The sequence below is a fragment of the Cannabis sativa genome, chromosome 9 (assembly GCF_029168945.1).
Source record: "Cannabis sativa cultivar Pink pepper isolate KNU-18-1 chromosome 9, ASM2916894v1, whole genome shotgun sequence".
Classification (NCBI taxonomy): domain Eukaryota; kingdom Viridiplantae; phylum Streptophyta; class Magnoliopsida; order Rosales; family Cannabaceae; genus Cannabis; species Cannabis sativa.
The window spans coordinates 59,059,748-59,333,744 of record NC_083609.1 but is presented as its reverse complement, the minus strand read 5'-3'; the positions used below and the strand labels follow the sequence as shown (position 1 = coordinate 59,333,744).

Below are 273,997 nucleotides of genomic sequence, written 5' to 3'. Positions count from 1 at the left end.
AATTATACATAAATATTGGTTACAATTTTTAAGGTGAGTCATATAAAGCAACCCTATTTTTTATTTTATTTATAAACAAAAGCATTTATTCTTAATCTTTATTTATTTAATGGGTTAATTTGTCCATTTTGTGATTATGTGGGTGTGTACATGTCTTCTCATGCCATCTATATAATATCTACCCTGTGTTGAAAATCAGTGTGAAAAATTAACAACATTTCAAATTAAATTAATAATAATTAGAAGTTAAAAAGAAGAATGACTTTTATATTTTTTATTTATATTTGACTTTAAGCTTGTTTGGTTCTTGTAGTTTTAATTTTTTTGACAAATAACTAATTTTATGAACTTTTAATTTCTTAGCAATTAGGGTCATTTTCTGCAAAAAAGTCAATCTATTTTATTAAATGGATTAAAGAAAATATATATAAACACAAAAATCTTTTTATCTAGCTCCTAACTCAAAATTATTTAATAATTAATCTATTTATAGTTAAACACACTCTCTCACATATTAGTTATTTTTACATTATTTGAGGATGAAAATAATTTACACTAATTTTATTTTTATGTACATATAAGTCAATTTTTGATTTGGTGGAATATATAATTTAGAGACCATTTAATAATTTGAAATTTGTTATCATAAAAGGCTTAGCGTGCTACAATTTTTTTAGAAGACATAATTTAACTAGAAAATTATAAATTAAAGACTTAATAATAAATGTTCAAATAAAAATTTTGAGGATAAAATTATAATAAATACTATGTATATATATTTATATAGTTGAAGGAACAACATTGTTAAATATTTTTTCTATTAGAAATATTTTTTTTTTTTTGAAAAAAATAAACTATTTATTAATAACAGTAGAATTTAATACATCAATAAAAAAATGATAAAAAAATAATCTATTCAAGTTAGTTCACCACAATTAATTTATGAGCAATTTTATCGATTATATACAATAAATAAAAATTATGAGTGTTTTAAGAAGACTAGAAAGCAAAGTAACAATATCAACTAATAAAACGTTTAATTCATTACAGAATTAGTAGAAGATTTTGAATATAGCGAGATCAAAATTAAACATTTAGACTCTGTAATGAATAAGAAAGTCTAATCCAACACTACCATCAAAACTACTATAATCACATTAAAAATGTGTATAGTTAATATACTATTTTTTTACATTAATTTATTTTTTATATTTATATAAATATTATATAAAGATATCCATATAGGTAGGGGGGGCTTGGTTTGGAATTTTCATTGAATGTTGAATATTGGTACTTATTATCCCTTTTTATTATTTCATTCTAACTCTTCAACTATTCCATTTCATTTCATTCCCAAAAGAAACTTTCTCAAACTTCCTCCCTTTCTTTCTTTTGGAAACTTTCTTAATTAATTATCCTATTAATTTCTTCTTTTCTTTTTTATTTTATTTTTTTTTTACTATTATTTCTCTATTACTATATAAGCTACAACTTTTATTTTATTTTATTTTTAATTTATAATAAAATGACGTAAAAAGTAAAACTTGGGAAAACAATAAAATTGACGCGTGTTATTATGGTGTGGCACTAGAAATGTGAACGTATTGATTTGAATAGTAACGGTAACAAATAAATAATAATATATAATATAAGGTGTTAATATAATTTAAGAAAATTCTACAATACACCATTCATAGTTTATATATTCTTTTTTTTTGTTCTTTAAGAGAAATTTAGTGCGTTTTATTTTTTTAAGACATCTGTGTAAAATTTTGATAAAATCAAAATAATTTACACACCGAAAATAGGATTCAAATAGTATATTCCATGCGTGACTTTTTTATTTAATAAGCGTGTAAAAAATTAAAGATAATTTAAATATTATTTTCGATATTATAAATTAGAGTAATTTACACTATAAATATATAAGTTTAATTCTCGCTTGTAGATAAATATATACCTAAATTTAATTATTTACGGTAATAGTACTTAACTTATATTTCTGAAATTTTTATAGATACGTGACGGTTAAATCTCAAATTAATAGTTACATCACAGTTTTTAATTAATTCAGGTCATTAAGTTTTTTATTTAAAAATTAATTTAAATATACTAATAAAAATGACACATAAATAATAACTCGAGACTTAATAAATAAATATTTATGCTACAAATTATTTTAAATTTCTTAAATTTTTTCAAAATATCTTAAATAATTATAATTCACACTACTATTAAAAAAATTAAACTAAAAAATTATATAAAAAGTTGAAACAGATAAAAATATATGAGTGTATAATTGGTTAAAAATAAAAAATAAATAAAAGAGTGGTCCATTGTTTTATGCGGCGGTCCTATAATGTAATACACGGCTTGGCTTTTTGAGCTTTAATTTGATTTTGCAAGCTGGCCCCTTAAACGCGTTACCAAATCACTTTTTATTTTTTTTAGTTTTCTATTTTTAATTTCTTTCCAAAAACCAAAATTAAAACGACTTTTATTTCATTTTTTTTAATTTAATTTAATTTTAATAATAATGATATATTGGTCGAAACCACACATGCAACTTCTTTTACCACACCTAAACTAAAATATTCCCACAAGTCAAAAGTTGAAGAAACTATCTTCAATTTTAATTAATTATATAAAATTAATAATATTAGATATAACTGTGAAAATAAAAATATTTTTGAAATATTAATAATCTAATCTAATCAGGGTATCGTTCTGAAATTGAAATTATTATAATTATATTTTTACGTATATAAAGAATATGAATTTTTTTTTTATTTTATGTGTTGCACCAATAAATTTTTAAAATTAAATAATAATTTGTTCAAATATGTTCATTTGCGCAAATATTAATAAGTGTACATTTAAATCAATTTTCGAAAAGGAAAAGAAAAAAATTAATATATTTGAATTGTTAGATAAAAAAACCTATTATTCAAATTTCAAAGTGATTACTATTAATTAAAAACCTTAGTTTACCAAACATTCCAAGAAGTCTTTTTGGAAGTTTCTTTTATATTTAATATGTAAATATTGTAACATAGACTTTTCCATTGTAACTTTAGATTTTTAATCTTGTAAATATTCTCTGTGTGTACTTATATTATTTTTTTTTGGGTACAAATTATATGATATGAAAGGTGATTTTTTTTTGGACAATTTACAATATTTTAGAAAAAATGTACTTAATTAGACACCAAAAAATTCAAGTGCATTACATATATATTATATATAGTTAAAACTATTCAAACATGTGGCATTTTCATCTTTATTTTCTTGTATTTTGTTAGGTAATGAATAGAGAAAAGATAATAATATTCATGATTATTATTCACTTTGAGACTATTGGACTAAAACTACTACGTATATATGCAGCTTCCAAGAAGTTTCAAAACTAATTTTTTTATAATTAATATTAATACTTTTTTTTATATAATATGCATACAAATATACATGTGCATTAGTATATTTATATTATATACATGTGTATTAGTGAATGTCGGATGAGTTTTGGAGCAGTCATTCGTGATCACAATAGCATTTGTGTTATTTCTTCTACTTCTACAGTGTTGGGTGTTCTTTCTTCTTCTGTGGCCGAGACTATGGCAATTTTGGTGGGTCTCCAGTTATGTTCTCGTCTTGACTATGTCAATATTGAAATCGAAACGGATTCTCAAATTGTTTCCAATTTGTTGAACAAGAAAGAGTTATGATTGACCGTATATGACTTAATTTTAAAAAAAAAATATTTATTTAGTTTGTGATAATTTTAATATTTCTAAGTTTTTATTTTGTAATCCCTCAATAAATTTTATTATTTAAAATTTTGCTAAACTAGTTCTCTCTCTTGATATGAGAGAGTTTGGTGATCAAAATTATCATAGTTGATGTAAGTTGTTGATTTGTTTTGGATTAAGGCCTAATAATGCCAATCATGCCAAATCCAAGCCAAGTTATATATTCCATTAAATATTTAATGAAAACATTTATTATAAATGGAGTCAATTTTTTTATGGTCAACTTTATGCAAAAAAATTCAGCAATATATTAATTAGTGATTTAAGTTCATTTATTTATATTAGTTATGTGAGATTTATATAGTTAAATAAACTCTGCTAAAAGAACAAGCTGAAAATTAATGCATCCAATTCATTTCAATGGGTGGCTTTTTGTGTTACTAGAAAATTGTTTCCACCTTTTATAAAATTGTATTAAAAAAATTAAAATAATAATAATATTAAAATTAATAATTTTTATTTTGAATTTTCTCCAAAAAAAAAATATATATTACATCATTAATATGAGAAACGAAGTTAGATTTTCAAGAATTAATGGTCTTGACCACCCTAAAATTTTAATTAAAGATTAAAAAAAATTACATTAATATATTTCTTTAATTTTTATTAATTAGTATATAATTATACATACTAGTTTTTATCCCCACCCTATATTTTTATTTTGTTATTATTTTAGCCACTTTAATCTTGATTCCTTGCTCCTACTATATGATTTTTTTTTTCAATTATAGATACAAAGAAAAATTGTGTATTTAATTTAATAGCTGGAAATTAAGTTGGTTTTAAATTAAAACATATTTAGATAGATAAACATGTGGAGTGGAGTTATACATATATACAAAATTGTTTAGTTTGTTTTAATAATTGCCATTTATATATATATATACATAAGATAAAACACACGTATAAAATGATGATTTGATGATCGAATGAGTAAATATAATAGTCAATAGAGATTTTAATGATGAATGATGATGATGATGATCATACATATATAAATATCATATATATATAGCTATATATAGGGGCCTAGATATAAATATGTTACATAAATATCACCAAATAATCACAAAACATGTGATCATATATATGTTAATAATAAGAGGTACTATATGGACTCAGCTGTATTTAGGAACCTTTTAATTTTGTCTAATTATATGTCATAACTCAAGTTGTTGGAGTGTAATAATTTATACTACTGATGATATTTATTATACTTAAAAAAAATTGAAAATTATTTAGGATGTTGAAAATTAATTAATAGGTTTCAAAAGTGAAATATATAAGGTAAATAATATTATTTTAGATCTTGTGATTTGTAAAAATTATTAATTGGATTTTCTGTTGTGTTAAATAAATTTTTCAAAATGATATAAAAATAATAATGTGATTATTTAAAAAATGTACCAAAAATCATATGTAACTACAATATAATAATGTGATTATTTAAAAAAAAAAAAAAAAACATATTTGTACTAGTTTTTTTTTAGATTAAAAAATTGATGAATAATCAGCCCACAGTTTTATTTGTATATGCTCTTTATTATTACCTTTAAGATATAATTAAATTCATATATAAAGTCTTATATATATTAATAATGATGTAGACTTAATCCTAAAGTGGTAATTAAATAATAAACACTATACAAAATGATGTATTAATCTTATAGTAAATAACTCAAGAGTGACCAATAAAAGAAAAGTCCAATAATTTTTACAAACATACTAATTAATATTTTTGATGTGTAAATTATTTTTTTTTTATTTTTGAATAATTTTTGTCTTTTTCTTATAATGGGTGTCATCTCAAAACATATTAAAAATGGTTAATTTTATAAAAGAAAAAATAGATATTAGTACTAATTATATCATTAAATTATATTATAACATTCAAAGCTTGATCTTATGAACATATTGGAATGGTCTTTATTGAATCATTATTTAGTTATTACGAACACTTAAAAATTCTTATTTTTGAAATAAATTAAGATTTTATGTTAGATTTTTTTTAATTTTTAGACATTATTTAAAAAATTAATAGTGCACTCACTTAATATAAATAATAAATTAGTTTGGATGAATAATTTACTAGATGTAACCAAAAAATACATTTAACAAAATTACTTATAATTATCTTTTGGGAGAGTTTCATTTCATTTTAATAATTTTTTATTTCGTATAAAATATATATTTTTAATTATATTAGTTTTTGTTTTTTTCAATTATATTCTTAAAAAATATACTTATCAAAAAAAAATTTATTTCAAATATTATAACCAAAAAAAATAAAACAAAAAATTATGTGAAATTTTATTGAAAAAAAAATATGCATGACTTTAAAAAATATATATGAAAATAAAATTAAAGTAAGTATTAAATTAACACAAAATAATATGAGAAAAACATTAAAAATAAAAATAATTTTTAAAATTTATTTTAAGTTTAATTTTTGTAAATATTAAAATATATCTTTTATCTTGTGAAATATAAATAAAATTTCTCTTATTTTTTTTTCATTTAACAATGTTTAGTATAATATAATAAACATTTAATTTTGCCTTTTTTTTTTATAAAAGGGCTCAATAATATTGGGTGGCTTTGGGAAAAACACATGTACACAATCCACACAAGCAACTGGTTTTGATTAAAAAATATATATTTAAATTAAATAATTAAAAATATATATTTAAAAGAAAAATAAAAATAAAAACTTAAGGTAAAGATTCCGGCGCCGACTGTGGAATTCACCTACTTTATGCCAACTTTTTGTTTTTATTAAGTGATTAAATAATAACAATAATAATAATAATGATAATAATAATAATCAAATGATAAAATTAAACAAGAAAATCATGGTTACATCATCGGAAATTGGAATTGGATTATGGTTGTAATTAATGAAAAATTAATATTTAATTAATTATTATAAAATTATATTGTCCAATGAGTTTTGTTTTGATAATATTATTGGTGTCTTATATTTTTATCGGTGTTATAATGCTATTAGTATAAAATTTAAGCAATAATTTTTAGAAAATATCACTAAACAATCATGGAGTGTTATCTATAGAAGGTACCCAATAATAATGCTATTAAAATTTAAAAGTACAAGTGGTGTTTTACACATTCCTCGAGATCATATAGCTATTAGTATAATTGAGCATCGGATCCTTATAATTTAAGATAATAATTTTTAGGAAATATCGTTAATCAATCATAAGACGTCATCTATGAGCATTGATATGCACCACTAATACTCAATGAGCATTGTTATTGAGCACTAGTACTGTCTAGCACCTTCTATATGTGGCGTTAAGATCGAGCCTATGCTAAAGCAGACTAGACTTGTGCCTAGAACCCACTTAATTAGTCAAGGGACCAAAAAATTATTTTTCCTTAAAAACATGTATATATTTTTAGCATTCTCTGAAAATACCATATATTTTTTTTAAATAAAAGATCTAATAATTTTATTTGTTCGAAGACTCATTCAATCTTACGGTCGGTCTTAAGTGGCATCCTCTAATTAGTTAGTAATATTTTTTAAAAATTATTTCCTAAAATTACATGAAATTACACATTTAATAATACCCTGAAGTAATGCTAAAAGTAATATTATAGATACAAGTAAAATAATTAGTTAAAGTAGTGAGTTGGGTCCCAATAGGCCACGTGTCGAGATTATCCACAAAAGACAGTTGATGACGTGGCAACGAAAGTACAGAGAGATTCCAAATGCTTACGGCTTTAATCCTGCGCTCCAAGTTTTGCCAACTGGATCATCCACACTCATCAATTATTCTGACTTGTGGGCTCCACTTTATTATGTATTTAAATAATTTTTTTAATTTTCCAAAATATCCCAAAGAAATAAATAAATAAAATAATTAATTAATACTTATTAATGTGTTTTAATAGTATATTTTATATAATTTGAAATGGTACATATTGCTCAAATTTGATAGTATAATATAATTAAATTTGAATTTGAATCTCATATAATTAAGAATAATTTTATTAGTTATGAAATTTAAATTTAAAATATTAAATATGTATGATTTTAAATTATAGAATAAAAAATGATTATTATAAAATATAGAATTTTCAAATTTCAATAAAATTGAATATACGAAATGAGCTTAAAGATATTATAAAAGAGAACTAAAATTAATGTAGATATGAATAGTACTAAAGTTGAATGGTAATATACAAAATGTAGATTAATTTGTCAAAACAAATTTTGAAATTGTAGTGAGAATAAGAAACTCAAAAGAAGGTTCATCAAATAAATAAATAAATAAAAAGAAGAAGAAATGGAGTATTATATTGTGTAAAGGAAACTATCTAAAAGAGAAAAAAAAACTAGGTTTATCAAAATCATTTGGAAAAAAAGGCTAGTCCTTCAAATAAAGTTTTTATTTATTATTATTATTATTATTATTATTATTATTATTATTATTATTATTATTATTATTATTATTATTATTATTTTCTTGTGTATAAAAATAAGATAAAATTTCTTATTAAAAAAAAACTTACCTTATAATAAGCAAAATTATAATAAAAATGCTAAACTTGAAGAGTTTCAAGAAATCAGTACACAATAATCAATTTCGATTGACTACAAATATCATTATACCACTATTAAAATTTACTTTCACCCAAGTAGAAAAGATGGTGATTTTAGATTTTTGTAAATTTTTATTTAGGATTTATATATCAATTAATATCATTTAATCAAAAGAAAATGAAAAAAAAAAGTGTAATGGTTGAATATTACAACAATTATTGTTTATAGTATTTAAATATTTAATATTAAATTTTGACGAAAAAATATTTAAAGTTAATTACTAAAACCAAGATTTACTTTCATCCAATTTTGAATGTTTGCAAATTTTTGTTCGGAATTTATATAACAATTATATTAGTAAAAGGAAAAAAAAATGTCATGTTGAATATTATTATTTTTTCCCCGCGATATCGGTATCAGGGCCGGTCCTGAGTTGTATTAGATCTTAAAAAAAATAAATTTTTTGGGCCTTTATTATAAGAATAGATAGTATTTTTTTTAAAAAAAAATATATTAAAATAAATATATATTTTTTTAAAAGGACTTTTTATTCATTTGGGTCCTTATTGGGTGAGTCCTAGATATGAACTTAGCCCGCCTTAGCTTTAGAACCGACCCTAATCGAGGACAAGAATTCAAATTTAGAATTTTCTTTTTATGTAGAAAATGTAAAACTATAATTATTTTTTAGAGCACAATATTAATAATATTGTCACGATTAATTTAAACATACTATTATTCATAACTTAATATAAATATATATATGTTAAATTTTATTTAAATTTCTGTCTTTTTGTGAGATATATAATAATTTGTATGATTACATATCAATAGTTAATATTTTTTCAAAGATTTATTAAAATATATAAATTAATAATAATATGGTTTAATTCATCATATATACATAAATCTTCTCAATATATATAAGATTGAAAATGTATTATATACATATTGATGTAGTGAGTAGAATGTCATTATCTTAGATGTAAAATGTAATCATTCATCAATCATAAATTTTGTGATAGTTACCAACTAATATTTGTCAATTTATTCTAATTAACCATATATATCATACATCAATCCATCATATATATATAACAATTAGTGTTATAATAAATCTAATTTTAAACTAAGACATGCTTGTAAAATAACAATTTGCTTAATATAGTACTAAACCAATCCCTAATTTGCTTTTTAATTATGCTTAGGATAATTTAACTTTTTCTACTAACCTTGGACATTAGGGGATTAGATAAGGTCAATATATTACCATTGAAGCTGAGAAAAGTGACCATAAAGTAGTGACACTTGCTAGTCCACTAATATATAAGTTTGTAATTAATTAAAAATGTGAAAATTAAATAAACCCCATGTAATTGTGATTTATATTTGGCATCAGTAGTATTCATTACTTTTTATAGGTAGTATTTTATAATTAGTTAGCAATATTTTTTAAAAGTTATTTTCTTAAGTTATATATATGAGACATGATACTTAATCATACTAATAACAGTATAATATCAAAAAAAAAATGTTAAACATCAATATTATTTTTTAGCAATTCTCTTTAATTATTTGCAACATTAAAAACATGAGAGAGAGAGAAACGTGTGGGGCCCACCATTAAAGAAAGAGGGAAATGAGTAGGAAAATGACCAAGTATATATGTATACCACTATTTAAGTAATGAGAGAAAAAGAATTTGGGATATTGAGATATATGATATTAGTATGGACTTAATTAGGGAATTTGGATTGAAATTTAAGGCTCTCCAAAAGATGTTATTACCTTAATATTTCATTTTTTTTCTTTCTTCTAAGGTCCTTCCAAACTATTTGACTTTACTACACACTATAAAAAATAAATATAATAAATATAAAATTGAGAGAATATGAAGCTGCAAAGCAAAGAACCCTCCACCACCCACCACCCAATTATTCTCCCTCATTTCCTCCTTGCCTTACATTTTCATGACGATCCTCACTACCTCATTCATACAAATATATTATATATATATATTATATAGGACCGGCACTAGGTATAATTAGATTAGGCCCGTGTTTAGAGACCATACTTTTCAGGGACTCAAAATAAAAAATAAAATATTTTATTAGACTTTCATTTAGTAAAATTAAATGTATTGTAAACAACAAAATTTAAAATTTAAGTAGTTGTGGTGCATGACACATTATACAATAGTTATCACTCTTTTTTAATACTTTTGAAAGTTAAAACTTTAAAATTTAAATAGTCTTAGACGTTATATACATCGTAGTTATAGAAGACATTAATTTTATATGTTTTCAAAAATTTGAATAATATACACTACCTAAAATATGGTTCAAATACTTAGTTGCATAAATATAATTAGTTATTTTGAATTTTATTTTAGTATTATTATAAATTATATAAAACAATTAAAAATTAAATATAATTTTTTCAAATACCAAAATATAAATACTCTTACCCAACAAAAGTGACACTCCTCCTATCAAAATAGTTCGGTCTTCTCTAAGTGTATAATTTATTAATATGTTACATATTACACTATTGTTGAATAGAGTAGTACAAGTTGAGAATATATTATCCACTAAACCATTATGATCATGATTAAAGAAAAAGAACCAATAAAATATAGGGACACTTTTAATAGAGGTGTCCTTGATCCTTTTACTTCAAACAAATTCTATCTTATAATATACATATTAATTAGTCTACAATTTCATCACTATATGATCACTACCTTTTAAATGACAGAGTAATCTTAGGTTTTGGATTTAGAAGACAATACCCATAATTTTTATATCTATTTATACTAGTTTAATAATTAATCATCGAAAAATACTTATGTTTGTTCCAACTAAATTGATCATCTTAGAAATTTTAAGTGTTTTTAATTATATTAGAGGAGCAAGGGTGTTCATAGCAATAACAGACCCGGAATTTTATATTAATAACTTAAGGTAAAAATTATAAAAAATCTTAATAAAAAATTAGTCAAGAACTATTTTGTAGATTGAATTGAATATATATGACGTGAAATCATACTATATCGTACCTTAATATGTAATGTAGTGTAATTTATGCGATTTAAAATTTTGCAATACAATGTGAGTAATTTTTTGGAATATTTCTACTTGATCTTTTATTATCCTTTATGAACTCAAATCACTTTGTCATTCTTTGATGTAGTTTGAGAAATGGGTTGGCATATTTTTGACCAACTACTTGCCTTTTTTATATTTGAATTATAATGATTTAAAATTGTTAAGAATTTAAAACCTAAACTATATAATTAAGATTATTTCAATCATTGATTATTATTATTAAGTATCAATAGTGTCCAATACCACTATAATATGATGTCTTATAAATAATTAATAATATTTTACATTAATTATTAAATTAAAATATATATAAATAAGCGGATCATAATAATAATTTTGTAATAACATCAAATAAATATCACTGATATTTTTTAACATTTCTCTACGCGTTTAAATACTATTTTGGACCCTCTGTTTTACAAAAGTTACCAATTGAACCCTGTGTTTTGTTAAATGATAAAATAGACCCTGTATTTTCTAAAATAGTACAAATAGGACCCTGAATTAATTTTTTGTCAAAATAAAGTTTAATTATAATCCGATCTAAAAGTGCTATGACAAAACTGTTTACATTTTTTGTATCTGTTCGTATTAAGCATTGTCTTCAAGTTGGTTGTATTAAAAAAAAAAGTTGTCAAAAATTAAGCTCAGGGTCCTATTTTTACTATTTTAAAAAAATAGAGTCCAATCTGTAACTTTTACAAAATATAAGGTCCAAAATAGTATTTACCCCGTTATATTTATTTTGTTGCATAATCCCAAAAGGCATAATAACCTCTACGGTTGTCTACGTGGCCATAATTGACGTTCAAGGATGAATCTCAACCATAGGATTAGATGACCATGATGTCACTAAGTTTTTCCTTTTTGGTTCAAAAAGTCATCAACTTTTATTAATATATTCACACACTAATAATTAATCCATTCATTGTTTAATAATTTAAGAATAATAATAATAATAGGCAGCCGATTTTGTGCCCATATATGCAAAACACGGATTGGAATCCGTTGTACGGCAGGGGGGCCCCACCGTACTTTTAAATGTTTTTTAATTTTTAAAATGTAAGTGGTAACCGGTTGTTGTAGGTGTGGTTACCGGTTGGGATTTTATTTTTTTAATTATAAAATAATTAGGTACGGAAAAAGTACAAAATGGTACTGTTTGTGTTAGTTAGAGTACAAAAAGGTACATCACTCTTCACTGTTCCTGGCAGTTGATGGTACGAAAACACTGTAGGCAGTGGGTCCATGTTGTCGGATTAAGGCTATTTTGGTATTTTCCTTCATTCATAAGATCATATGTATTTGTGGGATGGTAATTAAGTACATTATATAGAGTACCGTGTACATTACTTATTTCTGCGTGATGTTTAGTAAAATTAGTGTACATAATATCACGTACCGAGTACAAAATTTCACGTACCGAGTACGTTCATTTACGTTTCGTAGTATATTGTTTAGAATTTTTTTTTTTTAGTGATGAAATTATTTGTTGTTATACATTGAGTTTTTAGTTGGTGTAATTTTGTAATTGTAAATATTTCGTATATTAAAAATTACCAGAAAAATATATTTTTTCACCTTATAAGATTCAGTTTTTTTTCCTAGGCATAATTTAGTTGTTCGTCAATAATAATTTTGAGGTTTGGTGAAGATGAGAGAATTACCTTAAACACAGCAAACATAACAAGAAGTATATAAATGTAGATCTTGGGTTGCAATAAGTAGAGTCATAAACGTTAAAACAACAATGGCTAAAAGTAGCTAGTTATAAGAATGACTATAGTAAGACTCTTGTGTGGAGGAAGGCGGTTCCGGGAAATACGCGTTGGAGTGGTCATTGAATGAGTCAGATGGTGGTTGATTGTTTGGAGGTTGTTGCCCCTGAGATCCAGTGTTATGTTGACGATTTGGGCACCGTCGATAATCATGGTCTGATGAGCGACAAATGCGACAATGTCTTGAGTTTCTTGGGATCGCTCCCGTTTGGTCCTTCCCTTGTATTTCCCGTACCCTTTGTTCTCACAACTTCGGGGTCTTTAATAATGTTGGGGTTGCTACGATATCTTCCAGTTGTGGCGTCTCTCCTTCCGATTGGAATTCAAGTCAAATTCTTCCTTGAACATTAGAGTTAGCCGTTCAAGCTCTTCCTTTGCACGGTTGTACGAGTCCTCCGATTTCGCCGCATAGAAAGTGAAGTTATAAGTCGTTGAACCGAGAGATCCAAACCTAGCCATCTCGTAAATGTGTCATTGTGGTTGTCTTTGGCGGGTTAAAATGTAGGTGGAGATTTATCTTTGCGGATTTGCTCCATCGCTTCATGAGAAGAGAATTAGGTATTCTTCTCATGTTTAATCTTTTCATTGTAGCCCATAAATGTCTACAAGGGTACCCTTGACTTTCATAGAGCAAGCAACTACAGTGTAGTGCTCGTCGGCCTTCACAAGAATGAACCTCGGTATTGGACGTCCGGATGCCGGAACTTTCCAATGGTGAATATCTCGCCACTCTCCTTCTTGCTCTCGAGTTAGGACAAAATAGTTATTCTCTAAATCAAGCCGCTCAAAGCAACCTTGTGGTACATAGTTCTTGTGTAGAATTCAGCACATTGGTTGTAGTAAGTGGTCAAGCATGTAGGATTAGGTGGGTGAGGTCGAGTGCATCTACTTTTGAAGTCATTTGCAGTCTCGTTGTGTCTGAGCTTTGAGACTGTCATATCTATGGTTGTTACAAATTCACGCAAGCAATAATTCTTCTCTAAAAATTTTTTAGAGCGGAGTTGATGGATTCGCAACGGTGTGTGGTTCTCATTCCTGCAACGAATGACCCCCTTAAATACGTTTCTCGCCCATTGTTGTCTTGACTCGAATGTTGTTTGACACCATTCATTATCTCGTTAGTTGTTGGGTTTGGATGACGTCTAACCATCTTGCTTCAAATTCTTCCTCCTCGTAGTAGTTGTACATGAGATCCTTAAATGTTTTTAAGAAGATCGGATCTTTAACCTTTTTCGAAGCATTTGTATTGAGATGCCAAGCGCAGAGACGGTGCGTAACATCATGCATGTGTTCAACGATAGCCTGTTTCATGGCCGCATCTTGGTCGCAACTACAACACTTGGCTTCTTATCTCCATGGCATTCTAGAAATTTTTGAAGTAGCCAAGAATATGATGGAAGCTTCTCGTGGAGGAGGAGAGCAAATCCGAAGATGCATGTGTTGAAATGGTGGTTGACGCCAATGAGAACAGTGAGGGGCTTATTGTACTCATTCGTCATGTAGGTTGTGTCAAATCCTAGTACATCCCCAAAAGCTACATAGTCCACGCGTGAGTTTCCATCTCGCCTGCATAAGTTAGCCAAGCGATTCTCGTCGTCAACCCGATAGACAACGAAGAAATTAGGATCCTTCTCTCGCGAGACAATCAAGAAATCCCGCAGCCCCTTCGAGTCCGTCTCTATCTTCTCTTCTCGCTTCGCACCAAAGAACCCCGTTGTACACATCTCGAAGTTGACATGGCATTTTCTCGTAACCTCCACTTTGCAAAGCAACATGAGACATTATGTTGGCAGCTTTAATTCCTACGGAGTTCATCGACCTGACTTGGGCAAGCAACCCATTGGAGACAACTCTATATGATCTCAAAAATTGTACCTCACTTGATGAAGCCAACTCGTGATTGTGCATTGTGCTGAACTCTTTGCATTTCCAAGTGTTAGACGGTTGTGTGAGTAAAATACGCAATGCTGCCTGACATCCGGTTCTAGTGACATCATGAGGTCTTTTTTTTCTTGGTGTGTCCGGTGATGCGATTTTTTTCGAACCCTCTGAACAACAAACCCACCTCCGCATTACAATGACCCCATGAGAACGTCGTACATCGTCTTTCCTTGTGCCGAAACCCATCCGTTTCGCATACATTTCGTAGAATGCTTCCCATTTTTCCGGTTTGTCGAGACTCTTGCCTAGCACGTCCCGTATCTCAATCTCATTCACCGGTTTTATGATGTTTAGCTCTGCCGTGATGGTTTCCCATTCATAAGTGTGTTCGTCATTCATGTTGGCTTGTTATTGATTTGTAAGAATTGTAGATGAGGAGTAAGGTGTAGACGGTGGTGAGGGGATTGAAATTAGATTTTGTGAGTATAGAAGGCCGAGATAATAGGGTTGTGTGGAGTTGGTGATCACATTTAAAGTCATTGGCCGATATTAATGGGCCTCTTCAATATTACAATCCGAACTCAACTCCTCTCGTACGTCATAACAAGATAATAGTACAAATTGTTTTAATTTCATTCCACATGTAATTGTGAAATAAGGTTATTTGACGAAAAATTTGAAGTGGTTGATGTTATTGAGTTGAAAGGTTTGGTGGTGGGATTTAAATAGATTGGGGTTATGTTAATGGGCCTTCACCTAAGTTTTTCAATGAGTTGAACCATATTCGTACGTCCGAAATAAAACATTGTACTTTTATTGTTTTTGGAAAAAAATATGTTAAGAAAAGAAGAAAATTTTAATAAATGGTTAGTTGTTCACATTTAAATCCATTGGGCTTATATTAATGGGCCTATACCAACATCTTTTAATGAATTCAACCATTCCCGTACTTTACAAAGATAACGCAAGACTATTATGAAAACCCCATGCGTGTACACGTGTATTAAAGTGATGTCTTATTTTAGTAGAATGGGTAGTTTTACCGATTTATATATGTTGGGGATTTATTTATGTTGGCCGATATTAATGGGCCCTTCACCTACATCTTCTTATAAGTTAAACCATCGTCGTACGTTAGAACAAGCACCGTAGGACATTAGGTTTTTTGGAAAAACGGCATTGATGAATAATGTTGACATTTGACCATACTACGTACGCCTACACGTGTATTTAATTGTGTAATTCGTAGATTTAAGCACCCCTCTTTTGACACATCACATTTGCCCAATGGAGTACATCCCAATGGAGTACAACTAACTAAAAAACGTACTATAGGGTTATTCTCCACGACTTATATAAGACACTTGAGACGTTTTCCAATCCAAACATCAAGTTTATAGAGAAATTAATTTGTAACTTAGTTATTAGCATTACAATATATCAAGTATGAGTTCAGGTCCACACTGGGTTATTTTCAATGGACCAAATGAAGGTATCTATAGTACGTACGAAGATGCTGTAAGCAAAAACACTACTTCGATGCGTCCATAAAAATAATTCGTTATGAATCTTTCATAGAAGCTTTTTCTCGCTTTATGTCTACATGGAGAGACGGGAGAATGCTTCACCGGCGTAAAGTTAGAGAACTTTGCCGTGTTAATGAGTTTCCCCGCATGTGGGATTCCGATGATGATAATGATGAAGAGGCTATCCTTAATTCCGTTTGCTCACTCGTTTGATGAGGGTGAATGTTCGGTGCAATTAAATCACCCGAACAGACAATGTGAAAGATTCGACCGAGAAAGGTGAGGACCGAAATGGAGATGATATAGAAGTTGGAGACAAAGGAGGAGTGGATACTTCTCCCGTAAACAGTAAATGATGCATCGTGTTAGTGTCCAAGTTATGTTATTTTATATTTTAAGCTATAATGTTGTACGATCGCATTTGTTATGAAATATGTACTTTGGTTTATTTTGGAGTATTAATGTCACTTTCCTCATTAATTAATTGTGGAAGTAAAAGTGAAGTTGAATCATTGTGAAATCACAACCGCAAACAAAGCAAAAAAACTTAAAATAATATAGTAAAGTTACAAACAAGTAGATATATAATAGAAGTGCTTCAATCTCATTAAATGGCCTAACAAAAAGTTGATTCAATGTACCATATGAGATGAGTTGTAACAAAAGTACAAGATATATATATGAAAAATACCACGATCGAAACCGAATCGGATGTTCAATCAAGTTCTATAACTTGAGGGAACTTCCTTTGAGACGGAGGGCTATTGTCTCTGAACGGGGACTTTGGTCGTGAAGGGCTTTCTCTTGGAGTAGTGCTTGGTGATTCTTGTTTCACATGAAGTAGGTAGTGGGGAATGGACACCTCGGTGTAGTCGAGAATGTCATCCATGATACCCTCTAATTTTTCTCTTGAACTCGTTGGCTTCTTGCATGGCGTGGGCCGAATGGTACGTATGTTCCGCGAGTTTGTATGACTCTTGCTTGGCCTCCGTGGCTCGTAAATGAGCCTTCTTTATAATTTTTTCGTGTTCGTGGAGAACGTACTCGAGCCTTGCACGCTTAGGACATCCCGAGATGGACGCCGAACGAGTCTTGGACTCCGTGACGCGTGTACCTACGTGTCTTGTGGAAGAAAAAGGATGCGGTGGGGATTTTTGAGGACTTGTTTCAAAAGGGTTGAAGTTTTGGTAAGGGTCCATTTGATGTAGGTAACAAAGAAACGGGGTTTGATAAAAATGCTTAGTGAATAGACATAACCTTTACTTATATAGTGGGTTGGTGGGTTGATGTACACGTGATTGGGTTGATGTAATAATATTGGTTTTCTTTTTCCGAATTTAACCATTTCATAGTTAATAAATTTTGACAATGGTAATATTTACCCATTTATTAGTTAACCAATTTTAATAGAAGGAGAAGGTGAATCAAATCCCACAAACAAAATCTAAGCAATATCGGGAAAGTACTAAGTGATGTGACATGTTTATATTAAAAACAAAATTACGTACGGTTTGAGAGATTTAAATAATAATTTGCAGAATTAAAGTAAAAATAAAATGCTTTTAAGTATTAGTACGTATGGAAGACATAATGAATGATGTGAATTGATTTATTACAAAGTATAAAAATGTCACATCACCATCTTTAAGTAATAAGTACACGGTTTGAAACATGAAAAATAGTGTTTTTATTTTTCAATCTAAAATTCAAAATAATACCCAGATTTTGTTTTTGAAAATATTTGACTAAATCAAGAATTTGTATGTAGACCCACCTTTTGAGTTTATAAAAACATAAAATTGTTTTCAAATCTTAAATAATAAGAGGAGTCACTCTGAATTTTTCTGGTTTTGTTTTTATTTTTTTTAAAATTGTTTAAAATAATGATAATATAAAACATACTTTGAAGTTTTCAAAAATTAAAAAATATTTGTTTGATGTAATTTTGTAAAAACAGAAATTATTTATTTATTCTTTCTTTTTTTCTTAGAAAATAAACTTCAATAAAAAAATTAATAAATATATTCATAAAAAAGAAATGCATTTTAAAGTAATTTGGAAAAAAAAATTGATGAAATTAAACTCCGACAAATAACTTTTTGGTGTTCTCAAAATTTTATATTTTATTTATTTTTTTTTTAAAAAAAAAATCTTCTGAAAATATTGTCAAACACTTATAATTGTAGGCATTATTAAAAAAAATTTCATTGTTAAGAATAAAATTTATTTTTTAATTATAGTGCCAAAACACCATCTAAATAATTTGTCAAAATGAGTATTTGCCTTCTTTTTGTTAAATGTTGTATTAATTTAAATTTACTAGCCTAAATTTAAATAAGAACACAAAATGTTTCTAAATAAAATATTATATATAAAAAAAATCAATATTAATTGAACATAAAGATCAAATGTGAGGTCCCATGCACCATATGCATTAAAATTTAGAATTATAAAATTAATTTTCAGAAAAAGAAAAAAAAAATGAAACTCTATTAAATGTATCAACAATAAATGTTATAATATATTGATATCAAATCATGGTGCTCTTAATTGTATTAATCCTAATTATTTTATTACAAATAAAGTAACTATATGTAGGATGTTTGTCTATTTATAGAGATCAAAATATAAGGTACATAGAATAGAACATTCCCTACAATTATAATAAATAATAAAAACAAGTTTTTTTTTATAATATTTGGCACAATACTCGAAGAATTCACGTGACATGTATGACTTTTTTAATATTTTGGTCGGATCCTACGTAAGGAGTAATTATTTAATGAATACTTTGTCACCTAAATATTTAAATGTTATGGTAATAATAAGTACATGGTTTAAATGGTGAAATTTAAAAAGGTGATGTGACATCTACTCATTTCAGTCGTAAATAATTTATTAAAATTTGACATCATAATCGTTGTTGGTACTACTATCATAATTTATTAAATCTGACCTAATTGATTTGTCCAAATTTTAATAAGAAAAATGTCATATTAGTATATTAGAGCCCAACAAATATTAAATCTCCTTAAGTAATTACTGGTAGGTTTCGTGTTTTGAAATAGTATATTAATTAACTCAAATCAGGGAATCCCATGAGATCTGCATGTCAGAATGTAGTCAGTTTGATTTGATGTTACACTGTGAAATCGCTGACGTACGTTATTTAAAGTGTAGGAAATACTCCATTTAACGTCGGTTGAGTACAGCGTGGGACGTACACGTAAAATTAAATATTGATAAGACAACTATTGATTTTTTTAGTTAGTATCTACAAATTAAAGAGGAAATAGTCCATACTTGGTTAAGAAGATTACAATATTTGGACAATTTTTAAATAATTCCCAACAACTTTAAAACGTGGTTCTAAATAGGAAATGGTTCAAAATGTATTAAAATAAGTAATGTACGAATAAATATGTTCGAAATTATAGTTTACATTTGAAAAAAAATCTTATTATCTCATTAAATTCAAATATTGAGTAAACATAATTGCACATCGTATTTCCGATTTAAGGTACTCTGCACGTATATTAATGTACGTTATTTTCAAACTTGAACTTATTGAGATATGGGAGATCCAAATTTCTTCGACGTACATTGAAATACGTTCCAAACATATTTTCATATAATTTATTTCTGTGACTGTTGAAAATTGATTTTAGGGTTGGAAAGACATACGTAGAAATACGTTATTAGAATAAAGAAATCTTTTATATATGCTAATTAATTTGTAGTAACCACATTACAATTTCTCACTTCTTGATTACAATAAAGTATTTTTTTTTTTGATCAAGAAGGAAGAACTTCATTAATCAACTGAACAGATACAGCCACCAATAAAGTATTAAACATTACAATTTTCAAATAATAAAAGTGAACAACCAACTAATGGATTAACATTTGGATTAACCCAACAAAATGGATTAATTTTTGTCTTTTGTTAATAAAAACTCCTACAGTACATATGATGTGACATATATATTTAAAACTCACCCAAGTACGGTTTTATAATAAAATAATAATTTTACCAAAAAATGTAAAAACGCTGACATTTGCCTCCCGCGTATCATTTTGTTCCAGAGTATGGCGCACCGTAGTGTCAAATATGATAGATAACACTCATCCCTCGGTGGCCTTATTGGAGGTTTAGGTTCGGTTGGATGGCATATTTGGGTGCCATGATTGGAAGTTGTTCGTGCCACCCTACTCCACCCATCCGAAACCTTCGTCAACGTTTCCTGAATATACATATACCACATACATAAAATTTTTAAGAAACAATTCGTAATAATATAATTTTTAAAAAAATAGACGTAAATAGTGGAGTTATTACCGAAATTTCTAATGAGATGATTGATTGAATTGCTGAAATTCCCTTGATGCACCTACAACAAACGGTTGTAGTGCATACCAATCCTTTTGTTTACACATCTTCACTTCGGTGCAACAACAATACATAATTTACTATTTTTTTTTATATATATTATCCCTATACATACGTCTACAGATAGGGAGTGAGTTTTCTAGGAAAGAAAACAATACTAAATTGAGAGGTGAAGGAGTAAGGAGAGGTAGAGGGGTATATATAGTACTTGTGGATGTGATTGTTGAGTGTAGTCTTGTCAAATATTACAAAATAATAATTAATATAACCCTAGGTACGGCTAAAGGTGGTATAACCCCAAGACAAATTTGATTTTGTCAATCCCTTGAAAAACGTAATTTGAACAAACCCAACCCCCTATTAACTTTTCCTTGGAAGACGTAATTCCAACCAACGAAATTATCGATTTTGTTGTGGTTTGGTTGATTGTGGTTAGAAAAAATTTCTCCTTTATTAATATTATTATTAAAAAAAATGAAATAATGAGCTACCCACATATTCTCACTTTAATAATTTTAAAATATATTAATTCAGCGGTTGTACGTTTTCTTTTTTTTTTGCCAATTACTTTTTTAGGCATCCCTACTTTTTTATTTATTATTTGTATATGACTCATGACACATATAGTAAAAATATATTTTTTGTAATAATAATAATAAACTTGTCAAACATTCTCTTTTTTTAAATTTTTTTAAAAATATTTTAGTCTTTTTCTTTTTTTATTTTATATAAGAATATTTAAATTTAAATAAAATTTAATGTATGAAAACAAGTTACTACTTTTAAATTTTTTATATTTGAAATTAGAAAATTAAATTAAAAATAAACTTATTTTTATAAAACTATTTTATCAGACACATTTAAAACATTATAAGAGTTACATTTAAAAAAAAAAAGTTACTTCAGGGTATCTTAAATAATATAATAACATAATATAGCTTAAAAATATAAAAAACTAACAAAAAAATACTTTTAATATTATTCTTCATTTTATGTTTCTCACATATTAAAATGAGTACATACTGTTACGAATACAATAGTAGTTTGAGAGAACAAGTGAGTGTAGTAATAAAGTCTGGAGAATAATGACTCTGGTACGCTTCATGATTAAATGAGTACATACTGTGCCACACCGGGCCCGTAAACACCGCAAGTCACATTGTGGGTCGTACGAATGGTTGAGTGTCACTCAGTACAACCCGAGGTCGAACTGGATTCGGTTAGTTCGTTGGGAGAGTAGTGATTCCGTACCCCAAAGCGAACTTGAGTACATATTGTGTGTCACCGGCCCGTAAACACCGCAAGTCACAATGTCGTAGTAGGAATGGTTGAGTGTCACTCAAGATAACCCGAGGTCGAACTGGATTCGGTGAGTTCGTTGGGAGAGTAGTGATTCCGGTACCCCAAAGCGAACTTGAGTACATATTGTGTGTCACCGGGCCCGTAAACACCGCAAGTCACAATGTCAGTAGTAGGAATGGTTGAGTGTCACTCAAGCATAACCCGAGGTCGAACTGGATTCGGTTAGTTCGTTGGGAGAGTAGTGATTCCGGTACCCCAGGTCGAACTGGAGTACATATTGTGTGTCACCGGGCCCGTAAACACCGCAAGTGACAATGTCAGTAGTAGGAATGGTTGAGTGTCACTCAGTACAACCCGAGGTCGAACTGGATTCGGTGAGTTCGTTGGGAGAGTAGTGATTCCGGTACCCCAAAGCGAACTTGAGTACATATTGTGTGTCACCGGGCCCGTAAACACCGCAAGTCACAATGTCGTAGTAGGAATGGTTGAGTGTCACTCAAGACAACCCGAGGTCGAACCGGGATTCTTGCTAGTTCGTTGGGAGAGTAGTGATTCCGTGCACCCTGTGTCGAATCGGAGTACATATTGTGTGTCACCGGCCCGTAAACACCGCAAGTCACAATGTCGTAGTAGGAATGGTTGAGTGTCACTCAAACAACCCGAGGTCGAATCGGATTCGGTGAGTTCGTTGGGAGAGTAGTGATTCCTGTACCCCAAAGCGAACTTGAGTACATATTGTGTGTCACCGGCCCGTAAACACCGCAAGTCACAATGTCGCAGTAGTAGGAATGGTTGAGTGTCACTCAAGACAACCCGAGGTCGAACTCGGATTCGGTTAGTTCGTTGGGAGAGTAGTGATTCCGGTACCCTGTGTCGAACTCGGAGTACATATTGTGTGTCACCGGCCCGTAAACACCGCAAGTGACAATGTCGTAGTAGGAATGGTTGAGTGTCACTCAAGATAACCCGAGGTCGAACCGGATCTCGGTTAGTTCGTTGGGAGAGTAGTGATTCCGGTACCCTGTGTCGAATCGGAGTACATATTGTGTGTCACCGGCCCGTAAACACCGCAAGTCACAATGTCGTAGTAGGAATGGTTGAGTGTCACTCAAGATAACCCGAGGACGAATCGGATTCGGTTAGTTCGTTGGGAGAGTAGTGATTCCGTACCCCAAAGCGAACTTGAGTACATATTGTGTGTCACCGGCCCGTAAACACCGCAAGTCACAATGTCGCAGTAGGAATGGTTGAGTGTCACCCGGCACAACCCGAGGTCGAACCGGATTCGGTTAGTTCGTTGGGAGAGTAGTGATTCCGTACCCCAAAGCGAACTTGAGTACATATTGTGTGTCACCGGCCCGTAAACACCGCAAGTCACAATGTCGTAGTAGGAATGGCCGAGTGTCACTCGCATAACCCGAGGTCGAACCGGATTCGGCCGCCCGTTGGGAGAGTAGTGATTCCGTACCCCAAAGCGAACTTGAGTACATATTGTGTGTCACCGGCCCGTAAACACCGCAAGTCACAATGTCGTAGTAGGAATGGTTGAGTGTCACTCGGCACAACCCGAGGTCGAACCGGATTCGGTTAGTTCGTTGGGAGAGTAGTGATTCCGTACCCCAAAGCGAACTTGAGTACATATTGTGTGTCACCGGCCCGTAAACACCGCAAGTCACAATGTCGCAGTAGTAGGAATGGTTTAGTGTCACCAAGACAACCCGAGGTCGAACCGGATTCGGTTAGTTCGTTGGGAGAGTAGTGATTCCGTACCCTGTGTCGAACCGGAGTACATATTGTGTGTCACCGGCCCGTAAACACCGCAAGTCACAATGTCGTAGTAGGAATGGTTGAGTGTCACTCAAGATAACCCGAGGTCGAACTCGGATTCGGTGAGTTCGTTGGGAGAGTAGTGATTCCGTACCCCAAAGCGAACTTGAGTACATATTGTGTGTCACCGGCCCGTAAACACCGCAAGTCACAATGTCGGTAGTAGGAATGGTTGAGTGTCACCAAGATAACCCGAGGTCGAACCGGATTCGGTTAGTTCGTTGGGAGAGTAGTGATTCCGTACCCTGTGTCGAACCGGAGTACATATTGTGTGTCACCGGCCCGTAAACACCGCAAGTGACAATGTCGTAGTAGGAATGGTCGAGTGTCACTCAAGCACAACCCGAGGTCGAACTCGGATTCGGTTAGTTCGTTGGGAGAGTAGTGATTCCGTACCCTGTGTCGAATCGGAGTACATATTGTGTGTCACCGGCCCGTAAACACCGCAAGTCACAATGTCGCAGTAGGAATGGTTGAGTGTCACTCAAGACAACCCGAGGACGAATCGGATTCGGTTAGTTCGTTGGGAGAGTAGTGATTCCGTACCCCAAAGCGAACTTGAGTACATATTGTGTGTCACCGGCCCGTAAACACCGCAAGTCACAATGTCGTAGTAGGAATGGTTGAGTGTCACCAAGACAACCCGAGGTCGAACTCGGATTCGGTTAGTTCGTTGGGAGAGTAGTGATTCCGCACCCCAAAGCGAACTTGAGTACATATTGTGTGTCACCGGCCCGTAAACACCGCAAGTCACAATGTCGTAGTAGGAATGGTTGAGTGTCACTCAAGACAACCCGAGGTCGAACCGGATTCGGCCGCCCGTTGGGAGAGTAGTGATTCCGTACCCCAAAGCGAACTTGAGTACATATTGTGTGTCACCGGCCCGTAAACACCGCAAGTCACAATGTCGCAGTAGGAATGGTTGAGTGTCACTCAAGACAACCCGAGGTCGAACTCGGATCTCGGTTAGTTCGTTGGGAGAGTAGTGATTCCGTACCCCAAAGCGAACTTGAGTACATATTGTGTGTCACCGGCCCGTAAACACCGCAAGTCACAATGTCGCAGTAGGAATGGTTTAGTGTCACTCAAGATAACCCGAGGTCGAACGGATTCGGTTAGTTCGTTGGGAGAGTAGTGATTCCGGCATTCTGTGTCGAATCGGAGTACATATTGTGTGTCACCGGCCCGTAAACACCGCAAGTCACAATGTCGTAGTAGGAATGGTTGAGTGTCACTCAAGATAACCCGAGGACGAACTCGGATTCGGTTAGTTCGTTGGGAGAGTAGTGATTCCGTACCCTGTGTCGAATCGGAGTACATATTGTGTGTCACCGGCCCGTAAACACCGCAAGTCACAATGTCGCAGTAGGAATGGTTGAGTGTCACTCAAGACAACCCGAGGTCGAACTCGGATTCGGTTAGTTCGTTGGGAGAGTAGTGATTCCGTACCCTGTGTCGAATCGGATTCGTGTTTTTTGGTTAAGGTGACACACAAGATGTAGTCAAGTTAGCTTTGGTGTACCGAGTCACTATCCTCCTAAAAAACTCAATGAATCTAGTTCGAGCTAGGGTTGTACGACGCGACAAATAACCATTCGTAGTATCGACGTTGTCACTCGCGTGTTTACATGCGCGTGACACAAGCATGTAGTGAAGTTTGTCGTTGGGTACCGGAGTCACTCCTCTTCTAACGAACTCACCGAATGAAGTTTGACCTAGGGTTGTACAGAGTGACACCGATGCAGTATGGGAGAAGTCGCACTATGAATTTAGGTTGTTTGGCCGAGTGTGTACTCAGCCCATCATGACGCGTACTGCATTCACTATTCTCTTGATTTTATTACTAGAGTCACTTCTTGTCTTAAACTACTATTGTATTCATAACATTAAACAATTTTGTTATTAAATATCTATATTTATATAGTATTCAAAAAATTATTGTAATCTTGATTCCAACGAGTGATACGTTAATGTAATCTTACAAAAATTATTGCAATATTTACTCCAACGAATAATATTTTAATGAAATATTAAAATCGTATTTAAATAAATATTGAGTTTTCATTATTAGTAAACATCCTAATTTAATTTCTTATTCATTTGGCCACACATGTTTATTTGGACATAATATTAGGATATTTGTTGCTACATGTGATAACAATGGGAGCAACATTTACCTTATTTAAATACATAATTTTTGTTTAGCACAAGAACCAATTCAATGTTGTGACCGAGCATGCATATTGGTTCCAATTACGTCTTCCAAGGAAAAGTTAGTAGGGGGTTGGGTTTGTTGATACTACGTTTTTCAAGGGATTGAAAAAGTCAAATAAATAGCTTTAGGTTATTTGTAGCCGTACCTAGGGTTATATTATTAATTATTATTTTTAAATTTTTGTGAAGACTACACTCAACAATCACATCCACAAGTACTATATATACCCCTCTACCTCTCCTTACTCCTTCACAATTTCGTATTAAACCCTATCCTAGAGAACTCACTCCCTATATGTAGACGTGTGTATAATATATTAAAAAAATAAATTATGTATTGTTGTTGCACCAAAGTGAAGATGTGTAAAATGTATGATTGGTATGCACTGCAACCGTGTGTTGTAGGTGCATCAAGGGAATTTCAGCAATTCAATAAATCATCTCATAACAAATTTTGGTAATAACTCAACTCTTTATGTCTATTTATTTCAATATTATATTATTACAAATTGTTTCTTAAAAATTTTATGTATGTGGTACATGTGTATTCAGAAATATTGACGAAGGTTTGGGATGGGTGGACTAGGGTGGCGGGAACTACTTCCAAAACGGCCACCCAAATATGTCATCCTACCGAACCTTAACCTCCCGAGTGGACAAGGCGACCGAGGAATGAGTGTTATAATATTTGACACAACGGTGCGCCAGACTCTTGAAGAAAAGATATGCGGGAGGCGAATGTCAGCGTTTTTTACAAATTCTATGTCAAATTGCTTCCTCATGTACAACCTACTGATTTGACCGTATATGGATTGATGGGAAAATATTATTAAAATGTTTATTATTTTAAAATACAAAAAAGGTCTTCCTCATTTATTTAAAATTGTTTTTTAGGGTTTTGAAGGATTTGTTGTTTACTTTAAGTGTTGAAATTATTATTTTATTGTAAAAACGTACTTGGCTGAGTTTTACATAGTTATATGTCACATCATATGTACTGTAGCATTCTATTAACATAAGACAAAAATTAAGTTTCATTGATATTAACCCACTCAAAATTCAAAATGTATATTTAAATGACACACATTATTTTCATTCATATTGACTTCAAAGGTTTGTATATTTAAATAAGTATTTTTTATTTTATTAAAGAAGGTAATACATCCTACACATGTCAACTGATTATTGGAAATTAGAATTCCAATACATCCTACATAAAATTAAAATATAAGAAAGTTCATACAATTCCATTAAACCAAACTAAACCGGCTGTATATGTGGTTTATTCATGTGGGGAGAAATATTTATGTGTTGTACTTTTAACTGTTCATAGAGTTAACATAAAATATTATTTTAATTTGATTGGACTGCTTGTGATTGATTGACACTACTTTTTTGTATATAAGTATAGTGCACCAAAGACTTTGAAGCAAATATTTGAGAGGAAGCACGAAATATGCTCCCCAATTTTAATATACTTTCTAACGTTTTCAAAGAAATTCGGTTTCCCCCCTAAATTTATTTTCACAACCTATTTCCACCATAAGGTCAACGGAAACACTCCTTTTCAAGCCTCACTAACACCCTAATTTGGTTTGTTAAAAAAAACATGGTGGTCGGTTCTCGAGAGGACTCCCTACGGGTTCGAGAGGGATTTCCCTTCATGGAAAAATTCACTTGGGGGACACCCCCATTGCTACCGTGGTGATCTAGCTTATGTTTGGACTTCTAGCTAGCAGAGCAAATCCGGTCGTCGCTTCTTTGGATGTCCGCACTATGTAAGACTTCGAACGCCTTAATAATATTTTAAACTAGGCTTTGTAAATATGGTGATGTACTTATTTTAAATTCAGGAGAACAACGAAAGTCGAGGATGTGATTACTTTTGTTGGATCGATCAAGCTCATCCTAAAAACCCGTACACTACTCTCGGTTTGCGAAACCAAGTAAGGAGTTTGGAGAAAGAGAAGATGCACCATGAAAACATTATTAAAAAATTATATTTCATTATATTTATTTGCCTCTTCATCATTTGCCAACTTTTATTTCGTTAGAGATATTGTATGTGGTATGATGTTTATTTTATGTTTTTTAAGGACGTAATTCAAAGGAAAGGTAGGCATTTAAGTTGGTTCTATTAAAAATTTCTTAATTACTATTTCGTCATTGATTGTGAATGTCAATATGTGCGTAGTACAGTAATTAATCTAGTGTGAAATACTAGGATTTAAAGATAAATATCGGTAATTTTCACAATATAATCCAAAAAGTGTCATAATAACTTAGTCAACATTGTTGTGTTTCACTAATTTGCATTTTAAAAATACTTCAACTTTTTTTTTCAAAGTTTAATGTTTAATAGATTGCTACCATTTTCAAACGTTGATGTTCAATACATTGCATTTTTTAAAAACACTAACCTTTATTTTTTTTGGTAGCTTTTAATTGCATTATTTAGAAATGGTGAAATTCAGAGTTATTATGTCTCATCACTGTACAGTACTTTAACTATGTGTTTAATGTTGAATAGATTGGTACCATTGTTTTTAATTTTTAATATGTTGGAGGTATCCATATAATTGTTGTAAAGGTTGATGTTCAATACACTGCATTTTTGGAAAACAGTTCTTTTTTATAGCCTTCAATTACATTATTTAGAAGTGGTAAAATTGTTACAAAGGAAATTGTGTGACAGAGTTATTATTATTGCTCATAACTGTACTGTACTTACTCTTTTTGATCCAAATTTATGTCCAAGGCCAGAATTAATGCCTTCGTTGTTGATTGTAGGTATTTTTATTATTTTGGACATAATTGGAGTAAACAATTTCATTTTGAAAATAATGTACTTCACTATCCAAAACCTAATAGTACTGGCAAAATATAACAACAGTAATAATATTCACAATAGTAATGGGAAAGTACATAAGTATAAGTATTATTATTATTTTGGCTATGGACATCATTGGACTAAAACAGATAGTGCGAAAAGGAATGTAAAATTGGTTAGTTTCATTTTCAGAATAATGTACTTGACATATTGTTATGGTAAAAAAAAATCCAAAACCTAATAGTAATGGCAAAGTATAACAACCTAAATAATATTCACAATAATAGTAATAATGACCATACAATAATAATAATCAGTTCCACCAAATTCTAAAAACTACCACAAGTCTCACCCTATAGTAAATTATAAAATCACCAACATTAGTGCAATTCCAAATCACCTAACAGTAGTATGATGCAAGTATATAACATGACTGAGTAAATATAATTTACGACCTAAAACCTAACTTTTGTAACCATTGTACTGAACATAGTAAATATATAAATAAAGTAACTTTTCTAACCATTGTAATATACTACTTGTTACTTATGGCCAGCCTTTTAGAATGACGTGTTTTCGGGGACTTGCTCTTGCCAGTCCACATGTTTTCTGGACTCGTCTTCGTCAGAGCCTGAATCGGGGGTCTCGAGGAGACCTTGATGGACTACGTAATGCTATAGTTGTAGATGTTGATGGAAGAACTTTGGTTTTGCTCAATCCAAATTGCTTCTTAACTCCCTCCATCACAGCATGTCTAGCCTTGTTACTCTCGTGGGTGACAATTTTCCCAACACAATCCAGTCTCGCTTCAATAGGATCAAACTGCAGTGTACATTAGGAAACCAATTCAGTAATACACATGACAACCAAATCCATAGAAACAAATCCATCAAAAAATAGATTGACAACTCAATTTTCACAATATAAACAGTTAGTTAACAGGATGAAAACTTAAACTAAAGAAATCAACATTACATTACCTCTTCCAATATTTCATTTTCCTCGAACAAAGGATTCCATGTACTTCATTACAAACATTCCACAATCGTGGCCATTTTGTTGTCAGGTAGTCCTTGCTTGAAGAAATAATTACAAACTCGCTGAAATTCAGTGTCCGTCGGCTTCAATAGGCAAACAATTGGTCCAAAGTCCGGAGCCGCAAAAAAATTAAAACAATCACAAACTTGAGATTAGTGCAATTACACTAATAAAACGCAAACCGTGTACACACGTGCATACCATCTCTACGCAGTGCTCCGACGTGACCTCTTATGCATTGCGAGACAACGAGTCCCTAATTTCCACCGTTGTATTAACCATGCTCACATTCGCCGCAAACTGCCATGAGCACTCTCGTATCCAATAGGGGTACCACCATCTCGCGACAAAGTAAAACAAACAACGTCATCGGAAAAATTGAACTACACACATTTGATTCAACACAAAAGTTTCAAGAAAATGCAAATTACAAGGTGTGACATAAACTCAAATCGCATCGTAATAAAGAGTGGACCACTCTGCCGCTTCGCCATCCTCTCCACAACATCGATCTTCCAAGTAACTTGCTCGCACAATAAGCACACATAATAGATTACATTTTAAATAAAAACATAGATTTAACAGAGTTTACAAGACAAATACAAAAGATTCATGTCCACTTTTAAATATCAAATTTCATACCGAAATTCGGTGGGCATAAACCAAGTACTCTTACTTCCAATGCCGTTGCGCTTCTTCTCTCGAAAATTCATGATTTGAGCAAAGCAATCAATGAGCTGACATTTACACAAACAATATCCGTTATGTTGTCATTCATACAATTTGTAAATGGCATTAACTAAAGTAATGAACTAAAAATTTCAAAGCACCCAAAAGCCAACTTCTACGTACACCGTGTGATATATCTGCCTCCGGTTTCATGCATTTGAAATACATCCGCTCGACCTCAACCTTCCCAAAATGGGCTAACACTTCACCGAAATACCAAACAAATAATCAACAACGAAACGAATGTACTAATATCAACTACGTACACAAGAATCATGACACATGAGATTACCTCGGATCATTGGCGCTAGAGAAAATGTAACGGAACAACTCGTACCGTTGATTTGAGTAACCCTTCTTCACAAAGTTGAACGGACCAATCACCTTCCCTCCGCATTCTTTGAATCTTTCGAACGCAAAGATCATCAAAATCATCCTTCACTCGCTCGCTCAACTTCCTCTTTACAATAGCGGGGAGATCTTCTCCCCAAAAGTTCATAACCTCAAACGAATCATCGAAACAACCACCTTAGTTGGAACAACGACCTTCTCTTCGATAGATTAAGTGAAGGGACACTCTCTACATCATCAACATCCTCTTCCAATTGATCCTTCGTCCCTTCACCATCCTTTTCCTCGACAACCACGTCATCCTTCGTCCCTTCACCATCCTTTTCCTCGACACGTACGTCATCCTTCTTCTCGGTCTCCCCGTTGAACGAAAGCGAGCGCCGAACTTTGCTCGTCTCGGGTATCTCCAACACTTCTTTCATAGTCCCCTTCCCAAGGGAAGTGGAGAGTACCTTCAATAATGCCTCTTTGCGCCGCTCACCTTCAAATCAAGCCGAAGACCTCATCTTTCAACTCACACACAGCTTTGTATATTGCGTCATTTGTGGGTTGCCCAACCGGCAGCGGATTCAAAACTTGGCAAGAACACATACGTGTTAGTCAACTTCACCGCTTAGTACACCAAAAAAACTAGTTAGCATATCTCTCAAATAAAATTCTAACGCATTAGAAAATTGAAGTACTAAATGTACCTTTCCACTTGTGTGACCACCCTGGTCTCGAATCCACTTGTACACTGACTTGCAGTGTTTTGTGGTCCAAAAGTCAATTGGAGCCACAGCTCGGTCCACGTGAGTAGCAATCGCCTACGTGCGTCAAATATACAAGCCGCCACCAAACAAAAGTGCATACATATATTACCACAAAGAAGACACGAGAGAATAAAATTACTACCATCACAATAATTCGAAAACTTACCCGTAAAAATATCGTGCAACCGAGACATTTTTGGTGTTCTTCGTCTTGTACCTGTAGAGAGCTCATTAGATATCGATATCCCTAGCCGCCCAATTCTTCTTCTTAATTGACCTTATGTCAACTAAAGAATGCATGTAGCTAGTGCCGACCTCTGCACCATTCTTCAAGAAGAACACGCCCAATACGTACAAGGAGAAACTTAATGAGAAACAGTAGTCACCGTCGCCGGTTTCCCCGAGCTCATTCTCCAAAGAAAGTCGTGGAATACCTATAGTCCTTGGCCTTGAAGAGGACGTCAAACTCAACCAGTCACGCTCACTTTCGGTTGCCACGGTTCTCCGCCATCCCGATTCCCATGACATCCTCAAACGGCTTGGCGGATAGTTGGATTGTTCTTCCAAATATCTCCACCGAGAAGTGGTTGGATCCACGTGATCGATCGCCCAACTAACTATCTTAGCGTCTATGTACGGGCATCCTCCCTTAAAAATGTTGAGAAACCGCATTTCTCACCATTTCCTTTGAGCCTCGTTCAAATCGGAAAGGGACTATTCTCCCCAAACGCTCGAATGAGCAACGACCGTAAACTTGAACGTCCCCCACACCTTCGTTGTTGTCAATCCCCGGCTCAGCAGAGCATAATGTCTCCTTCACCTTCTTCCCTTTCCCTCTACCACCAACCTTGGAGGGAAGCCTCGACTTCGTATGCAGCCCAATTCTCAATCTCTTCATCTAAGAAGCTTGAATTGCTCCTTAAAACTACGAAGCACCCGCAATATTAAGACTCGATTATTAACAAAAGTACGCTAAATCAAAGATAAAAAATAAAAGATCCATAACACGATTCAAGTCACTCACATCCGCTTTAGGTTTCTCTTTGTGTGCATCAAAGATAAGCATAGAAATTGGCTTGGCCGCATCAATTAAAGGTTCACATGGAATTATAAATATTATTTTCAAAACCAAAAAATATTACCACTAAAATAATCGCCACAAATAACTCACTAGTACTTCTACCAAGCTTCCTTCGGATCCTTCTTCTTTATCTCCGCCGCATCCTTTTTGTCTCGCAAAGAAATTTCCCCTCTTCCGTTTAAATACCATTTTATAAACCTATTACACAAGACAAAATAACTTAAATTAACAAACATTCAAAACACTAAAATATTGGAAGACAAAGACTTTGAATAATTCATGCAATCGTCTAACATTTCAATGTATTCATGACATCCCGACACTTAATTTCCTATATGTGTACAATAACAGGTAAGCATCTCTTCCTATATAACATACTATCATTATATGTACTATAGTCTATTTCTTAAATGTACTACATGGAAACTGTTAAGTACAATGTACCAATATGCCTAAATAATGGATTCTCGTAACTTGTTAGTCTCCCTTCGCAACAAGTAAGCATATTTTCCTTACATACTATACTATTACAATAACATCACAAGAAAGTCGCTATACAATATTCACTTTTAACATACAATGATGCCAACATATGTAACATAAAATTTATAAAAAATTATTGACCTTCTCAATTAAATCTTGGAACTCTAGATCTCGAGGTTCTTAGTGGCCTCAATTAAGCATGAAGTTTGCCAATGGTCAAAAACATTACAACAATTTCTAATTTTTTGGAAAAGAGACAAAAAGGTTCACATGTCCACGGTCACCTCCTCCCAAATATATTGAGACCTCTCACTCATGGTGGAGGAAATCCGTGGACACAAAACACCAACAAAGTACAAGACCAAACTTATGCAAAATGCAGTAAAGGCACAAAAAAAAGAAGAAGCATAATTAGTACAGAAAACTTCCCCATTCTCTACAAAGATCTAAGAAAGAAAGTTGTCAAAGTATGTTGTTTTATAAATACAAGTAGCAACCTAGAATTTGATCCTCTCAAGCCACTAAACTGAATTCGAATCACATCTTTCTTACAAGTTGTAAAATATAGTTTCTTGTATGGCCAAAGGATTATACAAAATTTGTAATTGAAAAAGGACAAGCATTTACTAAGGATTTTTGTATGGCCCAAAAGATTATACAAAATTTGTGTTTATAGGCAATGCGAAGGTCAATTGAAGGTGTTTAGGAGTTTGATCTGTACACTCATGAAAAAAGAAAAAAAAAATTGACAAGGAACCGTAAGCACCAGGAACTGGATTACAATACCCTCAAGTATGCACATTAAGCTTTGATGGGGTTGCAAAAATTTTAAACAGATATTTTTTTCAGTTATTGTTATCCGAATTTTTAATAGTATTCCTAATTTATGTGTGTTAAGTTTTTAGTTCAATACACAACTTATTTTGTTTGATACAAATTGTTTGGTTTCATAATATCTCCTATTTATATTAATCTCCTACTTCTATTACGATCTTTAAATTGTATGAGTATAGTGCCTCTAAAATCGGGTACCATACTTACCAATATTTGATGATTTCATATTTTATCCCAAAAACAACAAATAAAGCCAAATCATTTCCTCAATCAGACCATCCAGCCTAATATTATAGAACTCATGCATTATTTTTTTGTCATATTGCTCAAAAAATCTCCATTTATCATATTCCCAAATATTTAAAATCCAACCGAATCAACTAACACATTCCAAAATACATACATCAAAATACCCAAATCAAAACCCCTAAATTATAGTACAGTGCAACTAATTCAATTTAAACAATGCAACTCTTTATTCCAACAAACTCAATCAAAATACCAAATCACATATTCATAAATAACTAAAACAAAAACTCATAACACACAAGACATTCCACACTAAGAACCACAACACATGCACGGGGAGACACGAGAAGAAATGCAAACTCCCTTAAACACAGTAACCGCAGACAGAGAGAGATGTAGAGAGAGAGAGACAAAGAAATACCTCGACAAAAATATGCAAACTCCCTTCACCACCTCAACCTCCACACCTGAGACAAAATGAAACTATTAAGTACACGAAAATGGAAAAACACCACATTCCCTTCAAAAATATATTTTTTTTTCTGTCAATAAGAAAATGTATGTAAAGTATAACGGAGTAATGTATAACTCACCGTCGACACCCCCCTCTAACAACTCCAACAATGGCACTTCGAGTAATGTACACCACAGTCACCACAATGTACAATATGGTTTTTACTACCTCAAACGAAAATAGAAAATGGAAAAACAAAATGGAAAATGAAAAGAAAATGGAAGAGGAAGAACTTTGCCCTAGCAGAGACGAAAATGGAAAAACGAATGATAAATAGAACAATGAAAGAAAATGAAAGTGAAGAAGTGGAGGAGTGGAGGAGTACGACGGTTGATTGGACAAGATTGATGGATAGATGTCACTTTTCACTTTTCCATTTTTAATAAATTTAAATTTCAAAAAAAGTAACCGGTAGCCATTTTTTGATACCTAATTACCCCTACATAAACCCCTACATGAACCCCAACCGTTGGATCAAATTAACTACCCATCCAACGGTTACAGTACATCACGGATTGAAATCCGTGTCCGTACAGTAACGGGACGAAATCCGGTCCCAATAATAATAATACCACAAGTTTAGGGATGACATCATTCCCACTCCACTCAATCTTAAATCTCAATCCTTTGATTTAAATTTTATTTTATTATAATTTTCATAAATGTTTTTGTTTTATCTTGAAGCTTAGCTTAATTTTTTCACAAACGACAGAACAAGATTGCATAAAGGGGTTTGAGAACACCAAGTGGACCTCACAAATTATTATTATATTTTCAAAATATTGATTATTTCATTCTATTTTACCTTACAAAACTTAAAATAATATAGTCTATTTATTTTTTATAAAAAGGGTTTACTAAATAATAGGTTTTTTTAATCTATTTTGATATTTAAAAAGTTGTTTAATTAATTTTTTTTTTTATAATTGCACACGCTGTAGGTGCTTAAAATATCACTTGTAAATTTTTAGAAAATTCTGAATAGTTTACCGTGACAAAAATAAGATTTAAACAGTTACTTACCTCGCGGAAAAAATAATCGCTGTGTATAATAAAATATGTAAATTTTATTTTTAGTATCGTAAACTACTCGAAATTTTTTATAAATTTAGAGGCAATCTAAAATAACTATAATATACACGATCATGACAAAAATAGACTAAAAAATATTTCTGAATGATGAAACAGTTAAGGAGTTACTGAAACACTCTTAATAGATGTGTATTTTAAATTATTTAATGATTTATACAATTCTATGTGTCCTTTGGGTCTTCAATTTTAAACAATAATAAATAAATAAATAATACTTTTTTTAGAACATAAATAAGTAATACCTTACCTCTCAACAATTTAACTCATCTTTCATATTAAGTTTTTTTTAGTGTTATTATTGACCGATTTTAAGTTTGAGAATACGATTTTTTGGGGGGGCTAATTTGTAAAACATTATGTATTTATTGTGATTGTTTAGAAATGAAGGGATATTGAAAGAAATTTGAGACGAAAAATAATGTAATTTTTATAAAACTATTAAATAATAATAGAAAAAAGTATACTTTCAAAGAAAAATAATAATAATAATAGAAAAAGTACCAAAACCATAAGGCTTAGGCTGTAGTAGTGGGCCCATTATCACTTTCTAGGCCCCTTTAAAGTGAGACTGTTTCATGGGCCGAGACATTAGACAGTTGGCTCTCCTTAGTCCTTTAGGATTTTTCCTTCTAATTTTCTATAATAATAATAATAATAATAATAATAATAATAATAATAATAATAATAATAATAATAAACCAATAGAAAAGAAAAAAAATTGTCGTGTCCTTTAGGGATAACATAAAAAAAAAAACTCATTATTTTTTTATTTAGTAATTATTAAATGAGAAAGAGAGAAAAGAAGAAGAGAGTGTTGAAGATTTTTTATATATATACATATATAAATTAAAAAAAAATGTTAGAAAATTAATATGTGTGACCATTTCATTTAAATAGTCAATAGAGCTTTCTAGGCCAACTTCTCTTCTTTCCAAATCCAATTCCATTCCCATATGAAAGAAACTCTTATTTTTATGTTTTTTTTTTCTAATAATATACCTAACACATTCCAATCATCAACTTCCAACAGACTAATTCTTCACAAAGTTGCAATAAAATAACTATATATTTTTAGTATTTAAAAAAACACTTATATGTTTAAGTTGTACTCCAATTCAAGCCAATACTTAATGCTTCTTTTACATAAATAAAAAATAGTTTTTTTTTTTTAATTAGGAAAAAAGAATGATTAGAGGGTTACACAGATAAGCATATTATTTTGGTCAATCAATTGATGTTTATTCAATAGATAATAGGCTAACTAGTAGTCATTAGTGAATTGAGTAGCTAATTCCTTTTGTTCAAATTGGTTGAATTTTATAATGCATAAAGTAAAAAATAAATATCTAGTTGGAGCAAAAAAATTTCTCTTTTGAAAAAAAAATGGCTTCATTAAACCCTTAAGAGTAAATTTAATGGGAAAAAATTTCAGAGAAAAAAGCGTCGAATGAATAATATTTATTAAATAATGTTTACTTAAATTAGATCAGTAATATAATAAGGACCACCGGATACCCAATATAGTGAAATAAAAGTAAGTTTAGCCAAAACATGAGTTATACTATTAATCAATTTAGGTAAGACCATAAACAAAAGAAATAACAATAAATTTATTACAACAATCACTAATATCTCTAATAATACATCTTAAGTAAGATTGATTAATAATACGGTTGTTGATAAACAGTAATAACAGTAATGCAGTCCGATTTCACAAGCATTTGGTCATACCTTAGGCCATCTCCAATGGGACACTAAACCTATCCTCATAAATGACTTTGTCTACAGTGTCCCACCAAATTTAGTGGGACACTATAGACTACACTATTTTTTTTAAAAAAAAGTTTTTAATAATTAAATAATACTTTAAAGAATAAAAAGTAAATAATTATATATATTTAGTATTAAAATATTCTTATTATATTATAAAATAATAAAGAATATAAAATTTGGTGTAATTTTTAGTGTTGTGGTTGTAATTAAAAAAAATTAATGTTAAAATAGTAGTTTTTTTGTGTTGATTTAATACTAAATTTGAGTTTCTCCATTGGAGATACCCTTCAACTTGATGTATTAAATTTATAAGAAACGTATTATTACTTTTAGTTATTATTTTTTTTTAAATATAACTTCTTACTAAAATAAAATGGAAAAAAAAAAATAAACCACCCACTTTTTTTCATTAATATCAAGTCACATGTTGTTTAAAAAACAAATATGGTACAACTAATTAAAATAAAGTATAGAATAATAGTTAGTAGAGGACTAAAACAAAAGGCAAAAGAAAGGACTTGTTTGTTTATAAAAAAAAAATAAATAAATAAAGAGAAAGGAATAGAAAGCAATATATATAATAGTGAAAAGGAGAAAAGCAAAAAGGTAGTGAGATATGGGAAAGAAAGAAGATAACATATTATAAAGTAATGAAATGGACATTTGAATTAATTTAAATTAAATTAAATTAAAGATAAGGTAATGTTGATGATTTGATGAGTAATATCCTACACATTAATTGGAATTTTAGAGGTCTTCTCTCTTTGCCACGAAGTCTCTTTTTTTGCTTTTACTTTTAAACCATTTGCTTATTAATATTAATATCATATTTAACACAAAATCTAACACATTGTGATGTATGTTATGCTATGCTATTATGATATATCAACTTGTAACCGTTTTTATACCTTTTATTATAAAGATATAAAAAGGCCTTTGTTTTTTAGTAAAGAAAATAGACTTTTTAACACAATGAATTTCATGGGTTTTGCCAAAATATTTATATTCTTTAATGTTATATGATATGTGTTTTTTCGAGTAATTCTCTAATTGACATACCTTATATGAGCATATTATGTAGACCTTAGAAGAATATTCTAAGAGCAATTCTTAGGTTGTAACAAAGCTTTCCCAAATTTCACTATGGACATGATTTAATGTAACAAAGCTTTCCCATATCATTCTTCAATGTAATCTCATTTGTTAAAACCAAGTGACCATTATCCAAGTATTTAACCAATGGTTTTCGAGTTTGTTTTTGTTTCAACGAACTCATAGACCTAACAACACTCTTATATTGTCCAAAAAGAAAAAGATTTTACTGCGTGGTTTATATTCAAGGAACTAGATAAATTGTTTATAGATTTCCAATTGACGGTATGGGCTAAATAATCTACCCTGGTTGGCTTTTGAGTTTCTGAAGCTCCAAAAACACTTTTGTTACTAGTTGAATAACCAGTTAGTTTCACCTTCTAACTCTAAAATGCTCTTTTAATAGAACTTTTGTTGTCTCTCGTAAATTCTAAGTCTTTTGCTATCAACAAGAGCGAAATTTGTACTAGATAGAAAAGAGTTGTGATTTAAACAATCTAAAACATAAACAACTTTTGAACAAGAAACAGCAAAAACAGGACAAGCAAATGGCAATAAAAACTCGATCAAGCAACGAAAAATGGACAAGATTTAAAATGGCTTTGCACAATCTTATTAGAACAAAGATGAAGAAGATACAAAAGGCAACATACTCAAGTTTACAATCCAAACTTAACTTCTTAGAAGGCTTAAAACTCAAAACCAAACCAAATAGTTTATTATTAGGAATTTTAGGTTTTTATTGGATAACGGGAAGTTTAGAATTTCGGGATTTGTTTCAAATATTCAATGACTTGGTAAACTTTGAGATGTAAACTATCTTATAAGTCAAGTCCCTTCGGTCGGTTCGCTCAGGCAGTCTTCCCTTATCTTCCCTAACGTTCAGAGTTGTTCTGGTTTGAGAAAAGAGCACCGGCCGAGCGCCCTGAATGAATAAGAAATGGACAGCAACCATCAATACGTAGGATTTGCGGCCAAGGTTTAAGCTCTCCCGCAGGGAAGGAAAGAGGCAATAAAGCGACGGGGCCCTAACTTAAGTTAAGTAGTGGAATCCCACGCTACTAGCGACAAAGAGTTTAGCACTTTCTTGTGGAGGCGGAGACTCAAACGTGGGGCGGTGAAGCTTTCCTCGCGCTTAGCTAGTTTGGCTCGTGCCAGTGGGTGAAGGGTGCGCTTCGCATTGAAGTGCTACCCGGAACCTACCTGACTTCCTCGATGATTTGTTTGGATAAAGCAATTTTCACACACAAAGTTCACAACACATCTCTGATAGGACTTGATAGGAATTTTCCTATCAATTGTCTATGAACAACAAGATAAGAGAACATAAAAAGAAAATATGTATTAATATTGATATTCCCTTAACTCCATATTACCCCCTGTCCTAACAATCTCAATACAACTAATTAGAAAACCAGAAAAGAATCATAGTCAATTTCCGGATTACATGATGGCTAACTATGATTGCCAATGACCTTACTGATCCAAATAGAAAAATTACGGTTAGAGTACATAAGATTTTCATAGTTTAAGATTATGAATAATGAATTATAGTTTCAAGAATTCTTAGATTAATCTCTTATCATTTCATTATTTTTAGATTTTTCACATTGTCTACACAAAGGGATTAACTAATCTATACCAAATTATCCAAAGGAAAGAGATGACAAAAGAGCAGTTGCTCAAGGATTTAGCCCCCACATTCCTCTACATTCATACTCCTAGTCCTATTCAGTACCCAACTGTAGTGAGTGTCAAGACACTTTTCAAGTTATTAAATCTAATCAAATGTATAAAAATAAATCTTCAACATTAATAAATCGAACAATATCGGCTAGAGCTAGCTCACAAGAATATATAAGAAAAGTTTGATATCTTTCTTAAGCAAAGTAGTCAGATTCTTTAGTGCAAAATCTTAGAAAAGGACTGAACTGAAGTACTATTTAGCAAAGAAAGCTGATAAAATGCAGTCTTCTAATATTGTAAAGCAACTAAAATATGACCTTTTCGTTAATAGATAATGTTTCTAAAGAAGGTGAAATCCACATCAAATCTTCCTTCAAGTCTGACTCTTCCTCAGGCTTGCAATCGGTAATAACTCTGAGATGCTTCCAGTTAAGCAAGGGGTAACGACATAGGTTTAGGTTCTTCAAGTTTTTCGGCCAAATGAGAGACTACATATACAGATTTATGAAAACATATCAAGAGCCTTCATATATAGAGATTCAATATGAAGTTGAAATGACACTACATAATTATATAAAACAAATATATAATACAAGTAATGAACATACCTTACAATTTGCTACCTCCAATGTCACACTATTCCAATAGCAACTGAGATTCACAAGAAAAGTCAGCATATCGATAAACCATTTTGCGCCATAGTCTTCCAGTCTCTTGTGAATTATAATTTTTCCATTTAACAAATTAGATGGCTCCATTAATATGGTAAAATTGAGATTTCCTTCATAACAAATGTATGCTAATTTGGAAGCATGTTCAATTGTAACAACCTTCATCTCATCACCATCATCCGAGTAATCACAATTCTTAATATGAAAACTTTTCAAGTGCAGACTCGAGATTGTAAGGTGCTCCGACTGTAGTAAATCGCATTTGCTCAAAACCAAATTCTCAATTAGAGGGATATTAGAAATAAGAGCTTCAAACGATGACAAGTATTCGTTTCCAATGTAAACGTCAATTAATGATAAATTTCTAATTTTCTTGCAAGAAGAGAAATCTATCATGTCAAAGATATTACATTCCACAACCAAAGATTCGAGATTCATGGCTTCAACTTGAATTTGTGCATCATTCATAAAGCTTTCAAATACAATTTCCATGAACTTGAGGCTTAAACTTTGTAATCGATGATGACTATCAATACCTAAGAATTTATAATCATGTAACCATAATCTCTCAAGAGAAGGGCAACCCAACAAAAATTTCACTACCCCATCTTCCTTTGCAGTAGGTAAATGATAAACATCCTCCATTGATAAAGTTTTCAAAGATGGAAAACTAAATGAATAAGAAGTATCCAAAAACACCCCATTCAACTCCAAAATAGTCAAATATCTTGCATTGCCTAGTATTTTAGGTAAGCAGTAGCATATCTCACTGTAATCAATGACATCATCATCATCATCATCAAGATCCTCCTGACCTATGGATAAACAAATTTCCTTAACCTTATTCTCAACTGCAAAACCTAACCATTTATCTACAAAACCAGCCTTACTTGTTTGATAGTAACCATCTATGTCAAGCTTAAAACTAGTTATGTCTGAATTAACAATAAGATGCTTAACATTTTTGCGGTATTTCAAACAATTGTTATAAAATTCGAACAACTTATCTTCATTACCCTGTTTCCATTTAGTATTTTTGGAGAAAAAGAGTGTGGGAACTGAATACCAGATGGGTCTCCAACGCTTGGAAAGAAGGGATGTCCGAACCGCATCTTCAGTTGGGAGAAATGATAGAATGTGAATGATCAATGCATCAGGAAGTTTCGAAATTATGTCATCCTCACCAACCACCATTGATGATGATGATGTACGTTTAGTCCTTTTCATGCTCCTATACTGTGACAACAAAGAAAAGAAAGAAAAAAAAAAACTTAATCTTTAGATGAATTGGAAGAAGTAAAGGTAGATAGATTAATTCCTAAATCTGTGTGGTTGTTTAACCGAAATGAAGATTAAACATTCATTGAATTGCAGGATTGAGAATGAGATTGAGGGATTGGGTTTCCTCCTCAAGAAATGTATGTTCTGTTTTAGGGTTTCAGCTAAGTTCTTTGAACTTGAGCTTGATGAGAGTGAGAGTGTCTCATACTAAGAGAGAAGAACTGCAAATTTAATAAGAGGATTGCTATTTGGAAGAACCTCTTATTACTTACTAATATTTCTCAAAGGGCTCATTAGTAATTTTTTCCCCCGAACTTTTGACATGTACTAAATTATGTTCCCTAAATTTTTTTTGTCGTTAAAAATTCCCAATGAACTATTAAGATTGTTAGATTTAAAGACTTTTATTTAATTTTAGGAAAAAAAATTTAACATGGATGAAAGTTCAAGGGACATGATTTAAACAGTATAATTGAATGAAATTAGACAAAAGTCCTTAAATCTAACCATCTCAATAGTTCAAGGGGAATTTTTAACGGCAAAAAAAATTTAGAGGGCATGATTTGGTATATGTCAAAATTTGAGGAGAAAATTGCTAATTGCTAATTACTAAAATAAAAGTATTACTGGTGTCTAATACTCTCTTCGATAAGTATTGAATCTTGTAAAACTTAAGAATATAGTTTTTAAAGAAATATCACTAATCAATTGTAAGACACCTATAAAAGATAAAAGATGTTAAGGACTACTAGTGGTACCTTTTAGTATTTTTCATTAATAAATACTTCAAATAATAAATAAAGAAATAAAAATTGGGATACTATTTTTTGCTATTATTTCACTTTTTTTAAAAAAAAAAAAAATATCTTTTTTTATAAACCCATTGGTGTGTTAGGTAATTATTTTATTTATTTATTTTCAATACTCTTAATAATAAAAAAAAAATTAATAATTACATAAAATACTATTCTTTTTTTTTGTAAGAATTTTACATTTTACGTTCAAAGACTTTTTTTTTACATTTTTATAGTGTTCTATAAAAAAAAATACAAAAATAACAAGAAAACTACATAAAAGTAATCAAAAAATAATATCTAAATAATATCAAAATAACAACAAGAAATAACATACAAATAACTAATAATCAACAATAAATCAACAATAGTATAACATAAAAATACATTATTTATTATAAATAAATTCATAAAAACATTTAAATAACATACAACGTATTTTTATAATATTTTTTTTGTTGTTTTTGTAAAATATTTCCTTAGAAAAATGTGCACATAGGTAATAAATTAGTTAAACATAGTTATTTTTAGTGGACAATTTTAAATATTTTTTGTTGTGTTTACTTATTGGTGTAGCTTCTTTTTTATCTAAATAGACATTTGATATTCTAGACTCAAAATCGACATTTTGAATTCTCCTAAGTAATGCTTTTTCTATTTTTCAATTTTCTAAAGACATCTCTCTTATTCGTATGTTTATTTTGAGTATGGTATTTTTACAATCAACTAATAACTTATAGCTTAAAGGTCATGGATTCGAACTCATAACTTCTTCTTTTTTCCATCCCACCACTAAGCTAGCCTTAGTGGCTTCTCTTATTCATATGTTTAATACTCTTGCATGATAGATTGGCTAAACTACTAGACCATTGCAACAACTGACAATATAGCAATGCTTCATTAAATCTCATTATTACAAATACACTCATAAGCTCATCAATATAGATAATAGATATAGTAAGATACAAGCTGCAATACTCAAAATTCAAACCACAAGATCACTCTAACAAGTCACAACAAACACATAAAAGCATCAACTCTAGCAGCACCACCACCACCAAACCAAGGCATCATCCCGAATTTCCTATAAAAAAGAGCAGCACTTGTTTCAGTAAGTTGCTACAAAATTTGATTTCTTGTTGTTGGGAGAAGAGAAACTTACAATAGGGTGTGATTCGCCAACGCTGGTTATCTCCTTTGTTCCATTGCCACAGCACTATAGTGGTTCCATCGTGCACGCCTCCAGAAAGCTTATCGCCATGAAAAGCATCCATGTTTAGGCGAATGTTGTTGACCATCCTAACGGGTCTGAAGCCATCGCCTAGGTCCCTGCCTTCGGTCCAAAGTATGGATTCATCGAGAACATTTGAGTTGTATGGTATCAGTTGTACCTGCATATCGAGAAGGGTAAAAGATGTAGTTTATCTAACATGGAATTTTCGGTTATAAGCATAGATAATTGAACCAAAGCTCTCTCAATCCAATCAGGGGCAATCATAATTTCAAGGTTATGACATGTTTAATTTCTTGTTAAAATTATTAATGTATATGATTTTGAGTGTGGATAAGGATTTTCAATTACTGCACTTCTTTAACGGTTCCATTAAAGATACAAGAAATAGTGGAGCAAAATAAGGCATGAGAGAAGTTGAGAAGAGTAAAGAACATAACAAATGGTTGCTTGCAAGCCTAACACTAGAAATTTATGGAAAAGAAAACATCTAACATAGTCGAGTCACCCAAATTATTCAAATTCAAACAAGACAAACTAGTAATCAAAACTATCTTAGCAAGTTTCTATGATGATAGTTAATGTTCCCTGAAAAGATTACTTTGCTTCAGTGTAAAGTGTTCCTTTTTGGGACAATAAGACACATATAGTTCTAGAATATCACAAGTGGCATTTAAATAATCATCCATACCAGAAACAAAGTACACCCCCAAATGCTAAAAGAGTGTCATAGCAATTGTTCAATGTGTCATGTGTGTGTGTTTTTACAGACAATATGCAAGTAAAAATGAAAACCCATCAAAATTGTAAGGTTACAAAGAACTTGTAAGGTGATTTGTAAAGAAAGAAATGAATAAAAAAAAAGATGCAGCATGATGTGCTTTGTGAGCTTTGTGGGGTCAATCTAAGCTGGTACTACTAAATCAGCCATTGATGCTACTAATGACCCTGCTACTAAGGTCCCAAGTTCGAATCACCCTCTTCTAATATCGAGAAAACAAAAGAACAAAACTATAGAAACTATGTATGTGGACTCGAACCTCAGACCGTGTAGAGCAAATCATACCATTTGAGCTATCCCTTAGGTGACACTGCTATTTCATAATACTTAGTTATGAACACTGCTAACTAAAATCGAAATTAACTTCAGATTAGTTCAATTCCCATGAACACAAAAATCAAAATTTCACATAATGATCAATCATCTATTGAGCTCAACATTATCATATTCCAGTGATGATCTTACAGGCTGAGTAGCTCCAATGGAGTGTTTCATAGCTTGACCAGTAGCCTTATTAACCAGAGCAAAACATGGACAACCTTCTTCATCCTTAACCCTTGTACTGTACTTCTCATCCTTGTACCAGTGCTGCAAATTCCAAATCCAATCAAATTAATTATCACAATTAACAACTTCTGAAAAATCACAAGAAAAAGAAAAAGAGGGGTTTTGGAAAATCAAACCTGAAACTCATCAGAGGGATTAGACCTAGCAAGAATGACATTACCATCTCTAATGGTGAGTGAGTAATTAGGCTCAGCTTTAGTAAAAACTTTAACAGTACGTTTCCCAGATAGCCCAGAAAGAGATCCCCCCATACCCTGATCATGGGTCTGTTGATGATGAGGACGAGAGTGGTGAGGATGATGATCAAACCCACCACCACCACCATGAAACCCAGGCTCCATAATTGGAGGTGGCGGCTCAAAATGATGACCCACGTGAAGAACGTTGGTGGAGCCGCCGTAATCAAAGGAAGGTGGGGGAGGAGGAAAGGAAGGATTTTGATAATCTTGGGTGGGTGTTGAGTGGTGGAGATGGGTTACGGAAGGTGGTGAGTGATCATGGGGGAAATGGGAGGTCGGAGGTTGTGGTGGTGGTGGTGGTTGTTGGTTGAAAGAAGAGTAGTGTGTACCTGGAGGAGGGTAGTTTGGTCTTTGTCTATTATCATCGTCGTCTTCGTCGTCACGGCGGTGGTGGTGGTGGTGAGTGGTGTGGCCATATGAGGGAAACTCCATTGTTGGGATTTTGATCAGAACAGAGCAGAAGAAGAAGAAGAAGAAGAAGAAGAAGAAGTAGTAGTAGTAGTAATAAATAAATAAGAAATCAAAAATGGAATATCTAGATTTTTTTATAAGAGAATAAAACTTAACTTTGGGTGATTCTACAATGCACTCCCTTAAAAGGGATGTACTAGTGCACCCTTAACTTGTTTCGGCATTCAGAAAAATTTTTAGTCTAATTTTTTTCGATATTCATGTACGTTATAGCTATTTAAGATATCTTACAAAATTTTGAAAAATTCGGAATAATTTACAATATAGAAAACAATGTTCAAATAGTCTATTTTACACGCGTATAAAATAAAATAGTCACGCGTACAACACACTGTTTGAACATAATTTTCGGCATGTTAAACTTTTCCAAATTACTTAAAATTTTGCAGGATGTCTTAAATAACTATAACGTACATGACCATGTGAAAAAATTTGACTAAAAAATTATTTCGGATGCTAAAACAAATAGGGGTGCATCAATATATCCATTTTAAGAGTGTGCATTGTAGAATTTTCCTAAAACTTTTTCTTTATAATAATTTATACTTTTAATTTTATATTTTTAAAATAATTTTCGGCATAAATATTTAAGTCATTATCGCTGTAAACTAATTAGGGACACTTATCATTAATTTGATACTTAATAATCTTCTAGTTACAGAAATTATAAAAATATAACTTAGATATTATTATATGCAATTGAAAGTTTGCTCTTAATTTTTTAATTATTGAAGTAGAAAAATGTGAAATGTATCACCTACGTACAAGTTATTTCATTACTCGTTTTATGATAAAATTAAATAGAATATGATAAAAAAATTATGTTACTGTAAAAATTATATTTGGATTGGGTATTATGAGAGAGTTTATACTATAATAGTATACAATTTAATAGTGTAAAAAGTTTAGAAGGTAAAAATAATAATTATTCTTTTTATATAGAATAATTAGTATTTTTATCCTCTCAACTTTGGGCACTACTTGAACTTCTCTCTTAAAATATATGTCTTGTTAAAATTTTCCCTAAAATATAATAGTTACATAATTATGCCCCTTCTTTGAAATAGAAATTTATACCGTGAGAATGGATAATCGCGGACCGCACCATCCCCAACTTCGCCGTTAATGGGACAGTAGTGGGGGATAATTTCAATACCCGAAGTAGAGACGGGGCAAGGGCGGAGATAATATTATCCGCACTATATCTGACCCCAATATATATAGTTTTATTTTATTTTTAATGTATATATATAGTATAATAAATATTTGTGAGAATATTGGTTTGATTTAAATTTAAAAGTTTGTTTAATTATTTTAAATTATTGTATTTTTTTTTTCTATTTTACCTTAATGGATACTCACTAGGTTCTCCATAATTGATAATTATTTTCCTATCCCAAGTTCGCTAGTTATTAGACGGGGATGGGGCGGGGATGGGGGACATAAATAGGTAGCAGGGATGGGCGCGGGAATTGCGTTCCCCATACATTAACCTCACAATTTCCATCTTTACCCCTTCTGTTAGATTTTATTTCTTGTAATGTAAAAAATTAGCATTTTTACTCTTAAATTTTAACCAATACAAAATTTTATCCTCTTCTATTAATTTTTTTTTAACAAATCTAGATATTTGAAAAAAAAAAACATACTCAAACATGTGTTCCTATAAAATTTTATTTTTACAAAAATTAAATTTTTATCATGTATTTTATATCTAATAAAAAAATAAATAATTTTAAATCTTTTCACTAGTTTTAAAATTTTAATTTTCTTTATTGAAAATGATTTTTTTAAGATCTAAATTAATTTTTTAAGATTTACTAAAAAAATGTTGAATTTTTCTCATTTTTATTTTGACGGGATATGATTTGATAGTTATCAAAGTTTAGAAGGAAAAGTTGCTAACTTACAAACACGCGTCAGCATTTAAACATAATAATTGGACGGAACTTCATAGAATGACTAAATTTCTATAAATGTAAAAGTTCAAGGAGAATTTTTAAGAAACCGTATAACTTAGAGGCAAAATTGGTATTGTTGAAAGTTCAGAAGGTAAAATTACTATTTATTCATTATTTTTATGATAAAATTGAATAGAATATGATGAAAAGATTACTATAAATTTATATTTCGAGGGGTATTATTAACGAGTCGTGTATTATAAGAGCACCACTTAATAATATAAAAAGTTCAGAGACAAAAATATTATATATAAACATATAAATTGTTGTTAGAATGAATATATTCATTTATTTATAATAATGTATACATTTAAATTGGTTATTATCATGCTTAATTTGGAAATGATCCAAACTCGTTTAAAGAAAATTCAAACTTATTTATTTCGTATGGATCCAAGTCTTATTATCGTATCTGATCTATTTTGCCACTCTCAATTTATAATTCTTAGTACTAATCCAAGTCTTATTATCGTATTTGATCTATTTTGTCACTCTCAATTTATAATGCTTAGTACTAATATTATTATGAGTTATACAATGTTATCGATACAATTTAATATCATATTTTTTAACAAACATTTTATATATTTTGATTTAAATTAATAAATATTGTAAAAAGTTACTAACTAATTATAGGAGATTGCCTCAAAGATCATGTAGTGCTTAAGAATTAGTTGGCTTCAATTGATTTGGCCTTGTATAATTATTTAATGCTTTTAATAAATTGTCCAACATTTTAGATTGTCCAACACCGACAATATTATAATATTGTTAATATAATTTAATTTAATAGTGAAATTTATATTTTTTTAATTAAATAAATATAACAAAATTATTAATAATTGAGAAAATATAAGATGACATTGTAATATTGAACACCTTAAAATTGTGTAAGTGGCAAATATTTGTTAGTAAACTGGTATGGTAGTTAAGACTAATTTTTGTTTAGGAATAAAAAATGAATTTATAATTTAGAAATGTGCACTCGAAATAAGAAAAGGAGATAGGATTTTTTTGAAAATATTATAATTATTATAAAGAGAGATACGTGGTGGGCACCAATAGTCCAAAAGAAAAAGAAAAAAGAAAAATTGATATGACAATTATTCTATTTCATTATTGTGTTTGATCTTCCCATATCGAATCATGATATTCCATATGGTGAGATTGGGTAACTTGAATAATTGAAATCTCACCAACCAAGAAATAATTTTTTGTTTTTTTATGGGAGGCTAGAGTAGGTATTTTGAGTTTTCATTATTGTAAGAGATTGTTTAGTATTGTGTAATTGTTATTAGCAACTTGTATACAATGTCACTCTGTAATTAACTAGTAATATTTTCTGAAAGTTATTATATTAAATTATATGGGACATAATACTTAATTGCACCAATAGTAATATTGATATGTAAGAGAATACTAAGCACCACTGATACCTTTTAACATTTCCCTTATAATAATATTTTATGAGATATGTAATCTTTCATCTTGTTATGTTTTTTTTAGAGAGAAGTGAGATCATAAATCAATACAGTTCCCAAGTGATCCTAAGCCCTTATTGGTAAAGCGGCACCTTGCCATCTAGCCCTTAAAGTGGAAGTATAATTTTGTGATTATAGAGAGCGACTTCGAGATAGTTATGACGGCTTTATAAAGGAAAGTTTTCGTTTGGAGCATTGATAATTATGTTTTGAATTGTAACAGACTCTCCAAATAGGTGTTGAGTTGTAATTTTGCATTTATCTCTAAACTTGATAATTTTGCGGCTCACAATGTAGCTTAGTAAGTTTTTACCCAAAACTTAACTGATATAATTGTTGTGCCAAATATCCCAGCAAATATTATTTATAATGACCATGATATCTAATTTTTTATTTTAGTAATGAATGCTCTTTTTTAAAAAATAATAATAATAAATCAATTGTTACAGGAAAACTTATAAATTTTGACTAAGCATCTGTCTAAATACATTCTCTTACACTAGTAACAGAAGTAGCAGGTATATGGGCAACATCATTCGCAGATTGCAAAATGATATTATAAAAACCACCACCAACAACAGCTAAATTCAAAACAAGCCAACCAAACAACACCATCATCACCCCAGATCAACCCCAGCCCAACAAACCCCTTGCTAGGAATTACCGATGCATTTGTGGACAACGAGAAACATCCAACAGGCGGCGGTGACTACTGCACAGTTCGACAGACCGTTGGTGTTGAAGAGGAACAATCCATCAAGAGACTGTAGCGTGGGTGTTCATGAAATTCCATAAAGGTTTTCGGCAAGCTCCGACACAACATCAATTCTTGATTGAGCACCACCAAACAACGGTAAATTTTTGTCATACGACGACCACCGCATCACCATCATTACCAATTCAAAGCATTCCAGGGATTACTCTTCAAAAATGAAAATCAAAACATCCTCTAAAAAACCCTGGCCACATCAACATAGTAAAGGCAAACCCCAGGCGAACCCACATAGGATGCAGAATAGAGCAAAATAGAATTGCATGTTCCAGAGTTTCACCAGCTTCTTCGCATCTCGAGCACAAAGTTGAAACTTAAACCTTTTAGGAGATCAGTCGCGTTGCTACTGGTAAGACTGAATAAAACATTCGCTACAAAAAGACCTTAACTTAGGTGGCATACCAAAGTTCCAAATCCCATTACAGTAGAAAAAAAATATTACTCTATAGAAGGGTAATCTTTTAGGGGTAAGTTGAAAAATGTCTCTTTTATTCATCAATTAATCAAATTTACCTCTAATTTTATATTTATTTGAAACATACCTCTTTTTATATGTATTGTACCCAAAATATCCTTACATAAGAGAATCACATGGAGAGTATTTTGAAGTGACAAGGGCAAAATTGGTACAATGTTTAAAAAAAGAGGTAAAAATGATAGATTTTAAAAAAGAAGGTAAAAATAAAAGAGGACAATATAAAAAGAGTATAGAATGTAATTTCCTCAATCTTTTATCCTTTTAAAAAAATGTAGTATCCGAATATTATCTCCAATCATAGTGCTGTAACATATTAATAATAATTAATTTTAAATTATTATTTTCAAAATAATTTATCAGTTCTTTCTTGTATTCAACTAAATAATATAATTTAACTAATAATTTTCTAACTAAATACTTTATGCACAAGTAAGCACAGCTATAAATTTCTAAATAATTATATTATTTGCCTTGGTTTTCTATTTAATTAACTTATTTTAATCTCACCCTAAATTATATAAAGATAAGCATTGTTATTGATGAAATAAGTAATCTTTTTCTTTCAAAAGATCTTATATCAAACATAGTATTTATTCAATTGCTAAAATTATATAATATAATGCTAAATCCTTGCCATGGTTGATTGTTTTTTCATTAATTTTTGAACTTCTACCTATTGTCAATAAAATTAATTTTTTTCTTAGCTTGGAAAAGGATTAATTCTAATTCAGTGATGGAATTCTGACCTATTTCTCCATGTAAAATATTTGAAATATGGTATTATTAAAAACAATAAATTAAATTTTGTATTACTATTAAGAAATTTCTAGACTAGTACCGGGCTTTAGGCAACGGCCCAACTCGTCCCAAGTTGGGCCTTGGATCATAACCATTAATTACTCTTAAATTATTTAGAAAAAACTTTTTTTATTATTTGGGTAATTTAGATAATTATTTGCCAGGAATTATAAAATAATAAAAAAAAAAGATTTAAGTGCGTTCGGAATTATTAAAAAAAATATATATTTTAAATATTTACAACTAAAAATATTAATTTTTTTTTTTTGTAAAAAACTAATTATTTCGCCAAATAAAAATATTGAGAATTCTAATTACCACATCTTATATAAATAATTAGGCTAGTGTGATATTGTGAAAGCTAATTTATTGTAAGTAGTGTTATCTGTTTCATAGAAACTTTTGTGGTCATTACTAATAATTTAATTAAGGCAGAATGAAGTATAAAACCTTTATAACTAACACGTGGTCTGGTCTCCGATAAAAAAAATTAACAAAAAGAAATTAACTACATAATTCCTTTTTAGTTAAGTAAAAAAAATTATTTACCTAATAATTATAAAATTACTTTTAAAAACACTTGAAGTAAACTATAAAATTAAAAAATTCTAAAATGATGCATCAAACTTTATTTTTTTTGAATGAATATCAAACTTTATAATCTTAACTTTTTATATATATTTATGAGTGTAAAATATAATTATATAGTAGTTTAAAAAAATATATAAAATTATAAAGTTATTTAAAATTTATTGTAAATTTCAAAAAATTCAAAAAAATTTAATATACTAAAAATAAATTTCGTGTTTTTAGTCTTTCTAAACTTTCTATATTTGCATATTATTCCGAATTTTTAAATTTTTTAGCAAATCTCTTAAATAATTCTATAAAATTTAATTTATTTTACGAGAAAAAAAAGGAAGAGAAGGTTGATAAAGCCTTAAAGACTGGTGAAAAATGAGGTTTTGATCAGTTGGGAAGGAAGGAACAATGGCGGGAGTTAATCCCACAAACCCTCAAAACCCAAATCCCAATCTCAATCAAATGCAACCACCACCACCATCATCCATTGCAGCCACTCTTCTTATTCGTCACCTTCCCGAAGCCATTCCCCAAGACACTCTTTCTCGACTCTTCTCCCACTACGGTGCTTCCTCTGTTCGCCCATGCTCCTCCAATGGCAGGTACTCTATTTATTCATGTATAATAATAAAAACTCCCCTTTTTTGTTAATTCCACCAATTTGAACTTTTAAACGGCTTTTCTCTGCAGATTGAGGAACTGTGCTTTTTTAGATTTTCAAAATGAAGCATTGGCCTTTCAAGCTCATCGTCAGTTGAATGGGTATGACTTAAAGCTCATATTTTGAATAAACTAGGGGTGGCAATTCAGGTCATGATCTGCACACAAACACTACTGGTCTACACTACACGAAAATTATGTGAGCTGTGTTCGTGTTTTATAATCTTTTCGTATCAGCCATCTAAAATAAATTTAAGAACTCCACGTGACATGATGACACTAAAAGTAATAATTTAGCTTACAACCCGCCAACACATGATTTATTGGAGTCGTTTTCGTGTCTGTGTTTTATGAACTTTTCATGCCACGGGTCGTGTTTCGATAATTTAAGACTTCAACAGGCCTCGAACACGACACGCCAACACGAATTTTCACCCCTAGAATAAACCCACTTTCAGTTTTGAAAAATTATGAGGTTCTTTTTTTTTTTGAATAGGTTGAGGTTTCTTGGTAAAGTTTTGAAAGCTGAAAAGGCATCTAAGCAACCCCAGAATGATGATGATAATAAAGCTCAGCCAGGTTCTCATGAAGCTCAATCATCAGTTCTGAACACTTGTTACTCTAAAGAAAATGCTTCTGAGCAAGTTTCGAAATCGGGGTCTTTGCCTGCTCTTGAACCCATTGCACCTAGACTTGGTGTGGATTATCCATTTCCTCCTTATCTTGAGTATGTGAGCATTTGTTTTTGCCACTTTTAGTAACATATTGAAATAACTTAATACCATGTTTAGATATATATGCTTTGTTTAGTGATCAATTTCTTTTGCATTTGAAGTTGAGAGTTAGAGTTTGAATATAGATGTTAAGTGTAGGAACACACTTGATGATTATAGAATTTGAAGTAGATATTGGAGTCCCAATTTCTGAGATAAATTTTTGAAAGATGATTGATGTTAAGTTGGAGAGAGCAGAAACTGGTGAAGTAGTAAAGATCAAAGTAAGGATGGCACTTTAAGTAATTGGAAGAGGGTGGAGGAATATTTAGAAACGATGAACTTAAAGCTAATACTCTCTATAGAATTGGAAAGGGGAAGTGGTGAAGAAAGTTGTTATGAAAGTAATGAAAGAGTAAAAGGATTAGAGTTGTAGATGAGGAAAACTCATTTTTTGCAAAGTGTCAGATTTTTGATCCAATAGTTTCACTTCAAGTTTGTATAAGATCATAGCTAAAGTACTCTCTTTGAGGCTTAGAGAAGTATGATAGATACGATTTTAAAAGCTCAAGGTGTTTCTATTGCCGGGCGATAAATCTTAGACGAAGTACTAATGATATTGCTAATGAAGTAGTGTAATACTTTAGAGTTTTGGGGAGGAAGGGTTTGATTTCAAAAAGAATTTGTTTATTTTCCTTCTCTTACGCTGGAGAAAGAGAAACTTTGTTGCGAAATGGCAAAATTAGGTATATGTATACATTTCTTCATTATCCCTTTCAGTATTTGTAAATGGAAGGTCAATGGGAAGATTTCGTCGGTTTATAGGATTGAAGCAAGGGGATCTTCTATGATTGTCCTTGGGGGAAGATGCATTGAGCATTGGTTGTTAGGAGGGTGTTATTGCTGAACTTTATTCAGCTCGAGGTGGTGTTTCAGGCAAAGTTGCATGCTGAGTTTTATATTTGCAGAAGGGTGATTCTCCATAATGGAATTTTTCACTGATGAATACCTTTTGTCATTTTTTCAATGTCAGATAACTTCTTTCAATTAGTTTCTTGCCTTTGCCTGTCTTCTTACAGACCTTTCATGTACCTAGTATAATGCATGCTTGAAAATGTCCGAAAGTAATATCTATGTTGTCTCCCTTGTATAGTTATGATTATGTTTAAAGTACAGATTTTGGTTGATTTGATTTTACTGAAAAAGCTTTTTCTACAGATATGCCTACCCTCCACCAGATGGTAACATCCTTACAAACATCGTAAACGCTCTGATTGCTGTTCCTCGCTTTTATACGCAGGTTCGTTCTAACTCATCTGAAGCTACTATTAGAATTACAGTTTCCATGAGTTTATGAATGGCATTAGAATTAATCTTAATCAGTTAAATAGATTCTTAACATTTAAGGAGCACCGAGCATTACCATATTACTTACAAGTATGTAAAAACAATAGGTCTTGCACTTGATGAATAAAATGAACATTCCAGCTCCATTTCGAATGGCTATGCCAACTCCGCCTCTACCACCGTTAGCACCAGTGCCACCACCACCACCACCACCTCTCCCTCTTGAATCAGCAAAGCAATCATTGGCGGAATCGTCTAGTGAAGAGTCAGAGATGGAATCTTCAGATGAGGTAACATTTGTAAAATTCTGGGCAGAAAAACAGGAAAAAGTTTCAATCTTTATGTCTAATTTGCTTCTTCTATATCTTCCTTTTTTACACGAAAGTTCATATATGTACACATTTAAACATCTTATTTTTCGTTCATGTACTTTTCCCTGCTTTTCAACTCAGAGCTTTATGTCTGTGATGATATCTTATGAATGCTATATTTTAGACATATGGGGGCACAGCTTAAATCATGAGTTAAATGTAAATGAAAATGTGTATCGTGCTGTGTCGTTTGATCATAGGATGCTGCAAATGTCGCTGGAGGTGGAAGAGGATTAAAGCGTGCCAGGCGGGAAGCAATCGTAGGTCCTGCAGTTGATAAAGATGTAGCTCACGAAACTGTGGGATTAAAATCAGCAACACTGGTACCGAAGGAAAGACCAGTTATAAAAAAGAGGAATCCTGTGATGCAGGTAATTAAATGTCATGAAAGATGGTAATATGATTTGCTCTCTTGTCCTAAAAATTCGACTTTCTTTTTTCTCTTTTTGCAGATAAAATTAGCACATAAGGCAGTCCAGAGGGAACACAATGATGATGAAATCGCTAAAGAAGCAGATGATCTGAAATCAGAGGATTTAGATATTAATAAACCTTATGCAAGTCCAGAAGAAATACAGGGTGGAAAATTAGGCCTTGAGGAATTATTATCACTTCCAGTGTTTAAGGTACCAACTTTAAATCTTGGTATCGATCCAAGTGATAACTACGAGAAGTTTAAAGTCGATTTCTTTTACTCGTTTCTTTCACTTTTGTCCAGAGAGTGGCATGAAACCTTGTCATGGATTTTTTTCTCTGTGGTGTTTGCTTCATAATTAGACATAAAGGAAATATTATTTTGAAATTTAACCTGTATTTTGCAGAATTATAAAACTGGGAACCCTGCTCCTGTATTGTATATAAAGAACTTGGCAAAGGATGTTGTTGCAGATGACTTCTACTACATTTTTGGTGAGCTCTCATTCATTAGCATAGGTGTTTGAATCGAATAAAAATGTTCGTAAAAAATACTATGAAAGAACTTATTTTGACCCGATATAATGCTTATGTCGTGCTGTAGGATCATTGTTTGGAAGTACCGATCTAGCTAAATCGAATCTCAGTGTGAAGCTAATGCAGGTATGATCACTAAACACAGTCAAGTTTTTCGAAATCCAGTAGTGTATCGTGTTGTTCTTTGAAAATGAACATACAGTCTCTGCCTCAAAGTACTCGAGCAAGAAGTTTCGGTTTATGTATTTGGCGTAAGCCATCTTTGTTTGACTCATTAGTTATGGGCTCTTTTCAATATTTTGAAGCTTTTTCAGTCTAGAGTTCAGAACCATGATAGAAAATATTGTCATTCAGAAAATTTGTTCATTATATAATTCTCTTCTTTCCTGGTACCCTATGCTAATGAATTGTTATTGTTTTCAATGCCAGGAAGGAAGAATGAGGGGCCAAGCTTTTTTGACATTCCCATCAGTTGAATTAGCCCATAATGCTTTGGTAAGTATCAGAATAAACTAAATATTACAGTTCATGACTATGTCCACTTATTTTCAAAACATATCATTGTTGGTTTCAGAATCTAGTGAATGGATACGAGTTTAAAGGCAAGCCGATGGTCATTCAATTCGGCCGCAACCCTGCAGCAGCCAAAGAAAAATGAACATACCGATGCCAAAACTCGAAGGTTCATTTTGTTTGCGATTTTGATGCCAATGCCTCCATACACCCCTCTCTTAACATATTTTCTAACTCTGCTTAACCACAGCTAAACACCATTTACGATTTGCCACACGAGCAAAATGTCACGCCGAAATGTCACATAATTAATGGCTAAGATCAATCCAGGCATTCTGTGAAAGAGGCTGAGAAGAACATGATTGAAGCCTCTGGTGCAAGTAAATTCATTGGGTCATTCAAATTTGAAAATTATTACACCATCACTAATGGAGTTATTTATATAGGGAAAGAGAAATGTTCATTGTAAATTCAATATAACATTCACCTAGGAATCTTGTCATTCAGTTGCATTTTTTTTTTTTGTAGTCTTTTCATTTATTCAATAAATTACAGGTTTTTATTTTTATTATTTGAAAGTAATGGAGAGCTTGATTAAAACTCTTAGAATTTTAAAGAAGGTGATTGAAGAGGAAACATGATTCTTGGTTCATGGACTTGATTGAACCCTAAATGATAACTTCTTGTAACTTGTTGTTATTCATCCCAAACACGAGCAGCCTCCCGAGCAACGTAGGACTGTGGGATTGCAGGCAAGCCCCGCGAGGCTTGGGAGACTGTTTCAATGGGGATGGAGAGTATTGTTCTAACTTCCTCGATAAGTAGTTTCTTTTATTAAGTTATTTAGTATTTTTATCTCCAAAACTATTACTTATGTATTATTGTGTTTTTGAACTTTTCAGTCCACTAAAAATGATTCTCAAACTATTCACAGCTTTTTAATGTAGTCCATTTGTTAAGTTTTGTCATACGTGACGAACATAATGATGATGTGGATGTATAGAATATTGCCACATTAATACCACCGCTATATCTATAATTAAATTTGAAAAAAATAATTTAAATTTTTTTAATTTAGTTTTATTTAATCTTTTTAATTATTAATTGATATTTTTGTATATTGGAAAGGGAGATTCCAACTTGGAGTTTCCTTTTTAAAGAAGTTTTTTTTTTAATGATTTTAGGGTAAATACCATTTTGGATGTTTGTTTTGCAAAAATTATCAATTGGACCATCTGTTTTGTTAAATGACAAAATAGACCATGTATTTTCTAAAATGGTACAAATAGGATCCTGAATTGATTTTTTGTCAAAATAAATTTAGTTATAATCTGATTTAAAAGTGTTATGACAAAATTATTTATAATTTTTGTATCTGTTCGTATTAGGAATTGTTTTCAAGTTAATTATATTAAAAAAAAAGTTGTCAAAAATTAAGCTCAGGGTTCTATTTTTACTATTTTGGAAAATATAGGATCCATTTTATCATTTAACAAAACACAGGGTCCAATCGGTAACTTTTGCAAAACATAAAATTCAAAATGGTATTTATCCATAATTTTATGTTGTTTCTTTTAATTTTTATATTACACATGTGGTAATGATATGATAATAGTATAAATTTGTATCATCATTTTACTTGTTAGTGTTAAGTGTGATAAAATTTAACATAAGTGAATAGTTTGGGGTCTATTTTTAATGAGTTGAAAAATCTAAAAATATAATAATATATATGATAATTTAGGGGGGAAAAATTCTAAATAATCTTATTATTATTATTATTATTATTATTATTATTATTATTTTGACCAAAATATCTAATTAGGAAGTGATAGGTAACCGAATCTTCTTTGATCAATGTTGGAATATTCTATTGCATTAGCAAAATGGGGCAATATTATTTTGTGACCCTATGGACCCAACAAAATCACTAACAACTTCTAAAAGACCAATATGCAATATAACATAATCTTTACTAATTTTCTAATAATTATGGAGGCACTTCTTTCTTACAATCAAGTTTCTCACTTGTTGTTACAAGAAAAAATTATTGAATTGTAAATAAATGCAGTCCAAACAATTATTGAACACCACATTCAAGAACCTAAAAGAGATTTGTGAACAACAGAAAAGGAAGACTAATGATTTTTTGTTTCTCTGAACTTTAACATGTATCAAATTATATTTTTTGAATTTTTCAGACCGTTAAAAGTTTACCCCAAACTATTAAGATTGTTAGTTTTAAAAAATTTTGTTCAATTTTACTAATGAAAGTCATATGTCGATTACAGTTCAAGTGAGATAATTTAGTACATGTCAAAGTTTGGGAGTAGCAATTTACTAGATGTCAAAGTTCGGAGAATACGATTTCGTGCATGGACAAATATCCTCGTTACTTTAATAAAATTGAATAGAATTTGAGATAAATTCTTAAATCAAACAACCTCAAAAATTTAAAAAGAATTTTTAACGATATAGAAAGTTCGGGGATATAATTTGATGCATGTCTAAAGTCAGGGAAAAAAATTTCTAATTAGAAGTATTTCACCAATATAGATGAGTTAAATTTGTACCTTGAGACCTTACATAAAAAAAAAAAAATTGTACCTTCAGCAGTGATAAATTTAGAACTGTTACTTTACGATGGCTTATTTATTATAAAAAAATATTTATACTTACATTATAATTACTTTTACTAGATTTATTTAATTTTATGGGGACTTCACTACTATTTTGACCTATAGTTATCAAATTAAAAATTTACATCCCACATCGATGTAGTGTTAGACATCTAATAATGTTGAAATGTATATAATTATTCTATTTGATTTACTTACTAGTAATTTTATAATTTTAGGTGGAGATAGTGTAGTGAAAAATTTATAAAAAAATATTATCTTAACTTAAAAATTTGCCTTTATGTAAGATTCTGATTACCGTTGGATTCAAATCTATTTAACTAGTAACTTTTTAATCCAACCGTCAAAAATATTCCACGTCAACATATTTTTATTCTGATCGGTAACATTTGTGGGATGTAAATCCCTATTAGAGTTGCTTTAAGAAACTAATTCAAAATATAAACTTAATATTTGAAAATTTTTGTTTTTAGAAAATATATATTTTTTTAAAAAATACCAATAATATATAATTATCATAAAAATGTTATATTTTCTATTTGGTTTATTATTATAATATCTACATTTTTTTAATTATATATTTACTATTATTATAATTTTAGATGTAGAGAGTTTAGTGAAAAACTTGTGGATAACATATTGTCTATAAAATTAAAATGTGGGATAGATTGACTTGTTCTTTCCAAAAAAAATTATTTATTTTCTTTTTATTTTTTTAATAAAAAAAGTAACTATTTTTCTCACCTCAAAAAACAAATAACACTCCAACATAGTGCCACGTGTCAATAATTACACCTGTATTACTATCCAACCGTATAAAATGGTCCTCCCAAATCTGATTGTGGATAAAATAAAATAAATAATAATTTTTAGATAAAATAAAAAAGAGGTCAAGTCCAAAACCACAAAATTTGACAATTTTATCACCGTTTGATTTAAACCCATTAATTAATAACTTTTTAATCCAACGGCTCAAAATGTTCAACATCAACATCTTAATAACGAAATTACGAAATTACCCCTACATTATATTGTATTGTATATATATTCTGTTTTCTTCTTCCCTAATCCATTTTTCTTCTGAATGACGAAGCTTTTTAGCTAAAAGCAAATTGAGAACCACTTTTCTCTCTTAACAAGAAAACTTTTTCTTCATTTTCAATTTCTGGGTTTGAGGGATTTTGTTTGTTTAGCTTGAAATTTGGTGAAAGATTCAATTTTTATTTTTTCCATGGCTGAGGTTCTGAGCAAAACAAATCTGGTTTCATCATGGCATCAGAATCACCACCACCACCATCATCATCATGAGAAGAAATTAGGAACTTTTTGTTCTCTGAAACTCAATTCAACCTGTGATTTTCATGGAAAAAGAATTTCTCTTCAGAAAAGTGCAACCTTTCCCAGAAGAGGAACAACTTTTCAGTCCCAATCATTAACTATAAAAGCCCAGGTTAGTTCTTAATTTTGATTTTCTGGTATTAATTTATTCAATTTTCAATTTTAATTTTATAATAATCATAATCTTTGATTGACATGTTTTTACAGACTCTTAGAATTGGGAAAGCTCAGAAATGGTGGGAGAAAGGGGTTCAGCCAAACATGAAGGAGGTTGAATCTGCTGAAGACTTGGTTGAATCCCTTTCAAAAGCTGGGGATAAGCTTGTTATTGTTGATTTCTTTTCTCCTGGTTGTGGTGGTTGCAGAGCTCTTCATCCCAAGGTGGTAACAATAAATTTGTTTTTGACTATTTTTTATAAAAATGGAATCTTTGATCTTTTTCTTACTATTGTTTGATTTTTGATGTTTGATAACAGATATGTCAAATGGCTGAGATGAACCCAGATGTTCAATTTCTTCAGATCAATTATGAAGAACACAAATCCATGTGTTATAGTCTTAATGTTCATGTTTTACCCTTCTTTAGGTTTTACAGAGGAGCTCATGGCCGTTTATGCAGCTTTAGTTGTACTAATGCCACTGTTAGTCTCTTAATCCCATCTTGTTTTGTTTGAATATTTTTCATAACTGTATTGAATATTTTGATTGTTGAGTTTTCATAGTATTGCTTTTTGTGTTAGCTTAGTCTCTCAATTGTCTCAATTGATCTGATTGGTTTGTGATTCTGAAATGAAAATGTGATTGGTTCAAGAGAATTATCATCACAATATATGTTTGAAATTCTGAATGTTGAAGAGTCTGATAAATACATATTTGATTTGAGTTAGTATTGCTCTTTTATGTTAGTTTTTTGATTGATCTCTATTTAGAAAAATGTCTTAAATTTTCCAAGAGCTATATCATCTAATATGGCAATTGGTTATTGTGTATAACAGATCAAGAAATTCAAAGATGCATTAGCAAAACACACCACCGATCGATGCAGCATCGGGCCAGTAAAAGGGCTAGAAGAGAAAGAGCTCTTAGCTCTTGCTGCTAACAAAGATCTTTCATTCAACTACACACCAAAGGAAGAGGAAGAGAAGAAAGAGCCTATTCATACCGAAAAACACCTAGTTGTTGTAACAGAAGAAGCAAACTCATCATCTTCGAGCAAAGAACATGTTCTTCCAAGAACATCAATCCTTGCTCAAGATTCTATTGCTGAGGAGAAAACAACATTGGCTGGTGCCACCGCCGGGAGATGATGCACTAATTTTTCGCCGTCCCCGGGAGATGATGATGTACAGTTTGGTTTATACTTTTTTTCATTACCATCATGTATTATTATCCACCAACCATCCATTTTAGATATGTCAAAAAAATTTGACAGCCAAAGAAATCAACTGTACTTGAATAATGTCCCAACCCCAAGAAGTTGTTTATGGTTTTTTTTAGGCCTTTGGATTTATTTTTTTGGATCCAAGGCAAGGCCTTAGTAGTTTTTTTTTTCTATTTATTATTATTATTATTTGGTAATATATTTAAGAAGAGCAAAGCAAATGATGTTTTGTTTTTTGTTGATTTGCTCTTTTATGTTTGTGGAGGGAAAAAAACTCACTCACATTCTGTTTTTGTGATTGTAAAAAGCTTTGTTCTTCATCTCTTCTCATGTAGAAGATATATATAAATAGTACATAACAATAATTGTATTCTGTTTTTTATTTTATTTTCATAAAGTTTGGTGAGAGTGCATTATATATAGAGTTGAAATTATGTGTTGTTTGTTGTTGGAAAAACCATACTCCATGGGACATGTGTACAGCTATATGTAGACTTTGATAGTGTTTAAAATAATGGTGCATTAGTCAAAGTGACATACAAATGAAGTAAATTAAGTGAGATTAGTTTGTAAATTTTAATATTTTACATAATTAGTTTGGTAAATTTATCATAAATATTTGTAATGATGAAATTTTGTATATTTTAGAAAAAGTTATAGTGATTCTTTTCATGTATAATTGTGTGGTTTTAAATTAGGTTGTTCAAAATAATAATACATCATTCTATTTAGTAGATAAAACACTAACTTTATCAAGTAATTAACTGAATTAGCATCATAATTGTAAAAGTTAGTATGTTCTAAAATCACATTATAATTTCAAAAAATTGTGGGGGTGTGGACAAAATTTAAATGGTGTGAATGTGAAGATAAAGTTAAAAACTTTCAACAAAAATAGGGAGATATAAGCTATTTTCTCCAAAATATGTACTGTTTAGGGCTACAAAGTTGCTATAGTTAGTTAGTGTCAAAGATTTGGCTTTTTTTAAAAAGAAAGATTTGGTAGGTGAAATCCATGTCCAAGAGATAATTATCCTCATTCACAAGATTTTATTATAAACATATTGAGATATATATTTTTAGGCATTCTAATTATACTAAAAAGAGATGAGCTCTATTAGGGTTTATTTTGCCTTAAACTAGTAACATAAAATTAGACACAAAATATATACAACCTCCCACATTTAGTTGTTTATTTTTCATAAAGTCTAAAAAAAAAAAGCTTTAGAGTGCCCCTTAGGACATTTACTAAAAAAAGGTTTTAGGCTATATAAGCTTTAATGGTAAACTAACTTTTCAAAATATTCTATTTTTAAAGTAATTTATTGATTGTGAATTTATACTAAATGACTATAAGTGACACATAATTATTGACAAAGTGAAAATGAGTGAAAAATAAATATTATAGACAGAATGGAAAATGGGTGGAAACCCAAAAATATCTTATAAATTACAAAAATTAGTAATTAAATAATTATTATTTTATGTTCAACAACAATATTAGTAATTTAAATTACATTAATAACTAATTATTAAAAATAATAATATCGTGTAATTATAAATTATGAAAATTAAAGAATGTAATAATGACATTTCAATAATTAAACAAGCACGCAAATTTTAATAACTTTTTTGAACTATACTCAATTCGAAATACAAAATATATATTTTTTTTATTTAAGCGTTTATATATTACGATAACGCAGGACTCGAACGGGACTCCAATATACACGCACCTTTTTACTTGGAAATTTCAAAATGGTTAATTCGAAATACAGAATAACTATATACAAATAGTGATACGAAGAGGGTCTTTTTTAAAATTTAAAAAAAAAAACACTAAATTGTGAGTTTTGGTTATGCAATCAACAATAATCCTTTGAATGAGTATAGATATTTTACTAATGTAATTTGAAAGTTTCAACCTTTTGTTTACAAAAACAAACAAATGACTTGTCAAATCTTGGCATAGTAGCCATCCATCCACATTGAGAAATTAATGGCAAAGGAGAGAATAAGGCCTAAAAAGAAGCTTCAAGAAATGTCTTGTGTTTTGTTTGTAAGTTGTTTACATTGTCACTATACTATATAAGTTATTTGCCTTTGAAATTTGGATATTTCAAAAATTTGAAAAACTAAAAAGAAAGAATAGAGGATAAAAAGGAAGTGGGGTATTATTTGTTTTGATATGATTTGATTTGGAAATGCTTGTTTGTTTGTTTGGAATTGGACCACCACACACAATAAACCAATCACTTTTTCAAAAAGTAGCTTATTTTATGGATAAGGGGTTTGTTTGTGTTAGTGCACCTCTCAACGTGGCTTCCCTACCTTAACACACAAACACACACTCTTGTAAAACAATGTACCAAATGTACTATTTGAATTTTGATTTGGGCACTATTAAAATTTACCAATTTTTTAAGAATCTATAAAATATTATATGATACTTCTGCAGCACTCCTAAAAGTAGTTTATTAATAAACTTTTTTTTGTTTCGAAATCCGAGATAATTTTTTAGTTTAATTATTTTTTATAATTGTCTATTTATGTTATAGTTATTTAAGACATTTTACAGAATTTTGAGAGATTTTAAAAAACTTAACATACCGAAAACAAAGTTCAAACAATTTGTTAAAAAATTCTACCATGCACAAATTCTACAATTGGTTATTATAAATAATATAAATAAAATGTTAATTACAACTTCTTAGTTAATCTTCCTTTGAAATTATATGTTGAAATATTTTTTTTTCATACCTCTGTTTGTTGTAATTATAATATCATCCCTATAAATTTTTGAAAAAATCTGAATAATTTACCGTATCAAAACAGAGTTCTTAATATTCTAATTTACCACTCATGTTTAAAAAACTTTAAATTTATTTTTTGGTACTGTAAATTATTCGAATTTTTTTTCAAAAATTTACAAAAATAATGTTATAACTATAACAAATATTGCAATAAAAAAATTTTTAAAAAAATATTCCATCATATATTTTGGAACACAAGATTAGTAAGAGATTATAATAAGACTTTGACATAGCACACCTTCAACTATTATTAGAATATTAGATGCATATGGCTTGGCCTCTCATGTGTCAGTCCTTTAATCACTCACTAAGTAATTTTGTGGAAGAGTTGGTGGTGGTGGTGTGTGTGTGTGTGTGAATTGGCACCATATTGCTAAAGCAATCAAAGCTTGGACACGTTGATATAAGTTGTTTATCTTAACGTTTTGTTCAATCAAATACAGATCAATAGAGTGTTGTTTACTACTCAACACTCAACTCTAATATTCACTTCTTAAAGGAATCTTTTTTCTAAACCAATTAATAAATATCTACCACACCACATTGTTTTTGTTTATGACATGTGTCTTCTTCTTTTCCTCTTAACAAAATTGCTACAATTTATTTATTTTTCCTCAAATTAAAAAAACTCATATTTATATACATCTAAATATAGATTTAGTTGCTACTATTGAATTTGGAACCCTAAATAAATTATTTTCAACGATAAGTTAGAAGAAGGTGAGAATGACGTGAAGTCATCGTCGACTTTTTTTTTTTTTTTTGAAAATAAGCGTGAAACATTCATTAAGCAATTAAAACAATTAGACCTCGCGGTCATTACAAAATAGATTCCTAGGTAAAGAGGAGATCGGAATAGAGTCATACATTTGGTGGGAGAAAGTCCACTTAACCACATTATGGGCAACAAAGTTACAAGTCCTACTAACATGAGAAAAATTACAACAAATAAATAGACCTCGCGGTCATCATCCACTAATGCCCTAAGGCACATATTTTTTACAAAGGTCGTTGTCATTTATTTCAATATCAGATTTAGTTATGAGCATAAATAAATTAAGCTTGGCCTTAAGGTCTATTTAGTTAGGGGTTCCCGAAAAATTCTTTTTTTAAAAATACATATGTTTTATTAATTTTGAAAATATTATTTTTCTTTCTAAATAAGTAACGAGATTTTGTTATGGCTCACTAAAGAATCAACAAACATAAAATCAATAATTATAAAATAGGGGTAAGTTGAAAAATGCCTCTTTTATTCATCAATTAATCAAATTTACCTCTAATTTTATGTTTATTTGAAACATACCTCTTTTTATATGTATTGTACCCAAAATACCCTTACATAAGAGAATCACATGGAGAGTATCTTGAAGTGATAGGGGTAAAATTGGTACAATGTTTAAAAAAAGAGGTAAAAATGATAGATTTTAAAAAAGAAGGTAAAAATAAAATAGGACAATATAAAAAGGGTATAGAGTGTAATTTCCTCTATAAAATATGTAAGAAAATTTATATAATTTAAGTGTGCATTGTTTATTTAATTAAAAGTAATGATATTTAGACAATAAAAAATTATTAATACACACTTAAGTAGCTATTTTTTTTAATTAATTGTATTTATTTGAGATGAGTTCTACTAATTAAAAATAGGGAATTACTTTAAATATTATTTTTTAATTATTTTTTTAATTTATATTTGAGTTGTTCCGCTAATTGTTCCAGTGATTTTTATATAGATTGATATGTGTATTTTAATTACAGTGTAAATTGTTTCAATAATTATTATATGAGTTTCTATATAAATTTTGGTAAAAAAAATAATAATTACTTCAAAGTAAAAAATAGAAAAACCTCTAACTTTTTCATACAAATATCAATATATGTGTAAACTATCATTAATCTTAGGGGCTCTTAATCTTTATATAAATGTTTTGGTTTTCTTTCAAATGCTTATTAAAGACCCTACGTTGACGTGTCCAAGTAGACATGTGGACTCCTCCAACCAAACATGTTGGATAATTAATTAATGTATTACTTAAATTGTGTCAAAGTATGATCATAAATGAGATTTAATAATGTATACAATAATGTGTAAAAATATCAATACATATTGAAAATATCTGTCATGTTATTGTGTGTTGGACATATATTATTCTATAACAATAATAATAAGGAATTATTTTAAAAATATACAAAAAAAAAAAAAATAATAAATAATAGTAATACAAAAATAAAATTGTACAAAATTTTAAATATTTTTACAAATTTTTAAATTTTATTTATAAAAATATAATCTTTTGACTTTTTAATGTTATTTTTATTCTTAATTTTTTTTAGCAAGTTTGTGAAAATTTTCATAATAATAATAATAATGTAATAGTAATAGACTTTCTTATTGAACTTATTTATTTATTTATTTTTTTTTTGTTGGGATTTATTTATTTATTTTTTGAAAAACCTTATTGAACTTATTATTGAGTACGATAATAAGAAAGAAGGGATAGGCATGGCCAACTCAATTTTATGATATTTGTAGAAATATTTATGAAAATTACACATTTTATGGTTTTTATAAAATATAAATTTTTTTCTTTCTTTTCAATAAAGTTATTTTAGGAGAAAAATTTAAAAAAAAAAAAAGTTAAAAAAGGTAACTAAACTGGTTACCCTAAGCAGATTTTCCCATATTTTTTTTTTTTTAGTTTTTTTCTATAAAAAATCTTTTTTTTTACAAAAAGTCATATTTTTGTAAACTTTTGCTAAAAAAATCGTACAAATGAAAATTCCCTTATTGCAGCCTCTTACACTTATAGCTGGTATTGGCCCATGATGGATAAAAGTGTACATTACTAAATAAGTAGGGCTATTTTCAAAAATATGGGAAAAATTATTAAGGTTATGATAAATATGGCATAAAAAGTAAATACCACTAAATATGGCATTATCTAACCAATCAAACTAAAAATATGGTTTTTTTCTAAAAAAAACCATACAAAACATTAAAAAGAAATCTGAATTTAAAATTCATAAAAAATAAAAACTTAATTAAATTACTATAAAAAATATTAAAATTCCCTTCATATTTATTTTTTTTAAAAAAATAAAACAAATAAAACTATAGTGATTGCCGAAAATGTCACTCGTGTTGGAAAAGTCACCGGAGTTTACTGTCGGCACCGGAAAAGTCGTCGGAGTAGCCGCCGGTGCCGAAAAAGTCGCCGGAGTTGCTGCCGGCGCCGAAAAAGTCGTCAGAATTAGCATTGTCGCTGGAAAAATCACCAAGAAACCGGTTTCTTGATGTTAGAAACCGGTTTCTTGGTGATTTTTCGGTAATTTTACCAGTGACAATGCCAAGTCCGACGACTATTCTGGAGTTTGATGTCGGTGCCGAAAAAGTTGCCGGAGTAGTTCCTGGTGTTGGAAAAATCGCCAGAGTTATTGCCGGCGTAAAAAAAGTCGTCAGAACTGGCATTGTCGCCAGCAAAATCATTAGAAAAATCACCAAGAAAGTGGTTTTTTCGTCAAGAAACTGGTTTCTTCACCAAGAAAGTGGTTTCTTCATCAAGGAACTAATTTTGTTACACAACAATAATAAAGATTATGAAAACAAAACAAAAATGATATACACTGAAAATAATTGAAACCAGTTTCATCAATCAACCAAATAGAGAAAAAAAATATAAAAAAATTACCAAGAAACTGGTTTCTTCATCGAAACCGAAAAAAAACCAGCTTTCTTGGTGATTAGCCGAATAATTTTTCCGTGACAATGACAATTTTGACGAATTTCCTAGAGTTTCTTGTTGGTACCGAAAAAGTCACCGAGTAAATGTCGGTGTATTAGTCGTCAGAGTTGCTACCAACGCTAGAAAATTCGTCAGGCCATTGTCGTCAGAAAAATTACCGGAAAAATTACCAAAAAACCGGTTTCTTCATCAAGAAACCAGAAACCAGTTTCTTGGTAATTTTTCTGGCGACTATGCCAATTCTAATGACTTTTCTGAAGTTTACTGTCGGTGCCGAAAAGTTGCTGGAGTAGCTGCTAGCGTCAGAAAAGTCGTCAGAATTGGCATTGTCAACGGAAAAATCATCAAAAAACCGGTTTCTTAGACTTCAAGAAACCGGTTTCTTAGACTTTAAGAAACCGGTTTCTTGGTGATTTTTCAGTGATTTTTCCGACGAAAATGCCAATTCTGACGAATTTTCCGGCGCCGGCAGCAACTCCGACGACTTTTCCGGCACCGACAGCAAACTCCGGTGACTTTTCCGGCATCAATGACAAATAAAACTTCCTAAACAAATAAAAACAGTAAATATGGGATTTAGAAACCTAATTACATATATATGGCATATCAAATACCATACAAAAACCTAAAAATAAAAAAATACCATATAAATTGGCCAAACTTAAATGTGCCATATTTATCATAAGAACTTTTAAAATCCCATACTAAGTGTAATTTTCTGTAAAGGCTTGGATAAGAATCTTCATGAAATGCCTATCAAGAGTTTTTCTATTAATACATCCATTAAATTTTGGAAAATGCAGTCCAATTCCAAAAATTAGATTGATTACAAAATCAGTTAAACAACCTAAGAAAGTTCTTAAAGTAGATAATAGTATACAATAAATATATCAAATGAGCACATGAGATCATACTAATATATCGTTCAATTGGAAGAAATAAAAATATAAGAATAAAAATAAAATTGAATCAAATTTAAAATGCATAAAAAAAACTGACAATTTTTTTTCTCTACTTGTATTGGAATGATCTTTTTTTCTATTTTAAAATAGAATAGTCACTCCACCAATATGATGGAAAAATTATTCCATTTAGAATGACATTCAATTACTTAAAAATGCAACCAAATAAAAAAAATAAAATAAAAATTGTTTCTTTTCCATTCCATTCCAATTTATCTGACCAAACACCACCTAAGAATAAAAGAGTCTTTAAGGGTTTGGTTGGTTTGTGATTCAAAAATTGTGTTTTTTAAAAATGTGTTTTGGAAATAAAAGTGAAAATTTGTTTCTAAATATGTGATTAATTGTAGTGTGATTTAATGTTTTTGAGTTTTAAAAAATTAAATATGTGATTGGTTGGGAATCTCAAATTAAAAAAGTAAGAGAATAATTGGAGAGTTTTTTGATTCAATGATTTGAAAACACAAAAAATATAAAAATAGTGTTTTCATTTTTTAGCCTAAAACTCAAAATAGTATTCAAATTTTGTTTTTGAAAACACTCAACCAATCAAGAATTCTTAAGTGGACCCCACCATTTTAATTTTCAAAAACATAAAATAGTTTTAAAATCCTAAACCAATCACACCCTAATCTCATAAAGTGTCCTTCTTTGGTCTCATAGTAACATAAGATATTATTACAAGCAGGGAATAAAAAACAGTTCTCATGATTACTGTCTTCTCTTGTGGCGGTTTTTACAGCTGATTCTTTGACAAAAGTGGTGATTTTTTTGACACTCTTTTTTGTCCATCTTCACCTGCAAGCAAATACATATACATCCCAGATACACAGCAAAATTTCTCAAGCCAAGAACTCAGTTCAAAAGTTACTTTGGACAAAGTTTCTTCTTTGAGACTTATAATAAAGAGTAATAAGGCAACAATGCTTAAACTCCCAAGGGTTTGCCAAGTGGCAAAGATGACAGTTAGGATGTGTGGTAAGGCATATGGTTTCCATGTTTGATTTTCCATACATCAAATTCTCGAGGCCATTGGGGGCAAACTCTGATGGACACCATAGGCCTAAGGTTTTACTTATGTGAGAAGGGGTAAACAATGCTGAGTTGGCTAGTGAGAGTCTTTTGGTGATTTTGTGTAGGGTGAGCTGCCTTTTGTTGTGTGAGTAAAGCTAGAATCGGTTATGCAAAGATTAGAGTAATTCTCTCTGCATCATGGGGAGCTTTTGCTCTCTACTTCTGTAAGAGACCTTGGTCTCAAGTTTTCCCTCGAATGAAATAACAGCTCCCCATTTCATCTCTCTCAAGCTACTGTTCTATTAATTACTGTTGTGTGTGAAATTACTTACTGTTCTGAGTTTATTGCAGCAGGTACTCATCAGAGTCATGGTTGAGTTGTTAGGGCTTCGAGGGACTAGGTTGAAGTGCACACAAGCTAGTCCGAAATATCACTTATGCAGCAGCTGCTACTGGATTCATCCACCTTCTGCAAAGCTTTTCCTCCACCCTCTCCGCCACATCTACCTTCCCATGTATTCTACAAGCACCCAACAAAGCATTCCACAAGGCTTCGTCTAACTCTATTTTCATACCCAAAATCAACTCCTCTGCTTCCTCTACTCGTCCAGCCCTCCCTAACATGTCCACCATACATGTATAATGCTCCAACACAGGTCTTATTCGAAACTTCTCTTCCATCATATTGAAATACTCTTTCCCCTTCTCTATAAACCCGCCATGACTGCAGGCTGTAAGCACCGTCGTAAAAGTCACACTATCTGGCCTCTCACCGGCCTTTAACATCATATCAAACAATCCAAACACCTCACTAAAACTCCCATGCATACCATACCCTGCCATTAGTGCAGACCATGAAATCTCATTCCTCAGAGGCATTTGATCGAACACTCTACGAGCGCCAACTAAATCACCACACTTGGCATACATTGTGATCAATGCATTCGAGTTTGGCAAGTCTAAGCCAAACCCATTAACCAAAACAGCTCCATGTACTTGTCTACCGAGCCTTAAGGCCGACAAAGCAGCACAAGATTTGAGCACAGGAAGAAGGGTTTGGTGGTCAATGGGTTTGTGTGCAAGAAGCATTTGGTGAAATATATGAAGAGATTGGGAGAAAAGATTGAGAGAGGAATGTGCTCTAATGAGGGTGTTAAAGAGGAATGTTGGTTGGCGATTGGCGAAAGAGAAGAGAAGATTTGCTTGATGCAATTGGGCACAACAAGCATAAGAAGCTATAAGTTTTGTTCTAATGAAATCATGACTTGAAATTCCAAGCATCAAGGTTTGAGCATGGATTTGCTTTAGGCTTCTGAGGTTCTTAGTGGAAAAGCTAAGTTCAAGGAGATTGGCATAGAATGGTATGATATTGAATAAAGTCATAATCTTCAATCCTGAGAAGAAAATAATAACAGATGATATATATATAAATATACAATGTGTAATCTGTAATGGTTAATTTTTCTCATAAACACCAAAATCTTGATATATATTTTACTTAAACTAAGTAACAATCAGAATAAGAACAAATTAACTGATTAAACAAGCTTAATATGCAAGAATATAGTCTGGATTTGATGTTCTTATTCAAGGTATTTATGATCACAGTAGTATCTCCCAAAGGCAATTAAGCACATACCAATAATAAATATTGAACTCATTTTTATCATAATGAGTAGAAACAAAACAATTTCAGTTTCAGATGCAGATGCAGATTCAAAGAAAAAATTGAATAACATAATATATCTATATATATAACATATACACAGAGAAAGATGGAGAGATTAAATGTACCTTTTGTTTGAAGCCGTGGCACCGTGACAGAGAGCTAGTCCGAGGGAGATAAAGTTGCTACCTTTTTGCGCCAGCGCCGTCGCTGCTGCGCTGCCGTACTGGTTTTTGCATCGCCGAGGAAGATGGAGAGATTAACGAAGCCGCCAAACGGTCGCGAGAGAGGGAAAGATTGAATAAGTATGCTAAATTTTATTTTAATAGAAATTTAAATGGATATTTTGCTTAGATTTTATTTTGTCTTTGGATATAATAGAAATAGCATTTATGGCACAATTTAAAAAAAAAATAATATGCATATTTATTGTAATAGAAATTTAAATGGATATTTTTATGGAATTAATGTGATATATTTTTTGAAAATATTTAGATTAGATTTAATTTTGTCTTTGAATTAAAAATTATAACATTTATGAAACAAAACAAAAAATAAAATGAATAGGGAAACTTACAAAAATACTGGAATTTGAGTTAACTTTTATAAAAATACTGTCACACGGAAATCTTTTCAAAAATACTGTGTTTTTATAAAACACCAGTAAAACACAAAGCAGAACAACTCAAAACAACAGTAGAACACTAGTAAAACACCAGTAGAACACCAGTGAAAACTTAACACTGCATACTGCATTATGAAACTTATAAAAAATACAGTAAAAGAGTAAAAAATTCCGCCTGGCAGTATTTTTGTAAGAAAATGGCAAAAGTTAGTATACCATGTAAATTTCTCAATGAAAATGACGATTGTGGCCCACAACACATTAAAATGGCATTTCTAAAATTAAATAAATTAAAGGCAAGCCCACAAAAAGAGCCCACCATCCGGCCCAAGAAGACCCAATAACCGCTGCGCGTCCCACTAGCCACGTGTCGCGCGCAGGAGCTTCACGCGTCCTTCTTGTGTCTCACTTTTCATACGCGCGTGTGAACTTCACCTCCTCACCTGGTTCAGGTGTGTGTGCGCGTCATACACAACCCCCGCAAGTGGGATTGCCTTTCACGCATGGTCCAAAGCACCACAAAACTCACTCCTTTTCTTCTGCACGCGACAAGTGGCGTCGTTGTGTCATCGCTTCTTCTTTCTTCTAATGATAGATTGACACGTGTCAGAGTGACAGCATAAATACCAATTGAATCTTGACACATGTCACTCCAGTTTTAAGAATTTTTTGTTTTTTTGGACACAGTTTTAAGAAATTTTATTCAAGAATCAAGACCATTTTAGGAGGTGCCTGCAAAGCCACTATGACACCAAAACCACTATGAAAGATTGCCACGTGTCAAAGTGACACTAAAAGTACCAATCCAAACTTGCCATGTGGCATCTAAGTATTAAGAATTTATTTACTTTTAAAGATAAATGCTAAAAGTAGTCGTATTACTAGCATTATTCTATTAATATCTATTGACTCTTATAAAATTTAATATAGTAATTTTTAAAGAATTGTTAGCTAATCACAAAAAAAATATATTATGTTAAAAAAAAAATTTTAAATTATACTAATAGTAATATAATATTTATTTTCATTCATACACAATTTATATTAAATTTAATTACATGCTCCTTATAAGCTTAAGATTTTAAATCAAAATAGTTTCCAACACAAAAATCCACAAAAAAAGCTTCTTAATTTGTAGTTTTTTATAATTAATTTTAGAGAATTGATAAAGGATACTTAAGAGGGATGCAGAAGATTAAATCAAGAAAGAAGAACCAAAACATTAAAAAAAATTGAGGTACTCGTAGTAATCCTTATAAGTAATAATTTTGTTACTAATATAATTTAATATCGAATTTAACTTATTTTAATTTGATAAACATCAAACAATTATAAACAATATGTAATAAAATGAGTTCTTTTCTTATTATGGTTGACGAATTTTTAATTTGGTATTTATTTTTATATTGATTTTTTTAATATTATAAAACCCTAAATCTAAAGTAAACTCATCTGCATTGACTCATTCACTCTCATCTCATTTCAGTCTCTCACTCCAATTCTCTCGATCCACCTCTCTCTCTCTCATCTCCATTTTTTCCGGCGACCGGCTTTGACAGTCTCTCCTCGCTCTGTATGACTCTCCAATAGGTATTCAACATTTTTACCTTCTCCGATCTCGTAACAACTAATTTGTTCATTTAATTTTTTTGTGTTCATTATTGCTATTTCTTGACAGAAAATGTATGAGTATTAATGATTTATAATTTTTCTGCTCATTATTGTAATTTTAGGATCAGATTCGTTGTTTTTGACCCTATTTTTTCATTTCTTAATTTTTTTAGTGAAAGAAGATACTAGAACTAGCTAGCTTACTATCTAGACGACGATGAGGAAGTGGACTATTCCTTCGGTTCTTCTTCTCCTCTGCCTTCTCTGTCTTCTACCAGATCAAGGTAATCTTATGTCTTTCCATTTGGATCTTTGTACTTTTTCCGCCATTTTCAAATTTGAATAGATCTTGGACACATTTGATACTGTTCATCTTTCTAATGCTGTAATTCATCTTAGATCGTATATAGTTAAGCTCATCTCATTCCTGAGAATCAGCTGTTTTTTCTTCTCGGAATTAACTTTGAATGGATCTTGTACACATCCGATACTGTTCATCTTCCTCATTTTTTGATGAAATTCATCTTAAGATCGCATATAGTTAAGCTCTTTCGTGAGAAACAGTTGTTTTTTAGAATTAACTTGCTTAATGTGAATGTTTTGGGGATCTGTGGCGGTTCAGGTCGTAAAATACACGTAAATGCGGAGGACAACTCCGATGAGCTTGTAGATCCACCGAAGATCGAAGACAAAATCGGTGCCGTTCCAAATGGTTTATCTACCGACTCCGATGTCGTTAAGAGGTTTGTACAAACCTCTTTTCTTCGTCTCGTTTACGTTATTAGCTCACTTTACTGTATTTTTGGTTTATTTTTTGAATTTATTTAAGTGATAAATTACAAAAGTTGCATTTCTTTTTAGGGAGGCGGAGTCAATTTCAAGGAGATCTCTTCGCAACACTGCGGAGAAGTTTGAGTTCCAGGCAGAGGTGTCTAGACTCATGGATATCATTATCAACTCCCTTTATAGTAACAAAGACATTTTCTTGAGGGAATTGATCTCCAATGCTTCTGATGTAAGTTTGTTTAGTTGTTATCATTCTTATCACCTTAATTAATTGCTGCCCAGATTGGAGTTGAGTTTAATGTTAAAACTTTGATAACTTTTGTTAGGCATTGGACAAGATTAGATTCCTTTCCCTCACAGACAAGGAAATTTTGGGCGAAGGTGATAACGCTAAGCTTGACATTCAGGTTAGTTAGTGTTGTAAGACATAAAAATTAATGCGTTTGGATTGGACATAAGTATGGTGCTATATATAATGCTCTTAACTGAACAACTGAAAATGAAACAAAACATTATTACAGATTAAATTAGACAAAGAGAAGAAAATCCTTTCAATTCGTGACAGAGGTATAGGCATGACTAAGGAGGACTTGATTAAGAACTTGGGTACTATAGCAAAATCTGGGACATCAGGTATGTATAAATTAAAACATTGACAATTATAGTGTAATTTTTAACTATTAGAAGGATTATATTGATTTGGAAAATGTCCTTATCTGCAGCATTTGTGGAGAAGATGCAGACCAGTGGAGATCTCAATCTCATTGGTCAATTTGGAGTGGGGTTCTACTCTGTGTATCTTGTTGCGGACTATGTTGAAGTCATTAGTAAGAACAATGATGACAAACAGTAAGTATCATGCATTGAGACAAGGTTTCAAAATCATTACAAACACACACATATATCGAGTAATCTGACAATGATAAAAAAAACTTGTCTATATAGGTACGTTTGGGAGTCAAAGGCTGATGGTGCGTTTGCTATTTCTGAAGATACATGGAATGAACCACTAGGACGTGGAACTGAGATCAGATTGCACCTTAGAGATGAAGCTGGGGAGTACTTGGAAGAGAGCAAGCTAAAGGTGAGTGTAGTCAGTTTTTATTTTTTAAAATAATTAGTTACTCGTCTTATCATAGTAAGGAGCAACTACTTCTCGGTATCTCTTATTTGTATTGCTATGATTATCTTGCATTATTTCTTGTGATTCTGACATGCAGTTGTAATCTTGTTATAGGACTTAGTAAAAAGGTATTCTGAATTCATCAACTTTCCCATATACCTCTGGGCAAGCAAGGAGGTTGAAGTAGAGGTTCCTGCTGATGAAGATGACACTAGTGAAGAAGAGGAATCAAGTATGCTTTATTCTATTCAGAATCTATTTCTTTCATTCGGAGCTTGTTACTCATAGCAGAATTCCATATATGATTTGTATTTAAATTTTGCTGTTTGTAATTTCTGTTTACATGTTCTTGCTCCTTTAATCATTTAAACAGCTGAAACTAAAACATCTGAGGAAGAAGAGGAGGATGCTGAGAAAACTGAAGATGAAGACTCCGAGAAAAAACCAAAGACAAAGAAGGTGAAGGAAACAACTTATGAATGGGAACTTTTGAATGATGTCAAAGCTATTTGGCTGCGGAGTCCCAAGGAGGTGACAGAAGAAGAGTACAACAAATTCTACCACTCTCTTGCTAAGGTACACATGTACAGAAGCTGCAAATATGTTATACGTTGGGTTTAATTGTTTTAGGCCTGTCACACACATATTCTTAGCTTTGAATCTTCTATGTTTTCATACAGGATTTCAGTGATGATAAGCCTTTAACATGGAGTCATTTCACTGCTGAAGGTGATGTGGAGTTCAAGGCTGTGTTGTTTGTGCCCCCTAAAGCTCCTCATGATCTTTATGAGAGTTACTACAACGCCAACAAATCCAACTTGAAATTATATGTCAGAAGGGTTTTCATCTCAGATGAATTTGATGAGCTTTTGCCAAAATACTTGAACTTTTTAATGGTAATGCAGGATAATACTTTAAAGTTTAAGCATTATGTTTGAGAGATTGTTTTCTAATTGGCTTCCACTTTGAACAGGGTCTTGTTGATTCTGACACTCTCCCACTCAATGTGTCGAGAGAAATGCTTCAACAGCACAGCAGTTTGAAAACTATCAAGAAGAAGCTTATTCGCAAGGCACTTGATATGATTCGTAAGCTTGCTGAAGAAGATCCCGATGAGGCCAGCTACAAAGATAAGAAAGGTGTGTTGTCTGTCTGTTCATGTTTGCTGGTCTACAACCTGTCTGTTATTTTAAATGCTAATGAATTCCTTACAATTCTCTTTTCTTCGATTTTTGTTGGAATCAGACGTTGAAAATGCCGGCGATGATGAGGAGAAGAGAGGTCAGTACACAAAATTCTGGAATGAATTCGGAAAGTCTGTCAAATTAGGTATCATAGAGGATGCCACTAACAGGAATCGTTTGGCTAAACTTCTAAGATTCGAGAGGTAATCTACCGTTAAAATTTAATTTTCATAGGTTCGAATTTTACATTTTGTGAATTTTCATGGGTTCATGTCGTTAATATTGTTTATTGATTTTTCTTACAGCTCCAAGTCTGATGGCAAACTAACATCCTTGGATCAGTACATTTCAAGAATGAAATCAGGACAGAAGGATATATTCTACATTACAGGAACCAGCAAAGAGCAATTGGAGAAATCTCCTTTCCTCGAGCGTCTTAAAAAGAAGAACTTTGAGGTATCAATTCATGTCTTTGATCCTTGAATAAAAAACCTTTACCTATTCACATTACGGGTTTCTCACTTTCTTCAACTCTTGCAGGTTATTTTCTTCACAGATCCCGTTGATGAATACCTGATGCAATACTTGATGGATTACGAAGACAAGAAGTTCCAAAACGTGTCCAAGGAGGGATTGAAACTCGGTAAAGACTCAAAAGACAAGGAGTTCAAGGAGTCATTTAAGGAACTCACCAAGTGGTGGAAGAGCGCTCTTGCGAGTGACAATGTTGATGATGTGAAGGTTTCCAACCGTTTGGATGACACTCCTTGCGTTGTTGTTACCTCCAAGTATGGTTGGAGTGCAAATATGGAAAAGATTATGCAATCTCAGACTCTATCTGATGCTAGCAAACAAGCATATATGCGTGGTAAGAGGGTGCTCGAAATCAACCCCCGACACCCAATCATCAAGGAACTCCGAGAGAGAGTTGTTCAGAACCCAGAGGTGTGAATGAATGATTACACCAGCTCCTGTTTTTTGCTTTTTCTCTCATGCATTTACTGACATGTTTTCCGTCAATATCTTCAGGATGAGAACGTGAAGCAAACAGCACAACTCATGTACCAGACTGCACTCATCGAGAGTGGCTTCAATCTTCCCGATCCCAAGGACTTTGCATCTCGAATCTACAATTCCGTGAAGTCCAACCTGAAAATCAATCCAGATGCAACGATCGAGGAGGATGATGAAGTTGAAGAGGTTGAGGCAGAAAGTGAGACAAAAGAATCTGCTGCCACCACCGGAGACGATGGTGATGACGCCGGATCTCTCAAGGACGAATTGTAGTTTTGCCTGAAGAGGGCAATGGAGTCGTTTTAATTTTTATTGATAGGGATTTTGTTAAAGTTTATTTGTGTTTCATGGTTCAGTCAATGAGACATGCATGCAGCACAAACATTAACGAGTTTTTATTTTTATAGAGACAATAGACATCATTGAGTTATACATAATAAACAGCTTATTAGTTACCTAATTAACTTATATGGTCTAATTAGTATTATCACTCACGTAGCTATAATTAACATACATTATTGATAGCAAATTTTTTAAAAGCAACAGAAAAGAAGAGGGTAAAAAAGGGCCAATAAATAATAATACATATTAATTAAAGGTTTGGAATTTTCTTTTCTTGACGTATATCATAGAATTTTGAAAATTTCTCTCAAATTGTTAAAATATTGAGATGGTTAAATTAAATGATTTTTGTCTTGTTCAATTTTATTAAGGTAGTAATTATTTATGTACCAAATTGTGTTTAACTTTAATGTATATTGAATTGTGCTTTTCAAATTTTAATATATAATAAATGGTGTTTTCGAACTTTTATTTACCTCTTGCTTTTTAAATAAAATTGGACGAAAATTCTAACAATCTCAATCGAGAGAAATTTATATTGACTTACAAAAATTACAATAACGATTTGGTATATGTCAATAATTAATCTAATTATTATTAGTGGGAATTAGATTAGAATAGAGATGGCCCTACGAAAATAAATATAAATATATAGTAGTAGATGATAACCTAGTTTGGGAAGATTGAAATTGTTGATTAAGTAATGTATGTCGTTTGAAATTTAGGATTGATTAAATGAAAAAGATACTGAAGAGTACATATAGAGTTCATATATTTATATGAGCTATTGTTGCATTGTTAGTGTATAGAGAATTAATAATGATTGATTTTATTGTCTTATTAACTCTCAATAAATAATAGATAATAAAATTTTTTTGAAAAGATAATAAGTCATTTTATTAGTTGAACGGTTAATAAAAATCAAAGAATAAATCCTCAACTCACGCAGCAAAGCCTCAAACTCATCTACAATACAACCAAAGTAAAATTGCATAGTTACCCGACTATACACAATTTGTTTCCACCATAATATTATTTCACGCATTACTCTTAATCCGACTAAGAGCTTCTTTGACCCCCAAGTGCTTCGGCTAGGTCTGGTTGAAGGATGCCCGCACAAAAACTCAATATAGCACCCAACAACAAAGAATCATCATGGACACCACAAGAAAAACTAAAATAAAATATGGGTTTAAATGTGTGCAATGAAATATATATGGTTAATTTAGGTTGTGTTAGTAAAAACTACTTGACTTACATTGGAATGGAGCTAGTAGTAGTAGTCACCTTAAAGTAGATTAAGTACTTAATAGACAACATAATGATTGATTTAATTTTCTTGTCATGATTTTCCATTTAGTTTATGATCAAGTAGATATAAAAATTTTATTTAATAGAATAAAGTTAGATATAAAAAGGGTAACAATGATATCATATATATGGTTTGCAAATTACTATAATTTATAATTCCTAATGGACATAGTATGGTCCTAAAAGTATTGTAATAAAGTTAAAAAGGATATTCATACCCTTATATTTTATTCTTTTTCTAGTACACAATTTTAGACTTTCATAAACTATGGTAATACCTAATTTCTTTTTCTTTATCTTTTTTTTAGAGAGATTAACCATCAAACTTTTGTAACCGTCCCAATGAGCATGAATCTCTCTTTATATGTATATATAGCAAATAAATATATGTCAACAAGGCCATGAATTTGAATAGGAGCTAGTGCCTATATAGCTATAATAATAACTTTACAATAACATTTATAGTAACCTATCATAGCATTTCCATAATAGCCTTACCATATCACATCTTTCTCTCTTATACTTAGCCAAAATTCAATCTTATGAAGAAGCAAAGATGACACAAAATCATCACACAACACCCAAACATAATGAAAATCTCAACATAATCTTCATCACCACAACCATGTTCATACTATTCCTACTCCAACACCTCATTCCAACAACTTTAGGCCACTCATTAGCCACTGATAAAACATCTCTTCTCACCTTCAAGAAAACAATCTTCCATGACCCTTACAAAACCCTTTTCAATTGGAACCACACCGTCCATGTTTGTCATTTCAACGGGGTCTTTTGCGACCGTCACCACCACCGCGTGGCTCAGCTCATCCTCAACGAAAGCCAGCTCGCGGGACTCCTCTCGCCCCACCTTTCTAACCTCACCGGTCTTCGCATTCTTGTCCTCATAAACAACCACCTTTATGGATCATTTCCACAAGAGTTTTCTTCTCTTAGAAACCTTCATTATCTTCGGTTAGATGGGAACCTATTGCAAGGTTCAATACCAGACTACATTGTCCATCTTCCTAAGTTGATTGGTGTTGTTTTCTTAGGTAACTGTTTTAACGGTTCACTCTCATCTTCTTTCTTCTCTAATTGTTCTACCACTTTGGAATCATTTGATGTTTCTGATAACAAACTTAGTGGGAATTTCCCTATTACTATTGGGAATTGTAAGAACTTGTGGAGTCTTAGTCTTTATAACAATCATTTCAATGGTGAACTTCCTCATTCTTTGATCAATACTTCAATTGGGAATTTAGATATTGAGTTTAACAACTTCTCTGGTGAGTTACCTTATGAAATTGTTGGGAATTTGCCTGGTTTAATGTACCTTCATCTGTCATATAACTCAATGGAAAGTCATGATTCAAACACCAATCTCACACCTTTCTTTGATGCTCTTGTGAAGTGTTCTAGCTTGGTTGAGTTGGAGTTAGCTGGTATGAAACTCGGTGGAAGATTGCCTGATTCAGTTGGTGAACTTGGACCAAATTTTTCATCTTTACAACTTCAAGAAAATAGATTGTTTGGAACAATTCCTCCCAACATTTCAAACCTTAAAATGCTTAACATTTTGAACTTGACATCAAATCTTTTGAATGAAACTATTTCTGTTGAGATTGGAATGTTCCAAAACTTAGAGCAACTTTTCTTGTCACACAACAAATTCTCAACTCCAATTCCAAACATATTTGACAGATTTCCTGCTCTAGGACTTCTTGATCTTTCTCATAACGAATTCAATGGCGAAATCCCATCAACTATAGCTAATTTGACAAGACTAAATTTTCTTTTCCTAAACCACAATCGCCTTTCGGGGAAAATTCCTCACTCATTAGGACGATGCTCAGAGCTACACAAGATTGATTTGTCATACAACAGATTATCAGGAACAATCCCATCTGATATCTCAAGTTGGAATGAAATTAGAATCTTTATCAATTTTTCTCATAATCAACTTGAAGGGTCATTGCCATTAGAACTAAGCAAGCTAAAAGATGTTCAAGAGATTGATTTGTCTTCAAATCGCCTCGGTGGAACCATCTTTCCTCTCATATCAAGCTGCATTGCTGTTAGACTAATCAACTTTTCACACAATTCCATCACAGGCAAACTTCCTAACTCCTTAGGTGAGTTAAAGAATCTTGAAGTGTTTGATGTTTCAATGAATCACTTATCAGGAATGATTCCACCAACTCTATCCGAAATCCATTCACTAACATATCTAAACCTTTCATTCAATGATTTAGAGGGAATCATTCCCTCTAATGGAATCTTCAACTCAATCACTTCACTTTCCTACCAAGGAAATCCTCATCTCTGTGTAAGAATCTCTAAGGTACCCGCTTGTCCTCGCAAGAAACAATTCTTTCACTCGCGAAATTCCCTTGTTATACTTTTCTCAATACTCATATTCATATCAGCATTCTTCACCATAATTTGTTGTGTCATTAGAATCCAAAGAAGACAACAAGTTGTTGGAAGAAAACCAAGATTAAATTCCTCTGAACCAATCCCAAAATTTCCAAGAATTACATACAGAGAACTGTTTAAAGCCACTGCAGGGTTTGATGAGCAAAGACTAGTTGGGTCAGGTAGCTATGGACATGTCTATAAAGGAATTCTTTCAGATGAGACAACAATAGCAATCAAAGTTTTACATGTTCAATCAACAAATTCAACAAAGAGTTTCACTAGAGAATGTCAAGTCTTGAAGAGAATTAGACATAGAAATCTAATAAGGATCATAACAGCTTGTAGTTTGCCTGATTTTAAGGCTCTTGTTCTTCCTTACATGGCGAATGGAAGCTTGGAAAGTCGGCTTTATCCACCGGGGACAAGTTGTTCTGATCTGAATCTTTTACAAAGAGTGAATATTTGTAGTGATATAGCAGAAGGGATGGCATACTTACACCATCACTCTCCTGTTCGAGTTATACACTGCGATTTAAAACCGAGCAATGTTCTTTTAAATGATGACATGACGGCTTTAGTTTCTGATTTCGGTATTTCCAGGCTTGTCATGACGGCAGGAGGAGGAAATGTTGCAGCAGCAGCAGCAGCCTTTGAGAATATGGGAGAGTCTACTGCAAATATGTTAGCAGGGTCAATTGGCTACATTGCACCAGGTAAAAACATCCAAAATTTACACAAAATACTTAAAACTTGTATGTTTTTCTTTTTTTTTTTACATTTATGGATTCTATTAATTTACAAGTTTTCACTTGTATTTTTTTTTTCCAAAAAACAACATTGTTTTCTCGTTAATTTTCTGTAGCAGCAATGTGAAAACAACGAAAATATAACCCTTTGTAATTTTGTAAAAAAATTATAGATTTGTGTTTTCATAAATTTTTTGTCTTTTTTAAGTATTTATGAAAATAAGTTTTTGGCGGCTACACTCTCTTAATTATTGTTTCACTTGCATTTAATCAGTTAAGTTCAAATTTTGGCGGTAAAACCCTCCAAACTATTGAACGGGTAGTAAATTTAAGGTGTCGTCTGGTTAACTGCTACCATTGATTGTTTATGTGTATACTCTCTTATACACGTGACACATTTATATTGGTACACCTAATATTATTATTTAAAAATTATTTTCAAAATTTATTTTAAATTAAATAAAATTATAAAAATAAAAAATGTTATAAAATTTGAAATAATTTTTATTTTTTTAAAATAAGAATATTAGATGTACCAATAAAAACGTGTCACGTGTACAAGAGTGTGCACATAAGCAGTATGGATGACACCTTAAATTTACTAACAATTCAGTAATTTGAACAAGTTTACAGTTAAAATTTGAGCTAGAAGATTAAATGCAAGTGGAGTGATAGTTGAGAGAATTTAACCGCAAATAATCAGGCACGTTAGTTTAGTCTTGAAATTCTTATAACTCATATATGATTAATTTGATCAATTTTTTTCTTGTTTTGATGCAGAATATGGATTTGGCTCAATGACATCAACAAAAGGAGATGTGTACAGCTTTGGAACTTTAGTACTCGAGATGGTGACAAGAAAAAGACCGACGGACGACATGTTCGGGGGTGAGTTGAGCTTGCATAGGTGGGTGAAGATTCACTACCATGGAATGGTGGAAAAAGTTGTGGACTCTTCTTTGGTGAGAGCTTTAAAAGATCAATTGCCTGAGGTAATGAAAATGTGGGAAATAGCAATTGGAGAGTTGATTGAGTTAGGCATTGTATGCACACAAGAGTCACCCTCCACTAGGCCTACAATGTTGGATGCTGCACATGACTTGGATAGGCTTAAAAGATACCTCAATGGAGATACTACCACAACAACTTTTGCTTCTTCTTTGGGGATATCTTCTTCCACCATTAGTGATTGCTAACATCTCTTTCTTAAAAAAAAAAAAATTAGTAAAAAAAATTTGTGGATATTGCTTTTATGATTATTTCTCCATTGAATAATAATAAGGGTTAATAATGTTTTAAATTATTTATTTTGTAAAATCATAAATTAAACTATGTATTTTTAAAAGAGCAATTTGCGGCGAAACCCCTTTATGTTTTGATTTTTATACACTTAACCCCCTTATCTTTATTTTTGGTGGCAAAACCCCCTTATGCTTTAATTTTTATACACTTAACCCCCTTATCTTTTTTTTTTGTGGCAAAACCCCCTTATCTTTTAATTTTTATACACTTAACCCCCTTATCTTTTTTTTTGGTGGCAAAACCCCCTCATGTTTATTTTTCTTTGCAAATTTGACACGCCAGTACCGTTAAATATCAACAGGATGACCAATGTATACACCTTTGTATATGTAACGGTAAAACCTCGAAGTCGATACAGTAGTAATCCAGTTAGTATTTAACGGTAATATTTAACTAAAACTTTAAATTTGCAAAGAAAAGTAAACTGAAGGGTTTTGCCACCAAAACAAAAGATAGAGGGGTTAAGTGTATAAAAATTAAAACATACGGGGGTTTTGCCACCAAAAAGAAAGATAAGGGGGTTAAGTGTATAAAAATTAAAACATAAGGGGGTTTTGCCACCAAAAATAAAGATAAGGGGGTTAAGTGTATAAAAATCAAAACATAAGGGGGTTTCACCGCAAATTGCTCTTTTTAAAAATGGTAGAAAATAGTACCTTAAGTTTGATTTTTTATAATTTTTTTAATACAACTAACTTGAAGATAATTTCTAAAATGAACAGATGCAAAAGGTGTATCTAGTTTTCTCATAACAACTCTAAATCAAGTTATAATTAACTTTTATTTTAAAAAAAATCAATTCATGGTACTATTTTATACCATTTTAAAAAATACAGAGTCTAATTTGTTATTAACAAAATAGTTTATAAAATATATAGTCCAAAATATTATTTATTCTAAGTGTAATAATACTATTAGTACAATTAAATATTATATTTCACATAATTTAATTTAATAATTTATTATAAAATATCATTAATTATTCGTAAACGCTAAATGTTAGACACTACTAATATTTAATAATAATATTATATTATAACGAGAATGATCATCATTTTGTACAATTGATATAGGATATTATGATATTCCAACTTGACATATTTGGATGGAACAAGTTGATCTAGTTCAACCTCCTTTAAGCTTTAAATTTTAGATTTATAGGAAACACACCAACCAATTCTAATGTAGTATTTGTGAAAAATTTAAGATTAAATGTGAAAGTAGGGAGAAAAAAAGTCTCCACTCACCCATGAATGATAACATAGTGCAATTAATTTCCCACTTGAGCAAATTTGTTTGTGTATAATATCACAAGTCTCATGATTATGCTCCTTCTTAGAGTGGACGATAAAGAGTGACAATTTCCACTACATAGATAATATATAATAATTCTTAATTAATTATATTTTTTGTTGGACAACAAAGAGAAAACTTATTTAAATCGTGTCTTAATGAAGAAATCTTTTTAATATAGGGCAATACTTTCTTAATAAAATTTGGCTCTAAAATAAAATATCAACAAGAAAAATACCAAGGAAATGTCATTGCTATTAGTGCAATTGAATATCAAATCTTACATTTTACTTTAATAAAATTATAAAAAACCAAGCAATAGAGAAAAAGTAATATCAAAAAATTCAGTACAAATAAGAAGGGCATCTCTAACAATTAGCATTAACAGTTTTAACAAACAGAAAATCATATTCAACAATAAGACTCAAGTGCCCTATCCTATGGCATAGTTGAAGCTCTTTGAGAATCGTAATAACTTCAGCCATCCACAACAGGCGAAACAGTTGAGAAAGCCAACCAAACCCGTTGCACCCCGTCAGAATCCATACCGAATTCCGCCACAAGACAATGAACAATTGATTCAAGTCCAAACCAGTGGCTACTAATAGAAAGTAGAAACCAAGAAGTGATCACTCACTGCCTTTCTAATGTCCTTCAGCATGATACAATGCCATACCATGCCACTTAAGATTTCACAAAAGCCAGAATCCAATCTAACAAACCGACAAGAAGGCACCATTGCAAGCCAATAACCCCGTTTCATCGAGCAGAAAACCGAGGTCTCATGATGCCAAATCTTCTTACGAACCACACTACCATTGACTGATGTAATAGACAAATTAGCCACAACTTAAGAGAAGACACCATATATGGAGCAATACTTGTATGCACCTATATCTATAAACATGTAATTAAAATTGGAGAAGTAATAAGAATTATTGTTTACTTGTTCATCAGAGACCATATAAGAAACAAATTACAAATATTCATAAATTTACATTTTCTTTTACAATAATAGTCCAAATTAACTACTCTTTCACAAATTATAAAAATTATGATTAAAAATAAAATAAAAAATTCTATAATTTCAGTTCCAAATTTGGAGAAGTAAAAAATTGGCAATACCAACTAAATATTTCTGATCCACAAGGTTTCACTGTCCAATCATGTACTTTCTTTCCTCTAGCTGCATCTGCATCACAGCAAATATTTCTATGCATAGCCACTTCTAACCATTCCAAGAGCACAGTCAATCATGTAATAGAGGGTTTGTTTTATAATAAAAACAAGTATTATTTCTATTGAAACTCAATAGCACAATGGAAAGAGAACAACTGTCTTCAATCACATTACGAGGGCAATAAACAAACAAGTTAGAGAGTGAGGAAGGAGTGGAGAGAGCCCAAATAGTAACACAAATATTATTGCATAACTAGAATTTAATAGAAAACAATATAAACAGTATAAAACATCTGTTTAGAATTCCAATGATATTATTGTATGAATTTAATAAGTGTTACATGATGAGTCCATCACAAGACAATGAATCTTTCATAAGAGTTCGTGTCAAAAATTGATTACATATACCTACGTGAACAATTTAAAAAACCACATAATAGGATGAAAATAACTGTTGCTCAAGGACGAACAACAAGACGGGTCATGAGGCCTTCTCAAATGGTCGGCGGGCAGAAAAAACAGACTGACCAAATGAAAGAAAAATGTTGAACAACCTGCTTGAAGGATTGTTATTGTTCTTTCTAATTGATAGACATCCTGCAAAAGCTACCTTTGATGACTTTTTCAAGCTGCCAACCAATTTAAAAAAACCACATAACTCGTGTTGCTGCTCGTCCTTAAACAACATAATTCAATTAAAAAGTTACAAATGAATTTAGATTTCATTTGTGACCCAAAGCAAAACTCAATGAGGTGAAGTAATAAAAATTAAGAAACAAAACAAAAAGAGTATGATACTAAAAGAACATTCATTTACACTCTTATTTCAATTCAAAGCATAGCTAGTGTCAAAATATCATACATTAAGATGAAGTGTTGAAACTAATTTCTTTAACATTCTTGAAATAGTATTATACATTAGAAGACAGTTAATAATAGCAAGTAGCTACTCTACCAAGTAATTAATACTATCAAATGACTTTCATCTAATCCCCATTAGAACTTTGAGTCCAAAAAAAAAATTGTCACTTTTTGAATACAAAACCAGATAAATAATCGTAAAAATTCCCATAATAAACCTTAATAGCTCTTACTTAGATGCAACTAATGTAAAGAAAAGAAATAAAGCATAATTACGAATGTCTCAGCAAATACCAATGATTACTCTTTCTCAAAAATCAACATAAAAATACCAAAGATATACCAATAAAAAAATCAAACTCAAATTGAATCACATTAAATTATTAAAAGAATAGAACAAATAACACTGACACAGCATTAAAACTCTCATAAATGTGAGAAATGACTATAAAGCTTCACATATACAAGTACAGACTAATACTATCAAATGACTTTTACCTAATCCACAGTAGAGCATTGTGTCCAAAAAAAAAGTTCACTTGTAATACAAAACCAGATAAATAAACATAAAAATCTTCATAATAAACCTTAATAAAACCCTTAATAAGAAGTAACCAATACAATGAAAAAGAATGAAGCATAATCATTAATAAAAATACCAAACATTTCAATATAACAATAAAGAAATCTAACTAAAATTGAATAACAGTTAAAATCATAAACACAATAGAATAAATAACACTGACTAAAGATTCTACTTTGAAGAGTGAAAGAGAAACCAACCTCAACAAAAGCATACAAATACTCATAATTGTGAGAAATGACTAGCAAAGATTCACACAAGTGTAGTGTAATACTATCAAATGACTTTTATCCAATCCCCATTAGAACTTTGTGTCCAAAAATTAATAAAACAAAAAAAAAAATCTAACCATCTTCTCATGCCATATCCCTTACCTAGATGCAACCAATACAATGAAAAGGAAATCAAGTATAATTATGAATGTTTCAGCAAATACCAAAGATTACTCTTTCAAAGATCAATACACAGTTATATCATAAACAGAATAGAATGAATAATACTAACTAAAGATTCCACTTTGAAGAGTGAGAAAGAGAGACGAATCATACAAATAGTCTCTCATAAATTAACAAATAGAGTAATAGACATATCATCAAACACCTACAATGCATAAATCAAAAAACAAAAACGACAGGATAAATCAAAAGATTGAGAATTTGATGAGCCCGCTTGGACCATCACTGCCCTGTAATATTACTAGGCTCTGACCGCGGGCAGTCTTCACTGCAAGATAAGAGAGCAGCCATTAGAGTTCCAAAACGAACTAACCAAAGAACAAAAACCTAGAGCTTCTTTGGGGGAATGAGAGAGCCGCCATCAACCCCGGAAGGAGGGTGGCTCGAGCTCAGTCCCGCCGGAGAAGAGAGGGAAAAGTCGATGGTTAGGGTTTTATTGGGGAGCTCTCGTATGCTAACTTCTCTTGCTCAGATAAGATCAAGTAGTTTGGGTAAAATTAGGGTTTCTTCCCCATTTTTATACCCAAAATTTCATGTAATTATTAATCAAAAAATTATAACAAAAATGTGAAATTAAAAAAAAAATGATAGTAAAATATTATTTAAAATTTTTACAATACATCTTCTTGATGTGCGGATCTATTTCTATTTATTTTGATATTCGAAAGAATTTTTTAGTTTAATTTTTTTATAGTCGTATACGTTTCATAATTTTAACACATTCAGACAAATTTAACAAGCCGAAAATAGAGTTTAAATAGTCTGTTGCATGCATAACTCTTTTATTTTTATATTGTAAATTATTCTGAATTTCTTAAAATTTTATAAAATATTTTAAATAACTATTAATTACACAACTATAAAAAAAAATAAATTCAAATCCAAAGAATAATACAATTTAATTTAATAAAGTAAACACTAAACTTTCCTTCAAAATAAATAGTAATTATAGTGACACTAACCTTTTCTAATAAAATACATAATTATATAAATCCAAGATTAACAATAGCAAAACATGGATTTCTATCTATGTCTCTAAAAAACCAAATTTGAACAATTTGCCCTGCCTTCAATTCATTCTTTTGAGCAAAATTACTCCACTTTTTTATGAAATTGTAAGAATTAACAGCGGCGCACTTCCACTGTGTGAGTAACAAGGTTTCTTCCTCCAAATTAGGTCCAATAACTCGTACCTCGATGTTTTTCTTACTTATCATGGCTTTTTCTTTGAGGCTTAAGAAATCAACAGATTTAATTTGTTTTAACAGCATGGAAAGACGGTTGAGATGCGAACTAATATCTGCTGCAAATAAACTTTTTTGGTAAATCAAAAAAGGTTTCTCTTCATTATTATCATTTATTGTTGTGTCATCAATACCTTGCATAATTCTTATCTTCTCTAAGAATGCTTGAGAAAGAAGAGGTGGCTGATCTGGCCCTTTAATTATGCCGGTTCTTTCCTCTGAATTAGTATTAACATAATTCTCAAGCATATCATTTGGTTGTTTATGATGTCTTATTTTGCTCAATTCTTGGATACATACTTGAGCAAGTATGTCTAACTTAGTAGTATCTATAGAAGACTTATTTGACATTATAATATACTAGTGGGAGACATACGTGCTCCGCACGTGTATCAAATTAAATGTTGATTTATATATTAATTTTAATAATTTAAAAATTTACAAATTTAGTTTTTTTTTATAATAAATAAAAGACACTTGTATAAGTAAATGCGGATTTTTTTATTGCCTTTTTTATTATATAAAATAATAAATAAATTATTTTTAGGATTGAAATAAATTTTTAATTTTAAAAAAGAAGTATTTTAAAAACATAATTTAAGTTACAAAGAAAAATTATTATAGAAGATTAAAAGAAAAAAAAAATTGAAAGGATTCATAAAAAATGTTAATATGAAGGAAAGATTAAGATTACCGTAAATAATTATGTATATTTGGTTGTTTCATATTTACAAAATTTAAAATATATATATATGAAAAATAATATTTTTATTCTATATATTATAAATAATTATATAATATATGATAAATAATTATATTATTATGATAATTAGTACAAGAAATCAAATTATTTTACTAATTTTTTTAAATTGTTGAAAGTTTATACTTAAATGATAATATATGCTTGCAAATAATTTCTATCCATCAATATAAATATAATTATTAAAATAATTTGTTATGTGATTATTATCTAATCTATAATTATTCATAGAGAGCGATTAAAACAATATATTATTATACTTATATAAGGGATAAGAATCTTTTAACAATTTGTTGTTGTTAATTATAATGTTTATAGATAAACTATAATGTAAGCATATTGTTGTTTCATAACAATGATTATTTATATTTATTTGTTGTGTGATTATTAGCTAATATATGATTAAAAATTAAAAATATCACTCACAAAATTTCTCACTTGTAAAAGTATAATGTATAGTTATCAAAATAATTTAATTTATATTAAATTATAAAAGATTTTAATGGAAAAAAAAAAAAAAGATAAAAGTTAAGTAAGTAATTTAAGATATAAAAAGCCTAAAAATTATTGACACTTTTTATATAGTTATAGATTATAGATTATTCATAGAGAGTAATTAAAAGAATATTTTAATAATTTTTTATTGTTAATGGTAATATTTTTATAAATAAATTATAATATATGCATATTGTTTCATCAACACAAATATAATTAGTTATATTAATTTATTATGTGATAATTAGTTAATATATAATTATTTATGGTAATGTTTATAGGTATAAACTATAATGTATACATATACACATATTGTTTCACAAACACAAATATGATTATTTATATTGATTTGTTGTGTGATTATTAACTAACATATAGTTATCAAACTATAGTTATCAAAATAATATAATTTATATTAAATTATAAAAGATTTTAATAGAAAAATAATAATGGTTAAATAAATAATTTAATATGTAAAAGCTCAAAAATTATTCACACTTTTTATATAGTTTTAATTTATGCTTTGTAGTCTTTTTCATATAAACAAACTATAACTATAGATTAGTAAAAGAAATAAAAAATGTGTATTTATATACATAATATTGTAATAAAAAAATAGAGCTCTCTAAATTATGATTTTTTCTTGTAATTAAATGATGTGAGGATTTATAGTAATTAATAAATTAACAAAAAAAAAAAGGAAAGACAATTTTGTAATTTACTTTAGGAAGCCCAAAATAATGTAAGGATTTAATAGTAATTAACAAAAAAAAAAGGATAATGTTGTAATTTACTTTGGGAAGCCCAAAGCCACATTCTCCTTTTTATATAGTTATGGATATAATAATTTTTTTCTTAGTTGAAATGGAATAAATGAAATGTAAAATAAATAAGCTTTATTTATAGATGATCATTTTATAATTATATTAGGATTAGTGATACAAATTTTATAATTTAAAATTGATATATGTTTTTATCATTTTTTTAATCATAATTTATATCTTTTTGACATTTTTAAATTTAAACAAAAAAAAAGTAGTAATTTTATTTTATTATTCATCATTTTTTTTTGTGTACGGTCAAATTACTTTCCGAGTAAAGAAACATATTAACCTTTTTTGGGGACTTAAGTGATATATAATAAATATTTGGAGAGATAATTGATATTTTGAAGAGAGGTTGGGGTCATCTTTATATAAGCAAATAAAAATGAAAGTTTTGAAAATTATTCAAAATTAAATACATCTTATTTATTATTATTATTATTATTATTATTATTATTATTATTTAAAAAATACACATTGAAATAGAGTTACCTATAAGATATGAGAAGAGTAGTTTCTTTTAAGCCAAAGTATATGCTAATTTAATTCATGAACATCAATAATTAAATTAAAACTAATATGAATTTAAATTGAAATAGAAAACTAAATGTTCATTTTTTTTTTTAATCTAATTCAATCATTTTATGACAAGATATCATTTCTATTGAAACTCAATCGCACAATTAGAGAGTAAGGAAGGAGTGGAGAGAGCCCAAACAAAGCGACTTGATGCATAATAAAGAGATAATGTGGGTTAAAGATTGCAATCCACTATTCATTGTACAACTAGAATTTAATAGAAAACACTATAAAGAATTTAGTAACATAAATATGTTTCTCGAAAGCAATATTATAAATTTAGTAAGTGTTACATGATGAGTCGACAATAATTCTTTTACGAATAACAAGACGGGTCATAAAGCCTTTACAAATGGTCAGTGAATAGAAAAAATTGTTTAACAACCCGCTTGAAGGATTGTCATTGTTCTTTCGAATTGATCGACATCTTGCAAAAGCTAAATTGCCTTTGACAACTTTCTCATGCTTGTCCTTAAAGAACATAATTCAATTAAAGAAAATTACAATGAATGAAAACACAAAGCAATTATCTATCTAGACAACTCAAATTGAGTTTTGTATCGAAAAAACAATTACACATGTATTCACACTCAGCCTATCCTTAAGCAAAAGAACTTTATCATTATATAAAGCTCTCATATTCATAGCTCATACATAACCAAAAGTTAATTAATTTAGAAATAAAATAGATATATCCAAGTATTCAGTTGCAAATAACGGTATTTTCTACTTGAATATTATACTATCAAAGCTTCACACATAAAAGTATAGAGTAATGCTATCAAAAGACTTTCATCTAATCCCCATATTAGAACTTTGAACTCAAAAATCATGAATACATAAAAATACCAAAGATTTTACGGTGATGGCAGTTGTTTTAAAATTATATGGTGATTATTCTATAAATTTATTGTCTTCTTTTTCTTTTAGATGTTTATTTTGTGTGAGGATTGTTCAACTTTTAATTTTTTTTCACTATAACGTATATTTGAAGATATTTTTGTTATGTACTTTCTTGTATATGATGATTTTAATTTTTAATTTTTTTATTAATAAATTCATATATCTATTGAAAAATACATAAAAATAAGTTTAAAATTATAATAATTCTATTATTCAATTAATATTTTTATATATATAATTTAAAATTACTATAAACACAGCGAAGAGCATTCTGTTTATACTAGTTAAATAATCATAAGTAAAATAAACAAAATGAATAGTAATAATAACTAAAGCTTCAACTTTAAAGAGAGAGAGAAAACAACTTCAAGACTTGATAAAAAAAAGAATAATTAGCTTTTTTAGTCCCTGTACTTATGACACTATACTATGATGCCCCTTAATTTATAAGCGTAGTTAAAAATACCCCCTAAAATATATCAGTTGGAATAGTATAATCCTTTTATCTAATTTTGTTAAAATTGACTAAAGTTGACTGTTAAATTAATAATGTGGCATTATACATAGATAGTAGTTGAAAAATTATATACCATTAGGAAAATAAATTAAAGTCATAAAAATTACAATCACAGGAAAAAAAAATGAAAAATAACATCCCAAAAAATAGAATATCATTACCTTAATTTTCCAAAAATCTCATGTTCTTTCTAGTGATATCCATCTCTTCAAATACTGTAGAATCCTAATTTTACACCTTTTTCTAATTTGAACTGCTAAAAAACGATTGGAATTATTTTAATAAAATTATTTTTATTAAATTTTTTTAAAAGGTTATGGAATCATTTTTTAATCATCTTTCATTGTCAATTATTATGCCACCTCATAGTCAATTTTCCCTCTAAAAAGAGATGAAATTACTACTCTATCCTTTGTTATAATACCACATCATCAATACAAACGGTATTTTTAAACAAAATAAACAGAAGGACTAAATGTATGCATATAAAATTATACAAGGACTATTTGTAACAAGCTGAATAGATTAAGGGGCATCAGGGCCGGCCGCCCTCGAAAATATATAAAAAAATAATCAAAAGAAGAGTGTTATGGGATTAGAACCCATGACCTTGGACATTATGCCATCCACCTCAACCAACTAAGCTATGAATATGTGTTGCTTATAATACACTTAAATTTTACTTAAATAAAAGCCTAAATAATTTTTTTTATTTTTTTTATTTCGGGCCCCCGAAAAGTGTGGGCCCTAGGCGCGGGCCTAGCCCGCCTATGCCTAGGGCCGGCCCTGAGGGGCATAATAGTATAGTGTCATAAGTACAGGGGGTAAAAAAGATAATTATTCTAAAAAAAATTACTGAATAAAATTATAAAATAATTATTATTAAAATCCAAACAATAATAGTAACACAATTTAGTTTATAAAGTAAACACTGAACATTCGTTCAAAATAAATATTAATTATAGTAAACATTAAACTAAAAACAAAACACACATTCTCTTGTTGATAAAACAAATAATTATATAAATCCAAGATTAACAATAATAAAATATGAAATTCTATCGACATTCCTAAAAAAATCAAGTTTGAACGATTTGCCCTACCTTCAATTCATTCCGTTGAGCAAAATAACTTCACTTTTGTATTAAATTGTAAGAATTAATGGCAACACACTTCTATCATGTCAGTAACAAAGTTTTTTTCTCCAAATTAGGTCTAATAACTCGTACATCAATGCTTTTCTTACTTACAATTGCTTTTTCTTTGAGGTTTAAGAAATTAGTAGAATTAATCTATTTCAACAGTATGAAAAGATGATTGAGATGCGAACTAATATTCGATGCAAATAAATTTTTTTGGTAAACCAAAAAAGGTTTTTCGTCATCATTATCATCATCAACTGTTGCATCAGTACATCGCATAATCCTTATCTTTTCTAAGAATGCTGGAGAAAGAAGAGGCGCTGGATTTGATCCTTTAGCTATGTCGGTTCTTTTAAAATTTGATTGTACATGATATTCATGTTAGGATTTATAAAACACTCAAGAAATACAAATAATCACAAATCTAATCATATTTCAAAGAGTACTTTAATATAGAAAATATTAAATCATATTCTATAGAACCTTTGCTAAATTAAAGAATAAGGTAATGATAAAAGATGAGCGAAAACATTAACCTAAAGTCATTGTTGGAGATAGCACATAAGATTATGATCTTCCAAGAATACTCTATTTCTTAAAGTATTTTTTTAAATGGAGAATGAGAAAATACCTATTTATAGACTCATCTTAAAATGAGTTTTGGGTATTTATATTTTGACCACTCAATAAATTATAAATTAAATTATGGTATATCTATACATTATTTCCATGATAATTTAATACCCTTTTGATACTCATAACATAATCGGTCACTTAATTTTATATCACACTTTATAATAACATATACATTGTACATATATACTAAATTTTAATCTAATAATTTATTGTACCTTATTCTTGTTAATTCTTCCATGCATACTCAGTAAGTAGGTCTAAAGTAGTAGTATCTAATCTACCTCTATATTAAAAGATTTATTCGACATCATAAGTTACAATAAGTTTCTTATTAATTGAGATGAAATAAATAAAATGTAAAGTAAGCTTTATTATATAGTTATTTATAGATGATACGTGCTTTAGCAAAGTAAATGTCATTGGTTAGGAAACCAATTGATTAATCAGGATTTGTGACAATACCACATCGAAATTACACCATTGGCTTTCTTAATGAAAATGTTATATAAGTTATTAACTGTAACTCATAAAATTTAGTTTACTAATTTAAGATTTAATTTATTGTTGCGTGTCAATACGTTGCATAATTCTTATCTTCTCTAAGAATGCTTGAGAAAGATGAGATGGCTGATCTCGCCCTTTAATTATGCTGATTCTTTCCTCTGAATTAGTATTAACATAATTCTCAAGCATAAGATTTGCATACGATTTGATTGTTTATGATGCCGGTATAAGATATGAGAAGAGTAGTTTCTTTCAAGCTAAATTATATGCTGATCTAATTCATGAACATCAATAATTAAATTAAAACTAATATGAGAAAAAAATATCTCAAAAATTTAAATTGAAATTGAAATAGAAAACTAAATGTTCTTTTTTTATCTTTTTTTTTTATCTAACTCAATCATTTTATGATAAAAAATTATTTCTATTGAAACTCAATCGCACAAGAGTAAGGAAGGAGTGGAGAGAGCCCGACTTGATGCATAATAAAGAGATAATGTGGATTGGAGATTGCAATCCATTCTTCATTGCACAACTATAATTTACTAGAAAGCACTATAACCAATTTACTAACATAAATATGTTTCTTGAATGCAACATTATAAATTTAGTAAGTGTTACATGATGAGTCCATTACAAGACAATGATTCTTTTACAAACAACAAGATGGGTTATAAGGCCTTTTCAAATGGTCAGTGGACAAAAAAAACTGTTGAACAATCTGCTTGAAGGATTGTCATTGTTCTTTCTAATTGATCGACATCTTGCAAAAGCTAAATTACCTTTGAGAACTTAATTCTCATGCTGATCCTTAAACAACATAATTCAATTAAAGAGAATTACAATAAATGAAAGATTTCATCTGTGACCCAAAGCAATTATCTGTCTAGACAACTCAAATTGAGTTTTGTATCGAGAGAATAGTTATACATGTATTCACACCGAGCCCATCTGTAACACCCTAACTAGCATAGGCGTATTATGTGATTTTTAAACGTACTGTGCAGCTCGTTGCTAATCAACGAGGTTTATGAAAATCGTGATTAATTAAAATTTTTACTTTTTAATTAAACTTATAAAATATTTATACAAAATACTCGGGATCCCGATTACAAAATATTTTACAAAAGTTCACTGACTATACAAAATACTTGTCGCCTAGCGACTAATTACAAAAATAGCCTTGCTGTCCCGAGGATCGTACGCTCCAGGCCTAACCGCCCCGACATGTACAATCTTCACCGGCTCGCTCTCACGGTCCTTCAGCCTTAGCCTTGCCCTTACCTACACATAAACATAGCACTGTGAGTCGACAGACTCAGTAAGAAAAGCATAATCAAATATCATACATAAATCCCGAGTTATGATCAGACGCCCATACCCCTGACCATAACCCTAACTGCCGTGTCCCACACGATACTGAGTCCTGAACGTTCATAAGACGGTACTATTGACAAGTAACAGCCTATACTCGGTACACTGGTCATACTCTAGCTGCTAGTCATACTCTAGCCTGTACCGATGTGTTACAGTATCAGCCTATACTCAGTACACTGGTCATACTCCAGCTGCTAGTCATACTCTAGTTTGTACTGATGTGATACGTCAAATAGTACAGAACCACCAACCCTAGTATCAGCCTATACTCAGTACATTGGTCATACTCCAACTGCTAGTCATACTCTAGCCTGTACTGATGTGATACAGTGTCAGCCTATACTCGGTACACTGGTCATACTCCAGCTGCTAGTCATACTCTAGCCTGTACCGATGTGACACAGTTGGATGGTTCGAAGCCAACATACATATCAATGTAATCTAACAGGCTTCCTACATGCACGCTAAATATGTAATACATATGCATACTGTTATACTAATCTTACCTCAATTCCGAATTCAGGTGTGCCGGTCAACCCGACCGAACGAATCGCGCGGCGGACATGTGCTCCTAAACCATAACAATCACAACACTATAAGTGATACGCTAAATCACTTCCCGGGGACTTAAACTAAGAACTAAAAGTTTCCCTATCGATAAAAAGTATGGCAACACCCCAAATAACATAAAAACGAGGAAATCTAGGGTTCCTGAAAATTTCCCAACCGTCAGACCAGTTGCACAACCGGAATTTCGGTTCTAGAAATTCCTGAACCCCCATCCAGAATTCCGGATGCACAACCGGAATTCCGGTTCCTCGCAGACCACAATCAAAAATTCATAACTCATTCAAATCAAACCCAATTTAACCCAAACCTTCCAGACCTGTTCTAAACATCCCATAGAACATTTCTAAAGCAACAAAACAGTTCAGAACACACAGAATCAAAAATCACCATTAAAGCTCCAAGCTTTGAGTTCAAAACTCAAACTTGGTTAAACAACCCTATCATGCATCAAACCTTGATTAAAACTACATACTCATGCATTTAGAAACTGCAGAAAACGTACACCAACTCATGCAACAATCACAGCCACCAATTTCTCAATTTTCACTTTGAAAACTAAACTTTTGAACTACAAATTCCACAACTCTAAGCAACCTAACTATCATGCATCACAAGCAGCTTAATTAACCTCAATTAATCATGCTTAAACCTCTGCAACAACAACAAAATCACAGCAACAACAACAACCTAAACTAAGCATGCATTACTCTATTTTTTCATCAAAAATTCAAGAAAATAAAAGAAGAGAAGCTAGGCAAAATTACCTCTACTAGAATCACCCTAAACTTGATGGAAACCACTTGAATCACAAGAGAAAAATCCACTTCCTTGCTGCTCAAGGAGGGCCAAAAACAAGAGGAAAAGAGAGAGAGTTTTTTCTAACTTTTCTAATTTTTCTAACTTTGGAAAATGAAAATGAGAGAATAATCAAAATAAACCTTTTTATTTCAGCCAACATTAACTTAATAAATCACATAATTTCCAATTATTAAGTCCACTAAAGGACAAAATAACAATGTGGTAAAATGACCAATTTGCCCCTCCGTGCTAAAATAACATAATTAACACTAAAGGGGTATTTTGGAAAATTCTAAATTCTCGGCCAATCCCGACATTCCCAATGTCTAATAAACCGTCCCAATCTACTAACATACTAAGTTGTGATTTTACTGAGCCAAACACCGAGTTCCATGTTACCGGGCACCGGAAATGCAAAATTATGAAAATTACTAAATGACATAAATGCATCTCAGAATTCAATAATAACAGCATAATAATTATTTAAATATCTATAAATAATTTTCATAATTAAACATGATTAACTGCTAATTTCTAAATTAAACTAAGCGGTATTTACACCATCCTTAAGTAAAAGAACTTATCACTATTTAAGGCTCTCATATTCACAGCTCATACATAACTAAAAGTTAATCAATTTAGAAATGAAACAAATATATTCAAGTATTCAGTTGTTTTCTACGTGAACATTATACTAGCTTCACACATAAAAGTATAGAGTAATCCTATCAAATGACTTTCATCTAATCCCCATATTAAAACTTTGAATTCAAAAATCGGTACATAAAAATACCAGAGATTTCACGGTGATAACAGTTGTTTTAAAATTATATGGTGAGTATTCTATAAATTTATTCTCATCTTTTTGTTATAGATGTCTAATTTGTGTGAGAATTGCTCAACTTGTAATTTTTTATCACTATAACGTATATTTAAATATATTTTTGTATGTACTTTCTTCTATGATGATTTTTTTTTTAAATTTCTTTAGAGATTTATTGAAAAATTATATAAAAATAAATTTAAAATTATTTAAAATAATTTTATTATTCAATTAAATTTATATATAAAATTTAAAATTATTACAAATAACCGCATGCGATAAACATTCTGTTTATACTAGTTAAATCATAAGTAAAATAAACAAAATGAATAGTAATAATAACTAAAGCTTCAACTTTGAAAATAGAGAAAAAGAAAACAACCTCAAGACTTAGTAAAAAATAGTTTTTGAATAAAAAAACAAAAATAATTAAGGTAAATAGCGGCATAAGTACCTAAAGTTTTATGTTTGTAAGCGACATAAACTCAATGTTTATTTTTAGCGACATAAGTACTTAATGTTTGTAAAACTGTAATTTTCTTCCAGATTTATCAGTACAGACTCTGATATTGTCTTAAACAGGGCACATATAAGACATCATCAACTGTTGCATCAGTACCTCGTATAATCCTTATCTTTTTAAAAATGCTGCAGAAAAAAAAAAATATAAAGTAAGTGTGCTTTATTATATAGTTATATTTATAGATGATAGTAAATGTCATTTGTTAGAAAACCAATTGTTTAATTAGGATTTGTGATAATACCACATCGAAAATACACTGTTACTTTTCTTAATGAAAATGTTATATAAGATATTAATAGTAACCTATAAAATTAAGAATTCAAAAAAGAATTATTATTAAAATCCAAAGAGTAATACAATTTAGTTTACTAAAGTAAACACTAAAAACAAAAACACACATGAGAATGTAAACTAGTTCTTAATTGTATTACTCTTTGGATTGAAATAAAATTAATGAAATATTAAATAAGTAAACTTTATTTATTTATAATTATATTAGATTAGTGATACAAAGTTTATAATTTAAAATAGATATAAGTTCTATTTTTTTAAATGAAATATATGTTTTATCTTTTAGTCGATGATTTATTATTTTTTTTAATTATAATTTTTCTTTTTACTTTATAATATTTATATTTCATAAAAATAAAAATTAAAATGGATGTTTTGGAAATTATTCAAATTAAATATTTTTTTTTTTGAAGCATATGATATTTTATTAAAAATGCATTGTAACAGAGTTAAATATCAAAAACTCTGTTTTTAATACTGTAACTTATTTAATTTTTTTTTTTAAATTTAGAAAAATGATATTATATCTATAACAAATACTATTATAAAAAAAATATTATGATTTCTGATGTGAAAGTTAAATAAGAGATTGTAATTAGTACTTAAATGACATATAATAAAGTTTGAGGGACATAAGTGGTATTTACAGAGAGTTTGAGGACCTATCTTGATATAAATAAAAAATAAAAGAAAAGATATTTGATAAAAAAATAAAAATGAAAGCTTTGGATATAACTGTGAAAACGAGCTCTTAAAGCTTCGGAATCAATGGCTACTCTCACCGGTTTCTGCTTCAACACAGTCGATTTCACCTTCAAACACCGCCAAATCCCTACAATTAATCACTTCAAACGACCCAGGAATCGATACTTAACCTTTCCAACTGACAGACCTCAACTCTCCTTGAGAAATTTCGATAGGTTTAGGTGTTTCAGTACTAATAATGGCAATGACAATGGCGGAGAAGATAACAAGACCACCACCGCCACTTCTAATGACTCAACAACCGCCACAACTGAACCCCCTGAAGTGGTTGAAGAGACACAGCAGAAAAAGGTTGAGTCTCCCGTTTCTTCCAGGGTATGTTTTCGCAATTTCGAATGGAAATTTAGTCAAAGTTTGGATTTTTTTTTCATTTTTCTTAAGATGTAAGCTTGGATAGAAAAAAGAAACCATTTTTCTTCAATGAAGTTTTAATGTTATTAGTGTAGTTGGGGAACTTACTTGCTTACTTAGTCATGTACTTTAGTACTGAGCGAGTGGTTTAGTGGAAAAGTGCTTACTCATGAGTGTTTCTTTGAGGTTGAGTGGCTTCTTTGGGAGTCTTAAATATGAGGAAAATGGCCTCATGCACCTAGTTTCACTGTTATTAGCAGCCTAAAGCAAAATTATGTTGCTTTAACTTTGTGAAAAACGAGTGAGTGGTGTAGTGGTAAAGTGCTTACTCCCAAAGTGGTGTAGTGTGAAAGTGCTTACTTCCAAGTGGTTTCCTCAAGTAGAGGTCATGGGTTCGAATATGTGAGGATGCCACCCTAGCCATTCATGCACCTAGTGCTTGGCTGGGGCTCATGTGACACATCGGATTTTAGGTGGGGGTGAGCCGCCTCAGAGGGTCTTGGCGAACATTCAAGGGTGGGGTTGGAGCTCTCATGTTTGAGCCCAGAGACCCCTCATCCCCTTAGTCATGCACCTTTGGTTTCTCTTATTACTAGAGGAAGCATGGTATTGTTGTTTAATTTTTTCAGTTATTAGTTAAAAGTTGTTCTCATGGGCCATGTAATAGTAAGTGATGTTTTTTTTGTTCTTTTAGTTATTCTTATCCCCAAGAGAAGCATGGTTGTAACTAATCTACCATATACTGCCCATGATTATTTCTTGCAAGGTAATTGATTAGCACTGAGAATCCTGATATGCCTACATGTTACTCTATGATATAATCATATATCAATAATGAGAATTAGTACATTGGGAGAGAAAGAGGATAGCTGAATTTGTATGCATACATCAACAAATATAAAAACGATGGAATGAAAAGCTGACCCTTAATCTATCAAAATATTCCTTCTTCAGCCTCCAACACCATCATCATTTGGACCAGCTTACAGCAATTTCCAAGTTGACTCTTTTAAATTGATGGAGCTTCTTGGACCAGAGAAGGTTGATCCTGCTGATGTAAAGCTCATTAAGGATAAGCTCTTCGGATATTCCACATTTTGGGTGACCAAAGAAGAGCCTTTTGGAGACCTTGGCGAGGGTGTTCTTTTTATTGGGAATTTAAGAGGGAACCGAGAAGAAGTGTTTGCCAAACTCCAAAGTCAGCTGGTTGAGGTCACTGGAGACAAGTACAACCTCTTTATGGTGGAAGAACCTAACTCTGAAGGTCCAGACCCACGTGGAGGGCCGCGTGTTAGCTTTGGCTTGCTGCAGAAAGAAGTCTCAGAACCAGGGCCAACGACACTTTGGCAATACGTAATAGCTCTCTTGTTGTTCCTTCTCACAATCGGCTCTTCTGTGGAATTAGGAATCGCATCTCAGGTATAGACTCTCTGATATTTCTCAATGCTACTATTAGATATCGTTTTATTAATTATTGCTGATAACATATGTTTTTGTTAAACAGATCAATAGACTGCCACCAGAGGTGGTGAAATATTTCACGGATCCAAATGCAGTTGAGGCACCAGATATGGAACTGTTATTCCCATTTGTTGATTCTGCTTTGCCATTAGCATACGGTGTGTTGGGGGTTCTGCTATTCCATGTGAGTAGGATTTTTTTTCCTTGGCTTTTGCTTTAGTTGACATTTCACATGAAAATAACTAGGTCCTCTTGACTAACATCAACACTCCAAAGCCTTCTTGTCCACGAACTGTCGTACATTGATAGGAACTGAGGTGATGAACTAAATTAACTGAATGCTATTTCACTAAGTTGAGTTTTTTCTTTAGAGTTTCTAAATCAAAAGCTATCTACGCTTTGTTTATTTATTCTTTTGTATTAATGTATTTCAATATGTGTCATCTTGAAGAGTCATCTAGTCCACATTGGTTTTCTCTAAATGCACCATTTTGACATATTATCAACATTATGTACAACACACCACGTGTTGTGTGGTGTGGTGGTAGGAAAGCCTTTACTGTCTTATTCTCTTGCTTGGGTCAAGGGTTCGACTCTCACCCGGCCCCTCAATTGTGAGAGATTATGTTTGGCCCTTGAAGGCTGACTTGCTGTGTGATGGACTATCTTTGGGATAGAAACCCCTCATGAGGTGTAAGTACCGATGACCCAAGTCCCAGGATCTGCACCACGTGTTAAAAAAAACATTATGTGCAACATAGAAATAGCACAAATAACACAAAAACACTGCTAGAACAAACCATATTTCAATTCTTTGACATGTTATGAATTGAGTGCAGGAAGTTGGGCACTTTCTGGCAGCATTTCCGAAAAAAGTGAAACTTAGCATTCCTTACTTCATTCCTAATATCACCCTCGGAAGTTTTGGTGCGATCACTCAGGTGCGTACATGATGTAATTGTTTCCTCATTAGATATATGCTTTTACTTTGTGTTTATAATATTTTTGAGTGGTGTTTCATTATTTGTGCAGTTCAAATCCATTCTTCCAGATCGGAGCACACAAGTTGACATATCACTTGCGGGCCCATTTGCTGGTGCTACCCTGTCCTTTTCGATGTTTGTTGTTGGTCTGCTGCTTTCATCTAATCCCGATGCTGCGGGAGACCTGGTGCAGGTTCCAAGCATGCTGTTTCAAGGTTCATTGCTTCTCGGCCTCATCAGTAGAGCCACTCTTGGTTACGCGTATGTCCCTATTTTCTCTTTCAATCTTTATTATGCCGAAATGATACTTTATCTATTATCACATTTGTAATTAAAGTTTCACCATTATGAACAAACGTGCAGAGCAATGCATGCTGCAACAGTTGCAATTCACCCTCTTATGATTGCTGGCTGGTAATGTAACTGTAACATTCTCTGATCATCCTTAGATTTGTTCCTCTTCACCATAAGCATTTCATGGTAAGTCATTCTTGCATTTTGCAGGTGCGGCTTAACAACAACTGCTTTTAATATGCTTCCAGTTGGATGTCTTGACGGTGGAAGAGCCGTACAGGTAAATATTACTCTTCACTTTTTCTATAATCGTCTGCAATTTTTGGTGCAACCAGGTTTTGAACCCTGTGATTCTAATGAGTGTCAAGTCTTATGTTTTTTTTTTGACAAAACTTTCTTCAAGATAACCGATAAATCTAAAATTCACTTTAAAGTAATTGACCATGTGTTTAAGGATACTTCTACGATTCACCATCTAAAAGGGATCCACCGATGCAACCCCTTTCTGTTTTGGCATCTGAGAGAATTTTTTAGTCCAATTTTTTTCATGGTTGTTTACGTTGTAGTTATTTAAGACATCCTGCAAAATTTAACATGTAAAAAACAGGATTCAAACAGTCTGTTATACCATATTAGATTTACTTCTAGCATTTTGTCACAATCTATTTACATGTATCCATCCACAGGGTGCTTTTGGGAAAAATGCTCTAATTGGATTTGGTTTGAGTACTTACACATTGCTTGGATTAGGAGTGGTAATGTCAACTTTGAACCTTACCTTAATGATTTTGCTTTGAGTATTTAATTCCATTAGTCCTTTAATTATACTCCTTGCTAAATATTTGTTCTTTTTCTTCTGGTTTCAAAAGCTTGGTGGACCTCTATCACTTCCATGGGGATTGTATGTGCTTCTCTGTCAGGTACATAAAATTATAAATTGAGACAAATGTGTGTAAAATAGAAAAAGGTAAATACTATTTCAGACCCCGTGTTTTGAAAAAGTTAGTTTTTAGCAGAAACAAATACAAATAATGTAACCAATCGGGTCATAACAGTTCAAAGTTAGATTATTATTAAGTTTTAATTTGACGAAAATTATGTTGGAAACTATTACGTACCATTTTGAAAAACACAGGGTTCGAATTGTCATTTAACAAAACTTAGGATTCAATCATTAAATTTTTCGAAACTCGGGGTCCAAAATAGTATTTACTTAATAAAAAATTCGAAAATTTTATTAATTGATTATTGTAAGATTAATAAATGAACAGAGGGATGCAGAGAAGCCTTGCTTGAATGATGTAACAGAGGTTGGGACATGGAGGAAAGGTTTTGTTGCAGTGGCAATCTTCTTAGTTGTGCTTACACTTCTTCCTGTATGGGATGAGCTTGCAGAGGAGCTAGGTATAGGTCTTGTAACCACTTTTTGATTTTTATAAAAATATAATAATAAATAATTAATAATGTATATGAAATTCAATTTTGACTCTTTATATCAATTTCCATGGTCAAAAAATGAGTATACTACCTTGTAATTATCATTCTTATTTTATTACTATTTTTTAAAAATAAAAATGATTAGCTTTTAGTATATATACTCTTCAATTATTTGCATAATATTAGTTATTAGAAGTGTTACATTATGATTTTGGCATAATGCAAAATATATAAATTGTGTGTATAAATTACTAGTGTCATACTACCATTGAAAAGGAAGGTATATCATTCTTACCATAGTTTATGATTATTGAGAAATTTTAGTGTGCACTCTCAAAAAAATATCAATGCACTTTACCATAATAATTCATTATTATAGAAAAAGAATAGTGAAAAAAACTCAAAGGTACACCTATTTTTTTAAATCGATACATCCTAAAAATTGTTAGGGAATTTTCCCACCTTTTATATTTTACCCACATATAAAGTAACTATCTATTTATGTTTATTAATCACATTTTGTATAATTATGGTAAATATTAGGCAAAGATTAATTACCAAAAATATTTGGAAGAACTCAATTAAATGAATCAGAAGAGCTCAATGTATCTTCACTCACTTAAGGATGGATTCTAGCAAGAGAGATTGTAAATTGTAATCTAAAATTAAATTTGTTGTTAGGAGATTTTACTCACCAACAAATACACTACATTATTTATTTAAGAATAAATAAGATTTTTATCTCCTTTTTTTTTTTAAAAAAAAAAGACAATGTTCAATTGAAATTAAACTTCTTGGTCATTACATAAGATATGTTCAAAAATAAATGACACATTAATCATGTCTGCAAGATTTTTGGAAAATGCCCACTTAAGAATATTGTGAGCAGCAAAATTACATAGTCTCGATAAAAAATAAAATACAACCCAAATTTTTTTACGTAAAAGTATATTACAAATAAGAACAAAGTTATTAATACGCCAATTTGGAGGGTTCTCGCTCAACGCTTTGATAACAATCTCTGAATCGCTTTCGATGATAACAAAACAGTGCTTCCACTCACTCAGTTGCTGTTTGAAGCGCCATCACACAAGCCTTCACTTCACCAATCAAGGGATCAGAGTAGGCAAAGACTAGGAAGCAATCTACAAAACAGTTCCTGTATGATCACGAGCAACGCTACGGTACACATCGACCTACTCCCCACTTTCACATCATAGTTAATCTTGATCCAATCAACAGGAGGAGGGGACCAATGTGGGGCATCAACAGGAACAATCAAAAATAAAGAAAACCTCCATAACAATAAGTGATAAAATTAATATAATATTTAATATTATACAGACTCTTATTGTTTACCTTATTATGAGCTTGTCAAATAGTGTTCACTAAGCATATAAAAATACTTCATTCAAGTGCAAAAAAAAATTGCATGAAAAGTCAAGGAGAACTCAATGAACAAAACAAAGAGTTCCCCTTTGTGTATGACTTTCTAAAAAAGAAAACCATATAAAAAGGGTTATAACCAAATGATAATAGTTTTGTGATAAAATAAGATGACGACAATCAATGAACCCACTCAATCAAAACGACAACAAAAACAACAAAACGACAATCCCAACACTTCTTCTTCTTCCTTTTTCCAATGCGCTGAACTACTCCTTCCATGGCTAACCCCAACAGAACTCGCCAACGTTTCACTCACTTCCAAAACCCTAAACCGCATTGCCAAATCCATCACCCTTCGCCGCATCTCCGACGTTTCCAGGAACCTCGAGAATCTTCCAATCCCATGTTTGAATTCAGCGGACGAAGAATTATACCCATACTTCTTCTACACCTCATCTCAAATCGCATCATCCCGATTCCCCAATCGCCAATCTTGGGGATCCGCTTTGGCTGTGAAACCCGACCCGAATGGTCGGGTCGGAGAGGAATGGGTCGGGCTGGGGGACGGGTGTGAGTGCGAGAGGTGTGAAGATGGTGAGTACTGCCCTTGTTTGAGGTTTGATGGGTTGGAGGGTTTGGTGAGTGAGTGTGGACCGAGTTGTGGGTGTGATTTGGAGTGTGGGAATCGGTTGAGTCAGAGAGGGGTTTCTGTGATGTTGAAGATTGTGAAAGATGAGAGGAAAGGGTGGTGTGTGTGCTCTGCTCAGTTCATTTCTAAAGACCAATTCATTTGTGAATATGCAGGTATATATTATATATGTATAATATCATTTTCTTCCACTTATAAAGCTTAAAGTAGGGATTTTTAAGAGAATTTTGTATGAAAATAACTGTATTTGATTACTCTGTTTATGTTTAATTATGTGTTGGTTGAGAATCAATTGTGAAAATGCTGTAAGTATGATTTTCTTTATGCTGCTATGGATGAATATTTTGGGTTGAGTTTGGAGTTTGATTTGGTGTGCTAAATGCATTGCCTATGTAGCTAACAACGACATCAAGTTTGTAGTTTGAAATTATGACAATATTAAGGTAGTAATGTTCTGAGATGATTCACAGTGCTCCTATGTATGGTTGAGTTTGGAATTTGGTTTTGCTAAAGGCATTGTCTTTGTAGCTAACAACAATTAGAAATGTTTGAAATTTGCAAAAATAACTTCCTTTTTAATAATAATAACATTGAGTGAGAGTTGATCAGTGTAAATTTAAGGTCACTTGATCAACTCTTGGAGCTGTTTAAGGGTCACTTAGTGTAATTTTGTGTTGGTTGAGAATCAATGGTGAAAACTGACAAGATATATGCTGTGTTGCGAGGACACACTCAACTCTGTATTTTTAGAGGAATATACAGTGTTGTTCCCTTTCTTAAGTTGATAATGAAATTATGAGAATTTCTTGAACTTGAATTTGCTTTTGGAAGGTGAGCTTTTGACTACCAAGGAAGCAAGAAAGCGGCATCAAGACTATGACAAACTCGCATCAAGCGGTGGGTTTTCCTCTGCACTTTTGGTTGTTAGGGAGCATCTTCCATCTGGAAAAGCATGCCTAAGACTCAATATCGACGCCACAAGAGTAGGAAATGTTGCAAGGTTCATAAACCATTCTTGTGATGGCGGTAATCTCTCAACATCACTGGTTAGAAGCTCAGGCTCATTGCTTCCTCGACTCGCCTTTTTTGCTTCCAAAAACATTAAAGAAGATGAAGAGCTTACTTTTAGCTATGGCGGGGTCAGGCTAAGGTCTAATGGTTCTCCCTGCTTCTGTGGCAGCTCCTCTTGTTTCGGTTGGTTACCTTCGGAAGAGACTTAGTAGGGTATGGTATGTTTAACAGAGATTTGTGTTATATACAAATATTTTGTTTAATACGTACAAGTTTTTATGAGAGTAAGAAGGCTTGAGAAGCCACCAAAAAACAAAGCTAACTCCATGGAAGAGAACCTTGAAACGCCGATGAAGATAAGCCAAACCGGCCATTAAAATCCCTTGTGAAGCTAATAGTGGAAAACGCTGATGGAATTGGTTTGGAACTACACAAAACCAAAGGAGTTACAAACCTAGAGGAGCTCAATGTTGAAAAGGAGATTTATAATTGAGACTTTATGCATTTGGGAATCAAATTGGTGTAGCTTTGCTTAGTGAAGTACAAAATTGGTATGAATTAACGGTTATTGTGTTGTAGATTGTTGTAGATTCTTATTGCACTTGCACTACTACTATATATGAAGAAATTGATAAGATATTTCTATGAGCTAGCAACAGCAAAAAGATGTGACTTGATTTACTCTACCATGTACTTTTAGGAGGCGTTTGGTTGGGAGGAATGAAAATATAGGAATAGGAATGGAAATGGGAATAGAAATAGGAATGGAATAAAATTTAAAATGCATAAAAAAAATTGATAAAAAAATCATTAACTTTTTTTCTTGTTACATTGCAATATTCCTTTTCTTTTTAAAATGGAATAGCCATTCCACCAAAATAGTAGAAAGAGCATTCCATTGAATAAAATGCAACCAAACAAAGGAATGGAATAAAAATTGTTTCCTTTCCATTTCATTCCATTTCATTACCTCCAACCAAACGCACTTTAATTTCTGTATAATCATTATCATCATCATCATAATCAGTGTGATTGCAATGACACAATATAGTTTCATTATTAATTGACCAAGATGAACACAAAAAATAAATAAAAATCAAATGGAGATAGGTTGAGGCACCCTATTGTGATTTTGCTGCATTAGAATGCGATCCATCCTTGAATTTACTTTGTCCATATCTTCTTTTAATTCCTTCATCATTTTCATGAGCTCTTGAGAACACCCACAAGGATTCTTAACAATTTCAGGTCTCTTTCCAAGTAAACAATCGCAAATTTCTACACAAAAGCAAATGACATAAGTTCTAATCCTACATTACACATTATTCTTGAAGAAATGGGTCTATCTTAAATACGTAATTTAAAACAAAATATATGAAACCTATGTTTTATTTATAGATATGAGTAGTGTTCAACAATACTATTATAATGTCAGTGACACATCTTACATATTTTTTTATTTAATTTATTGGATAATATTATAAAACTGAAAATTTTAGGGATTCTTACAAAAAAAATTATCTTTTTTTTTTTGGGTAAATACCATTTTAGACCCTGTATTTAGCAAAAGTTACCAATTGGACCCTGTGTTTTGTCAAATGACAAAATGGACCTTGTATTTTTTAAAATAGTACAAATAGGACCCTGAATTGATTTTTAAAGTTTAATTATAATCCGATCTAAAAGTACTATGACAAAGCTGTTTACATTTTTTGTATCTGTTCTTATTAGGAATTATTTTCAAGTTGGTTATATTAAAAAAAAAGTTGTCAAAAATTAAGCTTAGGGTCCTATTTTTACCATTTTAGAAAATACAGGGTCTATTTTGTCATTTAACAAAACAGAGGGTCCAATTTGTAACTTTTGCAAAACACAGGGTCCAAAATGGTATTTACCCTTTTTTTTTGTTATTTTTTCATTTTTTACAATTTTTTTTTTTACATTTATTGTATTAAGTTTTTAAAAGTATTGTCTTCAAGTTTTATAATAATAAAAAAATTGTTTTAGTAAAACGAAAAACAACTAAAACGATTATAAAATATTCTAAACAACATGAAAACAACTATAAAACTGCTACAAAGCAACAGAAAAATAACAAGACATCGACTTTGTTGCAATATGCAAAACAATATCAATTCCTCAACATGTTTTTCTATTACGAACTTTTTTTTATTTAATTTTAACAACTTGATTAACTTTTTGTAATTTGTACTACCGTGTTATTTTTTTTTTTCATGAAATTTGTTTGTTACAATTTCATACTTTCAACTCTTTTTTTTTCTCTCTTCTTATTTGAGTTAGTAACAGCTACAATTATAATTTATTTTTTAAAAATTAAATGAATGGTTACATTAATAATAGAAATAATAAAATCTTATATTTTTAAAATGAGTTATATAATATAATGGGTAATATATAATTAAAACAACAAAAACTAACTAGATAACAATATAATTTTAATATCTACTAGTGCACGTTGTGTCAATTAAAAAAACAAAAAAAAAATTATCATTGTATTTAAAAAAATGTGTCAAAAAAATAAACTAAATATATGTATCTGCATCTACAAAACAAAACACATACAACTAAAAAATTATCAGAAATAAACTAAAACTATACACTATAACAAATGTACATAAATCAAAAAACAACTAAAAAATAATTGTATAACAAGAAAGATATTCTAAAAATCATTTAAACATAACTAAAATACAACATAAAAATAACAAAACGAATGCACATCTATACAACAAAAAAATTATCAGAACTAAACTAAAAAAAATACCATAATAAATGCGTATAGATTAAAAACAACTTAAAATAATTGTACAAAAAAACACACATAAAAATAACTATAACACAACTATAGAACACCTAACCAACAATATAAAAATAACTAAAAGACAACTACAATGCAATAAAAAAATAACAAAATATCGACCTCGTTGCAATATGCAAATCATCCATAGATCAACTCAGAATAAACTATAAAATATCTAAAACAAAAACTCTACTTTTATTAATCATGTAGTATGAGAAAGATACAGGAAGAACGTTCCAAATTTTTTTTTTAAGAGAGAGAAGAAGTGTTAAAACTAATATGAGAAAAATGTTTATGTAAAATAATTTTATTTTAGTAAAAGTTAAAAGAGATTAATTAAGATTTTTTTACAAAATGTGATTAATTAAAAAAAATAGTATAAAATATTTTGAGTGTGAGTAGTAAGAAAAAAAATAGAATAAGCACTTGTAATTTTTATTTAAAAAATAATAATAAAGCAAAATTTTGTAAAAGAGTTAAAAAAATATTAAAATAATGTAAACAACTATAATTATTACATTTATTTTTATATATATAATAATGAGAAGAAAAGAGGCTCAATGAAAGAAAGAGAGAGATCTATAAAAAAGAAAGAGAGCAAAAAAAAAAGAAAGAAGAAGAGGATAATGAAAAATTTAATAGAAGTTGAAATAAATAAAAAAATCAGTGTATAATAGTATTAGAGAAATGGTAGGGGTAATGGTATCAAGCATCACAAGAGGTGACATATTATTATTAGTGTAAATCAACATTGAATTTCATAATTCATATAATTTGATTTAATAAATAATATAAAAAACCTATAACCAATCACAATGTACTATATCGATACGATGTTGGGCAGCATATGCTCATAGTATAAATTTTAAAACTTTCTCTTACCATACTATAAATGTAAATTTTGAAAGAAATATAATATTTTGAGTAAAAATCCCACAATTTAATTACCTGCAAAGTTGGGGCAAAACTGAAAGCAGTGGAAGGATGTGAACTGTGTTATCTGATGATGATTATTGTACAATGAAGATGGCATGTTCCTATGACTGCTACTACTCATCATCGTGTTTGATCGTTGTACAATCTCCATTGTTGAATTTTGACGATCTTGTACAATTTCCGAAACCTCCCTTGTAAGAATATGATCATGAGGATCACCTCGACGAGAGAGATTAACATGATCTTCATCATAGAGAAGCCTGACACCACAACATTTCACTTGACAGCTACTAAACTCATCTGTGTAGTCATTTGGGCGGAAAGAAAATGTTGCAGAAGGGTTGATCATCTGCCTACTTCTACTGCTAGCCACTAGAGGACCCAGGATTTCATTTAAGCAGGACAAAATAAAACATTAAGGGCTCGTTTAGAATGCCGTATTAGGTCGTATTGTATTGTATTATATTGAATTATATTTATATGTGGTATTAACTTTTATAGACACGTAAATATATAATATTTTAGTATAGATTAAAGTTTAATATAGTATTATAATATGATATATAATCTAATTCAATATAATAAGGGTAAATACCATTTTAGACCCTGTGTTTTGTAAAAGTTACAGATTGAATCCTGTGTTTTGTTAAATGACAAAATGGACCATGTATTTTCTAAAATAGTAAAAATAAGACCCTAAGCTTAATTTTTGTTATTTTTTAATACAACCAACTTGAAGACAATGCTTAATACGAACAGATAAACAGTTTTGTCATAAAACTTTTAGATCGGATTATAATTAAACTTTATTTTGACAAAAAATCAATTCAGAGTCCTATATGTACTATTTTAGAAAATACAGGGTCCATTTTGTCATTTAACAAAACGCAGGATCCAATTGGTAACTTTTATAAAACAGAGGTTACAAGATAGTATTTACCCTACGATATAATACAATACGACCTAATACCACGTTACAAACCAGCGCTAAAAGAAAACAAATTAGTATAGTGAAGAGTATCACCTTGTCTTTCATTGGGTCCGCCACTGCTGCTGGCGACGGCGCCTGAGTTTCCATTACACTGTACTTGGAAATCAAAGTACTTATGGCTGCCATAATCATAAAACAAAAAAATGTGACTAGATTTCTTCACTCTATTATGATGTGTGTTTTTAATGTCATGATGATAATCTGGATTGGTGTAATTGCATTGCCAAGTCCAAATACGACGCCATCTATCAAAAAATTCTGCACCAGGGAATATGCATTCAGATTTACACAAGAGTTTGAAATCTGAATCAAAAGAATAAGAGTCCCAGAATTCAACCACCACGCAGAAAGCAAAACCCAAGAACTTGTGATTACACCAAGACCAGGGGAGGGGAACATTAATTTCATCTCCTTCATTATTATACTCGAACCAATCTGGAATCTTATTCCCTGGTAAACATATTTCTTCAATTGGAAAGCTATTTTGTCCCTGCACCAACCACGTATAAATTTTTTCATTTTTACATTTTTAGGAAAATCTATATAAAAATCCACATTTCAACCAGCAAAATAATCTAAATAGAAACCAAAATTAACATAACAATCCACGTAAAAATTACAATTATCAGAGCAACCCAAACTGTAAATTAAAAAAATAATATATAAGTAATTTTCTTTTATATTATATATAACACTATTCATTATGTGATTTATATTGGAAAATTTTCAAAAATAGTATCTAATGTTTTATTTATAATTTTACAGCCTAAATTTTTATTTATAAAAATAGGCTTGTAAAGTTTAAAATTACAAAAATACATTTGCTTAACAAAAAGTGAAAAAATAATGAGAAATCAATAAAACAACTAAAAACAGTTTATTATTTTTACTTTGATAGATATTTTTGTAAATAAAAAAGTTCTTGTAATTTTTTTTTTTAATTTTTAGTCTATTATATAAATTTTTGATTTATATATAGAACAATTTTAAGTAATACCTTTTAATGGTTACTAAAATAATAATTATAAATATTAACTCATAATGTAAAAATAAGATATATTATTTTAATTAAATAGAAAAATTACGTTGTAAAAACTTAAATTTTTCTAATAATACCTATTTATTAATAATACTCATTAAATATATTTATAAGATAATTCAGAATTTAGACAAGGTAACATATCTAATTACAATATTCTCCCTTAAACCATCTTCAATATGTAAAACAATATCTTATATTTGGCACAAAATTAACTTTGTGATACATTTGATTTTGGTGAAAATTTACATGATAAATACATTTGGCATAACTTTTAATACACCATTAAAGCAAAGCAGATATTTTGTAAAATGAGCTATGTTTTAGCATGTATAACCAAGTTGCATTGCCCTTGTATGACAAAAGTTTGGGGTAGAGAAAGAAAGAAAGTGATGAGAATTACTTACAATATCTTTTGTCCTCTTTGCACTGCTGAGAATTCTAAGTTGTGCTTCAAACATCAAATTCTGGTGAGATTCATGATCCAAGTTGGGACAATTATAAAAAGCAAATTTCCCTTCCTTGTAATTAGTATTAGTGTCATTATTACTCACTACATGAGTAAGTAACTTTGAGGTGGTCATATTAACTTTTTCCAACTTTTGGCAGCACCGAGCATCAACCCAAGACACAGATGAGGAAAGCTTTGGTAATGATTTAAGGTTTGAACAATGACAAATGCTGAGCTTTTCAAGATAATCTAAGCTTGAAATGGTTTCAGGAAGTACTTGAAGCAATTGGCACATATTCAAGCTTAAAAGTTGGAGTCTAATTAGATTACCTATGGAGGAAGGTAGTTCTTTAATTGGTGTTCCATCTAATATAAGAACAGTCAAACGATTCATAGGTTTTGAGATTCCTGGGAATCTGCTCAACTTAGTACAGCCCGAAAGGTTCACACACTCAAGTTCTTTCATATTACTAATGTTGTTTGGGAGTGTGTTTAGATTTTCACATCTTCTCATTTCTAGATTTTTGATGTTTTTTGGAAATGTTGGCAATTTTCCAAGATTTGAGCAATTGTTTAGGTTTAGGTAAGTAAGCTTAGAAAGTTTTTTGGGAAGTAAAGGCAATTCAACCAATCCTGTACAACATTCAAGATTAATAATCTCCATATTTTCAGAAAGATGTGAAATATGAGTCAATTGCTCTGAGTAGCTTAGGTTGATTTTCTTCAAGTTTCCAAGATGCTGTAAAAAAAAAAAAAAAAAAAACAGAGAGAACAAATTATGCTCCTACCCTTTCCTAAAACTCAATAATTTAAGGTTATTTAGGACTTTTATCCCAACTATGTCTATGAATAAAGTTTTCTGATTTTTTCAGTTCGTTTTTGAACTATTCACATTATTGTAAAATAATTATTCTGTTAAGTTCTGTCATACGTAGCTAACAAAATGCTAACATGATTGTTTAATTTATGACCACGTGATAATAGTCTAAACATTTACATCAATAATCTATTTGTCACGTATGACAAAACTAAACAAAAAAAAAAATTACTTTACAACAATGATAATATTTCAGAGATCAGTTTTAACAAACTGGAAAAAAATCAAACACAATATCACACATGTTATAGTATGGGACAAACATTCTAAATAGCCATAATTCAATGATGAAATTACAATAAACTTAAAATCCTTACCTCAACCAATTCAGATGGCCAAAGTTTCTGCAGCTTGCTATATGGCATGGTGAGTTCAACAAGATGATTTGGAGCAAAATTTGATGGCAATGATTTCATAGGGTATGCTTGCCAATAGACTAATCTAAGTGAATTAGGAAGTGATTGAAGTGCTTGAAGACTCACTTTGCACTCTCTAGAGCTAGAATTGTAAATCTTGATTAATCTCAAATTACGCATCTTTGAGAAAGCTGTAGGACTTACACACACCACATTATCACAATCCGACATGTCAAGAAATATTCCTTCAACTTTTGTTGTTCCCTAATCATATGATGGAAAAAGATCAATTGACTAATATAAATTTGCTTACAATATAACTAATAATGTATATATCATTTGTTCACTAAAATGCCTATATTCATTTCTGTTTGTAACTTTATAAATACATATTATACCAATACAGTTGTATACTTTTTGATAATTAAATAATAAAATTATTTTCGTTTCTGATCAATTAACTATGCATACTTAATTTTTATATATAATTGTTAATGTCTTCTAATTTATATACAAAATTTGTACCTTATTTAATTTTCTAACCTACCCTAGTTAGATATAAGCAAACCAGAAAGAGTGAGCTAAAATTAGAAAAGTGTGTTTTATGAACTAAAAGTTCTTCAAGCATAGGAGAGTTTTGTAAGGCTTTGAGGGTTTAGGGTGTACTCTCTTTGTTTTGATAGTGGATTTGACTAAGTTCATTGCTATCTTTCTTTGGATTCAGGTCTAACCAAACTTGCATATACTAATATAATAAAGGAATATTTTATGGTGCAACCCTTGTGTTTATGACATCAAAGATGGTTTAATCTTAATTTAATTTTTTTTACATCAAAGGCATCCTGCAATTTTTTTAATTTAACTCGCTGAAAAATAAAATTTAAACGGTTTGAATTTATTTTTTATATTGTAGATTATTTTTTATTAAAATTTTACAAAATATTTTAAATAACTATAATATACACTATCATATAAAAAATTGAAATTATAACTATTTAGATATCAAAAGCACAAAAAAAACCGCATCGGTACATATATTTTGAGAGTACATTGTAGTAGTACTCTATAATAAATGTACAATTAAATGAGCAATTGTGCACACATAAATTACACACAATTTTAATACACATTTATGTAACAAGTCACTATTAACAAGTAGAACCACCCTAAATATAGATGATTAGTTTAAATTTCTTGCTGCATAAATTTGTATCAAGTTTGTGTATAATTTACCTATGCACCATATCATTTATCATTAGTCTTATTAAATATGACTATATAGAAAATTAAATCATTCTTCAAAAAAATTAGCAAAATTTGAAAAAAAAAAAGTACAGAATATATGTAGTCAAATATTCAATATGATTCGACAAGATTCAATATCATGATGCTATAAGAATTCAAGAAATACTAAGGAGCACATAACAAACACCACAAGTAGTTTCATATCGCTATTAGTAAAATTTAATATCGATTCTCATATATTTTGATTTAATAAATAATATAAGAACCTGCTAACTACTTATAACTTGTGACATCGGTATAGTGTTGGACACCTTAAGATACTTAATAATATTATTCCCAATGAAACTATCTTCTCAAAGAGAAAGAAAAAGGAAGAATAAATGCAGTTAATGAAGTTGGTTACCTTATCATTTTCAAGTATGTGACGGATGTCACTGGCAATCCATAATCTACTGCGATTTTCGAGCTCATTCTCAGATTCTTGCCTAACAATTTCTTGACCCATCCTTTGTAGTAATTCAATCATCCAAAGCTTATTCTTGTCTTCATGTAAAAGAGAGTTGGCAATAAGTTTCTTGATTCCAATTTCCGGAAACAAATCACAGCCTTTAAGTATTCTCTCAACAAAATCTCTATCTTCACCATTGAAGAAACAAGCAATATCAAGAAATATTTTCTTCTCAGCAGTATCTAGTTGATCATAACAGGCTCTCATCTTATTTTGCAGATTCAAATCCGGAAATGATCTGAACTTTTCAACCGCGATTTCTTTTTCTTCTATGGTGGTGTGAGAACTAAGACTGGAACACAAAAGTAAAAGTACCTCAGGAACACCACTTGCACAATCCTTCACTTTCTTTCTCAACAACTCTGTATCTTCTTCTGATATACCAACAGAGCTTTCACCAGTAGTACTTGTTTGCAAATAATAAAGATGATCTGCTTCTTCATCATTCAATGCTCTAACATGGTACATTTCTCCAGCTTTGATATTCATAAGCACTTGTTCACTTCTTGAAGTCACAATTATTATACTTCCATTGCTAAATTGAATATCTTTAGGGGACAAAATATCATTATATTGCTTTTCATTTTCAACACCATCAAGAACAATAAGGACTTTTGTTCTAAAACGCCTTAATTTAGCAAAAGTTGATCCCGAAGACGCTGTTGTTGCTGCTCCTCCTCCTCCTCTTCCGAACTTTAGGCTTTCTTCTCCTAAAAGCCCAGCAAAGAGTTCATCCTTCAAATCAGATGATGATCTTTGTGTTTTGGCCTTTTCACTAACGTTTTCAAGAAAGTAGTGATGTTCAAACTGGGAAATCACTCGATTATAAACACCCTTTGCAATAGTGGTTTTGCCTATACCAAACATGCCCCACATTCCTATGATTTGGTAATCTTTCTTAGTAGGCTTATCGAAGTATAGGGATACGAAATTTTTGATATGCTCACGAATTCCAACAGTGTTACTAAGATCATGATAACTTGAATGTGGCATATGGTTCAGCTTAACCAAAAGCTCCTCAACAATGTCATCAATCAATTCTGCTTCAGGGCTACCATATATAAGAGGAAGAGGTAAATAATGCAGTGTTGTTAGTTAGTAATGTTCATTTATACATAAAAAAAGATATATATATATATATATATAAAAATTAATATTAAAATTTTACTTTAGATCCCGTAAATAAATCTGATCAGTCTAATAAATACTAATTCTAAAAAGTTAATTAGAATTTTTTACCTGAACTTTGACTAATCTCAATAATTAATGCGCATTTTTAACCACCTTACAAGTTCAGGTCAAAATTCATTGGACAAAAATCATAATTAACCATTCTAAAATATTAATCGCCTAAAAACATTAGACTGATCAATGAAGATCCCTAAAAATGATCAGAATCACAATAAAACAATTTGGAGATGAGATGAGATTAGTCAAATGTCGCATGAACCACTCCAAACGAGCATAACTCAATAATAATAATAATGTGTAAGTTGATAGTACACTTATGAACATAATGAGATTTGAATAAGAAAAACATATTAAACTTACCGAAAATCTTTCCAAACAATTCCAGAAAAATTGGATGCAGTAGTCAAAGCATTAGTCCATCCATCAACTCTGTTATCATCTTTATATCGCTGTCTGTGGTTAGCAAGATCAGTTTCATAAGTCCCTTTTTGCCACCGAGCTTGAGAAGGATCTATCTTATAAAAAAAGGGTATAATTGAATTTTCACATTTCACTTTACAAATGTGCTCAAGTTCTTGTAAACACCATGCCGAAGAAGTATAATGTTCAGAGAAAATAATAATTGCGAGTTTTGATTCCTCAATGGCTTTGAGAAGATTAGGCGAAATCTCATCTCCTGGCTTAAGTTTTTTATCTGTATAGGCACGTATTTTTTCACGATCTAAACGATCCACGAGATGACTGAGTATGTTGTTTCGAGTATCATCGCCTCTAAAACTGATGAATACGTCGTACTCATAACTTTCACGGTGATCCATATATAATCACGGACAAAAATACCAATACCAGAAATAATTTACACCTACTTACTCAGCTCTTAGAAGTGAAAATATACACATTTTTCTCAGGAAAAATACTCGGTGAAGATGATGAAGCAAAGAAGGCCTGGTCAGGTCAACGCTCTAATAGACCCCATTCTACTAAGCATGTGCTTTCCTCCATATGGTGGGGACCATGTTTTTTTTTTTTTTCTTCACCTAATTAAATGGGAATTTTGCCTAGGGAGAAAATTGGTTCCTTAGGGCAATATTAAGAGAATAAGTCAACATTATATGTTATTCCCATAATACTCCTCTAGCCTTAACTCACATCTCTTCTCTTCTATCCTCTCTTTTTTGTTCTCTCTTCATTAATTCTCACTACCCTACTCACAAACCTCATTCTCTTCACTCATTTTCTAACCAAATAATACTAAATTTTCATACAAACTACACTAGAACCTCATATAATAGGTACTTTGGTAGATGGTTTTTTTTTTTTTTTTTTTTGTGGATGGAACATCAAACTCGGATTTAATGAGTAATGATTTTACTTTGTTTAATCTTGTTGTTGGTTATTATATTTAGTTTATAATGTTGTTTTGATGCTCAATTTGTTAGTTGTTGCTGTTTTTGTGTGGAAATAGTTGTTCTTCAAGTTTTTTGCAATTTCTAGCTAGTTTTAGTTTTTTTTTTTATCTTGTCGGGGTTCGATAGTTTGTTTAGATTCGAAGTTAAGGGTGATGTCTAAATAGGTCTGATGGTTTAGGTTAGGGAGTCTGATTGTTTGTCTAATGGTAAATTAGAATGTGGTTTTATGGGCCAGGTTCAAATTGTTTGTTCGATGGAGTCCGATTTTTATTTGTTGAAATTGTTAAGAAGTGGTTCGATATTTGTTTGATATGGGCCCGATGGTGTCTGATATTTTACAAATTTATAGTTTTTTAAGAACTTTTTTATCACTATACTGGTAGTTTTTTATAAGATACTTGAAAGAAGCGATTGGTGATGTTGAGAACTTAGCCTTCGTGTCTGATAGGCATCAAAATATTATTCATGCTTTAGAGCTCGTGTTTCCTGATGCACACCATGGTGCATGCTACCACCACATTATTATGAATGCAACCACAAGTTCAAAATTGATGTATTCACGAATCATATTTACACTTGTGCTTACACGTTTTTTAAAATAGAGTTTCATAGAAAATTTGAGAGGATTTAGACAATGAATGTTGCAGTTACATTATATCTTGAGGAAATTAAATTTGAAAGATGGGTTCGGTCGTACTTTCTAGGGGAACGTTACAATGTAATGACGAGTAACTGAATTGAAAGCTTCAACAACATAACTGATCTTGTTTCGGAAGGTTGGGATGGTGTTTTGGCCTCTGTTGTATTTCCTTCCTAAACCATGAGAACAATTCTTGTTGAAACATTGTAGCAACTCCTTGCACTCTTCTAGTTGCCTATAACTGTTCCAACGCTTCTAGTATCACATGGGAATTTCAAACACAGATGGCGAATGGATGTTACTGTTCCAAAGTCAACTAGAAAAAGTCATCCTAGAATGACATTGTAAGTAGTTGGACAATCAACCACCATAAAGGTACAATACTTGAAGGATGACATTGTGTTGTTTCCAAACACTATTCTGTTTATGGTTATAGGTAGTTGTATCTTTCCCATTAGGACCAAGGTGTCTCCATTAAAGCCTTGCAGTTGAATTAAACAAGGTTACATGTTGGTTTCCCCAAGACCAATGGCTTTAAAAGTATCTTTAAAAATGATGTTAACAAAGCTTTTGTTATCGACAAGAATTTTGAAAACTCTTTTATTTGCAATCTGCGCTTCTATCACCAAAGGATCGTTGTGAGGAAAATGCACATGCTTTTCATCATCTTTCGTGAAGGTCATTGGAAGATTCATCATTTGAGGGTGCTGAGTAGGTGATTGTACCAAACTGTGAGTTTCATCTTGATTTGACTCATTCAGGTACCTTTTTTGTGCATTACGGGTGCTTTCGACAATGTGTGGTCCTGTAGAAATGGTTGCCACATGGCCATCTATAGTTGGCTAAGCTGCTCTAGGAGGGTATGGATTTTTAGGATTGGGAGCAGTGACAGGTCTTGCTGTTGGAGCATTTTGTATCCCTTGAGGGGCCTGTGCATTGGGAGCTTGAATACAAGAACTTGTGGATGGCCTGCTTCCTTAGGAGAATTAATGGCTCCATGTTTCTTGGAATAAAAGCTGCCTATGTGCTACTACTTATCTAGGATAAATGACTAGTATCCTTACCCAATTGAATAAATGGCCATTTCAGAATAATTCTTAAATCTCATCTCTCAGATAATCACATTCATTGGTGGTATGCTCGATGTCACTATGGTATTAGCACTGTTGGAAATTATTTTACCAGGATCTAGATTTACTAACAAGTATGTTGGATTAACAACCTAATATGAATTCTAAAACAATGAAAATAAACACATATAAAGTTAGAAAACTTTACAGTGGGTGCAGCGGAATAATATGACTCCTTCCGTTCAGATCTCTAGCCCTTGATTCCTTTCTGTAGCAGAGCATCACCAAGATCTGAACCTGGATCTTCTTTTCTCCTTCTTTGATGCAAATTTTCCATAGTCTTACATACTATGATTGAGATACCACTTGATGTGTGTGGGCACTACTCATCTCACAAGGATTTCGAATTTTTCTCTCTTTTTCTCTCTTGAATTTCGTGGCTTATGGCTTACAAGAGAAGAGAACAAAGGTTGCTTTATATAGGGAGAAGGGAGAGCACAACTTTCCAAATAAAACAGTTTCCTTAATTACTGTGTAATCAATTAACTGCCTTATTTAGTGTGATCAATCACTTTCCTATTTTTGCTAGGCTTTGATTAGCAATTACATGGCAATTAAAATTGAAAATAATAATTGGGAAACACACAAAGAGGTGCCGGCCATAGGGTGATATGGGCCTCACTTGGATTTTGCAGTTTCCTCAATTTTATTTCAATTTCTCCAAAAATACCATTTTTCTAATTCTAATCATTTAAATGCAAAAACTAATTATTTAATAACTAAAATAGATTATTAAATAATATTGTCATTTAAAATAATTATTAATTAGACATACAAAGTCTCTTAATTAATAATTAAACCTAGAAACCCATTTCTTTACGATTTCATCCTTAAACTGTGAGAATTCATAAAGTATACATAGTCTAACTTTTAGAATTATAATTGATTAATTAAAATCAATTAACTAAGTCTTACAAACAGTATGGTCTCAACTAGTATGGGGACCATGGGTCTATATAACCGAGCTTCCAATAAGTCGAACCGAATTTACCAAGTAAATTCCCTAACTTATTAATTCCTCATTGAATCCACACTTAGAACTTGGAATTGCACTCTCAGTCATATAGAAACGCTCTATATGTTCCACGATATAGACACGTCATTAGTTATCCATTGTTATAACCCTAATGTGATCAATGATCCTCTATATAGATGATTTACACTTTACAGGGATTAAATTACCGTCACACCCTGCAATGTATTTTATCCTTATAACACTTAACCCTGTATAAATGATATTTCACCTAAGTGAAATGAGATCTCCACCATTTATCTTCGTTTGGTTAATCTCGAAGGAAATCATCCTTTACTTCTATTTGCCAAATAGAAGCTATAGATTCCATATTTATGTTAGCGCTCCCACTCAATTGCACTACCGTGTTCCCAAAATGTAAGTATCACCCTAACCCAAAAGTAGGCTTAACTTAACAAATCAAAGAACACGAATAACACTCTTGAGATTGAGCCTAACCATATCAGGATTCCGATCATTTGATCTAGGATCAACATGTGATATTGAATTGAATAGATATTACGGTAAGTTTTAACATATCTAATCAAAGTTCAATATCGGTCCCTTCCGATGTATACTCCATACATCCGATACTGGTAAACTTTGCCAATGTCCTGGAAAGGACATAACACTTTTCCAAGGTGTAAGAATACCTATCGCTGATTATACCATGTCAGTCTAAATCCAGTGTTCTGACAAATCAGGGAATCAACTTTTGAACGTATAATTTAAGATTATATTCCACTGTGCTGACAACACTATAATCTTTAACCAACTCATATGTTTTGGACTTAAAAAGAATTCATACATATATACATATAATCATGAAATAAATCATGTGAACCATGCAACATAAAATGTTATTTCTGATCTTTATTAATAAGTAAATCTGATTATATGAAATGAGTTTTATTTAGGGCATAAAACCCAACAAGCACCTCTTATTTGGATCTCTTTTCTGTTTTCCACCCTTGTACATTAGCGGAGGCTTCTTGTAATGTACCATGTTACAAGTTTCCTTATAAACATTCTCATGAGTATCAATAAGGCTTGTGTACTTAGAATATCTTAATTATTGACCTTTCTTTGTAGAATCACTCCGACTTGGACCTTTGGAACCTCTCTTGCTTTGAGATCGACTTACATTGGACTCTAGAGTTCTCCCTTTTTGGTTTGTTTATCCGAGAGCGGCACTGTATCTAGTTTATACCACTCTAAATCTGGAGAAACTAGCTTGTGCAGCTGGCTGTGCAAAAGCACTTAGTCCGTAAATTGTAAGAGTTGTAAAGGTATTTGTAAGAGGATAAATTGACAGAACAACCATTTGTGAAGTCTGGGCAGTTGCTATATTAGTGGAAGGTGCTAGAAGTACTCCGTAAGCTTAGGCATAAGCATCTTTTAAGTTGATGAACCCTTAGGCTCTTGTCAAGAAATCAGTCAAAGTTTCTGCCCTTTTGCATTAGAGTTCTTGATACAATGTTGTTATAGCAAAATTTTAATTCTAAAAAGGTTGATCTTTGCGTGTCTTGGGGATCATCCTCTATTCTCTATCTTCGATTATGGGATCGTCTCAATTTTGGTATTTGTCACGTTGATCTTTGTGGCGACTGGTCACCTCATTTGGATCTTTTGTATCGCCCGCCTTAGCACTAGGTCTAGTAAAGTGAAGACCAAATTTAGTTCAGGTGAGTACCATGATTACTGGATGTAATCTTCAGATGATATCACTGTTTCCTTCAGCTCTCAGTTGGCTAAAGCACCAAAATGTTTACCGAGATTTTCGAAAAACCAATATTAAAAAATTAGAACTGAAGAAATAAATAATTCAAAGAAAGAAATAGAACAACGCACAAAGTTTTTACGTGATTGGGGCGTTAACGAGCCTTAGTCTACGAGTCGATATTATTATGTATTTTTAGCTAGAAAAGTCTTTGGGAATACAATGAGTATAAGTTCTCTATTTTTTTTTGAGCAAGTATTGTAAGAGAGTTCAACCCTTAATTCGAAGGATTTGTTGGGTATTATAGTGTTTACAGGAACTCTACCTAGTTTTTCTTTTTCCCTCTAATGGGAGAATTTACATGAAAATACATAAATTGGGTTGTCTTTGTGAGGCCCAGACCATGAAAGATTCGATGTGCTGACTAAGCAGATTAGATACGATTAAGCTGTCAATATCATGTCTTATAATTGTGGGCAATTAATTATGAATTAATTGCTTGATCTCCATTTTAGGTAATTTCGTTTTTTGGGTTGATAGGATCCTTTGGCTGAGATTTAAGGAGAGCTAATTACTTATTCTGTACACTTGGATAAAAAGAGAAACTAAACTGGTCTTCCGTTATTACGTTGTTTGGCCCTCTAGAATCATGGTACTAGAACTACTTCCGGATACAAGCTGTCCTTGGTGGAAGCTTGTTTGATTATGGAGCTAAGATACCTTCTTGGAAAGTCTTGTCTAACTTGGGCTTGACCCAAATTATCTTCTTTGGGCCTACTGATGGGCTTTTAGTGCTGACATGGCGTCCACGTGTCCTTTACAGGAAACACGGATCACAAGAGTGTATGCAAGTTCAAAATAAAATAAATATCACATGTCTAATACACACACATTCAAGTTCAAATTTTTTCAAAATTTACATAATCAAACTTAGAAAACTAAGCACAAACCTAAGCTCAAAACATGCTTAAAATTCAATCATTTCTCAACAAAATAAATTGACCTAAAATCTAGGTTTTGCAAACCTCAAACAACACAAAAAATCAAGCATATTATTCATGAATTTATCACCATATATTCATGTCAAATACACTCAAGAAACCACATCATGCAAAATCAATAATCATAGATAAAGATTCAGAATTAAAAGCAATTAGAGATGAATTAGCTACCTCAATTACTTCTCCAAGCGAATTCCAACAATAGCATACCAAAATCTAAATCAAGAACATCATAAACACATATCATGTAAGCTTCAAATTCTAAGAAATGAACTCACAACTAGAAATAAAAATGAACAATTCACTTCCTCAAAAAACTTCCTCAAGCCCAAACACCAAAAACTCAACAAGTTAACTTCAATTCCTTACTCCAAGATCAAGATTTCAAAATTAATTATTTTCTTTCATGAAAAAAATTAGTTTTCAATATTTAAATTTAATATAAAAGTATCAATAAAATTAAATAATTATTTTTGTATATAAATTTTAATTTAAATTTGAATAATACTTTATAACAAATTCATTAGTTATATTATTTAAAGAGTAATTTGCGTCATAAATACCTAAGTTTAACTTGTGACTGCAGATAAGTACGTAAGTTTAATTTTAAACGGAAATAATACCTAAATTATTTATAACCGAGAGTTAAACTTAGATATTTATAGAGTAAATTATTCTTATTTAAAATATTTAAAGTTATTTTTTTAATATATATTTTTTATAAATAAATTTAAAATTATATTAAATTTAATTTTATTATTATTATTTAAATTAATAATTAAATAATAATAACTCTAATATTTAATATTTAGTACTTGTGAATTGTCCTAACAAATGTCCAAGACACATGCACACTAAATTATTGTAAATATTCTCTTTTAAGTTATTGTAAAAAATGAGATATTAAAAAACTCAATTTCATTGACTTGTAATAAGTCCATCATTATTTTCAACAGCCTCAATAATATCAAAGAAAAGTTTCTAATAGCTAGGATCCAACTTGAACATGGCTTCTTCTTCTTCTTCATCTTCTTCCAATAATTTCACCCCAAAAAAGTATGATGTATTTCTGAATTTCAGATCAGACAAGGTTAATAAGAATTTTGTTAGCAATCTCTATGCGGCCTTACATCGGAAGAATATCTACACATATGTGGATCTCAAAAGTCAGGAACAGGAAGCAGGAAAAGAAGAAATATCTGAATCGAAGCTATTTATAGTTATTTTCTCTGAAAACTATGCTTCGTCCCCAAAGTGTTTGGATGAGCTTGTGTATTTATTAATGAAATGCAACACAAATCAATTGAAACAGGAACTTGTTATTCCAGTGTTTTACCATGTAGATCAATCTCATGTGAGGGAACAATTAGGGAAAATGGTTACTCTGTTTGAACCAGATAGAGTGGATGAATGGAGAAGAGCTTTTGAGGCTGTAGCAACCAATACTCAGTTTAACTTTACTTCTTCAATCATTAAGTAAGTAAACTATTAAATTTTCTACTTATTATAACATCGAATTAATTACGTTTTTCTTTTTACAAAAATTAGTTAAGCATGTTTGGTTCATCAAAACTAGGACATAATTCATTTGTATATCTATATATATCTGTAATAATTACATGCTAATGAGAATTTTTACAATAAAAAATAAACTCTTCAAGGACAATAGTTGAGGGAGACAAATTTCTATTTATTCTAACTTCAAATTTGTTGTAAATGAGAATTGGAAAATAATCTTTAGCCGTTTTGTTTCTTTTAGGGCTGATATATGTGTTAATTGTGCTATGTTGAGCATGCCTATTGAAAATCAGCTTCCCAAACGAACCCCAATTGAGAATGAAAAGAGTAAATTACGTCTTGTATATAGTATTAGCTCTCACACATTGTCAATGTAAAACTTTGTAGCACTTTTTTTAGATTTCTCTCATTGGGAACCAAACTTAGGTTGCATTTAGTTGGGAGGAATAAAAAAATTGGAATAAGAATGGGAATGAAAAAGGAATAAGCATAGAATGAAATGTAAAGATATTTAAAATGCATAAAAGAAATTGATAAATATATTATTAGATCTTTTCTCATATTCATTCTATTGGAATGAGTTTCCATTTCAAAATGGAATAGCCCCATTCACCAAATTTATAGAAAAGTCATTTCATTTAAATGACATTTCAATACTTTAAAATGCAATCAAAGAACGAAATGGAACAAAAATAGATTCTTTTACATTGCATTCCATTTCATTACCTCTAACCAAACGCCACGTTAGTGTGTCTTACCTTGACTGATTCATTTGAGTTCTTAGTTTTTGACTACCTCCTTGTACTAACTAATTAAAGAGAATGGGTGGCTTTTTCATAAACACTAGATATTAATGATTACTTTCTTAATAGGTCTGAGTCCGAATTGGTTGAGTTACTTGTGGAAGATGTTTTGAGTAAATTGAATAAACTAAAATCATTAGATAATAAGGAATCAGAGTACTTGGTTGGAATTGAATCCCGTGTGGAGAAGATCATATCCTTGCTACGCATTGGGTCACCAGAAGTTCGTATTATAGGGATTTTGGGTGCAGGTGGTATAGGTAAGACAACTCTAGCTCGTGTTGTGTATGAACGTGTTGCTTCTCAGTTTGAAAGTAGCTGCTTTCTTGGAAATGTTGACAAAGTATCAAATAGTCAAGAACTAATCAATCTACGGAATAAGCTTATTGGTGAACTGTTTGAGGAAGAAAGTTTAAGTAGTGATGATGATCAATATTCGTTGTCTTTTGGGTCGACATCGAGTAGCAGTATTTATTCTAAAGATGGTTTTCGTCGTAAAAGAGTTCTTACAGTTCTTGATGATGTGAATAATTCAAATCAATTTGAGTTTTTATCAAGAGAACATGATCTGTTTGGCTATGGAAGTAGAATTATTGTTACAACTAGAAGTCTGCAAGTGCTTAAAAATATTGGAGCTAATGAAGTATATCAGGTTGAAAATTTGAACTATGAAGAGGCTTTGCAACTTTTTCGTTCGATTGCATCAAGAGAAAGAAATTTCTCCGAAATAGATTACACAGAGTTGTCAAAAGAGATTGTGGAATATGTTCAAGGACTTCCACTGGCTCTTAGAGTTTTGGCATCATGTTTGAAATACAAGAGCAAACAAGATTGGGAGAAAGCATTGGCTAAGCTGAGAAGAATTCCCAACATAGGAATTCAAAATGTGGTGAAAATAAGTTTCGATGAACTAGACGACAATGAAAAAGGCGTATTTTTGGATACTGCATGTTTTTTCAGAAACAAGGACCGAGAAACTGTGGAAAATATACTTGATGGCCGAGATTTCTCTACTAGTAACGTGGTGAATGATCTGAGGGACAAATTTCTATTGACTTTTGATGCCAACAATCATATTAAGATGCATGATTTGATTGTTGAAATGGCTCGTGAAATTGTTCGTCGTGATACTAACAAGAGGAGTAGGTTGCTTACTAATGAAAACATTCTACACATCTTTGAACATAACACAGTAAGTGAAAAGAAAATAAACAGTTGATGCTAATTATTAAAACATTTATAGACACTTCTGTTCTGTATAGTATAAAGTAATGTATGTATGCAATGCATATTTTCACCATATCTATCTAATAGCATGTTTTCTTAATGGTACTACTGTATAGGAATCTGCTGCTCTAAATGTTGAAGGAATATGTCTTGACATGTCTGAAATTGGAGAAGTTCAATTGAATAAAGTCTTCAAGAGTATGAGGAATCTAAGATTGCTCGAAATCCGTTCTTCTACCAACACAATGATGTCTTTGCAATCTTTCTCTGAACAGATTAAATCGGTTAGGTATTTGTACTGGGAGGAATTCCCTTTGACATCTTTGGCTGAAGGCTTCTCATTGAAAAATCTTGTTGAACTTGTCATGCCATATAGCAATTTGGAGAAAATGTGGGATGGAGTCCAGGTAATTAAGTAGATCAGGAATTTATCTATTTAACTTTATGCATGATTTCTTATATATCAGACATTTCAACTGTTTTTTAAAAACTTAAAATAATTTACGGTGGCCGAAAACAAAGTTCAAAATATATCTATGTCTATATCTATGTTGTTGACTGTTACATAGAAACAAAAAAAAAGTTGTAAGAGTTGTCAAAATACCAAAAACATAGATACAAGTGACACTTGACTTCTACAAGTTGACTGTTATACATTTGTTGTTTTGACAGGATCTTGTGAACTTGAGGAAGATGGATCTTAGTTATTCTGTTCGATTGACTCACATTCCCAGTCTCATCCGGGCTCCAAATTTAGAGTCTATAAACCTTGAGCATTGTCGAAGCTTAACCGAAGCTTCTTTTCATTTGGAATATCTTCCTAAGCTTACCACACTTGATATCAGTGGTTGTTCTTCTATACACAAGTTTCCACAACTTCCAAGGAATTTACAAAGATTACATATGAGCGGAACAAACATACATGAAGTTCCACCTTCATCAATTGAATCTCTCACTTGTCTTCAGACACTATTACTTGCTAACTGTAAAAGGCTTGAGAGATTGTCACCAAGTAGCTTTGAAAAATTCATATCACTTCAATATCTCAACTTGAATGGTTGCACAAAGTTGTCGAATCTACCTGAAATCTTTGAACCAATGAAAAATTTAGAACACCTTTATCTAAGAAACACAGCAATCAGAGATTTGCCTTCTTCCATTGCAAAATTTCCTCGTCTCAAAACACTAGAACTGCAGCAGTGTCGCGAGCTTGAGCTGATCCCGAAAAGTATATGCCAGTTAGAAAAGCTTGTTATTCTCAATGTTTCTGGTTGCATGAAGCTAAATGCATTACCTCCAACAATGTCTGTAGGTTTAAAGTCTTTGAGTCGACTGAACCTCAGCAACTGCAGCCTGTTAGAAATTCCTGAGCAGCTCGGTTTGCTAGCCTCATTAGAAAGTTTGGATTTAAGTGGAAGCATAATTGATAGAGTACCTGGAAGTATTAGCAAACTTTTGAAGCTGAAACAACTTGACATAAGCAATTGTAAGAATCTTCGAGCCTTACCAGAGATTCCGTTGTTTATAGAGTTTGTTGATGCGCACGGTTGCACATCATTGAAAACTATGTCCACTGTAAGTAAGTTAGCCCTTACACAACAAGGTTGGGATCATTTCCCTGTTCGTAGCGAGGAGCTTGTATTTTTGAACTGCTTAAGATTGGATCACAATGCGCGCAACAACTTGATAAATGAGGCTCGTCTAAGAATCTTGCGCATGGCAACTTTCTCTCGCTCGAAACAAGTAAGACTCCCTTTTAACTCTTATATTGATAATGTGTAAAAATATAATACGATTTGTAAGATTATGGACTCAATAGCCAATAATAAACTAATAAAAACAACATAATGCAAAGTAAGCTTTTCCTTATTAGGAAAATAATATTGAGTGTGAATGGTTCTTCACATTCTCATTAACTTAAGTAATAAAGATTACAATAATTAGTATTAGGACAGATGACTAGTTAGTATTAAATTAGGTGGTAATTTAGCTGTATTAGTTAATCATCAAGTTGCTAATTCTGTTAGCCACCTTTGTATATATTCTTGATTGTATATAACCCGAACTTTGGGGATTCTCATCAATAAGACTGATTTCTTCTTCTTCAATTCCTTTATCTTCCTCTCTTTCTTAAACTCTTTCTTGATTTTATAATGTCTAGAAGAACTAATAATTAGTAACTAATGAACTATCTCTCAACTTCCAGCAAAAAAAAAAATTAACTATCTGTGAACAACGGGGATTGACAAGTTATCCCATGAATTGTTTAATATTTTGTCATAACAAAGCTAATTATGTAAACCAATTGATCACTCCAATTCTCCAAACATGTTTATGAATTGTACACTTTATGTACAAACTCTTTCAAACACAAGCAGAGTTCCTCGTTCAAAAGTTATCGTAAGAAAATAAATAAATTAATTAATCTGTTTGGATTTTACAGGTACCTGAATGTTCTTCTGTTAGCATTTGTTATCCTGGGAATCAAATTCCTAAGTGGTTCAACTACCGACGCAACGGGTCTTCCATACACGTTAAGCTTCCACATCAATGGAGGAACTCCAACTTCTTGGGATTTTCTCTATGTGTTGTTGCAGCGCCTTTTTCAGAGGACAATTTCCATCAGCAAATCCATTTCCACTGTGAATTAAATTTCCTAGACAAGAATGGTAATACTCATAAATGCAAAAGCTTTTTGAGGGGTTATAATAGTCAAGATAATAATGATGAAGATACATCCATAAGATTAAGATGTCTCAACTCAGATCACTTGTTCATATGGTATGACTATGGTTTGTATCTTCATGAAATGGAAGCAACAGATACATTTAGTGAGGCATGGTTTGAATTCTATGCAATAGATAGTTGGGACAGAAAAGTGAACTCCTGTGTTGTTGAAAAGTGTGGTATTCACCTGTTGTATCGCCAAGAGGCAGCTAGATTCGGTTTCAGCACTGGTTTGTCTGAGCAAAGTGATGCAATAATTGAAACATATGACAATGATGGTGGTGGTGATGATGATGATGATGATATAGATGACCAACAACAATCTACGGAAATCAACAGAACAAAATCAAATTTCGGAGGATGCCTCTGGATTATTTCACTCATTAGAGGCAAGTTGTTACTAACTCATTTACTTTCTTTGTGTTTCCCAAATTTCAGAGTACTTTTCTCTATTATAAAAGAGTTAGTGATAGGTCCACTTATAAATCACGCATGAATTTGACATACTCTTATGTGACAATATAGTTTTAGAGCACTATATATTGAAAGGTATAATAGGTACCAAGTTAAACTATAGCTCAAAATTCTTAAAATTATCCTTAGATGAGCTATAATACTTTAACATTAACTCACGAATATAGTGTGTTTATAAATTTAGCTAAAATTTACCTATTAGCTAAATATTTATTTTTATTATTTTTTGTTGTTTTATCCTTTTCTTTCATATCATATATATTAATAAATATATGAAATAAATTAAATGAATATAATATGTATATAATATATATATATATATATTATTGAAATTACGTGGAGAAAAAATTGAGTAACTGATGTATGGAGTTAACATTGTTTGACTGAGCTTCTGCTTTTAAAAACTACTAAAACATATTTATGCTAAAAGAATTTTTCAGAGTCAAAAGCTGAAACTTAGTTACCCTAAGTGTTTTTTTTTTGATGTTAAGTTAGTTAGTTCATTTAGGGTATTCTGTTATAACAAGTTGTTATTCTGTTATTTACCATTTGTATTGTTTCTCTGCCTATATAAGGCTTTCCTTTCATTATTGTATTTTTCATCCAATTCATAATAAAAGGAATTGTTACTCTCTCTCTCTCTCGCTCTGTATCTTCTCTAATATGGTATCAGATGCAACCCTGAACAACCATCAAGAACTCTTACAGACATAAACGAATTCAACAATGGTGCGCACACGAGCAACGTCCTCTGCTACCACCGATGGCGATATCCCCACGGTCGATGCCCATGATCATGTTGCTCCTCCACCATCTCAAACCTCAGCCGGTGTCAATCGATCACACGCACCAGCAAATCGATCCACTACTCAAGATCGCCCAGCCTATGAAGATGTACGCAGTCCGTATTACATCAGCTCCGCAGATCATCCTGGCTTGGCCCTTGCCACCCCTGTCCTCACGGATCGCAATTTCCATCCATGGAAACGAGACTTCAAACTCTCCATAGGAGCTCGAAACAAAACTCCTTTTCTTGATGGAACGCTTCCGCAACCACCTCCTGAAGATCCTCTTCTTAGTTCTTGGCTTCGATGTAACCAGATGGTTATGTCATGGATATTACATTCTGTTTCACCAGAAATCAAGAGCAGCATAATGTATCTTGAAACAGCTGCAGCCATGTGGACAGAACTCAATAATCGCTTCAATCAAGGAAACGGACCTCGGATATTCGAACTCAACGAATCTTTGATATACCTGCATCAAGGAGAAGACTCGGTCAGTACTTACTTCACTAAGCTGACTGCAATTTGGGACGAAATCAATCAACTTCGCTCAAGAATCCCTTGTACCTGTGCTGCAGCAACTCAAAGACAAGCTCAAATCAATCACGATCAGGTTCTTCAATTCCTAACTGGTTTAAATGAATCTTTCCATTCTGTTAGAGCTCAGATTTTACTCTATGATCCTTGGCCTCCCTTGAATAAGGTTTTTTCCATGATCGTTCATCAAGAACGCCAAAGAAGCCTTGGTAATCGACCAAATTTACCAGTTGCTGCTGCCACAACACAAAAAACCAGCACTCATTCTCCAAAAATTGATCCCGATCCTGCTGCGAATCTTGCTTCCAAGAACAAGAAAATGCGACCCATGTGTACTCATTGCCATAAACCTGGGCATTTCAAGGACAAATGCTATTTCTTGCATGGTTTTCCCCCTGGATATGGCAATAGAAAACCCCAGGAATCTTCAACAAAAAAACCAGACAACAACAAGACTCTGCCACATGCTTCTCAAGTCTCAGAATCCTCTACTGATTTACACCCCTCTCAACTTACCAATGACCAATGCCAACAATTAATCTCAATGCTCGCACAACAAATTCAGTCTACTCCATCAACTTCGAACAACACTCCTGCTTCAACCAACTTTTCTGGTAACAAATCAGATTTTCCATACAATTTTTGGATTATCGATAGTGGGGCAACCCACCATGTTTGTTTTGATTATAGATGTTTTCACTCTTTCCAATCAAAACCACATGCTAATTGTGTCACCCTTCCCGATGGCACTTCAGTTAAAATAGCAAAGGTTGGCACGGTTATTATCAATTCAGAAATCACTCTCACAAATGTCTTATATGTTCCCCAATTTCGTTTTAACTTGTTATCAGTAAGTTCATTGTTACAGCATTGTTCTACCAAATTAATATTCACATCTGATTGTTGTTCTATTCAGGGGTCTTCTCAGACATTGAGGACTGGGATTGCTAAGAAGTTTGGCAAACTCTACTACATTCAACAAGAGACTACTGCCACTAATCCTTTTTTTTGCAATGTCTCTTGTAATAAAAACCAATGGCATTCCCGCCTTGGTCATCCTTCTGTATTGATTACAAATAAAATCAATAAAATGTTTCACTTGTCACCAAATAATTCTTCTCTTTTTCATTGCAAAACATGTCATTATGCAAAACAAAAAAAAATTGCCTTTTATTTCACACAATAACATTGCTGCTACTATTTTTGATCTCATACATATGGACATTTGGGGTCCCTACCATATCGAATCCATTGAAGGGTACAAATATTTTTTGACTATAGTTGATGATCACTCACGATATACATGGACCTATTTTTTGCATGCTAAATCTGATGCCCCTGCTATTATTAAAAATTTTTTCAGCCTTGTCACTACTCAATACAACTCCCACATTAAGTCAGTCCGCACAGACAATGCCAAGGAACTCTCTCTGTCAAATTTTTTTGCTAGCAAAGGGGTCATCCATTACAATTCATGTGTTGGTCGTCCACAACAAAATTCTGTTGTCGAACGCAAACACCAACACATCCTAAATGTTGCACGGGCCCTTGCTATTCAGTCCAATGTCCCTCTGATATACTGGAGTTATATGGTACGTACTGCCATATATTTGATAAATAGAACCCCTTCGATTTTACTTAAAGATAAAACTTCGTATGAAATTCTTCACCACAAATCCCCTATGTATGACCATTTAAGGAATTTTGGGTGTTTGGCCTATGCTTCAAACATTGTTCACTCCCATAAGTTCTCTCCAAGATCAAAAGCATGTGTGTTTATTGGCTACCCTGAACATATGAAGGCCTATACTTTACTTGACATGGCTACTAATAATATTTTTCATTGCAGAGATGTTTTTTTCTATGAAACTATATATCCTATGCTCAACAGATCTCACCACGATGATATCGACAAGTTCTTTTCATCATCCATTTCCCCTCCATTTATTTCTGAACAGCATACCAGCACCCCTGCTGAAACCAGCAACACTGCTAACACCAGCAATAATGCTGAAACCAGCAACAACACACCAACAGGTGATTATCTTCGACCTGACAGCAGCACAAATGCTGCGAATGACAACACACAACCCCTCAACACCAGCAGTCTTCAACAACCAGCTGATGTTCATCACACGAAATCTGGCAGGTCATCACACAAGCCAAAACATTTAGAACAATACATGTGTGACTTCCTACAGGTCCCTGCCTCAACATCTCACCCCCTCACAAATTCACTGGCTTATACCAGGTTTTCCAAAACCTTCAGAGCTGCTATACTTGCTGCCCATAAATTGGTTGAACCCAAATCCTATTCCCAAGCTTGTAAATACAAAATATGGAACAATGCAATGGGAATTGAAATCAAAGCTCTTGAGGACAACCACACCTGGATAATTGTCACCTTACCCGATGGCCATCATGCCATCGACAACAAATGGGTTTATAAAATAAAATATAACCCAGATGGCAGTGTAGAACGATGCAAGGCACGTCTCGTTGCTAAAGGGTATACACAACAGCCAGGTATTGATTACTTCGATACCTATGCTCCTGTTGCAAAATTCAATACCCTCAAAATCCTTTTTTCTCTTGCTGCCATCAATAATTGGCATTTACATCACATGGACATTAACAATGCCTTCCTCCATGGTGATCTACATGAGGATGTTTATATGAAACTACCTCAAGGATACACTCCCAAAGGAGTGATTCCACCAAATGCAGTTTGCAAATTACAAAAAAGCTTGTATGGTTTAAAACAAGCATCAAGACAATGGTATGCAAAACTCAGCAGTCATCTTATTCAGCAAGGATTCCACCATTCCAAATCTGACCATTCTCTATTTTTGAGACATACACCAGGTGTTTTCTTTGCCTTACTCATTTATGTTGACGATATTGTTGTTGCTACTAACAATCTTGATGAACTAAACAAATTTAAAAACTGCCTTGATGCACAGTTTAAGTTAAAAGACCTTGGCAGCCTTCGTTTTTTCCTTGGTCTGGAAATAGCTCGATGTTCCAAAGGCATCTCCGTCTCACACAGACCCTTCACCCTGCAACTTCTTGAAGAAACCGGCTGCCTAGGCTCAAAACCAGCATCCACCCCCATGGAACCAAACACCAAACTAAACAAAGACTCAGGAACCTTGCTGCAGAACCCGTCTCAATATCGAAGCCTCATTGGAAAATTGACTTACCTCACCATCACTCGGCCCGACATTACATTTGCTGTCAACAAACTCAGTCAATACACTCAATCACCTCGACAACCTCACTTAGATGCCGCCTACAGAATACTTCACTACTTGAAGAACTCCCCTGGTCAAGGTCTTTTTTTCCATGCATCATCAGCTTCAAAACTCACCCTTCAGGCCTTTGCAGACGCTGACTGGGGCGCCTGTCTCGACACCAGACGTTCTATATCGGGCTACTGTGTTTTCCTAGGCGACTCTCTCATCTCATGGAAGTCAAAGAAGCAGCAAACCATATCCCGTTCCTCTGCTGAAGCAGAATATCGGTCTATGGCCAATGTCACTTGTGAAATACAATGGATAATCTCCCTGCTCAAAGATTTCAGACTTGACATATCTCTTCCTGCTCTTCTCTTTTGTGATAACAATGCAGCAATCCATATCTCAGAGAATCCTGTGTTCCATGAACGCACCAAACATGTGGAAATTGATTGCCACATCGTCCGAGAGAAACTCACCAATGGCATCCTCAAACTCAATCATGTCCCTTCAAAAATGAACCTAGCTGATATCTTTACTAAACCCCTTTTCCCTGCTCATTTTCATGAGATTATTTCCAAGATGGGTGTAAAAGATTTTTACACTCCATCTTGAAGGGGGCTGTTAAGTTAGTTAGTTCATTTAGGGTATTCTGTTATAACAAGTTGTTATTCTGTTATTTACCATTTGTATTGTTTCTCTGCCTATATAAGGCTTTCCTTTCATTATTGTATTTTTCATCCAATTCATAATAAAAGGAATTGTTACTCTCTCTCTCTCTCGCTCTGTATCTTCTCTAATATTTGAGCTTCAGAAACCAAAAATAGCTTTCAAAAGTCCAATCAACTAGGATTATACGTAAAAGTTTGAAGGAAATAGAAAAAATTCAGGTGCCGTTTGTAACACTTTTGTTTTCTAATTTTTTAATCGTAAAATGAAAGTAAAATTTTTGTTTTTAAAATTTTTGTTTTTGAAAAACAAAAATGCGTTCTGTAACCACTTTTGTTTTTTAACTTTAAAAACAAAAAAACAAAAGTGTGTTTTGTAAAATTCATTTTTATTTTTATTTTTTGATTTTAGGGTCTAGGTTTGGGGTCGAATTCGGGTTCAGGTCAGAGATCGGGTTCAGCGCTAGGGCCGTGGGGGGATTTTGGTTCGGGTCTAATCGAAGTCCAAAATATTGATTAAGAAAAGAAAACTGTTTAAAAAATATTGAAAGTGACTTTATGTTTTTAAAATTTTGATTTTCAATTAAAAAATTAAAAAGTAAAAACAGTTTTATAGAACATGTTTTTGAAAAATATTTTCACTTTTTCAATTTTAAAAACAGAAAACTGATTAAAAAATTGTTACCAAACGTTACCTAAATTTTTGTAAAATATTTTAAATAATAGAGTAAATAAGTATGGGTGTGCACAAATCGATCAAATCCAATGATAACTGACCCATCTAATTATAACCGACCGCCACACATTGGATATCCAATTGTGATCGGATCGGATTTGATGTTATTTTTATATATCCAATTAGATCGGATCGGATGTTAGATGTGGTGTCCAAAAATTCAATACATTTAACATCTAATCGAATTAATTAGTATTTTCATTTAGTTTGGATGAGTAATTAAATTTTATATTATTATACATAAAATATATATGCAAATATAAAAATTAAAATTAATGTTTTACCTTTGTTTTTTGGATTGGATTGATCCATTCAATTCAATACTATCTGAACCTAAAATATTAGATAGATCTGATCCGATCCAAAAAAAAAATACTAAGTATAAAATATTAGATAAACCTAAATTAAACAAATAAATATATTTGAAATACATCCATTAGATAGAACCGATCCAATCCAGTATTCAATAGATGTTGGATTGATTGGATGACTGAAATTAATTGGATCAGATCGGATTTGGATAAACTAAAAATATTAGTGTGATCTAATGAACATCCTTACTGATGAGAATGCCCTTAATCACCAATAAGTCCTACTTGTTAAGATTGACTTGCCAAATGACAACCTTTTTTTATCCTTTTATTTTAATCAACATGAGTTTGTGGAAGATTAATATTAATTAATACTATTCTTATAGAGTTCTGTGAGCTTGGTACTGGGAAGAAATCTGGATATGATGAGGAGGAAGAGGACCACGTTAGTGTTGAATTTGGTTATAGAGTTGTACAAGAGCAAGCCAACACATCAACTTTTGAAAAGCAATTTCAGGATGAAGCCATAGACTCTATGAAGTTAGAAGTACAGAAATTAAATCAAAAAGCCCAACAGATATTACAACATTTTTCAGCAAACAATTAATTCTTGGCTTGGTAATGTTATTTGGTCGGAGTCTTACCTGAATTTGCTGGTGTGTTTGAATACTAATCGTGATCGTAGCCTACTTTACAATGTTGTTGTGGCTACCTGTGCAGTATCAGTTTACTTCATTTGGTGAAACTGAAATATTTGTATTTTTGAACAAAATAATGTTTGTAATCTCTTATATGAATAATTTAATTAGAGTAGTATTTAGAGTGAGATTACTTCTTATTAATAGGAGAAAACTTTTAAAAGAAATTAACAAATTTTTGATTTTGTTTGTAATTTTAAGTGAGTCTCTCTCTTGTTGGATTGTGAATACTAATTTGTGTAGCATTTACTCTGATTATTAAAAGTCTCCTTTAATAAAAAAATAATTGATCATTAATAGTCATTCAATTCATTTGTCAAGACTCAACACTACTAGTTATTATTTCGTGTCACATGTCGATTTTTTTGACTCGTGTCAAATTTTCTTAATCCTAGTCCGACCTGTAAAAAATTATATCGTGTTACTGTTCGTGTCGATCCACCATAACCCATTTTGCTATTATTAAAGTTGGAGTTATAAAGAAAAATTATAAATTTAAATTCTATTAAAAAACTTATATATATTTATATGTTATATAATTTGTTAGGGAAATTTGATTTTTTATGCATTTTATAAGGGATAATTGGTTAGGAAAACCAATAATTAGGGTAATTTCAAAAATAGGATACTTTTACCAAAACCCCTAAAATACCCTCATAATTTCTAACCCTTTCTCTCTTTTTCTCAAACAAACTCTCTCTACCCACTTCGCCTGAACCGAACCGCGCGACCCCCACCTCCCACCACGAGACGACCCCCACCTCCGACCGAGACGACCGCCACCTTCGACCGAGACGCCTCCGACGGAGACCCACAGAACCACTCCGATCGAGACCGCACGGTACCGACTATACATTGGTCGGATCCAAGAACAACATACTCGTCAAGACCATCGAACCCCAATCCCATCGGACCCAAGGACAAGACCATCGGACCCATCTGTCCGAGCATCGGACCAATCAATTTTTGGGGGTCCGATGGTCCGATTGATAGTGTGCATCGGACCCCTAAGTCGGACAATCGGACCGTACAATCGGACCATCGGACGGACACCATCGGACCCCTAAGTCAGACCATCGGACCTTCACCATCTTCTTCCCCAGATCCGAAACGCCTCTTCTCCATTCACGGACGGATCCGAATCCCATTTTCGCTTCAGGTCGCCTCGGAGTGGTCGCCGGTTGAGCGTTGACGGTCGGGGTTAAGCGTCGACGGTCCTGGGTTCACCGTGGACGGCCGTGGGTTGAGCGACGACGTCTGCTGCAGGTTGGGGATTTTGTGGGTTGGTTGCCGTGAGTGTAGGTAAGTTGAGAGAGAGGAAGAGATGGGATTTGAAATGTAAGGGTAGTTTTGGGAAATTAGTAAAGTGGTCATATATGACCAATTTTAATAACTATGCATTTAGGGGAAAAATTATAGGATATTTTAAGTATGGAAATTCAAATTTCCCATTTGTTATACATATATGAAAAATTAAAAATTTTAAAATATTTTCAATTTCATATTAAAAAAATTAAATTAATTTTTTTTTAACTTAACGTTAAATTATTAAATATATATTTTTATATAATTATATTATTATTATTATTATTATTATTATTATTATTAATTTTTTTATTTTATTATATTTAAAAAAAAATCGTGTCAAAGTCGTGTCGTGTTTGACCCGTTTTTATTTCGTATCAAGTCATGTCGACCTGTTTTCGATTCGTATTTAATTTTTCCGACCTTAACTTGTAAAATTCGTGTTCGTGTTCGTGTGCTGTGTCGAAATTTGTTTTACCACCCCTAATCGAGATGAATTTCTAAATGGTGATTATTTAATTTTTGATAGGAACCCGATTATTATGAAACTTTGGGATCCATATAAGGACTTTCAAAAGGAAGACGTAAGGGCTATATACCAACATGAATTCAACTTCATGATTTGGAGCTAAAATATTAGGGTGAAAGGTCTTTTTTAAGATTATTGGCCAAATTGGAACTCCCATTCATGTGGATGAGATTACAAAGAACAAAGCCAGACTGAATTTTCTAAGCGTATTAGTAGAATTTCAGATGCATTAGGAGTTTTTCGAGAGCATTTTGTTCACTAGTGAATCAAACTAAGAAATTGAGTTCAAAGTGAAATATGAAAGGTTGCTTTTGGTGTGTGAAAATTATAATGGAATGGGTCACAAAACTAAAGTATGCAGGTGTTAGGTTTATTTTTATGCATTATTTAAGGTGTGTTTTAGTATTTTTATTATTTTATTGTGTAGCTATATAATTGGTTTTAGTTTTTATTTATTTCTTAGGAAAAGTAATTGAAGATCTTCAATTTTAGTAATTTTGATGTTTTGCAAATTTTTTTTAGCAAAAAAGAAAAAAATATAATAAAAAAAGAAAATTTTTAGCTTGGATTGATTTCCTATTGTCTAAAATGAGTTAAGAAATAGTATTTTTAGCTCCAAAATTCGTGGTCTAGAGTAAAGAGGAATCACTTCAAAAATAAATTGAAAAAATTTAAATTTTAGATGTTCAACATGATCGGTTTGTGACTGAAAATAAATTCTAAAGCTTCAAACTAATTTTTGACTATAATTCATTCATTTCTAAGAAAAGCTTTCTAAATTAAAGTTCTAGATCTTTCTTTTATCTTTCCAAAACATATTGAATCATCCAATTATAAGTTATAGCTAAAGAATTATGGCCAAAATAATGGCAAAATTTTGACACCATTCGAAAATTGATAGGAAGTCTGAGTGTAAATTGAGAGCAAGGAGTAGAAAGCACCAGTGAAGTACTCCAATAGTATTCTATTTGTTCAACTCTATCTTTTATGTCTTTAGCTAATTTTTTTTTTTTTTTTTTTTAGAGTGTCTTTTAGTAGCTAAGTTCTTATAAAGATTATTATGTGAATCACTTGAGTTAAATTTATGGATTAATGTGATTATACAAATTTCTTCTTCTTCTCATTATTCAATTCAATACAACCTGGTTAATTTTATAACTATTGATCGATCAACTTTACATTGATGTATGATTATAAATATTATATGTTTTTACAAGTTTACTTACTAATTTTTTGAAATACAGTAGAACCTCTATTTAAGAATACACATGGGACCAAGTAAATTATATTCTAATTGGGAGGTTATAACTAAATAGAGTTACACTAGAAAAAAAATTAAAAAACAAAAAAATATCAATGTAACAATAATAAGAATAAATAATCATTAATACTATATCATAATAGAAATATTTTAGAGTAAATATAATTTCATACATGTATTATAATTTAAAATAAAATTATTAATTTTACATAAATAAATTTACAAAATACATGTATATATTTTATTAAGATGTAATTATTCTTATATAGAGGTATACTTTGTTAATATGGGACTTAGAAAATGTATAACAAATTACAATTTAGAGGTTATTCTTATTTATAATTGGCCCAAATCGGGACTTGATTTTTTTATAACAAATTAGAGGTTATTCTTGAATAGAGTATTCTTAAATAGAGGTTCTACTTAATTCAATTTGATGGATTTTATTCTATCATTTTTGTACTCTCCAATTATTATTTTAATGATATTTAAATTCATTATTCAAAAAAAAAAAAATCAAAAATAAATCTTAATTAGAAAATAAAAAAAAAACAAAAAAAAAATTGCTATAAAAGAAGGCAAAAAAAAAAAAAAAAGAAAGTATAAATACGGCCAAGGCAAGTGCTCTCCTCTGTGTAGTGAAATTTGGGCATCTTCTACAACTTCAAGCCCTAGCCCTAGCTGTCGCCAGTCTCCTCTCTCTCCTTACTCAAGTTTGAGCTTCGGACGGCCTTATGATCTTTGAAAGGTATGAATTAAGAGGTTAAAATTGTTGAATTTGTTTGAGCCAAAATTTGAATCTCTGATTAGGGATAAAGAAACGTTAGGATTAGATATTGATCTTATGTGTTATAAGCCGTCAATGTTTCTCTTAATTACGAAATTTCAAGGCTTTTAACACTTCTCTTTTTCATTTACGGTATTTCGTTTAAATTTTAGGTAATTTAAAGGGTCGTACTACTGTAGAGAGGGGGTTGATTTTGATCTTGAGAAAAGTTGAAAATGTCTGAGGAAGGGAGAGTACACCCAGATTGCAGAAACGCCTATAATCCTTACCATGTGTGCAGTGATTACTGCTTCAAAATTATTGCTGAAGTCAAGGCTCGGATTGATCAAACTCAATTAGGTATGCAGCATGCTGTTTTCTTACCTTTTATATATTTTTTATGCTGATTTATTTTGGCCTTCTTGTGCTTTGGATGGAATTGTGTTTTGTGGTTTGTGGGCTCTAGTCTACTTACAGGAATCTATTATAGTTACCAAAATTTTTTACCAGAAATTATTTCATGGGGGTGTTCTCAGGGTCGAGGAACGTGTACTAGGGTGTATGTGAATGTGAGACTCGGAACATGAATTAGGCCAAAGAAAGAAAACAATTGATTCGATATCAATGATTAATAAAGTGGTGTTTGGTTAGAAGGAATAAAAACATAAGAATAGTAATGGAATAGGAATAGTAATGGAATGGGAATATGAACAAGAATAGAATTGAACCAAATTTAAAATGCATAAAAAAAATTGATAAAAATTATTAAATTTTTACTATGTTTATTCTATCCATTTCAAAATGGAATAGTCATTCTACTAAAATGATAAAAATATTCTAATATTTTTAAATGCAACTAAACAAAAGAATAGAATAAAAATTGTTTCATTTCTATTCCATTTCATTGTCTCTAACCAAACGCCACCCAAGAGTGAATAGGAAAGAATGGAAAACACTATTCAATATCTAAAAGTTTCACATTCTTTTATTGTGGTATCAAATTAATTTCTGGTGGCTACTGGTACAAAATCCAATCACTTCCATTTTTCATTTAAGATGAGGAAGGTATTCATTAAGCAGGGAAATCCTATTTAAAAAGCAGAAATATTCTGCCTTTACTCTTGACTCTTGCAAGGCACTACATTTTGTGACTCCAAAGGGATGACTTAAGATATTGCTCTACTTTTGGTGTGTTTATGCATTTATAATCAATGTCTATGCACTCTAGGGTTAATCTGTTAGGGTTTGAAAGAGAACTGTACTCTTTGTTCTCTTTTTAAATTTATTGGTGCTTTACCTTGTAATATATATTCTTTTTTTCTATTGATGGTTAAACATTTATTAGTACAACAATGTTGGATAATAAAATTTTATGCTTTTGTGATGCTCATTCTACAATATGACAGAAGGCCAAAAGGCGAGTGGGGAGTCCAATTTAGGGGCTACACACCAGGAGGATTGCTTGAACGATAAAAGGCCAGATTCTGGTGAAGATTCTGATGATGATGGTGATCATGCTGACCCTGTCGAAGAGGTCATGGAAGAGGACTTCCAAAAGTTTACTGGGAGGAAGAAAAGACTCTGGGAATTGAGGCAGAAGATGGTTAGTTTCTCACCCCTCTTCTTTCGTTGAACAATGATTATCTCGATTTTGATGGATTGAAAGTGTAGCTTTTCCATAGTGATCCTTTCTAATAATCTAAAATTAGTTACGGGTAAATGGCTTTCTGTGTGTAGAACAAAGCTAGAAAAGACAATCAAACTGACATTGCACAAGAAAGGAAGCGAATGGAAGCTCCAACTGAGTCGCGGGGCATTTCTAAACAAAAATGGCTTGAAGAGAGGAAGAAAAGAATTGGAAAGCTTTTGGATGCAAATGGTTTAGATATGAAAACTGCATACATGCTAGATACCGAAGAGATGGCAGAAACAAAATATAAGAAATGGGAAAAGGATCCTGCCCCTTCTGGTTGGGATGGTGAGTTCAGATATCTGATCATTCCTTCATATGTTCTTTTTTTCTTTTTTCATTGCAATTATCATATTTGAATCATAAATAAAGAGCTAATACTGTTTCCACTTTTAACAGTTTTTAATCAGAAAACACTCTACAATGCATACAAAAAGAGAACAAAGAACATCGAAATTGATTTGACAGAATACAATAGGATGAAAGAATCAGATCCCGAGTTCTATCGTGAAGCTTCGAGTCTCCAATATGGAAAGGTACTGTTTGCAATGGTATCATATTTTCAGGGTGGATTTGTTAAAATCATTGGATATTATGAACAAGCAATGATTTTTATTTTTTCTTTATTTTTCAGGCACCAAAGATCTCGGAGGATAAGATAGAAAAGATGGTAAAGGAACTCAAGGACCGAGACGAGAAGCGAGGGTCATTTAGCAGGAGGAGGAGGTTCCATGACGAGAAGGATATTGACTCGATCAATGACCGAAATGAACATTTCAACAAAAAGATTGAGCGTGCCTTCGGTAAATACACTCTGGAGATCAAGAACAACCTCGAGCGGGGTACAGCCTTGCCTGACTAGCAGTGAGGGCGAAAATTGGTATTGCAAGACGTTTTCTAGTCATCGTCGAGTTTTAACTAACTCATGTATGCTAAAATGTAAAATGATAAAATGTTGGCATTCGGTTTGATTTTGGAATGGCTGTAATATTATCTTCTCATTTCACCATAATTGGTACTTGATGATGTTACCCACCAATTTTGGTCTATTTACCGTTTTACATTTTCCTTTAGTAAAAGTCATGGTTTCATATCTCAAGAGGACAGGACTGAAAAATGCATCTGGAAAAACCATATGTTCCTACAGATCCATCTAGGTTTTATTGTGCTAATAAAAAGCACGTAGACACCGGAGGAGAGTGGTCCGGTTGTCCTTGTTCGGCTCCGGTGATGTGCTACCGTGGTAGAGAGGTCTCTTGCAATCATAGATGAGTCACTACATAACTTATACAATAATTCTTAGAGCAACTCCAATGCAAACATTTTAAAAAGTAGTTAACAATTTCCACATGATCTTAAAATATTATATATAAATATTTTTTTTGGGTAAATACCATTTTGGATCCTGTATTTTGCAAAAGTTACAGATTGGATCCTGTGTTTTGTTAAATGACAAAATGAACCCTGTATTTTCTAAAATAGTAAAAATAAGACCATGAGCTTAATTTTTTATAGCTTTTTTCTTAATACAACTAACTTGAAGACAATGCTTAATACGAACAGATACAAAAAATATAAACAGTTTTGTCATAGCACTTTTAGATCGGATTATAATTAAACTTTATTTTGACAAAAAATCAATTCAAGGTCCTATTTGTACTATTTTAAAAAATACAGGGTCCATTTTGTCATTTAACAAAACACAGGGTCTAATTGGTAACTTTTGTAAAACAGAGGGTCCAAAATGGTATTTACCCATTTTTTTTTTCATCTATATTATTTTTGACCACTTTACTCTTAAAATTATTCTAATGCTAAGCAATTTTAGAAGTTAAGAGAATGGGCCAACACTCTATTATTTGATATATTATTAAATTACTTTTAATATTTTAAATATTATATTAATACACTTTTTTGATAGAAAAATTATAAAAAAAAAATCAAAAAATAATTCAACTATCATTGCTTGATAGTAGCAATTGCAGTAGCCCACACAATTTTCTTTAGTGGTCAAGCAATTAAGATTATTTTTCTTAGACTGAAAAAGGCTTGATGAGCAACGAGCATTAGAGCTGCTCTTACACATTGAATAAGTGGTTAGATACACATGCATGCCATGTGTAAGTCAATAGTGGATCCAGAATTAAAGTTGAGGGAGACATTTTTTTGTGACTAAACTCTCAACTATTATTCTATTTGCATTTCTTCAAGTTCTAAATTTTGATATTAAAACTTTTTAAACTACTAAATTGTTAATAAATTTAAGATATCATTTATTTTTTACAGTTAACTGCTAACAAAAATTATTTATGTGTATATTGCTTATGTTTTATACACTTCATGGATCCATTGAAATTACATAATGTATGTTGCTTAAAATAGATGTAATTATAGTATGACTTTTTTTTTTGAGTGAAATTATAGTATGACTTTTATTATACATATAGCATATTTGTTATTATTATGTTTTTTATAATTAAAATGGGATCATGTGCTTATATCTCACCTTTTGATCTTAGACAATCTAGGGAATCAATAAGAATTTGTTATATTATTTTGTTAATAAATAAAATACTATAATTATTGGATATCGCTTACGATTGATTAGCGATATTATTTAAAAGTTATTTTTTTAAGCTACATGAGATCCGATACATAATTATATTAATAGTGCTATGATATTGAGACGAATGCTAGAAACCAATTGTACCTTTTAGTAATTCTCCATAATATATACATATATTGGGGCCAAACATAGGATAGATATTATTGCATCATTCAATATGATATTGTACGAGATTATTAAATGGTTCTAAATTATTTAGGTATGATGAATGAATAGTTAGGTAAGTATGGAACATGTGCTTATTTTATGTGGTTTTAATTGTTTTTGAAAAAAATAATAAAATAAATAAAAAAGCTACACATTATCATATACTAAAAAAGGGCCACATATTGATCAAATTATTGAGGGTGCCATTTTTTTCCCACCAAAAATTTGAAGGACTTTTATTAAGGGAAAAAAGGAAAAAAAAACAAACAAACTAAATACGTATATTATATAGGGAATTTGAAGGACTTTTATTAAGGAAAAGAAGAAAAGAAAGAAACAAAATAATGTTTTTTCTTTTAGAAAAATAAAAAATAAATACGTAAATAAATAAAAAAGTTTATATATTTTTTAAAATATTATATTACATTGCAAATTGATTCTAACATGTTAATAGTAACCGTAATAATAATGTAATATAATAAATAAGAATTGTAATTATAATAGTAATTAATTACAATATTTAGTTTGTTGTAATTAAACCTTATCTTATGAGATTGTTGCCGTGTGTGTTTTTTTATTTATTTATTTACAAGACTACTAGATGTTTTTAATCTAAGCTGTGTACAAATAATAATAATAATAATAATAATAATTTGGTAATTGCATAATTGCTTTATAATAAAGTTATAAATTAAATATTTAAGGGCTATTGAACATGATTCCGTTGTCGTCCAGCGGTTAGGATATCTGGCTTTCACCCAGGAGACCCGGGTTCGATTCCCGGCAACGGAATTTCCTTTTGTTTATTTTTTATTTCCATTTTTTTTTTCTTTTTAAAGCCAATAATAATAACAATATTGTTCATTCAAAAAAAAAATAATAACAATATTGTTTTCATGGAAAAGAAAGTTAAATATGTTACCCTCTAATAATTAACAACACCCAAAAAAGATCCAAATTTATTACAACAACATCATCAAGAGTAAATAATTACACACATTTTTTACAGTGAAATTCTACACTTTTCTCAATCGGTCAAATGTTAAAAAGAACATTGTCACCTAAATAAAGGTAAAATTTCGGCGTAAAAAGTATGTGTGCACATATCATTACTCGACAAGATTATTTGGAATAATTAACACCAGAAGTTGTGGTAGTGATGGCTTGAAATGAAGGGAAGAGTGCTTGAGAAACACAAGCTTTTCCTTTGGGGAAAATAGGGCATTCAATGAAGTTTGAGGCTGAAGAGTCCACACATAAGTAAACTTGGTAAAGCATTGATTCACCATCTGTGTTTTTGTGACATGATAATCCTGGTGTGTACCCAACTTCATTCTTTATTGCCTCTTTGATCTTCTCCACTTCATAAAACTTTCCATTTGGCTCTATTCCTATAAATATATATACAAGTCAAAATTAAATTTAACATTAGTAGTAACATATTTATGTAAAATTCGATACTAAACAATTTAGTTACCTGATTTTTTAAGAGCTTGAAGAAGGTCTACACTGTTTTTAAGGTTAAGACTTGCTTGAAAATAAGCATGTTGGTCAAGAATAGACTCAGAGCAAGTTCCATGTTTGTTCCATTGTATTTCCCAAAGCTCAGTTCCATCATTGCTTGGACATGATAAACTTGTCCATTCTTCTTCCATAGATTTTATCAAATCAGATATCTACATACATATATACATTTGTCAAACCCTAATTTCTCGTGTAAATGTTTTCTCTTTCATGTCAATTAAGTAAACACGAACACAACACAATACAACACGAAATACAACACATAGGGACAATGCAACTAAACCCTAATTTCTCGTGTAAACATTTTGTGTTTATATCGATTAGGTAAACACAAACACAACCAAAGACGGACACAGTAATAAGAGTGTGGGGCCTATAGCCTCCAATAAAAAAAAAGTTAGTGTGAAAAAAAATTAAATATCTTCTATTTAGTTAAATAATTATACAACAAAATAGTAAACAACTTCCACAAAATAGTTATAATTTTAATGTAAAGTAAATAATAAATATTTTTATAACAATTAAGCCCCCACAGAGATCAAAAATTCTGGATCCGTCACTGAACACAACACAATATAATATGAAATACAACACATGCATTAATTGATAGATATAATAATTCTAAGTGACAATGCAATTATTTAGTTAGCAGATCACACGACACGATAAAAGTACCTTAGTTGGGTCAAAGACATTATTGGGGTTGCAATTTGAAGGAGTAGAACCATTGTTGAACTTAGGCCAAAGCCCAATAATGGTAAAATCATCAGAAGGTGTTACTCCTGTTGATGGCTTGCAACAACCATGTTCTTCACAATATGAACCTGGCCACTGCACATCATTTAAGGATTAAGTAATATTATTTTTATGGATACTTTAGTTGGAAAAAAAAAAAAGGAAGATATATGAATGGATTGGAGTTTAAAAAACCTGTTCAACAAAGAAGAAGAAATCAAAATCATGTGAGACACAAAGGACTGAGAGATAGCTAAGTACTACAATAGTGATCAAAGTTGCCTTCATTTTTTCTACTTCTAAGCTCAAGACTCTATTTCTTGTGATGGTGTTGTATCTATTCTTTACCTATTTATATAGAGAAATATTGAAGGGATGTGTTATATTATAATGATGTAATTAAATATAGAATTTTACATATTTTAATTTAATAAATATTATAAATTAAAAATTAGTGTTACTGTTACTGTTACCTCATAATAATAGTAGTGTTATACATTACATGTACTCAAAGCACTCACATCAGATAAATTAAAATAATTCATGTAAAATCTAAATAAAAATTGTTTTTTGTTTATTAACTTTTTTTTTCTTTTGGATTAGCAAGTATAAATAAAAAATTGTTGAAAAAATAACGGTCAAGTAATTTAAAATAATTCAAAATTTTAGATTATAGATGTAGTTTTATATTGAGAAGTATTATTCATTTTTAAATAATTTCTTCTTTTTTTCCCTTTTAATATTTTTAATATTTTTTTTATAATATTTAAATAATATAGAGAAAATAATAATGTAATAAAAGAATATATAGTATAATGTAAAAATATGAAATAAAATAATAAAATTTTAATAAAATATTTTGAAAAATAGTGTAAAAAAATCCGACCTCTCATTTTTATACAGATTGGATAAATTGGGAAGCAGTATCATCGATCTTACATCCTTCTAAAAAGTTCAATTATTTGTAGAAAAAAATAGATAATAAAGATTGTAAAAACAAAAAGAGTTGTTGGAGTAACATTATTGTCTAATATATGGGCATGGATTATGGTTCACGTGGTCTTATTCAAATAATTTTATGCAAGGTAGTTGGGTGGTAGTACTAGTAATATCATAATGTGTTTAATGTGCATATCTATATATATATAGTTTTTTTTTTTAAAAAAAAAAGCTTTGATAAATAGAACTGGTTAGACCTCACGGTCAGTACATAATATGTTTATCGAGATAGTAGATAACGGGATAACCTCAAATCTCTTGTGGGACTTAGCCACATTATGGGCGGTAAAATTACAGGCCCTACTGATATTAGAAAATATAATAGCATTCTAATTGCATAATATTATACCGATATAACTCTGCATTGTTATGAGGCATCAAGGTACCTAGTACTATTATAAAATAGTGACACTCTATAATTAATTAATGGTTCTCTGTAATCATTACTAAAGTAAAATATGTGAAATTCGATATTAAATTACACCAATAGCAATTTTATACATCACACGAAACCTTTCTCTTCTATATTTGGTTAGCAATGACATATTATTTATTGAGAAATGTTAAAAGACACCAGTAGTGTCTAACACTCTTCTACATGTCAATATCGATATTAATGAAATCAAGTATTGAATCTCATTTTACTTAATATAATACCTTTTAAGGGGTATCATTAATCAATTGCAAAGTAACAGTGTAACACACCTTGAATGTGCTAGACATCACTAATGCTCAATAGCAATAGCAATTGCTACCATTGGTGTTTGGTATATTCTAGACATGTTGCCTTACGATTGATTAGTGACACTCCTAAAAGTTATTACATTAAGTAATATGAGACCTGATACTTAATTACACAAATAACTATATTAACTCGTAAAAGAGTGTTAGGTATCACAAGTGCCTCTTATATTTCTCTTAATTATTACATCAAAAGGTATGTCATCTAATATTGAAATATACTAATAATAATATGTAACCTAGTACTCAACACTTACCTAGTATTTCTAAAAATATAATATTTTAAGTAGTCAATAGTTAAACTAATATTTTTACACTATTTTAATTACTCAACACTTACATCAAAAGGTATGTCATCTAATATTGAAAAATACTAATATTGAAAAATACTAATAATAAAATAAATAAACATTGTTTTTGTCCAAATGACACTAAATCCAAACATTTATTTATTTTCTGAAATGGAACTTTTAACACAATTGATATACCTAAAATTATAATTAATATATCTAAAGTTACAACATATGTATATTTTATTAAATGTAAAAACAACATGAGAGAATTTCTTTTAAGTAAAAAATGTATGTCAACAACTTCAATTTCTTTTCCACTCGATCAATAATATATATATTTTTTTTCTTTTAACATTGTTTTTCCACTCAACTAATCTTGAAGCTGCAAAATTAATGGAGACCAACAGGCACAAATTACCCGAGGAAAATTAATATAAAAAATGAACAGAAAAAAAAAAAGAATTACATCACACCAGACCAGACCCCTAAAGGATATATTTGCATATATAAATATATATATAGAGAGAGAGAGAGAAAGAAACAACAAATTTGACATAAACTACTCCAAACCTGCAACCCCACATAATATGACGATTGTGACTTGTTGTTGATCATTGATCAGACCAACATGGTTGATTTGATGATTGTGTTCATGAGAACAGAGCCCATCAGGTTATTTTTCGCTTATGCTGCAATCGGATCCTGCAAATAGTCAGGAAAGACTTGAACATCAGACTTAATGAGAATGAGAACAAATCATAGAAGTTGAGTTTTTTCTTATCTATTTTGAATTTCGATTACTGCTAAACATAGCAGCTAATGATGTTTATGTTTTACTCAAGAGTAAATTTTTTTTTTTTAAACACAGCCAAAACTGAAAAACATCTACAATGATAGAAAACACTCTTAGTTCAGTTTATTTTTAAGCCATGGAAAGCAAACAAAGCCCACTTGAATGTACTATCTATTTGAGGAAAAGGGACGCCACTGGCTGAAAACTTCCTTCGCATGTACTATCTATTTGGGTTATATTTTTTCAGTTTTGAGGCAGGGTTACAAGTTTGGCTGAGCTAATATTTCAAGACTAGATAAACACTGGCTCCTATCTTGTTCTAACTGCTTGGTAAGACCTATAAAATAAGAAGGAATTCAAAGAGCAACAACCGAAAAAGAGGGGAATAATAGACTTATAGGCGAGAGATGTGCATTCACTGCATTGGATTGAAATGACGAAAAAAGTAAAAATGATATTTGACATTAGAAACACACACCTTCGTCGTCAAGTTTGTCACAGCCATATGGAACTTTTCTCTTGTTTTTGTACCTGCCACCTGACCAGCCTTAGCTACCTTACTGAATGCGCCATTTAACCATGCCGCTCCAGCAGTTACGTACCTAAATATCAGCAAATGAGTCCATCGATTTATATTGGTTATAATGTGACTTGTATGCGTGTGAAACTACATAGTTGATTTAAGGATCAATATTTGTTATCATTGAAATGAAAATAAGCATTAATTTCTTATCCAAGCGATGCTCTTATGCCATTAAAAGAAATATAATTATTACGTTATGCTTCTTGGGAAATAATTTCATACCTGCTAGTTTTTACAGCTGATCCTGTGTTATTAATTTTCCTTTCTGCAGCAAATATTGCAGCCATTGTTTTATCTGATACTTGAAGCCTTTGATCAACGGATTTTACTTTCTCGTTAACAACAGAAATCCCGACTGTCAATTTTTCCGTAAGCCCTACTTTTCTGTCAAATGAAATAACCTTGGCAGATGCACTGGCTCGCAACTGATGCTTTTCATCAAATGCTTTAGCCTTGTTCACGGCATCTTGTCTGATAGCGGAACCCTTTGCAAGCATATTAGCAACTGCATCTTGGGCTTTACTAACATACTCCCTTCCATTGACACGCGGGCTATTTCTGTCCTGCTAATGAAGGCAGATCAACAGAGCCTCACAAAATCAGAACTTTGTAATAACAACTTAAGTAAAAGCTAATGAGGTTTACCAAAGAAAACAGAGCTCAATAAAATGTTATAGAAAGATTGTGCTCGGTGCTGGAAGAGTGTCGTGCCACAATATGCAATACAGTCCTACGTATCTCAACTAAGGACTGGAGATGCTAAACAAAAAGATATAGTCCATTGCATTAGAACATCCATGGGTAGGAAGTACTAGAATGCAAGGCAAACTGACTATTTTTTATTGCTCGAGGCAAGAATATCTCTCTAAAGGAACCCATTTGGTAACTCAACAGCCCCAGAAAATCGCTCGGAGTACCAGACCATAATAATGTAACTAAAGCAAAAAATATATAAATATTTAGCATTGTGTTTCCCTACCTCAAGATTTGGCGAACCAGGTTCAGGAACAACACAAACGGCATTTTCAACCATCCTTGCTTCCTGCATGAATTGCACTTATGAATTCATCTTTCGAAGATTTAAACAAAGCAAAAGCAAAGATATTGAGCTTGTTGAACAACTTACTTGTGTCTCGTGGTTAGGTACATAGTTTTCAACAGGTGTTATACTCACAATCTGGTCTACTATTGTTGCTCCCTGTGAAAACAGCACAATTTTAATTTACTAATATAAGAATAAAGAAATGCACATAAATGTTGCTGCAGCACAAAGTGATAATTCTCCCACAGTCCTACTATATTTTCCTGTCAGTGACAGGAAAATTAAAAAAGAAAAAGACAACATCGTCAGAACTCAGAAATGCTCACAACAAAATCTGATTCTAAAAGCATCATTGTTTTCGAAACTCAGCATACAAAGTTAATTGACACAAAATAAAAATAATATTTGAATATAACTGTTTTACATATTACTCAAATAATTATAGATAGGATATTTTGGAATGCATAAGTTTTCTAAATTAATCTTTTGAATATGGATTGGCCTTACCGAAAATAAAGTTTTCCATCTCTTTCTTTCCTTTTACATTTAGCATAATCAGTAAGAATACCCATATGAAATGAGCAAACTGAGTTTAAGTTTAAGTTTTAATTTGAACCCTTGAAAATGTTAGGAATACATGAAACAATTCGATTTTCATAAACTAGAAGCTCTAAAAATTGAACCATAAACCTTTCGAAATCGAACTGAAGGCTTGTCCACTCCAAAAACACCTCAAAGTTGAGTTCAGAGTCAAAATCCAAATAATTTAAACAAGAGGGAGTAAGAAGAAGAAGAAGCATTTCATTGCAAATGGAGAAAGAAATGAAGACAAAGTAGTTGTGGAGTTGAATCAAATCATCATTAGGACACTAGAACATAAATATTCTCTCCTAAGCATATTATCAATGCACAGAACAAACTTCATGGTAACAATTTGAAACAAATAAGGGAAGAGTCAATACCGATAATAACAATGCAATTTCAAGGGCTTTAGGATCTTTGAATGTAACAAATGCCGTCTTTGATTGCCCATGTTCACTGTACAAAAAGAAAAAACCTCATCATAAATTTTAAAAGATATTACTTTTATTTTTTATTTTTGAAAAAGTCATCAACTTCAGATATCTGCAGAAAGAACAAACAATCTAGAAAAGAACAAGAAACTCTAGTAAAACTACGAAGCCACCTTGTCAACAGATAAATAAACAAACACCAAAGATCGAACGTAATAGTTTTGTACAACCTTAATCACTAAACCAAAAGGAAAAAACATTGTAAAACTACTTAATATGCAAATGAGAAATTACTAGAAAAACTACGAAGCCACCTTGTTACCAAACCAATAAATAAACACCAAAGAGACACAAGAGTGCTACCGTCAATATCTGTGCCCGAAAATACATGTTGGAGTAGTTTTTTTTTAAAAAAAAATTCATGGCAATGTTCATTATAGTTACAATATCATTTCCGTAAATTTTTGAAATTTTTTGAATAATTTATAGTGCCAAAAATAAATTTAAAATTTTTTGAGTACGTGTGGTAGACTGGAATATTAGAAATTTTGTTTACCGAAATGATATTGTAACTATAGTGAATATCACTTTGTAAAAAAAATATTGCAACATGTGTTTCGGACATAAAAATCGACTAAGAAGTTGTAATTATCACTTGTTTTTTTTTAGGATTCTCAATCACTAAACTAAAGCAAAAGGAGAAAAAGCAATATAAAACTACTTTTTTTTTTTCGAAATTAAACTCTTATTAACAAGAATCAGAGCTTAACAATATAAAACTACTTAATCTACAAATGTTATATTGATTTTGCAAAATATCTATATTTGTGTGGCTGCTATTGACTCTTCTTCACACGTTTCCAATATATGCATTTATTTATTTTAATTATAATTCTAAAAAAGAAAATTTATGAAAAATAAATAAATAAATAAATTGCTATATTTTCTCAACAACCAAACAAAGAAAGACGAACTAAACCTAAACATAGAAACAACAACACATATCCAAAAGCAGAAATTAAAACGTACCGGTAGATCTGAATATGTTCAATTTCACCAGAAAAAGAGAAGAACTCATGAATTTCTCTCTCGGTAGCTAGATCTGAAACCTTCTTTACTTGGACTGTCCTCGTCTGAATTTAATCAACACAAAAAATAAATAAATAAACAAAAAAAATACAAAAGTTTTGGATTAGTGTGTGTAAGAAGTGAATGAATGAATGAAGTTACCTGCTGCTGATGCTGCTGCATTGTGATAATGAAGATTTGAATTAGGTAAGGTGTTCGTGAAAAGTCCTGAGAGAGAAGAAGAGAATGAAGAAGAAGACAGGTTGGAATATGGATTGGAGAGAGAGAGATATGAATGAATCAAGTGAAGGTTTTGCCAATGCCAGCCACCAGACAACTTGGACTTTTACCCCTTTGAACTAAAAGAGACTATTTTGAAGAACATACAAAAGAATGTAATATCATTACTACCAAATTACCATTTTGCCCTTCTTTTTATTTTTATTTTCTTTAGTTAGTCAACAACCTTTGAATTACTTTTTTGTCCCTCTCTCTAGTTCTAAACTTATATATAAGCTACTCTATGAAAATTTAGATTCATTGGATTTTTGCTTCTTATGTGAATGAATGAAATGAATCTTCTTTGGATTTTGACTAAATACATGTGTGTGGGGTTAATTCAACTATTCATAGTTTGAAAAGCTCGTAATAGTATAGGTTGTGACTAGGGATGCACATTTCTCTTATGGGGATGGGCCCCGCGGGGACCCGCCTTTAATGGGGCGGGGATTCCCCGTCTAAATGGGGAACGGGACGGGGACGGGGATCACTTTTTGTCCCCGAATGTTAAACGGGGCGGGGACGGGGATCACACTCCCCGCCCCGACGGGGACCCGTTTAGTATTTTATCTTATATTTTTAATAATATTTTATAATTTATAATTTATGTTTGCATTTTTTTAGTATATTAGTATATTTTTTTATGAGTTTTAAGGTATATTTTGGATAATAATTAGTTTATTGAATAATAATTAATGTGTAATATTTTAATTTTTATGTAGTTTAATATTTTTGTATATTAAAAATTTAATTATAAACTTTATTTTATTATTAGGGGATTCCCCGCCCCGTCCCCGTCCCATTAGGGGATTCCCCGCCCCATCCCTGATGTGGAATAAGCGGGGATGGAAATTAAAATTCTTAACGGGGATGGGGACGGGGGGAGCACTCCCCGCCAATTTCCCGCCCCGTGTGCATCCCTAGTTGTGACTTGTCGGTTCATTAAAAGTTATGGGTTGTATCGTGCCTTAAAAATATTTTAAAGAATAAGCTTGATACGACCCATAATTCATATTTTCGTGTCTTGTTCTAATTCGTGTCATACTTTACTCGAGCTTATTCATTTTTTATAAATAGGTTAATTTATTTTCTTATGCAGACTTGAATTTGGCTTCCACTTTTCTATTATTTTTCTTACACTTAAGATCACAAGATTATGTGTATTTTTTTTTTTTATAATTTTAATTATTTTTATATAATTTTTTAACAATATTTTACGAATAATCATATAAACAATTAATTAGAATGATTACAATTTAAATATTTATTAATAAATATATTATTATTATTATTATTATCAAATTATATAAAAAAAATTAATATGTCATACTTTTAAATTAGTCTATTTATACTTACTTATCTGAATTATCAATCTTATTGTACCCAAACTCATATTATCTTTTCCACCATGCTAGTGTCTTATTAAAAAGCCAGACTTGTATTATGTTTTCTTTATAACAATATACAAAATATGAGAATTAACATGATACAAGCCTCTTATACTACCAAGTTACCATTTTGCCCTTCTTTTTTTATTTTAGTCTCTATAGTTAGTCAACAACCTTCAAATTACTTAATTATCCCTAGTTCCAGATTAATATTTAAGATGCTCTATGAAATTAATTTAGATTATATATAAATTGATTCATTGGATTTTTGCTCTTCTTAGTGAATGAAATGAATCTTCTTTGGACTTTGACTCAACTCTACTACTTTAATTTTAATTTGAGTAATTTTAAAGATAAAAAAAAATATGAGAATTAACATGATACAAGCTTCTTATACTACCAAATACAAGCCTTTTTCCAATAAATAAATAAATAGAACATGATACAAGCCTCTTGTACTTCCAAATACTCATTTGCCCTTTTCTTTATTTTCTCTCTATAGTCAACCTTCAAATTATTAATTTGTCTCTAGCTCGAAGCTAATAATATTTAAGCTACTCTAGAAAAAAAAAATGTAGATTATAGATATTTTTTGAATTAAAATTTAGATTATAAATTAGATTCGCTGGATTTTTGCTTCTTTTTTTCTTTCAAACAATAATCAATGTCATTAAAAATCAAAGTAATGCAGTACATGCTAAAAGACTATACAAACGTCACAAAAAAAGAAAAATCATTTAACCAAACAAGTTGTTCATTCATCCGAAGAGCATGCACTGCTATTGCTAATCCATGTGCAGTCGTATTGACCATTCGTCGTACATGAATTTGGGATATTATTAAAAATTCAGAAAACAAACTTGTAATATTCTCTAACAAAGAACCCAAATCATTTAAGTAAACATGACTATTATTAAAAGCAAATATAATTGCTAAACAATCAGATTTAACAACGTTAATTTCAAATACTAACGAGACAATCCAATTCACAATCATCACAATTATCATATAATATGCTTATGAAATTGAAAAATTTCCTGCAAAAAATAAACAAGAAAACCTGGTCTTAATAAATAGCATGACAGAATGCTTAAATTTAATCTTCATAACTCAAAAAAATATAAAAACACCATTATTAAAATAGTTATATATACATTATTAAAAGGATGTAGTAATATAAATGAAAAATGTAATTAGAACCGAAGAGACTCTTCCCTTTAGCTAACATAACTTTATTATATCATAAAAAATATATATTAAAGTTAATATCACATGCTAAGGTACTTACTTTTTAAGTTAAATTCCTGTATTAGAACAGTAATATTTAGAAAAATATAATGTATAAATATTTGTCACATGTAATTGAATTTTTGCTTCTTGAATGAAATGAAATGAATCTTCTTTGGACTCAAATATTCCACTACTATTTTTTCTTAATAATTTGATTATAATTTAGTACATAACCTTTGGTCCATAAATTGAAAAAACTACTTGTGGAGTTATTGGACAAAAATAATATTTACTATTGAAAAGTAGGATATGTGGTCTCTTTCATCAAAATCAATTTCATTGATTATATATATGTCTTACACTACATTAATTTTTACTATAATATGAATATCTATTATTATTTTATTTAGGGGCAAATACTATGATTTTTTAATTTTTTTATTATTTCAAAATATTATTATTTTTTCAAGAGAAAATATTATTTTAAGTTTAAGAAAGTTCATAAATAAATTCCCTTTGCAACTTATATACGTTATCCCACCAAAATAAGAATTAAACAATAATAACAGAAAGATTTAGGCTTACTGTAAAGATAATTATGTTGATTTTAGAACAAGCAATTACAACTTGTCAAAACAAAAACCAATATTTTTTAAGTAAGGACAAACATGTAAATTCCACATAATACACAATTCTTTCTTTCCTTAAACTATTCCAACTCTTCTACCTTTAATTTATTTAAAGCAAAAATTAAATTAATGCCATAAAGTATTCAGTAAAATAGTTCAGATATTACTATTAAATTAGTAGCATGAAAATATTATTAATTATTATAAGTTAGAGTAAAAGGGCAATAAAGTAATTTCAATTTAAATTATTAGTGTTTGGCGCCTTGAAGACTCATCATCACTATGATTCCTTGCTTTGGTCAATACATAATGCCTCTCTTCTTTTTATTCAAACTTAACTTTTTTATTAATTAAAAATTAATTAATTATTATTTTTAGTTTAGACCAGTCTTAAGGACCACTATCTAAGCTAATTATTAGTTTTTTTCCCCAAAAAAGACAAATTATGAGATCAACAACGGCAACTTTTGCACAATAGAAAACAAATAATGAAGACAAAACATATCAACACAAAAAATAAAATACAAAACTTCACCAATTATTGCTTAAGACACTAATGTCGTTTTATGTTAATAATTTATTTTAAATAATAATAAATGCTAAACGACATTCGTAGTGTCTAACATCTCATAAGTTATAAATATCGAGTCTCATATAATTTAATATAATAACTTTTAAAAAATATTACTAATCAATCGTGTGGTGACATATCTAAAGGTACTAGACATCACTGAACATCACTAATGTAAAATACTCTAATAATATTCATGGGTCATATTACTTGTGTTTCATTAATAATATTATAAATATTTTATTAAGTGTGACTATCACTTTTTTCTTTCTTTATTTACTCACTACCATTATTTTGTATAATAAAAATATTTGTGAAATATTAAAAATGGTCACTTTGTTTTATTTTTCCACACCCTAAAATTATTGTTAAAAAAAACGAGATACTTATCAAAAATTATATATTTTTTTTTTTGGAAAATATATTAATGTTTTTAATCAAAGAGATTCAACCATAATAATAGAAAGTAATTCATCAAAAGCATTACTCAAACTGAAAGTGCAACCTCTAGAAAAATAAGAGTCACGAACAACATAGTGAACGGTTTTCTTTACATAACGTTTAACAAAACAATTCTTAATTAACTTTAAAAAGGCAAATAACAACATGCAGTCAAGAATTTCCAAACCAAAAAAGAGGCATTTGGATTGAACTCCTTAAACAATCACAAGACAATCGGTTTCAAGTTGAACATCTTCCCACCCTTTTCGTTTGATCCGATTAAAACCTCCTTGATGCCAAACATCTCAGCAAAAGCAGTTGCTACACACCGTTTACTAATGGAAAAGGCTTCCAAAAGCATACCGGAATTGTCCCGAGCCACATCACCAGCCCCAAACCAACCTTCCCACTCAAAGATCGCACCATGAGCATTCACCTTAATCGTATTCAACACTAATTTCATCCAATAATGCTCCACGCCTTCATCCATTCCAGTAGGAATAAACAAGGGCCCCTTCTTTATTGATTGAGCATTTGTCCATTGATTAAGGACCACCTCTGCTACAGAAAAATGTTTCACCCTCCACACCAGCTCATTCGGAGCTTTCCAAACCACCCAAGCCACCATAACAACCTCTTCTCGCACACTAGCCGCCTGATGATGCAGAACCTGTTTGAACCAGCCACAGAAATCACTACCAATCACACCACCAACACCAATACTCGAGCGGTTCTAGCAGGATTTTGCAAAATTACAAGTGTCTAAAAGATGATACAAGATTGTTTCCTCACAAGATCAATGGTAAAACATGAAAAGATGTAATTAATTAATGATTACCTAATCAGTAACAGAAGTGCTTTTGAAGTAACCCGAAAACAACTTTTAAAAACCCAGCCAATTACAAGGACCAACATGTATCATCCTTCTCTATGTTTTTATTTTTGAGTTAAAACATAAATTCGTTCTCATGTTCAACTTCATAAAGTTCTGGATTCTTAATTTAAAAAGAGCCTTTAAAACGAATGTCATTTTTGGGACTTTTCCTATGTTAAACTATTTGAAGACTCATCTGCGGAGATGCATGGGACCTTATGGGTAACTTGCCCTTACTGGGGTGGAGATTCCCCGCAAAAGGTAATGATGAATATAGACACTTGTAATTTATAAAAATATTACAAGGTATTAGTAATTTATAAAGAGTGTAAAAGCCTATATAAATGTATAATTGTATAGCTATTGTTGAATATAGAAAGAGATAATAAAACTTTGGTATTTGCACTGTCTAAAAAAAAATGTATTTTGGAGATTTGTTCTATCTCAAAAAAGACCTATTTGCACTGTCTCAAAAAAAAAATGTATTTTGGAGATTTGTTCTATCTCAAAAAAGACCCATTACTATCATCATTAATACTTTCATTGAGAGAAATTATAGTGAGAAATTCACTGCAAGAACTCTTCACTAGGAAGAAAATTGAGCTTGCGAAGATGTTGAATGAGTCTAACACTATGATCGTGCTTTCGGGCTTATCATACTGCTCAAACTCATACTATTGTCCTTCGGTTGTCCTTTAATTTTGTATCGATTAACTAATAGCTACGTCCTTCCATATTTTCAATGGGAAGGAGTCAAATCGTTTTTTGAAAATTGTAATCAATATCACTAATGTGATTCAAGTTTCAACGTGTTAGCTTGAAAAGAGAAGACAACTTAAGTGGTGTTTGGTTGGAGGTAATGAAATGGAATGGAATAGAAAGGAAACAATTTTCATTCTATTCCTTTGTTTGGTTGCATTTTAAAGTATTAAAATGACATTCCAATAGAATGCTCTTTCTACCATTTTGGTGGAATGACTATTCCATTTTAAAAAGAAAGGAATGACCATTCCATTGTAACAAAAAAAAAATTTAATGATTTTTTTATCAATTTTTTTTATGCATTTTAAATTTTATTCCATTCCTATTCCTATTCCCATTCACATTCTTATTCCTATATTTTCATTCCTTCTAACCAAACACCTAGAGAAATGCTAAAAGGCTATTGTGTCTAGCACTTTTTTTTTTTTGTAATTAAGTATGGTAAAACTATTGTCCAATAACAATATTCTATTAATCTTTCTAGGGTAAATACCATTTTGGACCCTGTATTTTGCAAGTTACAGATTGGACCCTGTGTTTTGTTAAATGACAAAATGGACCCTGTGTTTTGTTAAATGACAAAATGGACCCTGTATTTTCTAAAATAGTAAAAATAAGACCCTGGGCTTAATTTTTGACAACTTTTTTTTTAATACAACCAACTTGAAGACAATGCTTAATACGAACAGATACAAAAAATGTAAACAGTTTTGTCATAGCACTTTTAGATCGGATTATAATTAAACTTTATTTTGACAAAAAAATCAATTCAGGGTCCTATTTGTACTATTTTAGAAAATACAGGGTCCATTTTGTCATTTAACAAAACACAGGGTCCAATTGGTAACTTTTGTAAAACAGAGGGTCCAAAATGATATTTACCCATCTTTCTATCATTATTACTCTGCCACAGTTTTGAAGTCCATTGCAATTGATGTAGTTTATGTATTCAGTTTGTCATATTGGTGAAGAAAATAATTTTTTTTTAATTAATATTTAAATAGGGAAAGGTAGGCATTGACCCAAAAGAAAAAAAAAAATATTAAAAAAAAAAAAGAATAATTACATAAGACACCACTTTTTGTAAAAAAATAACATTTTTATGTTTATAGATTTTTTTTTATATTTTTACGTTTTTTCATATAAAAAACACGAAAATAACAAAAATACTACAGAAAAGTAACATAAAAATAACATCAAAACAACAACAAAAAATAACATATATATAACAAAAAATCAACGACAAATTAACAAGAGTACAACATAAAAAGACCGTATTTTTTGTAAATAAAATCAAAAAAATTGTAAAAATATTCAAAATTCCGTGAAACCGTATTTTTGTAATTTTTTTGTTGTTTTTGTGTATTTGTGAAATAATCCCAAAACAAAACCTTAATCGGGAGGCCCGGATCCGAAAGAAAATGTGTAAGGCTGGGCCAAAAAACCCAGAAAGTGACCCGAAACATCTAGGCCAAAAACCCAGAAAGTGACCTGAAACATCTGGGTCGCGTCCACCCCGCCGGGTCGGGCTTGACCCGACTCGCAAAAAAAGTCCATTTTGCCATCCCTATTAAAGGTTTAGGAACTATCTACAATCTACATCCTAAAATTGTTAGAAAATTTACTCCAAAGTTCTTGAGAGGTAAACTTCTAAGCTTTGTTAAAGGTTGGGGAAAGTGAGATTGTACAAAGCTTAAGAAATTCCACAACTTGACTTTGTAACCCTTTTTCTTTTATTCATAATGGCTCCTTGGTATTGTTCTTCACTCATTATTTTCTCTTTTGCCTGTTTGTTGTGTTGTAATGTTGTTTCTAATTTGTCTTTTTCTTGTTTTGTTTTGTGATTTTGTTATAGTTTTTTAAGTAGTGACATTTACACTTAAAATATGCACCAAAACATTATACTCCATAACATGATTTTTGCTTTAATAGTTTGTGGAGTGATATTAATTAGAAAAAACGGACATCACATCATTATGTGGAATTTTTTAGGGTAAATACCATTTTGAACCCCGTGTTTTGCAAAAGTTACAGATTGAACCTTGTGTTTTGTTAAATGACAAAATGGACCCTGTATTTTCTAAAATAGTAAAAATAGGACCCTAAGCTTAATTTTTAACAACTTTTTTTTTTAATACAACCAACTTGAAGACAATGCTTAATACGAACGATTACAAAAAAATGTAAACAGTTTTGTCATAACACTTTTAGATCGGATTATAATTAAACTTTATTTTGACAAAAAATCAATTCAGGGTCCTATTTGTACTATTTTAGAAAATGCAGGGTCCATTTTGTCATTTAACAAAACACAGGGTCCAATTGGTAACTTTTGTAAAACAGAGGGTCCAAAATGGTATTTACCCAATTTTTTACATATATTTTGAGAATCACTCACAAAACAAAGAAGAAAGGTCAATTTTGATATCTTTACTCTTTAACTTGGTTAAACTTAAACACAATGAAATCCTCTCATCTAGATGAAATTTCTTATTTTGTAATGTAAACCATTCTTTTTTATTTAGAATTTATGTCTTTATGTTATGCCTACACTAAATCATATGGAAAAAGATAGTGAGTGATTGTCCTTGTAATAATAGGTGGTCTTCTCAACTCAAAGTACTTTTATATTTTTATGAACAAATATTTCTTATTATTATGGTCGGTGTGCATGTGTGGCAAGTATAAAATGGTTGTTGAATTGAAATCACACTAATCCTAAAGACCCACTTTTTGGTTTTTGAATTTAATTCATTTGGATTTATGTCTACAAAGGAAATTGTATACTTACATGCTTACAACTCAATCTCTTGTCTTGATCCAACTTCTTTCTTATAAAACTAAGAATAAATATTTTAAATAGTTATAAACCACAAGAAAGTTTAAAAAAACCAAAACCATTCAAATAAATTAGTGTCTAAACACTAAGGCAACTAAACAAAGTGTTAAAATATAGTTATTATAGCATACATCATAGTTATACTTTACAACTCCTCAAACAAAGTTGAATGACTAAGTTAGGAAAAGAGGGAAAATTTGAGAAAGGCAAATGGAAAAGTTGGAAAATGAGTGACCTAATTAAAAAGTTTCTAAAAAGAAGTTGGCCTCATACTCATAGTCTACATGGAAACCATGAAGTCTTCACTAAAAAACAAAGCTCACATGGCTCATCTATGGCATGCCAACCTTGTTAAACAATAAACATCACTATCAAAATTGTAGTGAATCTTCTCTTTTTCACATTGATGTCTCAATTATCTTACAATGAATCCACTCCAACACCACTACCTACAACATAGCATGTACTTAAACAAAAAAAGAGAGGAAAGAAAAAGGTATACAAAATCCCTTTCTTGCTCTCCAAGTAATTTATAAAAAGGTTGCAACTATATTATAAGTCAATGCAACATCTCAAAGTTCTTCTATGGCTACCAAAATGCTAAGCATTCCAAGCTATGGGTTCGAGAGCGAGTGCAGGGAAATTCATAATTCATGGGAAAGATTAAGTCAGTTAGGTTTAGTTTTGGCCACCCGAACAAGGCAAGAAAGGCAACAAATTAGAGAGACTTACAAAGCAATCTACGGAGAGGACTTGGTAAATAGGTTGCAAGAGTCTAAAATAGCGAACAACAACAACAAAAGTGAAATTTCACCAAAACTATGCACAATCTTGTCGTTGTGGATGCTTGATCTTCCTGAACGCGATGCTATTCTAGCGAGGCAGGCTCTCCAACAAGATCATGACATCAACTACAAAGTTCTTGTTGAAATCTTCATTGGTCGAAAATCGAGCCATATACTTCTAATGAAACAAGCATATCATGCAAGATTCAAAAGGCAATTTGACCAAGATATTGTCAATATTGAGCCTCCTAACCCTTACCAAAAGGTAACCTTAGCAAGCTAGTTGTGATTTTTTTTGTGTAAAACTTTTAGGGATGATTAATAAATTGTGTTTGGTTTTTAGATTCTTGTGGCTTTGATTGCATCACACAAGGCACACCATGTTGATGTTAGTCAACACATAGCTAAGTGTGATGCTAGGAGGCTTTTTCAAACTGGTGAAGGAAATCTAGGGGCAATAGAAGAAGCTGTTGTGCTAGAAATTCTAAGTAAAAGAAGTATTCCTCAGTTGAAATTAACATTCTATTGTTATAAACACATATATGGACATGATTATACCAAGGTAACATACTAACATGCCTCTTCTCTTTTAGCTTTTGTTTGAATTATTACTTTTTTATTTTGCCCCAATTATTTAGTATATTACTCATCAAAATAGTGTTAAACACATGTTGATATATAGGCAATTTGTTTTTGTTTTTTGGTTTTTAAAATATCACAACTTATGTATACATTGGAAAAATATAATTTTTTTCATTTGCATAAAATGAATATATTATATTGGAGTTCTGGTAATTTGACTTTAGTTTGCACTTCCAATTAATGCCTTTCGATTTCTATATTTTTAATCAACAATGTTATATAGAAAATATGAAAGAAGAAGTTTTTGAAATATAAAATAGAAAATTTAGTTCATGTTTGTTATCATAACTAAAAAATTATTTTTTAAAAATAATTAGGCTTGTTTAGCCTTATTTTTTAAAAATAGTTTTCACAAAACAAAGTTACAAAAAATAAAAATTTTAAGAACAACAAAATATTGTAAACTGTTTTAAAAAATAACTTATTTTTAGTCAATATTGTTTTTAGAAAACATTAACCAAACACGACTTGTATTTTGAATTTCAAAAACTATTTTTTATTCTCATTTCTCAAAATACTTTTTTAAAAACAAAAACTAAAAAACAATAACAAACTTTTAATTTCTTCATAATTGTTAATGTAATTTTTTTTCTCACTCTCCCTCTAATTTTGGAGATACAAAAATTTAGTAGTCTCACCCTTACTCTTTCTAAACAATTATTTTTTTGCTATTCAATAAATAAATATATATTCCTTACATAAATAAAATATTTAACTGAAATTGAAAATCTATATGAATCAAAATTAAGTGTGTTTTTCTTTTTTTTTTTTGCAGTCACTTAAGAGGGAAAAATCAGGAGAATTTGAAGGAGCACTAAAAATGGTAGTAAAATGCATTTGTAATCCACCTAACTATTATGCAAAGGTGAAAAATTCTTTCTTTATTATACCTTAGATTCATAATTAGTATTTTATTTATTTATTTATTAATATTTGTAGGTATTGCATGGAAGTATTAAGGGGAACATAGAAGGAGTTATGGTGAGTAGAGCTGAGTCTTCAGATTTTGATGAAATTCAAAGATGTTACAAAAACAAGTATGGGATTGAGCTTAGAGAAGCCATTTCTGAGACCATCCCTTCTGGTGATTACAGAGATTTTCTTCTTGCATTATTAGCTAGAACAAAATGAACTATAAATATATATCTTAATTTTGTAATATATATATAATATTGATCATATGTATCTATAGATTGTGTGTACTTCATTAAGTAGTATTATTATATACTATGTATGAAGTGATTTTGGTATAATATAGTCAATATAATTGTCTTGACAAAAATGAAGACATTTTAATAACTAATAATGAAATATGTGTATTAGATATTAAATGTGAGTGGAGGAAATAAACGAAAAGAAGAAAATATTTGTAAGGAGATACTATTAATAATGCAACAAATTAAAAAAGGAGCAAAGTATACATAGTTTTTTAGTGTATGAATTTAACAATATAATATTGTATTTTATGCAATTGTATACTTAAATATGGATTCGAACAACATCCACTATAAAACCCAATGTAACAATCTATGTCTTACATAAAGAGAGCTAAGTTTAGACATAGATCAATAGTTACATAGATTTTTCATAAGAGCTTGTTGAGAAGCCAATAAGTAAAGTTACAGAATAAGCATTGCTATTAAGTATCAGTGCTAAACACCACTATAAGGTAATACTTTGCAAATAACTAATAATATTTTATAGTAATTATTAAATTGAATCATGCAAAACCCGCTATCTAATTTCACAAAATATTGCTACAAATAGCAATATAACAAGTGCCTTTTAACATTAATCTTATCAAAATCATCATGGTTAGTTAGTTGCTAGAATCTGTAGTCTTATAATTTCGGTCTTGGTTTAGTTTCCACATGTTGGCTGGTGAGTTTTACTTTTTGGTTAGGATCTTGTGGTCCAGATCACATTTCCAAATGATCACAGCTCTTCAAATTCAGCAAACAATTACAAATAGTAAGATCCACAACATTATCTAGATTATCATTTAAGTCACCATGTTGAAAGCTCATCATCTTCATAATCAAAATTACCAACTAAATGTGAATTCATTTCATTCTCTCTGTCCACCTTCAAAATCACAAACCAAACCATAATGTTTCAAGTCACTCAGTTGAACCCACCACCTTCGCATCGGCAAATTAATCAGCCTCATCGTCTCTTTCACTAAACTTCCAGCCAAAATTACTTACCCGAGTTCAGGTCAATCTTTCTGCATCATACAAACATACTTCCCATTTCGAAAAATCACAAACTTAAGCCTTAGTTGAATCCACATTCTCCCCGAATCCACAAATTTTTTGGCCTTGTGATCTTCATCGCCAAAGTCACTCCCCGAATTCAAATCCCTCTATGGCATGTCTTCAAAATCTGTTCCACCATCATCCACATAGTCTTCTCTTCCAAAGCCTCTCACCCCATGATCATTCTCCCTTCCTCTATGGAAGTTAACCAATTCCTTATCAACTTTTGCATTCCTAGGACTCAACAAAACCAATTCAGCCAACTTTCTCCTTGCCAAATACAAATCATTTGGCTCTATCAACTCCCCTCTCTTGTATGCCTCCCTAAGAAAAACAGTATGAATCTTCCCGTAATTCCCTCGAGTCGAAATGTAAAATATACCCTGATGTTGAAGAAGAAACTCCTTCAACTTCTTAGGCAAATTCATTGCCATTCTAAAATGAGCAATCCTCTCCAATGTAATCTTCTTCTCAACAGTCAAAGTCAACAATTCATGAATTGTTGCAACTGCCCTCTTCTCCATTCTCTTTTGAGCCTCAAGTGATCTCAAATCATAACCAGAAATATCCTCATAAGGTGACCAGTAAGGAACCCTCTGCCATTTCCACACAGCAATCCTATAATACTTACCAATCTTAAAACCAGGTGGAAAATTCACAATAAATGAGAACCTAATATCCTCAGCATTAGCACCTCTCTCTCTATACTCTTTCTCCCTAAGTTTCTCTATATCACATACCATCAAACTAGGGTCTTTCTCAACACACTCAATGTACTTATTCCTAGTTTCTTCAGCATCAATTAATCGAAAATACTGAGGGTACTTGAGAATTACCGAGTACTCGAAATCATCAGGCAAACCGAATTCCGCCCTAGCAATGCGGATGTGCTCGAGCCGAAGCCTGGCAGCATTGGACATCATCAAGAGCTTTCTGAGTCTGGTGACGGCTTCAGGGATTTGGGCATGAAGTGTGTGCTTTTCTAGCTCAATCTGGAGATGGGCTTTTCGGGTTAAGCGACAATAGAGGACTCGTTGAACCGGGTGCTCATAAATCTCGAAAACATGAGGGAATTTGAGTAAGAAAGCACCAACTTCATCTTGTTTGAAGCCAAGGTGACGAGCTAGGATGTCAAGGCGTGAGACTGGAAGAGTTTGATTGGGTTGGGCTAGAATGAGGGTCTGAGACTTGAGGACTTTCCGGGTTTTCTTCTCCACTTCCATGTAGTTGTCAAAGCCATGGTCTCGGACCCTCTGCATCTTTTTGGGTATGGAGGTGGACTGTGACATGGGTCTGTAGAAGATGAATTGGCTGGGTTTAATTATAAAGCTTTGGGTCTTTTTGGGTCTGAAGAATTTGGCAGAGTAAGCAAAGAAGATTTTCATCTTGGTGTTCTAACATCAGCTAACAACAACAACACAAGACAAATAATATATATGAGACAAATTAAGGTACAATACAAACATATATATACACATAAAATTATGTAATAACAGTTAAACAACCACAACACACCTACTTAATCCTTCAAGTTCTGTTTTTGGCCAATTCAACTCCTTCAAGTTCAACTCAATCAAAGCTTTGAGGATCTTAAACTAATAAAAAAACCAGCAACATACTCATATAAAATAAATGTGTTAATAAATAACAATAATTTACAACAACTAACAGTAGAGACATTTGATCAAACACTTTATAAGCAATTCTAGAAAAAGAGAAAAATACCTCACTCAAAGAGACGATACATTGAATATAAGACACTGAGCTCAACCCTTTATTAAGATTCCAAATCTCTTCAAAAGCTGTATAAAATTCAACTTTCAATGTGGTCTATCATTTTGTCTTCCTCACAAAAATATGGCAGCGTAAGCTGTATATATCAATCAAATGAAATTACCTGAGGAGGAGGAGGAGGAGAAGGAGTGAAGATGAAAGTCTCTTTGCCGGTGCCGGTGCCGGTGCCGCAGCTGGTTTTTGCGAGAGGAGGAGGAGGAGAGTTTTTCTAGGTATGACTGTGACTGTGAGTGTGAAGCGGCAAAGGGCTAATCAAGAGAAGCCAGATAACCGCTAAATGAAAAATATTTGCAATTGGGGACCTAATTGCAAAATGTAAGTTAGGCTTGGGATTTTCCAGCAAATACTGTTCTTCCTTCCTCGCACGACCAAAACTCAATCTTTCTCCGGTATCATATCATTGTTCTCTTCTCTCTGTAATCAAAAAGCTCAACTGGTGTTGTTGATATCTAATGGCGGACAATTTGGATGATCACGATGAGCCTCTTGATGTTCTTGTTGAAGAAGAAGAAGAAGAAGAAGAAGACTGCGTAGATTACTATGAAGATGAAGGAGATGTTGATGTTGATGATGATGATAACGAAACAGCAGAGTATACATTCAGATTCAAGGAAGGTGTAAACCCTTTGGATTTCGTTGAAGATAATGTCTTGACTCCCCAACCTTATAAGCTATTCGAACGACTCGAGTTCGAGTATGAAGCTCTCGCTGAAAAGAAACGAAAAGCACCACCACCGCGGCCATTACCTGATGCCAGCAGGTGAATTGCTCTCACAATCTTTATATGTTTTTATGCTTTTTGGGGACTTATTGGATGTTACTCTGTAAATAGTGAAGAAGGAGCAGTTAAGAAAGCTAGGGTTGATGATGAATTAGGAGCTAGACTAACAATGGAGGAGTCTATCAAAGCTATTAACTATGGTGGTCGTCAGAAGAGATCAAAAAGGGTACTTTTCTTTATTTTATCTATAAATCTATATTTATAAATTTTAAGTACAAAGATTGTTTGGTTGGAGGTAACGAAATCCAATGGAGTAGAAATGAATCAATTTTCATTCAAATCCTTTGATTTTCTACCGTTTTGGTGGAATAACTATTCTATTTTGAAATGGAAAGAAAGAACATTCAAATGATTGTAAAAAATTTAATTTTTTTGGGATGCATTTTAAATTTTGTTCCATTCTATTCTGATTTCGATTCCTATTCATGTGTTTTCATTCCTTCCAACTAAACGTACCCAAGGTTTTTTGTTTTAGGGGACTCACAATTCTTTCTTTTGAATGTTACTTCAGGTGTCACTGAGAGTAAAAATTTTAAATAGTCTTGTCATTGTTGATAATCAATGCTAGGAGTAGTAATTGATTTTTCACTCCAGAGGAAAACTATTTTATGGTTATTTAAATTTTGTAGAGGAAAATAATCTTTTGGGTTTGGTAAAATGAAGCTCCCTAACTGATTTGAACCTAATGGAGGACTATATGTTGAATTTTATTGATTGCAGCTGTGGGAAATAGGATTGGATAATATGTATTTTTGTAAATTTGTATATCTTTCAGAGATTGTTAGTGTGTATCTTTGAGTCTCTTTTGCTAAACACTATTTTTTGTCTTCCCTTGACTCACATTGTGTACTTCTACTATGGTTCAATCAGCCTAAGAGAAGAGGTAGGCAGAAAGGAACAAAAAATAAACCCAACCGTGAAGTGGCGCAAAAGCTTGGTGAAGCTACTCTATATTTTGCACATGGCCGCTATGAAGAGGTAATGTGCTTAGCGAAATTGCTTTTTCTTTTATTACTGCAGCTGCATAATTTTGGGGAGCTTCATCAATTTGTTCTTTATTTAAAGTTGTGAGATCAGATTAGTATTTTTAACTATTTGAGAGAACAAAATGGTCCTGAGTGCAGTGAAATTTTAGAGTGATTAACATATAATTAGAAAAAAATGTCTCAGCTAAAATTTTAAGAAAAGTATTTGATGTGAAAAATTTAGGTTTCAGCTTTCCTTGAAATATTTCATGGAATTATGGTTTAGGCTTTTAAGGAGTCGAATAATGTAGAATCTGCTGGTAATTCTGTAAAACTATAGACACATTTAGGTTGAACTTTCTTTTTCTGCTGAAAAAGGTATGTCTAATACGATTTTCTTTTTTTTAGCTGAATTGTAGTTTAATTTTTTTAACAATTTCTATGGTTATCTGTTGTTAGTGTTTATCTATGGTTTCTCCTTGAAATAAGTTTGTTGAGTTAAATTATTTAACTGCTAGATCATTTAAATAATTGGATTTTTCAATATGATTGAAAAATGTTGCTAGAAGATCTACTTTATCTGGCATGGATTGTAATTTTATGTTTCAATCATATGTGATTGTTGTATTAACATGTGCATCTATATATATAATATTTATTTGGTATTTTTTCCTCGCTAAGGTATTTCACATACACTTTTGCAGGCCATATCTGTGTTGCATCAGGTTGTTTTACAAGCACCAGTTACGCCTGATGCATATCACACACTAGGACTTGCCCATGATGCATTGGGTGATAAGAAAAGAGCCTTGGGTTTCTACTTGCTTGCTGCACATTTAATGCCCAAAGATTCATCCCTCTGGAAAATGCTTGTTTATTGGTCAATGTAAGGTTTTGTTGTTGTCGTTAGCATTGTTTGAGATTACCTTTTTTCTTTGTGGTATATTTGTATGTCAATATGATGAGTTCATCCATGCATATGGTCGATTTCCATGACTACGTCTGATAGTTTTATTGTGGTGGGAGTGTAGCAATTTTTATAAAGGGAACTGATTTCAACTTGTGCTTTCCTGTCATGAGTTACTTTATTATATTATTTACAGAGTAGAGTACTAAACAGTGAGTTGGAGCAGAGTGAGATATATGTTGTGTTTTTGATTTATGGCTAGATAGATAATGATTTTCAAATAGTTATGAATAGGAAGAGCTGGACTTTTTACTGAAACGATTTACCTTCAGTGTCTTCCTAAGAAAGACGTGTTGCGTTTGATATGAGAGTAAGGAAAGACGTGTCCACTTACAGAGGGGGTTAAAAATTTGTTTTAATTAATTATTTAAGCTCCATATTCAAGTTTTTGTTCTAGGATCATTGTTCTTTTGTAATATTTTTTCCTCTCTCTAGCTAATGTGTTTTTTTTCTGTTTATTATTCCACTAAAAAGATTATAAGTTGACAAATTATCTGAACAAAACTTACTTTCTATTTGTTATCAATTTCAGAGAAAGAGGAGATATTGATCAAGCAAATTATTGTCTTTCTAAAGCAATTACAGCAGACCCTAAAGACATTCAATTAAGACTGCATCGTGCATCACTCTATCTTGAACTTAAAGACTATAAAAGGGCTGCTGAATCTTATGATCAGATACATCAACTCTCTCCTGAAAATATCGAAGCATTGAAAACAAGTGCAAAGGTTTTTTACCTCATCCCTTTTGTTTTTCTTTTATCCACTTAGATGCCATGCTTTTTTTTTTTTTTAAGATTTGACTTCATTGAAGTAGGGTTAACAGGTTCTTTCTTAAATTGAAAAGGGTAATATGCTATATAAACTTGTCTTTGTGTCAAATTAAATTTGTTTATTTATGTAGAACTATAGAGCTTTAATAATTATTTGTTGTCTTGGTATATAGTTATTTAATCTCCTAAAAATCTTTCCTTCACATCTCATGGCTTTTAGTTATATAATTATGTTCTTAACTTTATTGTCTTTATATTTTGTAAGAAATTAAAACTAAAAGTACAAGATGCCATCACATAACAAAAGCAAAGGCTACCTTAGATCTTTCTAACACAGAGAATTCTGTAAATTCTATGGAAGTTGAAACTCTGCTTTTTATTTTAGATTTTTTTTCTTAATATAATACATATATAGGGAAGAAATGAAACTACAGAGATTGCACAAGTTATTATCCTCAACATTGTTTTATTTTAGATAAAATTATATCATCTTCTTCTTTTTTTTTTTCCATAAATATCTACCCTAATCATATTGCACCAAAAGTTGCAAAAGTTTTAGCTATTATTAGTAGAACGGTTTTTCTTTTTGTAAGTTGCCACAATCTGGTACGAGTTGCTTTCAAAGTTCATAGTTAGGTCATTGCCTTGTCATTGTTCCTTCTTATGATTTTTTTAATCAAATTGATGTCACTTGGTTTCTCTTTCAGTTGTACAGAAGGTGTGGCCAGCTTGAACATTCCATCGACATACTAGAGGACTATCTTAAATGTCATCGTACTAAGGCTGATTTAAGTGTAATTGATTTGCTGGCTTCCACATTAATGGAGACCAATGATCATAACAAAGCTCTTCATCACATTGAACATGCTCGGGAAGTCTGCAGTTTGGGAAAAGAGCTGCCTTTGAATTTGACGATTAAAATGGGGCTTTGCCATGTGCACTTGGGAAATCTGGATAGAGCAAAGGTTTGTGCTTGCTTGGCTTAATAGATAGTTGTTTCATTTATCTATTGCTGATGTGAATTCTGTTAAACTAGTAGTAACAAGGAAAATGACGATATTAAGTCGATCGAATATTAATGATAATGATGGCCTTTCCATTTTCTGGAATATAAGAGAATTGTAAGTAATTGAAAGTTAAGGAAAAGTTAATGCAACATGAAATCCTAGTGTACAGATCAAGAGTTTAGTGTAATACAATGCTAAGAGACTGGGCAAACAAATTGTTAAACAAGCTTTAATATCATAATGAAATATTGGGAAGATCAGTCAACAATGGACTAAAAAGAGACTTCAATATGATTTCGGGAAAAGTTAGCAAACAAAACCTGATAATAATGTTTGAAACTAAGCAACCCTACAAGGCTTTAGTGATTGTTTAAGAGCTTTATCTGCAGATTTAGAGTGTTTTAATCACCTATATACTGTTTTTAAATCAAACTATAGTTTTGCTTCCTGAGATCTTTCCCTGATCTTGCTTTCATCTCTATTTTTTTCTCCATTATTAACACACTAATTTCTTTTCAAGAAGTAAAGTGAGGTTATATTTAATTTATTCCCGTGTGTTACTGAAGATTGGTGTATCTTTTGTATAGGCTTTTTTTGGTGCTCTGGAAGGGGAGAATGCTGCTCATCATATTGACTTGGTTACTGAAGTTGCTGATTCACTAATGAATCTTGGGCATTATGACTCTGCATTGAAGTATTATCAGATGTTAGAAGGAACAGCTGCCTCTGACAAAGTAATAATTTTTTTCCTTCCTTTTGCTCTCTCTCTCTCTCTCTCTCTCTCTCTCTCTCTCTCTCTCTCTCTCTCACACACACACACACACACACACTTTTGGTCGAAGCTGCATTAATCCAAATTGCAAAAAGAACGAAATCTGATGGAGTTATTTCAACGCGATTTCTTTATATTTGAAGAAAATTCTATATTACAAAAGCCATTGGGAGTGCTCTTAGCGACTAATACAAATAGCATATGAAGAGAGTTGGGACATATGGCGGACAAAAGATAATAATTTATATGGAGGATAGTATAATATCTGTGCAATTTTTGAAAAATAAGCATACTACCGAGGATATAATGTAATTAACTCTTTTGTGGATTGGATTGGATGACCCTACAAATTTAATCTCACACCTTTATCAATTTTTTTTTTTGTAAAATTTTGCTTGATCTTATTAATTATCGTATAAGAACACATTTTAAATTTTATTTTTTCTTGTAGGGATCTTTACATCTAAAAATTGCCCATTGTTACTTATCCTTGAAGAATAGGGTCCTAGCAATTTTGTTCTTCAAGAAAGGTAGTGGTCTCTCTTTTGAGTTGTGAGTAGCATATAAGGTATCAATTTTACAAACTGAAAGAACATAGGCAGATGATACATTTTTCTTTTGGGTCATGCCAGAAGATCTTTCTTCGTGATATTTTCTTAAATAGATGTTTGTGGCAAAAATTCTCAGTGTTTATATTTGAACAAATTATTTACTATTTTCTACTTTGTTTTGTAATTAATAACTTTCAATTCAGCTCTAAACACGCTTGAGGACAATATTGATGCTCGGTTGACCTTGGCTTCCCTTCTTCTTGAAGATAGTAGAGTTGCTGAAGCAATTTTGTTGCTATCTCCCCCAAGTAATTTAGGTATCATTCTTTTTTTTTTTTCTTTCAAATAAATTGGTATGTCTTACTGTTTATGCTCGGTTGACCTTGGCTTCCCTTCTTCTTGAAGATAGTAGAGTTGCTGAAGCAATTTTGTTGCTATCTCCCCCAAGTAATTTAGGTATCATTCTCTCTTTGCTTGTATCTGCAGATCACACTGTTCAACATTCTGAGAAATCTAAACCATGGTGGCTACACGAAAAAGTAAAACTAAAGATTTGCCATATATACAAAGAAAAAGGAATGCTTGAGGAATTTGTCAATGCAATTTATCCTCTGGTTCGTGAGTCATTATACTGTTGTGAAACTCAAAAACAAAAGGTAGCTACGACGAAACTCTCTTGCTGTCTCTCTAGTTGATCTGTGTCACATGAAAAAACTTAATTTTGTGAAATTTGTTCCTTTAAAATTTCTCTTTTTATTGTTTTGCTTCAATATGATAGTCCACAGTCGAGTGAATTCATATTTGAAACAGATAACCGAGATTCTTTGAGGGGCCTGGAATCTCCCTAGAGCTCAGAGATTTCCCTAGAGCTCAAAGATCACCACAATTCAGTCTCACATTTTATGCCCCTTCTCTCACCCCCACTCCACATTTATATAATAGTCTGTCAACCTGCTTATCCTTACTAACAATCCAGTCACATTCACCCACGAAAGCTGTCCTAATAACCCAATCCTGACAAAAACCTCTTGGTTGCTATGCTGAATTTTGATTTAGTAGCCTTCTAAGGAAGAAAATGAATATGGCTTCAAAGTAAAAGAATTATAGGTTCATGAAAAAAATCCATGCGGTGGCATATCAATCTGAAGAAATCTTGGCTTAGCTCTTCTACCTATTGTTTATTATGCAATTTGTTTTTTTACATGGAAAAATCATTGACATTTGGTATATCTTTTTCTTCTTCCCTGGCTTTACCATACCTATTATTTATTATGCAAATTGTTTTTTAAATGAAAAGATCACTGTCATTGGGAAGTACTTATCGATTAAGGACATTTGGTTATGTGCTAATTACCTTAAACTTTTGTCTTCAATTTAGGTTAAAGTGAAAAGAAGGCTCAAAATGAGAGATCTACATGAAAGAGTCAAAGTACTGGATAATCGTGGAGCTGATAATTTGTTTCATGGATTTAGACCTGTTGCTACTAATGCAGATTTGTAAGTGGTGCATTTAAAAATGCTCTTTCTTTCTAGTTCAGTCCTTTATTTCTTCTAATTTTCTCTTAGATTTTTACCAAGCTATTTACCTAGTGTAAGATATTTTCTACAAGTGTATTTAAAATGAAATCCCCTTGTATGTGCTTCTTCTTCATGTGTAGGAAGGATATACATAATGAAATTATTAGGTTATATGGCATATGTATTGCATGAGTTGGGATCAACTTGAGTTCAAGTCTTTCTTTGTAATGTTATTGGGATCAACTTTTTTATAGAAAACAAATAAAAAACGATAACTGCTATTGGTTCTCATTGTATAGGCCATAATAATCCTAACCATGAGAGATGATAGTATAATTAAATCGTATAATTTGTTCAGTGTCTGTAGTGTGTAGGTGTCTAACCATGATAATAGAACCTTTTAGGGCTCGTTAGGAACGCCGTATTAGGTCGTATTGTATTGCATTGTATTATATTGAATTGTATTTTATGCAATATTTTTATGTAAAACTATATGTGGTATTAACTTTTATGGACACCTAAATATATAATATTTTAGTATAATTTAAAGTTTGACATAGTATTATATAAAAAATATAATGTATAATCCAATTCAATATAATACAATACAATACAATACGACCTAATACGACATTCCAAACGAGCCCTTAAAGATTTTGTTGGTGAAAGTGAAACTACCACCATCATCACATGATTAAAGACAAATTACAAAGGCATGTGGTTTGCTCTCACAAGTCTGAGATTCGAGTCTCTCCTGGGTATCTACATAGCAATTGCTATAGTTTTTCGGCCCCCAAATATTGTAGGGTTAGACGGGGATCCTAGTAAAAAAAATTGGTCGCAGTCCGTGAGTTAGTACAAATGCCTTTCAACTCTTTTACATAATAACCAAACATATCTGATTTTTTGATAAACCTCCCATCTGGTTAGTGTACCATAGGAAGAAAAGCCATGTAGGCCGAGTATGACTAATTGTTTAGAGTGGCGTGTCTTTTTATCTTTGGCTATTAGATTGTAATTAGTTGCGGAGGTGGCAAGTTCATTCTCTATAAATAGAGGGAATAAACCCTTGTACCCAACATATCGCCATTACTGCTGTCCTTCCACAGTCTTCTCTACCATCAAAGTTTATGCATATATCTTTATGATCATTTTCTATCTGTTTATTAATTCATCTTAAATCTGATTATCTTATGTTCATACAATCAGGTTAAAAGCTTGCAGAGCAAAAAAGATGCTTCAGAAGAAAGAGGAAGAGAAAGCCAAGGCACTTGCTGCTGGAGTTGAGTGGCAGTCTGATGATGATGCAGATGATGAATCTCTGGTATACTACTTGTGAATTTGAAAGGTCACTGTTTCGAGCGCAGTGTATTTTTAAACTTGTGCATGAATAATTTGCAATTATCTGTGATATCTGTAGTTACAAGAACATAGAGAAGCTCCTCTGCCTAATATTCTTAAAGATGAAGAGCATCATCTTCTTATCATCAATGTAAGTAGTAATTCCATTGTTTAAGTTACTTTTTGCTTAATATCTCATGCTAAACACATTAACTATTTGTCTGCTTATTCTATATCTTTCATGTCTTCATAGCTATGTAAGACACTAGCCACCTTGCAAAGATTTTCAGATGCGTTAGAGATTATAAGTCTTAGTCTGAGATTGGCAAATAACAGTTTATCTGCGGATAAAAAGGAGGAGCTTCGGATGCTTGGAGCTAGTAAGGCTTTTATTTTTCTACTCATCTTCTTTTGGATCTTTATCCTAATTTTGAAATATTTAATATTTAATTTTTAGGCACAAATTTCACTATAAGATAGCTTATTTTATTGTTTTGATATGGCTAAATTACTCGTATAATCTTGAACAGAACTAGCCTACAACATCACAGAACCAAAGCATGGTTTCGACTATGTTAAGTACATTGTTCAGCAGCATCCATACAGTATTGCCGCATGGAATTGCTACTACAAAGTTATTTCAAGGTAATGAAAACTATTTTCATGTGTGAATCATGTCCCTTCAATAACATATATGGGTTTGAAATTCAGATCTTCATTATGCTGTTGTAATTTTAGTCATTTTGTTCTTTGCAACGTTTCAGATTGGAGAATCGTGATACAAGACATTATAAGTTTCTGCAGTTTATGCAAGGAAAACTTAAAGATTGTGTCCCACCCATTCTTATTTCTGCACACCAGCTTACCAGTGGCAGCCATCATCAAGATGCTGCAAGGAAGTATCTCGAAGCTTATAAACTGTTACCCGAGAGCCCCTTGATAAATCTCTGTGTTGGTATGTTTCTCTTTTTCCTCTTCTACCTCTTTGAATTGGAGTAATGTAATAATAAAGCAAATTAAGATTTTTTTTCTTTCTTCTTGCAGGAACTACTTTAATCAATTTAGCACTAGGATTCAGACTTCAAAATAAACATCAGTGTCTTACACAAGGCTTAGCCTTCCTATATAATAATTTAAGGCATTGTGAAAGTAGCCAGGTTTGGTTCTATTACCCCTTTAACTTGTTTGATATTTGTTTGTTTGCAAGTTGATTATTTGTAAGGTGCTAGCTTCAGTTGTGTGAAATGGATTGGGCTGGAACTAAAATTGATCCAAACTGTTGACTATTTGCATATTTGTAGTCTTGAATCTTAGAGAGTTTCAAGGACCACCTGATTCGAATGACTGAAAATCTGTTGTGTTCATCTACTCATTTATACTTTGTACCGATATAGGAGAGGACCAAGGAGCGGGTGAAAATACAGAAAGACCAAATGAAGGACTCCTAGTAAACTTAGCCCCACTAGATAAAACACTTTCGAACATTGTTATCCATGATTAAATAAGTAAAATAATAAGACACTCTTTAAAATTCTTAGTGATAGCACCCAACAAAGAAGCCATGTGTTAAACTTTTCTACAAGACTGTATTGTCTTAGGAAGTTGTATCGAAATAACTACGTGCTGTGGAAATTGGAGGAATTTTAAGAAGGCCCCTCTAGTAAATACAACTTAGACTCATACCTCTGCATAGCATTGGCTCTAATGACATCTTTCAAGACCTGGCCTGTGTAGTTCTTATGAAGTCTACATATCACATTAATACTGAAGCTTGCTTTAATTTTATTTTTCTTCTTTTCAACTGATGGAAATTTTTACGTTATAGAATATTCGTAACAAGCTGTCATGCCCACTGTCTGTGTTTGTTTTCAGGAAGCTCTGTACAATATAGCTCGAGCATACCATCATGTTGGTCTGGTAACATTGGCAGCATCATATTATGAAAAAGTTCTGACAATGTGTGAGAAGGATCACCCCATGCGCAATCATCCAAGTGAGAGTCAAGACTCAGAGAATCAGAGGTCTGGCTATTGTGACCTCCGCAGGGAAGCAGCTTTCAATCTGCATTTAATCTATAAAAGAAGCGGAGCTATTGATCTTGCTAGGCAAGTCCTTAAGGATCATTGCACCTTTTGAGTCTTCATGTTGGCCACAATCAACAACTGTTGCTGCTTCAGCTTGTTGGTGGTACATTTTGTGATCCTGCATTATCTTTAAGTTAATTGTTTAAACGGGGATTAAATCTGCAAGATTATTTGCAAAATTGAGACTGTTTAGCGAGTTGAGACTTGCAGTTGGAAGAAGAAGAACACATGAGCATGACTACATAAAATTCCTGATGGTGTCTGATTATGATGACCACCTGTGGTGTTTGGATCTAGACTGAACTCCTATCCTATGGATCTTTCCCCGGTAATGAATCACAGAACTATATATAGCTATGTACCGGAGAAGGAAAAATGCTTTTGCAAGTTAATTGGGCGAGAAAAGAGGAAACCAAGTGAGTGACACCAGTACTGTAATGAATCATAGAACCATAGCTATGAACTTGAAGTGATATAGGGTTGAAGAAGGAAAAATGTTGTTATACTTCGGGTGAGAAGAGAAAGGTACTAGCAGCGGCGACTCACAGCTGGTAAATAATTTGTCTTGCTTGTCGAAGTTTCTAAGAGTTAGTTAATAATGTTACGAGGAATAATGGCGATTGGGATGTGAATGTAAAGATTAGATTACTGGTTTCAGAAAGTAGAAGATGAAGTTGAACAAGCCATCTTTTGTAGCAACACAATCTGGTTTTGCATGGGACACCACAAGAGTACATGCATCCTATGATGAAAATAGTGATGATATTCTTAATTTTGTTCTAGACTAGAAGTTGATGTTCTTTGTCTTGTATTTGTATGTATTCAAACTTTTACTCAACAATTCTACACTGGGGGTCTTTTCATAGCATCCCTAGAAGATGGTGCTTTAGTTTTTCTTTCTTTTTTTCTTTTGGTAATATGATTTTTGGTCAGAACATTGTTATTGGGCACCAGTAGTGTCTAGCATTTCTAGACATGTGATCTTGCGATTGGATAGCGATACTCTCTAAAAGTTATCACATTGAATTATATGAGACTTAATATTTAGTTAGACTTATAGTGATATTTACACATTGGAAGGTGCTAGGTACTACTTATACCTTTAAGCATTTTCTCTTTTGGTTAAGAATAATCTGGCTTCAACGCCAATGCGATGGAGATCTTATCAAGCAACCAATATCATTCAACTTAATAAAATTATTTGTGTTACTGTTAATCTTTTATTATAATCTTTAAGTCAACATCTATACCTGAAAACACATATGTGACGATATTCGTTATAATTATAATATTATTTTTGTAAATATTTTAAAATTTTGTATAGTTTACAGTATCAAAAATGAGTATGAAGTTTTTTGAACATACGTAGTAAATTGAAATATTAAAAACTCTATTTTTGCGGTAAACTATTTAGAATTTTTAAAAAATTTACAAGAATAATATTGTAACTATAACGAATACCGGCGTTATGAAAACAATTTTTTTTAAAAAAATATTACGGTATGTGATTTTGGACATAAAAATTGTAATAAGATATTATAATTAACACTCTTCTTAAACATATAAATAAGTGGTGTAATTTTCACACCTATTCCAATAGATTACATTGATAATTTGTGATCAAAAAAGTATATTTACATCCAATATGATCATGTGAGTGAATCATATGCACGTTGTTATGTGCTTGGTTTTGTGATAAAGAAAACTTGGAATATTATTATTAATAACCTAATTAACATAAATACATAGGAATATTAAATGATCCCATTTTGAGGAGAAACTCACTAACACAACACACCTTTCTTTATTTTTGCGTGTACAAGACACCAAATATTACTCATGACATTTTCTACCTATATATATATGTGTGTTTATATATGTATAAAGAAACTTGAAAAACAATTGTAATGGCAGCTTATTTCAAGAGTTGTTATGAGGACTTTGAACCATTTTGTAAGTGGCAAAGAGGACAAGAACGTGATATTCTTGAGCTTCATCTCCAAGGTATATTTTATTATATATAATTATTAGTGCTTAATCATAATTAAGATTTTAATTAATTTTCTCATTTTTCTCCTCTAAAATTTGGGTGCACAGATGTTTTTTTTTCTCGTTTATTATTACTTTTCACTGTCCACATATATAGAAAAGAAAAATTAGTATTATTTTTTTTAAACGTGTTAGAAGATTTTTTTTTTTTTTTGGAAAGAATGTGTGGAAGATGTTTGATATCAAATACAAATGCTATATTTTTATTGCCATTTTTCAAAAAAGAAAAAAAAAAAATAAAGAAAGAAGAGTAAAATATTGTATAAGGCTTATATTTTACTCAATGCTCCATTATTAATATGACAAATTTTATAAACCTATATTTTATCAAAATATATATATAGTCATATAAAAGTCTTCTCTTACAAATTTACATTTTGCTTAGCAATTAATATTCATAATATATAAAAAATCTTATATGTGGAAGCAAAATTAATATTTGAATCTTGTGATATAAATTATTGTATAGGATTCAAAAAAGAAAATTTGAGGGTTCAAGTCAACACCATTGGCATCCTAACAATTAGTGGTGAAAACACTATTAATAATACTCATGTTGACAACAATATTGGTACCAAAAAAATTCGTTTTCGCAAAGAAATCAAAATTGAAAAAGAGTGCAAAACAGATCAAATTCGAGCTAAATTTACCAAAAACATTCTCTACATAACAATTCCGAAGATCTTCCCAATAAATAATGATAATAATATAACACTAGCACCACCACGAGCTGACAAACCTGATCAAACGATCAACAAAGGAAGCGGGATTGAATCAATACGAGGTTGTTCGAGCCCATTGGGAGAATATGGTATGATTGGCAAAAATGTAGCTTTGGGAGTTGCTGTGGTGGTTGTTGTTGGTATTATTGTTGGGGGTTTCTTTGTATGGAATTGGACTTCAAAACCACCTATTCTAATATATTGATTATTATCATCATCATAATCATAACATGTTAAGTTTGTTTGATATTTGAATAATTGTGTTGATTAATAATAATGTTTCTAATAAATAATTGAATGTATATACTTTACCAACATATTTCTAATTATTGATTGTTTTTCATTCAATGTTACAAGTTCTCACTATGATTTTATTTACCCAAGTGGGCAGTGGAGGTGTGTTAGTGTGAGCCATATATAAAACCAAAATAGTTTAATTATTTTGTTAGAAATTAGATTAATTGATCTTAACAATAAAATGAAACCCATTAACAATATCTGGTCATTGTTAGTGTAGTAAGTGTAATAAAAATTTTGGTTTAATGATATTTTTTTTTTTTATATTTTTATGTTAACTTTAATTAAATATACTATTGATAGAATATTTTTTTCTTAATTTTATAATATTATTTTTTTTATATAAATAATTTTATTATATATATTTAAAATTAAAATTATTTAAATATTTTATATAAAAAAAATATCTAATTTAAATTTAAAATACTTAAAATATTATAGATATTTTTAACCACAAAAATTCATCGCAATATAGATATAGCTCATATTAATTCATATCATATGTATAGTGATAAAATTGCACATAGTATAGCTTTCAACTATTCACACTAAGTAATGGAAGAGTGGCAAAAACAAATAACTACATAGTATTAATTGTTCGAAGGCTAGCTTGGCATCCAAATGCTTTGTTGACAAGAAAGGTTAATTAAATATGTTAATTTTAACAGAAAAAAAAAAAAGGAATATATATTTTGGAAAGCTACAAATGCAAGCAAAATTTATACCATTTTAAAGGTTATACCAAAAGTAACCTAACTATATATTTATATTTATATATGTATACTGTATTTAATTTTAGAGCTTTTTTCATAGAAGATCAAATTAAATGGACACTAATAAAACTAATTATTATGATGATTTCGAACCCAAAATCGAATGGGAATGGAAGGATACCTTCGATGTTCTCAAGATTTGTCTTCAAGGTATGTATATTTATTAATTTTCATTTTCAAGAGTTATAAAGCCCTAATTTATCTAAAATATTTTTTATGATTATTAATTTTCCTCTTACAAACAAATAGAGAAAAATAATAATAGGTGTATCGATTTGTTGTAAATGTATATTTCTGATTTTACCAGATAAAAATAAATAAATAAATAAATAGAGAAAAATAATATGCTTAGAAATATTTTGTCTAATTTTGTTTTAATTTTATATAATGTACTTTTTAATTTAGTACTTTTTCAATAATTATTAAAAATCATTTGATTAATTCAAATTCGTTATGAACATAATTTATTTATTTTCTAATTAAATTCTAAAAGGGATTAAACGATTAGAACTTTTATCCAACAAAGTATTAATTGGATAAAGGTCTTGATATGTATGTTTTAATATTAATTAGACTTTTCCTAATTATGTTTCCTTATATTTGATAATTATAGGTTTTGAAATGGATCAAATAAAAATAGAGAAGAAACCCAACAACGAAATAATCATTAGTGGAGAACGTCCTTATGATGGATCAAATTCTAACCAAATTATGAAGCGATTTAAAAAGGACTTAAGATTTTCATCAAAAGAATATGATTTGAGCAAAATTGATTTCAAATTCGAAGGTGATTATCTATGCATAACCATGCCAAAAAAGACCATATTTGTTGAACAAATTATCAGCTTAAAGCATCGATGTCGAAAAGCTCATAATCAGATTGCCAAAAAGAGTAAAACTACCAAATTTTTGGTTGTCATTTCAATAGGAATAGCTCTTGGAGTGTTCTTGGCTTTTAAGTATTCCAAAAAATCATCTGAGGATCGAAAATTACGTAGTAGCTAGCTAGAAACTGATGATATAGTATGCACAAAAATATTACGCACAATAAAACAACAGTTTCCTTTAATTATATTCATATTTATTTCGTATAAGATTTACTATTTAGAGCAATTTGCGGCGAAACCCCCTTATGTTTTGATTTTTATACACTTAACCCCCTTATCTTTATTTTTGGTGGCAAAACCCCCTTATGTTTTAATTTTTATACACTTAACCCCCTTATCTTTTTTTTTAGTGGCAAAACCCCCCTATGTTTTAATTTTTATACACTTAACCCCTCTATCTTTTGTTTTGGTGGCAAAACCCCCTTCAGTTTACTTTTCTTTGCAAATTTAAAGTTTTAGTTAAATATTACCGTTAAATACTAACTGGATTACTACTGTATCGACTTCGAGGTTTTACCGTTACATATACAAAGGTGTATACAGTGGTCATCCAGTTGATATTTAACGGTAATATTTAACTGGCGTGTCAAATTTGCAAAGAAAAATAAACATAAGGGGGTTTTGGCACCAAAAAAAAGATAAGGGGGTTAAGTGTATAAAAATTAAAACATAAGGGGGTTTTGCCACAAAAAAAAAAGATAAGGGGGTTAAGTGTATAAAAATTAAAACATAAGGGGGTTTTGCCACCAAAAATAAAGATAAGGGGGTTAAGTATATAAAAATCAAAACATAAGGGGTTTCGCCGCAAATTGCTCTACTATTTATTAATTAGTCTCACAGATCTATCATTGTATGTATTGTTTTATTAAAAGTGCGTACATATCATCAATGTACAATTAATTATGGTTGTAATTGTACAATAATCAATTCAACTAACATCAAAAACTAATAATCACAACAAATTACAGAGAAAATAATTCAAAGCATAAAAACAAAAAAATCAAAATTTTATCGAGCATCTGCCAAAAGGCAATTCTTACTTCGTGTTACCTCCCTTAAGGTGATATTTCTCTTATTCAGTTGACGATCATTATTACAACACTAACTAAGAACACACTTCAAGAGTTTTACAAAAAGAACTCAAAAATATTCAATCCGAGTACTCCAAGAACATAACTTTTGGGATTGGTATCTGAAACTCTCACTCTCACACACTTTGTTTCTTCTCTCCCCTTCAATCTAATTTCAACGCTTGAATCAAAAGTAAATGAAATCTATTACAAAAAATATAAAATTATGCAAGTATACGTATCGTTTTGACAAGTAATACTCAAATAAATAAAATTGTTTCAACAATGATGGTAGCAAAGTACCAATCAACTAAATTCTTATTTTTATTTAGCAATCGAATAAATAAACTTTAAAAAACTAAATGATCTATCTAAAAAACAAGCAAATAAAAAGAGTATTGTAAAACTATGAAAGAGTATGTTGTGTAGCACTAAATATCTTTTATATTATTACAACATACTCTACACACCATTTCAATATATTTTCTACAAAAATACAACTGAAAAATTCAATTATCAAACAATTGAAATGCAAAATCAGCTTGGAATTATATATGTACTCCGTATTATATCATTATATATGTACTGTGTAATATATTATATTGTATCGACACCATAAAAAGATATGATTTTACCTTAGGCTAACAAAAAATCATATATATTTTCTGTGCATTATTAATATTGGTACTAGTAAAAAGCATTAAATAGTTTGAAGAAGAGTTAAAGTGGAATCCACAATCACGTATTTTCTTTCTTAATCACTTGATGTTAGCTCAAGTGGCCATAAAAGAGTATAAACGTTTAAATAAATAAAAAAAAAAGGTAGACCTCTTTTCTTCAACATTGAAAATAAGATACTTAATGAACCATATAATGTTATCTAAGATTTATAAAGTAATAAACATGACTTCTCCTTATGATCATATTATTTCAGAATGTAAAGCTTTGATTGTCAAAGTTGGTAATATCTCTTTAAGATTTGTAAAACAATACGCATTGTTTGGCGCGATCCTCTCTTATTGAGACAGATCGTATTTTTAGTATCCACTAATCACTCTTTATCTAATATAATTGCAACATTAGTGTTGAATGATTTGAATTAAGGAATAATTACATAAGGCACCATTTTTTGTAAAAATTACGTTCAAAGAATGTTTTTTTACATTTTTACGGTTTTCCAAAAAATAACACGAAAACAACATAAAATCAACAAGAAAACTACATAAAAGTAACATAAAAATAACAATAAAAAATAACATACATATAACAAAAAATCAACAACAAATTAACAAGATTACAACATAAAAAGACCGTATTTTCTGTAAATAAAATCAAAAAAATCGTAAAAATGTTTAAGAATCTGTGAAACGGTATTTTTATAATTTTTTTGCTGTTTTTATATTCTTGTAAAATAATCCCTTGAATTAATACGTACTGGGTTGGGCTGGGCTAGGCTAGTGGGCCTGGTGGGCCCATTTTATTTATTTTGTTTGAAAGGGATATTTATAGATTCAGTTGTGATAAGAAGTTAGTTAGAAAGGAGCGAGATTCCAGGCAGGGTTGACTCTATATTTGTACTTTTCTCTCTCCACAAAGAATCCCCATTTTATAATAATCCTTTCTCTTTTTCTCTCTCTACCAAAACTCTAATCTCGAGAGACCTTCGGATCTCTCTCTCTCCTCTACTCTTCATTCATTCTTCATTCCTATAATAATTGCGATTTTATATCTTTTCTTCGGTGAGTTTTCTGTAAAATCATCTGGGAATCAATTAATAATTTGTAAATAAACATTCTTTTCCTTTTTCATATACTTTGATTCTGGAATCCCCTAAATTCAATTTAATGTTTTATTTTTGTAGGATATTCATTAAATTAAACAGGAAAAATGGCCTTATCTATTAAGCAGTTTTCGTTGATAGTGGCCTTTTCTGGTGTGTTGTCCTTCATTTTTGGAGTTGTTGCTGAAAACAAAAAGGTAATAATTTAATTTCTGCTTTTTTTTTCTCTGAATTTGGATGTATGATATGTGACATTGATATTTATTTTTGAATTTGGAGCAGAAGAGTATTTGTAATAGAATGTCAATTCACTTTCTTGAAAAAATTCTAGGCTTAGACAACAACTTAGGTGACGTTTGGTTGGAGAGAATGAAATAGAATTGAAAGGAAACAACTTTAATTCTATTCGTATTAGAATGTCATTCTATTCTAGTTATGTTTATGTGAATTTGAGTTGGAGAGAGTAAAATTAGAGGGAGTAGGCTTGGAGGGAATATGAAATGAAACCCATACTTTTGAGGGGATTAACGTTACCATCATTTTAATTTTAAAAGTAAAACCTATTTAAAAACACAAACCCTTTGTCATTCAAATTTAATTTAAATGTTACATTCTTATTCCAGTCTAAATCTCATACGAAACGCCCCATTAAAGTCTTGAATTTGGGCTTAGACAAAATTCTAGGCTTGGTTGTGGAGAAATGGTTTATTTGTTTGAGATGTTTACCAAAAATTATCTCCAATCTCATTCAGTGCAATGTTGTTTTTATTATGCAAATTGTACCCTTGTTATCTTGACAGCCTGCTGCAGGGACACCAGTCCCAGGAATAGGTGTTGTTATGTGCAAATATCCTTCTGATCCAACAGTAGTGTTAGGGTATCTATCCCTTGCATTCCTCTTAGTATCAACAGTTTTCGGGCTGTGGTCATTGTTTTATCCATACAAGGGAAAGTCCATTCCACAAGGTGCTTTATTCAGGAGCACTACCTTTATGGTATTCTTCAACATTGCTTTGTTCACAGCAGGATTAGCTGCAGCCCTGTTGTTGTGGCCTACACTCACAGAGCAATTCCACCTGATGCACAATGTTCACCGCAACAAGTCTGATTGCCCTACCGCGAAAACTGGTCTGCTCGGTGGTGGTGCTTTTGTGTCCCTTGATTCAGCACTTTTCTGGTTGGTGGCACTGATGTTGGCTGACAATGCCCGTGAGGATTACTTTGAGGAGGTAGAAAAGGACCCTAAGACTGAACATGGACAGATCACAGCATGATGATGGTTCCTCTGGTTTATTATTTCTTTACACAACTTAATTGTGCAGAAGTTTAATGTGTAAATTTGGTTTATGGTCTTATTTTATATCTGTTTCTTTTTTAATTTATATATTTGAAAGATTCAACTTTTATTAGCTTACTTTTGGATAATAATATTATGTTTGATTTGATGTAATATACTTAAATAGTGAACTTATTAACTACTCTCCCTAAATTGCTTAACAATTTACCTTTAATTAAAATATAAATAAATATGATACGGTTACAAGGTACTTATATATTAGTTTTTAACAGAATATATCCAATTAAAAGTCTAAATTTAACAGATTTAAATTGCTAAAAATATTTTAAAGAATTGCACCTTATCATAAAAAAAAGATACAAGTAAATGGATTATGTACTATACATTATACATTTCATTATTAGAGTTTTATTCATTGTGATGGGATAATTAAGTTAATTATTGTATGTATATATAGTCGTAAATTATAAATTTCTTATAAAATTTTTAACATACAAATACAATATAATATAATAATGGCTGTGAGACAAAGAAGGTGAAGCATCTTGAATTGTTGTCAATGAATAAAAATTCCTTCATTTGTCTAAAGAAACTTATTGTGTTTAAAGACATGAAATTAAATGCAATCTTTTAAGTTCAGTTTTTTTTGTGTGGTGTAATGATGGCAGCAAATGTATTCCTATTTATTAGAGAAAATAGCTATATAAATATATGCCTACTATTATGACTTGATGATCACTGCAAGATACATTTTTATTGTTAAATACATTTTGAAACTAAATAATTTAAGCAAAAAAAATAAATAAATAAAAAGAAATTTAACAATAAATATGAAATTAGGTATATGATTTCAACTGTTTTAATTACTTAATTGTTAATACTATTTAAATATTCTTCACAGATTATAAATTAACTTTCTCCCAAATCAAATTACACCCATTTATTTAACAACAACAACACATTTACATAAAATAAAACAAGAACACATATTTGAGAAATATTGGAAAATTTCATTAGGTAGGAGCGTTTTTTATTTTCAGTACTGGAGAAATTATATAACTCAATTTTTAAAAAATTCTAAATAATTTAAAAGTTGAAAACAAAGTTCAACATAAACAATTAAATTGCACGTGCAATAAACTATTAGTTTGAACTCTATTTTTAAAACCATAAATTATTCAAAATTTACCGAACTTAGTATAAAATATATCTGTTATAATTATACTATACACCATCATTTTAGAAAATGTCTCTAATATCAAATGGCCCCATAAGAAAGGAGTATGAAGATGGTGAGTGAAGAGAGTAATAATAATCCAAGGAAAAGGTTATGGGGATGATGAGGTGGAGTAGTAGAAGAAGTACTCATCATGTCCATAACACTAATCTTAAGCTTTTGGCCTAAATCACAGTGATTTGATTTGCTGCAAAGGTACCATTTGTTTCCAGTGGTGTTGAGTGTAACGACGTCGTTTCCACTTCTCAATACTTCTGAGCCAGGTCGAGCAATGCAGTCATTGAAGTCACTACCGTTCACTTTGTACACATCATGAACTAGACTGTTGTAATTGAAAACTGCAATACAAAATATATATTTCATCATGAATTACTCGAATATATTTTTATCATCGATTACTTAAAAAAAAATCATAATAATAATAATAAATTTTTTTTTTCATTTTTACACTTCAAAATAATTTTTTTTTACGAAAATTATAGCAACCATAAGAATAACTTAAATTGTAACCAAAATACACATAACAATCTACATATATAAAAATATCGGAACAACCCAAAACGTAAATAATTTAAATAAATTAAAAAATAGTATATAAAATAATTCTCGTAATAATAATAATAATTAATAAAAAATATAATTAAGGAATGATAATAATATTATTATTACCTAAAGTATCACCAACCATGAACATTTTGTCTTTGGTCCAATCGGAGTAATTGAAGTTAGGTTTCCACCCATTCTCATCTCCAACAACATATTCAGTCCCATAAGCCATTTTGGGAACCACAATTATTGTTGCAATCAAAACCAACATAATTATTTTCTTTAAAAAACCCATTAATTAATTATAATTAAATTAAAATTAATCTATGTTTTTTTTGTTTATTTTCTGAATGTCTCTCTCTCTATATATATGTTTTAGCAATCTCTTTATATATAGGTATGTTTCCATTGAAATTTTCGAAAGGAATTGAACAATAATATTCTCTTAATATTATACATTATACAGTTGGCTAATTAATTAGTTAATTACAGAAATCTTTGGATTACACGTCTCTATAGCTACAAATTAAATCATAATAAAATAAAACAGAGAAATATAAAAATATATTATGAATAGATAAAAATTAGGGATATTTTTTTTTTAAAAAAAAAAAGACAAAAACAACAATAAGAAAATTACAACAATATATACAGTTTGTACGGAATTTTCAATATTTTCAATTAATACGGTCTTCAATTTATATACATTTTTTTTTTTTGAAAGAAAGAACGTCATTAAATTAAAGCAAATCAGCTGTTACAGGAGGACCAATAAATCTAGGACAAGCATCTGTCCTCAAATGAACCCCTGAAGGACTAGTAACAGACTTAGCTAGTGCATGGGCCACACCATTCGCATTACGCGAAATGACACAACAAGAACCACCGCCAACAGCCGCTAAAAGAGAAATAATCTCCTGAACAATTGGCTTAAACATAAGAATATTATCCGAACAATTAATCTAAGAACTAACAACTGAAGAATCCGTCTCCACACGCACCAAATTGAACCCCAACCTGTTAGCCCACACAAGACCCGCTCGGAGAGCCAGAAGCTAGGCCACCGCCACTTTGAAATCCCCCACGGCACCCATAGCCCAAACCGCCCACACCACCCCCTCACCACCTCGAACAACTCCCCCAAACCCCACAAACCCCCTCCCCAGGGTGACCGCCGCATCCACAGACAACACAAACTCCCCTCTCCCGGGCGGGCACCAATGGAGCCGCCTCTCCTCACCACACCCGACCCCCATCAAGACCCCACACGCCATAGAAGCTCCCAACAACCGGCCTCCAGCCCCCACACCCACCCCCTGAAATTCCTCCAAAGCTTCCTGAGCTAATTCATCAAGCACATCCAATCTAGATTGCTTTTTTCCAAACAACACCGAGTTCCTATCAAACAATAACCACCACCAAACCATAGACAACAAAGTAAAAGTATTCGAATCAAGTACCTCAAAAAGAAACACCAACAACTCCGCCAAAGATCCAGTACTACCACGATTGAGCCTATTCCAAATCCGCAGCTTAGACCACAAAGGTCGCAATGAAGGGCAAAAGACTAAAGCATGCTCCGGAGTCTCCACTTCCTCACCACACCTTTGACAAATCGGCTGAATAGGAAGCTTACGCTTGATAAGCTGGGAATTAGTCGGAAGAGCGCGATGATACATTCTCCAAAGAAAAATCTTTACTTTCTGTGGCACCCTCAAATTCCACATCCCATTCCACCAATGCGCTTGATTCACAGAAGAACTACCATTCCTTTCACCCGCCATCTCAAGAGCAACAGCATAACCACTCTTGACAGTATAACAACCATTAGAAGTATAATGCCAACACCATCGATCCTGACAGAGACCACTCCGCAACGGGATACTAAGTATAATATCGATATCCATCCCCAAAAAGTATTGAGACAAAGAGTGGACATCCCACGCCCCATCCACGCTAATCAATCATTAACCATCACACTTTCAGGAGGAGAAGGTGAAATAGGCCGAAACGTTTTAGCCTTGGGTAGCCAAGGGTCCCGAAAAGCATTAATACTCAGGCCATCCCCCACAACCTTCCTCATTCCCTTTTGCAATAATTCCAACCCCCACATCAAACTTGACCACAAATGAGACGAACCTTGTCGATCTTTCGCCTCCAAAATAGACGAGTTGGGAAAGTACGTATGCTTCAAAACACGGCCAGGCAATGAATTAGGCGATTGTAGCAAGCGCCACACTTGTTTAGAAATCATAGCTTAATTAAAGAGCACAAGATCATTGTGTTGGAAATTATTTTACCAGGATCTTAGATCTACTCACAAGTATGTTTATTAACATCCTAAATATGAACTTTCTAAAACGATGAAATAAACACATATAAAGTTTAAGAAACCTTACATTGGGTGCAGCGGAATATAATGACTCCTTCCGTTCAGATATCTAGCCCTTGATTCCTTTCTGTAGCAGAGCATTATCAATATCTGAACCTGGATCTCTTTCTCTGAATCTTTGATGCTGAAACTTCTTTGCTGATGATCTTTCTTCACGATCTTCCTCACTATGATTGAGGTATCACTTGATGTGTGTGGGCACTACTCTAATCACTAAGGATTTCGAAATTCTCAAGAGGGAAGAGAAGAAGTGACAGCTAAAGATAGGGAGAGAGAAGGCTCAGGTTTTTCTCTGAAGGAAAAATAGAAAATTTAAGTGTAATTTTCCTGAAGCCTTCACTATCTATTTATAGCATTCCACTAGGGTTAGGTTTGAATTATTTGGCATTAAAATAATGAAAATATCAGTTTAAATTGCCTACAAAAGTGGCTGGGCCATGCTTAGTGGATTTGGGCCTCACTTTTTGCAATTTTTGCAATTTTATCTTTTCTGCATCTGATTTTCTCAAAAACGCCAATTTTCTAATTCAACCATTTAAATGCCAATTCTAACTATTTAATAACTATAAATAATTATTAAATAATATTGTCATTTATCATATTTATTAATTGAACCATACAAAGTATCATAATTAACAAATATGCCCCTATAAACTCTTTCTTTACAATTTCGCCCTTACTTAGTGAAAAATTCACAAATAGACATAGTCTAATTTGAGAATTATAATTGATTAATCAAAACCAATTACATGAGTCTTACAAGCAATATTATCTCAACTAGTGGGGGGACCATGGGTCTATATAACCAAGCTTCCAATAAGTAGATCAAGAATTTAGCACTAAAATTCACTAACTTATTAATTCTTCGTTGAATCCACGCATAGAACTTAGAATTGCACTCTCAGTATATAGAATGCTCTATATGTTCCACCATATAGACACATCATTAGTTATCCATTGTTATAATCCTAATGTGATCAATGATCCTCTATATGAATGATCTACACTGTAAAGGGATTAAATTACCGTTACACCCTACAATGTATTTATTCCTTAAAACACTTGACCCCGTATAAATGATATTTCAGCTTATGTGAAATGAGTACTCCACCATTTATGTTCGTTTGGTCAAGCTCGAAGGAGATCATCCTTTGCTTACTATTCGCCAGATAGAAGCTATAGATTCCATGTTTATGATAGCGCTCCCACTCAATTGCACTACCGTGTTCCCAAAATGTACGTATCACCCTGACCTAAAAGTAGGCTTAACTAACAAATCAAAGAACACGAATAGCCTTTCAAGATTGAGCCTAATCATATCAGGATTAAGATCATTTGATCTAGGATCAACTAGGCGATATTGACTTGAATAGATATTACGGTAAGTTTAATAAATCTAAGTCAAAGTTCAATATCGGTCCCTTCCGATGCATACTCCATGCATCCAACCTGAGCTTTACTTTAACCAATGTTCTGGAAAGAACATAGTATTTCTCCAAATACAAGTAAACTCTTGTTGTAGATTATCATATCAGTAAAACCCTGTGTCTCATAAATCTAGGAAACTTTATTCACATAGTCATGTTTACTTTCCAATGTGTTGACGGCACAATAAACAGGATCAAGTATGTGAAAAGGGTTTCAGATGAATTTATACATTATGTACATATAATCATGAAATAAATCATGTGAACCATGCAACATTAAATGTTATTTCTGATCTATATTAATAAGTAAATCTGATTATATTGAAATGAGTTTTATTTAGGGCATAAAACCCAACAAACTCCCACTTGCACTAATATAAAACAAAAAGTGCGTTTCAAATAATCTCAACATCTTGATATACAAATCAAGTGTAGTAGTAGTAAACTCCTCGTAATAGGATCTGAAAGGTTGAATTAACCACAACCTTTTCTCCACCATTACTCTTCCTTAATCACAAAATCATTGATAATGTGAAATTCCTCTCTATATGTCTACTCTCTTGGGATACTGGATTCTATACCTTTGGCAACTACTTTTGGTTAATCAGGGAATTAACACTAGTAGTTTAAGGCAATTTGGAATGGTGCCAAAGATGTATAGAACTTTCCTTAGACTGAATAAGTAACTTTCCTGCAGCTTTAACATTCAGTCTCTCTCTGGTAGACTTAGAGAATTCAGATAGGTTTTTACACTTCTCCAAAATCACTATTCCACCCCCAGAGTAATCACCATCTTATCAGAAATATTTACTAGCACATAGGCAAATTTCGAAATCTGATATGGTGTAGTCTAAGAGTTTTAAACACACCCTTATAGACTAACATATAGTTCCTCTTCTTTATCTTAGGATTTACTTGATTGTCTTCCAATGTTCTTCTCCTGGATTAATCTGATACCTACTCATTACTCCCACTCAACAGCAGGTGTCTGGTCTAAGGCATACAAAAGCATATCTAAGACCTCTCACTGTTGATATAAGAAATTCTTTCATGGCTTTATCTTTTCTGGAATAGTTAAGACTTTTCCTTAGATAAATAAAATCTATGTCTAAGAAGTTGTGAAGCTTCTATAGATTGCCATTAGAAAGAAAATGCTTCAGCATCTTACTAAAGTAAGTTGCTTGCATTAGAGTAAGTAATTACCAGGTATACCACAAGCCATAGGTTTAGATAATCTCAAACCTATAATACTAGGAACAGGAAGTTTTGTTAAGTCCATAGAATAGACTTATTAACGAAAATTTCCTTTTATGTCCTTGTAATAGAAAACTTTAGGTCATTCCATGTGAATGGATTAAACCATAGTTCTATTGGCTTTCTTCTTAGTTTCTTATCTTGACAATCCATTACTTGTTTAAACTCACAATGGATTTTAATCACTTGTGTCTCCCAAGTCATAAGAAGGTGAGTTCCTAGAAACTCTCCCACTACGACAAGGTACCGTGAATTATGTCGAAGAAAACTAAATGGTATTGATCTCTTCGGTTGTGACAAGACAACAGAGGCAATGGGATCATCATATGTTATATAAGATGATAGAACACTTTTGGAATCAAGAATAAATATCTCCTTTATTTGCTACTTGTTTTTCAGACTTAGTCATTTTCTTAGAAAAGTAGTATTTGTTTGAACAAACACTTTCTTATCTATTGACAATGGGATGGTCCACCCCTAATCACTTAGAAAAGCTAACAAACCATGGTTAACAGTTCTAGCCTTTCTTAAGATTTTGATTAGGTCATCCATGAATCTAGTAATGATTTACATTAAGTATACAACCATTACATCATTCTGAAATTGTATTACCATAGAAGGACTTAGGCAACGACTAGTAACTAATCATCAATATGCAAATCGAAATTTCTGGGGAGGTAAGTTTGGATATAATTCAAAAATCAATGTAATGATCTTTGAACTGCATATCTACTAACTATTTCTCCACCCCTATCAGTTCGCAAGATCTTTAACCACATACCTTAATGGTGTTTAACCATTGCTAGAAATTGATGAAATGTTTCAAACATTTCAAATTTCTTTGCATAAGGTATAATCTAGAGTTATCGTTTTAAGAATACAACGAAAAACTCATATCCACCCCTGAATGTACATCCATCTGCGAATGAGATGAACTACTTTCAGTGGATATAGGCATATTAACTCTTTGCAGAGATTGATCTTGTCAAAACCACTATGAACAAGATACAAATGCCATAGATTAAAAAAAAATGGTAGTGTCTTTGGATGATATAGGTTTAGTTACATCAAAGAGTTCTTAGAATACTTCAAGTGGATCCTGGTCACAGAATACCTAACTCACATTCCATACAGTTTTAATCCATTAATAAAAGATGGATATTAAACACTTGAGAAAGTGTAACTGTATTGTATTCTGGAATTAGAAATTTAAGAAAATTTCTATTTGGAATCTAAAATTAAAGTCAAAGACTTAAATTTATACCAAATATAATGAGTAATTCTATCTTGGACCAGCACTACTAATACAAACTCTAAGTCAGATTTGCCCATACAAGTAGGAGATTTCTAAGATTGAGGATTTATATCAATTGGGAATAGAATTTCGGGATTATAATCATATGCGTCATATAAAATGACATGAAATGATTTATAGACCATTCATCCAATGATATGTTTTGAAAGCTAATTCGAAATGAATAAGCTAAGAGGAATTAGGATAATTTCGTTTAAAATAAGAATCCAACGATGCTTCGATTAGCGAAAGTCAAAGTAATCTTATTTATATAATCTTCTTGTTTCATATCGTAAAAATACTAGTCTAAGGTGTCATCAATTGATGAACAGCTAGATGTCGCATGTACAATATTTATCTTTCGAAATCTAACACTATTATGTATGTCTAATGGTGAAAATCCACTAGGGATTTATCTCATTAGATAAACAAGCCAAGTTAGACCAACAATGAAGATTCGAAATTAAACTACAACTTAATAACAGAAAATAACAAGGTTCAATATAAATTCATACACAATTCAGAAATTATAAGCATATAGCAAGTAGGAATGACTAGTGAAAATACTAAAACATACAATCCTAAATAATTTCCAAGGTTTTCAACAAACTGATACAGTGTCCCGGTAGGCGAGAGTCAAAGCATCATTTATTGAATAGAGTTGTCAGCTCATCTAAAATAGAAACCATTCTAGCAACCTTTTATTCGATCAAAATAAGAATCCAACGTTGTCCCGGTAGGCGAGAGTCAAGGTTATTCTCATTTTATGAGCTTCCACCATTGTTTCATGTTTCATAAGTTTATCTCTAAGTAGTCACCGTAGGGGAGAGTCTAATAGAGACGAAAACTTACAAAACACTTATCAAATGAAATCTTACGGTGTTAAATGCGTTCAACGAATAACCATCCATAGGGGGACGAAGTCTAGCGTCTCGAGCTTATATTGAAAACATTTAACTTTTGTAAGACCAACAATGGAGATCGAATATCTTAATAATAATCAAGCTCATTATTTAAAGTGAGTTGTATTTTCTTTGATTCTCTTTATTTAATCTATTTATTTTAAATATATATTTATTTAAAATTTCCAATTTAGAATGAAAAATTCTAAATATAAATTTTAATTTAATATTTATAAATTTTACTTAGATGGATATGAAAATAACATGAATTATTTCCATCTTAGTAATAATTTCCAATAAATATTTAGAAAAAAATATTTAAGTTATTACAAAATTAATTTAAATTAATTTACAACTCAAATTTAATTTTCTATAAATATATATTGCATTTCGAAAAATTAAAGTATATAAGAATACAATTTTCGAAAAATGCATATTAAAATAAAAAATAAATCCTGGAAAAATTATTCTAATTTAATGTTAGCCCAAAATTAATTAATAAAATTAATTTACAACAAAAAATATAATTTTCCTATTTAATTAAATATATAAGAAAAATTACAAATATTTAAGTATGATGATAAAAATCAACTTAAATATTAATTTTCTATTTAATTAAATACACTAGAAAAATACTTCAAGCAAAAATATCACCTATCTAGATTTTCCTTTGACTAATTAATTCAATTTCTAATAATATACTTTAATTCAATTTATTTTAAATTAATCAATAAATGAAAAAATCATTGATTTAAGTTGATCCAAGAATTAATTAAAATAAATAATTAATTTACAACTTAATCTATTTTTCAAGATAAAATTCGAAATTCTAGCATTTAAGAAATGCAATTTCGAAAATTGATTAATAAAATAAAGAAAAAAATATATTTTGAAAATTATTTAAATTTAGTTGAAAAAATAAATTTCAACTAAAAATAATTTTCTATTTAATTAAATGTCATGAAAAAGAAATATTTAAGTATCATGATGAAAATCAACTTAGATATTTAATTTTTCAAATTAATTAAATGTATTAAATTCAAGAAATAAATAATTAAGTGTAGAGAAGGCTTAATTATTAATCTCTAGTTTAATACTAGGAAAAATATACTTAAAATAAATTGTACCAAAATTAATTATTTAAATAATTAATTTCCCAATGTATAATATTTTCCTATTTAATATTAGAAATAATAAGTAGTCTAGAAATAACTATCTAGAAAATATCTTATTTGACTAAGTATCTTTTCCACAAAATTTGAAAAAAATATCTAATTTAAGTTATACTAGAAAAAATCTAGAACTTAAATATTTTCAAATTTAAATTTAATTAAATATCAAAAAATTAAGTTGTAACCACTTAATTCAAAAATATTCCATTTTAAGTTAATATTCGAAAAGATATTAACTTAAAAAATATCTTAAGAATCTTAATAACCAATGCCTAAAATTCCTCAACTTAATTTTGAAATTTGAAATTCAAAAGATATTCAGATTTAAGTTGGTTAGTTGTAGATAACTAAATATCAACTTAAATAAGAATATTTAATGAAAAATTTAAATTAAGTTCCAGAAAGAATCTAGATGGTTATAATTCTATATTTAATTAAATACAAGAAAATACATATAGTTTAGCTTAGAATATAAAATTCCTTAAACTATATTTTTCTTAAATTAATTTCAAAATAAATGAAATTAATTATGTTGCTAATCAATTTTATTAGGTTAAACTAGTTTAATTAACCTAGTACGATCATTCAAATCGAGCAAATGGGCCTTCACAATTGGGGTGGTTTGTGTGAGGGGGTGCTGGGTTCAGTATGTCGTACCCACTTCTATGGCTCCCAACTCTCACACAAGGCCCAAAAGAGAGGAATTTAACCTTAATAAGAACAACTGTTATTAATTGAATAAGCCCAAAACTAAATGGGCCTAAATAAAATCTATCAATGACTATGACATTTTATTTAGCAACATTAACCTATATGCATCTATAATAAAATTAAACACATAGGCTCACACAGACACACTTTGGATGGGTCCTATCATGTTGCTAGGTCATACACAGATGAAAGAAGATTGTAAATATACCTGTTACAAATTATTATCTTGACCAAGGGAGCCATCAGATCATTAGATCTGGCAAAAAGTAACCATGGCTATTTGCAATCAAGTAATAATAGGTTTTAAAAACTTACACATAAGCTAAAACACATACTCCTGCAACAAGGTTAGCTGGATAGTTGGATGTAGGATTTATTTAATTTTAAATAAATATTTAATTTCGAAAATAATTAATTAAATAAAAAAAAATAAAAAATTTCGAAAATTTTTAAAAAATTTAAAAAAATTCGAAATTTAAAAAAAAATTTAAAATTAAACCTACAATTTTTGAAAAATTAGGTTTCAACCAACCTAAATATCATTTCAAAAATTTGCTAACTACTTTTAAATTTTAAATGTTATTTTATAAATAAAAATTAAATAAAAAATTAGAAAAGATAAATAAATATCTTTTTCAAATTTTTAAATGTAATTTAAATAAATAAAATAACAAAATTTAAAAAATTAGCAAAATATCTTATATCTATTTAAAATTACATGATTATAAATATCTTATTTTAAATTTAAATATGGTCAAAATATCTAAAAAGATTTAATTAAAAAATCTTAAAAGATAAGATATTTTTAAAATATCTTAAAAGATATTATAAATATCTTTAAAAGATATTATAAATATCTTAAAATATCTGACCTTAAATTTAAAAAAATATAATCAAATTTAAAAATAAGATAGATTTTTAAGCAAAAAGATAAATACTAATTCTATTCAAATTCAAATTACACTAATATCTTGAATTAAATTAAAAAATTTAAATTAATTCAAAATGATAATTAGAATTGAATTAGGAATAGTAATAGTATATATACAAAACCATACAAAAAAATTGGAAGTTAATTCCATGAAAAAGTATGAAAAATTGAAGAAAAAAGAAAAAATTCGAAACTGTACGGACAGTTCTGCGATCGCAGGAAAATATCAAGACAAAATTGTCCGATTTTGTCAAATCTTCAAAAAATCATAACTAATTCAAATAAAATCCAAATTGAGTTCTGTAAAAGGCTAACTTGCTTAATTTTTTCCATACTATCCAATAAAAATAATGCCAGAACCGAAATAACAATTATTTTTCACGAAAATTTCACAATCATCAATCAATCATCAAATAACACTCAATACAACATGATACCATCCAAAGAACATACAAACAATCGTTTTAAAGTCCAAATTACATGTAAGTAAATCAATTACCATGGCTCTGAGGCCAGTTGTTGGAAATTATTTTACCAGGATCTTAGATCTACTCACAAGTATGTTTATTAACATCCTAAATATGAACTTTCTAAAACGATGAAATAAACACATATAAAGTTTAAGAAACCTTACATTGGGTGCAGCGGAATATAATGACTCCTTCCGTTCAGATATCTAGCCCTTGATTCCTTTCTGTAGCAGAGCATTATCAATATCTGAACCTGGATCTCTTTCTCTGAATCTTTGATGCTGAAACTTCTTTGCTGATGATCTTTCTTCACGATCTTCCTCACTATGATTGAGGTATCACTTGATGTGTGTGGGCACTACTCTAATCACTAAGGATTTCGAAATTCTCAAGAGGGAAGAGAAGAAGTGACAGCTAAAGATAGGGAGAGAGAAGGCTCAGGTTTTTCTCTGAAGGAAAAATAGAAAATTTAAGTGTAATTTTCCTGAAGCCTTCACTATCTATTTATAGCATTCCACTAGGGTTAGGTTTGAATTATTTGGCATTAAAATAATGAAAATATCAGTTTAAATTGCCTACAAAAGTGGCTGGGCCATGCTTAGTGGATTTGGGCCTCACTTTTTGCAATTTTTGCAATTTTATCTTTTCTGCATCTGATTTTCTCAAAAACGCCAATTTTCTAATTCAACCATTTAAATGCCAATTCTAACTATTTAATAACTATAAATAATTATTAAATAATATTGTCATTTATCATATTTATTAATTGAACCATACAAAGTATCATAATTAACAAATATGCCCCTATAAACTCTTTCTTTACAATTTCGCCCTTACTTAGTGAAAAATTCACAAATAGACATAGTCTAATTTGAGAATTATAATTGATTAATCAAAACCAATTACATGAGTCTTACAAGCAATATTATCTCAACTAGTGGGGGGACCATGGGTCTATATAACCAAGCTTCCAATAAGTAGATCAAGAATTTAGCACTAAAATTCACTAACTTATTAATTCTTCGTTGAATCCACGCATAGAACTTAGAATTGCACTCTCAGTATATAGAATGCTCTATATGTTCCACCATATAGGCACATCATTAGTTATCCATTGTTATAATCCTAATGTGATCAATGATCCTCTATATGAATGATCTACACTGTAAAGGGATTAAATTACCGTTACACCCTACAATGTATTTATTCCTTAAAACACTTGACCCCGTATAAATGATATTTCAGCTTATGTGAAATGAGTACTCCACCATTTATGTTCGTTTGGTCAAGCTCGAAGGAGATCATCCTTTGCTTACTATTCGCCAGATAGAAGCTATAGATTCCATGTTTATGATAGCGCTCCCACTCAATTGCACTACCGTGTTCCCAAAATGTACGTATCACCCTGACCTAAAAGTAGGCTTAACTAACAAATCAAAGAACACGAATAGCCTTTCAAGATTGAGCCTAATCATATCAGGATTAAGATCATTTGATCTAGGATCAACTAGGCGATATTGAGTTGAATAGATATTACGGTAAGTTTAATAAATCTAAGTCAAAGTTCAATATCGGTCCCTTCCGATGCATACTCCATGCATCCAACCTGAGCTTTACTTTAACCAATGTTCTGGAAAGAACATAGTATTTCTCCAAATACAAGTAAACTCTTGTTGTAGATTATCATATCAGTAAAACCCTGTGTCTGATAAATCTAGGAAACTTTATTCACATAGTCATGTTTACTTTCCAATGTGTTGACGGCACAATAAACAGGATCAAGTATGTGAAAAGGGTTTCAGATGAATTTATACATTATGTACATATAATCATGAAATAAATCATGTGAACCATGCAACATTAAATGTTATTTCTGATCTATATTAATAAGTAAATCTGATTATATTGAAATGAGTTTTATTTAGGGCATAAAACCCAACACATTGAAGCCTAAGCCCCCCTTGGATTTCGGCTGGCACACATTCTCCCATTTCACCCAAGCAATTTTACGCTTATCATTCTTCGTACCCCACCAAAACTGAAGAATAATTGAACGAAGCTTATCACATGTCGCCACAGGCAGCTGGAACATACTCATCAAATAATTTGGGACTGCTTGTAGAATAGCCTTAATCAGAATCTCACGGCCACTAGCAGAAAAGAAACTCCGCTTCCATCCTCGCGCTCGCTTTTGAACCTTGTCACAAATACTAGCAAAAGTCTGCTTCTTATTCCTTCCAATAACCGTTGGTAAACCCAAATACTTATCATGAGTGTCTACTGACCCCAAGCCTAAAATACCCAATACACTTGCACGATCCGCAGGTAGAACATTCGGACTGAATGTGATAGCAGATTTATCAAAATTGACTTGTTGGCCAGAGGCATACTCATAACACTGAAGAATCCGACGGATAGATTCCGCCTCCCTTCCATTGGCTCTACCAAATATCAAACTGTCATCAGCAAAGAAAATATGAGACACCCGAGGCCCAGACCGGGAACACCGAAACCCCATCAACTCACCACTAAACTTCGCTTGATGCAGCAGGGAAGACAAAGCCTCCGCAGAGCGGACACCCTTGCCTCAATCCCCTTGTAGGCACCACACAACCCCGAGGCTTTCCATTCACTAAAAAGCTATACTGAGCCGTAGTAACGCAGTCCATGATCAAATCCACCCACCGCCTAGGAAACCCAAACTTACCCATAATAGCACGCAGAAAACACCACTCAACTCTATCATACGCTTTACTCATGTCCAGCTTCAAAGCCATAAACCCCCGAACGCCATTATTCTTCCTAAAAAGAGAATGTAACAATTCGAACCCCACCATAACATAATCATGAATAGAACGACCCGGCACAAACGCACTCTGAAATGATGAAATTAGCGGAGACAATGTACCTTTCAACCTTAAAGCCACGGTCTTCGCCACAATCTTATACATCACACTACAAAGACTAATAGGCCGATATTCCTTGACAAACGACGGCCTAGTGATCTTTGGAATCAATACAACATTCGACTTATTAAACTTTCTAACTGATTGGTGACCATTTAAAATCGCAAGGCACACAGATGAAACCCGAGTTCCAACAATATCCCAATATTTCTGAAAGAAAATAGCATGAAACCCATCGGGCCCCGGGGCCTTCGTAGCCCCAATAGCCTTAACCGCACACAACACATCATCATTAGTGAAGGGAGCTTCAAGCGTAACACGTACTCTTCCGGAGAAATACTAACACCAATATTGCTAATCCCACTCTCCACTTGTTGCACCGTAGGAGAGGTCGAGGAGAAAATAGTGCCAAAATAATGCTCAATCTCACCCACAATATCCTCTTCCGTAGTTAACTTTCTGCCATCGTCCGTCATAATTTCCACAATTGCATTCTTCTTCTTCCTTCCCGTCGCTTTATTATGAAAATACTTTGTATTCCTATCACCCATAGCAAGCCAATCCGCCCTAGACCTCAGCTTCCAATAACACTCCTCCTTGGATAAAAGATCATTCAACTTAATCTCAAGCCGTTTGACCTCATCCATTCGAACCAACGGGGCAGACACACTGAGGAGATCGTCCAACTGTTTCTGTGTTTCTCGCACCAGCTTAGGAATTGAACCAAACTTACTTTTATTCCATGCCCCTAACCGATCAACACACCTCCTAAAAATATCAAGAATACTTTCTTGGTTATCCAACGGAACATCTGGAGACAACCACATTTGAGTAACAATGTCGTGACATTCAGCATCTTTCAACCAATGAGTTTCAAATCGAAAGCTTCTCTTTTTATCATTCGGGTGACTCCGAACAATATTTTCCAGGATATCCGCAATAGGCCGATGATCCGAATGGATAAAATCTCCATTAAGGACTTTAACTGACGGAAACAAATTATGCCAATCCTGGTTACAAAAGTAGCGATCCAGTCGTTCTTGAACATGCGCAGCACCTTGCCTTTTATTAAGCCAAGTAAAGCATTGTCCTTCAAATCCCATATCAACCAAAGCACAATTATCCAAAGCTTGTTGAAATTCAGTAATAGCAGACAAGCTACGATCAACACCACCCTTTGTTAGGCTATTTTTAGCCCATGTTGTGGATCTAATTTATGTGCGTTTTTAGCTGTGTTGGGACGGAATTACGCTTGTTTTCTATGTTTTTAGGTTCTTTGGAATAAAAGAGGTCTCAGGTGCAGAAATTCGTTAAAAGACGTGCTGAGCCGAAGAAAACACAATTTCTGAGTAATTGTGCACATCTGGCCGCGGCTAAACACAACCTGGCCGCGGCTAGATCTCGAAAATCTAGAGGGCTTCAGTCGCCGCGGCGATGAAGAGTCTCGCCGCGGCCATTTAAGAGATACAGAGAGACCCTTTATTTTCAATTATCTCGCCGCGGCGAGAGGAAGCTTAGCCGCGGCGAGATCCCGTACGGACCAGGGGCATTTTCGTCCATCGAACCCTAAATTTTAGTTATAAATAGAAAACTGCGATTGGAAGTCTGGGAGAGCGATTAGAAACCCTAAAATACAGCTGAGAGCGGCAGGAAGAGCACAGAGATTGAAGTGAAGATCCAGAATTCATCCACCAACAGTTCTTTTCTTTATTCCTCTTTAATTTATTTATGTTGAATATTGCTATAGGAATGGTTATGGATTTGTTTCTGAACTAAATTTCCCATTTAGGGAGGATGATGATTGTTGTTTAATGTTTTGCCTAGTTAATGTTTAATTACCATTCCTCAATTCTTGTGTGTGAAATTATCTTAATTTGTTCTTAATTTCATGTTTAAGATTGATCACCTTGTGCATGCTCTATGATCTCAATTCGAAATCTGAAAAGTGAGAATTGAGAATGCTAAAATTAAGATAATCAATGTTCTATGTGAAACGAAAGTATTTGCATGACTTATGTGACGAGTAGATTATTACTTAATGCTGATTTCATGTTAGTTTAATTAAGGAATTAATTAGATAACATATGGTTTAGAATCTAGAAGATCTGAAAGGAGCTAGGTTATTTCATAATCTGTCATTCACTCCAAGAATAGGATAGTAATTAATCATTAACGATTTGGGTAAACAACAACAGGATTCTCCTCCCTATTATCTCATCTTGCTCAACTTTCAATTGTGTTATTAAGTTTTCTGAATTACTTTCATACTTTACTATTTTTAAATCATAATTACTTTTGATCTGCCAGATAGAATTATAAGTATAGTTTAGTGGTATTTAATCCAATTCCCTGTGGGATCGACCTCACCTGTGTGAGATTTACTACTTGATTGCGTATACTTGCGTAGCGTTAATAAATTATAGCAACAAGTTTTTTGGCGCCGTTGCCGGGGAATTGTTAAAGATTAATATTACATAAAATTATACTAACTTCTACTTTGGTATATTTTCTCTTGCTGATTTTTCTAACCTTTTTCTTGCAATAATTTCTTGATCTATTTCAGGAATCCTAAGTGCATGCGCCGTCAAGGACAAACAGTCATATTACCAGTTGATCCTGAAATCGAGAAAACTTGCAGGAGGAATCGAAAGAACAAGAGGCAAGAAAGAGTTTCAGCAACTGCTGAAACATCAGAAATCATGGCTGCCAATGTGAACAATAATGCTGGAAACAATGGGGGTAATAACGGTAATAATGGAGGTGTCGTGGAAGATCAAGCTAATGGCCGTAGCTTGAGAGATTACATTCTCCCTACTCTGACGGGAGTGCAGTCATGTATCAGGCCACCGGCAGTGGATGCAAACAATTTCGAGATTAAGCCTGCCATCCTTCAAATGGTGCAGTCTTCAGTTCAGTTTGGTGGCCTCCCTTCTGAAGATCCTAATCTGCATCTCTCTAACTTCATGGAACTTTGTGAAACTTTTAAGGTTAATGGAGTTAGCGATGATGCCATTCGACTGAGATTGTTTCCATTCTCGCTCAGAGAACGAGCCAAGAGTTGGTTGAATTCCTTGCCACCTAATTCTATTGCCACATGGAATGATCTGGCAACAAAATTCTTGTCAAAGTTCTTTCCTCCAGCCAAGTCTGCAAAGCTGAGAGGAGAAATCAATAATTTCTGCCAACAAGATAATGAATCTCTCCATGAGGCTTGGGAGAGGTTTAAAGATCTGATCAGGAGGTGTCCTCATCATGGCATAGAAAAGTGGATGCTGGTTCACAATTTCTACAACGGGTTGGTTGGTAACACTAGAACTCTGATAGATGCAGCAGCTGGTGGAGCTTTTATGAGAAAGAGTGCTAATGAGGCTTACGATCTATTGGAGGAGATGGCTCTAAATAATCAGCAGTGGCCAACTGAAAGGAGTCAAACTAAGAAAGTAGCTGGTGTGCTAGAGGTTGATGCCATCACAAAGTTGACAGCTCAAGTTGAGGCCTTGACAAAGCTGATTGCAGGGCAAGCTAAACAAGCCCAAGTTATTTGTGAGATATGTGGAGGCAACCATCACTTTTCAGAGTGTCAGGCAGATGTGGATAATTTGCCAATGGATCAAGCAAAAGCCATTGGGAACTACTCCCAAAATAATAATTATGGGCACAACCAACAGGGGTTCTACCAGCAGAGAAATCAGCCCCAACAAAACCAACAACAAAGTCCTAGTGGAGGCTCCAATATCCAAGCTGATTTATTGCTCCAATTCATGATGGAGACTAGAGCCTCTATTAAAACTCTAGAAACTCAAATGGAACAATTGTCTACTCAAGTGGCAAACCAAGCTCAAGGAAATTCACCTAGCACTAGTGAGGCAAAAGGAAAAGAGCAATGTAAAGCAATTTCCTTGAGGAGTGGAAAGAGTTATGAAGGACCTAGTGGCAAGCAACCAGTTGAAGATGGGGTTCAGGATCAACAAGCACAGACACCGGCACCAAAGGAAAAGAAGGCTACTGATAGCCCTGCACCACCACAACAGTCTCCACCAATCAGTATTGATCATCATGTGAAGATACCTTATCCTCAGAGACTCCGAAAGACCAATCTAGACAAGCAGTTTACAAAATTTCTAGAGGTCTTCAAAAGACTACACATCAACATTCCTTTTGCTGAAGCCTTGGAACAAATGCCCCGTTATGTGAAGTTCATGAAGGAGATATTGTCTAAGAAGAGAAAAATGGAGGACTATGAAACAGTGGCATTAACTGAGGAGTGTAGCGCCATTTTGCAAAAGAAACTACCGCCCAAGCTTAAAGATCCGGGTAGTTTCAATATTCCATGCTCTATAGGGGGTTCAGTGGAAACTAAAGCTCTATGTGATCTGGGAGCAAGCATTAATCTAATGCCGTTGTCTGTCTTCAAAAGGCTAGGATTGGGAAAAGCAAAGCCCACAACAGTGACTCTACAACTAGCGGATCGTTCTCTAACTCATCCTCGTGGCATAATTGAAGATGTACTGGTGAAGGTTGGTAAGTTTATCTTCCCTGCTGATTTCTTAATTCTTGATATGGAGGAAGATTCAACTATTCCCATTATTTTGGGAAGACCATTCTTGGCCACGGGTCGAGCATTAATAGATGTTCAAAAGGGGGAGTTAAAGTTGCGAGTCCAAGATGAAGAGGTCAATTTTAATGTTTTTGCCCCAACTGACATTCCTACCTGTTGCAAGATTGAGGTGGTGAAGGGTTCTTTTGTTAAAACTGATAAGAAGAAAGCAAAGCCTAAAGAGCGACTTCGAACGATTCAGCGTCGTTGGAAAAGATTGATGTGTGGTAGTTCTGAAGGTGAGCTTACTCTTGTGCAAAACTCTGAAATCAACACCATTTGTGGTAAATTGTCTTCATTTAGTGCGAGGGCTCTTTTGAATGCAAAGGGTGGACTTGATCCCTTCTGATGGGGCTCAGGTAAGTTTCTCTCACCCTGGTTTATTTTCATACATTGGGGACAATGTGCATTTTAGTTTGGGGGGGGAGACTTAAATTTTTCAGTTTATTTGTTTTAGTTTAGTTTGTTTTAGTTTTTTTTAGTCTTGTGTGATAGCTAAATTGAAAGATTGATTGAATTGTTGTTATTCACTTGTGCAATGGATTAAAACATAACTGTGTGCTTGACTTGCAACTGTTTGAATTAACATGGATGTGTGCTAGGAAGTAATTCATGTAGATTTAAAACATTTGCTATTCTCACATATCACCTCTGTTCTATTTGGTTTGTGGAATGATTGATTGTACATGAAATAGAATTTGTTTGACATACTCTCTTGAAGCGAAATTCTTGATGATTTTTTTTGTTTGGAAAGTGATTTAGGCAAGTTTTCTTTGGAACGATTGAGCCTTTCAAGCCTACCTAGAAATTTTCACCATAGTATACCCAAAGTTGAGCCTTAGCCTGTTTTAAAAAAATTTTCACCACTTAAATTTTTCACCACTTAACTGAGCTGAATCCGTTATCTTAAACTCTTTTCACCCTGAACATACCTTATTATGCCATGAGCCTTGAAGCAAGTTTGGGGGGGAAATAAGTGTTGTAAGTGGAAAAATAAAGTGTAGGGGTGAGAGATTGAGAAAAAAGAATAATATTGTGTGTTGTGCCTCCGGAAAAAAAAAAGAAGAAAGAAAGAAAAAAAATGTCTTCTTGAGGAAAAAAAAAAATTAAGAAAATTATGAGGTACACACATAAGAAAAACTGCAATCTCTTATTTCTGTTTTTGGGATATATGGGAAGAAAGCAAAAGAAATGTCTAGGCTTGCTTGGTTAAAAGTGCTTATGGTATAGTATAGCTTAAATGACTTCTCACCTACCCATGTACCTAAGCCATGCGATGTTAACCGAAAAAGACCTATTGATTCCAAATAGAAATTTGTCAACATTAGTGGAGAGAGGTATGTCATTCAAACTTATTGATCATGTGTTAGTGGGATGTTGGAAAGTTGAGAACAGTTGTGATATTGATGGCAATTGCGATGTTTTATGTTTGTATGAATTACTTACTTGTAAAATTGTACATTCAACTTAGTTCTTAGAGTTGGCAAGTTGAAATTCTGGTTATTGATGGATTGAAGTTGTGCAGGTGGTGGTAACAATTAAATTGTTGGAAAGTTTAGCTATCATTGTCAGTTTGTTTTTAGTTTAGTCTTAGTTTACTCGGGGACGAGTAAAGAGTCAGTTTGGGGGAGTTTGTTAGGCTATTTTTAGCCCATGTTGTGGATCTAATTTATGTGCGTTTTTAGCTGTGTTGGGACGGAATTACGCTTGTTTTCTATGTTTTCAGGTTCTTTGGAATAAAAGAGGTCTCGGGTGCAGAAATTCGTTAAAAGACGTGCTGAGCCGAAGAAAACACAATTTCTGAGTAATTGTGCACATCTGGCCGCGGCTAAACACAACCTGGCCGCGGCTAGATCTCAAAAATCTAGAGGGCTTCAGTCGCCGCGGCGATGAAGAGTCTCGCCGCGGCCATTTAAGAGATACAGAGAGACCCTTTATTTTCAATTATCTCGCCGCAGCGAGAGGAAGCTTAGCCGCGGCGAGATCCCGTACGGACCAGGGGCATTTTCATCCATCGAACCCTAAATTTTAGTTATAAATAGAAAACTGCGATTGGAAGTCTGGGAGAGCGATTAGAAACCCTAAAATACAGCTGAGAGCGGCAGGAAGAGCACAGAGATTGAAGTGAAGATCCAGAATTCATCCACCAACAGTTCTTTTCTTTATTCCTCTTTAATTTATTTATGTTGAATATTGCTATAGGAATGGTTATGGATTTGTTTCTGAACAAAATTTCCCATTTAGGGAGGATGATGATTGTTGTTTAATGTTTTGCCTAGTTAATGTTTAATTACCATTCCTCAATTCTTGTGTGTGAAATTATCTTAATTTGTTCTTAATTTCATGTTTAAGATTGATCACCTTGTGCATGCTCTATGATCTCAATTCGAAATCTGAAAAGTGAGAATTGAGAATGCTAAAATTAAGATAATCAATGTTCTATGTGAAACGAAAGTATTTGCATGACTTATGTGACGAGTAGATTATTACTTAATGCTGATTTCATGTTAGTTTAATTAAGGAATTAATTAGATAACATGTGGTTTAGAATCTAGAAGATCTGAAAGGAGCTAGGTTATTTCATAATCTGTCATTCCCTCCAAGAATAGGATAGTAATTAATCATTAACGATTTGGGTAAACAACAATAGGATTCTCCTCCCTATTATCTCATCTTGCTCAACTTTCAATTGTGTTATTAAGTTTTCTGAATTACTTTCATACTTTACTATTTTTAAATCATAATTACTTTTGATCTGCCAGATAGAATTATAAGTATAGTTTAGTGGTATTTAATCCAATTCCCTGTGGGATCGACCTCACCTGTGTGAGATTTACTACTTGATTGCGTATACTTGCGTAGCGTTTATAAATTATAGCAACACCCTTCTTTTCACTAATTGAAAGGATTTCATTGAAATCACCACCACATATCCAAGGAAGATCAAACAGACCCTTAAGCCTACACAATAATTGCCATGAATCGGCTCTAGAGCTTGCCTTAGGATTCCCATAAAAGCCTGTGAACCTCCATAAATTCCTCCCCGGACACTACACCAATGCATCAATATGTCCAACCGAAAAAGACTTTACAGATACCTCCCAATCATCATTCCACAACAATAACAAACCACCACTCTTCCCCACACAATCAACATGAAAACTATTGGAAAAACTAATATGACGGCGTATACCTTCCGCCCACCCACCATAAAGTTTAGTTTCAGAAAGAAAAACTAAACTTGGGAAAAACTTACGAACAACCGTTCGTAAAGCAGTCAACGCACCAGGATTCCCCAGTCCCCGTGCGTTCCAACATAGTAGACTCATGGCTCCTGGAGCAGGCTTCGCCAATAAATTACTTACATTCTCAGGGACCACATCAGACTGCTCCTCCAACGACCCCTTCTTCACATTCTCATTGTGAACATCAACATCCATTTTCCTTTTACCTCCACCACCAACCTTCGGACTCACCTTATTTTTAGCATTAGCAACTAACACATGTGATAATTTTGGGCTAATGGGAAAGGAACTCGGCTTAGACGTACCTTTAGACCCACGACCACAAGAGGAATTCAGCCGCTTCCAAGTTTTGGCCTTTTGCGCATGGATAAGCGGTTCAAATGTTTGTTGAAGTGCTTGAGTAAAAGAAAATTCCACTTGAGATGAAAGGTCCAAAACACCCTTACCCTTATCAACATTATTCAATCCATGCATGCTATGATGAACCATTTTACCCACAACATTCTCGGCCTCTTTCCCATCAGCTGAGCCACTAGCCACATCCATAGAACAATCCCCCTCCATCATACACTTACCCTTGCCACAATCGGGTAAAGCATGCAGCAAAGAACACTCACCAACCGCACCTTGGTTAGCTATTTCATCACCCAATGGCTCAATCGTCACATCCGTTTCACTCGTTGGCACCACCTTCCCCAAATCAATACCATTCATATGGGCCACACCCGACTGTGTGCCATCCGTCGGAGACGGTACACCAGGAGCCACAGAAACATTTTGACCGGTCGCATGCCTAGCCTTCACCTCTTTATCACGCTCACGGCCCTCTAACACAGACGTGGGAGCCAACTCCTCCTGTGTAGGACCTGAATAATGAACCCGACCTCTCTCCACAACAAATAAAATTCTCGAGGCCGCTCCCATAGACATGATCAGCCTATTAGACGGAGAATTATCACGCTTTTTCTGATACCAAAATCGATGATGCGGTGGCGAACTCGGAGCACACATCCAAGATCCATACCTCCCACGATCGGGCCTGGGATTATCCCCAACAAAGTCCCTCAAAGGACAGTCCAAGGCCTTATGCCCAATTATACCACAATCAAAACAAAAGTCAGGTAAGTGTTCATATTGAAATAAGAGTGAAACCTCATTACCTAGCTCATCCACCGCCACCCGCAACCCTCGTTTAAGAGGTTCAGTGATATTCATCCGCACCCTAACCTTCATTGTACCATTGACAAGCTTGATGTCTTCAAGCTTACCAATCCTCTCATCCCATTCCCGTGCAAACAACTCGGTCATGCAAGCCAACGGAACATTGTTGATCGATATCCAAAAGTACGTAAAATCAAAATTCATTTTTGAAATCTCTCCTAATCCCATTGGCTTCACAAAACATATCAATTGTTTATCAATTGTCCATGGTCCCCCACCATAAACCCGCTGCCTTTCCTCACGGCTACCGAAAAAGAATCGAAAAACATTCTTGGAGCTCAATTCTTCCACCTGAAACCGATGATTGAGTTTCTGAATTCCCTTCATAGCATTCTCAATTCCATCTTTATTGGCCGGTCTAGGGCCAATAACTTTTCCAACAAGATCACACAAATCCAATCTCTTCTTCCCCTCCTCTACACCAGCTTTATTCAACGCCAGAACCGGTCCATCGACATCATCCAGACTCAAGACTTCTGCAAGCCGATTAACCAACTCTAAATCCATGGAAAGTACTCGCAAAATCGAAAGAAAACACAGAAGGTTGACGATCGTAAAGGTCGACTCCACCCTTCCCATGAAGGGACTGCGATTCCTAGGTAGTTTCAGTAGCTCCGAAACTAACGGGAGACTCGTATTAGGTAGATTTTATTGTAATTTATATACATTTTTATGTTGTACGATCTTGTTATTTTATTGTTGATTTTTTATTATTTATATATTATTTTTGATGTTGTTTTGTTATTACTTTCATGTAATTTTTTTGTTGTTTTTGTTCTTTTGTATTTTTATAAAATATTGTAAAAATGTAAAAATAAAACTTTGAGTAAAAAATTAAAAATTTTACAAAAATTAATATTTTATGCAATTAAATTATATAATTTCCCTCGTATCGGCCTGCTGCTTCATATATAGTATGAAAATGTGTTTTTGAAATAATCTAAATTGTTTGGCTTTTCTTGCCCCCTTGTTCTTGTCAACTATATATATTCCAATAAGAAAATATATATGAATATATAGGGAATAATAATTTATATTTTTTGATATTTGAAAAAATTATAATAATTTATAGTAAGCATATCATATTTTCTTTCTTTTTTTTTTTAAAAAAAAAAGAAGTCTGAATAAGTACTTATGATAATACTGAAGTCTTCAAATTAAATAATTAATTGCATGCACGAGTATGTACTTTATATAAAAAAAATTGTACTTTATATTTTTTTTTTATATATATAGTACTATATATACTATAATAATTTGCCCAATTATATATATAAGAAAATTTGATTTATAATTTTCTAAGAGTGCTAAAAATAAATCATATGTCCATATTGTCCTGAAATGTTGTCACAATTGTACTCAGGTTAGGGTTAGGGAAGGAAAGGAATTTTAAGGTAATTAGGAAGAAGAAATAGGGTTATGGTTTTAAAACATTAATTATATTTGTAAAATACAAAGTCTAAATTGTCATTTTAACAAAATAAAAAGGACAGTCAATAAATTTTGTAAAATATATTATCAAATATCTAAACTTACACATCTTTGTTATATTATATTTTAATTTGTACCAATAGCCATATATTATGTAGCAAATATTATTTTAATATGTTGGCTTAATTATTTAGTGCATATGCTACATGTTTATATTGGTTATCATCACATGGATATCAATGAATCTCAATCACTATTATAATTGACATCTTTAATGACTTTTTATTATGTCTAATGTTGCTTAACATGAAAAATAATTTTATATATATGTCCAAAACTATTTAATATTAATGATCCTTTATATTTTTTCATGATTTATATGGATTGTAGCTTTGTTTTTACTTATAAAATATAATGTTTTAAATGATTATAGCTATTTTTGTTTTCAAATAAATATTTTTTATGAGAGGTAATTAATTCATACTTTTTTTTATAAAAAATATTGTAAACTGCATATAAATTGTTCATTTGAATTAGTTAATTATACCTTAAAAATAATAACAAAAAACCAAAAAACTATAATATGAATGTTAACTAAAAAAACCTTTATTTCAAATTGAAATTAAAGTTGATGGAATACAAAACAATGCATTCCTTATTGAAACACAATAAAATTAAAATAATAATAAAAAAACCAATCTTAAATATTAACTAGCTATAACAACTAGTTAATTCTTACGTATGCATGCATAGCACATGCATATCATAAATAGTTTAGTACGTAATTATATGATGGAGACAACAATAAGTGCCCCGAAAAGGACTTTAAATCCGGAGGACACTATCCCATGAGCATCAGATGAGCTAGCAGTACCATTGTTCACACTAATTTTAAGCTTTTGGTTGCCATTGAGACAGTGTCCGGGTTTCCCGCAAATGTACCATTTGTTTCCGGGAGTTTTGAGCTCCACTCGGTCGTTACCTGTCGTCAATGGTGGTTCACCGTTCGGGGACGTGGTATTGCAACTCATGAAGCCAGCACCATCAACTTTGTATACATTGTGACTACCAGATTTGTAGTTGAACACTATCAAATATTAACCAAAAATACAATAATTAGTACTAATTAAAAAAAAATCAATTAAATTGACTTCAAAAAAATAGAGACTCAAAATATAAAAAAAAAAATTAGGGTTTTTTTTTCTTCCTCAGTATAGTGTCTTCTTATCAAATTAATTTCAACATTTTATAGTTCCCAATAGAAATTTTATTACTTTATTTATTTTTTATAATTGCCTAATTTTTGTTAAGAACAAAATTATATACTTTTTATAAATATTGTGATCAACATATGTAAATTTATTTATATATATGGAAGATTTTTTAATGAGTATTATCTAATGATTATTAAATAAATTTAACTATAAATATTAATTTTAAACATATTAAACCTTTAAATTTTAATGACGAATAATAAAAGATAAATTTTATTTTTTATATTCAATTTAACTACTTATTTAAAAAAAATTAAAAAATACATTTTTTTACACTATATCAAAAATATGTTTATATAATTTAAGTCAAATTCAATGTTTTTTTAAACTTTTTTCGCCTAATTTTTTTTTTCTTTTAGCTGAAAAAAATGAGATTTTTCTAATTAGATCAAAAAAATTTAAGTTTTTCCATTCATGAGTAATACCTATTAAAGTACCTTTTTATGTATATATATATATTATATATAAAATTAGCTTTAACTTTATTATTTTCTATATATATAAAAAATAATATTAATTTTGTAAAATAAAAATATATATAAACAAAGTTATTTAATTAATTATTACCTAGAACATCACCAACTGTAAAATTTTTATCCTTAGCCCAAGCTTGATAATCAAAATTATCATTGGTCCATCCTTTGTCATCTCCAACAATATAATCAGTTGCAATAGCAATAGTTGGAAGAACAATTGCTACAACAACAATTACATTCAAAAATCTATTAGAAAAAGCCATTATATTAAAATAAATCTTAATTAAATATTGGAAAATAATAGCTTTGAAAAATTTATATTAATTGATCAAAGCTATGTAGTAGTACATATGATCTATGACCATATGAGTCTCTATTTAAATGAAAATTTTCAAAAGTGTTAAAATCATTGAAAACTTCGAATAATAATTAATTAAACCGTCCATGGTCGGCTTGCTGAGTATATAAATGTGATTAATTATTTAATTAAGGAAAATAAAATAAATTATAAATAATATCATCAATATGAATATTTTACTTAAAATAATATTTTAATATAATAACTAAATAACAAAATTTATAAGCTGAATGTTACCAAGCTAGCTAGTAAAAGGACGAGTACATAAAAATATATAATATAATTAATTAGTGATTATTAATTTTATAATTAATATTAATTAATTAATTGTGCCGTCCTTATTGAATGTTATATATCCTAAGTTCCTATGTTTTGCCGTTAATATACTTCGTTGGATTTATTAAGAAAAAGTATAATTTTTAGGGGTAATAGATATATAAAAGTTAAAATAATAAAATTAACAAAAGTTACACAAATGCTAATTATACTATCTATATAGGATGCACTTTTTTCTTTATAATTTATTTAATTATTATTCTTTTGCTAAAGAATTTATTTAATTATTGTTAGGTACTATATAATATACTGTTTCAAAACTTATATTAAAAAAAACACCTTAATGATCTCTATCTATATAAATTTACGTGAGATTTTATCTTAGATATGTGTATTAATGTCATAGATGTAAACGTAAAAGACAATTAATTAATTATACAATAACGGTTATTATATATGGACATTATATATACACAATATTGTATTAATAGTATTAAATGCGAATTTTATGATAATAACAAATTAGGAATATATATATTAATTATATGAGAATTGTTAAAATATTATTATTGATAGTGATGAATATATATATAATGAAATTAATAAAAGCAAATTATTAGAGATTTAGCTCAAAAACTTTGACATTTAAATTATGTTTTATTGAATTTAGAATTTTTAAACAAAAATCCTTAAATCTAATAATATTAATTTCAATAATTCATAGATAATTTAACATATAAAGTTCAAAGGTAAAAATTAAATAAAAATAAAAAGCATGCATTATATATGCAACGACCAAAAATTTTGAAAATTTTATTAATAAGCTCATTAAGGACATAATTAAAATTACATTGACTGTTATAATGTAATTAAATTACTCATTTAACATTAATAGTGAGTTTTTGACCCTTGGCACAATCATCCTTTACACTGCTAATAAAGTATTTGGCTCCAGAACTTCTTAATGGGATTACATCATTACCACTCGTCAATGGAACACTCTGTCCTGAATAGCAATTTGCATAGTCACTTATTTGATTCACTTGAACCACATTATGAGCTCCCTTTGTATACCTGAACACTATACAACACAAAAAATACAAAATAAAAATTAACCCATAATATATACAATATAATCGATCATGAAGATCGACTAAAGCATGCATGTATCATATTTGTGTGTAATTTATGTGTACACATATTATTATACATACCGAGCGAGTCGCGAACTGTGAAAGTCTTGCTTGCGGCCCAAGCATTGAAATCAACAGCAGGGTTCCATCCAGCTGAATCACCAACAATGTAATCAACTGCATAGCAAACATTCAAACCCATTGCAAAAACAAAAATTGCTACAAGTGGAAATGACTTTGCCATTTTTCTTTTTTGAATAATTATAATTTTTATAAATGAATATAAGAAAATTGTGTAAGAACTGATTAATATTGCTTTGTAAATTCTTCATGTTTGCACATATATTTATAGTGCTTTGCATGGGAGAGACTAGTAATGTAGTGATCCAGCAAAACCAAATCTTTTGCAATAATTTAATTAATTAAATGCAATTAATTATCCAATTAATTAATATATAAATATTTGACTGTAATTAATTCATAATTTTTTCTTTTGCCATTGAATTCGTAGATTTAATGTAATTTACTTAATTATATATATGGGTTCTTTACCGAACAAATTCTGTATATGCATGTATTGTTTTTATTTGATTGTAATTAAAGACCTTATTAATTGTGTTTTATATTTTATATATTTTGTATCATCATTTTTATATTTTACTTAATTTGCACATGCATATATTTTCTCTTTATATATATTGCCATGGGAAGTTTGAACCAATCAAATTTTTATATATGCATTAATTATAAAATGTTAATATTATATTTTAAAAAAAATCCTAAAAATTGTTAATTATAAAATTCATATAAGTATATATAGCATACATGAGAAATTATACTTAATATCGTATTTTAAACTTTTTTTTAAACAAAAAAAAAAAAAACAGAAAACATAGCTTTATTTTTATTTTTATTTTGATACTAGGGGAGAGGAATTCCATTTTTGAAGGGAATGAGAATGAATGGTATAGTATTGATTCCCATACGATTGTTTACTAAATTTTGGAAAGGGAAAAACTGATGGACCCACACAAATTAGGGAGAAAACAAAGAGAAAGATTCTCCCCCCATTTTTATAGAGAATGCATTTCCCTTTCCTTACTTAATTTATTTTAATTTTAATTTTATTGATTAAAAATAAAAAAGACAAATATACCCCTTAAAAATCTATAAACAAAAAATAATTACATGTTCTAATAATGGTAATTTTGTCAACTTAAAGCATTCCGATTACCTTTCCTAGTTATGTAAACAAAATAATATGATTCTGGTTTTCTTTCCGGACAGTTTAGTAAACATCATAATAAAATATTATTTCTGATTATTTTCTATTTTAAACCAATACATTTCTCTCATTGATTATTCTGATTCCAATTACAGTTTAGTAAACGCGCCATAAATGTAAAACTATTAAACTATGCCTATAACCACAAACATAGCTTATTATTTTAGTTTGTCATGCATTTTTTAATTTCTCAAGAAAAAAATATATTTTATTAATCACCAACAACTCCTACAAATGCATAATAGAAAAATCATTACAAATGATCAATAAACTACTTGAGGTAATATATCTAATTTATAGATTTAAGTGAATTATTATCTTTTCTCTTTTAACCATTGAATTATTGGATATATTGATATACATTAAGAATACACATTTTACCTATGGGGATAGACCTGCGAAACTCACCCTTAATGAGAGTAAAAATTTTCTGTCTAAATATAGAATGAAGCGGGAATGGTAGAGATGTTCACTGTTCAAATGGAGAAAATAACTGGGGCAAGGAATAACCGCACCGCACATATGTGAGTATGGTGTGGGTATGATATTAGCATATATGTCCCTTTACGTGTCCCGAAATATACATATATCACATATATTTTATTTATTCTGTTTTTATGTTATCATATTATATGAGAAATTTGATATTATATGCTTAAAATTAATTTTGTAACGTCCCCGCTTCAAGCCTCCATTGGGTCCTTACACCCACAGAATAATGACTCTTATACACGAGTCACTCTGGCTGCTTCATGGACTGATGACTGACCCTACAGACCAACACGAGTGTTTTCAGCGTGCTTTGTCCTCACTCACACGCTTCCTGGGAAAACCTCCCAGGAGGTCACCCATCCTAAAATTGCCCCAGGTCAAGCACGCTTAACTGTGGAGTTCTTTCGAGATGGGCTACCGAAAAACAAGATGCACCTTGTTTATATAGGTAGTACCAATCAATCCATTTAAGCTCTTTTCAACTGTGTAGTCCCATACCTACACAGTCTCAGAATCATCCCACTTGACCTTCCCCAGGCGATGTGGGATTGCACAGCTTACCCGGTGTTTCCCCTTACGGATCACGAGACTACTGACTGTCACAATCACCCCCCTTACGGGGTCTGACGTCCTCGTCGACCACACTTCCGACTGGGTCAAGGCTCTCATACCATTTGTAACGTCCCCGCTTCAAGCCTCCATTGGGTCCTTACACCCACGGAATAATGACTCTTATACACGAGTACGTCACTCTAGCTGCTTCATGGACTGATGACTGACCCTACAAATAACAAACTGTAACAACCAACATAACAGAAAGGGAGTTACAAATTTATCCACTAAAAATATGCTAGCATATTTTGCATCATGTAAAATATACTTACACCATTTTTCTCATTCAATTTTACCCCTAAACAAATAAAAACCAAACATCCATCTCTCTCTCTAGGATACTCACACTGTTAGGATACTTGAATCTCCTAGCCATTGATGTTCAAAGAATGAACATGAAAGCAAGAAAGAAACAGAAAAGATTGATTGAAAGAGGGAATGAAAGATGTTGTATTGCATTGGAAGAAGAGTACAATATATACAACCAACCAATTAAGAGAACAATACAACTGAAAGGGAAAACAACTTTAACATACAAAATAACAAACTGTAACAACCAACATAACAGAAAGAAGATTGGTGTTGAGTTTTGTGCCCTAAATAAAACTCATTTTCAATATAATCAGATTTACTTATTAATAAAGATCAGAAATAACATTTTATGTTGCATGGTTCACATGATTTATTTCATAATTATATACATATAATGTATGAATTCTATTTAAGTCCAGAACATATGAATTTGTTAATGATTATAGTGTTGTCAGCACAGTGAAATATAATCTTAATTGTATGTTCGAAAGTTTATTCCCTGATTTGTCAGTTCGCTGGATTTACACTGGCATGATAATCAGCGATAGATGTACACGTAAAAGACAATTAATACAATATCGATTATTATATATGAACATTTGAATATTGTATTAATAGTATTAAATGCGAATTTTATGATAATAACAAATTAGGAATGTATATATATATATAAGAAATTATGTTTTATTGAAATTGTTGAATTTAGATTTTTTTGACAAAATTTTTTAAATTAAATAATATTAATTTTAATAATTCATAGAAAAAATTTAACTAAAATAACTTAAAAAATATAATTTAGCATATATTAAAATTCAAGAGTAAAAATTTTAATTAGCTAAATAAAAATGAAAAACATTATATACCCAACCAAAAATTTTGAAAATTTTATTAATAAGCTCATAAATGTGATAATAGAAATTACATTGATTGTTATAATGTAATTAAATTAGTCATTTAACATTAATAGTGAGTTTTTGACCCTTGGCACAATCATCCTTTACACTGCTAATAAAGTATTTGGCTCCAGAACTTCTTAGTGGGATTACATCATTTCCACTCGTCAATGGAACACTCTGTCCTGAATAGCAATTTGCATAGTCACTTATTTGATTCACTTGAACCACATTATGAGCTCCCTTTGTATACCTGAACACTATACAACACAAAAATATACAAAATAAAATTTAATCCATAATATATCAAGCAAAACTAAAGCACATATCATATTTGTGTGTGATTTATGTGTATATATACGTATTATTTATACTTACCGAGCGAGTCACGAACTGTGAAAGTCTTGCTTGCGGCCCAAGCATTGAAATCAACACCAGTGTTCCATCCAGCTGAATCACCAACAATGTAATCAACTGCATAGCAAACATTCACAGCCATTGCAAAAACAAAAATTGCTACAAGTGGAAATGACTGTCCCATTTTTCTTTTTTGAATAATTATAATTTATATATATAAATGAATATATGAAAATTGTGTAAGAACTTACTATTGCTTTGTAAATTCTTCATGTTTGCACATATATTTATAGTGCTTTGCATGGGAGAGACTAGTAATGTAGTGATCGAGCAAAACCAAATCTTTTGCAATAATTTAATTAATTAAATGCAATTAATTATCCAATTAATTAATATATTAATATTTGACTGTAATTAATTCATAATTTTTTCTTTTGCCATTGAATTCGTAGATTTAATGTAATTTACTTAATTATATATATGGGTTCTTTACTGAACAAATTCTGTATGCATGTATTGTTTTTATTTGATTGTAATTAAAGACCTTATTAATTGTGTTTTATATTTTATATATTTCGTATCATCATTTTTATATTTTACTTAATTTGCACATGCATATATTTTCTCTTTATATATATTGCCATGGAAAGAGTTTGAACCAATCAAATTTTTATATATGCATTAATTATAAAATGTTAATATTATATTTAAAAAAAATCCTAAAAATTGTTAATTATAAAATTCATAAGTATATATAGCATACATGAGAAATTATACTTAGTATCGTATTTTAAACTTTTTTTTAAACAAAAAAAAAAAAAAAAAACAGAAAACATAGCCTTACTTTTATTTGTATTTTGATACTAGGGGAGAGGAATTCCATCTTTGAAGGAAATGAGAATGAATGCTATGGTATTGATTCTCATACAATTGTTTACTAAATTTTGGAAAGGAAAAAACTAGTGGACCCACACAAATTAGGGAGAAAACAAAGGGAAAGATTCTCCCCCCATTTTTATAGGGAATGCATTTCCCTTTCCTTACTTAATTTATTTTAATTTTAATTTTATTGATTAAAAATAAAAAAGACAAATATACCCCTTAAAAATCTATAAACAAAAAATAATTACATGTTCTAATAATGGTAATTTTGTCAACTTAAAGCATTCCGATTACCTTTCCTAGTTATGTAAACAAAATAATATGATTCTGGTTTTCTTTTCGGACAGTACTTTAGTAAACATCATAATAAAATATTGTTTCTGATTATTTTCTATTTTAAACCAATACATTTCTCTAATTGATTATTCTAATTCCAATTACAATTTAGTAAACGCGCCATAAATGTAAAACTATTAAACTATGCCTATAACCACAAACATAGCTTATTATTTTAGTTGGTCATGCATTTTTTAATTTCTCAAGAAAAAAATATATTTTATTAATCACCAACAACTCCTACAAATGCATGCATAACAGAAAAATCATTACAAATGATTAATAAACTTGAGGTAATATATCTAATTTATAGATTTAAGAGAATTATTATCTTTTCTCTTTTAACCATTGAATTATTAGATATATTGATATACATTAAGAATACACATTTTACCTATGGGGATAGACCTGCGAAACTCACCCTTAATGGGAGTAAAAATTTTCCGTCTAAATATAGAATGAAGCGGGAATGGTAGAGATGTCTACTGTTCAAATGGAGAAAATAACTGGGGCAAGGAATAACCGCACCGCACATATGTGAGTATGGTGTGAGTATGATATTAGCATATATGTCTCTTTACCTGTCCCGAAATATACATATATCACATATATTTTATTAATTATATATTTAATTTATTCTGTTTTTATGTTATCATATTATATGGGAAATTTGATATTATATGCTTAAAATTAATTTATCCACTAAAAATATGCTAGCATATTTTGCATCATGCAAAATATACTTACACCATTTTTCTCATTCAATTTTACCCCTAAACAAATAAAAACCAAACATTCATCTCTCTCTCTAGAATATGTTCAAAGAATGAACATGAAAGCAAGAAAGAAACAGAGAGAGAAGGAAATAGAGAAAGATAGAAAGGAACAGAGAAAGTTCGATTGAAAGAGGGAATGAAAGATGTTGTATTGCATTGGAAGAAGAGTACAATATATACAACCAACCAATTAACAGAACAATACAACTGAAAGGGAAAACAACTTTAACAGACAAAATAACAAACTGTAACAACATAGCAGAAAGAAGACAGTTGTTGGATTTTGTGCCCTAAATAAAACTCATTTTCAATATAATCAGATTTACTTATTAATAAAGATCAGAAATAACATTTTATGTTGAATAGTTCACATGATTTATTTCATGATTATATACATATAATGTATAAATTCTATTTAAGTCCAGAACATATGAATTTGTTAATGATTATAGTGTTGTCAGCACAGTAGAATATAATCTTAATTATATGTTCGAAAGTTTATTCCCTGATTTGTCAGTTCACTGGATTTAGACTGGCATGATAATCAACGATAGATGTACACGTAAAAGACAATTAATACAATATCGGTTATTATATATGAACATTTTAATATTGTATTAATAGTATTAAATGCGAATTTTATGATAATAACAAATTAGGAATGTATATATATAAGAAATTATGTTTGGTTGAAATTGTTGAATTTAGGTTTTTCTGACAAAATTTTTTAAATTAAATAATATTAATTTTAATAATTCATAGAAAAAATTTAACTAAAATAATTAAAAAAATATAATTTAGCATATATTAAAATTCAAGAGTAAAAATTTTAATTTATATACCCAACCAAAAATTTTGAAAATTTTATTAATAAGCTCATAAATGTCATAATTAAAATTACATTGATTGTTATAATGTAATTAAATTTCTCATTTAACATTAATAGTGAGTTTTTGACCCTTGGCACAGTCATCCTTTACACTGCTAATAAAGTATTTGGCTCCAGAACTCCTTAGTGGGATTACATCATTTCCACTTGTCAATGGAACACTCTGTCCAGAATAGCAATTTGCATAGTCACTTATTTGATTCACTTGAACCACATTATGGGCTCCCTTTGTATACCTGAACACTATACAACACAAAAATATACAAAATAAAAAATTAATCCATAACATATATTTGTGTGTAATTTATGTGTATACATATCATTTTTATTTACCGAGCGAGTCGCGAACTGTAAAAGTCTTGCTTGCGGCCCAAGCATTGAAATCAACAGCAGGGTTCCATCCAGCTGAATCACCAACTATGTAATCAACTGCATAGCAAACATTCACAGCCATTGCAAAAACAAAAATTGCTACAAGTGGAAATGACTTTCCCATTTTTTTTATTGAATAATTATAATGTATAGATATAAATGAATATATGAAAATTGTGCAAGAATTTAAAAATTGCTTTGTAAATTCTTCATGTTTGCACATATATTTATAGTGTTTTGCATATGGGAGAGATCAGTAGTGTAGTGATCGAGCAAATCAAATCTTTTGCAATAATTTAATTAATTAAATGCAATTAATTATCCAATTAATTAATATATAAATATTTGACTGTAATTAATTCATAATATTTTCTTTTGCCATTGAATTCGTAGATTTAATGTAATTTACTTAATTATATATATGGGTTCTTTACTGAACAAATTCTGTATGCATGTATTGTTTTTATTTGATTGTAATTAAAGACCTTATTAATTGTGTTTTATATTTTATATATTTTGTATCATCATTTTTATATTTTACTTAATTTGCACATGCATATATTTTCTCTTTATATATATTGCCATGGGAAGAGTTTGAACCAATCAAATTTTTATATATGCATTAATTATAAAATGTTAATATTATATTTAAAAAAAATCCTAAAAATTGTTAATTATAAAATTCATAAGTATATATAGCATACATGAGAAATTATACTTAATATCGTATTTTAAACTTCTTTTTAAACAAAAAAAACAAAAAACAGAAAACATAGACTTATTTTTATTTTGATACTAGGGGAGAGGAATTCCATCTTTGAAGGGAATGGGATGAATGATATCGTATTGATTCCCATACAATTGTTTACTAAATTTTGGAAAGGGAAAAACAAGTGGGACCCACACAAATTAGGGAGAAAACAAAGGAAAATGTTCTCCCCATTTTTATAAGGAATGCCTTTCTCTTTTCTTACTTAATTTATTTTAATTTTATTAATTAAAAATGAAAAAGATAAATATACCCCTTAAAAATCTATAAATAAAAAATAATTACATGTTCTAATAATGGTAATTTTGTCAACTTAAAGCATTCCGATTACCTTTCCTAGTTATATAAACAAAATAATATGATTCTGGTTTTCTTTCCGGACAGTTTAGTAAACATCATAATAAAATATTGTTTCCGATTATTTTCTATTTTAAACTAATACATTTCTCCCATTGATTATTCTAATTCCAATTACAGTTTAGTAAACACGCCATAAATGTAAAACTATTAAACTATGCCTATAACCACAAACATAGCTTATTATTTTAGTTTGTCATGCATTTTTTAATTTCTCAAGAAAAAAATATATTTTATTAATCACCAACAACTCCTATAAATGCATAACAGAAAAATCATTACAAATGATCAATAAACTACTTGAGGTAATATATCTAATTTATAGATTTAAGTGAATTATTATCTTTTCTCTTTTAACCATTGAATTATTGAATATATTGATATACATTACGAATACACATTTTACCTATGGGGATAGACCTGCGAAACTCACCCTTAATGGGAGTAAATTTTTTTTGTCTAAATATAGAATGAAGCGGGAATGGTAGAGATGTCCACTGTTCAAATGGAGAAAATAACTGGGGCAAAGAATAACCGCACCGCACATATGTGAGTATGGTGTGAGTATGGTGTGAGTATGATATTAGCATATATGTCTCTTACCTGTCCCGAAATATACATATATCACATATATTTTATTAATTATATATTTAATTTATTCTGTTTTTATGTTATCATATTATATGGGAAATTTGATATTATATGCTTAAAATTAATTTATCAACTAAAAATATGCTAGCATATTTTGCATCATGCAAAATATACTTACACTATTTTTCTCATTCAATTTTACCCCTAAACAAATAAAAACCAAACATTCATCTCTCTCTCTAGGATACTCACACAGTTAGGAGACTTGAATTTCCTAGCCATTGATGTTCAAAGAATGAACATGAAAGCAAGAAAGAAACAGAGAGAGAAAGAAACAGAGAAAGATAGAAAGGAACAGAGAAAGATCGATTGAAAGAGGGAATGAAAGATGTTGTATTGCATTGGAAGGAGAGTACAATATATACAACCAACCAATTAACAGAACAGTACAACTGAAAGGGAAAACAGCTTTAACAGACAAAATAACAAACTGTAACAACATAACAGAAAGAAGACAGTTGGTATTGGGTTTTGTGCCTTAAATAAAACTCATTTTCAATATAATGAGATTTACTTATTAATAAAGATCAGAAATAACATTTTATGTTGCATAGTTCACATGATTTATTTTATACATATAATGTATGAATTCTATTTAAGTCCAGAATATATGAATTTGTTAATGATTATAGTGTTGTCAGCACAGTAGAATATAATCTTAATTATATGTTCGAAAGTTTATTCCCTGATTTGTCAGTTCACTGGATTTAGACTGGCATGATAATCAACGATAGATGTACACGTAAAAGACAATTAATACAATATCGGTTATTATATATGAACATTTTAATATTGTATTAATAGTATTAAATGCGAATTTTATGATAATAACAAATTAGGAATGTATATATATAAGAAATTATGTTTGGTTGAAATTGTTGAATTTAGGTTTTTCTGACAAAATTTTTTAAATTAAATAATATTAATTTTAATAATTCATAGAAAAAATTTAACTAAAATAATTTAAAAAATATAATTTAGCATATATTAAAATTCAAGAGTAAAAATTTTAATTTATATACCCAACCAAAAATTTTGAAAAATTTATTAATAAGCTCATAAATGTGATAATAGAAATTACATTGATTGTTATAATGTAATTAAATTACTCATTTAACATTAATAGTGAGTTTTTGACCCTTGGCACAATCATCCTTTACACTGCTAATAAAGTATTTGGCTCCAGAACTTCTTAGTGGGATTACATCATTTCCACTTGTCAATGGAACACTCTGTCCTGAATAGCAATTTGCATAGTCACTTATTTGATTCACTTGAACCACATTATGAGCTCCCTTTGTGTACCTGAACACTACACAACACAAAAATATACAAAATAATTATTAATCCATAATATATATTTGTGTGTAATTTATGTGTACACGTATCATTATACTTACCGAGCGAGTCGCGAACTGTGAAAGTCTTGCTTGCGGCCCAAGCATTGTAATCAACACCAGGGTTCCATCCAGCTGAATCGCCAACTATGTAATCAACTGCATAGCAAACATTCACAGCCATTGCAAAAACAAAAATTGCTACAAGTGGAAATGACTTTGCCATTTTTCTTTTTGAATAATTATAATTTAAATATTTAAGTATATGAATATGTGAAAATTGTGCAAGAATTTAAAATTGCTTTGTGAATTCTTTATGTTTAACATATATTTATAGTGTTTTGCATATGGGAGAGATCAGTAGTGTAGTGATCGAGCAAATCAAATCTTTTGCAATAATTTAATTAATTAAATGCAATTAATTATCCAATTAATTAATATATAAATATTTGACTGTAATTAATTCATAATTTTTCTCTTGCCATTGATTTCGTAGATTTAATGTAATTTACTTAATTATATATATGGGTTCTTTACCGAACAAATTCTGTATGCATGTATTGTTTTTATTTGATTGTAATTAAAGACCTTATTAATTGTGTTTTTTATTTTATATATTTTGTATCATTTTTATATTTTACTTTGCACATATATTTTCTCTTTATATGTATTGCCATGGGAAGAGTTTGAACCAATCAAATTTTTATATATGCATTAATTATAAAATGTTAAATATTATATTTAAAAAAAATCCTAAAATTTTTTAATTATATAAAATTCATAAGTATATATAGCATACTGCATACATGAGAAATTACACTTAATATAGTAGTTTTTTTTTTTTTTTTAAAAAAAAAAGAAGAAAACATAGCCTTATTTTTTATTTTTATTTTTGATATTAGGGGAGAGGAATTCGAACATTCGAATCTTATTTTTATGAAGATATATCTTATTAATCACCAACAGAGCTGTAAAATCGTGTTGGCACACGGCCCAGCCCGACCCGTTTTCAAAAAGCCCGAAAAATGTGGGTCGTGTCGTGCTGGCTCGTATAGAATTATGGGTCGTGCCGTGCTGGCCCATATTTCCATAGGTCAAGCCCAGCCCGGCCCATGGGCACGAAAAAATCGTGCCGGGCCCGGGCCCAAATCATGCTTTAAACGGGCTTCGTTAGACTGACCAATGGATTTTTTTAACGGGCCATGTTCACCACCTACAATGAAGGAGCTCGAAACAGTAATGCCTCACCTGAGATAAAAAAAAGGGCTATTTTTAAAAATATGGGAAAAATTATTAAGGTTATGATAAATATGGCATAAAAAGTAAATGCCACTAAATATGGCATTATTTAACCAATCAAACTAAAAATATGGGTTTTTTTCTAAAAAAAACCATATAAGACATTAAAAAAAAATCTGAATTTAAAATTCATAAAAAATAAAAACTTAATTAAATTACCATAAAAAATATTAAAATTCTCTTCATATTTATTTTTTTAAAAAAATAAAACAAATAATACTATAGTGATTGCCGAAGTTGTCACTTGTGCTGGAAAAGTTATCGGAGTTTACTGCCGACACCAGAAAAGTCGTCGGAGTAGTCGCTGGCGCCGGAAAAGTCGCCGGAGTTGCTGCCGGCGCCGAAAAAGTCATCAGAATTAGCATTGTCGCTGGAAAAATCACCAAGAAACTAGTTTCTTGATGTTAGAAACCGGTTTCTTGGTGATTTTTCCGGTAATTTTACCGGTGACAATGCCAAGTCCGACGACTATTCTGGAGTTTGATGTCGGTCTTGAAAAAGTTGCCGGAGTAGTTCCTGGTGTTGGAAAAATCGCCAGAGTTATTGCCGGCGTAAAAAAAGTCGTCAGAATTGGCATTGTCGCCAGCAAAATCATTAGAAAAATCACCAAGAAAGTGGTTTTTTCATCAAGAAACTGGTTTCTTCACCAAGAAAGTGGTTTCTTCATCAAGGAACTAATTTTGTTACACAACAATAATAAAGATTATGAAAACAAAACAAAAGTGATATACACTGAAAATAATTGAAACCAGTTTCATCAATCAACCAAATAGAGAAAAAAAAATACAAAAAAAATTACCAAGAAACTGGTTTCTTCATCAAGAAACCGAAAAAAACCAGTTTCTTGGTGATTAGTCCGATAATTTTTCCGGTGACAATGCCAATTTTGACGAATTTCTCAGAGTTTACTGTCGGTACTGAAAAAGTCACCGGAGTAGATGTCGGTGTATTAGTCGTCAGAGTTGCTACCAATGCTAGAAAATTCGTCATAATTGCCATTGTCGTCAGAAAAATTACCGGAAAAATTACCAAAAAACTGGTTTCTTCATCAAGAAACCAGAAACCAGTTTCTTGGTAATTTTTCCGGCGACTATGCCAATTCTGAAGACTTTTCAAGTAAATGTCGTCGGAGAAGTCGCCGGAGTAGCTGCTAGCGTCAGATTAGTCGTCAGAATTGGCATTGTCAACGGAAAAATCACCAAGAAACCGGTTTCTTAGACTTCAAGAAACCGGTTTCTTGGTGATTTTTCAGTGATTTTTCCGGCGAAAATGCCAATTCCGACGAATTTTCCGGCGCCGGCAGCAACTCCGACGACTTTTCCGACACCGACCGCTACTCCGGTGACTTTTCCCAAGACCGCAAAGAACTCCGGTGACTTTTCCGGCATCAATGACAAATAAAACTTCCTAAACAAATAAAAACAGTAAATATGGGATTTAGAAACCTAATTACATATATATGGCATATCAAATACTATACAAAAACCTAAAAACAAAAAAATACCATATAAATTGGCCAAACTTAAATGTGCCATATTTATCATAAGAACTTTTAAAATCCCATACTAAGTGTAATTTCCTCTAAAAAAAATGAGAGAGGAGCATAGAGCAAGTTAAGAAGAGAGTGAGAAGAGCAAAATAGAGGGAGCAGGTTAAGAAAAAGATATGGGCTTCGACTTTTATTTAATTTGATATATTATTAATATATTTGTATTATAATATAATTTATAACATATATGTACAATATATTTATAATATTAACATTTTTTTTAAAGTATACATATAAATAGTGTTACATATAAATAAACTTTAGTAAAAATTATTTTTTAAAATAAAAATATGTATATAAATATCAAAATATATAATTATGAAGTACAAAATTAAAAAATTATATTTATTTGTGTCATATTTTTTGAGCTTTTATATTCGTGCTTGCTTGTCGTGTCGTGTCGTGCTTAAGCCCATATTTTTTTGTGTCAGATCGTGCTCGTGCCTCTTAGACTTGTGCTGGTTTCGTGTGGTGTATCAAAAAGCCCAACCCATATTTACAGCGTTAATCGCCAACAACTCCTACAAATGCATAACAGAAAAACCATTACAAATGATTAATAAACTCTAAAATAGCAAAATCACACATGTTCATCTACTTATTGGTCATATACATATTGCAATTCTAGCTTTAAGATCTTTTTTCTTTAGGTGCACGTTTAAAAAGCCACGATATAATTAGATTTGAGTGTGATTTGATCATTAAATTACAATATAACCATATAACTTGAGGTAATATATCCAATTTGCAGATTTAAGTGAATTATTATCTTTTCTCTTTTAACCATTGATTATTGGATACATTGGTACTTTTAGTGATAACTTTTAGTCACAACATAATTTTACAGTGACTAATGTTACTTTTAGTCACAACAAAATATTACTTGTGACTAAAACATAATATTTAGTTACAAGTTGTCACTAATTTAGTTTTAATCACAACAAGTATTGTGACCAAAAATACATTTAGTCACAACAAATTGTAATTTTTGTGACTAATACATTTAGCCACGGACCTTTTAGCCACAAGAAAGGAATAATAATTTATAATTAGTCACAATTTTCTTACTTTTAGACTAAAAGTAAGATTTTTTGTAGCGGTATACATTAATTAAAGATACACTTTTTACCTATGGGGATGGACCTGCAGGACTCACTCTTGGAGTAAAAATTTTCCGTCTAATTATAAAATGGAACGGGGATGGTAGAGATGTCCACTGTTCAAATAGAGAAAATAACTAAGGCAAGGAATAACCGCACCACACATATGTGAGTCTGGTGTGGGTATGATAGTAGCATATATGTCTCCTTACCTGTCCCGATATATACATATATTAAATATTTTTTTAAGTATATATTTAATTTATTCTATTTTTATGTGATCATATTATATTTTCGATTTACTTCCAAATTTATGATTAATATTGTGATTTTTTTTCTTTGTTTTGATGTGTTTACTTAATATTTTTTAACAATAAATAAATATGTAGGTTGGAAAGCATTTAGAATGTTGTTTAATTAGATTTTATCAAAATTTAATTATATTATTATAATGAATTATTTTTTTAAAAGAAAATTACTACTATTAACTATTACGAGTAACTATGATTTTTCTCCAATGATCATTGGTAATTACCCGTACCATTACCAATAGTTATTCAGACATATATGATTATATAATTAACTTAAGGGGATGGGGATGGTAATTTAAAAATCGTCCCCATCTAAACCATAACCATTTGTAAGGGATGAGGATCATTTTTTGTCCCTGAAATATTAATTCCTGCCCTGATGGAGACCAATTTAATATTTTATTTAACTTCTAATAATATTTTGTATTCTATAATTTACGCTTGTATTTTTTTTTATATATAAACCCGTAAACATCATGGACACAACAAAAAAAAAAGAAAAGAAAAGAGAGACACATGTTAATTCCCACTTAATTGGACTCGAGTAGGAAGACAATTAGAAAGCAACGCTCCAAAATCAAATCCTTAACTTTAGGCGGAACTCTTAACTCCCACAATTAATCTTTCTTAAAAAATTGAGTTACCACTTCCATGAGATTCTCCTTTAAGATCCTAAATAAATCGATAAACACTCTAATTTGTTATATTCGTGAATTGACATCCAATCCTTAACGTATTTACAACATTTTTATTTTAAAAAACAAAATCTTATCAGAAACTTCAATTAAAGTAGCTAACTAATATTATATTATCATTTTAGGAATAATATCAATCCAACTTTTCATATAAAATGTAATTAATGGTATAATCTTGTACAAAATATATCATTGTATATATATAGTAATACAAAAAACAATGTAATCCACTTTCTAATTTTTTTTTTTTTTTTAAAAAAAAAAGAAAAGTTGAAAATATTTGTATAATATTGTGCAAAAATCCTAAAATGTTAATTCAATATTAACACAATGTGATCCTCCTAATAGTGGAAAAAAAAGAGTAGAATATTTCACCCCACAAAAAGAGAAAGAAATATACATATGTATCAATGATTTTTATTTTGTAAATCTCAAATATTAACTAGGCTAATAAATTGCAAAAATTAGATTTGTTCTCCACTATAAATATAATCTCCAAATACAAATTATTTACACAATAACAAGTAGATATACAAAATTATATCATAAATAAATATATAATTATTTATTTACAATGGGTTTGTCCTTTGTTAATGTTAGAGTATTGTTTGTAGCCATTTTTGTTGCTGCAGTGATGAATAATATTTGTTCTGCAACAGAGATCACAGTTGGAGATGGAACTGGTTGGACCACTTCTTTTGATTACCAAGCTTGGTCAAAAGACAAGACTTTTAAAATTGGGGACACACTTGGTAATAATTACACTTATATGTATATATTTCTTCATCAATTACTATATGTTTATTTATATTGTTGATGAGATTTTTAAAATATATATAATTTTTTTTTTTAATTATGTAAATACAGTTTTCAAGTATCCTGTTGGAGTACACAATGTAGTTGAGGTTGATGAAAATGGTTTCACAAATTGCCGTACATCAAATGAATTAGGGAAGACATTTACAAGTGGAAATGACCAAATTGCCCTCGACAAGCTTGGAAATAGATGGTTTATTTGTGGTATTCCTGGTCATTGTGATTTGGGCATGAAACTTTCTATTAATGTTATTCCTATTTAGTTAAAAACACACTGTAATTTATTGTTTTCAGATTTGAGATCAATAATAATAATGATGGCACATTACATTTGTTACTCATGTATTGATATGTTTTTTTTTTTTTGAAAAGGAAATTTTCATTAATAACACTAACACAATCAAACATGATTAGGCATGTCAAGAGAGATTTCTTGACTTGCACATGAGGGCTCAACCCCAATTCACATGGCACTAGCTTTGTTAGTCAAAGCATAATTGGCTAAAACATGAGCTACTCTATTAGCCTCACGAAATACAAACGAGATGCCATCAACACTATCATACAACAATGAAGTTCTTATTTGATCTAACAAACAATCGACATCAAGACAGCCTTCATCCTTTCTTTGGATTAGTTGAATGGCTTGTAATCCCAACACTTCTCAAAAACTCGTATGGTCCTTGTCATGCCATGAAATTCTTTAAGATACGTCACTTTGGCCTTATATGTGTCTCACTTTTTTCATGTCTCTAATATTAAGAAATAACTAACTTAACCAACACCTCTTTAAGGAAAGTCTCCAGTCCCAACGCCAGCTTAAGTATTAGAGCCTTCGGGAACATATATGAGCTTTCGAACTCACGAACTAATGACACTCCCTGACGCTTTCGGATAGGATTGAGCCTGCTAAAGTCGACTATTTGGAACTACCATTCCAGGGGGGACAACTAACTAACTAGAACTCCATCCCAGAGTGAGGCTAGCTTTCCTAAAGATTGGACTCGGAGTGGACATGGTAGTTATCCATGAACTCCCTTCTATACTCAACTATCATTCCACAAGATTTTTTCAGAATGGACAAGTTAATTATCTGGAACAACATCCGGGAGACACCTAACTTTTCAGGAACAACTTTCCAAGAATGATACTAATGAAGATCTTTTTATTTAAAAGAACTATACCACAGCTACTTTAACGAAAATAAACTTTGATTAGAAGGCATATTACAAATGCATGCATTATATTATTAGGGAAAATTTGATGCACATAGTTCCTAATTTCTAATAACGCTTCAACATGTGATAATTTTGAATAAGTTAATGGACTAGTTAAAATATGGACTACCAAAATTATAAAAAAAAATGTGAGCGTAGGACTATTGCTGCTATTTTTGAAGTTTGGGAAAAATTTAAACTTTTTTGAGGATTTTTACCACAAATTTTCTTATTATTTATTTGGAAGTAATTTTTTTTTAAAAAAAACACGCCATTATTTTATTTTATTGCAATTGGAAAAGATATGAGTATTGTTATTGAGCATTAGTAGTGTCCAACACCTTCATATTTTCTAAAAAATATTTTTTTTTTATATATGATACTTAATTACACTAATATAGATACTAAACACTAATCCTATCTTTTAACAATTATGGAAGTTAATATATTCTTTTGTAAAGAATTAATTAAAACATGATATCATTAAATTTTTTATTTTTTTTTATATTCCCTAAAAATAATTTTGATTCACTTTTCACATAAATATATGTATTTTAATTATTGTTATATCCTTGTAGAGATATATTTATTGAATACAAATATGAATCTATTTTGAATTATATAGGAAAGTTAACATGTATAATTAATATATATCAATGAATATTTTTTTTTTAACTTTCTAAAATGTAAAATATTGTATTAAATCGTGAAAAATTCTTAATTATTGGTATAATTAATACAATATGATTCCACATTTCTAGTTAAACGGAAAACAATTAATTGTATAATTTGGTACAAAACCAATAAAAGAAATATTCCAAAAAAATATGTATGCATTAATTAGGCAATTAAATTAAAAAATTTGATTGGCTCATCACTCTCTTCCTATGGCATTATAATTAAGAGAAATATATGTGCAAACCATGAACAATTACAAAGTAAAATTATATACAAAATATAAATCACAATTAATAATAAGGTTTAATACGAAAATAATACATGGAGAATTTGTTCGGTAAGTAGAAAACCCATATATAATATTTAAGTAAATTACATTAAATCTACCAAAAAAAATATCATTAATTAATTAGAGTAAATATTTATATTAATTGCATTTAATTAATTAATTAAATTATTGCAAAAGATTTGATTTCTTCGATCACTACATTACTACTCTCTCCCATGCAAAGCACTATAAATATATGTGCAAACATAAAGAATTTACAAAGCAATATTAATCAGTTCTTACACAATTTTCATATATTCATTTATATATACAAATTATAATTATTCAAAAAAGAAAAATGGCAAAGTCATTTCCACTTGTAGCAATTTTTGTATTTGCAATGGCTGTGAATGTTTGCTATGCAGTTGATTACATAGTTGGCGATTCAGCTGGATGGAATCCTGGTGTTAATTACAATGCTTGGGCCGCAACCAAGACTTTTACAGTTCGCGACTCGCTCGGTAAATATAAATGATATCTATACACATAAATTATACACAAATATATATTGTGGATTAATTTTTATTTTGTATATTTTTGTGTTGTGTAGTGTTCAGGTATACAAAGGGAGCTCATAATGTGGTTCAAGTGAATCAAATAAGTGACTATGCAAATTGCTATTCAGGACAGAGTGTTCCATTGACGAGTGGAAATGATGTAATCCCACTAAGAAGTTCTGGAGCCAAATATTTTATTAGCAGTGTAAAGGATGATTGTGCCAAGGGTCAAAAACTCACTATTAATGTTAAATGAGTAATTTAATTACATTATAACAATCAATGTAATTTCTATTATCACATTTATGAGCTTATTAATAAAATTTTCAAAATTTTTGGCCTTTTCGTAGATATAATACTCTTCTTTAATTTTTATGTTAATTGTTATTTATTTCATTTTTAAGTAGTCATAAATGCATATATAATATTATTAATCCACTATTTTATATAATAATTTTTCACAATGAATTAATATGTATCTATAGTCTCAAAACACATATTGATAGAGAAATGTTGAAAGGTTTTAGAGTATGTTAGATACTATTTATGCTTAATAATAATATTCATATCAATAAAATAGAAACAAGATAAAATTCTAAGAGCTTGTTTGGTTGTGTTTTCAGTTTTTAGTATTTAAAATTGTGTTTTTAAAAATGAGAATAGAAAACAGGTTTTTGTCATTTTAAAAATTTAATAGTGTTTGGCACAAATTTTTAAAAACTGTTTTTATATTTTTTCTTAAGAAAAAAAATTAATATTTTGTCATCATACCATGACATTAACTCATCCGGGTTTAGGTTCGGTTATGGTTTCGGGTTTAAGATTCGAGTATGTGAGCAAAATATAAAATATAATATGTTAGACAACTAAAATTGTTTTTGAAAATTAAAAACAACATTTCGATGTTTTCTGTTTTCTAGTTTTTAAAAATTCAATTTTTAAAAAACAGTTTTAAAAATTTTTGCCAAACGACTCCTAATAGTTTTTAAAAACTGTTTTCAGCTTTAAAAAACAGAAAACTATATTTAAACTGTAAAGTCAAACAACCTCTAAATCTCTTAAGTGTTTCCCAATTGCTCTATCTCTTTAATCTTAAAATATCAATGGGAAATATTTTAACCCTCCTCCACTAATTGTGGATACAATACTAAAAAATCTAAACTAAATAGTATATGATCATTTCTTATATGAAATTTATGGATATTTTCAACTCGGTCATCTACAATATTTTTTTTTTAAGAATGTGAACATTAGGGTATTTTAGTAATCCATGGACTATGATAGGTTATGGCATGATTTTTTTTACTGCTGTTCAAACTTGGTTTGCTAGTAAATCTAAAAAGCTAAAAGCTATCTAGCTCAACTGTGCCTAATATTACCCATTGGGGACTCATTTTTAAAAAAATAAAATAAAATTATGAATAAAATATGTAAAATTGTTTTTAAAATATTATTTATGTTAATAATTTGAAATAGACAATGTCATCTAAAAATAAAAATTAAACAGAAATGGGGCTATTATCTCATAATATTCAGGGATAGAAAGTGCCCCATTCCTCATTTAGGCCAGAAATCCCCACCTCATTAGGGGTCGGTACCCACAGACCCCACTACAAGTGCAATTTTCATCCCTAATTGAAATTTGTTTAGGTAGTGTAATGTGGCTTTTTGTATTAAATTAAAGGAAGTTTTCAAAAATATTTTGTAAAGTTTTAAAATTACATATATATACATTTTACTCAGCAAAAATACTAAACTACTAAAAAAATAACGAGAATTCAAACTCACGGTAATTATAAATAAACTATATAATTAACCAGAAAAACAACCTCATGACAAAATAATAATACAATTTATAAATAAACTATATAAAAAAATGGTTTAATTATTATTTTTGTTGAAGTGTTATTTTTGTAAATAAAAAAGTTCAGAGTAAAAATATATTTTTTTTTTGTGTCGATATATTTTTGTAATTTTTTTTCAAATTTTTAGTCAATTATATAAATTTTTAAATTAATCAGTCGAATATTGTAATAAGGTTTCTGATATTATTAAAGGACCTTATTATTAAATTAAATAAGTAGATTTTAAATATATTGTAACAATAGCAATTTTTAGTTTGGAAGAAATATTTTAATAGTCTAAATAATTCAGGAGATATAAGTAATACATGTCAAAATTTGGAGGGAACAAAAATAGAAATGAAGAGAAAATTTTATATTATTGATGTCAATATCAATACATGAGTTAATTATTTGGCTTGCCTAACATCATATATTGTTATGGTCTGAAGGACCCTGCTTAGTGCTACAGTGTTTGAACTGCAATATGATCGATCTTTTGGTATTACTGATGTGTATGGCTACTAGAGGATGTGGGGGGGATCTGAGTGAGACGGTGGAGGATATAGTATCAATGACAAGTAAGATGGGAGTTAACAGTGAGGAGGATTGGGAGGAGAATGAGGAGGCTGCTTCATCTTTTGGTGAACATTCATTGGTAGGAAGAATGATTGCTAAGAGAGAAATTAAGGAATCATTGTTTACAACAATCTTTAGTCGTATGTGGAAAGGTATTGGAGAATGGGAAGTTAAGGTTTTAGCAGAGGAAGAAGATGATTCTTTTGTGGGGATAACGTTTAAGAATCAAGAGGAAGCTAAGGGAATTCTGAGTAAGCAACCATGGATCTTTAATGGTGGACTTTTATTGCTGGAAAGATGGCCTAGTTCAGGTCAGTGGAGAGAGAGCTTGACAAGGTCAATTGTTGGGTGAAGATGAAAGGTTGGCCCATTAAAGCTTTCACTAGAGCTAATGTGACTCGTTTGGGGGAGATGGCTGGAGACATTCAGGAAATTCGGTGGATTAATGAGAGTAGGATGTTTTTGAATGGATTTGTGAGAATGAAAATCGGCTTTCCTTTAAATCAGAGTATTTTTGTGGGAAGGTATATTCCGTGTGGAGGAAGGAAATATTGGATTCAGTTGAAGTTTGAACGATTACCTACACTTTGTTTTGCCTGTGGAGTGTGGGGACATGAAAAGAGAGAATGTAGTAAGGAGGTTTCAATGGAAATGTCTGTAGATGGACAGCTTGTTCCTCGGTATGGACAATGGTTGCGAGATGACGATCCCACACCTCATTGCTTTAGTGCTTTTAGCCAGAGTCAAGCACAAGAGCAGGCACAAACTAGGCCGATCGGGGAAAGCAGAGGGGAAAGGATGACGACAATGAATAGTTCTGATGGATGCTTTGAGGTGGTGCCGCCGGCAAGAGAAACTGCTGAGGAGAAGGCTCCGAGAGAACATCTCCCTGTAACTGTCAAGAGTAGTGGAGCGGTTATGTGTGACAAGGGTTCAATCGTGGGGGAGGGAACTAATTCAGCTAATATGCCATGTGGCAATGGAGTAAAGGTGACGTGTTTAAGTGATATGAATCAAATTAGCGGGTGGGGGTTTTGAATACTACTCAGTTCAATTCATTGGGCCAGTCTCACACAAACAATATTAATCACCTAAGGAGGGCTGCTATAACAGAACATGATGGTCAGCTAGGGGACTCGATTCATGAGCAAGGTACAGAAGGGACTGAGAATGAAGCAAAGAAAAGGAAAAATGGAGGGTCTGCTAGTGAGACTGAGGAGGAGAGAGAACGTCGGGCACTTCTAAAAGGGAAACAAATTGCTTGTGACCAGGGGATTAGTTCGGCTTCTGGGGTAGTGAATATTCATAATGGTGAGGGAGAGAAGTTGGGCAAATTGAGTGGGCAGGGAAGTAGGAAAAAAGTTTCGATTAAGAATAGGGCACGTAATCATGGCAAAGGAAGAGCAATGGGGTCTGGTGCGATCTCGGGTATGGTTGCAACCTCACGAGGGGGTGTGGATTTTAACACAATGGGGCAGCCATTTGTTTTCGGTGTTGAGGCTGTCAATGGTTCAGGTGCGGGGGTGATTGACGCTGAGGTGAGTATTTCTAATTGTACTGATTTCTCATCTCAATTTTCAAATGATGAAGCAGCGAGTCTTGCTAGGCAAGACCGCCGAGAGCAATAAAAATGCTTAGTTGGAATGTCCAAGGTATTGGGAATCCTTGGACATTGCGTGCTCTTCAGTCCCACGTTCGGGATCATGACCCGAGTATCATTTTTTCTAGCTGAGAGTAAATTAACTAGAATACAAGCTCAGAATTTATGTTTAAAGTTAAATTTTGGACAGAATTTTTGGGATGTGGATAGAGTTGGTATGAGTGGGGGTTTATTACTATTGTGGAAAGAGGAGATAAGTGTGAGAGTTGATTCAAGTTCGCCAAGTCATATACTTGCAAGGGTGGCAGGCAAGGATTTCTTTCCTTGGACTTTAACTTGTTTTTATGGGCATCCTGATGCTGCGCAAAGGAAGTTCTCATGGGAATTGTTAAGAAATCTTAAGGAGGAAATTATAGGGCCGTGGCTGTGTGTAGGGGATTTCAATGAAGTTGTGAGTTTATCGGAAAAGGAGGGAGGTCGAATTAGAAGGGATGTGGCAATGGAGGACTTTAGGACAGTGATTGATGAATGTAGATTAATTGATTTCTGCTCTTCAAAAATAGATCTAACTTGGTGTAATGGACATGAGCTAAATCCGGTTATGGAGAGGTTAGATAGGGGATTATGCAATGAGGAATGGTTGCTGAATTTTGATGGAGCTGACATTATGGTTTTAGACTGGTGGGAATCGGATCATAGACCATTGGTAGTGGATATGCCGCTTGATGCAGAACGGGAAAGGTGTGGTAAGGTGAAGCGGAAGAGTCGATTCCACTTTGAAGAAGCTTGGTGTGAAGAGCCTGAATGTGAGGAGATAGTGGAGAGGGTGTGGAATAATGAGGAAAGGGTGGTTTCTCCGGGGGGTTTAAAGTAAAAACAAGGAAGGTAGGTGCGGCTTTACATGTTTGGAATAAAAAAAAAAGAAGAAAATATTGAAAAAAAGAACGGAAAAGTTGAAGAAGGCAATATCAGAATTATCGGGTAGACAAGACTCAAGTACTTGGGGGGAGTTGAAAACGTTAGAGAAACAATTAAATGTTGTACTTGAGAAGGATGAAAAATATTGGCGCCAACGAAGTCGGGCATTGTGGCTTAAGTGGGGTGATTTGAATACTAAGTATTTCCATAGGAAAGCTTCGGCTATAAGGAAGAAAAATGAAATTAAAGGTCTCATGGATGGTATGGGTATATGGCAAACTGACATTGGAATGATCAAAACATTGGTGGAGGATTACTTTGGAAGTCTATTCTCGGCTTTGACTCTCAATATGGAGCAAGTTGATGAGGTGTTAAGGAGAGTTCGGCCGAAAGTTACAAATGAAATGAATGAGGACTTGCTGCGTCCGTTTGTAGCAGAAGAGGTGATACAAGCTGTCAAGTTTATGAATCCAGTTAAAGCTCCTGGAGTAGATGGATTACCAGCACTGTTTTATCAGAAATTTTGGGGTAAACTACAAGCTGAAGTTGTCACGGTGTGTTTGAAGATGCTTAATGAAGATGCTGATTTGGATTGTTTAAATGAAACAATTATTGCTCTAATTCCCAAAGTTGAGAAACCAGTTCGTGTGGAAGAGTTTCGGCCGATCAGCTTGTGAAATGTTATCTACAAGATTGTTTCGAAGTGTCTTGCTTGCCGTTTGAGATCCACTATGAGTGTTGTCATTTCCGACACCCAAAGCGCTTTCGTACAAGAGAGGTTGATACATGATAATGCTATTATTGGGTATGAGGGACTTCATTGTATGAGGAAAAATAGATTTCGGAATGGTACAAAAATGGCTTTAAAGTTAGACATGGCAAAGGCGTATGATAGAGTTGAATGGCACTTCCTTCGGGTGATGATGGTGCGGCTGGGATATGACACAGCTTCGGTTGATAAGGTGATGAGATGTGTATTGGAATTTATTTTACCACGATCTTAGATCTACTCACAAGTATGTTGTTTAACACCCTAAATATGAACTTTCTAAAACGATAAATAAACACATATAAAGTTAAGAAAACCTTACATTGATGGCAGCGGAATAATGTCTCCTTCCACTCAGATCTCTAACCCTTGTATCCTTTCTGACGCAGAGTATTATCAAAATCTGAGCCCGAATGTCCTTCTCTTTGTGTGTGATCCTTCACAGTCTTCCAATCTATGATTGAGGTACCACTTGCTGTGTGTGGGCACTACTCTATCATTGAGGGTTTCGAAATTTATGAAGAAGAAAAGAGAGAGGGTAGAGGGAAGGCTCAGTTTTCTGAAGAAAGAATTTTCTGACAGAAAAGATTATTAAAACTTATGAAAACTTAAATTTTGACTGAGCCATCACTTTCTATTTATAGGCAACTACTAGGTTTAGGTTAGAAATTGTTTGGCATTCAAAGAATAAAAATATCAATTTGAAAAACCTGCTTAAGTGGCCGGCCATGGTGTGTAATGGGCCTCACTTGGTTTTTGCAGTTTTCAAAAATTTTATTTCTATTTTCTCAAAAACGCCAATTTTCCAATTCTAACAATTTAAATACCAAAACTAATTATTTAATAACTAGAATAGATTATTAAATAATATTGTCATTTAATTTAATTATTAATAAGACATATAAAGTCTATTAATAAATAAATAAACCTAGAATCTCCTTTCTTTACAATTTCTCCCCTGCTTAGTGAAAATTCACAAATCAGACATAGTCTAACTTTAAAATTATAATTGATTAATCACAAATCAATTATTGAGTCTTACAAGCAGTATAGTCTCAACTAGAATGGGGACCATGGATCTATATGCTGAGCTTCCAATAAGTGAACCGAATTTACTAAGTAAATTCCTACTTATTAATTCTTCGTTGAATCCAATCTTAGAACTTAAAATTGCACTCTCAGACTTATATAGAGCATATTATATGTTCCACGATATAAATATGCTATCTCATTTAACCATTGTTATAATCTTATTGTGATCAAAGATCCTCAATATAGATAATTTACATCGAGATGGAATAATTTTACCGTTCTCACCTCTCAATGTATTTTGCCCCTTAAAACACTTAGCTACCTGTAAATGATGTTTAGTGATCTAAGAATTAGTCACTTAAACAAGAGCTCATCCATTTACTTCTATTTAGCTAAGCTCGAAGGGAATCATCACTTGACTTCTATACACTAGTAGAAGCTATAGATTTCATATTTATGTTCAACACTCCCACTCAATCATACTATCATGTTCCCAAAATATACATATCACCCTGACCCAAAAGTAGGCTTAACTAATAAATCAAAGAACATGAATAGTACTCCTGAGTTGAGCCTAAGCATATCAGGATTTAGATTCTTTTAATCTTAAGATCAACTACTGATATTGACTTGGAAACATATGACGGTAAGCTTATAATATCTTAACTAAGTTGCAATATCGGTCCAGTCCAATGTATACTCCATACATTCCAAACTAGTATACTTTACTAATGTCCTGGAAAGAACATAACACTTACTCCAAGTGTAAGTACACATCATCGCTCATTATCAAATTAGTGTAAATCCAAAACACTGATGAAACAGAGACTTAGTCTTTTGATTCATATGATCACAATCACATTCCACTGTGTTGACGATACTGTAATTGTGAATAAACATATGATCTGGACTTAACTGATTTTGTGTGTAAATGTAATAAACATATTAAACCATTAGCATGTAAAATTCATGCAAACATAAATCACTTCAAATTTCTATATTGATAACTAATCAGATTGTAAAGGGTTTTATTTAGGGCACAAAACCCAACAAACTCCCACTTGCACTAACATAAAACAAACTCTGCAAATAAGTCAATCTGATGTCTTGATCTTCAGATCAAGTGTAGTATATTTGAATCCACCCAAACTTCTGGAAACTAGTTCATAAATTCATTTATGAAACATCCTTTACTATATGCTTTACTCATCAAGGGATATTGAAATCCTTACTGTTTTAAAGTACATCTGAATAAACAGAAGACATATCTCTCATATTTTAAAATATGGAATTGAGATAATACAGCGTAGACTTTTCTTCAGTAATATAACTTTCTGGTAATTTCGAATTTACAAAGTTATAATTCTTCTCTGGTAGAGCTTGAATTATTATAGAATAATTCCTCCACCCCCAGAGTAACCACCATCTCATAATTCGAATGAGTTGGGGTAGATACTAGGATAACTGATATACAGTTCCTTAATATCTGACATATAGATCACTTTTATAAATCTTTCTTGAATATCTTCTAATGTTCCTTATTTGATTACATCTCAGATAGCTCCCACTCAATAGTAGATGTCTGGTTAAATAATACTTTTAACCTCTTTATTGTTTGGAGAGTTATCTAGTTGTGACCTTTTGTATTAGTCTGAAACTTTAAGTTTCTTTTAATACTAAATCATCAACATAGCAGACTAGTATTTGAAGTGAAAAATACTTGCTAGAGATTAAGTAATCAAAATTAAGATACCATAAAATTTTATGAGGATTAAGAATTCTTGGCTCAAGTCATTCGAATAGACTGAACTAGAATTCTTTTATCTTATTCTCATAATTCTGATAAGTTATATCTATCCACATGAATGGTCAGATTTGCTTTTCAGTAGTGTTCTTAAGTTCCTATCACAAGTGTTAACCTAATGAAGATGGGTAAAGAATTTTAAAATTCTCCCACTCAATTAAGGTAGTGTGATACATTATCAAAGAACTTTTATAGGTATCATTATTTACTATAACAGTAAAACTAAATTGGAACATACAATCAAGATCAAGGATTTATACTGATAAAAGCTAAGTCATTATATTACTTCCATGTTTAAAGAAAATATGTGTTACATAGGTTATTGTGGATAAACTCCACCCCTAAGTATATAGAGATTATGATCCACCCCTAAAGGTTGTAAAGATCATGATGTGTTATAGAGATTATGTGGAGTTGAATACAATCCAGAGTTCATTAGCTAAAGACATGATATGATTGAAATAATTATTATATGTTATTCTATGATTGCGCTATGAGTATGATGTCAAGGTTATGGTCCCTACATATGTGTAATGTTTTTGTTTAATACAAATATATGGTATATGATATAGCTTTTCATATCTGGAGTTATTTAAATTACAATTATGAGCTAAGGTATATAATACTGTTAAGACTGGATACGTTAATGTTATAAAGAATCGTATTATTGTGAATTTTAATGTTTAGTGTATTGAATGCTATTGTATGTTAAGCTTTTCCTTTACTGGACTTTAGCTCACCCACCTTACTTTCCCCCTACAGGCAATAGATAGGGAACATTGAATGTAAGTTTGATGAGCTGGGTCAGTTCTGGTATGTATACTGCGAGGGGCTATGGACGAGCAAACGGTCGACTCGGTTTTGTTTTTTTATAATAAAGTAATCTGAGCTCAGGATGTTACAAATTTATTTTTTTAAGAAAAATACACTCTATTACTTATTTTGTTTTTAATATAAATGTACCCACTGTGTATTTTCAAACAACTTTGAATCTTTTTAATTAATGCATCAAAATTAGTATTTTGTAAAATAAAGCAAAATATTGGAGCGTTACATTTTAAGATTAAAGAGACAGAGCAATTGGAAAACACTTAAGAGATTCATTTAGGATTTTATCTTGTTTCTATTTTATTGATATGAATATTATTATTAAGCATAAATAGTATCTAACATACTCTAAAACCTTTCAACATTTCTCTATCAATATGTGTATTGAGACTATAGATACATATTAATTCATTGTGAAAAATTATTATATAAAATAGTGGATTAATAATATTATATATGCATTTATGACTACTTAAAAATGAAATAAATAACAATTAACATAAAAATTAAAGAAGAGTATTATATCTACGAAAAGGCCAAAATTTTTGAAAATTTTATTAATAAGCTCATATGTAACGCCCTAAATAATTAGGCACGCTACCCAAAATACTTATAGAGCCCTAATCCCCTAACCGGGATTACTAATTAAAATAGCGCAGAATTTAAACTTTTATATTAAACAGACTGAAAATAAACTTGTAATATATTTAAAACTTTTCAAAATAGTTGGGATCCCAAAAATATTTACAAACTTATTACAAGTTCTTTTTTTACTAGCCGACCTAAGCGGCAAAACAGAATACAAAAGTCAACACTATTAGACCCATAACCCGCTTGGTCTGAAGTGGCATGAACATGTACATTCTTCGCCCTGCTCCTGAAACTCATGGCTGATCAGCTAATGCCTTACCCTTTCCTGCACAGTAGAGCACCCGTGAGCCAAGCCCAGCAAGACAGTATAAATCATAACAAATATATTATGCTCATTCACATATGTCTGTATAGCACAGACCTGATCATTATTTCATCATGCCCAATTATGTCTACGTGGCGTAGACCTATGTGTTGCGCTCACACATCTAATTAAATCTACGTGACGTAGACCCACGTGTTACTCTCACACGTCTAAATACATTAAGGCCTTAGAAGCGGTTCATCTCGGTTATGAGTACCGAGTCCAACCTGATTATGCCTTGAGCACATAATCCTTAAATCTCATTTCAATTAACATGGCATGGCATTTATACACATATATCACTAGGGTAATAACCCTAGGCTATTAGACCGTTCTTATTAGGGTAATAACCCTAATCCCGGTTACTTAACATTCATGCATATCATTCTCAACATAAGCGCCACTGCGCATACTCTACGTGCTAATCACTGTCTTACCTGTTGTCCCGCAATAGTAGAGATTCCAAATCCCCGGGTGCTCCTGACCAGGTGCCGGTAATCCTAGTCACACACAATCCGGGATTTTCACAAATAGGGTTAACCCCTGATTTCACATTCATAAAATAAATTCATGGCATTTCAAATACAGATAATCACATAGAGCTCGAAAAGAGCTTTCCAACGGTATAAAGAACGTCCCAAACGGAGTCCCGAGTCAAAAGTTATGGCCAAAACAAATTCAGAAAAAAGATGGCTCTCTGCCAGGTTTTATGGCCGCGGCGACCATAGATCTGGCCGCGGCCACTGGGTTCGAAAAACCCAGAAAACCAGATTTTAAGGTCTAAACATGCCCACTTTAACATATATTCGAACCTTAATCAATCCATACCCAAAATTAACTTCTTACAGATAAGAATCATCACAACAGAAAGCTAAAACAACAATAACCCTCAAAATCCAAACTACACAATCACTTCTAAATCATGTATTGAACTAAGAAAACTCAAGCTCAAGAACTTGAGCTTCAACCCAATACTCACACCTAATTCCAGCAAGAACCAGCCACAAGCAGCAAATAAATAAACAAATTCAAGCTTGAAAACACCCATGATTTATTCTCTAAACTTAATCCACACAAGTCAAGAGATTAAACACACAAACTCACAAGATCAAGCACCCTTTTTCACAACACATGCATAATCAAAACCAAATAACCTAAACATGTTTCTACTACAACATTTCAGCAAGGGAAACATAATTTAAAACCAAGAAACTACCTCAAACACTTGCACAATTAAGCCTCAAGCCTTCAACACCTTTCTTTCAACCCACAAGCTTCAAATCAAGCTCCAATTTTCACAACTCAAGTTGAAATACATCAAGAGGGTAAGAGAGGGAGAGGGTTCGGGTGAGAGAGAGAGAATACCAGAAAATGTAATTTAATTTCTCTCAAAAAATCAATTTTTGGCTCAAGTAAATCACTTATGGTCAAATGACCATTTTGCCCTTAAGGCTTAAAACACACACCTACACCCTCACAAGGGTAAATAAGTCATTTCAATACTCAATTAATTTCAAATAAATTTCAGATTATCATTCATCAAATAAAATGCCAAATTATCAATCCAATTTACATTTCGGGCCCAAACCCGGTTCGGCCCGAAATTCCCGGTTGTGACTATACCGCGCTAACCTGTCAGAACACACCTGAAAAGACAACACAGGTATACTATATAATAATATAGTTCCATTAAGCACGTAATCAAATTAATTTCATAATTTTACCCTTCTCGGGTCATAATTACTAAAATGCCCCTGGCTCACCAACGGGGTCTTAACATAATAAAATTCATATAATTTCACATATATTAAATTATATAATAATATAATTTCCTCAATTATACATAATTATCTAGTTAGGGTTTTGCTAATCCATTTCTTAATTCCGGGTATTACAATTACCCCCTCCTTATAGAAATTTCGTCCCGAAATTTACCTGAACAACTCCGGATATTTCTGCTGCATATCCGTCTCGAGTTCCCAAGTTGCCTCTTCTACTTTACTGTTCCTCCACAGTACTTTCACCAGTGCCACTGTCTTGCTTCTCAAGACTTTTTCTCTTCTATCAAGTATTTGCACTGGTTGTTCCTCGTATGACAAGTCCGGCTGAAGTTCCAATGCTTCATAACTCAGAGCATGGGACGAGTCTGAGACATATTTCCGAAGCATTGAAACATGAAACACATTATGTACAGCTGCCAGCGCTGGGGGCATAGCCAACCTGTACGCTACTTGCCCTATCCTCTCAAGGATTTCAAAAGGTCCAATGAACCTCGGGCTAAGCTTTCCTTTCTTCCCAAAGCGTTTTATGCCTTTCATCGGAGATATTCGGAGAAATACCATGTCCCCGACTTGAAAATCAATATCTCGACGCTTTGGATCGGCATAACTCTTTTGCCTACTCTGAGCCGCGAGCATTCGCGCTCTAATCTTATCAACTGCCTCACTTGTTTTCTGAACAGCTTCGGGACCCAAGAACTTTCTTTCACCCACTTCATCCCAGTGAATGGGCGATCTACATTTTCTTCCATACAAAAGTTCATAAGGAGCCATCCCGATTGTTGCCTGATAGCTGTTATTATAAGAAAACTCGATCAGGGGAAGGTACTTTACCCATGATCCCTCAAAGTCAAGCACACATGCCCGTAGCATGTCCTCTAAAATCTGAATGGTCCTCTCGGATTGCCCATCCGTCTGAGGATGAAAAGCTGTGCTGAACTTTAACTGAGTTCCCATAGCTCGATGCAGACTCTCCCAGAATCTCGATGTAAACTTTGGATCTCTATCCGACACAATGGACTTTGGGACACCGTGCAGACGAACAATTTCTCTAACATATAATTCAAAGATACCGATCAATGGAGAAATTCGTCCGAACAGGTAAAAAGTGAGCAGACTTTGTAAACCTGTCCACTATGACCCACACAGAGTCAAATTGTCCCGTGGTTCTAGGCATACCTACCACGAAGTCCATAGCTATATCTTCCCATTTCCATTCTGGTATTTTCAGTGGTTGCAGCAACCCTGCAGGTCGCTGGTGTTCAGCTTTCACTTGCTGACATGTAAGGCACTTTGCAACATACTCAGCGATGTCATTCTTCATGCCTGGCCACCAAAACATGGCTTTCAGGTCTTGGTACATCTTTGTCGACCCTGGATGAACTGAATAAGGAGTCGTGTGAGACTCATCCATGATCTCTTTCTTGATGTTTTCATTCATAGGCACACAAACTCGACTTCCAAATCTCAACATTCCCGTTTCATCTACTGAGAAATCACTAGCCTTCCCAGCCAAAACCCTAGCTCGGGTTTTTATCAACTCTGAATCTTGCTTTTGTGCTTCTTTAATTCTCTCTAAAAGAGTGGATTGTAGGGTAATATTAGCCAATTGCCCCACCACCAACTCAATCTGAGCTCGAGTCATTTCATTTGCTAACTGTCGGGAGATTTGCTTCATAGTACTCAACTGACTCTGACCTTTTCTACTCAAAGCGTCAGCAACCACATTGGCTTTACCAGGATGATAAAGGATCTCACAATCATAATCCTTCACCAATTCTAGCCAACGTCTTTGTCTCATATTCAAGTCCTTCTGGGTGAAGAAGTATTTCAGACTTTTATGATCAGTATATATCTCACATTTCTCGCCATAAAGGTAATGCCGCCAAATCTTTAGCGCAAATACCACTGCTGCGAGTTCTAAATCGTGAGTAGGGTACCTCTGCTCGTACTCCTTTAACTGCCGAGAAGCATAAGCTATTACCCTCCCAGCCTGCATAAGCACACAGCCGAGACCCTGTCTCGAGGCATCACAATATACCACAAACTTTTCCTTATCTGAAGGAAGAGTTAGTACAGGAGCGGTAATCAAGCGTTGCTTTAACTCCAGGAAACTTTTCTCACACCGATCAGTCCAAACAAACTTCTGGTTCTTTCGGGTCAGCTCCGTTAAGGGTACAGCAATCTTTGAAAAACCCTCAACGAACCGACGATAATAACCAGCCAAACCCAGAAAACTTCTGACCTCTGTAGCTGACTTCGGTACTGGCCAATCCCGTACAGCTTCAATTTTAGCCGGATCCACCATGATCCCATCTTTATCCACTATGTGCCCCAAAAATGAGACACGAGATAACCAGAATTCACACTTTTTGAACTTAGCATAAAGCTTGTGATCCCGTAATCTTTGCAAAACCGCTCTCAGATGCAACTCATGCTCTTCTTCTGTCTCAGAGTACACCAAAATGTCATCGATAAACACAATCACGAACCTATCCAGATAATCCTTGAACACTCGGTTCATCAAATCCATGAATGTCGTCGGGGCATTAGTGAGTCCAAAAGACATCACAAGAAATTCATAGTGTCCATACCGAGTACGGAACGCAGTTTTCGGGATATCTTCCTCTCGAATTCTCAACTGATGATAGCCTGAGCGAAGATCGATCTTGGAAAAGACCGTCTTCCCCTTCAGTTGATCAAACAGATCATCAATTCGAGGTAAAGGATACTTGTTCTTAATGGTAAGCTTGTTCAACTCCCGTAGTCAATACACATTCGCAGGGTTCCGTCTTTCTTCTTTACAAACAAAACCGGAGCACCCCAAGGTGAGTAACTCGGTCTGATGAATCCCAGATTTAGTAACTCTTGCAATTGTATCTTCAATTCCTTCAACTCAGCTGGAGCCATTCGGTACGGTGACTTAGACACTGGATCCACTCCCGGAGCCAGTTCAATAACAAATTCAATCTCCCGGACAGGTGGCAATCCCGGCAAATCTTCTGGAAAGACATCAAGGAACTCACATACCAATTTCGTATTCTCAGGCCCTGATGTCACAGGTTGGCTAGTGTCCACTGTAGTAACTATGAACCCTAGACAACCTCTACCCATCAGGTCTTTAGCTTTCAACAGTGATATTCTCGGTATGCGTGCCCCTTGAACTTTACCCACGAACACCGCTGGGTTAGCACCGTCGGGCTCAAACACCACCATCTTCCGTTTGCAGTCAATCATCGCTCCATATTTAGACAGAAAATCCATTCCCAGGATTATGTCAAAATCAGATAATTGCAACTCAATTAGATTGGCGGTCAACTCACAGCCGTCAATCCAAAAAGACAAGGACCGAATCCACCTTGTGGATATTATCAGGTCTCCCGAGGGTAACAGGGTTCCAAACCCCGAAACATAAATATCACATGGCTTATGTAAACTTTCTATCACTCTACTCGATACATATGAATGAGTAGCTCCCGAATCAAATAACACAGTATAAGCACAACCATTAATAGATAACTGACCTGTCACAACTGACGGACTAGCATCAGCATCTGCTTGAGTTATAGTGAAAAGTCGTCCCGGGTTCTGAGCAACATTCTTCTTAGGCTCTTCTCTCTTGGCTTGGGGACAGTCTCTGATAAAGTGGCCCACCATGCCACACTGGAAACATGCCTTGGCTCGGCACTCACCAGGATGATGCTTCTTGCATTTAGAACATTCTGGATATGATCGGAATGAGGACCCGCGACCCTGACGGCCACCTCTGTTTCCCCGAAACTTTCTATTTCCCCGAAGCTCCGAAGCCTCGGCCTTCCGTTTGTGCTCGTGGTTGCCACCGTCGGTCCCCTTACCGACATTACCACCAGCGGGAGGGTTTGATGCCATGGCGGCATCCTTTGCGGCCGCTCCTTCATTACTTGCTGCTCGGCCTCCTCAATAATTAAGGCCAAGTCTACCACTCTCTTATACAGAGTGTCATGTGATGTGGTAATCTTCAAGTCCCGACTAATTGTAGCATTTAGTCCTCGAACATATTTCTGCTTTCTGGTAAAATCTGTAGGCACCAGATCACCAGCAAATTTAGATAACCGATCGAATTCCAGAGTATATTCAGCCACAGACATTTTCCCCTGAGTCAACTTCACAAAATCTTCTTGGTGTGAAGTCCTCACTGCAACGTTATAAAACTTTTCTTCAAAAAGTTTCTTGAACTCTTCCCATGTCATCACACTGACATCTCGAGTCTGATTCACTATATCCCACCATACGCGGGCATGATCTTGAAACATAAAGGCCGCACAATTCACCCTCTCAGTTCCCGTCACCCCCATGTTATCGAGGATACGGGTAACAGTGCTCATCCATTGATCGGCCTTAATATAATCAATGCCTCCCAGAAAAGCCGGAGGTTGCAGCTTCACAAACCGCTCGAACACAGAGTCTCGGTGCGGCATAATATACCCTTGGTTACCCACCACTGGCACAGGAGCTGGTGGTAACCCTTGATTCACTGGGACAGCCTGTTGCCTTAAACGTTGCAACTCTTCCTCTTGACGAAGTATGACACTTCGCATTTCATGAAACATCTGCTGCTAGTCAGCAGGAGGATTAGCATTAACGGCCCCCGCATTATCCCCCGGATTTTGCGGAGGTGGAGGCAGTGCTGGTGGATCGGTTTGGGTAACCCCGGGCTCTACTTGCTCGCCCTGTGGTCTAGATGATTGCGGAGGGTCCATTACTAGTACCCCTGTAATCAACAACCCCAGCGAGTTAAGCACCAATACCACACTTACGCACTTATTGCCTTAAACCCTAACTCATCTATTTACCTCATACATATTTACATAAACAAATAGCATTTATAGCATGGCATCACATAACACATACATACTCTAGATGCTTGCATACTGCCTAAAATGGAAAGCGGTAAACAGATGATCACACATACAGTCAAGTATTTACTCTCAATACTTACTGCACCATGAGTCGAGCCTATCTCTGACGTCGAATGTACATGTTCGGCCGGTCTACAGGAAGTTTAAAAACCTTGGCGCTCTGATACCAAATTGTAACGCCCTAAATAATTAGGCACGCTACCCAAAATACTTATAAAGCCCTAATCCCCTAACCGGGATTACTAATTAAAATAGCGCAGAATTTAAACTTTTATATTAAACAGACTGAAAATAAACTTGTAATATATTTAAAACTTTTCAAAATAGTTGGGATCCCAAAAATATTTACAAACTTATTACAAGTTCTTTTTTACTAGCCGACCTAAGCGGCAAAACAGAATACAAAAGTCAACACTATTAGACCCATAACCCGCTTGGTCTGAAGTGGCATGAACATGTACATTCTTCGCCACCGCTCCCGAAACTCATGGTCGATCGCCCAATGCCTTACCCTTTCCCGCACAAGAGAGCACCCGTGAGCCAAGCCCAGCAAGATAGTATAAATCATAACAAATATATTATGCTCATTCACATATGTCTGTATAGCACAGACCTGATCATTATTTCATCATGCCCAATTATGTCTACGTGGCGTAGACCTATGTGTTGCGCTCACACATCTAATTAAATCTACGTGACGTAGACCCACGTGTTACTCTCACACGTCTAAATACATTAAGGCCTTAGAAGCGGTTCATCTCGGTTATGAGTACCGAGTCCAACCTGATTATGCCTTGAGCACATAATCCTTAAATCTCATTTCAATTAACATGGCATGGCATTTATACACATATATCACTAGGGTAATAACCCTAGGCTATTAGACCGTTCTTATTAGGGTAATAACCCTAATCCCGGTTACTTAACATTCATGCATATCATTCTCAACATAAGCGCCACTGCGCATACTCTACGTGCTAATCACTGTCTTACCTGTTGTCCCGCAATAGTAGAGATTCCAAATCCCCGGGTGCTCCTGACCAGGTGCCGGTAATCCTAGTCACACACAATCCGGGATTTTCACAAATAGGGTTAACCCCTGATTTCACATTCATAAAATAAATTCATGGCATTTCAAATACAGATAATCACATAGAGCTCGAAAAGAGCTTTCCAACGGTATAAAGAACGTCCCAAACGGAGTCCCGAGTCAAAAGTTATGGCCAAAACAAATTCAGAAAAAAGATGGCTCTCTGCCAGGTTTTATGGCCGCGGCGACCATAGATCTGGCCGCGGCCACTGGGTTTGAAAAACCCAGAAAACCAGATTTTAAGGTCTAAACATGCCCACTTTACCATATATTTGAGCCTTAACCAATCCATACCCAAAATTAACTTCTTACAGATAAGAATCATCACAACATAGAGCTAAAACAACAATAACCCTCAAAATCCAAACTACACAATCACTTCTAAATCATGTATTGAACTAAGAAAACTCAAGCTCAAGAACTTGAGCTTCAACCCAATACTCACACCTAATTCCAGCAAGAACCAGCCACAAACAGCAAATAAATAAACAAATTCAAGCTTGAAAACACCCAAGATTTATTCTCTAAACTTAATCCACACAAGTCAAGAGATTAAACACACAAACTCACAAGATCAAGCACCCTTTTCACAACACATGCATAATCAAAACCAAATAACCTAAACATGTTTCTACTACAACATTTCAGCAAGGGAAACATAATTTAAAACCAAGAAACTACCTCAAACACTTGCACAATTAAGCCTCAAGCCTTCAACACCTTTCTTTCAACCCACAAGCTTCAAATCAAGCTCCAATTTTCACAACTCAAGTTGAAATACATCAAGAGGGTAAGAGAGGGAGAGGGTTCGGGTGAGAGAGAGAGAATACCAGAAAATGTAATTTAATTTCTCTCAAAAAATCAATTTTTGGCTCAAGTAAATCACTTATGGTCAAATGACCATTTTGCCCTTAAGGCTTAAAACACACACCTACACCCTCACAAGGGTAAATAAGTCATTTCAATACTCAATTAATTTCAAATAAATTTCAGATTATCATTCATCAAATAAAATGCCAAATTATCAATCCAATTTACATTTCGGGCCCGAACCCGGTTCGGCCCGAAATTCCCGGTTGTGACTATACCGCGCTAACCTGTCAGAACACACCTGAAAAGACAACACAGGTATACTATATAATAATATAGTTCCATTAAGCACGTAATCAAATTAATTTCATAATTTTACCCTTCTCGGGTCATAATTACTAAAATGCCCCTGGCTCACCAACGGGGTCTTAACATAATAAAATTCATATAATTTCACATATATTAAATTATATAATAATATAATTTCCTCAATTATACATAATTATCTAGTTAGGGTTTTGCTAATCCATTTCTTAATTCCGGGTATTACATCATAAATGTGATAATAGAAATTACATTGATTGTTATAATGTAATTAAATTACTCATTTAACATTAATAGTGAGTTTTTGACCCTTGGCACAATCATCCTTTACACTGCTAATAAAGTATTTGGCTCCAGAACTTCTTAGTGGGATTACATCATTTCCACTTGTCAATGGAACACTCTGTCCTGAATAGCAATTTGCATAGTCACTTATTTGATTCACTTGAACCACATTATGAGCTCCCTTTGTATACCTGAACACTATACAACACAAAAATATACAAAATAAAAATTAACCCATAACATACATTTGTGTGTAATTTATGTGTATACATATCATTTTTATTTACCGAGCGAGTCGCGAACTGTAAAAGTCTTGCTTGCGGCCCAAGCATTGAAATCAACAGCAGGGTTCCATCCAGCTGAATCACCAACAATGTAATCAACTGCATAGCAAACATTCAAACCCATTGCAAAAACAAAAATTGCTACAAGTGGAAATGACTTTCCCATTTTTCTTTTTTGAATAATTATAATTTTTATATATATGAATATATGAAAATTGTGTAAGAACTTATAATATTGCTTTGTAAATTCTTCATGTTTGCACATATATTTATAGTGCTTTGCATGGGAGAGAGTAGTAATGTAGTGATCGAAGAAATCAAATCTTTTGCAATAATTTAATTAATTAATTAAATGCAATTAATATAAATATTTACTCTAATTAATTAATGATATTTTTTTTCCATTAATATGGTAGATTTAATGTAATTTACTTAAATATTATATATGGGTTTTCTACTTACCGAACAAATTCTCCATGTATTATTTTCGTATTAAACCTTATTATTAATTAATTGTGATTTATATTTTGTATATAATTTTACTTTGTAATTGTTCATGGTTTGCACATATATTTCTCTTAATTATAATGACATGGGAAGAGATTGATGAACCAATCAAACTTTTTAATTTAATTGCCTAATTAATTAATGCATATATATTATTTTGGAATATTTCTTTTATTAGTTTTGTACCAAATTATAAAATTAATTGTTTTCCGTTTAACTAGAAATGTGGAATCATATTGTATTAATTAATACCAATAATTAAGAATTTTTCACGATTTAATACAATGTACATTTTAGAAAGTAAAAAAAAAGTCATTCGATCGATATATATTAATTATACATGTCTGACTTTCCTATATAATTCAAAATAGATTGATATATTTGTATTTAATAATTATATCTCTACAAGGATATAACAATAATTAAAAATACATATATTTATGTGAAAAGTGAATCAAAATTATTTTTAGGGAAATATATATAAAAAAAAAAAAAAGGAGAAATTTAATGATATCATGTTTTAATTAATTCTTTACAAAAGAATATATTAACTTCCATAATTGTTAAAATATAGGATTAGTGTTAGTATCTATATTGGTGTAATTAAGTATCATATAAAAAAATAATTTTTAGAAAATATTATTAACCAATCATAAAGCGCCACTTATAAAAGGTGTTGGGCACTACTGATGCTCAATAACAATGCTCATATCTTTCCCAATTGCAATAAAATAAAATAATGGCGTGTTTTTACAAAATAAATAAATAAATAAAATAACTTCCTAATAAATAATAAGAAAATTTGTGGCAAAAAATCCTCAAAAAGTTTAAATTATTCCCAAACTTCAAAAATAGCAGCAATAGTCCTACGCTCACATTTTTTGTAATTTTGTTAGTCCTTATTTTAACTAGTCCATTAACTTATTCAAAATTATCACATGTTGAAGCGTTATTAAAAATTAGGAACTAATGTGCATCAAATTTTTCCTAATAAATATAATCCATCCATTTGTAATATGCCTTCTAATTAAAGTTTATTTCTGTTAAAGTAGCTGTGGTATAGTTCTATTAAATAAAAAGATCTCCATTAGTATTATTCTTGGAAAGTTGTTCTTGAAAAGTTAGGTGTCTCCCGGATGTTATTCCAGACAGCTAACTTGTCCATTGTGAAAGGAATCTTGTGGAATGATAGCTGAGTATAGAAGAGAGTTACTGGATAACTATCATGTCCACTCCGAGTCCAATCTTCAGGAAAGCTAGCCTCACTGTGGGATGGAGTTCTAGTTAGGTAGTTGTCCCTCCTGGAATGGTAGTTCCGGATAATCGACTCTAGCAGGCTCAATCCTATCCGAAAGCGTCAGCGAGTGTCATTAGTTCGTGAGTCCGAAAGCTCATATATGTTCCCGAAGGCTCTAATACTTAAGCTAGCGTTGAGACTGGAGACTTTTCTCAAAGAGGAGTTGGTTAAGTTAGTTATTTCTAACTAGCTTAACAACCTTGCTTCTTGCAGCCACCCACTTTATTAGGATCTTATCCTAAGCCTATAAATACCACATTGAGTTGTTATTTTGAGATGAGATTGAGAACTCGGTTCTCATGAGATTGAGAGAGAGAGGTGCAGAGAAAAGAGAGAGAAATTGAGTTTGAATTTTGTAAGAAAAATCTTTTATAGATGAAGAAGATTTTTAGGTGCAAGTGTGAGAGTTGAAACACTTAGTGAGAACTCAACAGAGTATCTTATCTCGAGCTGTATTGTACCTATTCTTGCTCATCAATCAATAAAGAAAGATTTTTGTGATGTTTTGAAATTAGAGTAGATCCATAAATTACATCGATCTATCAGACTTAAACTAATATATTTTTGGCGTTAATTTCTTTATTTTTTTTACATTTATACCAAAATCAAATTTTATTTGATAAATATTTGATACTCAATAAGCTTTGCAATCTATAATTAAGAAACTTCAGTCTTAACTATAAATATTCCCTTTGTTCTGTCACTTTTCCTTTTTCCTGTCTCAAAAAATAAAATATGTAATATTATTTAAAATTACAGTTCATACATTCGTACTTTTAAAGATATCATTCCACTATCTCCAGCCAATTGTTTAACTTTTTTTTATGTTATTTATTTTATAACTACAAAAATCTTTCATAAAAACTCAACTCTCTAAAGTAATTTGTTTCTTCAAATATAATTATTTTTCATTAGTTCTTTCTCATGTGTTATTTTACACCTAGCTAATTACTTTAAGTAGCCTTCTATCATTATCATATGATATAGATAAAGTAAAAGTACTTATATATAAATGAATAGATTTATTCTTGTTCTTTTTCTTTTGTTTTTCTCTTTTACTTTTTCTTTTTATTTGTATATTTTTAGAAGAATATAAAACTAGAAGAGTGAGATCATCTAGTCAAGGTTTTTTCTTTAATGTTTTATATATCTATATATATTTATACAGAGAAGAACAGATCTATATATATTTATTGGGTTGGTAGTGAGGAGGATTAAGCCAACACCTTCCTCCATCTTCTCTTGTTTTCTTGTAAGTATTCTTAATTACTTGAGAGTTTTTGTACTTTAAATTTGCTCCATATACTATTTTTTTAAATTTTTTTTTCAAATTTACGGTTTGGGTTTCTAAAGTGGTTGCAGCGCTAGTTCCAATAGGAGTTTATGTATGATTTTTTGTTGCAATTTACGTTGCAGTGCTTGTTGCAATAGGAGTTTTTATGTAGAATTCTGTAAAAATACAAAAAAAAAATGTTTTAAGGTGTAAAAATGAAAAAATTCCTTTATTTTTATGGATATTATAAGGCACTATTTTTATTCTTATTGGTAGTTTGTTTTTTATTTTTAGAATTTAGAGAAATTATATTTTAAATTTTTTATATGTTTGTGTAAATTGTAATTACATTCTATTCGTTTTTTAAAAATTTAGAATAATTTACAACATCGAAAATAAATTTTAAATATTTAATTTCTTTATTGTAATTTAGAATTTTTGAATGTCTATTGTATAACTATATTAACAAAAATTACTATCTAGCTTTTTTCTTCTAGCTAATTTTATTGTATTTTTTGTAGTAAAGAGTAAAAGATGGCTGAAGAACATTGTGTGAATGTGGATCATGCAATGATAGACCAAAACGAAATCCAACATGTTGTTGATCATCATCATCATCCTCATCAACCTCAACTCATTCTTTCTGAATCTGATACTCAATGGTTGTTAGATCTTATCAACCAAAACAATGGTGATAATCCATCACAAGAAATCGATTTCGTTTATAGATTAAACTTGATAATTCTGCCTCATGACTTGCCAAGAAAAATAGCTGCAAATTTCATCAAATCCTTCAGCAATGACAAGATTGGAAAGAGTTTATTCCAAGACTTCACTACAAATACCAAAGATCTACTAAAGTTATCATATCATGATGAGAATGGTAACAAAGGTTTGATGATTAAGTCACTGTTTTTAAGTGGGTGCACAATTTTACAATTCATACATAGCTATTTTCTTAATGAATTAGATGAGTTGTTTGGTATTCATAATGCTAAAGCAAGAAAGATACAAGAAGATTTGTTTAGGTTTGATAATCAAATCCCATTTAGAGTGATTGAGTTGTTAGTTAACTTAACTAATAACCCAAACCAATTGAAGAAAGATATTGTTAAATTCATTTACATTAACAATATCACAAAGGATTTGCCAATTCCAAGCTCCAACAATTTCCTCCTAAAACAATGGGATGACATTATTCGAATCGAAAATCATAAACACGTTCATCTCCTGCACATTCTCTACTTGCTAATCACATCTAGTGATGGAAATATTGTCTCTACCAACAAAAAAAATGAAGACAATAATATTCTTAGATGTTGTAGTACAATATCTTGTTCTTGTTTTCGCAGGCAAAGACCGAATTTCAACGATCCAAAAGGGTTTTTTCGCAATGTTGAGGAACTTAAATCAACAGGGATAGAGTTAAAGCCTACTAGTTCTTGCTTGGCAACCATATCATTCAATGGAAAATGTTTTAACCTCAAAGGACATCTTAAACTTCCTCCATTAATTGTTGATAGGTGGATAAAGGAAAAGCTACATAATCTTCTTCTTTATGAGAAGTTCTTTAAAAAACATTATATGCTTATTTCTTATGTAAAATTTATGGATATTCTCATCGATAGAGAACAAGATGTTAGAGAGTTAAGAGCGTCGCGAGTACTTCAAAATAGACTTAGCAGCGATGCAGATGTAGCCGATTTGTTTAACAGATTAGGGTCGCGGTTTAGTGAGCCGCCACATGATTTTTATTCTGATGTGAAGACTAAGATACAAAATCATTGTGAGAGGAAATGTGCAATTTGGATGACTCAAGTTTATCAGCAATATTTTAGTAGTCCATGGACTATCATAGGTCTTATGGCTGCTGCAATAGTACTTTCTTTAACTGCTGTTCAAACTTGGTTTGCTGTCAATCCAAAAGATTGAAAGCTATAGCTAGCTCAGCTGTGTGTTCTTTTAGTTGTTCTATATTGTGATTGAAATTTGTTTGTGTATTGTAATAATGTTAAGTTAAATATATCATTAATTAACAGTGTTAGAATGTTGTCAATAAAAAAATTATTTTATTCACATTAAAATGTTACCTTGTTACTAAAACTAGTATGTACATAGTACGGTCACTAATAAGGATATACTACTTATTATAAAAAAAGACAACTTAAATAGTTATAAAAATGATACTAATACATAATAAAAAATAAAAAAAAAACATAATTCCTTGTGGCCGAGCCCAAAGAGAGAGAAACTAGGGGGATGGACTTATTTTTAATTTCTAAAAATTATCAAGATAATTCCTTTATTCAGCTTATAAAATCTAAATAAACTTTAAGATAATTACTAGAAAAATTATTTTTTCTCCACTAATAAAATAAAGCCAAATGACACTTCTACCTTAACTTTATTAGGAAGTAACTTCATCTTCTAAGAGTAAAATAGTCCAAAACCATAAATCTAGTTAAACCCTAACATTCTAAACATCTAATTATTTAGTCCCGCTAATAATAAAATACTCAACCATATCTAAGTAACTTCATTGGCCAAATCATCGCATTTTACTGTTAATGGGCACAAAACATGAACATTTTAAAATTTCATATACAACATATATAATGCATCTAGAATTTAAATATATCTTCATAATTGAGAAAATATTTTCCTATAAGGTCTATTTCTGACAATAAACCCTAATTTCTACTAAAAGATATATAATTATAAAATAATAATTAAATTCTTAGTTATCTGTTAATTCTTGTGATTAACAATGTGGTCATTACAGGAACAGTGACAAAGTATTCAGTGACCCCTCACGGAAAGATTTATGAGCACATTATTTCATATGATTCTTCTAATGATATAGTGACATGTGGTTGTAAGAAATTTGATTTTGTAAGAATTTTATAAGCACATATTTTGAAAGTGCATTCATATAGGAATGTCACAAAAACTCCGAATTATATTTTTAAAAAGTGGACAATCCATTCAAAAAGGGGAACTTCTTCCATTATGCAGAGCAAGAGTGTGTCTGCTAAAGATGCAAAAGCAAACATGACAAAACGTTACAAAAAAATTTGTAGAATGCAAACTCAGCTAGCAACAAAAGTCGTTGAAGATGATAAAGCATACACCATTGTTGTTTTTGTATTTAGTAAGATTTTTATATAATTGGATGCAAATGATAAGGGAAAGAGATATCAACTTCAACTACCAGACATAATGATATTAAAAACAAGAACAATAATAGAATAAGTGATCAAATTAAACGAGTTTTTAGGGAAAGATCTAAGTTTTTCATTCAACAAAGAATCAAAGGACAAAGTCCATTACAAAGTCAACGATAAGGAAAAGTAAATTAATACCAACAAGGTCGAGCAAATGGCAACAAGGCCAATAGACTGACCAATCAACGCACAAAAGTCCATCGAAGTCATAGTCGTTTTCAAGTACCATACCACCATATATGGAAGGTAAATGAAATAAAATAAAGATACAAACCCTCAGATCTCTAACAAGAGAAAATTCATTACTGGACCAAAAACCTAAATAAAAAAAACATAAAACATTAAATCTGAAAATAGATCAACATTAAACAACAACAATAAATAAACCAAAACCATAGAACCCACACCAACGGGAGAGGAAGAGTCATCCTGCCACCAGCAAGCTCTTGACGCTGGAGGGAACACGAAACCCGACCATCCCTCTGTTGGAATTTATTTTACCAGGATCTTAGATCTACTCACAAGTATGTTATTTAACATCCTAAATATGAACTTTCTAAAACGATAATAAACACATATAAAGTTAAGGAAACCTTACATTGGTTGCAGCGGAATAATATGTCTCCTTCCACTCAGATCTCTAACCCTTGTATCCATTCTGTCGTAGAGTATTATCAAGATCTGAGTCCGAAAAGTCCTTCTCTTTGATTTGGATTCTTCACGATCTTCCAGACTATGATTGAGGTACAACTTGCTGTGTGTGGGCACTACTCTATCACCAGGGTAATTCGAAATTGTGAAGAGAGAGAGAGAGAGAGAGAGAGAGAGAGAGGGAGAGAGAGAGAGAGAGAGAGAGAGAGAGAGGGGTCGGCTATAGGGAGAAAGTGAGTGGCTCAATTTTCTGAAAGGCAATTTCCTGAATTACTGAAAAACTCTCATTTTAGTGTGAGCTATCACTTTTTATTTATATGCAACTACTAGGTTTAGGTTAGTAATTATTTGGCATTAAAATAATGAAAATAATAATTGGAAAAAGCTTATACAAGTGGCCGACCATGGTGTTAATGGGCCTCACTTGGAATTTTGTAGTTTTCACAATTTTCATTTCTATTTTCTAAAAAACGCCAATTTTCTAATTCTAACCATTTAAATGCCAAAACTAATTATTTAATAACTAAAATAGACTATTAAATAATATTGTCATTTAACATAATTATTAAATAGACATATAGAGTCTCTTAATTAATAAATAAACCTAGAATCTCTTTTCTTTACAATTTCGCCCCTGCTTAGTGAAAATTTACAAACTAGACATAGTCTAACTTTAGAATTATAATTGATTAAACATAAATCAATTATTGAGTCTTACAAGCAGTATGGTCTCAACTAGAATGGGGACCATGGAACTATATTACTGAGCTTCCAATAAGCTGAACCGAATTTACTGAGTAAATTCCCTAACTTATTAATTCCTTATTGAATCCACTCTTAGAACTTGGAATTGCACTCTCAAATTTATATAGAGCGCTCTATATGTTCCACGATATAGATATGCTATCTCATTTAACCATCGTTATAATCTTAATTTGATCAAAGATCCTCTATATAATGATTTACACCGAGAAGGGATAAATTTACCGTTTCACCTCTCAATGTATTTGGCCCCTTAAAACACTTAGCTACCTGTAAATGATGTTTAGTGATCTAAGAATTAGTCACTTAAACAAGAGCTCATCCATTTACTTCTATTTAGCTAAGCTCGAAGGAAATCATCACTTGACTTCTATACACCAGTAGAAGCTATAGATTCCATATTTATGTTCAGCGCTCCCACTCAGTCATACTATCATGTTCCCAAAATATACATATCACCCTGACCCAAAAGTAGGCTTAACTAATAAATCAAAGAGCATGAATAGCACTCCTGAGATTGAGCCTAAGCATATCAGGATTTAGATTCTTTTAATCTAAGATCAACTAGTGATATTGACTTGGAAAGATACAACGGTAAGTTTATAATATCTTGGCTAAGTTCAATATCGGTCCAGTCCAATGTATACTCCATACATTCAAAACTAGTATACTTTACCAATGTTCTGGAAAGAACATAACACTTACTCCAAGTGTAAGTATATTTCATCGCTGATTATCACATCAGTGTAAATCCAAAACACTGATGAAACAGGGACTTTGTAACGCCCTAATGCTAAGGCACGCTACAGTGCTTTTTCAATTATTGTGCAATCTTTGCTAATCAAAGTTTCTCGAAAAATATGTCAAATAAAAACTTTTGCTTTATATATTAAACTTTGTAATATAATATAATATTTACAAATTCCGGGATCCCGTTTTCAAACTTTGTAAAATTTATTTTCTAAATATACATTTCAAAATACACCATTTCCAGGTCGCACAACGACTTTCAAAATACAACTCCCAGATGTCCCGAGACCGAACACTCCAGGTCGCGCTGCTTGACATGTACAATCTCACCCGAGCTCAGGTTCATTCTTGTTCAGCCTTCGCCTTTCCTTTACCTACACATGGAAGTTATAAACCGTGAGTCAACCGTACCCGGGTGAAGAAATGCATATAACACATCATATAATTTTCGACCTGTAAATAAGCGCCCATACACCTATTTACAGAGCTTAACTGTAACACCCTAACTATCTTAGGCGTATTACGTGATTTTTTTAAACGTACTGTGCAGCTCGTTGCTAATCAACGAGGTTTATGGAAAAACGTGATTAATTAAAATTTTGCTTTTTAATTAAACTTATAAACCATTTTACAAAAGTCTCGGGATCCCGATTTATAAAATCATTTACAAACGTTTTTACTGTTTAACTATTACATCAAAATAAAAGTCGTCTAACGACAGTTACAAAAATCTCAGCCTTGCTGTCCCGAGGATCGTACGCTCCAGGCCTAACCGCCCCGACATGTACAATCTCATAAGCTCGCTCACGGTCCATCAGCTACAGCCTTGCCTTTACCTACACATGAACATAAACTGTGAGTCGACAGACTCAGTAAGAAAAGCATAATAATATCATACATAACTAACTGCCGTGTCCAACACGATACTGAGTCCCGCTACTGCCATGTCCAACATGGTACTGAGCTACTACTGCCATGTCCCACATGGTACTGAGTTTTGAACGTTCAGGGGACGGTACTATTGACAAGTATCCTCCTGATCGGTCGAACCGGTCATACTCCGCCGCTTGGTCATACTCCGGCTCGTACCGACGGGATAGGTCAATCAAAGACCTTTGAACCACCAACCAAGTGTCGGCTGACGGTCGAACCGGTCATACTCCGGCCGCTGGTCATACTCCGGCCACATGCCGACGTGACAGGGTTGGATGGTTCGAAGCCTAAATACATATCTAATGTAATCTAGCAGGCTTCCTACATGCACGCTAAACATGTAATCTACATATGCATACTATTATACTAATCTTACCACGGATTCCGATTTCGGGTGTGCCGGTCAACTTGACCGGAACCGAAGCCGAGCGGCGGATTGCGGCTCCTAAACCATAAAAATCACAACGCTATAAGTGACACGCTAAATCACTTCCCGGGGACTAAAACTCGAAACTAAAAGTTTCCCTATCGATAAAAAGCATGGCAATACCCCTAAAAACCCAAAAACGAGGAAAACTAGGGTTCTGAAAAATCCCCCAACCGGAATTCCGGTTCTGGGAAATTCAGGACCCCCATCCGGAATTCCGGATGCTCAACCGGAATTCCGGTTCCTCGCAGGCAGCAACCTCAAAAATTCATAACTTGCACAATTCAACCCCAAATCACATGAAACCTTCCAGACCTGTTCTATACCTCCCCTAGAACATTTCTAAGGCAACAAAACCACCCAGATTGCACGAATTCAAAAATCACCATTAGAGCTCAAGCTTTGAGTTCTAAACTCAAACTTGAGCAAACCTAGCTAGCATGCAATCAAATCCATCTAAACTTACTTAAACAAGCTTAACTAAGCCTCTGAAAACAATCAAAAACATCAACAATATCACAGCAACAGAACATAGACATTTCCCTTTGAAAATCACATTTTTGAGCTAAAAATCAAGACTTTGAACAACACAACTAGCATGCATTATAACCAGCTCTATTCTACTCAATTGAACAAGATTTAAACCTCAGAAATCATATTACAAACACAGCAGCAACAACACCTCAAGCAAGCATGCATTTACTCACATTTTCACCATTTTTATCCAAGAAAATAAAGAGAAAGAGTTAGAATCACCTACCACAATCAAGAGCTCACAGATTAAGGTTGAATCAAGCTTTGAAAGTTGAAGAAAAAACCCAGCTTTGCACCCCAAATACCCAGCCGAAAGTGGAGAGGAAAAGAGAGAGTTTTTGGAAAATTTCCAATTTTTTTCTAAGTGTTGTAAAATGAAAGAAATAAAAGGAATAAAGCCATTTAACCCAAAATCATTTCAGCCAACAATTAACAATTAAAATAAACATTTATTCCAATTAATAATCACTAAAAGCCAAAATATCATTGGGGCAAAAAGACCATTTTGCCCCTCCATACTAAACCACATAATAACCACTAAAGGGGTATTTTTGGGACATTCTAAATTCCCGGCCATTCCCGACATTCCCAATGTCTAAAACCCGTCCCCAAAATACTAACATACTAAGTTGTGATTTCTACTGAGCCAAACGCCGAGTTCCAAAATACCGGACACCGGAAATGCGAAATATAAAGACTACTGATGACATAATCATGCATATCTGAATTCCATAAATAACAGCGATAAATTATTTAAATAGCTATAAATAATTTCATGATTAACATAAACAACTGCTAATTTCCAAATTAACTAAGCGGGCTTTACATTAACAGATGAGTATGAACGTTCAATACCAGGGTACAACCACTATACCACATACACATCGTACCTCACTGTACGAGTGTTGGTAGGGTTTACCCCGTACACTGAGTAACACCGAGTGATGTACCACACACCTTAGTATTTACCCGTGCCCGTGTTGGTATCACTGTATCGTACTCACAACCACAATAATCACTATACCAATGCACTCTATAACTTATTCATATAAGTGTTGGTAGTGCTTAACATAATTCAAGAATGCATATATAAATACATATACACATATTCAGATAATCACATCATACATTATACACAGTTCTTACCTGTTTTTCGAATTCATGTGTGCTGGCCGACCTGAACAAAAATCTCGTGCTAGATGGATGCCCTAATCACAATAATTATAACACAAATGAGTGACTCGCTAAATCACTTTCCGGGACTTAAACTTGAAACTAAAAGTTTCCCTATCGATAAACCTCATGGCAATACCCTAAATATTCCAAAATTGGCCAAAACTAGGGTTCTGGAAATTCCCCTAACAGGCAGACCGATTCCCAACCGGAAATCCGGTTTTGGGTCACCAACCGGTCGACCGGTTGCCACAGGTCCCCCAGAACCGGTCGACCGATTCTGTGCTGGGGACACAAAAATCAACCCCCTTAACTCAATTCAATCCCAAACCTTACCAAACTCTCCAGTACACCTATACAATGCATAAACAATAAAATCCAGGCAGCAATTCACAGAACAAACCAATAAATCAAATTATGCCATTAAAGCTCAAAGCTTGAGTTTCAAAACTCAAGCTTGCTTAGAACTAACATCAAGCATCAAAACCAGTTGCTAGGGACTTAGATTAACTCAAACTAACTCTAGAATTCAAACCCTAAACCTTTCAAAACCTAACAACCCCTGAAACTCAATCTCACATACTCAACCTAAGCTTTAAATTCAAGAATTAGGGCTAGGAGTTGCTAGAGCTTACCTTGGTTTGATTTCCCCTTGAATCTTTGGCTGAAAACACAGAAAAATCCCAGCCCCTTCCCCTTGTTCTTGCTGCCTTCGAAGAGAGAGAAAGAGAGAGAAAGAGCTTCTCACCAATTTTCTAATTTTCTAATTTCTTTTCTTTTTTGACTTTCCTAACTTGGAAAATGGATTTAATTAAATCCTTGCTGCCCAAAAATGACTAGGTGTCATTCATAAAATTAGCCACCTAATCCCCCCATAAAAAGACTAAAATGTCCTTTACATCAAACTTAGGTATTTTCAAAAGCTAGGGGTAAAATGGTCAATTTCCATAACCCCGCTCAATCCCGATAATTTATTTCCTCTAAAATATTTCCCACTATGAAATAAGGTTCTAAACTTACCCATGTGATTAATCTAGCCATCCATCGCATTTTCCGTTGTCGCCGAGCAAAATTACAAAAATAACATATTTCACATATAAGCTAAATAATACCCCTAGAGTTTAATAAAATCTCCGGAATTGAGAAATTATAACTCTAATATTTATTTCTAAATATTGGGGTCCACAATTAAATTAATTCACAAATAATAATAAAATAATAAAAATTAGTGCTAATTGCCTTTACTAATCCACATTACTAGAGCGGTCATTACAATTATCCCCCCGTTAAAAGGATTTCGTCCTCGAAATCTAACCTGAATAGCTCTGGATGTTGAGTCCTCATATCTGACTCCAATTCCCAAGTGGCTTCTTCCACCTTACTGTTTCTCCAGAGCACCTTAACCAGTGCAATAGTCTTGTTCCGAAGAACTTTTTCCTTTCTATCCAAAATCTGTACAGGTTGTTCTTAATAGGTTAAGTCTGACTGCAGTTTAAGGGCTTCATAACTCAAGACATGAGTCGGGTCTGACAGGTATTTCCTTAACATGGAAATGTGAAATACGTCATGAACAGCCGATAATGCTGGTGGTAAGGCTAGCCGATACGCTACCTGCCCGACCTTCTCGAGTATCTGAAATGGCCCAATGAACCTAGGGCTTAACTTACCCTTCTTCTCGAAGCGCCTAATACCCTTCATTGGTGAAACCTACAGGAAAACATGTTCCCCTGCCTGAAATGTAACATCTCTGCGTTTCGGATCAGCATAACTCTTCTGCCTGCTTTGAGAAGCGAGCATCCGAGCCTTGATCTTATCAATAGCTTCATTGGTCCCCTGCACTAACTCTGGACCCAAGTACTTCCTTTCTCCCGTCTCGTCCCAATGAATAGGAGAACGACATTTTCTACCATATAACATTTCATAGGGAGCCATCCCTATTGTACTCTGGTAGCTGTTGTTGTAGGAGAATTCAATTAAAGGCAAGTACTTACTCCATGAACCCTCAAAGTCCATGACACAGGCTCGCAGTA

General features: G+C 31.6%; 30 protein-coding genes, 2 long non-coding RNA genes and 2 other non-coding genes across 43 annotated transcripts; 16 read left to right on the top strand and 18 right to left on the bottom strand.

Moving 5' to 3' along the window:
* Positions 1 to 14,571: 14,571 nt before the first annotated feature.
* Positions 14,572 to 15,544, bottom strand: LOC133031544 (protein FAR1-RELATED SEQUENCE 5-like). The gene is made up of 2 exons (XM_061105070.1): positions 15,145 to 15,544; positions 14,572 to 15,023 (listed from the first exon to the last, which is right to left on the bottom strand). The coding sequence occupies exons 1-2, from the start codon at positions 15,542 to 15,544 to the stop codon at positions 14,572 to 14,574; spliced, it is 852 nt and encodes a 283-aa protein (XP_060961053.1).
* A 25,467-nt stretch (positions 15,545 to 41,011) lies between these two features.
* LOC115722789 (F-box/FBD/LRR-repeat protein At3g26920-like) lies at positions 41,012 to 43,342 on the bottom strand. Of its 3 annotated transcripts, XM_061103559.1 has the most exons (3): positions 42,646 to 43,334; positions 41,517 to 42,394; positions 41,012 to 41,396 (listed from the first exon to the last, which is right to left on the bottom strand). In XM_061103559.1, exons 1-3 carry the CDS (start codon positions 42,689 to 42,691, stop codon positions 41,214 to 41,216), a joined length of 1,107 nt encoding a protein of 368 aa, XP_060959542.1. In that variant the 5' UTR covers positions 42,692 to 43,334; the 3' UTR covers positions 41,012 to 41,213. The 3 variants fall into 3 exon arrangements, with proteins under 3 accessions (XP_060959542.1, XP_060959541.1, XP_030507975.2); XM_061103558.1 differs by having other exon boundaries at positions 41,012 to 41,369; positions 41,517 to 43,342; XM_030652115.2 differs by having other exon boundaries at positions 41,517 to 43,334.
* A 1,181-nt stretch (positions 43,343 to 44,523) lies between these two features.
* Positions 44,524 to 47,131, bottom strand: LOC115722788 (ricin B-like lectin R40G3). The gene is made up of 4 exons (XM_030652114.2): positions 46,350 to 47,131; positions 46,132 to 46,254; positions 44,817 to 45,045; positions 44,524 to 44,738 (listed from the first exon to the last, which is right to left on the bottom strand). Coding segments are annotated over exons 1-4 (909 nt in total). The 5' UTR covers positions 46,905 to 47,131; the 3' UTR covers positions 44,524 to 44,736.
* A 6,210-nt stretch (positions 47,132 to 53,341) lies between these two features.
* On the top strand, positions 53,342 to 58,220 carry LOC115721741 (U11/U12 small nuclear ribonucleoprotein 65 kDa protein). Its single transcript, XM_030650812.2, has 12 exons — positions 53,342 to 53,617; positions 53,706 to 53,777; positions 54,172 to 54,402; positions 55,607 to 55,688; positions 55,843 to 56,025; positions 56,307 to 56,477; positions 56,559 to 56,732; positions 56,928 to 57,015; positions 57,125 to 57,183; positions 57,487 to 57,552; positions 57,632 to 57,739; positions 57,821 to 58,220. The coding sequence occupies exons 1-11, from the start codon at positions 53,424 to 53,426 to the stop codon at positions 57,713 to 57,715; spliced, it is 1,404 nt and encodes a 467-aa protein (XP_030506672.2). The 5' UTR covers positions 53,342 to 53,423; the 3' UTR covers positions 57,716 to 57,739; positions 57,821 to 58,220.
* A 3,025-nt stretch (positions 58,221 to 61,245) lies between these two features.
* On the top strand, positions 61,246 to 63,302 carry LOC115722864 (thioredoxin-like 1-1, chloroplastic). Its single transcript, XM_030652204.2, has 4 exons — positions 61,246 to 61,659; positions 61,755 to 61,928; positions 62,024 to 62,188; positions 62,543 to 63,302. The coding sequence occupies exons 1-4, from the start codon at positions 61,441 to 61,443 to the stop codon at positions 62,852 to 62,854; spliced, it is 870 nt and encodes a 289-aa protein (XP_030508064.2). The 5' UTR covers positions 61,246 to 61,440; the 3' UTR covers positions 62,855 to 63,302.
* Positions 63,303 to 71,106: 7,804 nt separating this feature from the next.
* On the bottom strand, positions 71,107 to 73,496 carry LOC115724211 (putative pentatricopeptide repeat-containing protein At3g11460, mitochondrial). Its single transcript, XM_030653693.2, has 2 exons — positions 73,258 to 73,496; positions 71,107 to 72,857 (listed from the first exon to the last, which is right to left on the bottom strand). The coding sequence occupies exon 2, from the start codon at positions 72,844 to 72,846 to the stop codon at positions 71,899 to 71,901; it is 948 nt and encodes a 315-aa protein (XP_030509553.1). The 5' UTR covers positions 72,847 to 72,857; positions 73,258 to 73,496; the 3' UTR covers positions 71,107 to 71,898.
* Positions 73,497 to 75,127: 1,631 nt separating this feature from the next.
* LOC115723183 (endoplasmin homolog) lies at positions 75,128 to 79,936 on the top strand. 2 transcript variants are annotated; one of them, XM_030652616.2, is made up of 16 exons: positions 75,128 to 75,344; positions 75,539 to 75,649; positions 75,988 to 76,108; positions 76,227 to 76,380; positions 76,478 to 76,558; positions 76,673 to 76,784; positions 76,874 to 77,000; positions 77,097 to 77,235; positions 77,389 to 77,506; positions 77,648 to 77,850; positions 77,955 to 78,170; positions 78,248 to 78,413; positions 78,520 to 78,661; positions 78,764 to 78,914; positions 78,999 to 79,403; positions 79,488 to 79,936. In XM_030652616.2, exons 2-16 carry the CDS (start codon positions 75,583 to 75,585, stop codon positions 79,743 to 79,745), a joined length of 2,460 nt encoding a protein of 819 aa, XP_030508476.1. In that variant the 5' UTR covers positions 75,128 to 75,344; positions 75,539 to 75,582; the 3' UTR covers positions 79,746 to 79,936. The 2 variants fall into 2 exon arrangements, with proteins under 2 accessions (XP_030508476.1, XP_060959540.1); XM_061103557.1 differs by having other exon boundaries at positions 75,182 to 75,344; positions 75,548 to 75,649.
* Positions 79,937 to 81,505: 1,569 nt separating this feature from the next.
* Positions 81,506 to 85,547, top strand: LOC115722098 (putative leucine-rich repeat receptor-like serine/threonine-protein kinase At2g24130). The gene is made up of 2 exons (XM_030651221.2): positions 81,506 to 84,259; positions 85,073 to 85,547. The coding sequence occupies exons 1-2, from the start codon at positions 81,682 to 81,684 to the stop codon at positions 85,486 to 85,488; spliced, it is 2,994 nt and encodes a 997-aa protein (XP_030507081.2). The 5' UTR covers positions 81,506 to 81,681; the 3' UTR covers positions 85,489 to 85,547.
* Positions 85,548 to 87,126: 1,579 nt separating this feature from the next.
* LOC115723223 (uncharacterized) lies at positions 87,127 to 90,689 on the bottom strand. The gene is made up of 2 exons (XR_004012920.2): positions 88,013 to 90,689; positions 87,127 to 87,784 (listed from the first exon to the last, which is right to left on the bottom strand). It is a non-coding gene; the product is annotated as an uncharacterized LOC115723223 (long non-coding RNA).
* Positions 90,690 to 102,653: 11,964 nt separating this feature from the next.
* On the top strand, positions 102,654 to 107,396 carry LOC115723448 (probable zinc metalloprotease EGY1, chloroplastic). 2 transcript variants are annotated; one of them, XM_061103556.1, is made up of 10 exons: positions 102,654 to 103,007; positions 104,022 to 104,486; positions 104,572 to 104,712; positions 105,368 to 105,469; positions 105,561 to 105,772; positions 105,875 to 105,925; positions 106,016 to 106,085; positions 106,492 to 106,560; positions 106,675 to 106,725; positions 107,077 to 107,396. In XM_061103556.1, exons 1-10 carry the CDS (start codon positions 102,720 to 102,722, stop codon positions 107,233 to 107,235), a joined length of 1,608 nt encoding a protein of 535 aa, XP_060959539.1. In that variant the 5' UTR covers positions 102,654 to 102,719; the 3' UTR covers positions 107,236 to 107,396. The 2 variants fall into 2 exon arrangements, with proteins under 2 accessions (XP_060959539.1, XP_030508796.2); XM_030652936.2 differs by having other exon boundaries at positions 102,656 to 103,031.
* Positions 107,397 to 108,747: 1,351 nt separating this feature from the next.
* Positions 108,748 to 110,941, top strand: LOC115721878 (histone-lysine N-methyltransferase SUVR3). Its single transcript, XM_030650973.2, has 2 exons — positions 108,748 to 109,435; positions 110,112 to 110,941. The coding sequence occupies exons 1-2, from the start codon at positions 108,799 to 108,801 to the stop codon at positions 110,498 to 110,500; spliced, it is 1,026 nt and encodes a 341-aa protein (XP_030506833.2). The 5' UTR covers positions 108,748 to 108,798; the 3' UTR covers positions 110,501 to 110,941.
* Positions 110,942 to 111,217: 276 nt separating this feature from the next.
* LOC133030744 (disease resistance protein RPP2B-like) lies at positions 111,218 to 121,682 on the bottom strand. Its single transcript, XM_061103555.1, has 7 exons — positions 121,067 to 121,682; positions 119,411 to 120,566; positions 117,724 to 118,026; positions 116,486 to 117,268; positions 115,073 to 115,529; positions 114,061 to 114,420; positions 111,218 to 111,569 (listed from the first exon to the last, which is right to left on the bottom strand). The coding sequence occupies exons 1-7, from the start codon at positions 121,522 to 121,524 to the stop codon at positions 111,388 to 111,390; spliced, it is 3,699 nt and encodes a 1,232-aa protein (XP_060959538.1). The 5' UTR covers positions 121,525 to 121,682; the 3' UTR covers positions 111,218 to 111,387.
* A 6,869-nt stretch (positions 121,683 to 128,551) lies between these two features.
* On the top strand, positions 128,552 to 141,650 carry LOC133030743 (disease resistance-like protein DSC1). Its single transcript, XM_061103554.1, has 6 exons — positions 128,552 to 129,094; positions 130,009 to 131,131; positions 131,283 to 131,573; positions 131,839 to 132,909; positions 133,610 to 134,282; positions 141,027 to 141,650. The coding sequence occupies exons 1-6, from the start codon at positions 128,625 to 128,627 to the stop codon at positions 141,245 to 141,247; spliced, it is 3,849 nt and encodes a 1,282-aa protein (XP_060959537.1). The 5' UTR covers positions 128,552 to 128,624; the 3' UTR covers positions 141,248 to 141,650.
* A 3,376-nt stretch (positions 141,651 to 145,026) lies between these two features.
* LOC115722811 (uncharacterized) lies at positions 145,027 to 147,988 on the top strand. Of its 4 annotated transcripts, none has more exons than XM_061103551.1 (6): positions 145,027 to 145,181; positions 145,373 to 145,559; positions 146,609 to 146,802; positions 146,937 to 147,177; positions 147,289 to 147,425; positions 147,524 to 147,988. In XM_061103551.1, exons 2-6 carry the CDS (start codon positions 145,436 to 145,438, stop codon positions 147,749 to 147,751), a joined length of 924 nt encoding a protein of 307 aa, XP_060959534.1. In that variant the 5' UTR covers positions 145,027 to 145,181; positions 145,373 to 145,435; the 3' UTR covers positions 147,752 to 147,988. The 4 variants fall into 4 exon arrangements, with proteins under 4 accessions (XP_060959534.1, XP_060959532.1, XP_060959533.1 ...); XM_061103549.1 differs by having other exon boundaries at positions 146,606 to 146,802; XM_061103550.1 differs by having other exon boundaries at positions 145,074 to 145,195; positions 146,606 to 146,802.
* A 2,394-nt stretch (positions 147,989 to 150,382) lies between these two features.
* TRNAE-UUC (transfer RNA glutamic acid (anticodon UUC)) lies at positions 150,383 to 150,454 on the top strand. Its single transcript has one exon. It is a non-coding gene; the product is annotated as a tRNA-Glu (tRNA).
* Positions 150,455 to 150,594: 140 nt separating this feature from the next.
* Positions 150,595 to 152,276, bottom strand: LOC115721896 (ribonuclease 3). Its single transcript, XM_030650999.2, has 4 exons — positions 152,117 to 152,276; positions 151,862 to 152,017; positions 151,140 to 151,338; positions 150,595 to 151,053 (listed from the first exon to the last, which is right to left on the bottom strand). Exons 1-4 carry the CDS (start codon positions 152,207 to 152,209, stop codon positions 150,785 to 150,787), a joined length of 717 nt encoding a protein of 238 aa, XP_030506859.2. The 5' UTR covers positions 152,210 to 152,276; the 3' UTR covers positions 150,595 to 150,784.
* Positions 152,277 to 154,223: 1,947 nt separating this feature from the next.
* LOC115722993 (binding partner of ACD11 1) lies at positions 154,224 to 158,854 on the bottom strand. 2 transcript variants are annotated; one of them, XM_030652385.2, is made up of 8 exons: positions 158,616 to 158,854; positions 158,415 to 158,518; positions 157,335 to 157,410; positions 156,457 to 156,528; positions 156,310 to 156,372; positions 155,553 to 155,896; positions 155,226 to 155,349; positions 154,224 to 154,656 (listed from the first exon to the last, which is right to left on the bottom strand). In XM_030652385.2, the coding sequence occupies exons 1-8, from the start codon at positions 158,634 to 158,636 to the stop codon at positions 154,639 to 154,641; spliced, it is 822 nt and encodes a 273-aa protein (XP_030508245.1). In that variant the 5' UTR covers positions 158,637 to 158,854; the 3' UTR covers positions 154,224 to 154,638. The 2 variants fall into 2 exon arrangements, with proteins under 2 accessions (XP_030508245.1, XP_030508247.1); XM_030652387.2 differs by having other exon boundaries at positions 155,553 to 155,893; positions 158,616 to 158,824.
* A 9,075-nt stretch (positions 158,855 to 167,929) lies between these two features.
* On the top strand, positions 167,930 to 170,193 carry LOC115723381 (annexin D8). The gene is made up of 4 exons (XM_030652854.2): positions 167,930 to 168,516; positions 168,595 to 168,813; positions 169,669 to 169,758; positions 169,833 to 170,193. Exons 1-4 carry the CDS (start codon positions 168,052 to 168,054, stop codon positions 170,022 to 170,024), a joined length of 966 nt encoding a protein of 321 aa, XP_030508714.2. The 5' UTR covers positions 167,930 to 168,051; the 3' UTR covers positions 170,025 to 170,193.
* A 186-nt stretch (positions 170,194 to 170,379) lies between these two features.
* Positions 170,380 to 173,169, bottom strand: LOC115723380 (protein ROOT PRIMORDIUM DEFECTIVE 1). 2 transcript variants are annotated; one of them, XM_030652851.2, is made up of 4 exons: positions 173,049 to 173,169; positions 172,877 to 172,953; positions 172,667 to 172,746; positions 170,380 to 172,555 (listed from the first exon to the last, which is right to left on the bottom strand). In XM_030652851.2, the coding sequence occupies exon 4, from the start codon at positions 172,534 to 172,536 to the stop codon at positions 171,259 to 171,261; it is 1,278 nt and encodes a 425-aa protein (XP_030508711.1). In that variant the 5' UTR covers positions 172,537 to 172,555; positions 172,667 to 172,746; positions 172,877 to 172,953; positions 173,049 to 173,169; the 3' UTR covers positions 170,380 to 171,258. The 2 variants fall into 2 exon arrangements, with proteins under 2 accessions (XP_030508711.1, XP_030508712.1); XM_030652852.2 differs by having other exon boundaries at positions 172,671 to 172,746; positions 173,049 to 173,111.
* Positions 173,170 to 173,397: 228 nt separating this feature from the next.
* On the top strand, positions 173,398 to 184,732 carry LOC115723379 (uncharacterized). Its single transcript, XM_030652850.2, has 18 exons — positions 173,398 to 173,705; positions 173,778 to 173,892; positions 174,597 to 174,704; positions 175,396 to 175,577; positions 176,191 to 176,386; positions 177,138 to 177,395; positions 178,025 to 178,171; positions 178,661 to 178,739; positions 178,964 to 179,077; positions 179,247 to 179,416; positions 180,139 to 180,257; positions 181,488 to 181,602; positions 181,699 to 181,770; positions 181,873 to 181,999; positions 182,150 to 182,264; positions 182,384 to 182,574; positions 182,664 to 182,776; positions 183,492 to 184,732. The coding sequence occupies exons 1-18, from the start codon at positions 173,398 to 173,400 to the stop codon at positions 183,753 to 183,755; spliced, it is 2,793 nt and encodes a 930-aa protein (XP_030508710.2). The 3' UTR covers positions 183,756 to 184,732.
* A 573-nt stretch (positions 184,733 to 185,305) lies between these two features.
* LOC115723188 (uncharacterized) lies at positions 185,306 to 189,156 on the top strand. The gene is made up of 3 exons (XM_061105069.1): positions 185,306 to 185,707; positions 186,222 to 186,671; positions 188,158 to 189,156. Exons 1-3 carry the CDS (start codon positions 185,611 to 185,613, stop codon positions 188,547 to 188,549), a joined length of 939 nt encoding a protein of 312 aa, XP_060961052.1. The 5' UTR covers positions 185,306 to 185,610; the 3' UTR covers positions 188,550 to 189,156.
* Positions 189,157 to 191,036: 1,880 nt separating this feature from the next.
* On the top strand, positions 191,037 to 192,762 carry LOC115721696 (uncharacterized). The gene is made up of 3 exons (XM_030650762.2): positions 191,037 to 191,240; positions 191,363 to 191,478; positions 192,082 to 192,762. Exons 2-3 carry the CDS (start codon positions 191,389 to 191,391, stop codon positions 192,553 to 192,555), a joined length of 564 nt encoding a protein of 187 aa, XP_030506622.1. The 5' UTR covers positions 191,037 to 191,240; positions 191,363 to 191,388; the 3' UTR covers positions 192,556 to 192,762.
* Positions 192,763 to 193,836: 1,074 nt separating this feature from the next.
* Positions 193,837 to 194,593, bottom strand: LOC115722099 (blue copper protein 1a-like). Its single transcript, XM_030651222.2, has 2 exons — positions 194,485 to 194,593; positions 193,837 to 194,153 (listed from the first exon to the last, which is right to left on the bottom strand). The coding sequence occupies exons 1-2, from the start codon at positions 194,591 to 194,593 to the stop codon at positions 193,837 to 193,839; spliced, it is 426 nt and encodes a 141-aa protein (XP_030507082.2).
* Positions 194,594 to 210,972: 16,379 nt separating this feature from the next.
* LOC115703325 (small nucleolar RNA R71) lies at positions 210,973 to 211,079 on the bottom strand. Its single transcript, XR_004009100.2, has one exon. It is a non-coding gene; the product is annotated as a small nucleolar RNA R71 (small nucleolar RNA).
* A 7,829-nt stretch (positions 211,080 to 218,908) lies between these two features.
* On the bottom strand, positions 218,909 to 220,352 carry LOC115723997 (blue copper protein 1a-like). Its single transcript, XM_030653453.2, has 2 exons — positions 220,156 to 220,352; positions 218,909 to 219,401 (listed from the first exon to the last, which is right to left on the bottom strand). Exons 1-2 carry the CDS (start codon positions 220,325 to 220,327, stop codon positions 219,100 to 219,102), a joined length of 474 nt encoding a protein of 157 aa, XP_030509313.1. The 5' UTR covers positions 220,328 to 220,352; the 3' UTR covers positions 218,909 to 219,099.
* A 605-nt stretch (positions 220,353 to 220,957) lies between these two features.
* Positions 220,958 to 222,132, bottom strand: LOC133030818 (blue copper protein-like). The gene is made up of 2 exons (XM_061103726.1): positions 221,913 to 222,132; positions 220,958 to 221,779 (listed from the first exon to the last, which is right to left on the bottom strand). The coding sequence occupies exons 1-2, from the start codon at positions 222,073 to 222,075 to the stop codon at positions 221,577 to 221,579; spliced, it is 366 nt and encodes a 121-aa protein (XP_060959709.1). The 5' UTR covers positions 222,076 to 222,132; the 3' UTR covers positions 220,958 to 221,576.
* Positions 222,133 to 225,292: 3,160 nt separating this feature from the next.
* On the bottom strand, positions 225,293 to 226,024 carry LOC133030817 (blue copper protein-like). The gene is made up of 2 exons (XM_061103725.1): positions 225,804 to 226,024; positions 225,293 to 225,685 (listed from the first exon to the last, which is right to left on the bottom strand). The coding sequence occupies exons 1-2, from the start codon at positions 225,964 to 225,966 to the stop codon at positions 225,483 to 225,485; spliced, it is 366 nt and encodes a 121-aa protein (XP_060959708.1). The 5' UTR covers positions 225,967 to 226,024; the 3' UTR covers positions 225,293 to 225,482.
* A 2,015-nt stretch (positions 226,025 to 228,039) lies between these two features.
* Positions 228,040 to 229,208, bottom strand: LOC133030816 (blue copper protein-like). Its single transcript, XM_061103724.1, has 2 exons — positions 228,999 to 229,208; positions 228,040 to 228,908 (listed from the first exon to the last, which is right to left on the bottom strand). Exons 1-2 carry the CDS (start codon positions 229,159 to 229,161, stop codon positions 228,706 to 228,708), a joined length of 366 nt encoding a protein of 121 aa, XP_060959707.1. The 5' UTR covers positions 229,162 to 229,208; the 3' UTR covers positions 228,040 to 228,705.
* Positions 229,209 to 231,458: 2,250 nt separating this feature from the next.
* LOC133031543 (blue copper protein-like) lies at positions 231,459 to 232,377 on the bottom strand. The gene is made up of 2 exons (XM_061105068.1): positions 232,215 to 232,377; positions 231,459 to 232,126 (listed from the first exon to the last, which is right to left on the bottom strand). The coding sequence occupies exons 1-2, from the start codon at positions 232,375 to 232,377 to the stop codon at positions 231,924 to 231,926; spliced, it is 366 nt and encodes a 121-aa protein (XP_060961051.1). The 3' UTR covers positions 231,459 to 231,923.
* Positions 232,378 to 237,617: 5,240 nt separating this feature from the next.
* On the top strand, positions 237,618 to 238,273 carry LOC115723995 (mavicyanin-like). The gene is made up of 2 exons (XM_030653452.2): positions 237,618 to 237,857; positions 237,973 to 238,273. The coding sequence occupies exons 1-2, from the start codon at positions 237,680 to 237,682 to the stop codon at positions 238,182 to 238,184; spliced, it is 390 nt and encodes a 129-aa protein (XP_030509312.2). The 5' UTR covers positions 237,618 to 237,679; the 3' UTR covers positions 238,185 to 238,273.
* Positions 238,274 to 240,438: 2,165 nt separating this feature from the next.
* LOC115723994 (blue copper protein-like) lies at positions 240,439 to 240,919 on the top strand. Its single transcript, XM_030653451.2, has 2 exons — positions 240,439 to 240,605; positions 240,695 to 240,919. The coding sequence occupies exons 1-2, from the start codon at positions 240,443 to 240,445 to the stop codon at positions 240,895 to 240,897; spliced, it is 366 nt and encodes a 121-aa protein (XP_030509311.2). The 5' UTR covers positions 240,439 to 240,442; the 3' UTR covers positions 240,898 to 240,919.
* Positions 240,920 to 250,637: 9,718 nt separating this feature from the next.
* On the bottom strand, positions 250,638 to 252,320 carry LOC133030815 (uncharacterized). Its single transcript, XR_009684356.1, has 3 exons — positions 252,184 to 252,320; positions 251,405 to 251,467; positions 250,638 to 250,928 (listed from the first exon to the last, which is right to left on the bottom strand). It is a non-coding gene; the product is annotated as an uncharacterized LOC133030815 (long non-coding RNA).
* A 7,789-nt stretch (positions 252,321 to 260,109) lies between these two features.
* LOC115723992 (blue copper protein-like) lies at positions 260,110 to 260,657 on the bottom strand. Its single transcript, XM_030653449.2, has 2 exons — positions 260,440 to 260,657; positions 260,110 to 260,350 (listed from the first exon to the last, which is right to left on the bottom strand). Exons 1-2 carry the CDS (start codon positions 260,600 to 260,602, stop codon positions 260,148 to 260,150), a joined length of 366 nt encoding a protein of 121 aa, XP_030509309.2. The 5' UTR covers positions 260,603 to 260,657; the 3' UTR covers positions 260,110 to 260,147.
* Positions 260,658 to 263,125: 2,468 nt separating this feature from the next.
* Positions 263,126 to 265,445, top strand: LOC115722055 (uncharacterized). Its single transcript, XM_030651172.2, has 2 exons — positions 263,126 to 263,492; positions 264,035 to 265,445. The coding sequence occupies exon 2, from the start codon at positions 264,048 to 264,050 to the stop codon at positions 265,443 to 265,445; it is 1,398 nt and encodes a 465-aa protein (XP_030507032.2). The 5' UTR covers positions 263,126 to 263,492; positions 264,035 to 264,047.
* The last annotated feature ends 8,552 nt before the right edge of the window (positions 265,446 to 273,997 follow it).

What these genes read in the sequence shown, in the direction of transcription:
- LOC133031544 (XM_061105070.1), bottom strand. Translation starts at nt 15,544, where the DNA reads ATGAATGACGAACACACTTATGAATGGGAAACCATCACGGCAGAGCTA. An exon ending in TCACGAGTTGGCTTCATCAA is followed by an intron (nt 15,024 to 15,144) that starts GTGAGGTACAAT and finishes TGCTTTGCAAAG; the next exon opens with TGGAGGTTACGAGAAAATGC.
- LOC115722789 (XM_030652115.2), bottom strand. Translation starts at nt 42,806, where the DNA reads ATGAAAAGGACTAAACGTACATCATCATCATCAATGGTGGTTGGTGAG. An exon ending in TGGAGGTAGCAAATTGTAAG is followed by an intron (nt 41,397 to 41,516) that starts GTATGTTCATTA and finishes CTGTATATGTAG; the next exon opens with TCTCTCATTTGGCCGAAAAA.
- LOC115722788 (XM_030652114.2), bottom strand. Translation starts at nt 46,904, where the DNA reads ATGGAGTTTCCCTCATATGGCCACACCACTCACCACCACCACCACCGC. An exon ending in ATCCCTCTGATGAGTTTCAG is followed by an intron (nt 46,255 to 46,349) that starts GTTTGATTTTCC and finishes TGGAATTTGCAG; the next exon opens with CACTGGTACAAGGATGAGAA. An exon ending in CCATTGGAGCTACTCAGCCT is followed by an intron (nt 45,046 to 46,131) that starts GTAAGATCATCA and finishes CTCGATATGCAG; the next exon opens with GTACAACTGATACCATACAA.
- LOC115721741 (XM_030650812.2), top strand. Translation starts at nt 53,424, where the DNA reads ATGGCGGGAGTTAATCCCACAAACCCTCAAAACCCAAATCCCAATCTC. An exon ending in TCAGTGTGAAGCTAATGCAG is followed by an intron (nt 57,184 to 57,486) that starts GTATGATCACTA and finishes TTTCAATGCCAG; the next exon opens with GAAGGAAGAATGAGGGGCCA. An exon ending in AATTAGCCCATAATGCTTTG is followed by an intron (nt 57,553 to 57,631) that starts GTAAGTATCAGA and finishes TGTTGGTTTCAG; the next exon opens with AATCTAGTGAATGGATACGA.
- LOC115722864 (XM_030652204.2), top strand. Translation starts at nt 61,441, where the DNA reads ATGGCTGAGGTTCTGAGCAAAACAAATCTGGTTTCATCATGGCATCAG. An exon ending in CATTAACTATAAAAGCCCAG is followed by an intron (nt 61,660 to 61,754) that starts GTTAGTTCTTAA and finishes ATGTTTTTACAG; the next exon opens with ACTCTTAGAATTGGGAAAGC. An exon ending in GCAGAGCTCTTCATCCCAAG is followed by an intron (nt 61,929 to 62,023) that starts GTGGTAACAATA and finishes GTTTGATAACAG; the next exon opens with ATATGTCAAATGGCTGAGAT.
- LOC115724211 (XM_030653693.2), bottom strand. Translation starts at nt 72,846, where the DNA reads ATGACTTTATTCAATATCATACCATTCTATGCCAATCTCCTTGAACTT.
- LOC115723183 (XM_030652616.2), top strand. Translation starts at nt 75,583, where the DNA reads ATGAGGAAGTGGACTATTCCTTCGGTTCTTCTTCTCCTCTGCCTTCTC. An exon ending in AGCAAAATCTGGGACATCAG is followed by an intron (nt 76,785 to 76,873) that starts GTATGTATAAAT and finishes CCTTATCTGCAG; the next exon opens with CATTTGTGGAGAAGATGCAG. An exon ending in AATACTTGAACTTTTTAATG is followed by an intron (nt 78,171 to 78,247) that starts GTAATGCAGGAT and finishes CACTTTGAACAG; the next exon opens with GGTCTTGTTGATTCTGACAC.
- LOC115722098 (XM_030651221.2), top strand. Translation starts at nt 81,682, where the DNA reads ATGACACAAAATCATCACACAACACCCAAACATAATGAAAATCTCAAC. An exon ending in AATTGGCTACATTGCACCAG is followed by an intron (nt 84,260 to 85,072) that starts GTAAAAACATCC and finishes GTTTTGATGCAG; the next exon opens with AATATGGATTTGGCTCAATG.
- LOC115723448 (XM_030652936.2), top strand. Translation starts at nt 102,720, where the DNA reads ATGGCTACTCTCACCGGTTTCTGCTTCAACACAGTCGATTTCACCTTC. An exon ending in GTTTTGGTGCGATCACTCAG is followed by an intron (nt 105,470 to 105,560) that starts GTGCGTACATGA and finishes TTATTTGTGCAG; the next exon opens with TTCAAATCCATTCTTCCAGA. An exon ending in AGAGCCACTCTTGGTTACGC is followed by an intron (nt 105,773 to 105,874) that starts GTATGTCCCTAT and finishes ACAAACGTGCAG; the next exon opens with AGCAATGCATGCTGCAACAG.
- LOC115721878 (XM_030650973.2), top strand. Translation starts at nt 108,799, where the DNA reads ATGACGACAATCAATGAACCCACTCAATCAAAACGACAACAAAAACAA. An exon ending in ATTCATTTGTGAATATGCAG is followed by an intron (nt 109,436 to 110,111) that starts GTATATATTATA and finishes TGCTTTTGGAAG; the next exon opens with GTGAGCTTTTGACTACCAAG.
- LOC133030744 (XM_061103555.1), bottom strand. Translation starts at nt 121,524, where the DNA reads ATGGATCACCGTGAAAGTTATGAGTACGACGTATTCATCAGTTTTAGA. An exon ending in CAAAGAGGACAAAAGATATT is followed by an intron (nt 115,530 to 116,485) that starts GTAAGTAATTCT and finishes TGGTTGGTGCAG; the next exon opens with GGACAAAATAGCTTTCCAAT. An exon ending in GTTTTGCCCCAACTTTGCAG is followed by an intron (nt 111,570 to 114,060) that starts GTAATTAAATTG and finishes GCTTTTGTGTAG; the next exon opens with AAATTTGCGATTGTTTACTT.
- LOC133030743 (XM_061103554.1), top strand. Translation starts at nt 128,625, where the DNA reads ATGGCTTCTTCTTCTTCTTCATCTTCTTCCAATAATTTCACCCCAAAA. An exon ending in TTTACTTCTTCAATCATTAA is followed by an intron (nt 129,095 to 130,008) that starts GTAAGTAAACTA and finishes CTTTCTTAATAG; the next exon opens with GTCTGAGTCCGAATTGGTTG. An exon ending in GATTATTTCACTCATTAGAG is followed by an intron (nt 134,283 to 141,026) that starts GCAAGTTGTTAC and finishes CTATTCTTATAG; the next exon opens with AGTTCTGTGAGCTTGGTACT.
- LOC115722811 (XM_061103549.1), top strand. Translation starts at nt 145,436, where the DNA reads ATGTCTGAGGAAGGGAGAGTACACCCAGATTGCAGAAACGCCTATAAT. An exon ending in GGGAATTGAGGCAGAAGATG is followed by an intron (nt 146,803 to 146,936) that starts GTTAGTTTCTCA and finishes TTCTGTGTGTAG; the next exon opens with AACAAAGCTAGAAAAGACAA. An exon ending in TGCCCCTTCTGGTTGGGATG is followed by an intron (nt 147,178 to 147,288) that starts GTGAGTTCAGAT and finishes CACTTTTAACAG; the next exon opens with TTTTTAATCAGAAAACACTC.
- LOC115721896 (XM_030650999.2), bottom strand. Translation starts at nt 152,209, where the DNA reads ATGAAGGCAACTTTGATCACTATTGTAGTACTTAGCTATCTCTCAGTC. An exon ending in TCTTCTTCTTTGTTGAACAG is followed by an intron (nt 152,018 to 152,116) that starts GTTTTTTAAACT and finishes AATGATGTGCAG; the next exon opens with TGGCCAGGTTCATATTGTGA. An exon ending in ATGTCTTTGACCCAACTAAG is followed by an intron (nt 151,339 to 151,861) that starts GTACTTTTATCG and finishes ATATGTATGTAG; the next exon opens with ATATCTGATTTGATAAAATC.
- LOC115722993 (XM_030652385.2), bottom strand. Translation starts at nt 158,636, where the DNA reads ATGCAGCAGCATCAGCAGCAG. An exon ending in TGCAGCAGCATCAGCAGCAG is followed by an intron (nt 158,519 to 158,615) that starts GTAACTTCATTC and finishes GATTAAATTCAG; the next exon opens with ACGAGGACAGTCCAAGTAAA. An exon ending in TACCTAACCACGAGACACAA is followed by an intron (nt 156,373 to 156,456) that starts GTAAGTTGTTCA and finishes CAATTCATGCAG; the next exon opens with GAAGCAAGGATGGTTGAAAA.
- LOC115723381 (XM_030652854.2), top strand. Translation starts at nt 168,052, where the DNA reads ATGGCTACCAAAATGCTAAGCATTCCAAGCTATGGGTTCGAGAGCGAG. An exon ending in CTCCTAACCCTTACCAAAAG is followed by an intron (nt 168,517 to 168,594) that starts GTAACCTTAGCA and finishes TTTGGTTTTTAG; the next exon opens with ATTCTTGTGGCTTTGATTGC. An exon ending in CACCTAACTATTATGCAAAG is followed by an intron (nt 169,759 to 169,832) that starts GTGAAAAATTCT and finishes TAATATTTGTAG; the next exon opens with GTATTGCATGGAAGTATTAA.
- LOC115723380 (XM_030652851.2), bottom strand. Translation starts at nt 172,536, where the DNA reads ATGAAAATCTTCTTTGCTTACTCTGCCAAATTCTTCAGACCCAAAAAG.
- LOC115723379 (XM_030652850.2), top strand. Translation starts at nt 173,398, where the DNA reads ATGGCGGACAATTTGGATGATCACGATGAGCCTCTTGATGTTCTTGTT. An exon ending in GAACAGCTGCCTCTGACAAA is followed by an intron (nt 178,172 to 178,660) that starts GTAATAATTTTT and finishes TTTTTCTTGTAG; the next exon opens with GGATCTTTACATCTAAAAAT. An exon ending in ATCATCTTCTTATCATCAAT is followed by an intron (nt 181,771 to 181,872) that starts GTAAGTAGTAAT and finishes ATGTCTTCATAG; the next exon opens with CTATGTAAGACACTAGCCAC.
- LOC115723188 (XM_061105069.1), top strand. Translation starts at nt 185,611, where the DNA reads ATGGCAGCTTATTTCAAGAGTTGTTATGAGGACTTTGAACCATTTTGT. An exon ending in TCTTGAGCTTCATCTCCAAG is followed by an intron (nt 185,708 to 186,221) that starts GTATATTTTATT and finishes ATTATTGTATAG; the next exon opens with GATTCAAAAAAGAAAATTTG. An exon ending in TTCAAAACCACCTATTCTAA is followed by an intron (nt 186,672 to 188,157) that starts TATATTGATTAT and finishes TGATAATTATAG; the next exon opens with GTTTTGAAATGGATCAAATA.
- LOC115721696 (XM_030650762.2), top strand. Translation starts at nt 191,389, where the DNA reads ATGGCCTTATCTATTAAGCAGTTTTCGTTGATAGTGGCCTTTTCTGGT. An exon ending in TTGTTGCTGAAAACAAAAAG is followed by an intron (nt 191,479 to 192,081) that starts GTAATAATTTAA and finishes TTATCTTGACAG; the next exon opens with CCTGCTGCAGGGACACCAGT.
- LOC115722099 (XM_030651222.2), bottom strand. Translation starts at nt 194,593, where the DNA reads ATGGCTTATGGGACTGAATATGTTGTTGGAGATGAGAATGGGTGGAAA. An exon ending in CATGGTTGGTGATACTTTAG is followed by an intron (nt 194,154 to 194,484) that starts GTAATAATAATA and finishes TTTGTATTGCAG; the next exon opens with TTTTCAATTACAACAGTCTA.
- LOC115723997 (XM_030653453.2), bottom strand. Translation starts at nt 220,327, where the DNA reads ATGGCTTTTTCTAATAGATTTTTGAATGTAATTGTTGTTGTAGCAATT. An exon ending in TACAGTTGGTGATGTTCTAG is followed by an intron (nt 219,402 to 220,155) that starts GTAATAATTAAT and finishes AATATTTGATAG; the next exon opens with TGTTCAACTACAAATCTGGT.
- LOC133030818 (XM_061103726.1), bottom strand. Translation starts at nt 222,075, where the DNA reads ATGGCAAAGTCATTTCCACTTGTAGCAATTTTTGTTTTTGCAATGGGT. An exon ending in CACAGTTCGCGACTCGCTCG is followed by an intron (nt 221,780 to 221,912) that starts GTATGTATAATA and finishes TGTGTTGTATAG; the next exon opens with TGTTCAGGTATACAAAGGGA.
- LOC133030817 (XM_061103725.1), bottom strand. Translation starts at nt 225,966, where the DNA reads ATGGGACAGTCATTTCCACTTGTAGCAATTTTTGTTTTTGCAATGGCT. An exon ending in CACAGTTCGTGACTCGCTCG is followed by an intron (nt 225,686 to 225,803) that starts GTAAGTATAAAT and finishes TGTGTTGTATAG; the next exon opens with TGTTCAGGTATACAAAGGGA.
- LOC133030816 (XM_061103724.1), bottom strand. Translation starts at nt 229,161, where the DNA reads ATGGGAAAGTCATTTCCACTTGTAGCAATTTTTGTTTTTGCAATGGCT. An exon ending in TACAGTTCGCGACTCGCTCG is followed by an intron (nt 228,909 to 228,998) that starts GTAAATAAAAAT and finishes TGTGTTGTATAG; the next exon opens with TGTTCAGGTATACAAAGGGA.
- LOC133031543 (XM_061105068.1), bottom strand. Translation starts at nt 232,377, where the DNA reads ATGGCAAAGTCATTTCCACTTGTAGCAATTTTTGTTTTTGCAATGGCT. An exon ending in CACAGTTCGCGACTCGCTCG is followed by an intron (nt 232,127 to 232,214) that starts GTAAGTATAATG and finishes TGTGTTGTGTAG; the next exon opens with TGTTCAGGTACACAAAGGGA.
- LOC115723995 (XM_030653452.2), top strand. Translation starts at nt 237,680, where the DNA reads ATGGGTTTGTCCTTTGTTAATGTTAGAGTATTGTTTGTAGCCATTTTT. An exon ending in TAAAATTGGGGACACACTTG is followed by an intron (nt 237,858 to 237,972) that starts GTAATAATTACA and finishes ATGTAAATACAG; the next exon opens with TTTTCAAGTATCCTGTTGGA.
- LOC115723994 (XM_030653451.2), top strand. Translation starts at nt 240,443, where the DNA reads ATGGCAAAGTCATTTCCACTTGTAGCAATTTTTGTATTTGCAATGGCT. An exon ending in TACAGTTCGCGACTCGCTCG is followed by an intron (nt 240,606 to 240,694) that starts GTAAATATAAAT and finishes TGTGTTGTGTAG; the next exon opens with TGTTCAGGTATACAAAGGGA.
- LOC115723992 (XM_030653449.2), bottom strand. Translation starts at nt 260,602, where the DNA reads ATGGGAAAGTCATTTCCACTTGTAGCAATTTTTGTTTTTGCAATGGGT. An exon ending in TACAGTTCGCGACTCGCTCG is followed by an intron (nt 260,351 to 260,439) that starts GTAAATAAAAAT and finishes TGTGTTGTATAG; the next exon opens with TGTTCAGGTATACAAAGGGA.
- LOC115722055 (XM_030651172.2), top strand. Translation starts at nt 264,048, where the DNA reads ATGGCTGAAGAACATTGTGTGAATGTGGATCATGCAATGATAGACCAA.